The 264,517-nt window shown below is 39.6% G+C and overlaps 2 protein-coding genes across 14 annotated transcripts; one reads left to right on the top strand and one right to left on the bottom strand.

Annotated features, from left to right (window-relative positions):
• Positions 1-23,997: 23,997 nt before the first annotated feature.
• On the bottom strand, positions 23,998-174,266 carry fitm2 (fat storage inducing transmembrane protein 2). 10 transcript variants are annotated; one of them, XM_059980567.1, is made up of 5 exons: positions 173,885-174,185; positions 173,313-173,337; positions 93,057-93,166; positions 37,687-38,006; positions 23,998-27,104 (listed from the first exon to the last, which is right to left on the bottom strand). In XM_059980567.1, exons 4-5 carry the CDS (start codon positions 37,857-37,859, stop codon positions 26,504-26,506), a joined length of 774 nt encoding a protein of 257 aa, XP_059836550.1. In that variant the 5' UTR covers positions 37,860-38,006; positions 93,057-93,166; positions 173,313-173,337; positions 173,885-174,185; the 3' UTR covers positions 23,998-26,503. The 10 variants fall into 10 exon arrangements, 3 of the variants coding, with proteins under 3 accessions (XP_059836550.1, XP_059836551.1, XP_059836553.1); XM_059980568.1 differs by lacking the exon at positions 173,313-173,337; XR_009514085.1 differs by lacking the exons at positions 23,998-27,104; positions 37,687-38,006; positions 93,057-93,166; positions 173,313-173,337 and adding exons at positions 117,125-117,202; positions 128,520-128,680; positions 133,501-133,786 and having other exon boundaries at positions 173,885-174,159.
• hnf4a (hepatocyte nuclear factor 4, alpha) lies at positions 109,184-250,757 on the top strand. Of its 4 annotated transcripts, none has more exons than XM_059980566.1 (10): positions 109,184-109,202; positions 218,779-218,953; positions 225,502-225,596; positions 233,591-233,697; positions 237,388-237,543; positions 241,394-241,481; positions 241,599-241,751; positions 244,422-244,658; positions 245,061-245,183; positions 245,745-250,757. In XM_059980566.1, exons 2-10 carry the CDS (start codon positions 218,805-218,807, stop codon positions 245,870-245,872), a joined length of 1,236 nt encoding a protein of 411 aa, XP_059836549.1. In that variant the 5' UTR covers positions 109,184-109,202; positions 218,779-218,804; the 3' UTR covers positions 245,873-250,757. The 4 variants fall into 4 exon arrangements, with proteins under 4 accessions (XP_059836549.1, XP_059836548.1, XP_059836547.1 ...); XM_059980565.1 differs by lacking the exon at positions 109,184-109,202 and adding an exon at positions 172,293-172,650; XM_059980564.1 differs by lacking the exon at positions 109,184-109,202 and adding an exon at positions 187,108-187,170.
• Positions 250,758-264,517: the final 13,760 nt, after the last annotated feature.

The following is a 264,517-nucleotide window of genomic DNA, read 5'->3' as shown; positions in this document are numbered from 1 at the left end:
ATCAATAGGCCAAAGTCAGCATAGTTTCCTTCTGGGGAAATCTTGCCTGACAAATCCATTGGAATTCTTTGAGGAAGTGACAGGCAGGATAGACGAAGGAGAGTCAGTGAATGCTGCTCACTATGATTTTCAGAAGACCTTTGACAGGGTGTCAGATTAGGCTGCTAAATGTAATAAGAATCCATGGTATTACAGGAAAGATACTAACTAAAATGGACAGAAGATTGACTGATTGGCAGAAGGGAAAACTGGGAATAAAGGGTGCTTTTTCTGATTGGCTGCAGGTGACTAGTGATATTCTGCAGGGGTTGATGTTAGGACTGCTTCTTTTCACACCTTACATCAATGATTTGGATGATGGAATTGTTGACTTTGTGGCCATGTTTACAGATGATACAAAGATAGCTGGAGGAGCAGGAAATGTGAGGAAGCAGGTAGTTTTGAGGAAGTAGAAAGGCTGCAGAAGGACTTAAGACATTTAGGGAGAAAGGGCAAAGAAGTGGCAGAGGAAATATAGTGTAGGGAAGTGTACTGTATGTCATGCACTTTGGTAGAACAAATAAAGGCACAGACAATTTTCTAAGTCAAGAGAAAATTCAAAACTCAGAGGCACAATAGGACTTGGAAATCCTTATGCAAAGTTCCCTAAAAGTTAACTTAAAAGTTGAATCAGTGGTAAAGAGAGCAAATGAAATGTTACCATTCATTTGCAGAGGACTAGAATACAAGAGCAAGGGTGTACTACCGAAGCTTTATAAGGCATTGGTCAAACCGCTCTTCAAGTATTGTGGCAACACACACAAAATGCTGTTGGAATGCAGCAGGCCCGGCAGCACCTATAGGAAGAAGCACTGTCGACGTTTTGGGCTGAAATCCTTCGTCAGGCCCGAAACATCGACAGTGCTTCTTCCTATAGGTGCTGCCGGGCCTGCTGCTTTCCAACAGCATTTTGTGTGTGTTGCTTGAATTTCCAGCATCTGCAGATTTCCTTGTGTTTGCCCCTCAAGTATTGTGAGCAGTTTCGGACCCCTAATCTAAGAAAAGATAAACTGGGATTGTAGAGAGTCCAGAGGAGGTTCACACGAATGATTGCGGAATGAAAGAGTATCAGGAGAGTTTGATGACTCTGGGCCTATACTCACTAGAGTTTACAAGAATGAGGGGGGAGTCTTATTGAAGCCTGCTGAATATTGAAAGGCCTAAGACCAGATGTGGTCAGGATATTTCCATAAAACATAGGAGTAGAGCAAGGTCAGTTGTCCTAACCATTCTGCACCACCATTTCTTCTTGGCTGATAAAATTTTACTCTCAGTCCCAATCTTCTGCCTCCCCACACCCCCTCCCCCAATATCCTTTCAGTCAGAATCTATCAACCCCTGCCTTAAACACACAAAGACTCAGCCTACCCAGCTGCCTCTGGCAAAGAATTCCACAGATTCACCACACTCTGGCTGAAGAAATTCCTTCTTATCTCCATTTTAAGGGGATGCCCCTCCATTCTGAGGCTGTGTCCTCCGGTCTTAGGCTCTCCCAACGTAGGAAACATCTGTTCCACATCCACTCTCTCACTGCCTTTCACCACTTGATATGTTTCAATAAGGTCACCCCAATTTGTACTCAGGTGAATGCAGGCCCAGAGCTATCAACCACTCTTCATATGACAAGCACTTCAATCCTGGAATCTTTTTCATGAACCTCCTTTGAACCCTCTCCAGTTTCAGCACATCCTTTCTAAGATAAGAGGCCCAAAATTGCACACAATACTGCAAGTGAGGCCTCATCAGTGCTTTAAGTCTCAACATTACATTACATCCTTGCTTTTATATTCTAGTCCTCTTGAAATGAATGCTAACATCACATTTGCCTTCCTAATCATAGACTCAACCTGCAAGTTAACTTCTAGGGAATCTTGCACAAGGACTCCCAATTCCCTTTGTGCTGCAGTCTTTTGCATTTTCACTCCATTTGGAATATAGTCAACCCTTTCATTTCTTCTATCATAGTGCATGACCATATATTTCCCAACACTGTATTCCATCTGGGCTTTCTTTGCCCATTCTTCTAATCTGTTTAATCCTTCTGTAGCCTCTCTAATTCCTCAAAAGTACCTGACCTCTATCTACCTTCACGTTGTCTGCAAACTTTGCAACAAAGCCATCAATTCCATCATCTAAATCATTAACACTGAACGTTAAAAGAATTGGTCCCAACACAAACCCCTGTGGAACACCACTAGTCACTAGCAGCCAAACAGGAAAAGGCTTCCTTTATTTCCACTCTTTGTCTCCTGCCAAGTAGCTACTGCTTTATCCTTGCTAGAATCTTTCCTATAATACCAAGGGCTTGTAATTTGTTAAGCAGCCTCACGTGTGGCACCTTCTCAAAGGCCTTCTGAAAACCCAAGTGAACAACATCAATCAATTCTAATTTGTCTATTCTGTTTGTTATTTCTTCAAAGAATTCCAACAGATTTTCAGGCAAGATTTTCCCTCAAGAAATCCATGCCTGTTTTATCATGTACCTCCAAGTACCCTGAAACCACATCCTTAACAAGACTCCAACATCTTCCCAACCAATGAAGTCAATAACTGGCCTATATTCTCCTTTCTCGTGCCTCTCTCCCCTCTTGAAGAGTGGAGTGACATCTGTAATTTTTCAGTGTTCTGGAACCATTCCAGAAACTGATGATTCTTAAAAGGTCATTACTAATGCCTCCACAATCTCTTCACCTAACTCTTTCAGAACCCTGGAGTGTACACCATCTGGTCCACGTGAATTATCTACCTTCAGACCTTTCAGTTTCCCAAAGAGCCACATCTCTAGTAATGATAGATTCACACACCGACACCTAGAACTTACACCATACTGTTAGTGTCTTCCACAGTGAAATCTGATGCAAAATACTTACTCAGTTCATCCGGCATTTCTTTGTCCCCAACATTACCTCTCCAGCATAGTTTTCTATTGGTCTGATATCCTCTCTTGCCTTTCTTTTATACTTTATGTAACTGAAGAAAACTTTTGGTATCCTCTTTAATATTGTCTAACTTATTTTTATATGCCATCTTTACTTTTAGTGACTTTTTAAATTACCTGCTAATGGTTTTAAAAGGCTTCCCAATCCTCTAACTTCCCACAAAATTTTGCTCTATTATTTGCCCTGTCTTTGGCTTTTATGCTGGCTTAGACTTCTCTTGATAGCCATGGTTAGTTCATCTTGCATTTAGAATACTTCTTCCTCTTTAGGATGTATATATTCTTTGGCTTCAAGAAATTCCAACCATTGCTGCTCTGCCATCACCCTTGCCAGTGTTCTTTTCCAGTCAATTCGGGCCAACTCCTCTCTCATACCTCTGTAGTCCCATTGACTCCACTGTAATACTGATAGATACAATTTTTGCTTCTCCTTCTCAAATTTCAGGGTGAATTTGATTATATTATGATCATTGTTACGTATCCCGTAACTGGATAACTTACCAGCAAAGATAGAGAGGTCCGTTGAAGTCTGATGTCACTATTTTCAAACGTTTTTATTTATGAAGGGGCACAAAAGTAAGGTTAATACAAACATTCAGATAATGCATGTCACCAATACTCAATCTAAAGCGCGGGTATAGTAATAATCATCATTAAGAAGTAATCTCGGCTGTTGTCTAGGGGATAATATTTTTGTCCATTGGAAATATAAAAAGTCATTCAGAAGTCTGCAGACTTTAGCCTTTCAGGGAATCGTTGGGTTTCACGTGTTTTAGAGGGATCGGTGAAAACGAAAAGAAAACTTGCCCGTGTCTTTATGAAGCCACTCTGTAAAATCAGGGGAGCGTTGTTTTCCCCGTTGTTAGTTCGAAGTCCTTCTCGGTATTATCAGCCACCCGCTCCCTAGGCCAAAGGAGTTAGGAGCACACGTGGCATTGAGTGGCTTCTAGCTCTCACGGGAGCGTTGAGCGAGCGAGTTCCTCTGGTGCGTCGCTAGCGTACTGCCTCCTGCAGTCCGCTTTTATCTTTACTTGCAGAGTTGTAGATGTCCATCAAAGTAGGGTGATGCAATCTCCACCCCCACATTGCCCGAGGGTGTCCATGTCCATGGTAGCTGTCACGTAGCAGGGACATGCACGTCACACAGGTGCCTCTAAGAACAATGGCCAGAACCGTTGCATTGTCTCTCACTTCCGAGACCCGAATTAATAGCGATCTTGCGATTCTCCGGAAGGAGGGGGTTGCTCCCGTTCCTTCGGTCCCTCAGAGCTGTGGTACCTTCATAACACCTCCCCTCTAAAAACAGCGTTTTTTACCAGCGGTTAAAAACGGAGTTGTACAGTGTCTTACAGGATTTTTAATCTAACACAATACCCAAGCTTTTTCTCTTCACAGAATACTACCGTTATACATTCAAGTCAGTATCTAAATAGTTAACGATTACAGTGCCCCTTTCTTTAATATCTTAACATTGCATACTGTACTAAAGTCTTGTAGCATCAGACTTCAATTCAATAACCATCTATTTAGTATTTTTTTTCGCAACAAAACTAAGGAGGTGTGACCTTAGCTTAGGTGCATTTACAAAAGTTTACGTGAATACTAATCGTTTCAGTCGTTTAACTTAACCGGCAGGTCTCAAAAGGACTGTCTTTATTATTCACAGGCTTTGGCGCAAACCCGTTCAACCTGCCTGGCTGTCTAACAATGGCATCTCCATTAACTGTCGCCTCTTTTTTGGCGAGCCCCCCCCCCCATGGGGAACTTGAGTAATTTTTCGTGGTGAACTCCCGCCAGCCTCGTTCATCGGGGTTATTTTTGCAACACCTTGCCCCAAACTTAGACCCTTTTCACCCAATTCTTCGATTTTACCCAGGTGGCTGGCCCTTTTATCAGTCCCCTTCAGGCTATTGGTGTTTGATTCGAACTCTTCGCTCAAGTAGCATGTCGAAGGCGGCCTCTTCACACCCCATCCTGGCATAACAATAGAGTGGGGGGCCCTGCTATCCCCCGGCTCACTCTGTGAGCGATCTGCCAGGTTTAAGATTTCTTCCTTCGATTTAGAAACTACAGACTTTCCGTTTCCTTCAATAACAATCCTCAACCCCCCATTCTTAAATTCTGCGTTAACTTTGAACCCACCTTCGAGTACAAACACCGGGGAACTCACACTTCCCCCGGTTACCAAGGTTAACCCATTCCCCACTGAACCAAGTCTGTCTGACCCACAAGGACGGTCGCCCCGTTCCACTGAATCAGATACCTCAGGCTTCTTCTGAGCTCCGTTACCAGGTTCAGCACCTCGTGCACCCCCATCTCGGACACACTCAAACGGGACATTGGACTCTTCCAGGCTTTCAACACCCGTACCTTTTTCAAATTCTAACTTCCCCCGATCCTCCCAGTTACTCTCTGGGCAGCTCCCACCCGGGGAAGGCGCAACCCTGCGAGCTGAAACAACCTCCTCGGCCTTTTCAGCAGACTCTTTCGAGGCAAGGATACCCTTTCCATCTAGGACTGCCCTCACCTCATTATCGGGAACACCTTTAGAACTCTCAAGTTCTTCAAACAATTCTGCCAAACCAGACAGATCATCCATGTCCAACTCTGGACCTTTTAACAGCTTTATCGGTTTCTCATCTTTATTTCCTACCTTTAGGACCTTTCTCTTCACTAAGGGCAGATCTATCTCCTTTCCCTTACCCCCTTTCACTTTACTACTCTTCATCTTACCACCCTCTAAACCCTCGTGGCACAGGGTCGGCAAAGACGTCTTGGCCAAATCAAAACTGGCCAGATTTAAACTGCTCTCGTTCTCAGTTGTCTCTCTCGACATGCTGCGAGTGACCGCGCCTGCGAAATAGTCCTTGGGCGCTAGGGGCGGAGCCACCACACTCGCCGGTCGCCAGGTCGGCAGCATGGCTGACCAAACCTTACCCCCTGCTAAGTCATTTCCCAGCAGGATGTCCACGTCAGCTCTCGGGAATTCTGAGGGCACCCCTATTTCAACTGATCCATACACCAGCTGACAATCCAGAATGATCTTATATAAGGGCACCATTTCTATCCTTTTATTTATTCCTTCCACCTTTACCATGCCCATTTTCTGACCAAATTCTAGTACCTTACAGCTAACCAGAGACAGTTCAGCTCCCGTATCCCTCCAGATTCGTACGGGAACTGGTGTGTCTCCCTCCGTCACAGACACGGTTCCGTGTGACAGACAACTCTCAGAGCCTTCTCGTACTCTGTCTACCCTCGGCTCTCTGGTCGATTTGCTGATTACCACGGCACACCCGATAGGGACTGCGCCTTTCCCTCTTCCTATCTCCTTTCTCGGAGCAAAGCATCGAGATGCAATGTGCCCCTCCTTTCCACAATTAAAACAGGTCAAACCCAGAACCCTCTGGCCGTCTTGCCTTTCCCCCGCAACCTTACCGCTAGCTCCCGGTGGGACCTCTGCCTCACTCGTCGGACTTTCTCGATCGTTCCCACGGTCTCTCTGGGGACCTTTATTTGAGGAAGTCTTTGTCTTGTGGGTTAGGACATATTCGTTCGCAAACCTAGCAAATTCTGAAAAGGACTTATCCGGCTTCTCATTCAAATACATCCGGATCTCCTCCGGAACACAACTTTTAAATTCCTCAATCAAAAATAAATCCCTGAGACGCCCATAATCCTCGTCCACCCTTTCCGCGGTGCACCAACGGTCCAAGAGCACCCCCTTCTCATGGGCTAGCTCGGTATACGTTTGATTCCACCCTTTCCTTAAATTTCTAAACTTTTGTCAATAGGCCTCAGGTACCAATTCGTAAGTCCGGAGAATGGCCTTCTTTACCATATAACCATATAACAATCACAGCACGGAAACAGGCCATCTCGGCCCTCCTAGTCCGTGCCGAACTCTTAATCTCACCTAGTCCCACCTACCCACACTCAGCCCATAACCCTCCACTCCTTTCCTGTCCATATACCTATCCAATTTTACCTTAAATGACACAACTGAACTGGCCTCTACTACTTCTACAGGAAGCTCATTCCACACAGCTATCACTTTCTGAGTAAAGAAATACCCCCTCGTGTTTCCCTTAAACTTCTGCCCCCTAACTCTCAAATCATGTCCTCTCGTTTGAATCTCTCCTACCCTCAATGGAAACAGCCTATTCACATCAACTCTATCTATCCCTCTCAAAATTTTAAATACCTCGATCAAATCCCCCCTCAACCTTCTACGCTCCAATGAATAGAGACCTAACTTGTTCAACCTTTCCCTGTAACTTAAGTGCTGAAACCCAGGTAACATCCTAGTAAATCGTCTCTGCACTCTCTCTAATTTATTGATATCTTTCCTATAATTCGGTGACCAGAACTGCACACAATATTCTAAATTTGGCCTTACCAATGCCTTGTACAATTTTAACATTGCATCCCAACTTCTGTACTCAATGCTCTGATTTATAAAGGCCAGCGTCCCAAAAGCCTTCTTCACCACCCTATCTACATGAGACTCCACCTTCAGGGAACTATGCACTGTTATTCCTAGATCTCTCTGTTCCAATGCATTCCTCAATGCCCTACCATTTACCCTGTATGTTCTATTTGGATTATTCCTGCCAAAATGTAGAACCTCACACTTCTCAGCATTAAACTCCATCTGCCAACGTTCAGCCCATTCTTCTAACCGGCATAATTCTCCCTGCAAGCTTTGAAAACCCACCTCATTATCCACAACACCACCTACCTTAGTATCATCGGCATACTTACTAATCCAATTTACCACCCCATCATCCAGATCATTTATGTATATTACAAACAACATTGGGCCCAAAACAGATCCCTGAGGCACCCCGCTAGTCACCGGCCTCCATCCCGATAAACAATTATCCACCACTACTCTCTAGCATCTCCCATCCAGCCACTGTTGAATCCATTTTATTACTCCAGCATTAATACCTAATGACTGAACCTTCTTAACTAACCTTCCATGTGGAACTTTGTCAAAGGCTTTGCTGAAGTCCATATAGACTACATCCACTGCCTTACCCTCATCAACATTCCTCGTAACTTCTTCAAAAAATTCAATAAGGTTTGTCAAAGATGACCTTCCACACACAAATCCATGCTGGCTACTCCTAATCAGATCCTGTCTATCCAGATAATTATTAATACTATCTCTAAGAATACTTTCCATTAATTTACCCACCACTGATGTCAAACTGACAGGTCTATAATTGCTAGGCTTACTTCTAGAAGCCTTTTTAAACAATGGAACCACATGAGCAATACGCCAATCCTCCGGCACAATCCCCGTTCCTAATGACATCTTAAAGATCTCCGTCAGAGCTCCTGCTATCTCTACACAAACTTCCCTCAAGGTCCTGGGGAATATCCTATCAGGACCCAGAGATTTATCCACTTTTAAATTTCTTAAAAGCGCCAGTACTTCCACCTCTTTAATTGTCATAGGTTCCATAACTTCCTTACTTGTTTCCCACACCTTACACAATTCAATATCCTTCTCCTTAGTGAATACCGAAGAGAAGAAATCGTTCAAAATCTCTCCCATCTCCTTCGGCTTCACACTTAGCTGACCACTCTGATTCTCTAAGGGGCCAATTTTATCCCTCACTATCCTCTTGCTTTTAATATAACTGTAGAAACCTTTCAGATTTACTTTCACCTTATTTGCCAAACCAACCTCGTATCTTCTTTTAGCTTTTCTAATCTCTTTCTTAAGATTCCTTTTACATTCTTTATATTCCTCGAGCAATTCCTTTACTCCATGCTGCCTATTTCTATTGTAGACATCCTTCTTTTTCCGAACCAAATTTCTAATATCCCTTGAAAACCATGGTGCTTTCAAACCTTTAACCTTTCCTTTCAACCTAACAGGAACATAAAGATTCTGTACCCTCATAATTTCACCCTTAAATGACCTCCATTTCTCTATTACATCCTTCCCATAAAACAACTTGACCCAATCCACTCTCTCTAAATCCCTTCGCATCTCCTCAAAGTTAGCCTTTCTCCAATCAAAAATCTCAACTCTAGGTCCTGTCCTGTCCTTCTCCATAATTATATTGAAGCTAATGCTATTGTGATCACTGGACCCGAAGTGCTCCCCAACACATACATCTGTCAGCTGACCTATCGCATTCCCTAACAGGAGATCCAACACTGCCTCATCTCTAGTCGGTACTTCTATGTATTGTTGCAAAAAACTATCCTGCACACATTTCACAAACTCTAAACCATCCAGCCCTTTTACAGAATGAGCTTCCCAGTCTACGTGTGGAAAATTAAAATCTCCCACAATCACCACCTTGTGTTTATTACAAATATCTGCTATCTCCTTACACATTTGCTCTTCCAACTCACACTCCCCATTAGGTGGCCTATAATACACTCCTATCAGTGTTACTACACCTTTCCCATTCCTCAATTCCACCCAAATAGCCTCCCTAGAGGAGATCTCTAATCTATCCTTCCAAAGCACCACCATAAGATTTTCTCGGACAAGCAATGCAACACTTCCTCCTCTGGCCCCTCCTACTCTATCACACCTGAAGCAACTAAATCCAGGAATATTTAGTTGCCAATCACACCCTTCCTGCAACCATGTTTCACTAATAGCTACAACATCATAATTCCAGGTATCAATCCACGCTTTAAGCTCATCCACCTTTCTTACAATGCTCCTAGCATTAAAATAGATACATTTAAGATACTCTCCAGCTCCTCCTCTCTTTTCATCCCTAACAATGCATTCAAATTTATTATCCTTTTCTTTCTTCTCCCCTACATCTTCCGGCTGAGCGCATCCCTTCTCCATCACCTGCCTTTCCTCCCTCACACACTGTCTATTTACTTGCTCTACTGGTGGACTAACCTCCTCTCCCATAGTTTCCTCAAATTCATTCCCACCCCCCCCCCCCCCCATCTCACTAGTTTAAAGTCTGCCCTGTAGCCCTAGCAAACCTCCCCGCTAGGATATTCGTCCCCCCCCCGGATTCAAGAGTAACCCGTCCTTCTTGAACAGGTCACCCCTGCCCCAGAAGAGGTCCCAATGATCCAGAAACTTGGATCCCTGCCCCCTGCTCCAATCCCACAGCCACGCATTCATCCTCCACCTAATTCTATTCCTACTCTCACTGTTGCGTGGCACAGGCAGTAATCCCGAGATTACTACCTTTGCGGTCCTTCTTCTTAACTGCCTTCCTAACTCCCTATACTCTTGTTTCAGGACCTCTTCCCCTTTCCTACCTATGTCATTGGTACCTACATGTACCACAACCTCTGGCTCCTCACCCTCCCACTTCAGGATATCTTGGACGCGATCAGAAACGTCCCGAACCCTGGCACCAGGGAGGCAAATTACCATCCGGGACTCCCGATCACCTCCACAGCACTGCTTGTCTGAACCCCTGACTATCGAGTCCCCTATTACTATGGTCCTTTTTCGTTCTATCCCTACCCTTCTGAGCTACAGGGCCGTCCTCTGTGCTGGAGGCCCGGCCACTGTCACTTCCACCAGGTAGGCTGTCCCCTCCAACAGTACTCAAACATGAGTACTTATTGTCAAGGGCTACAACCACTGGGGTACTCTCTAGTACCTGCCTCTTCCCCTTCCTGACCGTGACCCACCTATCTGACTTCCGTGGCCCCGGAGTGACCACCTGCCTGTAACTCCTCTCTATCACCTCCTCACTCTCCCTGACCAGGCAAAGGTCATCGAGCTGCAGTTCCAGTTCCCTAACTCGGTCCCTCAGGAGCTGCAGTTACCTCACCATAATTCTCTGCTCCTCCCTCCTCCAGGGACAACTCCGCATATGCTCGTTGGGCCTTCCCCTTTAACACACTTTGTAACAATGCCACCCACTGCTCTTTTGGCCACTTCTGATTTACTGCCATCTTTTTAAAAAGCAAGAAATAACTATCAACATCTGTCTCCTCGAACGGGGGCACTAATCTCAACTCCCTACTAACATTAAACCACTCCGCTTGGTCTAACCCTTGATCTCTTCGCTCGTTCCTCATCTTCTCAATTTCCCGGTCATGTTGCCTCTGTTTCTCTTTCTCGGCCCGTTCCCTCTCTTTCCCATCTGCTTCTAGCTTCTTTAGGTGAATTTCATGCTGTCTTTGCCTTTCTCTCTCTCTCTCTCAACCCTTTCTTTCTCTCCCTCAGCCGCTTCCAGCTCTTTTAACTTAATTTCAGGTTCCAACCTTAATTTCTCCACCTCTAACTGAACCGTCTCACTTGATGGTACTTTTTCAGGGATATCTTCCAGTACCTCATCTTCAAACACATTCTTCCCAACGTAATACTGAGTTATGGCCCTTCGTACCTCCCGCTTTTTCATGGACGACCTCACTTCTGCGAGGTTCAACCCTTCGCTAAATTTAACAAGTCTGATTTGGTGGCCACCTCTAGCACCCCCACCGTCGGGTTTTTCATAAACTCACCCACGTCCATCTTTGTTGGTTTTCCATCTGGCTACCCGCGTAACCAGATTCAAGTTTTGGATTTACAAGCCCGATTCACTGGCCTCCCAATTTGGTGTCAAATCTCGAGACGAGAACCCCAAGTTGTTACGTATCCCGTAACTGGATAACTTACCAGCAAAGATAGAGAGGTCCGTTGAAGTCTGATGTCACTATTTTCAAATGTTTTATTTATGAAGGGGCACAAAAGTAAGGTTAATACAAACATTCAGATAATGCACATCGTCAATACTCAATCTAAAGCGCGGGTATAGTAATAATCATCATTAAGAAGAAATCTCGGCTGTTGTCTAGGGGATAATATTTTTGTCCATTGGAAATATAAAAAGTCACTCAGAAGCCTGCAGACTTTAGCCTTTCGGGGAATCGCTGGGTTTCACGTGTTTTAGAGGGATCAGTGAAAACGAAAAGAAAACTTGCCTGGGTCTTTATGAAGCCACTCCGTTAAATCAGGGGAGCGTTGGTTTCCCCGTTGTTAGTTCAAAGTCCTTCTCGGTATTATCAGCCACCCGCTCCCTAGGCCAAAGGAGTTAGGAGCGCACGTGGCATTGAGTGGCTTCCAGCTCTCACGGGAGCGTTGAGCGAGCGAGTTCTTCTGGTGCGTCGCTAGCGTACTGCCTCCTGCAGTCCGCTTTTATCTTTACTTGCAGAGTTGTAGATGTCCATCAAAGTAGGGTGATGCAATCCCCACCCCCACATTGCCCGAGGGTGTCCATGTCCATGGTAGCTGTCACGTAGCAGGGACATGCACGTCACACAGGTGCCTCTAAGAACAATGGCCAGAACCGTTGCATTGTCTCTCACTTCCGAGACCCGAATTAATAGCGATCTTGCGATTCTCCGGAAGGAGGGGGCTGCTCCCGCTCCTTCGGCCCCTCAGAGCTGTGGCACCTTAATAACATCACTTACCCCAAAGGATTCTTCTACTTTAAGCTCTCTAATGACTTCTGATTATTTGTACAAAACCCTATCCAGAATAGCTGATCCCCTAGTGGGCTCAACCATGAGCTGCTCTGAAAAGCCATCTTGTAGATTTTCTAGAAAATCCCCCTCTTGGAATCGAGCAGCAACCTGATTTTCCCAATCTATCTGCATATTGAAATCTCTCATAAATATTGTAACATTGTCCTTTTGACATGCATTTTCAATCTCCTGTTGTAATTTGTAGGCTACATCCTCACTACTGTTCGGTGGTCTGTGTTCAACTCCCATCAGGGTCTTTTTACCTTTGCAGTTCCTTAGCAATTATCCACAATGAGTCAACACCTTCCAACCCTATGTCACTTCTTTCTAATGATTTGATTTCATATTTTTACCAGCAGAACAATGCTGCCCACCCCCCCCCCACCTGTCCTTTCACTACAATGTGTATCCTTGGGCAATAAGCTCCACGGCTATAAGATTCTTTCCACCATAATTCAGCAATGCCTATGACATCATATATGCCAATCTGTAACTATGCTACAAATTCATCTACTTTCTTCTGTATATTGTGCACATTGAAATATAACAGCTCCAGTCCTGTATTCACTCTTTTCGATTCATCTTTTACCTTGCAACTCATCCTGATGACTGAAATTTTGCCTAATTAACAACCTCTCCTCACTACATATTGCCTCTGTTTGTAAACCAACTACTTCATTCTCATCAGTATCACTCAGGCTCTCATCCCCTGCCAAATTAGTTTAAACCCTCCAGAACAAATCTAGCCAACCTGCCCATGGGGATATTGGATCCCCTTGGGTTCAGGTGTAACCTGTCCATTTTGTACAGGTTGTACCTTCCCCAGAAGAGATCCTAATGATCCATGTGTCTGAACCAACTGCCCCCTGCATCAGTTCTGCAGCCACGCATTCATCTGCCAAATCGTCCTTTTCTTACCCTCACTGGCACATGGCACAAGCAGAAATTCAGAAATTACCTTCCTGGAGGTCCTGTTTCTCAACTTTCTACCTAGCTCCCTAAAATGTCTCTTCAGAACCTCCCCACATTGTCTACTGACGTCATTGGAGCCAATAAATACCAAGGCTTCTGGCTGCTCATCCTCACCCTCACCCTTGTATTTCACTTCCTTCTTCTGCCAGTCACCCAGTTATTTGTCTCCTACAAACTAGGTGTGATTACCTCCCTGTAGCTCCTGGTTATCAACTCCTTATTCTCCCATATGAGTCAAAGGTCTTTGAACTGCATCTCCAGTTCCTTAAAACCTTCTCACAGGAGATATAGATCAGTGAACTTAGTGCAGATGTGTTTATCTGGGAGACTGGAGGTCTCCCGAACTTCCTACATCCCACACACGGTAGAAAACACTGCCCCTGGAGCCATTCTCACAACATCACTATGCCCTAATGGATAAGGATGAACAGGTAAGAACAGAAAGAGAGAAGCATACCAAATACTTAAGCTCTCCCATGCTTGATCTTGGCTAAGCCTGATGAGCCAAGGCCATTGGCATGCTCAAAAGAATGGCTGCTCCACTTGCACCTGTGCTATTTTTATTGGCTCTTTCTAATGAATCCTCGTTGATTGGGCACTCCTCAACTCCGAGAAACTGCCGCAAAGCTCTGCCTTTAAAATCTCATTCGCTGTCCTGGTTGAAAGCTAGCTCTTTTTATGCATCCCTGACGTCAGTTGTCCAACTCCTATAGTGGTTTATTCTAGGACCGGGGCACAGCCTCAGGATAGATGAGATAGCCCTTTAGAACAGGGTTGAGGAGGAATTCCTTTAGCCATTGGGTAGCGGATCTGTGGAATTCATTGCCACAGATGGTTGTGGAGGTCAAGTCATTGAGTATATTTAAGGCGGAGGTTGTTAAATTCTTGATTAGTCACAGTGTCAAAGGCTATGGAGAGAAGGCAAGAGAATGGGGTTGAGAGGGATAATAAATCAGCCATGATGGAATGTTGGAGCAGACTCAATGTGACAAACGGCCTCATTGTGTTGCTATGTCTTATGGTCTCTTCCAATACTACTGTTATTATTGTTTGTATTACTCACTTAGAAGTTTAATTTGCCTATGACCTACAAAATTATTTCACTTAATTGACAGTGACTTGTCATATAAAACTATTTCAACTTTATCATGCAGATTAATTTGCTAAAGCAAACGAGTTAAGGAGTAAAATGCCACATGAAATCCACAGTCTAAAATCTTGAGGTTGTGCCTTGTGGCTCCTTTAAAGTTAATCACAATTTGCTTCTAATTTACTTTGAGCTAAATAATAATATTAATTGTATCCAAAGGCAAAGCTACATAGGTGGTCAGATACTGCCATTTAGATACCACCACAAAAAGCAATGTGTGTATTTTACAGTGAATGAAGCTGAACTAATTTCTTCTACATAAACATCAATGATTTCATTCCATGACAAATACTTAATGGCATTTTGTTGGTTAGTTGCTCAGGAAGATGCATGCATAATTTAAAAATTAAACCAGAACATATGCCAATGCAATGAAACAATATCAAGCCAAGATAGTTTTGCAAGGTCACCTTCTGGGGTGGGGAGGGAATGGCAAGGCAGGGGTTAAATCATCCACAAAAACAAGCACACTGAAATATCAAATTGTTCAAGGTTAATTATGGTCATTGACATTTTAAAAAACTATTTTTGTTGCAATTCCTTTTGTTTACAGTCACATTACATTAGCCAGTAGTCTTAAATAACCAACTGTGCTCTTCAAAGCCTAATGGTGAAAAACCATTCCACAATACTCTTGGGAAGAAAGTTTTAAAGAACCAGTACCACGTGGGTGAAGAAATCTCATCTTTGGCATGAATGACTGTTCCCTTATTTTGAGACTGTGACTGACCCTTAATTCAAGACACCCCTACCAGAGGAATTATCATTTCTGTATTTATTACGTCAAGCCCATAAGGATTTTGTACTGCATACTGGTATTTCAATGAGATCACCTCTCTTTCTAAACTGAAGAATGTATAAAGCTACTTTGTTTAATCTATTTTATTAAGACACGTTTCCTATTCCAGGAATCAATGTGGTAAACTTTGTTGGACCCCCTCTATCGCAAGTAACCAGACTGTGAACAATACTTCCAGTGCAACATCATCAGATTTCATCATAATTGAAGTCTTTACTCTTTTACTCAAACACTTTTTCAATTAAGACCAACTATGTTCTTAATTACTTGTTGTACGTGCACAATGATTCCCAGATTACTCAGAATCCAACGTCTTCCAGTCTCCCACCTTTTAAAAAAAACTCCATTGTTTTCTACCAAAGTGGATGACCTAATTTTTCCACAAAGTATGCTGTTTGCCCCATTATCACCTATTTAATGAGCCTATTTATGTCCCCACTGCCAAAAAAATTTATTCTGCATCCTCCTGACACACCACACTAACACCCAGTTTCATATCATTGACAGATTTGGATTACGTTACAGTAGATCTCCCTTATCCAAATCATTGATAGAGATTATGAACAGCTGTGGTCCAGCAATACATCCCATTCAAAACAGGCTTCCACCACAAATATGACCAACTGATTCCTCCCATTTCCTGTCAGTCAATTAGGCCCCAAACCATGGCAGTATATTCCCTCCAATGGGAGACTTCTAGAAGTTCTAATACTTCATATCCATTAGTTCACCATTGTCTGTTCTACTAGTCATAACCTTAATAAATTATCACAGATGAATCAGATATGATTTTCCTTTCATAAATCCTATTGATTTTCTAGGTGACTTACTACAACTTACTTAACAATTGGGCAAATTCTAAAAAACAAGTGTGAAGCGTTTAATTTTGGTAGGCCAAATTTGAAGACAGAATATAAATTAATGGTAAGACTCTTGGCAGTATGCAGGATCAGAGAGATCTTGGGGTCCGTGTCCATAGGACACTTAAGGCTGCGGCGCAGGTTGACAAAAGGCATATGGTGTGTTAGCCTTCATCAAACATGGGACTGAGTTCAAGAGCTGTGAATTAACGTTACAGCTATACAAGACCTTAGTTAGAACCCACTTGAAGTACTGTATTCAGTTCTGGTTATCTCACTACAGGAAGGATGTGGATGCAGTCGAGTGAGTGCAGAGGAGGTTTACAGGGATGTTGTCTGCATTGGAGACCATGCGTTATGAGAATAGATTGAGTGAACTTAGTCTTTTCTCCTTGGAGCAATGGAGGATGAGAAGTGACCTGATAGAGATGATGAGAGGCATTGATCATGTGAATAGCCAGAGGCTTTTCCCCAGGGCTGAAATGGTTAACATGAGGCAGCAGAGTTTTAAGGTGTTTGGAAGTAGGTACAAGGAGAGATAAGCTTTTCCCACAAAGTAGTGGGTGCATAAAATGCCCTGCCAGCGACAGTGGTCGAGGCAGATACAATAGGGTCTTTTAAGAGACTCTTAGATAGGTACATGGAGCTCAGAAAAAGAGGGCTATGCAGTAGGGTAATTATAAGCAGTTTCCAGAGTAGGTTACATGGTCAGCACAACATTGTGGGCTGAAGGGCCTGTAATGTGCTGTAGATTTCTATGTTTCTATGTTTTTACTCTTAAGCAACAGCTTAGAAACTTCACTGAGTGACTCCCCAGTTGAGTCAAGGACAAAAAAAAACTGCACAAATAAAATATCTGTAGATTTCAGAACAGGAGAAAAAGTAACAGCGTTGTGAGCAATTCCCCAATTGGACATCCCTGCCACCATAATAGGAAGAAAGCATTAAATAAAATAATGGAGCATTGAAATGGTGAAAATACTTGGAAGAAAAAGAATAGCCAAAATGTCTATGAGACCATAAGATACAGGAGCTGAAGTAGGCCATTTGGCCCATCGAGTCTGCTCTGCTATTCAATCATGGGCTGATCCAATTCTTTCAGTCATCCCCACTCCCCTGCCTTCTCCCCATACACTTTGATGCCCTGGATAATCAAGAACCTATCTCTCTCTGCGTTAAATGCACTTGGCCTCCACAGCTGTTGGTGGCAACAAATTCCACAGATTTACCTCTCTCCAACTAATGTAATTTCTCCACACCTCTGTTCTGAACAGACATCCTTCAATCCTGAAGTCGTGCCCTCTTGTCCTAGACTCCCCTACCGTAGGAAATAACTTTGCTATATCTAATCTGTTCAGGCCTTTTAACATTCAGAAATGTAATGTCATGTGTCATTACAAAAAAAAACAAAACTTCTAATATGTATAAAGAAGTTTTAAAAAAAATATTAAACATTTCATTAAAAAGCAATCAAGCAGGCAGGTGATTTCCAAGTTGCTTCCTGCATCATGTAGATGAATGAAGTAGAAGGTCTACATATAGCTGTAGGTATGAAGAGTTCTTATTTCTTTTAAGGGTAACTTCTAAAGCAAGTAACTAATATGTATATTAAAGAAATCTCCTCCTACTGACTGAAACCACATTAAATGTCCCCAGTAGAGTTAGAACATGTCTGACATAAGGGTGCATGGGTTGAATAACATAATAGCTAAATATAGAATCTGCAAAGTCTATGTTTGAGGCTTGACAACAAATGAAATGAGACACAAGAGATAAAGTTATGTAGGATAGTACATAAAATGTTTAAATGAAAACCTGTAGGTGAAAAGATAACACAGTAAAGATCCTAGGCCTACAGTTGGAGAATATAGCCATTAATATGAAGCTATAGTTGTAATAGTTTAATGGCATGAACTCTTAATTTTCCCATTTTCTGGTAACCCGTACTCCTTGTGTTACCATCCCCCCGCCTCTGGTCCACCTCCAGTCCTCCCATTTCTGTTCTTTTTTCCATTCCCTATTAGATTCCTTCTGTACCTAATAAAGTGGCCACTGAGTATTAGACTGTCATCCTCTGCTGCTGTAGTCCATCCACTTCAAGGTTCAACATGTTATGCATTCAGAGATGCACTGCTGCACACCACTGTTATTCCACATGGCTGTTTGAGTAACTGTCACTTTCGTGTCAGCTTGGGCCAGTCTGGCCATTCCCATCTGACCTCTCTCAATCACAAGGTATTTTCTTTTTGTTTTTTTGCACCTTTCTCTGTAAACTCTAGAGACGGTTGTGTGTGAAAATTCTAGATCAGCAGTTTCTGAGATACTCAACCACCCCGTATGGCACCAACAATCCACGATCAGTTACTTGGATCACATTTCCTCCCCATTGTGAAGTTTGGTCTGAACAATATCTGAACCTCTTGATAATGCCTACATGCTTTTATACAATTGAGTTCCTGCCACATGATTGGTTGGTTATATATTTGCATTAACAAGGTGTACAGATATATCTGAAACAAGTGGCCACTGTGAGTGTTTTGATCCTCCTCCCCTCCTGGTTCCATCCATAACGACTCACATATTTCACACTGGATCCCCTCCCTCATCTGCTCCTTAATTGTTATCATCTTCCATACCTATGCAATTTAGCTCTGGTGGTCATTATGTCCCTGCCTATCATGCTCCAGCCATAGTGACCCTCCTTCCCCCTCCCCGACTAGCTTCATCTGCCTTTTAACTCCCTTGTCTGTTTCCACCTTATCAACCAACTGCCTGTCTCCCATCTCCACTTTCCCCCATCTGCCCACCTCCTCCACAGTGCATCAATCACTTATGGGACCCTGTCCCACTCCTCCCTCTTTCCAATTTCATACTGGCTATATTTCCTCTCTATGCTCAGTCATCATGCAAGGTCTTGAATTGAACTGGTAAGAATTCCTCTCCCCGACACCCCTCCCAGATGCTGCATGTTCATCCAAAAGATTTTTTTACTCCAGATTACAGATTTAAGTGGGCAAGGGAAGTTTAATACAGTGAACAAATTACTTTTGAGAAATAATGTAAATTGTTTGTACAAAATATAGTCCCAAGGCAAATACTCATTGTTTCTGCTTGTTCCTGCCCCACTGAACTTATATCTCCATACCTCGACTGTTTTATATCCCCGGTTCAGTCTCTTCTTACCTACATCTGTGACACTTCACACACTCTTCATCGTTTCAATGTTTTCAAGTTCCCTGACCCCAATCATCTTGTTTTCACTATGAATGTCCAGTTACTATAAACCTCCATCCCCCACCAGGAAGGCCTCAAAGTTCTCCATCTCTTTCTGGACATCAGACCCAACCAGTTCCCCTCCACCACGACTCTCCTCTGTCTGGCGGAACTTGTCCTCACACTTAATAATTTCTCCTTTGGGTCCTCCCACTTTCTTCAAACAAAAGGGGTAGCCTTGGGCAATCACATAGGTCACAGCCATGCCTGCCATTTTGTCAGCTATGTGCAACAGTCTATGTTCCAAGCCTACCCTGGTATCAGTCCCCAACTTTTTCTACGTTACATTGACGAATGAATTGGAGCTCATCACCTTCGCCTCCAACTTCAACCCTTACTCCAAGTTTACCTGGTCCATTTCCAACTCCCCCCTCCCCATTCTCTATCTCTCCGCCTCTTTCTCTGGGGACAGCTATCTACTGATGTTTATTATAAACCTACTGACTCTCTCAGCTACCAGGACTATACCTCTTCCTACCTTGTTACTCGCAAAACTGCCATCCCCTTCTGTTAATTGCTCCATCTCCACCACATCTGTTCTCAGGACAAGGCTTTTCATTCCAGAAAAAAGGTGATGTCCTCCTCCTTCAAAGGAAGGGGCTTCCATTCCTCCACCATCAATGCCGCGCTCAACCTCAACACTTCCCTTTCATGTGCATCTGCTCTCACCCTATTCTCCCACCACCCCACAAGGGATAGGGTTCCTCTTGTCCTCACCTACCACCCCACCAGCCTTAGTGTCGAGCACATATTTTTCTGTATCTTCTCCCATCTCCAGTGGGATTCCACCAAGCACATCTTTCCCTCCCCTCACTTTCTGCTTTCCGCAGGGATTGCTCCTTACACAACTCCCTTATCCATTCGTCCCTCCCAAGTGATTTCCCTCATGGCACTTCCAAGCAAAACAAGTGCTACACTTGACCCTATACCTCCTCCCTCTCTACCATTCAGGACCCCAGTCCTTCCAGGTGAGGCTACACTTCTGTTTGGGTCATCTACTGTATCCTGTGCTCCTAGTGTAGCATCTTGTATATCGGCGAGACCCAATGTAGATTGGGAGACCACTTCACCGAGCACCTACATTCCATCTGCCAGAAGAAGCAGTTTCTCCCAGTGGCCACCCATTGTAATTCCACTTCCCATTCCCACATGTCTGTACATGGCCTCCTCTACTGTCGCGATGAGGCCAGACTCCGGTTGGAGGAGCAACTTTACATTCCGTCTGGGGAGCCTCCAACCTGATGGCATGGACATCAATTTCTCAAATGTCTGGTAATGCCCCCCTCTCTTTCACCATTCCCCTTTCCCTCTCTCACCTTATCTCATTACCTGCCCAGTAACTCCCTTTGGTTCTCCTCCTGCTTTTCTTTCTTCCATGGCCTTCCGTATTCTCCTAACAGATTTCCCCCCTTCTCCAGCCCTGTCTCTCTTTCACCAATCAACTTCCCAGCTCTTTACTTCTCCCCTCTCGGTTTCACCTATCACCTTGTGTTTCTTCCTCCCCTCCCCCAACCTTCTTACCCTGAATCCTCATCTTTTATCCTCCCCAGCCCTGATGGAGGGTCTCTGCCGAAAACGTTGACTGTGCTCTTTTCCATTGATGCTGCCTAGCCTGCTGAGACCCTCCAGCATTTTGTGTGTGCAGCTTAGAATCTGTGATGTGGATTTAAAAAGGCAAATCAACAGAACTAGGTTAAAATATGGAAACGCGATAAAATAGTAAGTTTGATCAATTTCACTAAAAGGCAGAATATGTTCCAGAGGCTAGTGGCTACTGCTATTCCTCTACAAAAGCCCACCAATTTAGAAATGCAGAGCTTTTTTTAAAGCAATAAAAAAAATCCTAAATAAACGATTAAAAAAACGAACAACGTGGAGTGAGCAAGCAGGATATAGACACAAACTAGCAAATAAATCACATTGTGCTGTTGACCTGAATTACGGATAAACTCTCAGGTCTCTTAAATTTGAAATAAAATTGAATGTTTTATGAAAAGTAAAAGCTAGATCAATTTCAATCTGCATTTAATTGCTAAAAGGTAAGATCTGCTGCATAGATTTATAGCTGTGTTAGAAAAACTGAAGTATGAGAGTAACCAAAATCAAAACCAGAAATGCCAGAATTCATGAACCATTATGGGCATTGGAACTACCTCAATATATGGACGAATATACCAGTGCTTGAAACAGAACAGTGCTTTTTAGAAGAGGCCAATTTAAATGGTATCAGAAAGGATCTGACAAGTGTGGATTGGGACAGGCTGCTTTCTGACAAATGTGTGCTTCGTAAGGGGCAGGCCTTCCAAAGTGAAAATTTTAGAGTACAAAGCTTCTATGTGCCTATCCGCATAAAAGGTGAAGACAACAGATATAGGGAGCCTTGGTTTTTTAAGAGATATCAAGGCCCTAGTTTTTTTAAAAAAAGAGGTACTTAGCAGGTATAGGTAGGTAGGAAGGAACAAATGAGGAGCTTATGGAGTTTAAAAATGCAAGTGAACACTTAAGAAAGAAATCAGGAAGGCAAAAAGGTATGAAGCTGCCTTAGTAGACAACCTGAAGAAGAATCCCAAGAGATACTACAGATATGTTAAAAACAAAAGGATTGTAAGGGACAAAATTGGTCCTCTGGAAGATCAGAATGGTAACCTATGTGTGGAGTCAAAAGAGATGGGAGAAGAACTTTAATGGATTTTTTGCCCCTGTATTTTCTCAGAAGGTAGACACACAGTACATAGAAGTAAGGCAAAACAGCATCAATTTCATGAACTCTAAACAGATTACGAAGGAGGTGTTCGCTGTCTTGAGGCAAATTAGGGTGGATAAATCCCCAAGGCTTGACAAGGTGGTCTCTCCAATCCTGTGGGAGGCAGGTGCTGAAATTGCCAGGGCCCTAGCAAAGATATTTAAATCATCCTCAGCAAAAGGTGAGGGTCCAGAAGATTGGAGAATAGCTAGTGTTGTTCCACTGTTTAAAAAGGGCTGTAAAAATAAACCAGGGAATTTCAGTCCAATGAGCCTGACATCAGTAATGGTAAAGCTATTGGAAGGTATGCTAAGGGACAGGATATATGAGTATTCGGACAGACATGGACTGATTAAGGATAGTCAGTGAGCCTTTGTGCATGGTAGGTCATGTTTAACCAATCTTATGGAATTTTTCCAAGGAAGTTACCAAGAGAGTGAATGAAGACAAGGAAGTGGATGTTGTCCAAATGGACTTCATTCAGTAAGGTCCCACATTGGAGGTTGGCAAGAAGTTTCAGTCACTCAGCATTCAAGATGAGCAGTAAATTGGATTAGACATTGGCTTTGTGGGAGAAGCCAGAGAGTGGTAGTAGAAGGATGCCTCTGACTGGAGGCCTGTGACTACTGGAGAGTTGCAGGGAACAGTACTGGGTCTGTTGTTGTTTGTCATCCATATCAATGATCTGGATGATAATATGATTAACTTGGATGACACCAAGATGGGGGTGTAGTGGTCAGTCAAGAAGACCATCATGGCTTGCAGTGGGATCTGGACCAGCTGGAAAAATGAGCGTAAAAATGGTATATGGAATTTAACACAGACATAGTTTCCTATGACTCTATCCTAAATTTGACTCCTGAGCCAGCATGGATAACTTAACTCACCTCAACGCTAACTGATTCCACACTGTATGGTCATTTTCAAAGACTCCACAACTTGTTCTCAGTACTGTTTAGTTACTTTATTATTGTTTGCATGATACATCCTCCTTTGTATATTGCTTATTAGTCTTTGTTTATGCATAGTTTTTCAACTTCTGTTGATTCCTTTATTTTCCTGTGAATGGCGGTAAGAAAATGAATCTCAAGGTAGCATATGACGACATTTACATACTTTAATAATACTTACTTTGAACCTTGAACAGCTGCAAGTTGATGACATGTGCAGTGTCTTGAAATTGCATTTTGTGAAGTCCACAGTTTTAAGACATTGCCCATTTTGAAATGTACCTCCGCACCATTAATTCTGAAATAAAAACAGAACTTATGAAAGTCAGTAACTGTGTTTTCTATCTCCATCAATGCTGCTTGATCTGGTGAGTATCTCAGATTTGCAACATCTGTAGAATTTTGCTTTTGGACTATTAATTCTATTTTTTTCCATTTATCACACCTATAAAAGCTTATGCAGCATAGTTTTCTTTTTAATAGGAGCCTCATTTGAAAACTGGTTACATGATTTAAAACTTAATTTCAGCTGCCCAACAATGTCTTTAGATAAAATTGTTAGCATAGAAAAATATCAAAAGGCATTTTTACAGCAATGAAGTCAAAATATTAACAGAGAGAAAAGAAGAGATATTAGAATGAATGACTAAAATCTTGGCCAAATATGTAGTTTAAAAGTGTGATGGGTGGAAGTAGTCAGGTATATACACAAGACAAGACTTTGGAATTCTTGTGTATAGTTGAAAGAGATTCCAAATGGCATTTGAACTCTTCTCAATAGAACTGAAAAAGGCAACACAGAACTCAATATAATTTAAAAATTTAATTATATTTAGAAATTGTAAGCTGAACGTACAAAGCTATTACAATTACATGTTGCTTATCATGTGTTTTCTATTGCACACTGATGGGTCAAAGACTTTCTCTGGATATAATAAGTAGTCTAAACAGGACATGACATAAATGTTACATTTCAGCCAGTTTCACTTAAAAAAAATTAAGATTTTAAATATTGTTCACATAGTAAAAAGCTATGTTAAATTGTCATACAATTATACTCACTTCATTTCACTTTATATGCTTGAGTTTAATATATGGCTGAAACAGCACCATCTTTCCAACTTTTGACAACAGGATCAGTGTACATCTCAATAAAAGAACTTACATTTCATTCAAAGCAATGACAGAAAAACAAATTAAATAAACACTAGTACAAAACCAAGCTATTTGTATAACTAATAGAAAAACAGTTAAAAGTGAGAAAATGGTAATATTGCATTTTCATCTTAAAACATAATTCCAATACAACCGAAAACATACAATCTTTTATATAAACTATTATATGCACCGTATATTGTATAGATGTACCTTCCTGAATTTGCTTTCAGCATATCATTAAAAAAGGACCTACACCTACACCTTCCTTTGAAAGCACAGCAACTTTGCAAGAAACTTCAGCAATTTCCCTAGTTGACTGTCATGAAGTTCAGGACTCACAGGTACTGATACACAAATGCAGGTGACTACCATCATCCAATTGCATTCTAACAACAACTCCTCGTGTAGTTCAGTCATCAGGCACCAACTCTTGAGCAGTTTCCCAGCAGTGACGGTGAAATGTACGATCACTGAACTCAAGCCCGGAGCAACCTATCAGCCAATGATCAGATACCAACTGTGTGGAAGGGACAGATTTTGCTTTGAGTTGCGTGTTTAACAAACTTGAGTGTTTAAATCCATATTTCCAAACTCTTTAAAAAATAGTATAGTGCTTAATTTTTAAATAGTGTTTGAATATTTCCGTAACAGATTTAACTGACAGTTCATCCTGAAGTTGTGAGATTACTTACTGGAAGGCATTGTAGTTTCCACAGCTGCACTAATCAGATCAAATACAACTTCAAAAAGGAAATTCTTGGTGGAGAATTTTCTCAAGGATAGGTTTAGCACCCAGCTCACTGCTCCAAGGAAATTCTAGGCCAGTATTTTTACATAGATTTACCATTTATAAATATTAACCTTAAGTATAACGATAACTTTTGAGCACCATCAGACATTGGAATGCAAATTTGCTATGGGAGTTGTCCAAAAATAAATGACAACTTCTTCAGAAGGTACAATTTCCATAACAGTATTGCACCAAGTGGTTTACAACAATGTTGAAATGGTGTTGTAAAAGTTAATCCTGATAGCTGACAATTCCAGGAATTCAAGTTCAATCCTCACCTCCAATACTCCCTGTAGAGAGTTTGCATCTTCTCGCTGTGACTACATTGGTTTCCTTCCACATGTGCTGGCAGTTAATTAATTGTTAACAAACTCTTAGTACGTGAGAGAAATAACAAATTATAGGCATACGAGACTAATAAAATTCCTCCTCTGGGGCCTGGCAATGTTGATGCACGAAATGGCCCCCTCCTGCACCATTTAGTGTTAGGAGTAAGATGTTAAACATTATTTTAGCTTCAGTAAAGCAGCATCCTTAATTCAATTTTTGGAACTTAACCTTTAAATTTCAAGAGGCCATGCAGTAACCAAATAAAGAATGCACTTGCAATTTTTCTATCACATAATTTGGTGTAGATTGTTAAATTTTATACAGAATTCTGCATTTAATACATATAAAGTACTGAAAAAAATACACATTTTAATGACTTAATACACATGTCCCTGAATTTTTTAAAATCAACTTATTGGACCATTTTTTAAAATAAATATTTAAGGTTAATATTTACTTAAGATGAATATTTATAAAAATGATAGATGATTTTAAATCAAGAAAAGCAATTTTATTGAAAGCTTAGCAGAATGAACTCCGTGCAAATCAGAAAGATATAATTTTGTGCATGTTACCCTAACAATCTAACCAAGAGGCGCAGTACAAACCAGCATCTCGTGCAAGAGGAAGCAGAATTCCTCTAATCATACAACTGGATTAACATATGCAGATATATTGAGAACTGCAGATAAAACATCAAAATATTTTCCTTTAGAATATCTGGCCCAGCAATCAAACTCATGCTGATAGATTTTAGTTTTTAACGTCAGACTCTATTTTCAAACACTTATGAAATTCAATCTGCCCCACATCCAATTTTTAAACTCATATTTGGTTTATTAATTATTAGTTTTCTTACGTGGAAGGCAATTTTAGTTACACTTTTTCTACTGGCATTCCATATTTATCCCGATGTCTGCTCTCATACTGGTCATTAACAACTTAAAGTACATGTATGGAGAATACTGACTGTTTGAATATATTTTATTATTAGCATATTAAACCAATTATAATCCTAATACAAATTTAATTCTAATTACTCATTTTTGGTCCCAATTTCTGGAGGCCTTCCAGGAGAAAACCATTTCTTATACCAAAACCTGTATGTTAAAAGCCAGGCAGAAAGTCCAAAAGTGGTTCCAATAATCTTTTGAGGTAGATCATGAAAATATATTGCCGTACAGAAGAACATCCAAATCCACAACAGACACAATGCATTTAAAGCAATAAAGAGTGACTTAATGATGGTGGAAATAGCCTTTCCGGGCTTCTGTTCCACTTTGTGAAGTTCATTCATGATTGCTGTTTCTTCTATCATCATCAATACACAGTATGACAACAAGAAGGAGTGCCCAGAGATGTCAAAGCCAATCCATAAATGCCCTTGTTTGCTGCAAGCACGCCTATTTTCAAACTCCTGTAGAACAGTCATATTTTGGGATTCAAAGCATTTTCCTGTGAAATTTTCAACAACGTGAAAGGTCCTTGTGCTGAGAAACCAAACAACAGTGCCTACCACACATGAAGTTATGCGCCGTAATGCAAACAGAACATCTCTTTGGACAAAGTAGTTTGAGATGAAAATAAAAGGAAGAAGCAGGCACACGGTCCAACCCCATGACAGTTTGACAAAGTACCTACAAAAACAAACAGAAAGCAGTATTAATGTTGATATTCTTTAAGAACAATAATTTGGTTTCAACTGGAGGCATGTGTAGCAAGGCTATAAAGGACTGCCTAGACACTTTGACCCATTTTTATGCTGTATATCCTATGTAAAATTAACGGCTTAGGTTCCTAACATTTGCAAATACAACTGAAAATGTTATTGATTTTAAGAACTTAATTTTTAAGAAAACCATTATAATTTAAGCTTTCTACAAAATAACATCAATTTCCCCTAACCTTTGCTGCATCACTGAGTCATGGCTGAAAGAAGGCCAAAGTTGGGAGCTTAACATCAAATTATATACTTTGTATCCAAAAGACAGGCAGGAAAGCACAGGTGGTGGTGGTGTGGCTCTGTTGATAAGAGATGGAATTACATCTTTGAGAAAAAGGTGATATTGGGTCAGAGGACATTGAAACTTTCTGAGTGAAGTTAAGAAACTGCAAGGGTGAAAAAACCATTATGGGAATTATATACAGGCCTCCAAATAGAAGTTAAGATGTGGTGTTGAGATTGCATAGGGAGCTGGAAAAGGCATGCAATAAGAGTAATGTCACAATTGTAATGGGGGACTTCAATGTGCAACGGGATTGGGAAAATCGGGTTGGTGTCAGATCGCAAGAGAGAGAATTTGTTGAATGCCTACAAGATGGCTTTTTAAGAGCAGCTTGTGCTTGAGCATACTAGGGGAAAGGCCATCTTACAAGGTGCTGTGTAATAACCCAGATCTTATTAGGGAGCTTAACGTAAAGGAACCCTTAGGAGGCATTGATCATAATATGATTGAATTCATACTGCAACTTGAGAGGGAGAAGCATAAGTCACATGACTTAATGCAAAGGAATAAAGGGAATTATAGTGGCACGAGAGGGAGGAGCTTGCCCTGGTGGATTGGAGGAGAATACTGATGGGGATGATGGCAGAGCAGAGATAGCTAAAGCTTCTGAGGTGCTGGATAGATATGTCCCACAGTAGTTGTTCTCAAATGGCGGGGTAGGCCACTGAGGCTGACAAGGGACTGCATAAGAGCCAAAGAAAGGCATATAAGGTAGCAAAAGTGAATGAGAAGTTGGATGATTGGGAAGCTTTTAAAATCCAACAAAAGGCAACTGAGCAAACAAGAGGAAATCTGCAGACGCTGGAAATTCAAACAACACACACAAAATGCCGGTGGAACACAGCAGGCCAGGCGGCATCTAAAAGAGAAGCACTGTCGACATTTCAGGCCGAAACCCTTCGTCAGGACTAACTGAAAGGAAAGATACTAAGAGATTTGAAAGTAGTGGGGGAAGGGGGAAATGCAAAATGATAGAAAACCAGAGGGGGTGGGATGAAGCTAAGAGCTGGAAAGGTGATTGGCAAAAGTGATACAGAGCTGGAGAAAGGAAAGGATCATGGGACGGGAGGCCTAGGGAGAAAGAAGGGGGGGGGGGAAGCACCAGAGGGAGATGGAGAACAGGCAGAGTGATGGGCAGAGAGAGAGAAAAAAACCAACAACTAAATATTGTCAGGGATGAAGTAAGAAGGGGAGGAGGGGTATTAACGGAAGTTAGAGAAGTCAATGTTCATGCCATCAGGTTGGAGGCTACCCAGACGGTATATAAGGTGTTGTTCCTCCAAACTGAGTTTGGATTCGTCTTGACAGTAGAGGAGGCCATGGATTGGAATTAAAATGTGTGGCCACTGGGAAAAGGCAACTGAAAAAGCTATAAGAAAGGAAATGATGAAATATGAGGGCAAACTAGGCAATGATATAAAGCAGGATGCCATTAGTTTTTTTCACTTATATAAAGAGTAAATGGGAGGTGAGATTTGAAATTGGACCACTGGAAAATGATGCTGGTGAGGTAGTAATAGGGGACAAAGAAATGGCAGATGAACTTAATGGGCACCTATGGAAGACATTGGCAGTGTGCCAGAGGTCTGGGAGTGTCAGAGAGCAGGTGCAAGTGCCATTGCTATTACAAAGGAAAAACTGCTAGGCAAACTCAAAGGCCATTCAGTGGATAAGTAACCTGGACCAGATGGACTACATCCCAGTCCTAAAAGAGGTTGCTGAAGAGATAACGGATGCATTGGTCATGATCTTTCAAGAATCACTTGATTCTGGCATGGTCCTGGAGGACTGGAGGATTGCAAATATCTCGTTAAGAAAGGAGGAAGGCATAAGAAAGGAAGTTATTGGCCAGTTAGCCTAACCTCAGTGGTTGGAAAAGTGTTGGGAGTCTATTACTAAGGGTTAAGTTTCAGGGTACTTGGAGACTAATGAGTCAAAAATCAGCATGATTTCGATAAAGGGAAATCTTGCCTGACAAATCTGTTAGGGTTCTTTGAGGAAGTAACAAGTAGGATTGACAAAGGAGAGGCAGTGAATGTCATTTACTTGGATTTTCAGAAGGCTTTTGATAAGGTGCCACACAAGAGGCTGCTTAACAAGATGAAATCCTGTGGCATTACAAGAAAGATACTGGCATGGATGGAGGAACGGCTGATAGGCAGGAGACAGTGAGTGGGGATAACAGGGACCTTTTTTTGGTTGGCTACCAGTGACTAGTGCTGTTCCTTGGGGGTCAATATTGGAACTACTATTTTTCACATTGTTTGTCAATGGTTTGGATAATGGAATTGACGGCTTTGTGGCATAGTTTGCGGATGATATGAAGACTGAGGAAGCAATGCAATTGCAGCAGGACTTATAGACTAATTGGAAGAATGGGCAAAAATGTAGCAGACAGTGTTGGGAAATGTATGATAATTCATTTTGGTAAAAGGAACAATACTGCGGACCATTATCTAAATGAGGAGAAGGTGCAAGGCTCCTGAAAGGTTAATTTACAGGTTGAGTCTGTGGTAAAGGCAGCAAATGCAATGCTGGCATTTATTTCAAGGTGAGTAGAATACAAAAGCAAGGAGATAATGCTGAAGCTTTAAAAGACACTAGTCAGGCTGCCCTTGGAGTATTGTCAACAGTTTTGGGCATCATATCTCAGAAAGGATGTGTTGACATTGGACAGAGTCCAGAGGAGGTTCACGAGGATGATTTCTGGAAAGAAGGGGTTAACATACGAGGAGCTGTCCTGACGAAGGGTCTTGGCCCGAAACGTTGACTGTTCATTTCCATGGATGCTGCCCGACCTGCTGAGTTCCTCCAGCTTGTTGTCCGTGTTGATTTGACCACAGCATCTGCAGTGTACTTTGTGTTAACATATGAGGAGCTTTTGGCAGCTTTGGGCCTGTACTCTGGAATTTAGAAGCGTTCATTGAAACCTACCAAATGTTGAAAGAACTAGGCATGGTGGCTGTGGAGAGAATATTTCCTATGGTGGGGGTATCCAGAACTAGAGGGCGACCTTTTAGAACGAAGCTAAGGAGGAATTTTTTTAGCCAGCAAGTAGTGAATCCGTGGAACACTCTGCCTTAGTCTGCGGTGAAGGCAACTTAGGTTGATAGTTGATAGTTGATAGTTTACTGATCGGTCAGGGCATCAAAGGATATGGCAAGAAGGCAGACGTATGGGGTTGAGTGGGATCTGGGATCATGTTATTTATTATTTAGTTAGTCTTTGCACTTGCAGTTTGATCCTGTTTACAATTACTGTTCTACAGATTTTGCTGAGTATGCCCACAGAAAGAAGAAACTTAGGGTTGTACATGCTGGCATGAATAACTTTGATAATGAACCAGATTCTGATTTTGTACACAGTGTTTTTCAATAATTGTGAATTAATATCTGAAGTGACACACAGTTTCCCTTAATCCTTATATGAAAACCTGCAAGGAATAGATGCACCTCAACCCAAGAGCTATGACATTTGTGAAAAAGCAATTTAGGAAAAAAAGTCTTGAAATGGCAAAAGAGAGAACTCCACAAATTAAAGTGGTCAAAGACCCCAGTAGCAATGATGGGGTGACTGGGAGTTCAGGGGCTGAGAGTGTCACGGGATGAAGGGGCTAATGTGGTACGGAAACAAGAAATTTGTTACAAAGGGGCAAGGAGAGCATGAAGTTTCAGAAATGGAGGGGCAATGCCTGTAAATTATTGATCAAAAGAATGATGGTCTGATGACGGCGACTCCTTTTCTTGCATCTTTGGAAACAGCTCTATTTCCATCTTTAATATCTCTATTTTTCTCTTTCAGGGTTCTTTGAAGGCCCTGAGCTGGAGTTGCACGCGGATTTCCGTTCTTTGCAGGAATGGGACCCGCTCTCGGGGTTTCACACTTGGGCATTATCCGACATGCCAAGGACGTGGCCTAAGAGCTTAGCTCGCCTTTGGAGGCTTGAGTTCTTATGGCTTTGGAGACTGGCGGATCAAAGATCGGTTTGTCATGGGAGTCGGAGGATCCATGGCTGTGAGCCCAGAGACCTGAGACCTTTGGGCACAGAGCTTGAAAAAAGCGACGCAACAGACTTTTAACATCATAAACTAGTGAGTTGTTTGTTATGTCTCCCCTCTCGCTGTGAAACGGAGACACCTCTTTCTCCCTTTTTGGGGAGGGAGGGAGAGAGAGCCTGTGGTATGTTGAATACTGGGTGAACGAGTAGTCTTTGGGCTACTGCAAATCTGTGTCTTTGCTGTTGCTTCGCTTGAGTCCTTGGTGGTGGGAGCCGATGTTTTTTTTTGCTGCTGGGGGGGATGGTGGGGATCATTACGCGTGGGAGGGAGGGGAGCTGGGGGGATCTTTGGAGTTCTAATATTTAACTGTCATTCATTCTTTGGGGCACTCCTCTGTTTTCGTCGATGGTCACAAAGAAAAAGCATTACAGGATGTGTATTGTATACATTAAATGTACCTTCGAAACCTTTGAATGAAAACTCGATATTTGAGATGTTAGAAGACCCAAGCCCTTTTTTTTAAACAATAAATATATTTCTGAGCTGAGAAGAGCTCATAAAGGACAGAGGCACAGAGCAATTTCCATCATATCTAACAGGAGCTGAACAGAGAAACTATAGGATCTGGGCTGGCCGTCAACAACTGGAATAACTGCTATTAGTTTCCATCAAGAGCTATGCTCACTGCTCAGACAGGATGCAGTCTGAGCCCCACAGCTTAGTACAAAGCAGCTGCACCATTCACTCCACCCAATCCATCACCAGCCCTGTGAGCAGCCTCACTGACAGATTCTATACTGCGCTATGCAAGGGTAAGATGGCATTTATAGTTTCTTGACTGCAGGAGTGCCACAGAATGGATGAATTATCAATGAGGTATGCAGCACAGAAGCAGGAGATTGTGCTTGCCTTCTGAGTGGATGTTTTTGTTCATACAAATACAACTGTGTAACTATACACATTCATTAATACTAAGTAGTGATCCCTTAAATAAAAAACATTTATTTGAGCTTGTTTAAGCCCAGCAGTTATAGTGGAAAAGTCTTTCTAGGCTCCAACAGAAAACAAAAAGTTGTGTCCGAGAAATTAAATTCATATGCCCCCCTGCACTTTGTATTGAATGAATATTCTCTTACAAGTTTTCAAAGCACCTTCCAGCCTGCTCCACCTTTCATCAGGATCATAACCAATTTTCTAAGTAACTTTCCCACCCATTTTCCTCAATTCTCTTAATATTCAGACACTAATCCATGAAGGAGCCTCCTGAGTGACTATGGATCTGAATGAATACACCATAGTTGTCACAGACTTCATTACAACAATTGTAGATGAATGTGTCCCCACAAAACCATTTAGATCTTCTGCAGTTAGAAGCCCTGGATGAACCATGATATCTGCAATCTGCTGAGAGCCAGATCAGATGCATTCAGGTCTGGTGACCAAGAAAGTTACAAGAGGACCAGGCACAATCTCAAGAAAGCTACCTCACGGACAGAGCAGCAATTCCGGACTAAACTTGAATCAACGAAGGACGCTCCACATTTGTGGCAGAGCTGAAATACTATCACCTTTCATAAAGTTAGAACAAGAGAGATTGATGACAGCAAGGCTACCAGATGACTTCAATGCCTTTTATGCTCATTTTGACCATCAAAACATGAAGGTACTATCATGGACTCCCACAGCCCTCATTGATTCTGTGACTTCAGTCTGAGGCTGACGTGCAAGCAGCCTTTAGGAGGGTGAACCCATGAAAAGCATCCAACACAGATGGACCGGTGTAACTGAAGGCTGCTTAAAGCCAGTGCCTAAGAACATGGTCACCTGCCTCAATGACTATCATCCAGTAGCACTTACAACCACTGTGATGAAGTGCTTTGAGAAGCTGATGATGAAACTTTTTAACTCCTGCTTGAGAAGCGACCTAGATCTGCTCCAGTTTGCCTTCCTGAGCAACACGTCCACAGCAGATTCCATCTCACTGGCTCTCCACACAACGCCGAAGCATACGGACAACAAAGATGCAAGCATCTAAATGCTCTTTATTGACCACAGCTCAGCATTCGGTACCATCATTCCCCCAAATCTAATCAATTAGCTCAAAGAGCTCGGTCTCAGTACCTCCTTGTGCAACCGGGATCTTGATTTCCTCATTTGCAGACCCCAGTCAATTCAGATTGGTAACATCATCTCCTCTACAATCTCCATCATCAGAGATGCACAGCAAGGCTGTGTGCTTAGCACCTCGCTCCTCTTGCTTTACACTTATGACTGTGCAGCTAAGCACAGCTCCAATACCATATTCAAGTTTATTGGAGCAAACAACCACTATTGTTGGCCGAATCAAGGGTGGTGATGAATCAGCATGATCAGGGAGACTGAAAATCTGGCTGAGTGATGCCATAATAACAACCTCTTACTCAAAGTCAGCAAGACCAAGGAGCTGATTATTGAATTGAATTGAATTGACTTTATTTCTTACATTCTTCACATACACAAGGAGTAAAAATCTTTACGCTACATCTCCATCTAAAGGTGCCATCTGCTATTATAGCAATTTATAATACAGGTTTCCCCCACAATCCGAAGGTACAGCGTTCCAATGAAACCGTTTGTAAACCGAAATGTCGTAAAGTGAAGAAGCAATTACTATTAATTTATATGGGGAAAATTTTTGAGCCTTCCCAGACCCAAAAAAAAACCTACCAAATAACACATAAAACCTAAAATAACACTAACATATAGTAAAAGCAGGAATGATATGATAAATATACACCCTGTATAAAGTAGAAATATTGTAGGTATGGTCTAGTTTCACTTATCAAGAGGCCCTATTGTGAATTTTTCAGCACACAGCTGGTGTGTACAGACCACGAAGTCCTCGGTGATGTGGATGCCGAAGAACTTAAATCTGTTTACCCTGTCAACCCCCAAGACATCGAAGGAAATAGGGGTTAGCCCTTCTCCATTTCTCCTGTAATTCCTCTGTAATTTAGATGAAAGCATTGAGAATAACATCAGCAAGTTTGCTGATGATACTAAGCTGGGTGGCAGTGTGATATGTGATGAGGATGTTAGGAGAATTCAGGGTGACTTGGATAGGCTGGGTGAGTGGGCAGATACTTGGCAGATGACATTTAATGTGAATAAGTTTGAGGTTACCCACTTTGGGAGTAAGAACAGGAAGGCAGATTATTATCTGAACGGTGTAGAGTTAGGTAAGGGAGAAATACAAAGAGATCTAGGAGTCCTTCTTCATCAGTCACTGAAGGTGAATGAGCAAGTGCAGCAGGCAGTGAAGAAGGCTAATAGAATGTTGGCCTTTATTACAAAGGGAGTCGAGTACAAGAGCAAGGAAATCCTTTTGCATTTGTACAGGGCCCTGGTGAGACCACACCTGGAGTATTGTGTACAGTTTTGGTCTCCAGGGTTAAGGAAGGACATCCCGGCTGTAGAGGAAGTGCAGCGTAGATTCACCAGGTTAATTCCTGGGATGTCCGGACTGTCTTACGCAGAGAGGTTAGAGAGACTGGGCTTGTATACGCTGGAATTAAAGAGATTGAGAGGGGATCTGATTGCAACATAAAAGATTATTAAGGGATTGGACAAGATAGAGGCAGGAAATATGTTCCAGATGCTGGGAGAGTCCAGTACCAGAGGGCGTGGTTTAAGAATAGGGGTAGGTCATTTAGGACAAACTTCTTCTCCCAGAGAGTTGTGGGGGTGGAATGCACTGCCTCAGAAGGCAGTGGAGGACAATTCTCTGGATGCTTTCAAGAAGGAGCTAGATAGGTATCTTATGGATAGGGGAATCAAGGGATATGGGGACAAGGAAGAAGATGATCAGCCATAATCTCAGAATGGCGGTGCAGGCTCGAAGGGCCGAATGGTCTACTTCTGCACCTATTGTCTATAGTAATCCACAACCAGCTCCTTTGTTTTTGCGACCTTGTGGGAGAGATTGTTTTCTTGATACCATTGTATCAGAGAGATGACTTCTCCCCTGTAGGCCACCACTTTATTGCTTGAGATAAGACCGAACATTTTAGAATCATCAGCAAATTTAATTAGCAGACGGGAGCTCTGGGTGGCGATACAGTCACGGGTATACAGGGAGCAAAGGAGGGGACTCAGTACACAGCCCTGAGGGGCTCCTGTATTGACAGTCAGAGGGTTGGAGATGAGGGAGCCCACTCTTACAACCTGCTGACTATCTGACAGGATGTCCAGGGTCCAGCTGCCAACCCTGCTTGACAGGGTCAAGGCCGAGGTCTCTGAGCTTCTTGTTGAGCCTGGATGGAACTATGGTGTTGAATGCTGAACTGTAGCGAGCTGCAGGTGAATTCCTTGACCAGCTTCTCAAAGCATTTGCTTATTATTGAGGCAAGTGCAACAGAACGCCAGTCACTCAGGCACTTCTGGAGAAGGAAACCAGAGGTCCATGAGCCAGTCCTCATCGGAGAATTAGAGGTGGAGGGTCAGCCTTTAAATTCCCCAGTGTTGTTATTTCAAGAATCTGTTCTGGACCCAGCACATATGCGTGTAATTAAGAAGAAAAGGAGTTTACGGAGATTCAGCATGACATCTAAAACTTTCATAAAGATCTACAGATATGTGGTGGAGAATACACTGACTGACTGACTATATTACTACCTGGTATGAAAACAACAACACCCTTGAACAGAAAATCCTACAAAAAGCCCAGTCCATCACCGGCAAAGCCCTCCCCACTACTGAGCACATCTACGTGAAACGCTGTTGCAGAAAAGCAGCATCCATCATTAGGGACCCCACCAACCAGGCCATGCTCTCTTCTCACTGCTGCCATCCGGAATTTGTCACGGAGCCTCAGGACCCACAACACCAGGTTCAGGAACAGTTATTACCCCTCAATCACCAGCTCTTGAACCAAAGGGGATAACTTCATTTGTCCTATCACTGAAATGTTCCCATAACCAATGGACTCACTTTTAAAGACTTTTCAGTTCATCTTCTTCATATATATTGATTATTTAATTATTATTATTATTTCTCTTCCCCCCCCCCCTTTCTTGTTGTATTTATGGTTTGTTGGCTATTGCACAATGGTTGAATACCCAGGTTGGTGTAGGCTTTCAATGACTGTGTTATAGTTATTGTTCTATGGATTTATTCAATATGCCCACAAGAAAATGAATCTCAGGGTTGTATATGGTGACATATGTACTTTGACAACAAATTTACTTTACTTTTACTTTATGACCCTCTTGGCAATTGCAAAATTTCAGCACCATCCCAGGGAAGACATTGCCATCCATTTCAGTCAAAATGTCCTACCCTTTACGTACACTGAGATCATGACCACCAATCATGGTCAATTTAGTGAATGCCAAGAGAATATTTCCATGGCTAGGTTATCAGCCAGATAAAAATATCTTCCCTGCATTCACCAAACTCAAATAATGTATAAATTTCAAGGAAACCTTTCCCCATTCAACTAAACTCTGGAAATACAATCCTAGTCAACTCAAAGTCTCCTCATTCAAGAGACCTAGAACCAGCCAAGTAAGACTTCACTACATGTGATCTATGATAAGTATATCTTTTCTTTTAGGTAAAGACCAAACTGTACACAATGCTTCAGGTACAGCCTCACAATGGCCGTAAGTAATTGCTGTAATCAGGATTTTATTACAATGAACTTTCAGAAGAAATAATGAAGGAAATCACAATCCTTCACACAATTATTTCAGAACAAAGTAAACATAATGCTTGTGCAAGCAATCAAGCCTTCCTTAGCAGTCTTTTCATTCCAAGAGGGATGATGCATGTGCTCTTTCCAAGCTTACAGAGAATGACCTTTCAGCAGGTGCCAACCAGTCATTGAAACGGCCCGTGTGCTCCAGCCAATATTCATTAGACGGTTTTCAAATCACAGTGGGTAGATACCGCACCCTTTTCCAACAACTAAATTTGGAGCAGGCGGAAACGTTTAGAGCAACATTAAAATGAAACGGAACACAATCTAAAAGCAGATTGAGTTATTCGAATCTAGGACCTGATTCAAGCTTGTTCAGCCTGTCTTTAACATTAGCAATGCGGTCTGCTCCACCTCCATATATGGAATGCACTCCTAGCACTTTTTAGGTGAGGCGGGGTACGCTGGATGCCCAGGATTCCCCCCCAACCCCGGGATGCCGAGTCCCCCCATACTCCCCGGCTCCTTCAATACTCACACGTTGAGCGCGTTGCGTCGATTGGAAAAGTAAGACTCAGGCAAGACCAGCGTGTCTTTGAGAATCGAGCCCCCCAAAGTGATGGCAGCGAGCTGAAAAGCCGGATACCGGCACAGCCATGACTGGTGAAAACGGAGCAGGAATCGGACACAACCATCCAGCGACATCTTCATCAACTCCCACCCCTTCCGGCCACACCTTCCAACTCCATTGGCCTATTCTCCGGAGGCGAAGCCACAGGATCCGCCCTCTTAAAGGGAAATGCGTTTACGGTAACACTGCTAGACAGTGCTGGGTTTACTCGGCAAGTCAGGCTGTATCTGTGGAGGGGAATAAAATACCACTCAATGCACTTTAGTAAACTATTTAAGAACTTTTTAAAAGCTATTTATTAATGCTTTTTGGGAGGGTGATTTTAGATGCATATCATATTTATACTGAGTTAAATACTGTATGTAATTAGTTTTGCTACAATAGGGACACTGGAAAAATGTTGAATTTCCCTTTGGGGATGAATAAAGTATCTATCTATCTATCTATATTTCGGGCTGAGACCCTTACTTAGGGTCACCAACACTCCTCGGCCCATTTTCAGAAATGATGAAAGTCCACCTGTCATCTATAATGATCTGTACCATTCGCATCAACTCTCAATTTTGTGACATCTACAGCCTTGTGTTTGGCATCCAAATCACTTGTACAAATAATGAATAACAAGGGCAACAACATCGACTCTATATGAAGAAATAACCTTCAACCATCATCCTCTGCTTCCCATCTCTGAGTCAATTTTGAATACAACTAAATCTTCCTGCACCCCACAGTACCTAAATTTCCATGCGGGACCTTTACAAAGGCCTTGGTAAAAACACATATAGGTGACGCTCACTATCATACCTGCATCTACATGTTTGATTAACTCTTCAAAAGCACTAAAAGTTCCATGAAACACAACTTTCCACACTCAAAGCCATACTGACTCCCAATCAGGTATTGTTTGTCCAAATGTGGCTAGTTCCTACCCCTCACAATTTGCTTCAGTAACTTCCCCATCACTGCTGTCAGGTTGACCAATCGGTGGGTATTGCATATGCTTTCTGAAGCAGTGATCTGATATACTGTAGTTATATTGTAGAAATGTGCCACCATGAGAATCCCTCATGATACTGCTGTGAGCAATATTACTCGGGCCTTATGACAACAAAATGTTTATTTTATTCTAAAGAGTAACTCAAATTATAACAATGAGTGCTGAAAATAGATTTCCTATTTTGGATAATTTTTTCCTGTCACTGGTAATTCAGTGAAACACTCGAAAGGAATTGGTAGAGATGGATGCAGGAACCTAGAGGTTAATTTCTCCTGAGGTGAATTAACTAATGGTGACACAAAATTCAACATATTCTGCTTGTCTGGAAATAACATTTTACAAGATATTGTTTAATGGTTTTGCTGGAGTAACAAAGCTGAGAAGTGTACAAGGATCCCATGCTTTAACTGTAACAATAGTACAGCTGTATTCAACTGTAAGGACTGAAGAGAGAATCTGATAGGGAGGACAGTAAACCCTGGAAGAAGTGAAAGGAGGAGGGGCAGATGAGGAGAAGTGAAAGGGTAACCAGAATAGGGAATGGGAAAAGAGAGAAGGAGGATGGGAGGGAGAAATACTGGAAATTTGTAAAATTCAATGTTCATTCTATCTAGTTGGAGGCTAGCCAGACAGAATATGAGGTGTTGCTCCTCCAACCTGAGTGTGGCTTCATCATGATGGTAGAGAATACATGGACCAACATGTCTGAATGGGAATGGGAAGTTGGAATTGGTAGCCACCAAAAGATCCTATCTTTTGTGGTGGACAGAACGAAGGTGCCCCTCCTCCTTCCCTTTCTTTTATAGTCTACAGTCTGGCCCTATTAGATTCCCTCTTCGTCAGCCCTTTACCTCTTCCACATAACACCTCCCAGCTTCTTACTTCATTTCCCTTCACCTAGTTTCACCTATCACCTGTCAGTTTTACTCCTTCCCCTCTTCTTATTCTGGCTTCTTCCCCTTCCTTTCCAATGCCAATGAAAGATCGTGGCCCAAAATGTCAACAGTTTATTCCCTTCCATAGCCTGACATGCTGAGTTCCTCCAGCATTTGTGTGTATTGAATAAAATTATTAATCATATAATGTTTGCAACACGGAAGAAAGTCAGTCAGCTCATTGTGTCTGCACTGGCTGTCTACCATAGCACCCCTCTTGTTTCACCCACTTACCCCTTCTCCATAGCCTTGCAAATTTTCCCCCACTATATTTATTCATTTCCACTATGGATCTCACCTCTGCCATATCTACATTTTCCAATGTAAAATGTTTTCCTTTGTACTTTATTAATTCTCTTCTCTTTCACTTTTTACCTGTGATCTTCAGTTGCCTACCACAGCTTCCCATCATTCACTCAGTCCAGACCTCTCATCATTTTATATATTTCTCCCATATACTTTCCCTCCAAAGCAAGCAGTTTTACCAAATCCAATTGTAATTTCTCGTCCCAGAAACTATTCTCATAGTTCTTTGAATACTCTCCAATGCCTCCACATCCACCCTACAATATGATGATCAGAGATGAACATAATACATCAGTAGGGGCTGGACTACAGTTTTATAGAGCTTCAAAAAAACATTTACTTTTATAATCCATGTTTGTATTGATAAAACTCAGAATTGTGTATTCTCAGACTACCCTGCTGCTTTCAATGATATGCATCCAAACTCTCTGGCTCCTTTGTTCATCCTTCCCTTTGGAACAGTATTCTTTATTCAATATTTCCCCAACTTATTATTTTATCAAAATACATTGTCTCACATTTCTGGACATTAAACCTCATTTGCCATCCATCTGCCCGTTTTACCAATCTGTTTACATCCTTCTTTAGCTGAATTTTGTTCTTATTGCACTTTACAATTCTGCAAAGTTTCCTGTCATCTAAAATTAAGACATTGTGGTTTTCACCTCTGAATCTAGATTATTAATATAGTTTTTTAAGATGATTCTGTGGGAAACAGTACTGCTCATCTTCCTCCAGAAAACATTCACTGCAACAATCTGATGTCTATTGTTTAGCCAATTCCTTGCACATGCTATCCCTTTATGCCCTGTGCTTCAACTTTGCTGATAAACATGTCATGTGGGTCTTAAAAAAAGCTTTTTGGAAATCCATGTACTGCACATTGCAGTATCCTGATCAATTTACATCAAAAAGATCTATTAAATCTGATTTACCTTCAACAAATCCATGTTTGCTTGCCTTAATTAATCTATTTTTTCCCAGATGTCTATTAATCTTGACTTGGTTCAATGTTTCTGTGAGGTTTCCCATCATTGATGTTTACTCTCACTCCCTTTTTTGAACATGGAAGAAATGTTCGCAACTTTCCACTTCTCCAATATCACCATTGTGTCCAAAAGCATTAAATATTTCTGGACTGTAGCCTTGCACTTTTCGTCCCTACTTCCCTCAAAACCCTGGGATGCATCCCAACTGATTCTGGTGACTTATCTACTTCCAATTATGTTTTCTAACACCTTTTCTAATAGTTTTGTACAATTAATTTTCAATCTGTTTTGTCCACTATTACTTTGGAGGTACTCCCTTCCCATCTTCATTGCAAATTCCCATTTTCATGCTTAGTAGGTCTCATTTCTCCAAGCATTTTTTTAATGAAATCTATGCATTTAGAACTCTTCTGGATTTCCATTTCTGATGGCAGCAGGTCTTTTCTCATTTATTCTCACTATCTCTTTTTCCAGTTTTCATCTCTCTCCTGATTATTTTGTCATCAATTTGATTCTCACTAGTGTTTAAAATCTTAAACTCATTAGAAACTGTTCTTTTCATGAAATGATAGTATAGAAACATACCCAATTCTTCCATGTTTTCCATGATGTCAATCTATGCTAATCCTATTTTCTTACATTAGGCCCATATTTCTCCACACTTTTCCAACCCAAGTACCTATCCAAATGCCTTTTAAGCATTTTAATTGTACCTCTGCCTTCCATTTCATCCAGCAGCACATGCAAAATATTCATTGAATCCTGTGTTAAAAAAACCTACCCTTCAGATTTCCTTTAAATTTCACCTATCTTACCTTAAACCTGTATCCATTAGTTTTTGACTCCCTTGTGCTGTGGAAAAAAGTTTGACTACCTATACTCTCTATGACTCTACTCATTTTATAAACCTCTATAACGTTCCTCTGCCTCCTTTGTTCCGGTGAGAATCAACTAGCTGAACTAATCTCTTGTTAAAACACAGCACTCCATTTCATGCAACATCTTGGTGAGTTGCTTCTGCACTCTCCCTATTATTACCACATCCTTCCTCCCTTTAGCCAACAGAAGTGTAACCATTCTTAAGTGCAGTCTGACTAATGTTTTGTCAAACTCTTACACTTGATGCATTAACCTCTGAGGCCAGCATACTAACTGCCCTTTTCACTGCACACTCATTTTGCCACTTTCAGGGGACAATGAGGTTATGCACTTTAGGAGGTCGACTTCCAGAAGGATATATTTAGTAAATGTCAGGGATCCAGAAATGTTGATGTAATGTAAGGGATTTATGTGGCCTAATCTGACCTCCTAAAGTCTATGACCTCATAATTGTGCTTTTTCTTCCTCTACTAGTAAATTGGTTAAGTGATTTATTTTTGTCACATATACAGAGGCACAGTAAAAAAAAACTTGTTTTTCATGCTGTCCATAATCTAAAAAAATGTGTTATGCAACATAGAGGAGTACTTAATCACCATCTGAGTGACAATGATAGGTACTAATCAGGAGGACAATTCCTTGGCTAGTTTTTGATTGCTTTCTGGACCATTTTTGGCCTTTTATCCTCCTTGGAGAATTATTGTGCAAAATATCTGCATATTCCCATTCTGAACTAATATTCACTGGAAAGATCTAAAACTCAAAGGTAAAAAATTTAACAAAAATAATGGAGAGTACCTAAAATTCATTCACACAGCTTCAAAAAAATCATAGTTCAAAATCAGGACAACCCAAAATAGGGCAATTTTGTGCTTATTTCTAGGAAACGTATCTTGTAAATCTCCCTACCACTTTTCTTACAGCACAACACCCTCTCCCCCACCAGCCCAAAATGACAATTGTGATGTTACACACAGAATTTGTGAGATATTCAGCCTCATTGACCTGAAATGCCTCTGATATAACCCCTCTTGTGCCATAATTGCTGCACCCACAGAAGTCTCACTGTCACTCACAGTTTTCTAGCCTCAGAACCTGAGGCTGATCTTAGGCACACCCTACGGTTTGTTGCTTACTGCTCTATTGTGGAGGTGACCGAAACTCCATCCTCCAGAAATAAGATTCTGCTTTGCACTGATGTAATGTGAGAATCTAAGACTCCAGACTTCAGTGCTCACTCCAAGAATTTTTGCCCTTACTGATAATTTTATTTTAGGATCTGATCTTTCTCCATGCATTCCATGTTTAGTGATAACTAACTGACTGACAGAATTTACATGCTAAATCTACTTCTGTTAATTTCTTAAGTTTCTGTCGAAAGTATCGTGCACTTGGCTGTTTCTTTGACAACCAGGCTTATCTTCCCAAGCTCACACTTGGTAACTGTTTAGACAAAATGAGATGCTAACTTCAAATTCAAAAGGCAGAAACACCAGTTGCAAAGACAGGAAGTTGATGAGCAAATCTATGAGATAAAAATTTGCAAGGTCATAATACAATCATGAGTTGGCTAACGTTTTTTTGTGAAACTTCAAACATGTTCTGCATGGTGTGGCATTATGCATAGGTATGTTCCATTGAGGCAGGAAAAAGATGGTAGGATAAAAGAACCATGCCGTACAAAAGATGTAGAAAATCTAGCTAAGAAAAACAGAAAAGCTTACGAAAGGTTCAAGAAACTAGTACAGTTAGAGCTCTAGAAAATTACAAGGGTGCCAGGAAGGAGCTCAAGAAATCAAGAGAGCTAGAATGGGCCATAAGAGGGTCTTGGTGAGCAGGATTAAGGAAAACCCCAAATATGTGAAGAGCAAGAGGATGAGCCGTGTGAGAATAGGATCAGTCAAGTGCAATAGTGGAAAAATGCCTGGAGCCGGAGGAGGTAGAGGTGGTACTCAAGGACCTTGGCAATTGTGGGAATGACTTACAGCAGACTGAAATGTTTGAATGTATAGATACTAAGAAAGAGGACGTACTGGAGCTATTGAAAGGTATTAAGATAGGTAAGTCGCCGGACTGGAGGAGATATACCTCTGGCTACTGTGGGAAGTGAGGAAGTAGACTGCTGTGCCTCTGGCAATGATCTTTGCATCATCAATAGGAATGGGAGAAGTACCAGAGGATTGAAAGTTTGCATAAGTTGTTCCCTTGTTCAAGCAAGGGAATAGAGATAACCCAGGAAATTAAAGACCAGTGAGTCCGACTTCAGTGGTGGGCAAGTTGTTGGAGAAAATCCTGAGAGTCAGGATTTATGAGCATTTGGAGAGACATAATCTGATTAAGGATAGACAACATGGCTTTGTCAATGGCAGGTTGTGCCTTATGAGCCTGATTGAATTCCTTGATGATGTAACAAAATACATTGATGGAGGTAGAGCAGATGATGTAGTGCTTATGGATTTCAGAAATGCATTTGAAAAAGTTCCCCATGCAAGGTTCATTCAGAAAGTAAGGAGGCATGGAATCCAAAGGGATCTTGCTTTGTGGATCCAGAACTGGCTTTCTCACAGAAGGCAAAGGGTGATTGCAGATGGTTCATATTCTGCATGGAGGTCGGTGACTAGTGGTATTCTGCAGGGATCTGGTCTGGGACTCCTCCTCTTTGCGATTTTTATAAATAACCTGGATGATGAAATAGAAGGGTGGGTTAATAAGCTTGCTGATGACACAAAAGTTGGGGGTGTTATGGATAGTCTGGAAGATTGTCAAAGGTTACAGCAGGACATTGATAGGATGCAGAACTGGGTTGAGAAGTTGCAGATGGAGTTCAATCCAGATAACTGTGAAGTGGTTCATTTCAGTAGGTTAAGATTGAAGACAGAATATAATATTAATGGTAAGACTCTTGGCAGTGTGGTGTTACGTCCGTAGCCCCCTCCTTTGTGAGAATCACAAGATCACTGTTGGGTTGGGTCAAGGGGCCCAGGAAATGAGAGAAGAGACATGCAGAATGTCTCGTTTCCCCGGCGATGTAAAGCTACGGGACATGGCCATTGTCTCCGGAAGGCGAAGTTGTGGATTAAAAACTATGCTACGTGAACGGCCTCAGGCAAAGTGGGCTGGTTGAGGGAGAGAGTGCACACCCCCAACCTGATTGTCATCTACGATCCTGCAAGTCGGGATAAAAGAGGGTCTGTAGGAACAGCCCCTCAGACGCACCAGAAGAAACGTTAAGCAACCACGTAACAGCAGGAAGTCATCTGAAGGAGGCCACGTGTGTTCACTTCCGTTGCTGGAACTGGTGGCTGGAACCATGGAAAATGGCTTTTAGCTAACAACGGGGAAACCCACTCCCCTGACTCAACGGATTGGCCTCATAAAAGACCTGGGCAAGTTTTAAACCGCTGCTCTCTTAAACCCAAAACGCTGCTGCGTGAATGAACTAACAGTGACTGTTATATTTCCATCGGACAATACACTATCCCCTAGACAATGATAGAGCTATTTCTTATTGATTATTATTATACCCACGCTTTAGATTTAGTATTGACAACGTATATTATCTGTATGTTTGCATTAATCTTATTTTTTGTGCCCCTTTATCAATAAATACTGTTGAAAATAGTACCATCAGACTTCAACGGACCTCTCTATCTTTGCCGGTAAGTGACCCAGTTACGGGGTTTTGTAACAGTGGAAATCAGCAAGATCTTGTCCATAGGACACTCAAAGCTGCTGTGCAGGTTGTGAGCATTGTTAAGAAGAAATATGTTGTGATGGCCTCCACCAAACTTGAGATGAAGTTCAAGAGCCATGAGGTAATGTTAAAGCTCTATGAGGCCTTAGTTAGACTCCATTTGAAATACTGTGTTCAGTTCTGGTCACCTCACTACAGGAAGGATGTGGATACTACAGAGAGAGTGCAGAGAGGATTCACAAGGACATTGCCCAGATTGGGGAACATGCCTTATGAGATGGGTTGAGTGAACTTAGCCTTTTTTTTCCTTGGAGCGACAGAGGATGAGAGGTGACCTGATAGAGGTGCATAAGATGATGAGAGGCATTGATCGTGTGGATAGCCAGAAGCTTTTTCCCATGAAATGGTTTACATGAGAGGGCATAGCTTAAGGTGTTTGGAAGTAGGTACAAGGGGGTGTCAGAGGTAAGGTTTTCACACAGAGGGTGGTGGGTGCATGGAATGCACTGCCAGTGTCAGTGGTAGAGGCGGATACAATGGGGTCTTTTAAGAGACTCTTAGATAGATAAATGGAGCTTAGAAAAATAGAGGACTGTGCTGTAGGGAAATTCTAGGCAGTTTCTCGAGTAGGTTACAGGGTCAGCACAACATTGTAGGCTGAAAGGGCTGTAATGTGCAGCAGATTTCTATGCTCCATGTTCTAAGTCCTATATTCATTTGTAAAGTGTTAATACTTTTGTAACTTTTATTAACTTAATTGACAATATAATTAAAATTTATTACCACTATTATCTATTACCACTAAAATCTATTACCACTCAGCATTTTCTTTATTCTTAAATATTTTACATTGATAGACATAGACATGTCACTGAAATGAACTAAATGGTCTATATTGGGTAGGATGACAACATCTAAAATTTTATTCCACTGAATTCATAATTTATTTTCACTGAACATTTCTGCTAGGAAGAACAAGATGACTGATAAAGTTTATCAAAATGTATTATCCAGAAGAAAATGGAACATTAGTAAGTTTGTGTAGGAATTGTGATGGGGAGCAAAGAAGATGAGGTCTCCATGCAGGATTTCAGGAGCTGGTGTTGTAAATAAACTGTTTCCCATCTGAAATTCTTCTAGCGGGATGTGCTGGTGGGTCTTGTAGCAATGAGATAAAACAGGTCATATAGGTGGCTTGAAAAATAGTACTGGAGGGACAGCTTCAAATTCCTGGGGCATTGGGACCAGGTATGGGTGAGCAGGAAATAAGTAAGATGAACAACCCATATGCCAACATAACTGAAGGTAATACTGTTGCAAAGAAGTTAACTGGAGGAAAGTTTAAATTATTTTGGGAGTAGGCGATGCATTAAAATGAAATATTAGAGAGCAGACACTAGGTGCAATAAATAGTGAAGGGGGACATGCTGTATGAAAATATAGAATAATTCACAATGGTACACGCAGTGGCCACTTTCTTAGGTACCCCTATACACCTGCATGATAACGTAAATATCTAATTATGAAGCAGTGACCAAATGCATAAAAGCAGGCAGACATAGTCAAGATATTTAGTTCTTGTTCAAACCAAACATCAGAACATAGAAACATAGAAAACCCACAGCACAATACAGGCCCTTCGGCCCACAAAGCTGTGCCAAACATGTCCTTACCTTAAAGATTACCTAGGGTTACACATAGCCCTCTATTTTTCTGAGCTCCATGTACCTGTCCAGGAGTCTCTTAAAAGACTCTATCGTATCCACCTCCACCACCATTGCCAGCAGCCCATTCCACGCACTCACCACTCTCTGCGGAAAAAATCTTACCCTGACATCTCCTCTGTACCTGCTTCCAAGCACCTTAAAACTATGCCCTCTCATGCTAGCCAATCCAGCCCTGGGAAAAAGCCTCTGACTATGCACGTGGTCAATGTCTCTCATCATCTTATACACTTCTATCAGGTCATCTCTCATCTTCCATCACTCCAAGGAGAAAAAGCCAAGTTCACTCAACCTATTCTCATGAATTGGGAAGAAATGTGACTTCGACTGTGGAATGATTGTTGGTGCCAGGTGGGGTCATTTGAGTATCTCAGAATCTACTAATCTCCCTGGAATTTTCATGAACTACAATCCCTTGTGAATAGAATGGTGCAAAAAAACCAAAAAAAAAAAAAATCCAGTGAGCGAGAATTCTGTGGGCGAAAATGCGAGTGCTCAGAGGGGAATGGCCAAACTAGTTCAAGCTGACAGGAAGGCAATGGTAACTCAAATATCCATGTGTTACAATAGTGGTGGGCAGAAGAGCATCTCTGGGTGCACAAAATGTCCAACCTTGAAGTAGATGGGCTACATCAGCAGAAGACAACAAACATACACGCAGTGGCCACTATGTTAGGGTCAGGAGTGTATATATAATCAGTGAATTTTCCAGTAATTATGGGACAGTTGCTTCTGTATTTTTCTAGAAGATTTTTAGTCTTTCTGCAGCACACCACTTGAATCGGGCTATTTTATTTCACCTGAATTTGCTTTATCTCTCGTCTGAGTAAGAGACGACCACAACTTCTTCTTCTTTATCCTTTCCCTGTTTATTCTTCTTTCTTGTAACACTTAATAAAGTGGCCATAACCACCAAGCTATATGCCTCTTTTTCACTTCCACAGAACTTCTGTATCAATATCATTAAATCCATCAGCACAGTGCTGAGGGAAATCTGATTGCCAGGGCCAGTTATCTGTATTGCTGCCACCTGTGTGTCATGGTTCTCCACCTATCATCTGCCTCTCTGTTTATTGCTCAGTGTATTTCAGTCCTGTGTTTTCATCTGTTTGTTGCCAGATTGTGCCAGTGAATTTTCCTAAACCTTTTCATTATTTGTATCTGTACTCTATCTGAACAGCGACTCTGCCTGATAACGAATTACTAAAGTGCAATCTAATGGAAAGTGGGGAAAATAATCTGGAGTAACAATATAGAAAATAAGCTACTCTTTAAACATTGCTAAAATACATGACAATATTTTTGAAACTTTAAAATAAAAGCAAAACTTTTTAAAGACTTTTAAAGTAACACTTATGAAAAAAACCTGAACTAGTCTTTTGGTTACACTTTCAGTAAATATCAATTCAAGAAGCATCTCAGAATTAGTTTGACATAATATTGCAAATCTAAATGCACCTCTGACTTTATTTTCATATTTCCTTATGTTTGTGTTAAAGAAGCTGCACACATTTACGGGAGTAATCATCGTTAAGCAAAATCGTAAGCAAAGTTTTTAGATTCGAAAGAAGTTTTGGTGTCACATCTGATGCCAATAAAATCAGATAAGTTGCTCACATTTGACAATTTTATTTATTCTTCTATGATTTGCATATTTTGGAATTTGTGAATAGAACTGAGATAAGCACAGAGCAACTTTTCATTACTTACACCAATTGCAAAACATATACTCATTCTGTAACAACTATTCATGCTAAAATAGCTTTTTATTGGTGTTTGTTATTAAACAGTAATGAAAAATAATCAATATATTTTTGTGCATTGTTTGTTTGCTCAAGATATGAATGCTATTCAGCTCAAAAGTCTATGCCAGTTCTTGGTCTTATTTCCCTATACATTTCCCTTCTCCTTATTTATTTTCCTCTCTACCTCCTGAACCTAATTTTTCCCCATTTCAAAGAGGCAGATAAAAACAAGATGTTTTTGATAGTCTAAAAACATTCTGAGGAGAGAGAACTCAGACACACATTTAATGTTTGAGGGCTGACTCTCTGAGTACACAAATATCCCAGTTATTGATAGATAGGACAACTATGTCCGTAAGCATGTTTGTTGTACTTAGTAAACAAGAGAAAAGAGATGATTGCAGACTTCTGGAAGGCACAGGTCAACCACTCTCCACTGTATATCAATGGCTCTGCTGTGGAAAGAGTATAATATTCTTTGGGTGCGCATAATGGATGACCTAACCTGGACCTACAACACCTCCTCATTAGGGAATAAAGCACAACAGCATTTACACTTTGAGATAGACTGAGGCACGCGTGGCTCCCCACCCCCTTTCTAACAACTTTTTAAAGGAGCACCATCTAGAGTGTCCTGTCTGGATGCATTATTGAGTAGTACAGGAACTGCTTGGTGAGATGCATGCCAATTAATTTAGTTCATTGTCATAAGTTTGGCTGATTCATCTTGAACATCTTTCTGCTATAAACTTGTGCTCTGTAGACAAGTTTCCTTAAAAAAGCTGTCCTTTTAATTTTAAACTGATTATTGTTTTTATGAAGACTGATTCTCATTTGATTTAATACCCATTATATCCACATCATACAAAACTCGAATAATCACTAACAACCCTTAGACTTGGAGGGGTGAAGTTTTCGCTGACCAGCTGCATGTAGAACATGTACAAGTAAATGCCGACCATTGCAAATTCATATTTAGAATAGAGAGGCTGCAACAATAAGCTTCTTTGGTGTTAGGAAGAATTGGAAAATAAGCCATGTTCTTTGAATAGATTATGACAAGCAAGGTAACTTAGTTCAGAAGATTATGAAAAAAGTACCAGTAGGTTGAGTGAGAAAGCATCAGACCTTCATCTTCACCAATTTTTGAAGATTAGTTGTCCTTATTGTTCTGTTAAGTTTATTTATCAGATCTGTTCAAGTCCTTACCTAATTCATTAGCTGTTGTTTTGTTAATATGTAAACCTATAGATATGTTTCAGCGCTGAACTGTTTAATCATTAGATATACAGTATGCATAAAATATGTATTTCTTATTTCCTAGTTACCATTCTATTATAGACCTTGTGAAATCCTGGTGTGATGAGTGATGACACTACTCCTATATCTACCCTTGGGAAGGCACACCAAGATCCCCCAATAAATGCCATGGAACTGTTTGTTCCATCACACACGGGTACCAGACAACCACTTTGTTTAAATAAAGGACGTTAAAACCCATGTGTTGTACTAAGTTTTGTAAAATATTGGATGAATGCCTGGAGGATAAAATGACAATTTAAATCTTTCTGAAGTCTTAGCATGTGGGGTATGTATGTATATTAGTGGCTAATGTTTGTAGAATATTTGTACAGAGTAAACTCTGCAGAATGTTTACTGATGGCAGCTGGATTCTTACTTAGTCTCGGGCAATGTTAACAAAGGAAGATATTAATGACTAAGTGCCTCTTGGTCACTTTGAAAGCTAGGTTGATGGATTCTTTCTTAGGCTACGCCCACACTAGACTGGTTAATTTTGAAAACACCAGTTTCACGTAAAAACGACAGACATCCACACCAAGCATTTTTGAAAATACCTCCATCCACATTAAAATGGGTATTTGGGCGAATCTCCTCCTACTGGGCATGTGCAGGACACATCTACAGAAAACAACCGACATGTTTGGTGTCGAATCTCACTGTGAAAGTGCATGTTTGTGCAGTTACAGACTAGAAAAACTTAAAAGGAAATTGCCAAACGACAGACACCTGTTGACAAACCCTGCCTCCAATATAACCCCCCACCTTAAATTCCTCCATATACCTGTCTAGTAGTCTCTTAAATTTCACTAGTGTATCTGCCTCCACCACTGACTCAGGCTGTGCATTCCACGCACCAACCACTCTCTGAGTAAAAACCCTTCCTCTGAAATCCCCCTTGAACTTCCTTCCCCTTACCTGAAAGCCATGTCCTCTTGTACTGAGCAGTGGTGCCCTGGGGAAGAGGCACTGGCTGTCCCCTCTGTCTATTCCTCTTAATATCTTGTACACCTCTATCATGTCCCCTCTCATCCTCCTTCTCTCCAAAGAGTAAAGCCCTAGCTCCCTTAATCTCTGATCATAATCCATACTCTCTAAACCAGGCAGCATCCTGGTAAATCTCCTCTGTACTCCTCTCCTCTGAAGTCAATTGAATTGACTTTATTATGTAGACTTTTCATATACATGAGGAGTAAAAATCTTGATGTTACATCTCCATCGAAATGTGCAATGTATAATTTATAGTAATTTATAATAAATAATAAGTACAACCAGACAGTCATTATAACATAGAAATATAATTGTGTCAGCATGAATTAATCAGTCTGATGGCCTGGGTGATAGAAGCTGTCCCGGAGTCTGTTGATCCTGGCTTTTACGCTGTGGTACTGTTTCCTAGATGTTAGCAGCTGGAACAGTTTGTGGTTGGGGTGACTCGGGTCCCCAGTGATCCTTCAGGCCCTTTTTACACATCAGTCTTTGTAAATGTCCTGAATAGTGGGAAGTTCACATCTACAGATGTGCTGGGCTGTCCGCACCACTCTCTGCAGAGTCCTGTGATTGAAGGAAGTACAGTTCCTATAACAGGAAGTGATGCAGCCAGTCAGGATGTTCTCCATCATGCCCCAAGAAAGTTCTTAGGATTTGGGGGCCCATACCAAACTTCTTCAACTGTCTGAGGTGAAAGAGGCGCTGTTGTGCCTTTCTCACCACACAGCCAGTATGTACAGACCACAAAAGATTCTCAGTGTTGTTTATGTTGAGGAAGTTAAAGTTGTTCTCCCTCTCAATCCCAGATCCATTGATGTCCATAGGGTTAGCCTGTTTCCATTCCTCCTGTAGTCCACAAACAGCTCCTTTGTTTTTGCGACAATTGAGGGAGAAGTTGTTTTTTGACACCACTGTGTCACCTTTGAAGTAATGTCAAATTGGTTGAGTAGTTAGTGGTAGAGTGAAGGTGAGGTTAACATGTGCATTTAGTTTCCTTTTCTCTATCAAACTGGAAACCAATCAGTTTAATTCAGTAAGTATGAATAAGAGTAACAAAGTATTACTTATTGATACAAATGATGAAATTACTTAAAAAAACATAGTAACATAGAAACATAGAAAACCTACTGCCCAACACAGGCCCTTCGGCCCACAAAGTTGAGCCGAACATGTCCCTATCTTAGGAATTACTACGCCTACCCATAGCCCTCCATTTTTCTAAGCTCCATGTACCTATCCAAACGTTTCTTAAAAGACCTTATCGTATCCGCCTCCACCACTGTTGCCGGCAGCCCATTCCACACACTCACCACTCTCTGCATAAAAAACTTATACCTGACATCTCCTCTGTACCTACTCCTAAGCACCTTAAACCTGTGTCCTCTTGTGGCAACCATTTCAGCCCTGGGAAAAACATATTCCTTTATGAATCAGACCATTATTTAGATATCACAAATGATTTCCAAATCTCTAGACTGGCAACATCAATTGTATGGCACTTTAAAAGACACACACACTAAATCAGAATATCTTCCATGTTCCATTAAGTCAGAGTAATACCATTCATTGACTATAGCTCAGCATTTAATACCATCATTCCCACAATCCTGATTGAGAAGTTTCAGAACCTGGGCCTCTGTACCTCCCTCTGCAAATGGATCATTGACTTCCTAACTAGAAGACCACAATCTGCGCAGATTGGTGATATCATCTCTTCTTCGCTAACGATCAACTCTGGCGCATCTCAGGGGTGTGTGCTTAGCCCACTGCTCTATTCTCTACATACACATGACTGTGTGGCTAGGCATAGCTCAAATAACATCTATAAATTTCCTGATGATACAACCATTGTTGGTAGAATCTCAGGTGGTGACGATTGGGCGTACATGAGTGAGATATGCCAACTAGTGGAGTGGTGCCACAGCAACAACCTGGCACTCAACGTCAGTAGGATGAAAGAGCTGATTGTGGACTTCAGGAAGGGTAAAAGGAAGGAGCACATACCAATCCTCATAGAGGGATCAGAAGTGGAGAGAGTGAGCAGCTTCAAGTTCCTCGGTGTCAAGATCTCTGAGAACCTAACTGGTCCCAACATATCAATGCAGTTATAAAGAAGCCTAGACAGCAGCTGTACTTCATTAGGAGTTTGAAGAGATTTGGCATGTCAACAAATACACTCAAAAACTTCTATAGTTGTACCGTGGAGAGCATTCTGACAGGCTGCATCACTGTCTGGTATGGATGGGCTAATGCACAGGACTGAAAGAAGCTGCAGGAAGTTGTAAATCTAATCAGCTCCATCTTGGGCACTAGCTTACAAAGTACCCAGGACATCTTCAGGGAGCAGTGTCTCAGAAAGGTAGCATCCAATATTAAGGACTGCCAGCACCCAGGGCATGCCTTTTTCTCACTGTTACCATCAGGTAGGAGGTACAGAAGCCTGAAGGCACACACTCAGTGATTCAAGAACAGCTTCTTCCCCTCTGCCATCCGATTCCTAAATGAACATTGCATCTTTGGACACTATCTCACTTTTTTTAATATACAATATTTATGTCTTTGCACGGGTTCTAAAATCTATTCAATATTCATAATTGATTACTTGTGTATTTATTTTTTATTTTATTTATTATTTTTTTCTCTCTGCTAGATTATGAACTATGATTATGAACATTGAACTGCTGCTGCTAAGTTAACAAATTTCATGTCACATGCCGGTGATAATAAACCTGATTCTGAAAAGCAAAACAAAACTCATGAGGATCAATCTTTAACTGGAAGAAAACTTACTATAGTTTTTTTTATTTCAATGCATTAAAAGACACAATACTGATGCAATACAGCAAAACTATACTTTATAAGTACTATTAAATCATATATATTTTTCCAAAGATAATATTAGAAAATGCAGAACATAAAAAAGCAAATCAAGATTGCCCTCTATTGGGCTTTGCTTAATACTGCTGATAGCAGGACATCACAGATAACATGAACACTCTGTTCACTAGCACTAGTGTGTTGTAGACACTGAAATATATAAAATAAAGATACAAAATGCTGGAAATCCTGAGCAAGGCATACATGGATAGAAAGGGAGGTTTCTAGAACCTGTTGGGGTCTGTTTTTGAAATTTAGTTCCGAGTCAATGCTGCTACTATATGGAATGTTTAGTGCTGCCAGCATTGGATAAGTTTCACGACAAATGTAAGATGTCACTAAATCTCATCTAAGTATTCTTCTGTTTTGCTTTCTATTCTTTTATTTGTTTGTTAATTACATCTATAATATTCCCTACATTATTAGAAGACCGACAATGTGAACACATCTTACCAAAATAATTTTACCAACTATTGTATAAAGTAAGTCAGAATTGAAATTGTGATCTGCACAATATTACAAAAAAAAAACAATTGATCACTTCAAAATAGTGAAACTGAAAGAAGGTTCAAATTCCAATTATTTGTCATGATTCTGAGTTTGAGAATTTGCTCAAATACAAAACTTGTCAACTTGATAATATGCTTTAGAAATGCACAAAGATAGTTACAGTTAAATTTATTTTATTTAAAATTTCACTTTGACAGGAATATTTTGTTTCCAAACTATAAACTATTTCTAATAACCGGCATGGAATTAACAATATTCTTTTGGCATCTTTTAATTCAGTAAGCTGCACTTTTCATTTCTTTGTATAGATTTTGAAACTTATTCTGAATATTTTGAAACTGGTTGAAATTTCAGATCTAAATACATCACAATATAATAAGTAAATTGGTGTTTGAATTAGAGAATGTTGTCATGTTATGTATATGATGTAATGAGAATATTTTTTCTGTTAGAGGATAGATATTGGTTTTATGTCCACTATCTGTGGTTTTGTGTCGACCCACTTCCTAGCGCACTCGAACTGGCTCACAAATAGCCAGCGCGCCGGCACAAAGGCCAGTCCCAAAAGGGCACCAGGTCTGTTTCACCAGCAAAGGGAAAAGCCTATGGGGGATTGTGAGTACGTGCCCCCTAAAGCATCCGTGCCCAGGGAGGGCGGGATCAGGGAGGCTTTAAAGCAAGGCTGTGAAGTTCGAATAAAATCTTTCTTTAACTGCAGTTTACCGACTCCGTGTCGTTATTTTAGCGCTGTGTGTAGCACACCGCTACAATTGGTGACCCCAACGGTCCAAACGATTTTTGGACCAGAGATGACCGACGCCGCATCTGTTCATGCAGTTTCGTTGAAACTGCCAAGCTTCTGGACGCTGCGACCTCACCTCTGGTTCCAGTAAGCGGAAGCCCAATTCCACATTCTGCAGATAACCTCGGATGCCACACATTACTACTAAGTGGTGAGCTCTCTCGACCAGGACACAGCGGCCCAGGTTGAGGAGTTCGTACAGTCTCCCCCAGCGGACAGCAAGTACACGGAATTCAAAGCCCTGCTCATAAGGACTTTCGGACTCTCACGGTGCGAGCGGGTTGTCCGTTTACTGCACCTGGATGGTTTGGGGGACAGACCTCCATCAGCTTAATGAATGAGATGTTGTCTCTGGCTGGAGGACACAAGCCCTCCCTCATGTTTGAGCAGGCATTCCTGGAGCAGCTGCCCGAGGACATATGCCTGCTGCTGTCCGACGCAGATTTCAGCGACCCCCGGAAGGTGGCAGCCCGGGCGGACTTGCTGTGGAAAGCCAAGAAGGAGAGTGGGGCATCCGTCGCACAGATCACCAGGCCACGCTCCCAGCAGCAGACTAGACCAGACCCGGCCCAGCCACAGAGCCCGCTAACCCCAGAGGCAGGTGTGAGGAGACCAACGAACAATGGTGCTTCTACCACCAGCGGTGGGGCGCAGAAGCCCGCTGCTGTAGCCCGCCCTGCAAGTTCCTGGGAAACGCCAGGGCCAGCCGCCGCTGATGGCTATGGCGGCTGGCCATTGGGATAGCCTCCTGTATGTGTGGGACAAGAGGTCGGGACGCCGTTCTTTGGTCGACACCGGAGCAGAGATCAGCGTCTTACCTCCGATGAGTTACGACACCCGCAACAGGGCACCGGGTCCCCCCCTGAGGGCCGTGAACGGCAGCACGGTGAGTACCTACGGCACCCGTATGGTGCAGCTACAGTTTGGCTCCAGCAGGTTCACGTGGAACTTCACAATGGCCGCGGTAGCCCAACCGCTTCTGGGTGCAGATTTTTTGCGGGCACACAGCCTACTGGTCGACCTGCCCAGGAAGAGACTGGTCCACGCCGAGACCTTTCAGACGTTCTCCCTGGGAGAAGCCCAGTTGCCGGCCCCTCACCTCGACTCCATCACGCTGTCTGACAACGACTTCACCAGAGTCCTGGCACATTTCCCATCAGTTCTGGCACCGCAGTTCACGGCAGCCATGCCCCGACACAGCGTACGGCATCACATTCCAACCCAGGGACTACCCCTCCACACCAGTGTTCGGCGACTTCCCCCAGACAAGCTCCGACTGGCGAAGGAGGAGTTCAAGAGGATGGAGGAATTGGGGATCATCCGGCGGTCCGACAGGCCATGGGCCTCCCCTCTGCACTCTCCCCTCTCCCCCCAAAGCAACAGGGGGCTGGAGACCGTGTGGCGACTACCGCAGGCTGAATGAGGCTACCACACCGGACCGCTACCCTGTGCCACACATTCAGGACTTTGCAGCAAACCTGCACGGCGCACGGATCTTCTTCAAGGTAGACCTCGTCCGGGGATACCATCAACAGTGCTTTCGACCGGGTACTGTTGGCGCTATACCTGGCAATCTGGCATTTCAGGTACTTCTTAGAAGGTAGGCACTTCACCGCGTTCACGGACCACAAGCCGTTTACCTTTACATTCACGAAGGTGTCCGATCCCTGGTCGTCCCGCCAGCAGCGCCATCTATCCTACATCTCTGAATACACGACGTATGTCACCGGCACGGCTCGGTGACCTGGCCCCCATACCCACTTTCCAGCATGGGCAGAACCCAACCTGCGTACCCAAAGACCTGCAGAACTGTAAGTTTGTGTTTGTACGAAGGGGCGGGCATCGGCCACTGCTGCAACGGCCCTACGAGGGGCCGTTTACGGTGCTCCGGAACAAGGGGTCCACGTTCGTGCTGGACGTTGGGGGGAGAGAGGAGGTTTTTCACGTTGGACCAACTCAAACTGGCCCATGTGGACTTGGCGCAACCTGTCGAGTTTCCGGCACCGCGATGCAGAGGCCAACCTCCCGAACAGGGTCCGACCCAGACTGTGGACATTGGAGGGTGTATCGTTGGTTCTGGGGGTGGGGGGGTTATGTGGCGACCCACTTCCTAGCGCACTCGAACCGGCTCACAAATAGCCAGCGTACCGGCAAAAAGGCCAGTCCCAAAAGGGCGCCAGGTCTGCTTCACCAACAAAGGGAAAAGCCTGCGGGGGATTGTGAGTACGTGCCCTTACAGCATCCACACCCGGGGAGGGCGGGATCAGGGAGGCTTTAAAGCAAGGCTGTGAAGTTCAAATAAAATCTTTCTTTAACTGCAGTTTACTGACTCCATGTCGTTATTTTAGCGCTATGTGTAGCACACCACTACAGTTTGATGCATAATTGAGATATTTGTTTTATGATATAAAATAGAGCTGTTCATTTAAATTCATAATAGAAACTTCCTGAACAATATTTTAGTAAAGTATTCAGCTAATTCTCTCTTACATAAATTACATCATGCTTCTTGCACTTAAATATTTCCATTTATTAATGATAAGCTTAAGCTTGCTGATTGATCTTTTAGTTGTCACTTTGTAGACTGAATGAGGAATTGCATTAGTGATGCTATCAACAACATGAGTGTTCTTTCTCCAACATCAGATCCCTGCAGGAGTAATTCAATGACTAAACACCTGCTGTAGAATATTTACACTTTTTATGGTTTCTTCATGAATGGAATGTAAATCAATTTTACATTGAGGGTACGATTAAAGATAGCTGATTATCAATTGCTTTTACATTTAAAAGACACAGGTGAGTCTGCAGATGCTGACAATCTTGAGCAACACACACAAAATACAGGAGGAACTGAGAAAGTCAGGTAGTGCTTATTGAGAGGAATGAACATTCAACGTTTCAGACTAAGACCCTTCATCAAGATTGAAAAGAGAGTGGGCAGAACCCAGAATAAAAAGGTGGAGAGATGCTAAGGAGCACAAACTGGTTTATCATATGGTGAACTAACATAGCAGTTATGATCAGTTTAAGCATTGTTAATTCTACCTAGTCTGTGGAATCTTTTATAATCTGACCTGCCAGGACATGCCTAGCAGGTAAGACCATATTCTCAGAAGGAAAAGGACTGTAGAAAACTGTGGCCTGTTTCGACACAACAGAAAGAAAGGGAAAGTTATCTAAAGTTGGAGAATTTGATATTGAGTTCTACAAGTCGCAACACACCCTGACAGAAGCTGAGGTGTTGTTGCTTAAGCTTGACTTGAGTTGTGCTATAAGAATGCAGGAGGTGACAGACAGAGAGGTAAGAGATAGAATGCAATGGTGATGAAAGATCCTGAAAAATGAAACATGATGGGAAATGTTAACTACTTCTCTTTCTGCAGATGCTGCCTGACTTGTTTTTTTTGGTGGCATTTTCTGTTTTATTACAAATATCTAGCACCTGCATTTCCTTCCATTTTCACTATCTGCTAAAAGTTTGTTGTGGACAGGGAAATGTCCTGTCAGGCAGGATTTACGCAGTGGTCTTCAGAAGTCCATACTATGAGAATCATTCCAAGATGTTTCTATTTATTGCTACAGTCAACAGCAGTCAGTAGTCCTCTCTACTGATTGCAAAATCTAGGCTACTGAGTCTTTACTGGCCTGAGAGTCAACCTCAGTAGATCAGATGCTTGGGTCAAGAAGACAGTAAGAGAAATAATGCAAATTCCTCAGAAGGCTGGCGTCATTCAATGTTTGTAGTGAGATGCTGAAGATGTTCTATTGGTCAGTTGTGGAGAGCACCCTCTTCTTTGTGGTGGCGTGCTGGGGAGGCAGCATTAAGAAGAGGGACGCCTCACGTCTTAATAAGCTGGTAAGGAAGGCGGGCTCTGTCGTGGGCACAGAACTGGAGAGTATGACATCGGTGACATCGCTGAGTAGGCTACAGTCAATCATGGAAAACCCTGAACATCCTCTGCACAGCACCATCCAGAGACAGAGAAGCAGCTTCAGCGGCAGGTCCCAACGCCATTCGGCTCTACAATTCAACCACCAGGGGCAAGACTGTTAAAGTGCCGGGGTTAGGACTAAGCTTAAGTTACCACTCAATGCACTTTAGTTAACTATTTAAGAACTTTTTAAAAGCTATTTATTAATGCTTTTTGGGAGGGTGATTTTAGATGCATATCATATTTATACTGAGTTAAATACTGTACGTAATTAGTTTTGCTACAATAAGTGTATGGGACACTGGAAAAATGTTGAATTTCCCCTTGGGGATGAATAAAGTATCTATCTATCTATCTATCTATCTATCTATCTATCTATCTAAATATATTGGAACTTCAAATGGGCCAGCCAAATCTCTTTCAATTGCAACCAATTCAATATGTTTGGTGTCTCTAGGTCATTATTTGAAATTGCCTAGCAAGTTTAAGGCACAATTAAGTCTTAGGAGTGACATTCACAACCCAAGTATGTATGTAAATATTACATTAAAATAAATGAAATAGTTCCCAAAGTGACAAGACTTAAGAAAAGCAATGTGTCAATCCTGTGAAAACTGGAGTCTTGTTCAACTGCGCCAAGCCGGAAACTATCCAGTGAATGAACACCATAATGATGTATTCTTTTCAGTTGGCGGTTTCAATAAAAATTTGTTCAATTTCCAATCCCATGGATCATGGGAAACAATAATGGGAGTAAATTTCAGTTCCAACCCCCCTCCCCCACCACCAGCAATTGTTTAAAATCCAAAAATCTAACAGTAATTGCAAAGTTGTTGGTGACCTTTCCAAAATATCAAGATTATTTCACTGAGTTTCCAAGCATCCAAACCCTTTATCCATCACTTGAGATATTTGACGAAGAACCAACAATGGCGAACATCTATAGAGATGGTAACTGTACAGCATTTACACTTCCAGTAGAGATCAGATGACTAACCTTTTTTGCATTTCATAGGTGAGCTAATAAACATAGCATTAGTGTTAGAAGTTAGCAATTGAAGAAGACTATTTAGCAACACACACAAAAGGCTGGAGGGACTCAGCAGCCAAGCAGCATCTATGGAAAAGAGTGCTGTCGACGTTTCAGGCCGGAACCCTTCGGCAGGACCAAAATGTCAATTGTACTCTTTTCCATAGATGCTGTCTGGCCTGCTGAGTTCTCCCAGCATTTTGTGTGACTTGCTCAGATTTCCAGCACCTGCTGATTGTCTCTTGTTTATGATAAGACTATATAGCTGTTACATTGTTTTACCTCCTGGGGAAAAATATCTCAAAGCACTTTGATCTCTTTGCACTGTGAGTATTAAAACAATTCCTCTCCATTTCCTGTTGAACTGAATCTGTTCCTTACTTAAAAAAAATCACCCAACTCTGCAGTGACTGTGCTAGGTGGCAATCTAGTCTGCGTAAATCCTGAAGTTCCCACATGAGCTTAAGCTTGGCCAGTGATTGGGATATACCTGCTTTCTATGTAAGTACCTCAGACTGTATCATTCAGCAATAAAAGTTACCCATAATTTGAGAATTAAATTTATGATGTAGAATATTGAAGAACATTTCCCTTCTTTGGTTAGATATACAAATATAGAAGAAATTACACAATTTACAAGTTTTATAATTTGGTTGTCAAGAATGATATCATTTGTGAACTTCCAAGTAACAGCTGGGTCATGAACACTTACGCGTTCTGTATGCCACTTTGGAAAATTAACTATCTGCTCAGTTCCTGGAAAATTATCACAGTGGGTCAGATAATTCAGCTACTAATTTTTTTGGGATTTTTTAAATGGATACAATTTTCAGTCTAAGAGTTTTTCTACTCACGTCTTATATACCTGATCCTGATTCAGGGTTTCAACTCCCTTCCACCCTCCCCCCAGCCCCAGAGATGCTGTTCTAGCCGTTGAATTTCTCCAGCAGATTGTTTATTCCTTTATAGAGTGGTCAAGAGATTCTGTCAGGTTGCATTGCTCTTTTGCCATAATTCACATGCAATCAGCTGAACCACCGCAAATGATTATGAAGTTTTAATGATAGAGTTTTGTCCAGGGTCAAATAGTCACATAGTGTCCATGAGTTAAAAAAAATACACCCACAACATCAGCCATACTAGCAGTCCGAATTAACCATCATGACAAGTTCACACTCATTACAACCACTTGCAACTTTTATACGATGTTTTAAAATTACTCTATTTTTATGCAGGGTGACATTTAAAGCATGTTTTGAAAGCTTTTAAATATGAGCTCCCTTTTAATTTTCTAATAAATTCACCACAGTGCATTAACTGCCTATTAACTTGTTCTGTATTGCATTTTAATGTCACCCTCACTTATTTACTTTCAAGTTCCTCAAAGGCAGTGAAACAAACTGTAATTAAAATGCATACACATTAAAGATAAAAACTCTCTTTTAGCAATATTAATAAAATGGTACCATGTTTATTCCAGAGTTACATTTAATGCGGTTATTAAAATGACATTATCAAATGTGTAATTGTGTTCTAATTGCCATCCTTCAGGGAAGAATTTGCATGCAGACACATCTGAACAGAATCTAATGGAAGAAAGCCCACTCAATCATGTCTCAATTTTAAGCACAATTGGCATTTGCATCATCAAAATTCATGACCTTTTATCTCAGTTTTTTACCAGAACTCTATCTACTATGTTTAGAATGACTAATCAGTTCTTAGCTATTCATTATGATCATGTATTCTAAATGTTGTGACACTATAAGGGTTTAATAAATGTTGAGTTATGATAGAAATACATCTGCAGTTTTAATGAAATACATTTGAAAGAGCAGAATAAGAGTGTTTTTTTAATTCTGATATAACATGACGACTCATTTTTATGGTTTTTTTCCAACAATATCTTGCTTTCTATTTTAAACTGTGGATTGGCAACAATAAATTAAACCTTTGCGTGACAACATAATCCAGGAGTTGCAATAAACACTGTTTGCCAATGCTATCGCTCACACCCTCATAAATCAGACCACGGTGAGGTAATGTGCTTATTGATTTGCTTTCTCAGACATTGGACTTCATTGACAAGACAGACATTTGAAACTGTTCAAACACTTTCAAGTCTATCATATTATTTGTGATTCTTTATAGTTGAAATAATGTCGCTCAGTTGTTATCAATTCATCCCTGAGTCAGACGTTATGGATTAAGGGTCCCTGCACCGTCATGGGGAGAAAGAAAGCTTTGCCTCTTTTCCATGCAGAACAAAGGTAATGATACAATGTCAAACGTTCATTTTTCAACAAGGTGTACCAGCTCTCCAGTGTACACAGAACATCCCTTAGCACTATTTCATAGAAGACCAAATGATTTCTCTTTAGCATCCAGGGAATAGTCGGTACTTTTTGCATGACAACGTACTTCCAGAGTATCATTCTCGGTTTTCTAGGTGTACAAATAACATGTGCACAGGGTCAGTTAGGAATGTAACGACACACCAGAAGATGTATAGCAAAAGGACTTCACGTTCACATGGAGATCCTGAGAATGGAGCAGATCTTCAGTAAGTCAGGGTGCTGAAGTCTGATTCAGTATTTGTTATAGCAGTGGTCCCTAACCATGGGCCACAGACCGGTACTGGGCCGCAAAGCACGAGCTACCAGGCCGCGAGGGAACAATATGATTTGGCGATATAGAAAGATTTGAGTCAGCTGCACCCTTCCTCATTCCCTGTCATGCATTGTTGAACTTGAAATAACCTACCAAATCATACCAAATAACACGCAAAACTTAAAATAACACTAACATATAGTAAAAGCAGGAATGATATGATAAATTCACAGCCTATATAAAGTAGAAATAATGTATGCACAGTGTGGTTTCACTTAACAGAATTGGAAAGATTAAGCCAAAACTGATTTGTAGAGAAAAAAAAAAATCGGCACGTACATGCATGCGCGCATAGGTGCCCGCGCAAGGCTTCATAGTCATGGTAGTCTTTCTTAGGGTAAACATAAGGGTCCTGTATTTGACTGCTACTTTTGTCCCTTATTTAGAAGTGAGAAAGTTGTCAACCCTACTTGAACACCCTGTCGGCCAGTCCGCAAGAATATTGTCAATATTAAACCAGTCCGCAGTGCAAAAAAGGTTGGGGACCCCTGTGTTATAGGACTGAGACTCATTAGCTCACTGTCTGCATGGCCAAGGGATTGTTTATTCACCAGCTTCTTTACATCTCAGGGTCATTGATTGCTATGCTCCAGTTCCATTCTCCCAAGAGTATCAGGCATCCCTAACTCCAGTTCTGGTTGTCTCCCTAATCCCTGCTCTCATCATCCTCACAGTCCCATTCCTAAGAGTTGCCTGACCATCTCTACTTCCTTCATTTTTCTTTTCAGTTTCTGCATTCCTAGAGAATTTTGGAGAAAAGTCTTTTTGTGTATATTGTGAATGTTAGCTAGTTCCTCTCCACACCTGGCGGCACGAGGGCTGCAACCTTGCCATTTCCTTAGCATTTGCCTGGGTTTTATTCTCAACCCTCAACCCAGCACAGATGGAACGTGTGCAAAGACCCAGTCGGATTCGAACCTGGGACCACTCACTTCGAAGTACAGTGCAGATGCCACTGAACCACCAACCAACTATAGTGAATGTTAGGGCTATTCTAATATGCATGGTGTACATGGAATCTGGAAGCCTTACCGTAAGCAGGACATGCTCTCTCAGCAGTCACGTATATCTTGACATGCGCTGCAAAATGCCTTGGTTGTTAGCTTGCCTGCTTGTGGGGCTATTTATTTATTAGCTTTCTGAGGCAGTCACGTCACTGGGAAGGCCAAAATGTATTACCCATCCTTCTGGAACATTGCTGCATGCAAATTAGATGTTATATTCCCTGTACGTCAAGACTGCTTGTACTTCAAGATAGCACTTCATTACCTACAAAGACTTTGAGCTCATCCTGATTATCCTCGTGAGCTCAGCCTCATTATCATGAGCTCATGCAAGGTAACTCGATGGTCACCATTCCTGATATGATTATTTATACATTGTCATAAATTGGCATACAATGGGCATCGTATGTAGAGATCAGTTTAAAGGCAACCTTAAAGGCCGTGGAGACACAAAGACTGCAGACACCGGAGCAACCAAAAATCTACTGGAGGAACTCAGCAGGTCAAGCTGCACCAATGGGACAAGAAAGACCCTGCATTGGAACTAAGAGTGGAGAGGGATGAGAGATGGTATAAGGAGGAGAGGTGAATGGTCAAAAAAATTCCAGTAGGTGGTGGATCGAGGAGAGGTGAAGGACGATGGCAGACAAAGTCTGGTGGGGAGGGTTGAAGTTGGGAGATGAGGCGGGCGATGGTAAGTGCAAGCACACAAGGCAAAAAAAAACAGATGGTGCCAGGTTGGTGGGGGTGGTGAAGGGGAAGGCTCGGACTTCTAAAATTTAAATAATTCCCAAATTATAAGGATCAAAAAAGTTTTCCCTTATGACTGCCTTGTGTTCTCTTCTCTGTCAGTGAAAAAGTTTTCAGAGGAGGATGTCACAGGCTTGTCCAGTTCCAAATAAAGTACTCATATTCAGACAGCTCAGTAGTGCAGTTAGTACATTAGCTCCAATGACCTTATTGTATAGGGCCCTGTACTTAAGGGGGAGGTTGATAGGTTTTTGATCAGTCAGGGCGTGAAATGTTACAGGGAGAAGACAAGAAAATGGGGTTGAGAGGGAAAATGGATCAGCCATGATGAAAAGGTGGAGCAGACTCAATGGGCTGAATGGTATTAATTCTGCTCCTATCTCTTTTAGTCTATGGACCTGAGTTCAATCCTGAATACTGGTGTTGTTTGTGTGGAGTTTACTTGTACTTCCTGTTTCTCCAAAAGTGCTCCAAAAAACTTTCTGTTTCCTCTGGTGCTCCAAAATCTCAAAGATTTGAGTCGGTAGGTTGATTGTCTCTAATGCATACCTGAGTGCTGAGCTCTAGGGTTGGGGTAGTTGATGGTCCTGTTAGGAGAATAAATGAGATTGATGAAGTTCAGGTTAAATGGGTGCTTGATGGTCGGCACAGCCTTGGTGAGTCAAAGGATTGCTTTCTGTGCTTCAAGACTCCATGACTCTTTTTGTCACAAACACTTTGTATCAGAAACAAATGGATAACATAGACAACAGCAAGTCCAAGCCTGGTCTCTTACACTGACACACAAGAGACCTTGAGAAGTATGTTGTCAAAGTAATGCCATGAGTGATAACAAGCAACCAAAAATTACAGGCAAGTGGTCCCCATGTGCTGAGACCCTTATTTCAGCCATGCTGACATTGCAAAGAACTGGGAGAAAAGAAATTAATCACACCAAGTCGTATGCTGCAGACTAAATAAATAGAAATACTTGAAAGAATATAGGATTGTAAGTAGATGATAAATAATGAATAATTTTAACAGATTTACTGTTCACTTGCTAGTCTTTTTCTTCATTTGGCAAGATTTACTTTCAACTTTTTTTTTACATTTCTGGTACTTTTTCTCAGTAAGTCATACCTCAAACCTTCCTATTACACTCAGAATCAAAACTCCATGTGAACTCCACACATCCCAGTGCTGGGTAATTTCTCCTATTGTTCATTACTTAGCCTAGGTCTTGAAGATATACAGCATACATATAATCAATCAGCGGTATTCTAATCTCGAAGATGTTCAAGAAGTGTTGAAGTAAGACTAGCCTCAATACGAACGCATTTCGCTTTGCACAGTTATAAAGTAAACACAGCATGAATCTGAGCCAGAGGGCAACCTGACACTGGAATAAAATTTAAAAATCAATGTGGAAATCGTCTTGCTTTGGCTCATAGATATGACCCATTCTTTCCTCTTTGCTGATGTACAGATGCAGTTCCCATTGGTCACACTGCCCCTTTTCCATAAGCCCTTTTGCAGTTCATCACACAACAATGGAAGATAAGGTTTATGATGCATGGGAAACTGCATTTTTCAGACACTGGTAGTATATGAAAATAATAACTTCAAGAAGAGCCTAAATGAAACCATTTTGTCCTGGTTGCTTGATGCCACCACTGCCTCCTAAACATCAGCACCGCCTTTAGCCATCTGCACCAGAGAATGTTGAAAGACTAAGACTTCAACCCTGATGGCAATCTCACTTTTTGCCATCACCATTGATTCCTACCCTCCAAAGATTGCCAGAGATGTTAGCATGGAAATACAGAAAACAAGAGCAGGAGTAGGCTACATGGGCTTTGCTCTTTGCTCTATCTTAGCATATTGTTAATCCTTTATCCAATTACCATGTACCCATTCTACTCCCTTATTAATTGAAGCTTCTAGTAGGCATCTTAAAGCACAGGAAAAATGCTATCAAAATTGCCCATGTCCATTGTCAGGAAAGCAAACCAATGCCAAAGTCCTTTGTCAATCCAAAATCCCCATCTAAACTCCATCACAGCAGGTGGTTTCCAGGAAGACAGGAAACTGCTTCAATGATGTTCTCATCAAGAAACCTTTATCAAAAAAAATCCTGTACCTTGAGGCTTGGTGTTGCAAAGTTACGAGACAAATCACATACACTTAATTACGCAAAGGATACCCTTTATTCCAGATTGATTTCTCTTTTTATGAACATTTATTGTTATTTATAATATGTCAAATCATTTTAATTAACTCTGTAAAAATGCACCACTTTAGACTTCCTAAATTCTTTCCCCCTCCTTACTTGATAAGTTTGGAACAGACCACTGTTAGACACAATACTAGATAAGACCTGGATCTCCAACTATTTGAGTTGTGGTTATGTGCATAAGATGCATATCAATTGCCATTCATGCAATGAAAATGTAAACAAGTTGGAGATTTACCTGTGTTTGCTCTGGGATCATTTTAAATTAAGGAATTGAAGAAATATATCATTAGTCAGGAATAGACCTATAGTTCTCTTACTGCTATGAACCTATTGTACAACAGTTAAAGAATATCGAGTAACACTCAGATAATATAACAAAGCTCCATCTTATTCAATAAGATCCATTAGTCAGCATGCTGTCCAGCAAGTTAAGTGTTAAGGTAACTTTATTAATTCATGAATTTCAACTTAATTTTTTCTGCCACTTCCAAAGATACTAATCCTTAATGAAGTCTGGATTTTTCTGCTTTTCTTTGCAATTCATCAATTATTCATATACACTTTTCTAAGTGACGTCCTCTATGTAATAAATTATTTTTGTAGTCTTTTGCTGCTGTAACCCATCCATTTCGATGTTCAACATGATGTGCATTCCGAGATTCTCCTCTGTACACAACAGCTCTAACACGTGATCATTTGAGTTACTGTCACTTTCCTGTCAGCTTGAACCAGTCTGGCCATTCTCCTCCTCTGACAGCTCACATTAAACAAGTGATTTTGCCCACTGAACTGCCACTTAACTGGTTGTTTGTTTCTCACATGATTCTCTGCTAAGTCTAAAGACTGGTGTGTGTTCAATCCCAGGAGATTCGAAGCTTCTGAGATACCCAAACCACCCCATTTGGCACCAACAGTCATTCCACAGCCAAAGTCAGATCACATTTTTTTCTCATTCTGTTTGGTCTGAACAACTGACTACATCTGCATGCTTTAATGCATTTAGTTGCTGCTACATGATTGGGGGATTTAATATTTGTATTGACAAGCAGATAAACAGGTGGACCTATTAAAGTGGCCACTGAGCATAGGCTGAAATAAGAGGAAAATAATTCTCCTGTACTTGAATATTAGGTTCTTATAATTAATTACAAATGTAATTCAAATGAAATTCTGAAGGGTCCAACTTCAAAGTTCAAAGTTCAAAGCACATTTATAAACAAAGTACATATTTGTCGCCATATACAACTCAGAGATTCATTTTCTTGTGCGTATTCACAGTAAGTATAAGAAACACAATAGAACCAATGAAAGACCACATCCTACAGGACAGGCAAACAAACAATGAGCAAAAGACAACAAACTGTACAAATGCAAAGAGAAAAAAATAATATAAATTAATCTTTTCTCAGCTCATTCTGGTAAAACCTATGGTACGGGCATAGCCAAACACATCCATTTCTCAACTGCTAGGAACACTCAGACTATTCTAGTGGAGTTTACTATTGTGGCTTTTTGAAGATTGTTGAATATTGTTGTCTAGGCCTGAGTGTTTCATGCTGTTGTGCAGTGACTTTGGGATGATACCAGTTGTAGATATTATTGAGATAATGTATAGCCTGTTCATGTTCCATAGTCTTTCAATTTCCTCTTCATATTTCTGTGGTTTTACACTGATTTATTTCTGTAAATTATGTGTGTTTGGAATGGTTATATCTATTAAATAAGTTGTTCTTGCTTGTTTATGCTGTAATATTATATCCAGATGGTTATTATGGATTGGTTTGTTGTTGTTGGTGTTGTTATTATTATTATTCTTATTCTCTACACCTATGATGGTTCTGTCTAGCTTTAAACCCACACTCTAATTTACTGAATTGGATGAAAATAGGGTATCAAACCAGAAACAACCAAACAAATTGTACCTTGACACACCTTCTGTACATGGACAATTTGAAGTTATATGACCCTTCATCAGTAAAGCTGAAGCAATTAATTCAAATAGTGGAACTATTTTCTAAAGATATAAATATGAATTTGGACAAGATAAGTGCAGAACATTAAATATAAAGAAAGATCCAATAGCGCTGGTAATATACAAAATAGAGCAGTTGGATACAATACAACCAATGGATAATGATGAATATATAAATATTTGGGATATCAACAAGCAAAGAATATAAATCATAGTGTGATGAAGGAAAAAAACCTTCTGACAGAATTTACTTCAAAGTTTAAGAAAATCTGTCAAACAAAGCTCAATAGTAAAAATGGAACAAAGGCAATAAACACTTGTGCTATACCCACATAAATTTATTCTTTTGGCATAATATCTTAGTCCAGAACCAATCTGGAAAATTTTACCAGGAAAAATAAGAAATGACAACACTATGTTTAGAAAACATTAAGTATACTCAAACATAGGTTAGCGATACCTAGGACAGAAGGAGGAAGAGGAATAACATTAAAAAAATTATACAACAGTCAGATAAAACTTCAGGCGATATATATTCATCAATGAAAACAGGATTCAGCACTCCATATGAGCATATCCAATTCTGATAAGAAGTACACACCACAAAGCATAACCCAGAAAAGTGAGGAAGTTATCACACAGAAAAAAAAAGTTAACCAGTGGAAGAGCATGACTATTCAAGGAAGGCACCCCCACGATCTGAACAGACCAGATGTCAACAAGGAAGTGTTGAACACCTGGCTCAGAGTTGGAGACCTCTTCCCAGAAATAGAGAGGTTCCTTGTGGCAATACAGGACCAGGTGGTTAGAACAAAAAGTATCAACAATTCATGCTAAGAGCCCAACAAATTCAAAACAATAAATGCAGAAAATGCCATGAGAAACCAGAAACAATCCAACACATTACAGGATCCTGCAGCAATTTAATTCGATCTAATTATTTGCACAAGCACAATCAAGTGGTAAGCATCATTCACGAAAATTTTACTTTAAAATACAAATTCATAAAATACACCACACCTTACTATAAATATAATAATCATCCAGATATAATACTATAGGATAAACAAGGAAGAATAGCATACTTAATAGATATAGCCATTCCAAACACATGTAAAATACAGAAATCACTAAATGAAAATCATCAGAAATATGCTGAATTAAAAGAGAAAATTGAAAGTCTACAGAACGTGAACAGGTTATACATTATCCCAATAGTAACTGCTGCAAATGTATCATTGCACTGTCACTACAAAATGGCACTAAACAATTAGGCCTACATGACAATCACTATAAAGCACAACACTAAACACAGATAATAATCCAAAAGTTCCTCGCAGTTGATAAATCAATGTGTTTCGCTATGCCCATACCTCAAGTTTTACCAGCTTGAACTGAGAAATAAAAAGCTTTAATAAGTTAATTAACTGGTAAATATGTAATACATTAGTGAATTAATTGATGGATAGATAAATAGACAGACAGAGAGACACAAAGCAAATAATTAAATAAACAAAAAACAAACAAATAAGCAGTACATATTGAGAACATGAAATGAAAAGTGAGTACATAGGTTGTGGGAACATTTCAGTGATGTGGCAAGTGAAGTGGAGTGAAGTTATCCCCTCTAATTCAGGAGCCCGATGTTTGAGGTAGTTAATGGGTAATAACTGTGCCCGAACATGATAGTGTGGGTCCTGATGCTCTTGTACCTTCTTCCTGATGACAGCAACGAGAAGAAAGCATGGCTTGGATGGTGGGTTCCTTGAAGTTGGGTGCTGCTTTCCTGTGACAGTGCTTTGTGTAGGTAGGCTCGATGGTGGAGAGGGCTTTATCCATGATAGTCTGGGCCCTATCCACTACTTTTTGTAGGTGTCTCCCTTCAAGGGCATTGGTGTTTCCAAACCAGGCAGTGATGCAATCGGTCAATAAGCTCTCCACTGCACATCTACAGAAGTTTGTCAAAGCTTTAGATGACATGCTGAATCCATGAATCCATTTGAGAACCCATGTGCACTACCTAATTCTTTCTTTTATTGGACTATTTATTCATTTTTGTAATTTATAGTAATTTGATGTCTTTTCACTGAACTGCTTCCACAAAAGAAGAAATTACATGTCATATTACACAGTGACAATAAACCTGATTCTGATTCTGATTGATAGCATCCCTTTGATAGGAGCAGAGAATACTTTGTGCATTACACTGGCAGCAGTAGCTATAGCATAATTATGATTAGGAGATCCTGTTTAAAAATGTGCTTTGAATGCAACTATAACTTCTTCTGCTATAACACAACTTTTGACAAAAAGCCATTTATTATGACTATAACTGCAGTGTTATAGCAGATCTAGCTGTAGTGTAAATCATTGTGTAATTAATTTGTACGTTACGAAGTTAGGTCACATTAGGCTTAATAATTAATTAACTAAATATATTTAAGTTCACCTTTTTTTTACACATTCCACAGTATGATCTTGAAATTTCTTTTAAAAAATGGATAATGAAGGGCATAGAACAACCTTAGCATATTCACCCAGAATACCCCTGTCATTCTCCTGTTCCTCCAAGCAGCGGGTTGCTACATTTTGGCTTTTCCCTCAATCACAATAGCTGTAAGCATAATCCAAGAGCTTGTCTCATTTGTCTCAGCGGAGTCCGTGGAAGCAGAGTCCTGGGCTTTGGCTAAGTGGGCTTCGGCGTAAGGGGACTTCGGTAAGCTTGTGTGATTGCTCGCTGAGGGGAAGAAGGTAAGGTTGCTAGGTGCTTTTTAGACTTATTCTATTAATCCAGTTCAGGTATGGGGAGACAGTCAGAGCAGTGGTGTGCTCCGTATGCAGTATGTGGGAGGTCAGGGTCAACACAGTTGTCCCTGATGACCACACCTGCAAAAGGTGCGTCCAGCTGCAGCTCCTATCAGACCGAGTTAGGGAGTTGGAGCAGGAGCTGGATGAACTACGGATCATTCGGGAGGTGGAGGCAGAGATAGATAGGAGTTATCAGGAGGTAGTCACACCAAAAAACCAAGAAGTAGGCAGATGGGTGACGGTCCAGAGAGGCAGGGGGAGCAGGCAGAGAGAGCAGAGCACCCCTGCGGCCATTCCCATTAACAATAAGTATACCGTACTGGATACTGTTGATGGGGATGACCTACCAGGAATGAGTTGTAGTGGTCCTGCCTCTGGCACAGAGGTTGAACCCTCAACTAGAAAGGGGAGGAGGGAAGAGAAGAGAGCGATAGTTTTAGGGGACTCTATAGTTAGGGGGGCAGATAGGAGATTTTGTGGGGCAGATCGGGAGTCTCGGATGGTATGTTGCCTCCCTGGTGCCAGGGTCCGGGACATCTCAGATCGAGTGCAGGGTATTCTTGAGAGTGAGGGCATGAACCCAGATGTAGTGGTCCATGTAGGGACCAATGATGTAGGTAAGGTGAGTGAGGGGGTCCTGCTTAGACAGTTCAGGGAGTTAGGAGTGAAGGTAGGACCTCCAGGGTGACAATCTCGGGATTGCTACCTGTGCCACGTGCGAGTGAGGCAAAGAATAGAATGATTATGCACATTAATACGAGGCTGAGAGCATGGTGCAGGAAAGAAGGGTTCAAGTTTTTGGATAATTGGTCTTTGTTCCAGGGACATTGGGATCTGTTTCGAAGGGATGGTCTACATCTGAACCGGAGGGGTACTAACATTCTTGCAGGAGTATTTGCCAGTGCTGCTCGGGGGGGTTTAAACTAGATGTGCAGGGGGCAGGGATCCAGATCCAGAGGGTTGGTCAGAAGGTGCATGGGGTTAAATGTGTACAAGGTTTGGGTGATCTTGAGAAGGTCATCAAAATTCAGGGTGCAATTTGCCCGATGGAAGTTCAAGGAGCTGGGTTAGGTACAATAGACAGTGTTTTAAGCAAAGAGAGGAGGAATGGGCTAAGAATTCTATACTTGAATGCACGTAGTGTCAGAAATAAGACAGATGAGCTTGAAGCTCAGATGAAAATGGGGAACTACGATATTGTTGGGATAACGGAGACATGGCTGCAAGGGGATCAGGCCTGGGAATTGAGTGTACCAGGGTATACATGCTATCGTAGAGACAGAAATATGGGAAGAGGGGGTGGGGTGGCCCTGTTGGTGAGGAATGAGATTCAGTCCTTAGCAAGAGGGTGACTTGGGAACAGGGGAAGTAGAGTCTGTGTGGATTGAGCTGAGGAACAGTAAGGGTAAAAAGACCCTAATGGGTGTTGTGTACAGGCCCCCAAACAGTAGCGTGGATATTGGGTACAGGTTGATTAGGGAGTTAACATTGGCATGTGCTAAAGGTAATGCAGTCGTTATGGGAGATTTCAACATGCAGGTGGACTGGGAGAATCAGGTAGGTGCTGGACCCCAGGATAGGGAGTTTGTGGAGTGTCTAAGGGATGTATTTTTGGAACAGCTTGTGCTTGAGCCAACCAGGAACGAGGCTATTTTGGACTTGGTGATGTGTAATGAACAGGAATTGATAAGTGATCTTGAAGTAAAGGAGCCATTAGGAAGTAGTGATCATAACATGATAAGTTTTTATCCACAATTTGAGAGGGATAGGGGCAGATCAGAGGTGTCAGTGTTGCAATTAAATAAAGGAGACTACGGAGCCATGAGGGATGAGCTGGCCAAAGTTAAATGGGCGGATGCCCTGGCAGGAAAGACAGTGGATCAGCAGTGGCAGATATTCTTGGGCATAATACAAAAGATGCAAATGCAGTTCATTCCAATGAGAAGGAAGGATTCAAAGAGGGGGAAGGGGCCACAGTGGTTGACAAAGGAAGTCAGAGATTGTATAGCATTAAAGAAAAAGAAGTATGACAGGGCTAAGATGAGTGGGAATACAGATGATTGGGAAAGTTTTAAGGAACAGCAGATCTTAACTAAAAAAGCAATACGGAGAGAAAGAATCAGGTATGAGCTCAGTCTAGCCAGGAATATAAAAGGGGATAGCAAAAGCTTTTTTAGCTATGTGAAGAGAAAGAAGATAGTTAAGAACAATGTTGGCCCCTTGAAGAATGAATTGGGAGAAATTGTTATGGGAAACAGGGAAATGGCAACAGAATTTAATGCGTACTTTAGATCTGTCTTCACCAGGGAGGACACAAGCAATCTCCCAGATGTATGGATGGGCCAGGGTCATAAGATATCAGAGGAATTGAGACAGATTGACATTAGGAAAGAAACTGTGATGAGTAGACTGGTAGGACTGAAGGCTAATAAATCCCCGGGTCCAGATGGTCTGCATCCGAGGGTTCTAAAAGAGGTGGCTCAGGAAATTGCGGATGCATTGGTAATCATTTTCCAATGTTCCTTAGATTCAGGATCAGTTCCTGAAGATTGGAGAGTGGCTAATGTTGTCCCACTTTTCAAGAAGGGAGGGAAGGAGAAAACAGAGAACTATCGCCCTGTTAGCCTAACGTCAGTCGTGGGGAAGATGCTTGAGTCCATTATTAAGGACGAAATAGTGGCACATCTAGATGGCAGAAATAGGATTAGGTGAGCCAGCATGGATTTACCAAGGGCAAATCATGCTTGACTAATCTGTTGGAGTTTTTTGAGGGTGTAACAAGGATGTTAGACGAGGGTAAGCCAGTAGATGTTGTGTACCTAGATTTTCAGAAGGCATTCGATAAGGTGCCACATAGGAGATTGGTGAGTAAAATCAGAGCTCATGGCATTGGGGGCAGGGTTTCAACATGGATAGAAAACTGGTTGGCAGATAGAAAGCAAAGGGTAGCAGTGAATGGGTGTTTCTCAGACTGGCTGGAGGTGACTAGTGGGGTACCACAGGGCTCTGAATTGGGACCACAGCTCTTTACGATTTATGTCAATGATTTAGATGAGGGCATTGAAAACTATATCAGCAAGTTTGCTGACGATACTAAACTGGGTGGCAGTGTGACATGCGAAGAGGATGTTAGGAGGATACAGGGAGACTTGGATAGGCTGAGTGAGTGGGCAGATACTTGGCAGATGTCAATCAATGTGAATAAATGTGAAGTTATCCACTTTGGAAGCTGGAACAAGAGGGCAGAGTATTGTCTGAACGGTGTAGAGTTAGGTAAGGGAGAAATGCAAAGAGACCTAGGAGTCCTAGTTTACCAGTCAATGAAGGTGAATGAGCAAGTGCAACAAGCAGTGAAGAGGGCAAATGGAATGTTGGCCTTTGTTACAAGGGGAATTGAATACAAGAGCAAGGATGTTCTTTTGCATTTGTACAGGGCCCTGGTGAGACCACACCTGGAATATTGTGTACAGTTTTGGTCTCCAGGTTTAAGGAAGGACATTCTTGCAATTGAGGAAGTGCAGCGTAGATTCACTAGGTTGATTCCTGGGATGGCAGGGCTGTCTTACGCAGAGAGATTGGAGAGATTGGGCTTGTACACACTGGAATTGAGGAGATTGAGAGGGGATCTGATTGAAACGTTTAAGATAATTAAAGGATTTGATAGGATTGAGGCAGGAAATATGTTCCAGATGTTGGGAGAGTCCAGTACCAGAGGGCATGGATTGAGAATAAGAGGTCAGTTATTTAAAACAGAGTTGAGGAAGAGCTTCTTCTCCCAGAGAGTTGTGGAGGTGTGGAATGCACTGCCTCAGAAGACGGTGGAGGCCAATTCTCTGGATGCTTTCAAGAAGGAGCTGGATAGATATCTGATGGATAGGGGAATCAAGGGATATGGGGACAAGGCAGGGACTGGGTATTGATAGTGAATGATCAGCCATGATCTCAGAATGGCGGTGCAGACTGGAGGGGCCGAATGGTCTACTTCTGCACCTATTGTCTATTGTCTATTGTCTATTTTTCATGAAAAGTATTACCTGGGGACTACCTGAAATATGGTTTCCACACTACTTCCTTTGATCCCAGTCTCGCTTTTTTATAATAAGAAAAGATAGCAGGTTTCAGAATGCAAACCGCTGGTATAAATGCAGAACAAACATAGTTCCAGTATTGGGCCTAGATTGCTCCATGTAACACTTGGTGCCAACCTCAAACCAAAGCCAATTGTTTCTAATTTTTATATATATGCTAATTTTGTTCAGAAGTCTTTTTGGTTTTGAAATTAATTTATAATACTTTGTGTCCAATTGTTCCTTTCAACCTTCATGTAAACAATGAACAACCAGCTTGTATTGTCACTAAATTGAGTAAATCAGTCAGGTTCTTTCCTGTTTAAGGTCATCGTGACTGATACTAATTTGTTTATTGCACGAATACTCCTCAACGCACTGATAATTATATTGGAAGGAATTAAAATGGAATCAATGGAGCCTTCTTGGATTAATTTTGCACCCCATATTGGAATGCAGATTACAGTTCTGAACTGATTGGTAATGATTATAACTTTTTTAATACAATGAAGACTCCATTCATATATTTTGTTTTAAATTTAAAATATGATATGTGAAAGAAAATGAACAAAATCCTACAAAATATATATAGAAAATCACAAACACAAAGGAAACTGCAGATGCTGGAAATCCAGAGCAAAACACACATAATGCCGAAGGAACTCAGCAGGTCAGGTAGCACCTATGGAGAGGAATAAAGAGTTGACTTATTTGGCCAACACTCTTCATCAGGACTGGAAAGGAATGAAGAGGAAGCAAGAAGAAGAAGGTGGGGGGAGGGGAAGGAGTCCAAGCTAGCAGGTGTGGAGTAAGTTGGGTGGGTGGGTAGTTATCAAGCAAGAAGCTGGGAGGTGATAGATGGAAAAGGAAAAGGGCTGAAGAAGCAGGAATCTGAAAGGAGAGACCAGTGAACCATGGGAGAAAGGGATGTAGGAGAGGTACGAGAGGGAAGTGAGGAGGGGCAAGAGGGGAGCCAAGATGGGGAAGGCAAAGAAATTATCAGAAGATAGAGAAATCAATGTTCATGTCACCAGGTCGGATGCTATCCAGTGGGAATACCAGATGTTGCTCTTACAACTTGAGAGTGGGCTCATTGTGACCACAGGGAAAAACATGGAATGGGAAATAGAATTAAAATGGGTGACCAAGGGAAATCTGACTTTCGTGGGATTTTTTGTACTTTGTTTATCACTGTAATAGATCAATCTGACTATTTTCTACAAGATTTTTTGTTCTCTGAAGCAGCTTAAATATTTAATTATATTTATATAATTGATAATATAGTTAATTAAATAAATAGGCCAATATCATACACCTTTCATCAAATCTGGTCTCCTCTTTGCCATATACAACTGAAAAAGTATGTCATTTATAAGTTTGTATTCAATTCTCCTAACAATAAAAAATAACATTCTGTTAGTTTTCATAAAAATTTATGCTTGTAAATGGATTTTGCAAATTGTATGTTAAGACATCCAGATCTCTCTGTAAAACAAAGCTCTGCAGTCACCCCTCATTTAGATACTGTCTTTGGGTTATCCTATTTTTTTTCTTTTTGCTCATGATGTTTGTTACAGTTCTTAAAAAGTGGAGCTCGCCTGAGCTTATTTGCTCAACTATCTCTGTTGCTTGTCTTTCTCCTACCAAGTTCTGAATTATTTATTCTCCCTCTTTAAATTTCTCATGCTGTGCGTCATTCTCTAGTGTTCTAATACTTTTCCAATGTTCTCTGTGATTTGTTGCCTCAGATCACTTATTGCCTGACTTTCCTTCAATCATGTAACCAAGATCAAAAGTTCTTTTCTCTGGCCTAACACTGATTCCAAGATGTAATGAAAAGAATGGGAGCGCGATCCAAGCGCATATGAGAAAATCCATTAGGGTTTAGTCAAGTCATTACAGAACTAAAACAGGCAAGTAGGATTAGTGTGGGTATTTCCAGTGGTTTCCATGGAGACAATGGGCCAAAGGGTTCATTTCTGTGCTGTACAAACCTATGACTCTATTTGAGCAATTCAGTTACCACATTTTCACTTTCCTTATGGTTTGTAGATACTTGTACGACAATATACAGTATTGTATGTGCAACGGATGCGATCTCATCTGGAAAAATATGTGAGTGGAATTTGGAAGAATTATGTGAGTCAGGAGAAAGAGAGCTGAAAGGTCGTACGTCCCATCTCGGCACCTCCCTTGATGTACAGCTAGAGGTGGTGAATATCCCAGAGGAGAAACACTTCTGCAGCAATAGGGAGGAAGGAGTGGTCTTCTGGCTGGATGTTCACCATGAATATCAACAGCAGCAACAAAGCACCACTATCTGGAATTCAAATTAGGAACCATTTTAAAAACTAAATCAGACCAGAAAGATGAAAAGGGCTGCAAACTCATTTGGATTTGTCAACTCTATTTTATCAGATCACTCCTGATACACACATTTGTGCTAAGCAGTCTCATTCTTTTCTTTCTAAATCTTATGCAATCTTAGTTACCGTAATTTAAAGCATTCCATTCATTGTCTTTAAAATTGCTCTGGTGTCTATTCCTTCCCACACTACAAGATATAGTGGCAAATTAAATAATAAAAAGAATGATATGCAAAGCAGGGTCAGTGATATGGCACATAATGATGCTGCAAATCCTGCTCAGGGTTATGTTTCCTTCACAATACGGGTTGGGTAATCTCCTTTTGGAACTCCTCCATTCTGTCTGAAAACATGACAGTACTTTCAATTGTCACTTTAGTCTTTAGTTCTATTCCCAATTCGAGTTTTCTGTCTGTAACATTTACTTTATTTTTCCATTAATGCTCATGCAACAGTCACTCAACTTTTCACTAGGCGTATTACAGCCTTCCACACCAACAATAAGTTAATGCAATGATTCTAATGTCCAATCACATCTCACTTGGATCTTTCCTTTCCTTCTTTTCTTGCCCCATTACTAAACATGTTTGTGTCATTGTTCCTCTGGTCTTTTAAACATTTCTGTCTTCCTTCCTATCAGGGACCTTTGCTCTTTCTCCCTCCTCTAATCCCTCCTTTCCATGAATTCTATAAATCACTTCATCTCTAACTTTTGCTAGTTCTGTTGAAGGCTCATCAGTCTGAAGTGGTAATTCTGACTCCTTTGTTCAAGTGCTACCTGACTTGCTGAGTATTTCCAACACTTTCTGATGTGTGCTGCTATATCATATCAATACTGAATTCATTGCTAGACTGATTGTAGATTTCAGGAAATGGAACCAAGTGGTCCATGAGCCAGTAATCATTGGAGGGTCAGAGGTGGAGAGGGTCAATAACTTTAAATTCTTGGGTGTCACCATATCAGAGGACTTGTCCTGGACCCATCATTGTAAATATAATTGCAAAGAAAGCACAACAGTGCCTCTAATTTCTCAGGTGTCTGCAAAGATTGAGCATGACATTAAAAACCTTGGCAAACTGTGGTGGAAAGTGTATATACTGGCCTCATTACAGTCTAATCTGGGAAAACCAATGTCTTTGAGCAGAAAATCCTTCAAAAGGTAGTGGATTCAGCCCAGTACATCATGGGTAAAACTATCCCAATCATTGAGCACATCTATATGAATCATTGCTGCAGGAAAGCAGCATCCATTATCAAAGATCCTCACCACCCATGTCATGCTCTTTTCTCACTATTGCCATCAGGTAGAAGATACAGATGCCTCAGGACTCACACCACCAGGTTCAAGAACAGTTACAACCCCTCAACCATCAGGCTCTTGAACAAAAGGGGATAACTGCACTCATTTGAAGACTCTTTGATCTTGATAGTTCAAGCTTGTTATTTATTTATATCTGCATTTGCAGAGTTTGTTGTCCATTGATCCTTTTTACAGTTACTGTTCTATAGATTTACTAAGTATGTCCACAGAAAAAGCAACTCAGAGTTATGTGTGATGCCATCTAGGTACTCTGATTATAAATTTGACTTTGACTGGTTTTAACCCTTTGCTTACCAACCCACTGTAAACCACTATGCTCTCCAGTGAGGATAGGGAAGGCTTGGGCAGGTTTAGTGACACACCGATTTTACCTATTTCACTCCTGAATCCAAACATTCTCCATGTTAGCCAATGTACAGGGTCTCAACCTGAAATATCAACCATCCCTTTATCTTCACAGAAGCCGCCTAATTCTCTGTGAAGCCCCAGCATTTCCTGTTTTTGTTCGATATTCTAATATCTCCTGTGACTCCATTTTTTTAAAAAAAATCTCTTCTGTGCAAACATCAAAGCTGGAAAGTTCAGATGGGGATCTGCTGTCATCACCCCAATTTTTTCATCAGTTGAAGGAAAATCAGGAGATCATTTTTTGATTTTTTTTAACATTTTCACATGGATCTGTAAGAGACAAGGGTGATTCTCTGCACAGCACAAAGGAAGTTTAGCTGCTGCCATCAATGAAAGATGGGAGTTGGCTATGATCTCTCAGTAATTTGTAGGTTGATGACTGTTTCCTCTTCTTTCCAAAAGATGACTGAACTAGCCAATGTGGATTGCTAATGAGGTTCACACTGTAGTCCAGATGACTAAGTCAAGACAGCCCTTGCAGCAGGGCATTAGTGATTTCTCCATTTCTCCACTTTGAGCCCAATATTCTAATTTCTGCTTTTTGATTCTACTTTAAGCGTGTTGGACATTTCGTAGTATGGCAGTCAGGAAATGTTGATGATCTGCGGAGCAGGTCTGAAGATAAATACAGATCTTGCTTTATTCAAATATCTGTGTCCTGACACAATAATTCTCCTGAGCTATTTTGATCCAATTTCCCCCTCAGAATATTTGATAGGAAGCATGATGAATTTTATCATCCATGTGCAACCAAAGTGATTCAAAACCACCCGGTGATGGTTGTTAGTCATGTTTTACTCCAGGTAAAATCAATTTTCAAATGTACAACATTAAGAAAACAGTATTATGCAATCAAGCATTTATGAATGACCTTTGGTGCTCTTGTCAGGCATGTCAGAAAGAAAATTCTCCCTTACTGGGAGTGAAAATTGACCAAGTGAAATATTTAATTATAGTTGTTTTGATGCTCAGTTATGGCTTGTTAAAATGGAGCTACCAATTGCCTCTGACTCAAACTCAAAGCCTACTCCAAACCATATGATAAGCTAGAGTTCTGCACAGAATTGAGAATATAATGGGCTGTTGGAATGAAATTTTAAATTAAAATTCAATTTATCTGATGGGTGAATTATAATTATATAAGATATAATGTGACAGTGCACAAGAGTTATACAAAATGCCTTGCCAACAGTATATCCTTCCACTAATTTCATCAGAAGCAGATGAAATAGTGGCTAATCTTGTCCCCATTTCTCAGATCTTGCTGTTCACAGAGTGAATACTATGTTGGACATAAAAGAGTAACTTAACTTCAAAATCAATCATGCAACACAGTAATGTGTTTAGCAAGACAAGGAGGTTTTAGAAGTAGATGTTTGAAACAAAATAGTACAAATATACTAGTGTAAACTGTTATTAGTTGCAACTAACATTTGCTTGAGGTGGAACCAAACACGAGTTCACAGTTAGAAAAGGATTACTTATTTTTTGAATTAATTCAGGTTTTTTTTCACTTCTGTATAAAAACTATTGATAAACTATTTAACCATACTAAACTTACAATTTCCCAGTTCAAGCAAAGGCTTCCAATTATTTTCTTACAGTGCAGGGTTCGATCAAGGTTTCATATCTATTGTTCACACCATCAGAAAGTGATCAGTCCATGTTACATTTGCTAATTATTAATAATTATATATGTGAATCATTGGACAGATGGCAGCTGCAGTAACGATCTAAAGTGAATCCAAAAGCTGCCTCAGGAGCCACAATTACTCTTGATCATGAAGTACACCAATAACTGAATTGGTTACTAAATTTTTGCACTAATTCAGTGATTGATTGAGATTGTTTTTTTGTGCCACTCAATAGACATTTTCACCACAGTCTGCATTTGTACGGCAAAAACATGTCCCGAGAAAGGTCTCAAAGATGGGTGCCAGGATGAAATTTAAAAACCACAGCAATAAAAGCTACGATATGAGCTTTGTTTTAGTTTGTCTAGCCTCACGATTACCATAGTAACTGCTCCCATATAGACTGTCTTCCAAAACAGCTTGGTTACTGTTTAACATCCCCACCCACATTAGGGTTGATTAGAAGAATCAATATGATAACATAATACACATACAATCACTCGTAACACCAAAAACACGTGGTGGGAAAAAAAACCTTTGTTAACTTTCTTTTCAGTTCTCAAAACTTTGTGAGAGACACTAATTTAAAACTCAGCTCTAGTGAAGAAAAGAATGGTCAATGTACGAACACAATTAAATACAAACATGGAGCCGCCATATGGTAAGTTTAATGCTAGCTTTTATTTCTGACTACTTTTATATGAGGAGCGTACGTGAAATCTTCAGCAATATCAGTTTCTTTTTAACTGAAACATTCATATTTATTTATCCTCGAGCATGGAGGATTCTCTGATGTTGATTCTCTAAAGGAAGCTATTACATGAGTCTTATAGTTAAAGCCATTTAATCAGCTGGTCCTTTTGTCCTGTTGTAAATTTAATGTGGCAAAGCCTTCCATGGCAACAGGAGCCTTTGTGTTCATTTCAGTCACAGTTTATTATATGTGCATTACTGTGACTTTACAAAGTAAAACACACTCCTCTCGGACCTATTTCTGTCAGGTAAGATTAACATATCCTCCTGTAGTTTCTACGGCAAATAATTTGGATTAGTCTGCAGAAAATATATTTGCATGAACTAGAGTTCTAATGAATGATTATTACTAGGATATATTAGAGCAGCCTGACTTTAGGGATAACAATAGCACATTAATATTTTGGTGTAAGTAATTTAATATGGCAAATACTATAATAAGTTATTAGCATTTTATTGGAAATTTGTAAAGCATATGCAAGCTCTGGAAATCTTCAGAAAGAATGTGAAAGTTGATTACAAAATGGTACAAAATGTAAATTAAAACAGTTTCTGAAATTTTACAAAGCTGACAATGGATGCCAATGAGTGATATTACCCAAACCACACAGAATGGTTCCAATCAGAAGCACTCTAATACTACCAACCACAAAGAAGTTTGAACAATGATGTGCATTAAATAACAAACAAATCTATGGAGGAGCTCATTCCCATCTGACAGGTGAATGTATGTAGGCTATCATCAAAAGCACCTGTTACTTACTACAGAGGCATCACAAGAAGCCAGCCTGGTGGAAGATTAACCTTTCAAGTAACCATGCAGCATCTTAAACATCTAAAAAGATGGATTATAATTGTTAATCAAATGTGCTTTAGCTTAGCAGCTTGAGTGAGAAACCTCAATGTGTTTGTTCCTTTATCAAACCAAGTGAGAAAGAAGACTGAGGCCAGAAAAGGACAAAATAGGCACATTTTATTTTTCTCCCCATTCCTTCTGGGGGTTGATGAGGGGGATATAGCATGTTTAACTTAGTCTGTACTCATATCCTATGTCAAATTGTGAGACCTTCCCCTAGGCAGCAGTGGAAAGCACCTTCACTATCCTCTAGTTCATTATGGCTGGTTTTCCATGCCAGCAAGTTCTTCAGACTTGCTATCAATACCTCATTTAAATTGAATAGGAGTTGGACATTAGCAGTCAAATGAGAACAAGGAGTTAATTTGTAGACTATAACTGAGTTTCTGAATCATGTTATTAATTAGCCAACTAAATGTGAAAGGCTTGCTTTTGTAATGTACATATAGAGTTCATTTGATGATAATTCCAATATTCTGTGCTGTAGCAGCCATCAGTGTAAAGGTTGATCAGCAGATTGATATAAAATTGATGTTAACAATATTATATTCAATTATTGCATTTGACGACATTAGTTGTACAAGCTATTTGGGAAGATTAGAATGTAAGAAATAAACGAACAGAACATACATGCCGTGAGCCTTCTCTGGCATTCAATATCATGACTAATTTTAAACCTTCCACAATCTGCCTGATTGTCTAGCTACCCACATGTCTACCCAGTCCACTAGGGTACTGAATTCAAAAGACTTACCACCAAAGAGGTGTAATTTCTCTGAAGGTTTGTCCTAAATGACCAATCTCTTTATACTGCCTATCTTTGACATCTGGAATTATTTTATTTCAGAGCATTGTTGTGGAAGAAATCTGATGAATTTTGAGATTTTTGAAGTTTTTTTTCTAGTTGCAATAGTCACAGTCATTGCTGTATGTGGACTGAGGTTGCTGAATGTCTGAGCTGAACAGGACACATTAATTGAGCAGCTTTTCACAGAATGGCAAAAGTTGAAAGGAAGTATTTAATTGGATCTGTAATTGTAAGCATGGAGTATGCATTGATGAAAGTTGCAAGCATTCTTGAAAAGGAAATGGAATGGGAATGCTTTCATTAAAAAAATCTTTTGATTTAGCTTTTTTTTCACTTCTACCTCATCTGTCAGTATCCCCTTACTGCTTCTGCAGATACAGAAGTCAAATGTTCCAAATCTTTTGGAAACTTAATATAGCTTCTGTTTGACTATTAATGAAGAAATCCTTCCATATGATTCTTTCAACCTCTTACCATACAGTTATTGATGTAATTTACCTTTTTTTTAAGATTTACTTATTTATCTGAGCAATGCTGGAGAATGTTACATTCCCTGTACAAACATCATGCTAACAGTTCAGGCATGATACTATTAATAACTTTAGTTTAGTTTTAAATTAATACAAATATCACTGCAGTAATTGGAATTGTAACCTAATACTGTGTACTGGGGTTGGTGGGGTAAATCTTCACCATAGCTCCTGGGGAGAAAATTTGTGTAGTTATCTAAGAAAATATTTTCTAACTTTCCCAAAGAAATAATAAATCAAAATCTTTATGTCATGGAATAATGTCAATTTAATGTCAAGTACTCTGTTGAAAATCTGCAAAAGTGAATCCCATTTTACCATTACGTTTTCACCAATAACTGAATACAGATGGAGCTTCAACAATGAAAACTACTGTTATCCGATAATATATCAGTAACATTTCTGGTTTCATATGTACTTACTTCCTGCAGTGAAGTTCAGTTGTTGCTATTCTGCACTTCAGAAGACCAAAAATGTATAGTAGATGTTCAACATGTATGAACTCTGATAATGAATTTACTTTGAACTTTGAACTTTGAACAGTTCTTGAATATGGCAAGCTAATTGAGAGAATGAGTAGTAAATCACATGGCATTCTGAACAAATAAATAGAAGAATGGAGAACCAAACTAGGATTTGTTTTTTATCGTAATAAAAGTACCATTTAGGATACATTTCTGGTCATATCACATTAGGAAGACTATGAAAGTCTGAGTGATTGTGCAGGAAAGCTTTACATCAATGATAAATGAAAGGAAGTAGCAGAGATGGTCAATAGATCAAGCAGTACCAGTGGAAAGAGAATTGTCCCTAACACTTGAAAGTTGAACACTTAAAAATTAATGCTAATTCCAAAAAAAATTACAAATACAAGAATATGTTATTTGTGTCAATATCTATTGTAAATATCCTGGTCTTTTTTTTATTGAAGTGCTGTCTTTATTTTTCTCATTTCCATTATTTTTTGTAATTCTAATCTGCACCTTATTAAGATACAAGTTCCATTAGACTTTGGCCAATATAGTTCTCAAGAAATTGGCAAATGCAAGACACCAACCGACGACAAATTCTCAGATGTTTCCTCTCTTAGATGTTCCTCAGTTTCTAAGGCTGGAAGTTCAACCCAGGTCCCACCAGTCATAGATATTTCTACATTGATGAATATGCGAGATTAGTGACTAGCTATATAAGAAAATTCATTGAGGACACTACTGTGATTAAATACTACACTGCCAGGAGAAACCAGAAAGTATTGCTGACCACAAAGGTGCATGCACTGCTTAGGGATTAGAGCACTGCCTTCAGATCGAGGGATAGGACAACTCCCATGTCAGCAAGGGCTGTGCTCTCACACACCATTAGAAAGACAAAGCAAGAGTATGCACAGAAAATTCACAGGCACCTCTGTGACATCAGGGTCTTGCAGCACATATGGCAAGGTATACAAACTGTAACAGATCACAAGTCCACCCTGCAGTTCAATGACAGCGACACCTCCCTTCCTGATGGGCTGAATGTTTTGACACAATGAATGATGTGACATTGCAAAAAGCCCCCTCTTCCCTGAGGAACAGGCACCCTGTCTGGCCGGAGCTGAGCAGAAGAGGATACTAGTCAGGGTAAACTCACTCAAAGCTGTGGGGCTGGACAACGTACCTGTTCAGGTGTTGAAGGGTTGTGTGGCCCAGCTAACAGAGATCTTAATAACCATCTTTAATATCTCTTTGCAACAATGCACTGTCATTCTGGTGTCTAAGAGAGCAATGGTAACTGGTTAAACTACTACGGTCCAGTGGCTCAGATTTCAACCAGCTTGAAGTGCTTTGACCGGCTGGTAATGGATTGTACAAAGAAAAACCCTACCTTCCAGCTACATTGGACCCTTTCCAGTTTGCTTTTCACTCAAACCAGTGCACTGATAGTGCCATAGCCTTGGCCCTCCACTTTGACCTGTCCCATCTAGAAAATGATGCTTAACGTGCCAGGTTGTTAGTCATTGATTTTGGCTTGCTATTGAACACAATCATCCCCCAGAGGCTGCTGGGTAACCGTCCTCATTGGGAACCAACACTTCTCTCTGTAACTGGATCTTAGACGATTTGGTGGAAGACCCCAAGCTGTCAGAGTTGGCAGCAGCATCTCAAGCCCCATCATGCTGGTACTGGTGTCCCCACAGCTGTGGGCTCAGCCCACTGCTGACCCACAGCCACGCTGCCAGATCCAGCTTAAACCGTATCATCAAGTTTGCTGATGATACATCAGTGGTTGGCTTCATCAGCACCAATGATGAGTTGGCATACAGAGAGGAGGCAGAGAAAATCCTTTTTCATTTTCATTGGGTTCTATTTTAGGGACTTCTCTTCCCTTTGCTCTTTCTAAATTGCATAAACAAATTGACAATCCGATAATCAAACACACTTTACATATATGGTTTCAATTTTGAAAATTTTTTCGGTTGAATCAATTTGTTTTAACTATTCCTATTGTATCCAATTTCTTTTTTCATCTTTCTATTATGGACCAAGCTTATTCAGCTTGGAAGACTAAAGGAATATTATGATTTTCTGATCTATTTTTGGATAATTGTTTTATGTCTTTTGAACAATTATTTAATAAATATAATTTGCCCAGATCTCATTTTTTTTAGATATTTACAGATTAGGAATTTCTTAAACACTGTACTTCCTATCTTTCCAAATCTTCATTTTTTGGGTATTTTGGAGAAATTGTTAGAACTAAATCCTTTTCAGAAAGGTGTAATTTCAAATGTTTACAATATAATTATGAAAATATGCTCAGAGGCCTTTTATAAGATTAAAAATGATTGGGAAAGAGAACTTAACTTTACTATCCCTATTGAGAATTGGGATAAAATTCTTCAATTAGTTAATTTATCCTCTATATGTGCTAAACATTCGTTGATACAGTTTAAAGTTGTGCACAGGTCTCATATGTCCAAGGATAAATTGGCTCATTTTTATTCCCATATAAATCCTATATGTGACAGATGTCATTCTGAGATATCTTCTTTAACTCATATATTTTGGTCATGTCCGCTTTTGAAAAAATATTGTAAAGACATTTTCGATATTATTTCCACAGTATTGAACATTGATTTACAACCTCATCCTATTACTGCAATCTTTGGTTTACCAATGATGGAGTCAATCCATTTATCTTCTTCTGCTTGTCGGATGATTGCATTTCTTACGTTAATGGCTAGAAGATCTATTTTGTTGAATTGAAAAGAAATTAATCCCCCTACCAAATTTCATTGGTTTTCTCAAACTATGTTATGTCTAAATTTGGAGAAAATTAGAAGTGTCATATATGACCCTTCTATTAAATTTGAAAAGATTTGGAGGCCATTTATGCAATATTTTCACATGATGTAATTTGACCCTGTTCCAATCCTATTTGTTTTTCCCATTTTGATTACCGGTATATATATGTTGAGAGGATCGGAGTTTGGGGGGGACAGTGATGATTTTGTAATTTTTTATATAGATACTATAAACAGGCCATTCTTTTTTCTTCTTTCCTTTTTTTTCTTAATAGTTAGTGGTTAGTTTGTTAGTTTAGTTTTTTTTAGGGTATTAATATTTTGTTTCTTTTTCTCTTTTCTGTTTTTTTTCAACATGAATTACTTAGTTTTTTTGTTTCATTTATATGACATTTGTATCATTCATGATTTGGGAAGACTTAACTATAATGTACTTATTGTTTGTGTATCCTTTTATGTTCATTTTAATCTTGTAAATTTGTACTCCCATTATCTATGTACTAATCTTATCATGTTGAGATTAATAAAAAGATTGAAAAAGAGAGGAGGCAGAGAGGCTTGTCAAATGGTGTGGGAACAACAGCCTGAGTCTCAATGTGGACAAGACAAAAGGGATGACTGTGGACTTCAAGAAGGCTCAGGTCAACCGCTCTCCATAGCACATCAGTGACACTACATAGAAAGTGAAGAGCACAAAGTTCCTTGGTGTGCATATGATGGGCGATCTAATCTTGACCCACAACACCTCTTCAATAGTCAAAAAGGCACAGCAGAGCCTACACTTCCTGAGGAAACTGAGGCATGCAAGACTCCCTGCCCCCACTCTAACAGGAGCACCATCGAGAGTGTCTTGTCTGGCTGTATCTTTGGGTGGTCTGGAATCTGCAAGGCATCAGCATAAGACCCTACAGAGGACAGTAAAAGCTAACAAGAGGATCTCTGAGACCTCCCTCTTCCTTATTTGTGACATTTACCAAGAGTATTGTACACAATGGGCCTAAAGTATTTTAAAGGATCCCTACCACTGATCCCACAATCTCTTTTACCCATACTGTCAGGAACTCGGTTACAATTTCATCCCTCAGGTTATGACACTAGTGAATACCTTGCCACCACCAAGGTCTCTTCACTAGTTCAACAACCTATTTACTGTTTACCTAAACTGTGCACTACATGTGTTTTGAATCACATTTTGTTAGCTTATTTCTGGCAATATGTTGTTTCATGTGCTGCGGGTGAGAGATGTTTTGTGAGTCCAGAGGAACGTTGTTTCATTTGGTTGTATATGTACAAGATTAGAGTGAGATGACAATGGACTTGAATTTAAATTTGAATTTGAACTTGATATGTCATTGCAGGTCCAGTTTACAGAATCTTTATTTTGACTGCAAACTGATAATATTTAGAAATAAATCATCAAGAGCAAAAATATAATTTGTAATTAATAAATCTCCAATGAATGTTATATAATGGTTAAAGCCTTCAAACTTGCATATTAGTTTTATATTTATACCTTTAAAGGTCTCAGCCCAAACTATCAACTGTTTATTCCCCTCCATAGATGCTACCTGACCTGTTGAGTTCCTCCAGCATTTTGTGTGTGTTGCTCAAGATCTCCAGCATCTGCAGAACCTCATGTGTACATTGAGTTTTATTGCCATTTTTATGGCAGAGAAGAGAAATTAAACCACAGCTGCTACCCATACATATATTTTCAGCTCATGATATAAATTCATTGAGCAATTTTATTGGATGCACATCATGAGTTTAACAATTAAGTGAAAACAATGGTAGAAGTTTATAGTTTACTTGGAAAGTTGGGAGTAACATCTTTTCACAACTGTATTGTAAAAAATACGGTTGGAAAGATGATGTTTAGATCAACTGGCAGTTAATAAAGAGCCAATTAACAACTGGCTCAAAAATGCAATTGTGGAGTCAATTCATTAGATTTAATAAGATTGTTTGATTCACATTTGGATAACTTAATAACAAATAAACTTTAACAACCTTTGTAAGTTTACTAGTCAGCATTAATGAATAATTAGCAGTTTAAGTATACCTCTTGTCAATTATACAGAATAATAAAAATGTAGAGTATAAAAGAGAGTAGTTGAAAGAGAACAACAGAAGAATACAATATTACAAGCGCAGTAATAATGCCTTGAATGATTCACTATTTAGGTACTTGTTTCTGATGGTGATTTCCTCCACAAGGAGCTGATAGGTAGAGGGTAAATTTTGACCGGACGTGATAGTGTAAAAGCAATGAGAATCAACCTGCAGTTCCTTTACAGTTCTCCCTAATTTTTTTTTCCCATTGGAGTCAGAATCTAGTCTGGCAGCCTTAATCTTAAACTTGTCATTCCGTGAATATGCAAATCAAGTGATTCCATGGAATACCTGCAGATTGATACTGTCCATAAATTATGAGGGTAGAACAAGGAGGAAACAATTCTATGTCATAAGAAAAAATGGTTGGAAGGGAACTTTTCCATATCAGGAATCTTAAATCAGAGCCAGACCTAACTTTTGCCCTTCAAGCCTGAAATAATATTAGCCTAACAACAATAGAAACAATAATCAAAGAAGAAGATAGAACATCGAGTAGTACAACACGCAAACAGATCGATAGGATGTAAAACTGGGCTGAGAGGTGGCAGATGGAATTCAACCCAGATAAGTGTGAAGTGGTTCATTTTGGTAGATCAAATATGATGGCAGAATAAATAGTATTAGTGGTAAGAGTCTTGGCAGTGTGAAGGATCAGAGGGCTCTTGGGGTCCAAGTCCATAGGACACTCAAAGCAGCTGCGCAGGTTGACTCTGCAGTTAGGAAGGCGTATGGTGTATTGGCTTTCATCAATCGTGGAATTGAATTTAGGAGCCGAGAGGTAATGTTGTAACTATATAGGAACCTGCTCAGAACCCACTTGGAGTACTGTGCTCGGTTCTGGTTGTCTCACTACAGGAAGGATATGGAAGCCATAGAAATGGTGCAGAGGAGATTTACAAGGATGTTGCCTGGATTGGGAAGCATGCGTTATGAGAATAGGTTGAGTGAACTCGGCCTTTTCTCCTCGGAGCATCGGAGGATGAGAAGTGACCTGATAGAGGTGTACAAGATGATGAGAGACATTGATCGTGTAGATAGTCAGAGGCTTTTCCCCAGGGTTAAAATGGCTGCCACAAAAGGGCACAGGTTTAAGGTGCTTGGGAGTAGGTACAGAAGAGATGTCAGTGGTAAGTTTTTTACTCAGAGAGTGGTGAGTGTGTGGTATGGGCTGCAGGCCACGGTGGTGGAGGCAGATACAACAGGGTCTTTTAAGAGACTTTTGGATAGGTACATGGAGCTTAGAAAAATAGAGGGCTATGGATAACCCTACTAATTTATGGTAAGGATATGTTTGGCACAACTTTGTGGGCCGAAAGCCCTATATTGTCCTGTAGGTTTTCTATGTTTCTATATCTCAGTGTTTCTAGATCCTTCAGTCAATGATGTCTTTGCCAAGCATAGTGCCAAATTAAAATAATTTCATTCACTTGCACCTGACTCATATCCCTCCATTCCTTGTATGCCCATGTACCTGTTCAAATTCCTCTTAAACATATCTGTTTCTCCCTCCCAGTAGCACATTGCAGGCATACACCATTCTCTATGTAAAGTAAACTTCCTCCCACACTGAAAAAACATAGAAAAGCACGGGACTAGACCCTTCATTCACAATGTTAAACTGAAGCAATTAAATTAGTAATGAAATGACTAATAAAACTAATATCTTCTTCAAACATGTTCATATACCTTTCTATTTGTCTTTTAATAGCTCCTGATGTTTCAGTCTCTACCCCCATCCCAGGGAGCACATTCCAGACACCCACAATGCTCTATGAAGGAAGATTTCCCCTCACCTCTCCTTTGAAATTGCCACATCTCACCTTAAATGTATGCCCTCTGCTATTAGACATCACTGGGAAAAAATACTGTCAGTCTATTTTATCTAATTTAATTTATGCCTCTCATAATCTTATAAACTCTTATCGGATCTCCCCTCTGTCTCTGCAGCTCCAGAGAAAACAACCCAGGTTTGTCCAGCACATGCCCTCTAATCCAGGTTCGTCTGCTCCCTTCTATAATGGGGTGGCCAGAATTGTATGCAATACTCCAGCTCTGGCTTAACCAATTTTATAAAACTGCTACATAGTGTCCTGGCTTTTGAACTTAATGCATTGGCTAATTAAGCAAGCATACCATATGCCTTCTTAGTCACCTGATCAACTTTGGTAGCCACTCTCAGGGAGTTATAAACCTTCATCTTCACACCTTAAACCTATGGCCCCAAGTATATGAATATGTCACCCTGGTGAAAATCTGCCCTGTCTATGCCAAAGAAGGAAGAAATAAGTTAAACAGGGATTGGAAGTGAATGGAGTGGGATAGTGGAAACTATGAGGATAATGAGTTTGTGCATAATTGAAAGGGATGTAGTCCATTACCTTCATTACATTAAGGTTGCGTCCACTACCTTCCTGTGGATATCTTTATGGATATGGTCCACATTTTAAGTCTTTCTCATGCCAGGACCCAGACTGGAATGGGGGGGGGGTTGCAATTAAGATAACAATAACCCTTCATCATTCCTGTCATAACCTGAAATAAATCTACTCTTCCCAGCAGGTGAAAGGACAGGAAGAAGGTGGGGTGTTTCTTGCCATCAAAATATGCCCCTCAAAATTCCTTCCCAAGCTCATGGTCATTGTCGTGAGTTTTTCTAACCACCTGCTGATTCATTTTACTACTGTTCCCTGCATATCTATCTGCCCACCTCTCTCGATAATCTCAATAATACACACATACACACGAAGGGGCTAGCATCATTACTTTCTTAAGAGGTTAAGGTCATTCAGCTGTTCAGCTCATCGTCAAACATTCTAACAGGCTTCTACAACTGTAGTATTGAATGTATCCTGACTGGTTTCATCATGGTCTGTTGCAGCCATTTGAATGCACAAGAACATAAGAAGCTGCTTAGAGTAGTGGAATCTGCCCAATACATCACAGGCACATCCCTCCCCACCGTTGGCAGTATCTACAGGCGACATTGATCATTAAAGATCCTCACCATTTAGGCCATGCCATATTTTTGCAGCTACCATCGGGCAGGAGAGACTGCAGCCCAAGTCCCACTCCACCAGCTTCGAGAACAGCTACTTTCCTTTGATCACTCAGTTCCTGAAACAATGAGCAAAACCATAATCACTGCAGTTTAGCAGCTGTATGACAGTTTGACCATTTCATTAAGAAAATAGACTAAAATTGCAAAAAAATTAATTTTTTTTGTTCTGTGTGTTTTCTTGTAAAAATTTAAATAATTTATGCTTACTTCATTTTTTCTTAGAAGCACTGCTTACCTGATGCTCTGTGCTTGTGAAGCTGCTGCTAATAAGTTTTTCATTGTACCTGTGCATACATGTACTTCTGCACATGACAATAAACTCAGCATGACAAGAAGCACAACAACACTTCTTTCACCTCAGATAGCTGATGAAGTTTGTCATGACTCCCCAGATCCTAAAAACTTTCTCCACTTGCACAATTGAGAGCATCCTGACTGGCTGTATCACTGCCTGATATGGGAATTGTGCTTTTCTCAATCGCAGGACTCTGCAGAGAGTGGTGCGGACAGCCCAGTGTATCTGTAGATGTGAACTTCTCACTATTCAAGACATTTACAGCAACAGGTGCATAAAAAGGGCCCGAATGATAATTAGGGACCCAAGTCACCCCAACCACAAACTGTTCCAGCTGTTACCATCTCGGAAACAGTACTGCAGCATAAAAGCCAGGACCAACAGGCTCCGGGACAGCTTCTTCCAACAGGCAATCAGACTGATGAATTCACGCTGACACAATTGTAGTTCTGTGTTATATTGACTATCCTGTTATTATAAAATGCACATTGCACACTTGGTGACGTAAGGTAAAGATTTTTACTCCTCATGTATGTGAATGATGTAAGAAATAAAGTCAATTCAATTCAATTCAACTTTGAGGAAGGGCTTCTGAGCCCCAATCATTATTGGATATCTTCCCTTCGGACTAATAGTAGGTCATCAACCAGAAGAGCTAATGTTGATTCTCCCTCTTCAGGGATGTTGATGCAGCTGTTGTGTGCTCCAGCATTCTCTGCTCTTGCCTCATGTTCCACATCTGAAACCTTTTAAAACAAATTATTTTTATCTTGAAGCTGTGGTGGGGGTCCAAGACCAGGACACCGCCAAGCTGAGTAAAGATAAGGGATCAGGTATTTGCAGAAAATAATGTTTAAAACATCTGAAATATATTGTTGAAATGAAAGGAGTTCCACGTTTTAGAGGTGGCAGGAAGGATTTAGTTAGAGAGGGATAGCATTTATTGAGTCGTGATTAACCTGAGACTGTGAGGAGGGTAAAATTGGTATTCCACAGAAGTTCAAAGGAGCATTAAGTAGCAAAAGGGTAGTTACAACAAGTAATTTGGATGCCAGTTTGGTAAAGGTAAAAGCAACATTGTTTACTGCAATTAGCTATTAGACTGTTTACATTATAATCCATAAAAAGCACATAATGGCATATGGTATCATTTTTTTCTGATCTGTAAAAACCTACTAGCATTCATGTCACAAGTGCATAAACAATAACAAGCAAGTCAATGGAAACCATGTTCAAATGTTTCATGTGGGATGTGCTTCTTAAGTAGAGAATCCCCTTCCTTTGTCACTAAGTAAATCCTTGGGCTGACTCTTCATGGGTTTCCAAGCAATATCCTTGAAGTCTGAAGATGTGGTCAGGTTCTAACCATTCAATTCGAACCATGTGCACTTAATGGTAGCCTAGTGTCAACAGAAGCCACACACAAAATCAAACAAAAGTACATCAAAATGGTTTAACATGGAGCCATAAACATGCTTGTGTTGCTGAAATGGTGGCATTACTTCACTTCATTATATCATTTAAACCCATTTAAAATCTCGAAGCAAAAGCAGTTACATCACATAGATGAAGTTTTTTTTTATTCTGGAATCAAAATGGTCTTAATACTTGTCTTTCTGTCATAGCTGAATTAGTAACATCTTATATAAGTTCTTTACAGTAGAGAAAATGGTTTTGACTGTGAAGTTTATAGTGTCAGTGATATAATAACTGATTTCTGGAAGAGCAAAACATTACACTTAGCTTATTTTATTTATTGGTTAAATTTGGTTAGCACAAAATATCTTAATACTATTGACATCTCTGCTTGAATATATTATTGTGAGTTTTACTATTGGATTTCTCGTTTCCAAATGATATCATATTTATTTAATCATTTGTCTACGCTTAATCACCCAGACACTCAATTTTCAATGCACAACTCTCGCTCAGTAATTTGAAAGTGCGGAAAAGGTTGTTTCTTTTCTGAATGACGCTAGCTGACTTGTGCTGCTTTTTACCACTTAGAATTTTTATAACCACTTAGCTGAACTATTTAAATGAATTAATACAAGTATATAACGTTAATTTATGTCCTAATATTTATGCTCCTGATTTCTCATCGCCATAACCTAGAGGTTAATATTCAATCCCCAAACCAAGCCAGTTCTAGAAGATCTTTGAATGAAGTAACACAGTATTGAAGACCCTAGGTTCATATCCAGCTTTGACTGAGGTCAGGGCTGTGGGAGTAGAAGTTCACCTTGCTTGCCAGCTGCATAAAATTAATTTGCACCAATCTCCATCTAGTTGATGGCATAGAAGCAAAACAATCCAGCTCCTTTACGGGATTGTTGTGCTGGCATATTTGATGCTGAAATAGATGAACAATGTTAAATCGAGTTCCATTCTTCAGCATTGATATCAAATAAATCCCAATTGATAATAAAAAAGTGAATGTAGATTCACATAGAAACTCAGGGGCTCCAATAAAAATTATTGAACAATCATATGTAATCTGTAACTTAGTTACGAAAGGCAATTTCCCCTAATAGTGTCTTTTTAAAACCAGTATAGTTTTTAATTTGTGAGTTTAATACATTTTGAAAAAGGATTCCCTTTATCTCAACTTCTTCTGGCTTCTTCCCCCTTCCTATTCAGTCCTGAAGAAGAGTCTCACTCCAAAATGACCACTGTTTATTCCCATCCAGAACTGTTTCCAGACCTGTTGACTTCCTCCAGTATTTTGTAGGTGTTATTGAAGATTTCCAGCATTTGCAGAATCTCATTTTCCTTTTTAACTAATTCTTTTACAATGAAGTTGATGATGTGGCTTTATTTTAAAGATGGATCACATTCTATTTGTCTATTTTATTCAATAATGTAACTGTTTCAGCTAAGTGCAAAAAGTCAGTGTTGCTAGCCCAGTGGAGGATAACTCTGAGTAAAGGTTCAAGTGAAATTGGGTAATATTATCATTTACCCAGTAATTTAGTTTCAGTGGTGTGAAAATTGCTTTGCTCCATATTCCATGGCAGATGTTTGTACAGAACCTCTTTGAATTTAATAACTTGACTAAGTACAAAAGCATCTCATACACACACACACACACACACACACACACACACACACACACACACACACACACACACACACACACACACACACACACACACACACACACACACGCACACACACACAGAGTGACTAGATGCTGTGGCGGGGACTGAAGAGATGGCATATCATAAGTAGCTTTGCTTCACTTAAATCCAATCTAGAGAAATGCATCCCAGATGCAGCTGGCAATAGAAGTCTTTGTTAGAAGTCAATTTGATCTGGGAAATAATGGCACTACATGGAAAAAGATTTTCTCATGACAAGATAAACATTAACCTCTCTTCTGCAGGAACAGAGTGACATAAAAAACTGAGTCAGTGGTGGGACTCCATGCATGTTCACCGGCTTTGGTGCAGCCATTGGCTCTGATCATGGATCTTGAGGTCAGATCTTCCTCTTCAGATCCTACTATCAATCCCATGGGGAAACCTCATTCTCTGCAAAGCTCTCTACTACTTTATGATAGAAAAGAATGGAATATGATCAGCAACAGTAATCACCCACAGTAAACATTAAATAACAAATCAGAGAATCATAATATCACCTGGTCCATCACATTCCTGACTTTAATCACTATATAAAGAATGTTTCCTCATGTCATTTCTGGTTCTTTTGTCAATCACCTTCATCCCATGTCTCCTCCCAATATGAACAGTTTCTCCTTATCTGTTCTATCTATACCATTTAAGGTTTTAAACACCTCTGTAGGGTCTTCTTAGAAACCTCCCCTGTATCCAACAGTGTCCTTGCTTCTCCATTCTCCATATATAATTAAATTCTCTCATCTATGTAATCACTTTATTCAATCTCTTTTACCCTGCCTAATGGTACCTTTCTCAAAGTTCATGCCTCCAACTTTTCTGTCATCAGAAAATTATGAAATGGTGCCCCATACACCCAGGTCCAAACTACTGATATTTATTAGGAAATACAATGGTCTGAGAACTGATCCCTGAGAATCTGAGTGTATATTTTCATCCAGTCTAAATAACAACTTTGCATTAATAAGTCCCTTTTTCAATTTTCCAGCCATGTTGCTCCAATGCATTTTATTCCATGGGTTCCTGATGATAAATTTATTAAGTGGCACTTTATCAAATGACTTTTGATGTCTTTTATTACATCAACTGTATTTCCCTCATTGACTTCTATACCATAAACATATTAACTGTTTGGTTAAAGCAAATCCATGCTTTCTCTAATTAATCTACACTTGTTCAAGCAATTGCTAATTCTATCGCTAATTTTTGTTTCCCAAACTTTCCCTAATACCAAGGTTAAATTTTTTTTGGTCTCCAATTACTCTGACTGGTCATTGAATATTGACTTTATACCATTTTATGGGGAAAGATGTAAGATCTGTAACTTGTCAGTCTTTATGCACTATTTCTGAAACTGTAGATATTTGGAAGTGTTAGGCCTGGAGATGATGCTAACCAGAAGGTTCTTTGGAAGTCAAGGATAAGGTGAAAATCTTTTGATTGCAGCTATTTCATTATCATGGTACAGGTTAGACAGGGTCTGCCTGTAGCAGCAAGTTAGGCAAGTGAAGAAGTAAATTAAGCACCCGTTCTTTCGGTTTATACTTCAAGCTTTTCTGAGCTGGGTTAGCAAAGAAACCTGCATACAGGTACTGACAAATCACACTTCAGCTTTGCAGACAAATTAACTATGGAAGTATAAAAGCAAATGTACAAGTTACTAAAAGTTTGCAGACAAACAAGTGACTACAAACAGGCCTTGATAGTGTACCTGGTAGGGCTCTGAAAACCTGGCAGATGTGTTTATGGACATTTTCAGTCTCTCACTGCTACAGTCAGAGGTTCCCACTAGCTTCAAAAGTGCGGTAATCATATTAGTGCCCAGGAACTGCATGGTGAGCTGCAGCAATGACCATCTCCCAGTGGCGCTCACATTTACTGTGATAAAGTGATTGGAAGGCTGGCCAGGGCGAGAATCACCCCCTACATAAACAAGGACCAGGACCTGCTGCAATTTTCCGGTCAGCATCATAGGTCTATAGTGGATGCAATCTCACTAGCTCTCCACGCGACCTTGGCTCACCTGGGCAATAGTAATACTTACGTCAAGCTTCTGTGTATTGAATACAGTTCAGCGTTCGACACAATCATGCCCTCAGTTCTAATCAAAAAGCTCTGAAACCTAGGCCTCTGTACCTCCTTCTGCAACTGGATCATCGATTTCCTCTTCCGAGGACCACAGTCTGTGTCGGTTGGAAATACCATCTCCTCCTTAATGACAACCAACACTGGCACACCTCAAGGATGCGTGTTTAGTCCACTGCTCTACTCTACACCCATGACTGTGTGGTTAGTATCAGAACAAACACTATTTATAAATTTGTTGATGACACAAGTGTTGTTGTCAGAATTTCAGATGGTGACAAAGAGGGATACAGTAGTGAGATAGATCAGCTGTCTGAGTGATGTCACAACAACAATCTTGCTCTCAACAACAGTAGGACCAAGGAAGTGATTGTGGACTTCAGGGAGGGTAAGCTGAGGGAACACACATTGAAGGTCCTGCTGAATGGTCTCGGCCTGAGACATTGATTGTACTCTTTTCCGTAGATGCTGCCTGGCCTGTTGAGTTCCTCCAGCATTTTCTGTGTACTGATTGGATTTCCGGCATCTTCAGATTTTCTCTTCTTTGTGATTGGAAGGATCACTGCTCAGGGCTGGAAAGAGCTGCAGAAAGTTGTAAACTCAGCCAAATCTATCATGGACACTAGCCTTCCCAGCACCCAGGACACCTTCAAAAGGTGATGCCTCAAAAAAGCAGCAACATTAAGGACTCCCATTACCCAGGATGTGCCCTCTTCTTATTGCTCCATCGAGGGAGGAGGTACAAGAACCTTAGGACATGCACTCAGTGTTTCAGGAACAGCTTCTTCACCTCCGCCATCAGATGTCAGAATGGACAATGAACCCGTGAACACTATCTTAGTATCTTTTTTCCTCTTTTTCTGCACTGCTTATTTATTTTTATATATTTTTTTATTGTAAATTATAGTTTTTATTACTTTGTATTACAATGTACTGCTGCTGCAAGACAACAAATTTCACGACATACGTGAATGATATTAAACCTTATTCTGATTCTGATCCTGATTATCCAAACATAATAGTGGCCATAAGCAAAGCTAAAACTACTGTAAAACAACAATCTGGACCCTAATCCAATAGTGACTATGGGCAGGGCCTCAGCAATATCCTCTCTTACCTCCAATAACAACCTCGGATACATTCCATCGGGACAGGTAATTTATACAGCCTTTCTAGTATCTTCTCTTTGTCATTTGTTAGCCCATACAAAATCTCAACTATATCTCTCTTTTCTGATACTCAAACTCAGCATCTTTCTACTTGATAATGTATCCCTACAGTACTTCACTCTTATGATCTTTTCCCTGCTTATACACCAAGGAGATATGTTTGGAATCCACATACTTACAGCCAGCTTTTTCTCAAACTTTCCCTTTGCTTAGTTTATTTCCTTCTGTGCATCCATTGCTACAAATATCATCAGATCCAGCCAAGAAGGGGTTGGTTGCATAAAAATTGTCACATTCCTCTCACATTCTTGAAAATATAAGGTTTGTCCTGCTCAAAAATTACGATTGTGCTTGAATATGAGGAAGGTTTCAGTGAGGACATCCTTACTGAATCAAGAATGTCTCACATTCAGTTTCTCAATGAGGTTCTGACGGGAGAAATAAGTACTGAAAACCAGGATGTTTATGGATTCCTGCCTGAAGTCATTTGCCACTCTCCTTCCCACTCAGATTTCTTCTCTCTCCCCTCCTCCATCCTTTCCTTCTTTCTCTTCCCCCATCTTCCTTCCTTCTTTCTCCTCCTCCTCCCTCCTACTTTCAGCATCGTCTCCTGCTTCCTGCTTCCTGCTTCTTCACTTAGTTTAATACGATTCCGAGGGAATGTTTACCAGCATCTGGGAACAACTAATCTGTACGCTGTTCTTGAACTCAGGATAAAACTCTTCAATATCTTTCACCCCTTTCCTTGTAGACTAACTTAGAAAGCACCTAACAACTCTATAACTCCACAGTAATGACCTGCAGGTCAACCAAACAACTACAATAAAAGTACTTGGCATGTCCTTTCAATGGCATTAATTGGGTGCATCATATCTGCTGCTCTTCAGCCATTTAGGTTAAAAATAGACAGTCATTGGACATTAGCAAAATTACGGTTCAACATCAACACAGTTGCATAATATCATCAGCTGCCAGCACTAATAACTTGCACACCATTCTTTTTTTAAAAAATTTTTTAAATTGAATTTTCAAATAGGTTACAGAAAGAAAAAAAAATTGTGAACCCTTCCCCCCTCCCCTTAACCCCTCCCCTCTAACATATCCCTATAGAAAAAAAAGAGAAGAAAAAAAAGAAAGAAAGAAAGAAAGAAAGAATGCCTGGATATCGGAAGATCCCCACATGATCCATGTTCATAATAGCTTTAATACGTATATTTAATTCTTTCCCCAGATAACCAATAATTTTATCTTTGGAGCACCTATATATTTATTCCTATCTTTTGTAAATAAAGGTGCCAAATTTTCAGAAATATTTCATATTTATCTCTTAAATTATAAGTAATTTTTTCAAGTGGAATGCAGCTGAAAATTTCATTCTTCCAACAATCTATACTTAAGTATGAATCCGATTTCCAAGTAACTGCAATAGCCTTTTTGGCTACTGCCAATGCAATTTTTATGAACTCTTTCTGATAGTTATTCAATTTTAAATGAGAATCTAAATGAATACAGGAAAAGAAAGAATCTCCTATATTAAAACATTTGATTGATTTATGGAATAAGATAAATGTTGATGATGAGATAAAGAAATCTTTATTAGCAAAGAGACCTTCAATTCAAAATAAACTTATCTCTTTTACAATGGATAATCAACTTTTATATAACTGGTTTCACAAAGGGATTAGATATATAGGAGACTGTTTTGAAGGAGGTATATTAATGTCATTTGACCAATTAAAGAATAAATATAAAATATCAAATAACACTCTTTTCTGTTATTTCCAATTAAGGGCTTATTTTATTTAAGAGATAAACTGGGTCAAACAATGCTATTGCCGAAACCTAATGAAATAGGAACTTTAATTTATAAAGGAAAAATTAAAAAAATATTTCTGGTATGTATAATTTGATTCAAAAACAGGCAATTAAACAAGGAATTCATAAGTCAAGACAAAAATGGGAAACTGATTTGAATATTAAAATTGATGAAACAAGTTGGTCAAGATTACGTCTTGACAGTATGACAAATACAATAAATGCTCGACTAAGATTAGTACAATATAACTTTATACATCAAATATATATTACACCACAAAAAATAAATAGATTAAGCTCAAATTTATCTGATCAATGTTTTCGATGTAATCAAGAAATTGATACTTTTTTACACTCTACTTGGTCTTGTTTTAAAATTCAACCTTTTTGGACAAATTTAAGAGCTTTACTGGAACAATTATTGGAATACAACTTCCACATAATCCAACATTATTTTTACTAGGCGATATTGAAGGGATAAAATAGAAATCCAAATTGAATAAATATCAGGAAGAGTTGCACACCATTCTTGATCCAAAATGAGACCAAAACACTAAAAAGATGTGCATACATCCGACTTCTTTTTAAGGGTATAGACCAATTTAAATTCAGTTGTAAATTAATAATGGACATTATTATGAAATGAAATTTTGCTGGAAATAATTATCACTCAAACTTATCATTTCTTTAGCAATTTTCTTTCCTTTAAATATTTCTGTGTTCATTAGCTTCTTCAGTCAAAGCCATATTGCTAATTGCATCTTTATCTCTTGTAGATCTGGTCTTAGCATAGTCTAAAACATTTATTCTAAGTGGAAAAATGTTCAAGAATCACGTAGACCTGATGCTAATTGATGCGGATGGTTGCAGTACTGGGTTGGAACGGGCACAGTCCGTTTCAGGAAATAAGTTTGTGAACAAATTAATGAGCTGAATGCGTATTCTAGTTCGAAAGGAAAGTTTAGTTTAATAATTATTTCCTAAGGCAAAGTTACCAATTATTTTGATTTATTGCAAATTGTTGTGAATTTTTGCCTAGAGTGTAGTTCAAGCAGTTTGATTTAATTTGGAAGTGAATTTCAGTCTTTTGGCTAGGCATGATCAGGTTGTTTTCATTGAATAAAAAATATGCTTATTTTGGCTGCAGAAGGGGAAGGAGAAGGGTGTATTAATATAGCTACATTCAGAATTTTTTTCAACTTTTCAAAATAAATTTAATTGACCAATATGACCAGGCAGATAGCTAAAATGTGGATTTAAGAAACAAGATTTGTTTCAGGTTGACTGACTTAATTCTAAACCATAATTCAGGTGCATAACCTTTATTTATTTTTAAAGGAGTGGTTAATCTGCACCAAACTCATGATGTGTGTTCTTATATACCTTTGCACCTACACAATACAGAGTACATAAAGACTGAACAATGAACAAATACCAAGGACTATCCTTGCAATGAGTAACAGCTTTACGCTTGTTGATAATGATAATGAATCTCTGGTGGTAGAGCAGGGGTTACAGCAAAGGAACATTTTCCTTTATGTCACTGATGTATATCACTGGACATTTTCATGAAGTCCAATAGGAGAATGCAGACTTCTGCCAGTTTTCCTGTACTCGGGCTGGGAAATACGTTCACTGAGCTTGCGCCAGCTGAAGCTGGCACAATGCCAACAAGCCCATTGATTTCAATGGAGAGAAACGGCTTCAGGCATAAGGTTAATAAAGGTAATTTCTTTTTTATTGATATAATTGAGTTGATTTTAATGTTTACGGTTATTTTAATTGTAAAGTGGTCCTTTTATGTTGTTAAAGAAATAAATGAATAGTTTCAAATCTGTAGCTGTATTTTAAATTTTAATAGCTTTTGGGTAATTTTGAATGTTTGTGGAATACTCAGTTTAAATACCAGCTTTGGCAGCACCCAGCAAACTGTTCTGCAAAAGAGCGAGTGCTTAAGGAATGAGCTCAGCTGGTTTGCCAGTCAACAGAAGATCGAGTCCATTGATAACAACGTGCATGTATCAAAGTTGCCAGATTATTTACAAGGTGTTTAAGTAACACATTTGATTTCGTTATTTCTAGAAGTTAATGTTGGTTGATAGATGAATAGTTACACAACTTAGAATCAGAAAATAACTGATAACTGTTTTGCAATAGGTGGAATTAGAAAATAACTAAAGCCATTTCATAGCACTTTGAAACTTGTCATTAGCTGCAATGGGGTTGCTTGTATTCTCTGCATCTCTGGCTCTCTCTGATTTTCAGAACTGGTGATTTATTAATAATATTCATTCTCATTCATGTGAAAATTATTATTATGTATGACACCCAGGAGAGAAAATCTTGGATTTCTATCTGAGATATTATATCCTTTTATAAGCATCCCAATAGTATCTTGCCACTGCTTACTATTCTAATGTCATAGTATCATAGTCATACAGCTCAGATGTGTCCGTATTGATGATCAACACACATTGGCACTAATCCTATTTTAATTCTCCCCACTTTCCCAACAACACCCTTTATCTTAACTACCCACCTACATTCTAGCAGCGTAATACAGTGGCCAATTAATCTACCAACCTGAATAATTTTGCACTGTGGAAGGAAACCCCAGCACTGTGGGAAACCTTCTCAGTCACAGGAAGAACATGCAAACTCTGTACAGTAAACACAGGAGGTCAGGACTGAATGGGGATTGCTGAAACAATAAGCCAGCAACACTACCAGCTGCATCACTGCTGTCCTATCGAATAACAGTATCCTGTATGGATATGCTAGATACAAACAAAACGTTAAGGTTTTTCTGTGCTGGTGTACATATCATTTTAAGACAGGGTAGCAATAGTTATGTTGCTACTATTGCTATGAATAGTAGCAATATTCTTGCACTGAAAATTAACTTTTATAGATCTAATAGTTGCAGTCCTTCAGATTTTAGTCATTGATAAAGATATTTTAAAATAATCTTTTTCTTTCCTTTATCTTTTCTAGCCTTATTTCTTTCCCTCTCATGGTTTTGCCTTGTGTACATGATTGATCTATTTGAGACTTTATTTTTCAATTATTCTATCAATTCAGTCTGTTTGGTTAAAGAAATGTACAGTGGCTAGTACCATTCAAACTGGGCACAAATGGTCTGCAGGCGATAGAATGTCATTTGATTGACATGAAATTGCAGAACAAAACACTGAAAAAATCAGTGGGCAAGTGGAACATCAACATCAACGGTGCTGTTCTTTTGCCACTCATAAGATTTAGAAGGTATAAGGAACCTTGGTTTTCAAGAGATATTCAGGCCCTGGTTAAGGAAAAGCAGGGAGGTGGGTAGCTGGTATAGGCAGGCAAGAATGAATGAGGAGATTATCAATGTTCCCTCCAAAGTGTGTGTGCATGTATTTAAGCATCTTTTACTACTAGTGCACAACGGAATTTAAACAGCGTATAAGAGGTTGTCACCCTCTACCTCACATTAAGTATGTTTCAAGATCGTACACAATCACATTTCCTTTTCTGGTTTCTGATGTGGATGGTTTTGACAATGTGGAGTTTGTGATGATTTGTCTGCAGGTTTTAGAACTGGCTTATTTATACTGTTTTTTTATTGAAGAAATTATATAATGTGCATATGTCATTGTCACTGGACAAAAAATGGAACAGCACAAGATTCCTGTGAACACTGGTCATTAAAAATTAGAGGGAACATTGGTGCTTATGGAGTATAAGAAATACAAGATGACACTTAAGAAAGAAATCAGGAGGGCTAAAAGAAAGTATGACATTGCCCAGACAGACAAGGTGAAGGAGAATCCTAAGGGATTCTACAGATTTGTTAAGACCAAAATAATTGCAAGGGATAAAATTGGTCCTCTGGAAGATCAGAATGGTAATCTGCATGTGGAGCCTAAAACAGATGGGAGAGTTCTTAAGTTTATTTTTTGTACCTGTATTTACTCAGGAAATGGACATGGAGTCTATTGAAGTGAGGCAAAGTGGCATCAACTTCATGGACCTTATACACATTATAGAGAAGGAGGAGTTTGCTGTTCTGAGGCAAAATAGGGTGGATAAATCCGTAGGGCCTGAGAAGGTGTTCCCTCAGATCCTGTGGGAGGCATGTGCAGAAATTGTTGGGACCCTAGCAAAAAAATTTAAATCATCCTTAATGATAGTGAGGTATTGGAGGATTAGAAGATGGCCGTTGTTGTTTAAGAAAGTCTCTAAACATAATCCAGGAATTTATAGGCCAGTGTGCGTGACATCTGTGGTGGGGAAGTTATTGAAAGGTATTCTAAGGGACCGGACATGGACTGATTGAAGATAGTCGGCATGGCTTCATGTGTGATAAGTTGTGTCTAATCAACCTTATAGAGTTTTTTGAGGAAGTTACTAGGAAAGTTGATGAAGGCAAGGCAGTGGGTGTTGTCTACATAGACTTTAGCAAGGCCTTTGACAAGGTCCCACATGGGAAACTAGTCTAGAAAATTCAGTCGGTTGGCATTCAAGTGAGGTAGTAAATTGGATTAGAACTTGGCTTTGTGGCAGAAGCCAGAGAGCGGTAGAAAATGGTTAGCTCTCCAACTGGAGGCCTGTGACTATTGATGAGCTGCAGGAATTAATGTTGGGTCCATTGTTGTTTGTCATCCGTATCAATGATCTGGATGACAAATCCAGAGCAGCAAATTTGCAGATGACACTAAGATTGGGGGTGCAGTGGACCGCGAGGAAGGCTATCAGTGGGATCTGGACCAGCTGGAAAAATGGGCTGAAAAATGGCAGATGGAGTTTAATGCAGAAAAGTGTGAGTTGCTGCACTTCAGTAGGACCAACCAGGGTAGGTCTTACACAGTGAGGACACTGAGGAGTGTGGGAGAACAAAGTAATCTGGGAATACAGGTCCATAATTCATTGAAAGTGGCATCACAGGTAGATAGAGACATAAAGAAAGCTCTTGGCACATTGGCCTCCATTAATCAAAGTACTGAGTGCAGGAGACAGGCTGTTATGTTGAAGTTGTATAAGATGTTAGTGAGACCTAATTTGGAGTATTGTGTGCAGTTTTGTCACCTACCTACAGGGAAGATGTTAATAAGGTTAAAAGAGTGCGGAGAAAATTTACAAGGATGTTGCCGGGTCTGGAGGACCTGATTTACAAGGAAAGATTGAATAGGTTAGGATATTGTTCCTTGAAACAATGAAGCTTGAGAGGAAATTTGATAGAGGTATACAAAATTGAGATGGGTGTAAATAGGATAAATGCATGCAGGCTTTTTCCATTGAAATTGGGTGGGACTAAAACCAGAGGTCATGGGTTAAGGGTGAAATGTGAAAGTTTAAGTAGAACATGAGAGGAAACTTCCTCGCTCAGAGTTTTGTAAGCATCTGTAATGATCTGCCAGCACAACTGATGTATGTAAGCACAATTTCAGCATTTAAGAGAAGCTTGGATAGGTGCATGGATGGTTGAAATATGGAAGGCTGGTCCTGGTTCAGCTCGACGGGAGTGAGCACTTTAAATGGGTTGGCATGAACTAGATGGGCTGAAAGGGCCTGTTCCTATGCTGTAATTTTTGTATGACTCTATGACCTTACGAATTTGGACAATGAGCTGGGTTGGGCCTGTCAGCAATTCACTAACAGGTTGGAATGGTGTGCTGATAGAAGACAGAACATACAAAATTGCTTCAACTGTGGCCCTTTTAACTGCTTCACCTTTTAAAAGAGCATTCTTTGATGTCAAAATCCTTAGATTTCAATCAGATTTCTACCTATTACTCTAAAATCCAGTGAATGCACATTAATCCTGCTGTTCAAAAAATAAGTCTGTGAACATAAGAACAGAAGCAATAGGAACAGGAGTAGACCATCTTTCCCATCGAGCCTGCTCTACCATTCAATAAGGTCATGGCTGATCTGGCCATAGCCTCATCTCCCCAGCTTCCTGCCTTCTCCCATAACCCTTAATTACCCTACTATGCAAAAAACCTTCACATTAGTATATTCTTCATTAGACAAGCATAGAACATAGAACAGTACCATACAAGAACAGGTCTTTTGGGTCATTGTGCCTGTATTGACAATGTTACTAATCTGAACTAGTCCCATCTGCCTGCACATGGTTCATATCCCTCTATATGCCATATTTACTTCAAAATATTACCAAGAGTACACATACTGATGCAGAGGTTTTACCTGAGATGTTGCCAATTCCTTTATCACCACAGATTCAGCTCAACAGATCAACTTGATATTCCTTCGACAGATTGTATGTTTAATATTACAATTGGTTTCCCCATCTATATATTATGAATAGCTTCATGACAAGCACTGATCTCTGTGGTATCCTACAAGCCACTATTTGCAATCCTTAAAAAAGGCTTCATTTGTTCCAAATTTGTTTTGATTTATCAACTAGTTTTTAATCCATGCTAATACATTACCCATAATACCACCTGTTTACACTTTGCACATGTTAGACTTTTTTTGGAAAACACAGCACCACTTTTCTTTCACCTGTTCCACTGGTTATGCTCTGAAAGAACTCCTGTAGGCTTCTCAAACATAATTTCACTAGCAGAAGTCTGTGTTCCTGTAGTTGTTGATATTTCCTAAATGTCCCATTATCTCACCTTGCTCATTAGGCCATAGCCAGTACTAATGCTAGGTCTCTAGTTACCCATTATTCTCTTCCATTTTCCTTTTTTCTACAGTTGCAACCCTCTGAGCAGAAAAAATGTTTCTCTAATCTTCAAACTTCAGGAAAATGATAACCAATACATCAATTACTTCCAAGGCTCAGAGTACCGTAGTATTCAGTAACAGTGATTGTCAGGCCATGAGGATTTATTGCCTTTTAGTCCCATTAGTCCCTTCAGCACTATCTTCTGACAATACTAGTTTTCTTTATTCATGCACCTTCATTAGATCTTTTTGGCTCCTTAACCTTTCTAGAAACTTTCTTATGTTCTCTTCTGTGAAAGGGGAATCACAATAATTATTTAATTGTGCTGACATTTCCAAATTCTCCACTATAAATGCTTCCGTTTCTTGTTGTTGGGAATCTACACTTCACAAGTACTGCTTTTCTTTTTACATATCCGTAGCAAATTCTGGAGTCCACTTTTATGTTCCCCACAAATTTACTCTTATAATCTTGTTCTTTAAAACCTTTTCTTTGTCCTTTATTGTTGAAAACGAAACTTCTTTCAATGCTCAGGTTTGCTACCTTATCTAGCAAACTTACATGCATCCTCTTTGAATCCAACATAAACTTAATTAGTTAGCCATGATTGCATTAATTTCCCTTTTGCAATTTCATGCCAGGAAGGGATGTATAATTCTTGTCATTCCTGCATTTGTTTCATATGATCATTCATAAGTTTAGCTGGTTACTGATAGGTTGAGACCTGGAACAAATATTTTATAGGTTAGGAGGATGAGTTAATGACTGATAGTTTAGGAGAGTGAACTAACTTGTGAACATTTGATAAGATGAGTTACTGGATAATAGGGTACAGAGGTAGCTAGTAGATTGAAGTTATGCTGTCTTGTGCGGATTGAAAAATGACCTGATGATGGAAATTTTGAAAAGGTGAGCTATTCAGTCGCAAATAAATTTTTTCCAGTGAGATTTAAAATGGAAGCTCCATCTAGTGTCCATAAGGAATTTGTTACTTTTTAAATGTTTATACATAGTATCTTCTGGTTATGACAAACAGGTCAGTTGCTTAAAACATGGGCCCAAAATTTCTGTCAGCAGTAACTAAGCTACCTCAACATATTCTGGCATCAGCTTCCACAATGTGTTTGGTGAGGTTCTATGCTACACAGTGTCTCCTCATTGTTAACAGTACCATGCTGGACAGGCTGAAAATATTTCCAGTGACAGAACTGTGTTGGCCACTTGCTTAACTACTCCCATGCTTAGGTGACTGACAAATATTTCTTGGAGTGTTCATGAATGCCCATGTGTGTCTTTGTCAGTTACTTTCTTTCTACCTCATGAGCAAGAGTTTGACACACAGCTGCTGGGCTTCATGTCATGTCCCCATTGAGAAGAGTTGGGCAATTATCAGCCTGCGACCCTCAGGGTGATTGTGGCTTTATATTTCTGCTTGCTTACTTGGAAATCAAGAAGTTCCTAACAAGAAGGGAATTTCCATCGACTCCATGTTGTTAACGGTTGTTTTTTTCCCAAGTGTTGCCTGAGTTTTTCCAGAATGTTATTATTTGCCACATTGTGCTATTTTGCTTTTTGTTCATGTTGTTAAAATCACCTTTTTTCTTCTATTTCAATGTATTAATCAAAGAAAACACTCTGAAAAATTAGTCTTTTTTGATATAGTTCATAGCAAAATTTCCTATAGTACATGACATCTATAAATTTCTTTATTGTTGATTGTTGTATGCACATAGTAATATTGAAACTTACTTCATATTTTTCCCTTAGAATCTTTTTACCATAGCTTTTTCTATCCAGGTCCCATTCTGTTTAATATAGTCACAGACTGGGCAGTTGTATTGAGCTCAGAACACCAAAGCCATGCTCCTGTGGTAATATGTAGCCCTGCCCTCTGGTTAGATGCGACCTGCTTGGTCAGAGTGGCCACTCCTGGTCCAATCAAAGGTGCATTTGTTCATCCTGTACAACGTTGATTATAATTGCTAATTACTGCTAAGAACATCAAGTACTGCAGGACTATCCCATCAGCGATGGAGCTGGACTTTTTATGTACCGTTGTTATATTGTTTCGTGGACTTGTTGGCCTGTGATAATGCACAGTGTGAGTGATTGTCTTGGACACTTTTATTGGGATTGCAAGACCATGTTGAACATTGGGGATCTGGTATATTGAAAGTTCAGTTCATTGTTTCATTGGCGAGATGGTCAGCAGGGGATCTGCTTTGCCTCAGTTGTGGTGAGAATGAGGTCGAAGTCGTGGGTTCGCCTGTTCGAGCAACCAGGGGAGAGGAGAGGCTGAGGCAGAGTGGAGGAGCCCCTGTAGGATGCCAGAATCCATTTTGGGTTGGAGCCTGGTCCCTACTGTTGGTGCTGCTCAGTGTTGCTCTCCAGTGTTTCCTCGGAATCGCTCTTCAGTCTTCACTCCATGTTGCTCTCCAGTGTTTGCTCGGAATCGCTCTTCAGTCTTCACTCCATGTTGCTCTCCAGTGTTTGCTCAGAGACGCTCTTCAGTGTTCACTCCATGTTGCTCTCCAGTGTTTGCTCAGAGATGCTCTTCAGTCTTCACTCCGTGTTGCTCTCCAGTGTTTGCTCAGTGATGCTCTTCAGCCTTCACTCCGTGTTGCTCTCCAGTGTTTGCTCAGTGATGCTCTTCAGTCTTCACTCCGTGTTGCTCTCCAGTGTTTGCTCAGTGATGCTCTTCAGTCTTCACTCCGTGTTGCTCTCCAGTGTTTGCTCAGTGACGCTCTTCAGTGTTCACTCCGTGTTGCTCTCCAGTGTTTGCTCAGAGACGCTCTTCGGTGTTTGCTCAGCAGAACAAACTTGACCAAGACTGCTGTCATGTCACTCAGGGACTTGTATTATTTTTTTGTGATTGGATCTTTTTCTAAAATCGTAACTATTGTGCTCTATGCTGTTGGTAATATGTGTTGATTCTTTGCTCTGGAGGAACATGCTTCATTTGGCTATTTTCACATATGCTTGAACTTGAGGTTAAACATCACAGCTTTATTTTTATGTTCAGAGATAATAGATAAGCAACATTTTATTAGAAATGATTGAATCATACATGTACTCTAAACACTTTTCATCCAGATGTTTAATAAAGACATAGATGCCTTACATGTCTATCATCCTTTTTAATCTAATCCTTAAGATATCAAAACTCTGACAGCCAATTTTGAAGTGATATTGATGTTATAGTATAGGAAAATATTGCAGCAGATTTGCACAGAACAAAATATTTGTGAGTTAAAAACACATAATCAGTCTTTGACATTATAGACTAAGATAAATATTATGAAAACACTGAAACAATTCCCTACAGCTGAATTAAGTCATTTGTTTCACATTCATCTGTAGGATTACCAGTCTTTCATGTTAACAATGAATGTTTTAGTCTGAAGCTCAGTGCAAGCATGTGTGTGTGTGTGTGTGTGTCCTTCTCTCCTAATGAAAAATAAATCATAATCAAGATTCAGAATCATACTAGTTTATTGTCATACACAACAGGTGCAATGAAATCCCGTCCGCTTACAAAGCCCGCAGTATACATGGTAATACCAGGTGCAGCAACACATACAGCACACAGCGCAAAAACAGCAGAATGGTACAAAGGATTGTAATAGCTCAAAAAGAAATGCTACAGTGACAAAAGCTGAAGTAGTAGTATTAGGGATTTGAGATTCCTGCTGCGGCTTGTCAGGAGTTCATTCATTCTCCCCGTGACCATGTGCATATCCTCTGGGTGCTCTGGTTTCCTCCCACAGTCCAAAGACATACTGGTTGGTTGTCTAATTAGTCATTGTAAATGGTCCGGTGATTAGGCTAGGATTAAACCAGGGGGTTGCTGGACAGTGCAGCTTAAAGGGCCAGAAGGATGATTCTGCTCTGTATTTGGATAAATAAATAAATTAAATGTGGCAGCGTCACTGGGAAAGGGATGCAAGAGAGTGTAATTCAAATTATAACAACATGATCTCTGTTTCATTCATGTGAGACAGCAAAGTATGCTCACCGCACTGAAGCAAATCTTTCCAAAGGGTCTGAGGATTGTTCCAGAACCCAAATAATTTAACGTCTACAAACCCAAGTATCGGAACAGTATATGATACAGATGAAACTGAAGGCTCGAAAACATCTTAGTCTCAATATTATATTCACCACTTCTTTTTGTTGAATTAACAATTACCTGGAACTAAATCATTTTGGTTATTTCATGTTTGTGGTTGAAAGCTGCAGTGCTGAATGGAATGAATTCTAAAGTAAAGCAAACCAAAAATGCCTGGAGGAGATGTGGAGTGAATGCTGCCATTATAATACATCTGAAATAAATTACTGATAAGAATGTATCAAACACGTCACGTGAAGTTGTTTTAAATTGCATGAACCCAAATAAGGATGTAGATATAAGAACACAAGGTTCATTGTCCATGTTTGAATTTGTGTAATTGCTACATCCTGTTCCATGGTCTTCCCAATATTATCCAACTTTACTGCAGCTTGGTAATGCCTGCTGTTCTGGATCATCAGACAGAAGTTAGTTGATGGTTAATATGTAGAAAAAGAAATGTGTTGTTGCGGGATTTACCATCATATCCAAATATTAAAATCTAATGTATTGAATATATGTAGACTTAATGCCATTTGCATCATCAAATAAAAAACACAAATGATTGTAAGCTATAAAATGCATAATATATTGCATTTTATCTATGAAACTCTAAATTTCTTGGCTTATTAATCAAATCACAAACTTGCTTAAAAGTCAAAGCTTAAAGTCAATCCATGACACACCTCCACCACTTTGTAACATCGACATTGACACCAAACTTTCAGTTCTCCATCTTACACTAGGTATAAGCCTTTCCTTTCACATACGTTCTTTAGCACTTCATACATTCAGATAAACTTTGACAACTCGCAGGATAAATTAATTCCACACCAACATTTACAGATTAATTTAGCTTTCTGACACATTTGTTTTCCTCAAAGCCTCACAGTTGTGACAGCTGCATTGCATTTACTGATGTCTTGTATGTGTCCCACTAGCTTTCATTCTTTGTATTATTCCCCAGTTCCACTCTTTCTGGTAGCAACTCTTTTTTTAAAAAGCGAGGAGGATCCTCACAGAAATGAAAGTACTAAATGCTAGAAGGTAAGGATCTGTGGAGAGTCCCAGCAAGTTAACTATTTTGAGTGCAGTCATTTTAAGTTTAAGACCTCAAAAACAGTGATATATAGAAGAAGAAAATCTGTACCATAAAAATTAGGCAGGAAGATAATATAATGTAAGCTCTCATATGGATTATCTTAGATATTTAACAGCAGCCTTAAAGTATTAGGGAATGAGAAAGTATCTTTCGAGATAGAAAGTTTGGGAAAGTCTAGACAAGGAGAGAGAAGGAAATCAGGTACAGGAGACATAATTAGAATTTTGTATAAATTGTTTTGTTTAAAGGAGGAGTAATCTGAAGCCAGGCAGAAGAGCTAAAGAAATGTTGTACAGCCCAGCCCAAAGTGGTATAGAAATACAGTCAGAAGTGTTAAGAAATACAATTAAAGTTATTTCAAGATCAGTTTCATACTGCAATCAAACTACAGGTGACACAGATTATGGAAGATGATCAGGAAGGTGTGCAGCTGATGAGGAAGGTGATAGATCTGTGACAAGATGGAATCCCAGAGCTTATTTCATGATAGATAGCAACATTTAAGTTTGATGCAACAACTGTTATGGAGATGTGTTTGCAGGATGATTAGGATCGAGTGCTCAGTATCCTAGGCTGTACCACAATCCATCAGAACAGCACAAAAGGGAAGAAGGCTGAGTAATGCTATTAAAGGAAGGTATAAAAACAGTATTCTGTTAAGACATCGGGGCAGTGGATAGTAACACAAACAAGAGGAAATCTGCAGATGCTGGAAATCAAAAGCAACACACCAGGGTCTCAGCCTGACACGTCAACTGCCTATTCTTTTCCATAGGTACTGCATGGCCTGCTGAGTTCCTCCAGCATTCTTTGTGAGTTACTTGGGTTTCCAGCATCTGCAGATTTTTTTGTCTTTGACAATATTGCAGAACAATTTGAGGGTGAACACCACAGGACCAGAAACACTTCTATCACATAAGAGCAAGTATAACAATATGAATTGTGTCTGAGGTGGACTGAAAAAGTAATCAGTAGATAAACTGTGGCAGATATTCCAACAGCTGGTCCCTGAGGCTCAGCAAGGGTGTACCCCAATTAGAACAAGGGATTTCATGATACTGGACAACAAACAATGTCAAAGGTAATGTTAAATTGAAAAGTTTAGGATCAAACTGTGAAATACCTAAAGCGTCCTAAGGAAGGAGAAAACAAATTTTGAGAGAAGACCTGGATATAGCAACAAAACAACCAGTAAGAGTTTCTATGGATTTATAAATAGGAAGAAGTTGTCTACAGGTTCTCTGGATTATTCCTTCATTCTCCTATCCTGTCCTTTATAGACGCTGGGAAGCCTTTGAAACGTTAGGCAGTAAGTTGCCAGCTTCTAATCCAGTTTGTAGTGACTGTGCTTATGTAACTTGTCTAGATAGATTTTAGGTCAAGGGCACCACCAATACTATCCTCAAAGATGTTGTAGGCATGTACAATGTGACATTGCGTTCTTTCATTTCCAATATAAAAAAATCATGCCGATTCACTCTAGAACACCTGTGCTTCTTCGATGTACATTTATCCTGTGAAAATGCAAGCAAGCACTTTCCCATTTTCTCATATTGTCAGTAAATGAGAATCAAAGAAGCAGAGTCTGGAAGTCTGAAAAAAAGGGAAAATGTTGGCAGCGATCAGTAATTCTCCTTGCAACCACAAGAAAGACGTAGCACCTATCCTTCACCACTTTCCTTCCGACCATCTGGAGACCAATGCAATCCTTTCATATGCACTTTCATCAGTTGTGAGACGATTGAAAACTAAAAGCCTTCAATTTAAGAAGAGTTCAGATTAATAAAATAAGGCTTTCAGAGAGCATCCCTTTAACCAGAGGATGATAAGAAATTCAAACTACCTTCTTCAGGGAGTATGTGAGCTGAATACTATAGAAAAGTTAAAAGGAAAATTGAGAGGCACATAAGGAGATAGAACTGGAGGATAATGAAGACTGAAATATAGCCAGAAGGAGAGAAGGAGATTTTACTAATGTAGTAAAATCCACAGGATATAAACGATAAATGTAACATGTTTCTATGCTTCACAACAGATGTAAATATATAGAATATTCAATATGGTGCTTATTCTTCTGGTCTTACTTAAACAAAGTGATTCATCCGAGATTTCTTGATTTTTGCTGGTGCTTGCATTCCACTGCATTGGCACCTTTCTGGGCATTTAATTACTCTACAGACCTCAATTTATAGGTATGTTTTTTGTCATATATCTGATAATTGATAGCCTCCAAACACATGAATTAGAGCTTGTAGAAAATGGGAAGCATTTAAATTCGATGATCATTAATCAGATTCTCAGTGCATTGTACCATTTACTGAACCATTTCAACCATAGACACCATGCCTGTACCAGACAGAGTGTTTGAACATAGGTGTTGTACTTGCAATTTTCAAAACTTTAATCTGATGTCCTGGGATGCTAGTCATGAATTACATAATATTTTATTATTTGCTTTGTCAAACAGTAGTTTGTTCACACAGATAAACTCCCACTTCTTGTACCACCATTGAATAGAACATGAAATAATCTGGTATAATAGGCCTCAGGCAAACAATTAATCATTTTATAAGGTAACCAACTATTCTGCCTATTTCCTATAAATATGAAACTTCAATAATGCAATTCATAACAGTTACATTAGATCTTTTGGAATTTATTTAATTTTCCTAAGTTTATACTGTATATCAATAAAATTATGTACAGGTATAGAAGCATGATAAAGATGTGCAATTAGTTCCAAAACAGCAATTCCATCATTGTTCATGAGCAAGACTAACTTCTTAACCAAAGTAGTGATTTTAATCCTAGGACTGACTTGCAAATTTTTTTCTGCTCTCTAGTTTTCTCTATGCATTCATTTTTCCCTAATCTTCTGTGGTGAACGACATATACCTCTCTGGACACGCCCCCTGCTGACTGCTCCTGTGGCTCCTCCCACAGACCCCTGTATAAAGGCGATTGAGGCCTGAGCCTGGCCTCTCAGTCTCCAGGATGTAGTATGGTGGTCAACCACTGCTTGCTCCTTCTTCCAGTCAATAAAAGCCGATATCTCGCCTTTACGTCTCAGAGTGAGTTATTGATGGTGCATCATCTTCATAATGCTGGAGAGATCAGGAGGTTTTAAAAAAAAGTGAGGAGTGGAGCCACTTTTCATGAGCCTATACACCTGGAGACCATGCTCTCAGAACAAAGTTGTAGCATGTGAAATCCTTGATGACATTTTCAAAGGAGTCAGTTAGCCAATTAGGAGATCAAACGTGTCTGCATATGCACTCTCCCTGAATTTACCATTAGCTCTGCCCCCTACTGATGATCCTTGGGCACCCTGGTGCAGAAATACCGTGAGTTTATATTGGCTATCACCTCCCATAAGATTCCTTCCTTGGCAGCCCTTCTCCTTTTCTACTCACTTGGATTCACTTATCACCACCTAGCTATTCTGCTTCCCCTCCCCCCTCCTTTTTATTCTGGCATCTTCCCCCAGCCCCTCTCCAGCACTGAAGAAGGTTCTCAGCCTGAAGTGTTGACTGCTTATCCAGTTCCATAGATGCTGCCTGAGCTGCAGAGTTCCTCCAGCTTTGTGTGTGCAGTGCTCTGGATTTCCAGCATTTGTCGAACCTCTTGTGTTTATCTCCTTTGGTATTTCTCTGTGATATGAGGCTGCATTATTTTCTCTTCCATCCTGTTCTGTTCAGCCTGCATCAGAAAGGACATATTAAATTTTGAGGAGAATCCCATGGGTGAGAATGAAGTATAAGAATCAAAGTACTCTTCTGCCAAAATTGCATTCAGATAGTTTTAATTTTGGTATATAGGATCACCTGATCCACTTAGCCGCTCTTTAATGCATACCTTTGACATGCCTTTGTTCCCCATTGTCCCAGCTGAACTCCCAATGTTATCATATCTGACAAACACATGCTAAGGATCATATCATCACTTTTTATGTATACTAATAGGAAACTTTCAGCGGTTAAACTGAGAAACGTTAGCTGGAAAAGTCCTTTATGTACGTTCTAAAGCTGATTTTGTATTGCTTTTTAGTGGGAGGACAATCCCGATGTGATTTTTATGAAATTCACCAAGGACAGCAGTAAAAACAGGTCTTCCCAGGGAACTTATTTCCCAGGAAATAAGTGAATATTTCCGATCAAGTGGTTGAGAGAAAGCCCATGGTCAAGAATTTTCACCCTACTAAACACAAAAGTACCAACTTGCCTGTCCTTTGAAAAGATGATGCCCAGCTATGTGCTTTTAGAATTTGATGTTTTTGTTTCTAATATGTACCTTTTTAAATAGAGTGTAGGTTGCTGTTCTATTCACTTTGTGAAACTGTGGTATTTGAAAAGTACGATGCCAACTAAAACATCTAGCATTTTCAGAGCTTTAGAACAATACGGAAATATGGAGGCAGCCATATGAATATGAATTTTAATTTTTTTCTACATCTTCAGTAGTGGAGTGATTTTTTTTTACTTACTCCTAAACAAGTGTGAGGTAGCGGAGGACTGGACCTCCATTGTAAATCCAGTCAGCCATTGTTCAAGAAAGGCTCTAAGAATATGCTGAGAAATTATAGGCCTGTGAACCTGATGTAAATTGTAGATTAATTATTGGAAGGTATTCGAAGGTACAGGATATATAAGTATTTGGATAGTCAGGGACTGATTAGGGACAGTCAACATGGTATTGTGCATGGTAGGTCATGTCTAGAGTGTTTTGAAAGGTTATGAGAAGGGTTGATGAACAAAAGGTGATGGATGTTATCTACATGATTTTCAGCAAGATCTTTGATGAAGTCCTGCTTGGGAAGCTGGTCCAAAAAGCTAGCATTCAGGATGAATCGAGGAGAAGGGAAACTCTTACCTCAGATATCCACTGTGATGCAGCTATACCCACTCACAGGAAAGGCTTTGGGTGTAATCCTCAAGGGAAAATCAGGAGGTGGACTCCCTAAGGCAGTCCATGTTGAGTTCAATGCTGACTGGCAACTCCTGTGATGCCACTGGTGCCAAACAACATCATTCTTTTCTGTTCATTTGGATTCATCAGCTATATGGACAGGGGGGCCCTGCTGCATGGGCAACAGCTTGGTCTCCATATCAGACTACCCTGGCTTGCACACTGAGTTGTGTTAACAGCGAGGATGCAACACCCTTGGCTGACCTTGACTGACGGAGGGCCTACTCTAAGATCTTGCTGAGGCTAACTGTGGAGTGTTGATTGAAATTCTGGTCAGCTACCTGCATGAAGAATATCAATAAACTTGAAAGAGAGCAGAAAACATTTACAAAGATGGTGCTGGACATTTGGATCTGGTTATGGGGAAAGGTTGAATAGGTTAAGACTTTATTCCCTGGAGCATAGAAGAATGAGGGGAGATCTTATAGAGGTAGACAAAATGATGAGGGGTATAGATGGGGTAAATAAATGCAGGTTTTTCTTCCCCTGAGGTTTGGCAAGACTAGAGCTAGAGTTCATAACTATAAGGTGAAAGTGAAATATTTAAGGGGAACTTCTTCGCTCAGGGGGTGGTGTGAATGTGGAATGAACTGCCAACGGGAGTGACGGATAGAGGTTCAACTGTAACAGTTAAGATAAATTTGGATAGGTGTATGGATGAGAGGGGTTTGGAGGGCTCTGGTCTTTGTGCAGGTAGATGGGGCAAGGCAGAAAAACAAGTCTGAATGGGCTGAAGGGCCTATTTCTGTGCCTTAGTGCTCTATGACTTATTGACTCTGAAACCGGAATTTAATCACTTGTGCATAGGTTTTAAACTTGAAATCTGTCGTGTGTAATATTTGAGTCAGTACGTCAGTAATATTTGAGTAATATTGTAAATACATTGTTTGATTAAGCATTCCTTGCTTATTTAAATAATTAATTACAGGTTATATGTAAAAGTACAGGAATGCCATACGTCATCACACCACTATGTCATAAGTACACACCTCATTAAAAGTATAAGGAAACTAAACATATGCATCCTGGATTCTTCTGTTTTTCTTTCAATTAGTTTGATGTTTTGGAGTTACAACATATTACAAAATCCTCTCCCCTTCTGCAAAACCATGTATACTTAAACTTGCACACAACATTAAGTCTCTCCCATGGATGAGATCTACATGTTCCCTGCCACCTACCTTCTCCACACCCCACTTCACCATCATGACCCAAAGACCCAAGAACATCCAGAGTCGCACTCAATCAGAGACCTCCTGCCTATCGCCAAATAAGGTAGATTGGCAAAGAATGGGAGATTTGATTCCTGCAGGAGATTGAAAAATCACTTGTTTTCTGTAAATCAAAGCTTAGAACAGGAGGAATATTTGTAATTCTTGGGGAAGGAGCTCTTGGCTTTCATTTGCAGATGTGAACCACTTTGTGAATTGCCACCAGGCATTCATTTTGGAATGCACGTACCTCGAACATACCTGATCCACACCAAATTCTTGCCTTTTATGTCAGTGCCACACTAACTTCCACTAATGATAATGGAATTTTGCACCTCAAGTTTCTATTGATCTTTGAGCCTGTAATATGATCCTATCATAACATAAAGGATTTCACTTTGCTATCACCTCTAAATCAAATAAGTGAAAACATATTTCATGCTGTTTTTAATCCTTTATGCCAGTTAGACACAACATAAACTAAATGAGGATTGCCTTTACAGTTCTTCAGCTCTACCATCTACAGTCCATCTATGGCCAGTGAAGGTAAATGTTTGTCCCCTACTAACAGAGACTGTCAAATTTATAATGATGCATAAGGAGATAGTAGAGAAACTCAATAAATAATTAGAGTCTGTCTTTACAGATGACACAAGAAATGTGTCAGAAATATAAGGAAACTAAATGTTTAGCTAGCACACAAAATCAGGATATTAGTATTTGTGGAATAAAGTACTATGTTAATTCGAGAGTCCATAAGTTGTTAAATCCTACAATCAATGATCAATACCCCTGAGTTTTGACAGAGGTGCTAATGGAGTTAAAGGATATATTGGTTATCATTTCTCAAAATTCTATATAGTCAGGAATAATACCTGCAGCAAATGTGGTAACAAGTGTATCTCTCTATTTAAGAAAGAGCACCAACCTGTTAGCCTGACATCTGTAGGCAGTGAAATGCTCTAATTTATAATGAATTCTGTAATAGCAGAATACTCTTCAATGAATAATAGGATTGTGCAGTATCAGCAGAGATATACAAAAATGAAAACGTTCTAGCTCATTTAGGATTTGACTAGAAAACCATATAATATGGAACCAATGGATGTAGTATGTTTGGATTTTCAGAAAATCTCCCAAAGTAGAAGATTGGTCACTTGGGTTAAAACATATGAAATGGAGTGATAGAGTAACAGAAATTGAAAACTGATTAGCAGATCAAAAGAAAGGAGTGGAAACAAATGGATCTTTCTCCATTTCATAGGTTGTGAATTCTATTGCTCAGTGTTTGGCCTCAGTTGTTCAGAATCTATTTCAGTGTCTTGCCTGAGGGGATGAAAAGTCACATTTGCAAATTTAGTGAGATAAGCCTTCAAAGAGGCAATTGCAAAGAAGTATACGGACAAGGACATTGTAGGTGGAATATAACGTAAAAAATGTGATGCCACCCACTTTGGTGCATTTAACAGAAAATAATAGTATTTTTAAATGGTAGGAGATTTGAAAATCAAAGAAACTTATGTGTCTTTATACACAGTTTATTGAAAGCAGGTACAGAGAGAAGTTAGAAGGGCAAAACAAATGTTAATTTTATTACATGAGCTTCTGAGTATAGAAGTAAAGGTGTCTCGTTTCAATTAGATATCCTTTAATGAGATCTGACATAGAGAATTATATACAGTTTTCATCTCCTTACATAAATAGGTACCTGCCATGCTGAGAGTGCGATGAATATTCATCATACTGGTCCTTGGATTATATGATTGCTTTATGAGGGGAGTGGAATAGAGTAGACCTGTATTTTCTCGAGACTAGGATAATGACCATAAGACCATGACTGTAACACCATAAAACAGGAGATGAATTAGGAAATTCAGCCCACCCAGTCTGTTCCACCATTCCATTATAACTGATTTATTATCCCTCTCAACTCCATTCTCCTGTATTCTCCCCATAACCTTTGACACTCTTACTAATCGGGAACTTATTAACCACTTTAAATATACCTAATGACTTGGCCTCCGCAGCCATTTGTGGCAATGAATTCCACAGGTTTGCTAAGCTCTGGCTCAAGAAACTCCCTCTCATCTCTAATACATGCATAGAAGTGGATAAGTGGATGACCTGATATATTTTACCTACAAAGTCCTCGCCCATACACTTACCTTGTCTATACCCTCATGAAGCCTCCATCCTACTCACAATTCCAAATTTGTATCTTTGCCAAATTTGCACTGAAACATCCTTCTTTTCTGAGATTATTCCCTCTGGTCCTAGACTCCCCCATTATCTGAAACATTCTCTCCATGTCCAATCTATCTATACCTTTTAAAACAGGATAGGTTTCAATGAGATCCCTACACCCCTCCCCACCCCATGCTTCTAAACTCCAGTGAGTACAGTCCAAGAGCATCAAATGCTCCTCATGTGTTAACCCTTTCATTCCTAGGATCATTTTCATGACCCTCCTCTGGACCCGCTCCAATCCACGCACATACTTTTTGAGATAAGGGGCCCAAATTTGCTCTCAAAATACTCCAAATGTTGTCTGACCAATGCCTTAAAAAGTTTCAGAATTACATTTCTGCTTTTATATTCTAGTCCTCTCAAAATTAATGCCAACACTTTGTTAGTCTTCCTTACCACTGAATCAACCTGCAAATTAACCTTTAGGGAATATTGTCCACAAACTTAGTCTCAAAGCTATCAATTCCATCATCCAAATCATTGACATATAATGTCAAAAGATACAGTCCTAACACCGACCTTTGTGGAACACCACTGGTCACCAGCAGCCAACCAGAAAGGCCCCTGCAATTCCCACTTATCATTTCCTGCCAGTCAGCCAATCTTCTATCCATGCTGGCATCTTTCCTGAAACACCATGGGCTCTTATCTTGTTTTGCAGCCTCAAGTGTGACACCTTATAAGAGGCCATCTGAAAATCCAAGTAAACAATGCCCACCAACTCTTCTTTGTCTATCCTGGCTGTTATTTCCTCAAAGAATTCCAACAGATTAGTCAGGCAAGATTTCCCCTAAAGGAAAGCATGCTGACTTCAACCTGTTTTATCATGAGCCTCCAAGTACGCCAAACTTCATCCTTAATAATGGACTCCACCATCTTCTCAACCACTGAAGTTGAGCTATCTGTCCAGCAATTTTCTGTCTTTTGCCTCCCTCCCTTCTTAAAGTGTGGTGTGGCATTTGCAATTTTCCAGTCCGCTGGAACCATTCCAGAATTCAGTGATTCTTGGAAGATCATTACTAATCAATCTCTTCAGCCACCTCTTTCAGAACCCTGGGCTGTAACTATGTGGTTTAGGTGATTTGTCTACCTTCAGACCTTCCAGTTTCCCTTGTCTTTAGTAAAAGCAACCACGCTCACTTCTGCCCCCTGACACTCTCAAATTTATGGCATACTGCTGATGGCTTCCACAGTCAAGACTAACTCAAAATACTTACTGAGTACGTCCGTCATCTCTTTGTCCCCCATTACTACTTCTCCAGTTCTATTTTCCAACAGTCCGATATCCACTCTTGCCTCTTTTCTAATCTTTATATTTGAGAAAATCTTTTGGTATTCTCTTTTATAATATTGGTTGGCTTTCCTTCATATTTCATTTTTTCTCTCTTTATTGTTGTTATAGTTGCCTACTGTTGTTTTTTTAAAAGCTTCCCAATCCTCTGGTTTCCCACTAACTTTTACTATATTGTATGCCCTCTCTTTTGCTTTTATACTGCCTCTGACAGCGATCTGACTATAACCATATAACCATATAACAATGACAGCATGGAAACCGGTCATCTCGGCCCTTCTAGTCCGTGCCGAATGCTTGCTTTCACCTAGTCCCACTGACCCGCACTCAGCCCATAACCCTCCATTCCTTTCCTGTCCATATACCTATCCAATTTTGCTTTAAATGACAATAGCGAACCTGCCTCTACCACTTCTACTGGAAGCTCATTCCACACAGCTACCACTCTCTGAGTAAAGAAATTCCCCCTCATGTTACCCTTAAACTTTTGCCCCTTAAGTCTCAACTCATGTCCTCTTGTTTGAATCTCCCCTACTCTCAATGGAAAAAGCCTATCCACGTCAACTCTACCTATCCATATCATAATTTTAAATACCTCTATCAAGTCCCCCCGCAACCTTCTACGCTCCAAAGAATAAAGACCTAATTTGTTCAATCTTTCCCTGTACTTAGGTGCTGAAACCCAGGTAACATTCTAGTAAATCTTCTCTGTACTCTCTCTATTTTCTTGACATCTTTCCTATAATTCGGTGACCAGAACTGTACACAATACTCCAAATTTGGCCTTACCAATGCCTTGTACAATTTTAACATTACATCCCAACTCCTATACCCAATGCTCTGATTTATAAAGGCCAACATACCAAAAGCTTTCTTCACCACCCTATCCACATGAGATTCCACCTTCAGGGAACTATGCACCATTATTCCTAAATCACTCTGTTCGACTGCATTCTTCAATGCCCTACCACTTACCATGTATGTCCTATTTGGATTATTCCTACCAAAATGTAGCACCTCACACTTATCAGCATTAAACTCCATCTGCCATCTTTCAGCCCACTCTTCTAACTGGCCTAAATCACTCTGCAAGCTTTGAAAACCTACTTCATTATCCACAACGCCACCTACCTTAGTATCATCTGCATACTTACTAATCCAATTTACCACCCCATCATCTAAATCCTTAATGTATATGTCAAACAACATTGGACCCAGCACAGATCCCTGAGGCACACCAGTAGTCACCGGCCTCCAACCTGACAAACAGTTATCCATCACTACTCTCTGGCATCTCCCATGCAGCCACTGTTGAATTCATTTTACTACTTCAATATTAATACCTAACGATTGAACCTTCCTAACTAACCTTCCATGCAGAACCTTGTCAAAGGCCTTACTGAAGTCCATATAGACAACATCCACTGCTTTACCCTCGTCAACTTTCCTCGTAACCTCTTCAAAAAATTCAATAAGATTTGTCAAACATGACCTTCCATGCACAAATCCATGTTGACTGCTCCTAATCAGACCCTGTCTATCCAGATAATTATATATACCATCTCTAACAATACTTTCCATTAATTTACCCACCACCGATGTCAAACTGACAGTCCTATAATTGCTAGGTTTAGTCTTAGAACCCTTTTTAAACAATGGAACCACATGAGCAATACGCCAAACCTCCGGCACCATCCCCGTTTCTAATGACATTTAAAATATTTCTGTCAGAGCCCCTGCTATTTCTACACTAACCTCCCTCAAGGTCCTAGGGAAATCTTGTCAAGACCCGGAGATTTATCCACTTTTATATTCCTTTAAAGCGCCAGTACTTCCTCCTCTTTAATCATCATAGTTTCCATAACTTCTCTACTTGTTTCCCTTACCTTACACAGTTCAATATCCTTCTCCTTAGTGAATACAGAAGAAAAGAAATTGTTCAAAATCTCCCCATCTCTTTCGGCTCCGCACATAGCTGTCCACTCTGATTCTCTAAGGGACCAATTTTATCCCTCACTATCCTTTTGCTATTAATATAACTGTAGAAACCCTTCGGATTTATTTTCACCTTACTTGCCAAAGCAACCTCACATCTTCTTTTAGCTTTTCTAATTTCTTTCATAAGGTTCTTCTTACATTTTTTATATTCCTTGAGCACCTCATTTACTCCATGCTGCCTATATTTATTGTAGATATCTCTCTTTTTCATAACCAAGTTTCCTATATCCCTTGAAAACCATGGCTCTCTCAAACTTTTAACCTTTTCTTTCAACCTAACAGGAACATAAAGATTCTGTACCCATCAAAATTTCACTTTTAAATGACTGCCATTTCTCTATTACATCCTTCCCATAAAACAAATTGTCCCAATTCACTCCTTCTAAATCCTTTCGCATCACATCAAAGTTAGCCTTTCTCCAGTCAAAAATCTCAACCCAGGGTCCAGTCCTATACTTCTCCATAATTATATTGAAACTAATGGTATTGTGATCACTGGACCCGAAGTGCTCCCCAACACATACATCTGTCAGCTGACCTATCGCATTCCCTAACAGGAGATCGAACACTGCCCCTTCTCTAGTCAGTACCTCTAAGTATTGCTGCAAAAAACTATCCTGCACACATTTTACAAACTCCAAACCATCCATCCCTTTTACAGTATGGGCTCCCCAGTCTATGTGAGAAAATTAAAATCTCTCATAATCACAACCCTGTGCTTACTACAAATATCTGCTATCTCCTTGAAAATTTGCTCCTCCAATTCTCGCTCCCCATTAAGTGGTCCATAATACACCCCTATAAGTGTTACTACACCTTTCCTATTCCTCAATTCCACCCAAATAGTCTCCCTAGACGAGCCCTCTAATCTATTCTGCCAGAGCACCACTGTAATATTTTCTCTGACAAGCAATGCAACACCTCCTCCTCTTGTCCCTCCAATTCTATCACACCTGAAGCAACGAAATCCAGTAATATTTAGTTGCCAATCACACCCCTTCTGCCACTATGTTTCATTAATAGCTACAACATCATATTTCCAGGTATCAATCCATGCTCTAAACTCATCCACCTTTCTTACAATGCTCCTAGCATTAAATTAAATGCATTTAAGAAATTCTCCACCTCTTCCTCTTTGTTTATCTCTAACAGTACAAAGAACTTTACTGTCTTCTTTTGCTTCCTTCTCCCATACATTTGTTCCTACACGTTGGTTCACCTCCCCACTCATCTAGTTTAAACCCACTGGAGCCTCTCTAGCAAACCTACCTGCAAGAATATTTGTCCCCCTCCAGTCCAGATGTAAACTATCCCACCGGAACAGGTCCCAACTTCCCAGGAAAATTGCCCAATTATCTATAAATCTGAAGCCCTCACTCCTGCACCATGTCTTCAGCCACGTGTTGATCTGCACTATCTTACTATTTCTAAGCCCACCTGTACGTGGCACTGGTAGCAATCCTGAGATTGCTATCCTGGAGGTCCTGTCCTTTAACGTGACACTGGTAGCAATCCTGAGATTGCTATCCTGGAGGTCCTGTCCTTTAACGTGGCACTGAGCTCCCTAAACTCTCCTTTCAGGACCTCCTCACTCTTCCTACCCATGTCATTGGTCCTTACATGGACCACAACATCCCTCTGCTCACCCTCCCTCTTGAGAGTACTGAGAACCCGATCCAAGATATCGGGGACCCTGGCACCAGGGAGGCAACAGACCATCTGGGATTCTCAATCTCTTCCACAGAACCTCCTATCTGTCCCCCTAACTATCGAATCCCCTATCACTACTGCTCCCCTCTTTTCCCTCCTTCCTTTCTGAGCTGAGGGTCCAGTCTCAGTGCCAGAGATCCAACCACTGCAACACTTCCCTGGTAGGTCGTCCACATTAACAGTATCCAAAACAGTATACTTATACTATACCATAAAGCGCAAAATTCTTATGGGGCTCAGTAGACTGGGTGTAGGGAATACATTTCCCCCAGCTGAAGTATCTAGAATTAGGGGGATAAAATCTTAGAGAAGGGGGAAGGCCACTACAAAATGAGGTGAGAAGAAAATTCTTCACTTTTAAGGTGAGCCTTTGGAACTCTCCACCCCAAAGTCATATGGGGTCTTGGCTGTTGAGATCATACAAAATCGTGATAGATACAGCAGGTTTCTGGATATTAAGAAGGTGAAACAGTAAGCTAGTACAGAAATATAGATCTATCAAAGATCAGCCGTAATCTTGAGGAATGAAAAGTAGAGATCACCAGATGGCTAATTCTTTTTCCTTATATTTTATGTTAATGGAAATCAAATAGAAATAATTAAAACTAACTGAACTTAATCTTATTTACCTTAACCCAACTCATCCTATTCCAAAACTAGGAAGTCACGGCTTCCTCACCATCTAAATAGATTGGATGGGAATGCTGAATTACTAAAGTAATACCGGAAATTCTTAGCACAACTGTGCTTTATCATCAGACTCAAGGTGAAGAGAAGCCTTCTGCAGTTTCTGCAGGCCCCTAGTTGACACTAATACAGTGTAGAGACAAGTCTTACAAACTTGAGAGTAACTGAACACTGGTGGTTCCCTCCAGAATCTCTGGCCATGGTTACCTGATGTGGCCAAGTGTCAGGACAGACAAGGTAGAGATTTGCCCTGCACCCAGCCATGTGTCATTACAGCTAGGAATGATTAACCTCTCCCTTGGATGCCAGAATTGGATAGATCTTCTATTCTTAGTTATTTCCATCTTATTTCTTTAGTCAGCATCTTTAGGTAAACTAGATTAACTTGATTTATTTGTGAACAAGTTTTCTCTGTGTAAGGGTTACAGATGGTGTGAATGCTTAAATCAGAGTGGAAATTTATCTCTTGACTGTTACTAGTTTCTTGAATGGGTCATGATTGATTCCAAGAAGTCCCAAGGGAATAAAAAGGAAACAGACATGGCACTTCTCAAGGGTCTTTCAGCACCTCAAGGTATTCCATCTAATGAAGTCATTTTGAAATGTGGTCACGGTGATACCAAGGAGACATAGAGCCATTTTGAACACAGCAACTCCAACAAGCAGCAGTTTGATGACTGCACTGGTGATGTTGATACAAGGATAAAATTGGCAAAGACATCAGCTCTGTTTCCTCTGGTCTTCTATGAAGTATCACCAGGGGTTGTTTTTCCATTCCATCTTCCTTGACCTTTACAAACATTCAACAGCACTCTAAAAACTAAAACCTCAAAAATATTAAAGCAGTTAAGCTACAATGAAGCAGCTACAACTAATGAAATGTATTTACAGAATAAAACTAAATTACCTTGCACTTGCTGCTCTGCCCGGGTGTTTAACAGCACGGTTATTCATCCTGGGAATGCTGATCAGGCAAGTAGAAGTTTGAGATTTCTGCTTTTGATCAGAAGTACCAAAATTCCATCCAGTTACATGGATAAGAGCTTACACTCCCAAGCCTCTCGCAGCCTTTAACAAAAACATCTGAGTGAGACATTCAGCTGTGAAGCACTCCACACTGTCCTTGGCTATGCTAGTTTGATCTGAGGTCCCTAAAATTGGATTTGGAAGCATGAAAGTAAGCGTATTTTGAACATTGCAAACATATACAGTAGAATAAATGGAAGAGCAATCAGAGGCATCTAAAAAAGAGCTAAAATGTTCATAAGCTCCAAAATGAAAAGGGCTCTCATTTCCAAAGATTTACAGTAGTTTAATTTTCTCAATTCAATCTACCTTTCTTACATTTTCATATAATCTTCTAAATAATTATCTTAGTTCTCACATTCCATCCACTCCAGGAATACAGTTAACTGTTTAACTTTTAGGTGTTAAGTATTAGAGAAGAATGCCAGCATCAGCACTTTAAAAAGGCTAAAGTGGCAAATTATAAACTAGGACAGAAAATACAAAATCGCTTTTGCCTCAAGCAGAACCTTTAACTGTGCTGATGAAATCTAAAATTGTTCAAGAGTAAATTATCTGCCCCTGGCACTTGGCCAGTGCAAAGCAAATTTACTGAAAATAAAACTTTGCAGATGCTGGAAATCTAGAATTAAAACAGAAAATGCTGGAAATAGTTGCAGGATATTCTGTACTGCATGGGCTGATTTGCAATTTTTTCTACTCCAGTGAAATGCAATAGGTATTCACAATGCAAGTTTCTCTGTGTTGGACAACTGAATGCTGATGGGCTGACAGATTTGCAGAGCATTGCAATTAGTCCACAAGAGTGGCTCTGACTTTGCTGCCAGCCACTTTCACCCCACACTTACCTATTTGATTAGTGGCCTCCTCACTGTTACAAGGCACAAAGCAAGCTTAAGAAGTAATACCTTGTATTCCATCTGGTCACATTCCAGTCTTTTAGTCTCTGCTCACTAAGTGAATTCTCCAATTTTAGGTATTTCTCTCTTTCTTTCTGCTTATATAAGAACTTGCCTTTTATGTCTGTCATAATTTTGGCTCAGTTTTTCCTAATCTATTCATAAAGTCTGACCTTCTGGGCATGTCCTACAACCTTGTCACGATCAACACATTACACAAACTGTATGCCGGTAACCATCCCCATAAATCCACATGGACTCATCCGATCACAGGTATTTCCTTTGATATATCTATTCATCTCTTTCTCCATCTTCTCTCCTGAAAACTAACTCATCCTTCTCATTTTTCCAGTTCCGATGAAGGGTTCCAGACCTGAAATATGAAATCAGGCTTTCCCCTGACCTACTGAATTTTTCCAACACATTGCAACATCTTCAAGCCAATTAGCTTTCATTTAAAGTGTGTCAGTTGTCCTCAGAGGAAGTTTTGCTAATGCTGTAGACTAACTTGACAGAGGGATGGCAGAAAACCTGAACCAGAGATGGTAAAAAAGCAAGGTGAAAAGTTTCAATTTATTAAATGGTTGGAAAATTGACAGAAGTGCTATTGGTATAGACCCAAATGCAAGGAATTTAAGAGAAGAAGATGGGCAACCTGAAGGCAGATATATATGAGCAAACATAACATTTTAACTTGTACTAAACAAGGCTGCTTTATATCCCTGGTCAAGATTGGGAGGAGGTCTGGTTTGAAGAGGAGATGGCAACATAGGTTAAAGATACAATTATCTTTAATAGAATGGATAACAATAATACAGGGATCATCAGGAGAGGCTGAAGGTGTTGAATTAAAGAGCAAGAAAGTTATCATACTGTTGGAGTGTACTTTAGACCTCCATGAGAAGTGGAAGAGAAATTTGTAATAGCTTTGTAAAAGCTGTAATAATGAAAGATTTCAATTTTCCCATTGTTAACTTGGATACAGGCAGTGTTGCAAAAATCAAAAGGCTCAGAATTCCTAAACTGCATTCAGAAGAACTTTTACTGTAAGGTGTGAAACTGAGCCAAGTGTTGGAATGTCATCAAGAGGGTATGGTTGTGATCCTACTTCTGCTAGAGCTGCAATAATGATCAAATATAACATAAATATATGTATTTGGATAAGTCGGGATATGTTACTTCCGGAATGGATCACATTTACTCAGCTATTTGAAGATAATGCATTTTTCAAGGCATTTGGATACAGTCAAGACACAGATTTATAGAATTCACAGTAAGCATATGCCCAACAGGAAAAGATTTGTCACTGCCAAATCTAGAGCCCCCAAAAGACAAGGTACACAGAGAGTGAGAGAAGAAAGTACTGTGTCAGGTAGTGAGAGTTAAATATTGCTGATAGCCTCAGAATGTGTGGAAATAATTGGTGAGAAATTAAAAAGAAATGATGAAAGAGAAAGCAAGGAATAAAATTCAGCTGGCAAATAACATAAAATAAAATTTTATAAATACATAAAGGCATAAAAGAATAATTGAAACAATACCGTGGACCCAAGGACAAATCAATGTAGGGTGGAAGAATAAATATTTTGTGCTTGCCTTCATAAAGAGGGGTGCAGATGATATGTTTAAGATGAAGAAGTGGGAAATATTGGATGGGGTAAACAGAGTGAAAGACGATGTTTAACGCTTAAAAGTGGGAAAACAAATGAAATATTTTCCAGTCTGTTAATGGAAGGGAACCCTGGAGTAAATTGCAAAGGTCCTTTCCTTAACCCTGGGACAGCTGTGCTGCCAGTGAAAGGATGACAAATGTAGTCACAATATTCAAGCAACACACACAAAATGCTGCTGCAACGCAGCAGGCCAGGCGGCATCTATAGGAACAATATTCAAAATGGGAGTTAGGGACAAAACAAGTCATTGCAGATCAATTAGTTTACACTCATTTGTGGACACATCAGTGGAATCACTTGTGAAAGACTGCGTAAAACTTAACAAGGCACCAGTTAAGTAAGGACAGCAAGCTGGATTTATTAATGGAAAGCTATGACTGACTAACCATCATATTTTTTTCAGAAGACCTGTCATTTGATTTAAACAATGCTTTTCATGGCAGCTGATCACCAATGAAAAGCCTTTGAGGTTCAAGGGTGAATGACAAACTAGATTGTCTGTGACACAATGTAGCTATCTATCTTTCGTTTCTATTTTCTCACATTGTACAGATATTTTCATATAAAGGATGTCTTATCAACTTCCCATTCATGTAGGAAACTAAAAAGAAGCAGTCCTAGTGTTAAGGGAACAGAGTTTACAGTGTGTGCTTGGCTGTGCTGGACTTCCTGGAAGTCATGAGTGAAAGCAATAGAAGAACAAAACGTCAGCAAGGGATAGAAGAAATGACAGGGAAAAGTACCACTGAGAAGGGATACATTCCAGCTTTGTACATGCCTGCTTCTGTGAAACATGGTGTTCATTGTAGAAAGATACGTATAAAAATTTGGAAAATGACTATTTTCATGAATATTTTATTGCTTTGAAGGTATAACCAGATTTTGAATATTTGTACTTCCAATATCTATTGTGGAGTTGTGGCCTGTAAGATAAATCTGAGTGTATTTTATAGTGTGGTACCTTAGATCTTGGATGATAATCAATGCCTCTATCAAGAGTAGCAAGTGCAGCACTAACAACAGTGGCACCAATGCCTGCAGGAACAGGAAGAGCACAACTGGTCCTTACCTGCCTACCCTGCCTCTGTGGGAAGCAGATCCGCAAGGAGGTACAGATTACAGAAGGCTGTACTGGGACTGTGGAGGATAAGTACCCATAATGCATTTGGATTCTTGAGTCTGAGGGGTCACAATGTGTCATATGAAGTGGTGGCAGCTATCTGTAGCCCATCAGAGTAAGACCTGTTTCCATGATTTATCAGTGAGTGTCAAACTCAGGTTCTAGATTCTCCTGGTGATGCTTGCGGGTAATGGAAGTCAGCAGCTGTCAAATGTTGACAGAAGAGCTTGTTTGTCACAGCCAGCACTTCCCCTGCACTAACACCATTCCTACTGAATGTGCACTCAGATTTGTATTCTTGGCTGGCTTCTCACAAGTAGAGAATCATCAATGGCAGTTACAGAGTCCTCAGATAACAGGAGTATTAATTAACTATTTTGGCCTCTGTACAATGAATGTGTACCAAATATGCAACCATGATCTGTCTCATATAGGTGCATGCATGATTTCTTGATACTACCAGGATACATTAATTCCTTTGCAGTTCACCTATCTCTCAAAACAGAATTACCAGCTGAAAACTTGCTTAAAGGGTGTGTTAGTCCTCCAGTAAGGGGCAAGAACAACAAATGATCTCATTGAATATGTTCAGCACCAATAATTATCTGATTTTCATGGTGCTGTTAATAAAGGGAAACATCCAGACTACTTCACAAAAGTATAACCAGACAAAACTTCTCTGCATCTAGCTCAAACATCTTTGTGCTTGTAAACTCAATTTCCAATAATATTTTTGTAGTGTATTTAATACTTCAGTAATATTTGAGTAAATATATTGTTTGATTAAGTGCTCTTTGTTCACATAATCCGTTATCACCTATATGTAATGAGTAGGTAAATGGCATACATCATTGCACCAGCACTATGTGAACGCCTCACATCCTCTGCAGCAGAGTCAACTGAAAACAAATTAAGAAAGGTTCTGAATGATGCCACAACAGTGTTCAGGATGCCTTTGGAAGTCGTGCAATTCAGGGGTAATGTACTGTTAAAACAAAATGCTGTGGCGACCCACATTCTGCGCAGGTGAACCCGCTCACAAATAGCCAGTGCGCTGGGGGAGACTTTGGTAATGCACCTCTGATGTCATTTCCGCCCGGAGAGGGTGGGCGCTAGGGATTAAATGCCAGCACCGCGAAGTTTGAATAAACTAGTCTCAAAACGACTTACCGACTGCGTGTCGTTATTTCAGCGCTGTGTGTAGCACATCGCTACACTGGTGACCCCGACGGTCCAAACGGGATTTGGACCAACGATGACCGACTCCTCATCTGTTCACGCAGTTTTGCTAAATCTGCCGACTTTCTGGACGCTGCAACCACGCGTGTTGTTTAGCCAAGCAGAAGCCCAGTTCCAGATTCGGCAGCTATCCTCTGATTCCACGCGTTACTACCATGTGGTGAGCGCCCTTGACCAGGAGACGGCCGCCCAGGTTGCGGATTTCATACAGTCACCCCTGGAAGAAGGCAAATATGAAGCATTCAAAGCACTGCTCATTGGGACCTTTGGCCTCTCACGGCGTGAGTGGGGTGCCCGCCTGCTTCACCTGAACAGTTTGGGAGACAGACTGCCATCAGCATTGATGAACGAGGTGCTGGCCCTGGCCGACGGACACAAGCCTTGCCTCATGTTCGAGCAAGTGTTCCTAGAGCGACTGCCCGAGGACATACTGCTGCTGGCCGACACAGATTTCAAAGACCCCCGGAAGGTGGCGGCCCGGGCAGACATGCTGTGGAAAGCCAAGAGGGAGAGCGTGGCGTCCGTTGGTCAGATTACCAGGCCACGCACCCAACAGCTGACCAGACCAGGCCTGGCAGGGGGGTGCACACAACACAGAGGCCGCAGTGAGGAGGACAGTGAACTGTGGTGTTTCTACCACCAGCGGTGGGGCACAAAAGGCCAGGGCCAGCTGCGGCTAATAACTATTGCGGCTGGCCACCAGGACAGCTTCTTTTACGTCTGGAATAAACAGTTGGGACGCCACTTCTTGGTCGACACCGGAGCGGAAATCACCATCTTGCCCCCGACGGGGTACGACACCCGCAACAGGAAGCCAGGACCCACCCTGAGGGCCGCAAACGACAACACAATACGGACCTACGGCACCCGCACAGTGCAGCTGCAGTTCAGTGTCAGCCGGTTCACGTGGGACTTCACACTGGTGGCTTTGGCCCAACCACTCCTGGGGGCGGACTTCTTGCGAGTTCACAGCCTGCTGGTCGACTTGCAAGGGAAAAGACTGGTACATGCCGAGACTTTCCAGATGTTCTCCCTGGGTGAAGCCAAGTTGCTGGCCCCACACCAGGACTCCATCACGCTGTCCGTCAATGAATTCACCAGAATCCTGGTGGACTTCCCATCGATTCTGGCACCACAGTTCATGGCAGTCATGCCCAGACACAGGGTACAGCACCACATCCCGACCCAGGGACCACCCCTCCATGCCCGCGCACGAAGGCTGCCCCCGGAAAAGCTCCGCCTGGCGAAGGAGGAGTTCAAGAAGATGGAGGAATTGGGGATCGTACGGAGGTCCGACAGCCCATGGGTCTCCCCTCTGCACATGGTGCCCAAAGCAGCCAGGGGTTGGAGACCATGCGGCGACTACCGTAGACTGAACGAGGCTACCACTCCAGACTGCTACCCCATCCCGTACATACAGGAATTTTCAGCAAACCTGCACGGGTCAAGAATCTTTTCCAAAGTAGATCTTGTCCAGGGATACCATCAAATCCCAGTGCACCCTGAAGACATCCCCAAAACAGCACTCATCACCCCATTCGGCCTGTTTGAGTTCCTTTGAATGCCGTTTGGCCTGAAGAATGCTGCACAGACATTCCAGCGGCTAATGGATGCAGTGGGACGGGACCTGCACTTTGCGTTCATCTATTTGGACGACATCCTTATAGCCAGCAGTAGTCACCAGGAGCATCTGTCCCACCTCCGCCAGCTCTGCTCCCACATGACTGATTTCGGCCTCATGATCAACCCAGCCAAATGCCAGTTAGGTCTCGATACCATCGACTTCCTGGGCCATAGGATTACCAAAGACGGGGCAACACCTCTGCCTGCCAAGTTAGACGCGATCCGCCACTTTGCCCAGCCCAACATGGTCAAAGGCCTGCAGGAGATCATTGGTATGGTGAACTTCTACCACCGTTTCCTCCCCTCAGCAGCCTGTATCATGTGCCCTTTATAAACCCTGATGTCAGGTAAAGGCAAGGACATTACTTGGGACGAGGAGGCTGCGGCCACTTTCGTTAAAGCCAAGGAAGCCTTGGCAGATGCCGCGATGCTGGTGCACCCCAGAACGGACATTCCGACCGCACTCACGGTGGACGCATCCGACACAGCAATCAGTGGAGTGCTGGAGCAGCTCATCAAGGGGCGCTGGCAACCCCTGGCGTTCTTCAGCAAGCACCTACGACCACCCAAACTCAAGTACAGTGCTTTCGACCGGGAGCTGTTGGCACTGTATCTGGCAATATGACATTTCAGGTACTTCTTGGAAGGCAGGCCATTCACCGCGTTCATGGACCGCAAACCATTGACCTTCGGGTTCACGAAGGTGCCCGATCCCTGTTCGGCTTGCCAGCAGCGACATCGGTCCTACATCTCCGAGTACACGACAGACATCCAGCATGTCTCGTGGCGGAAGCACTCTCCAGACCAGCTGTCCAGGCCCTGTCCCTGGGGGTGGACTATGCAGCACTGGCGGAAGCGCAACAGGCAGACGATGAGATGCCCAGCTACAGGACTGCAGTCTCAGGTTTGCAGCTGCAAGCCTTTCTCGAAGGCCCAGGTGAGAGGACCCTCTTGTGCGATATGGCTACTGGCCAACCTCGCCCCATCGTCCCGGCAGCCTGGAGGTGACGAGTTTTCGACTCCATACACGGTTTGGCGCACCCATCTATCATGACAACCGTCCGGCTGGTCTGCAGCAAGGTCGCGTGGCACGGACTTCGCAAGCAGGTCAGTGAATGGGCCAGAACGTGGGCGCAGTGCCAAACAGACAAGATGCAGCGGCACATTAAAGCCCCACCGCAGCAGTTCGAACCCACCCACCGGAGGTTCGACCACATTCATGTGGATATCGTGGGCCCCCTACCAGTGTCCCGAGGAGCACGGTACCTCCTAACTATGGTAGACCGGTTCACGAGGTGGCCAGAGGCGGTCCTGCTCACCGACACATCTGCCGATTCCTGCGCCCGAGCTCTGATTGCAACCTGGGTAGCACGCTTCAGGGTACCGGCCCACATTACCTCCGACAGAGGCGCCCAGTTCACCTCCAGCCTGTGGTCGGCTGTGGCCAGCCTGTTGGGAACGCAGCTACACCTCACAACTGCCTACCACCCACAGTCGAACGGACTGATGGAACGCTTCCACTGTCACTTGAAGTCGGCTCTCATGGCCCACCGAGAGGACCTAACTGGGTGGACGAGCTTCCCTGGGTCTTGCTTGGAATTTGCACAACACCCAAAGAGGATCTGCACGCCTCGTCGGCTGAGTTGGTGTACGGCACACCCCTGGCTGTCCCGGGAGAGTTCATACCAGCCCCAAGGGGGCAAGAGGAAGAACCTGCAGCAGTCCTGGACAGACTACACGAAAGGCTCGGCAACCTGGCCCCCGTACCGACTTCACAGCACGGACGGACCCCGACCCATGTACCCAAAGACCTGCAGAACTGTAAGTTTGTGTTTGTACAAAGGGGCGGACACGGGGCTACAGCGGCCATACAAGGGGCCGTTTAAGGTGATCAGCAACAACGGGTCCACGTACATTCTGGACATTGGGGGGAAAGAGGAGGTTTTCACAGTGGACTGACACAAACCAGCCCATGTGGACATGACGCAGCCGGTCGAGGTTCAGGCACAGCGGCGCAGAGGCAGACCTCCCAAACGGAGGCTGATCCAGACTGTGGACAATCACCGGTTTTGGGGGGGGGGGGGGGAGGTTATGTGGCGACCCACTTTCTGCGCAGGTGAACCGGCTCACAAATAGCCAGCGTGCGGGGAGAGACTTTGGTAATGCATCTCTGACGTCATTTCTGCCCAGAGAGGGTGGGCGCTAGGGATTAAATGCCAGCGCCGCGAAGTTTGAATAAACTAGATTTGAAACGACTTACCGACTGCATGTTGTTATTTCAGCGCTGTGTGTAGCACATCACTACAATGCTACACTCAAGTTTTACAAAGACCATTCAGTTCCTTATGTCATCCCTGATAAAGCAGTTATTGAACTAGATTGCATGGAGGCTGAAGAAATTCTTTCCAAGGTTGCGTGGAGCCCATGACAATACCAGTAGTTCCAGTAGCCAAGAAGAATGGGTCTCTCAGGACCTGCGGTGACTTTAAAGTCACCATCAGCCCAGGATAATGGATATCTTTGCAAACCTTTCTGGTGAGAAATACTTCAGCAAAGTGGGTTAGCTGAGGCCTACCTTCAGATTGAAAGAGCCCAAAGTGTTTCTCACTATAAGCCCTCACAAAGGGCTTTATTGCTATAATAGGCTTATTTTTGGAGTAGCATCTGCACCAGTACTCTGGCAGAAAGCTACGGGCAAGTTGCTGCAAGGTTGTTCAGGTACTCAGTCTTACCTGGATAACATCATTGTCACTGGTGGGGATGACAAACAACACCTCCAAAATGTCAAGACGGTTAAAAAGATTAGAAGATTATGGGCTCAGAGTGTAATGCAAAGACTGTGAATTCTTTAAACCAAGCCTCACTTACTGTGGTCACACCATAGACACACAAGATTACACAAGCGTGCTGTGAAAATTCAAGCAATTGTGGATGTTCCAAAGCTAAGGGAGGTGCCACACTTGTGTCCTTCTAAGGATTTGTCAAGTATTGTGGCTGGTTCCTGCCAAACCTGGCTACTGTGCTCCACCCCTTTAACTCATTTCTACAGATCAGGAAGAAATGGCAAAGGACAAAGCAGAGGTGGTTTTCCAAAAGACAAAGAAAAAAAGTGACATCAGACACTACTCACTCATTATAATCCACATTGTCCACTGAAGCTTGCCTTAATGCCTTGCCTTATGGAATAGGTGTCGACATTCACATGCTATGAATGATGGAAGTGAATGCCCCATAACCTTTGCATCAAGTTCCCTCACTGCTGCAGAGAAAAATTCTGCATAGATTGAAAGAGAGGCCTTGAGTCTGGGTTGGGATATAAAACATTTCAACCAGTACCTGTATAGGAGAGAGTTTACCCTCAGTACTGGTGTTCAACTACTGGTGTCCATTTTCAATCCACAGAAGGGTGTTGCACTAACAGCAGTAGCACAAATGCAGAGATGGGCTCTGTTTCTTGAAGAACCTAATTACAAGATTGAATTCAAGAAGCCAACTCATCAGGATAACACTTATGGGTTGTCCCATTTATCCTTGGAGAAGGAAATACCTGAAAGAGACAGAAAACAGACACTGACACTCCACTTGATCTGTACTCTCCAATGCAAATCGAAATTCTCCCGATTACGGCAGAGATTGTACAAAGGGAAACCAGAAAAGACTTCACAGTGTCTCAGGTCTACATGGCAACCCAAAATGGATGGAATGTGCAACAGAAACTCCTGTTTCCCCAATTTTACCGGCACCGGGATGAACTTGTCCTTGACGGAGTTTACCTTATACGAGGATCGAGTGGAGATCTAAAGTGTTGGATGAGCTACATGCCAGTCATCTGGGTGTGATCAAAACGTAAATGTTGGCTCGAAGCTTTGTCTGGTGGCCTGGGATAGATCAGCGTATCGAGCAGCTTGCCATACACCGTTCGGGAAGTCAATATGTACAGAGGATTCCAAGAACAGCGCTTCACCATCCGGGTGAATGGCCTGCATTGCCCTGGCAGAGAATCCATATGGATTTTGCTGGATCATTCAACGGCACAATTTTTTGGGTAGAAGTGGCCAGCAGTGTTGCCAGTACCCTCCACTCCAGCTTCGCACAGTGTTGATGTGTTGAGAAGCCTCTTCTCAAGGACGGTGTTCTAGAACACCTAAGCAGTGACAATCTACCACAGTTGCAGAACGCTTTCAGCCATTCCTGAAAACGAATGGATTAAGACATATTACATGTGCACCATATCACCCACCTACGAATGGCTTGGTGGAAAGCTTTGTCCAGAATCTAAAGAATGCACTGAGAGCAACATCAGCAGGACACACTGAATCCGAAGCTTGCCAGTTGCTCCCTGCATATCACAGTGCAGCTCACCAACAGCACACTGCTGCTGGGTCATCACTTGCACTTGAGCTACAGCTGCTCAAACCCAACCTCAGGATAAACAGCTGAGACAGACTGAGGGCTCCTCAAACAAGGAAGTTCAACGTTTAGCTCCTGGACCAGCAGTCTTAGAGAAGCACTACAGAAATGCAGAGGTGATCACATGAGGGTACTTAGAAAGATTAAGAACAGTGCTAGGCCACACTCCTACACAGAGACTATTGCATCCAATGTCATCTGCAGATGACACTTCAATCAATTGAGGAGAACAGGGTCAGTTGTTGGAGAAGAAAGGTGTCCAGTGCTGTCAGCACTACTTCCTGCAGTCTCAAAGTGAATTCCTACAGTCACCATGGGGAGGCTTCAGAACCTGAGATTGTTTCACAGCCACAAGTCTCACCAGCCAGGAAAGACATTATCCCATAAGAGTAAGAAAACCACCACAGCAATTAAATCTTTAGGCCCAAATGGGACATTTTAAAATTCACTATTTACTATGAAATGAATGTCTATATTGTCATTGTGCACACATACACGTCATCTATTCATTATATATAAGTGTGCGTATTTACTTTTTCAGTAATATTTGAGTTATCTTGTAAATATATTGTTTGATTAAGCATTCTTTGTTTGTTTACGTGTTATACATAAGAAGTATGTGAATGGCATATGTCATTACACCACCTTGGAATATGTGAGTACCTCACTAGGAAGAAGGAAAACAAACTATAAGTACACAGGTATCCCTGGCCCCAGTGTTTTTCTTTCAATTAGTTTCCGGAGTTATAAAACAACAATTTTCATTCCTCCTAGCACTTTTCCCAATGTGAAACTTCCCAAATTATGTCAGCACTTGTCAATAATAAGATATTGAGCCACACTGGTCTAAAAAAATTGACGTACCTTTCTCCCCTTTTTCCAGAAACCACTTTCATAAAAGATCCAGCATTTAAATTGCATTCTTTGTCCTCAAGCTGAGATCTCTGACTCAGATACAATCTCACCTGTGTATCTCAAGTGTTCACGTTCAAACTGTCAGCTTCCCACCATAAGGACTTTTCTTTTATTGAACTGTAAGAGTTTGTAGCTTATGTTCGCATTCTATGATGATTTCCCTAGCAACCTCCTGTCAGGAGACTTAACTGTAGCCCTCAAGCCTACATATTGCCCCTTCTAATAAAGAATGTGCCTTCAGTTAAATATAGTTAATCTTCTAGAAGGTGTAATTTCTCAATGTGAAAATCCCAATCTTAGTCATTCAATATTTTTGAAGACAATATCTTTTCTTTCTCCCTCTAGTTGATTTTAGGCTTTTATCATTGAATAAACTTAAAAACTGATCTATTAACAACATAAATATTGAAAGAAGGCTCTAAAGTAAACTATTGCATTAATTATAATGAGCTTCCAATATCACTCAGAATAGGTATGTATAAGAATCGTTGTAGACATACCCCTGTGAGTTTAATTAACACTAGAGTTCTATGAAGCACCTTTGAGCTGGAAACAGGGGAATAGATTATTTCAATGATTTGTCCAAAACTACTGCAGTAAAATTAGTGAACAGAAATAATGCATTCAAATAACATGAAGTCCAGATGGAATTAGCAAGTAGTAATTTTCTTATACAATTCACTACTGAATAATTAGTTGCAGAATCTATTTTTCATATCATGTGAAGGCAATCATTAAAGCTCTTTTTACATTTTTTCTGCATTATTATTTATGGTAATTTTAAAACTACATAAAAATTCAAATAATTCTTGCTCTGAGGGACAAAATTAAGTCTCTGGATAAACTTTCTGAAGCTACTGTTGACCACAACAACAACACAAGCCCTGCATTATGGGCCAAAGGCTATTCATTTCTGTCCTCAATCCAACCTCAGTGTGACAGGCATTAAAGGATTATTCCTTCAGCCCACACACTTGGGATCTATCACACGCCTTACAACAAGATGTTAACAATGAGCTCCAGAAGCCTGCTGACAGCAATGAAGTAAAAACAACTTGGCACACTTTCACCAACGAGTTACAGCAGAATATCAAACATCATGAGGATCGATGTTGAAGATGGCATTTGAGTCAAAAGCTCAACAGGTATTAAGTGTTATTCATTTACAACAAATTAAGTTTCATGTAATCTAAGTGTGCGCTGTGCTGCATACAGAAGAATTAGCTTGTAAACGTGTGATTTGATAACTTAAGCAAAAGACCTCTTTCAGTTACTGTTGTACACAATAAAGTCAGTCATGAAGGCTCACGTCTGCAAAATGCTTTGTGTTCAACCTAATGTTACAAGTACTTGAAAAGGATCAGAATCAAAATCAGGTTTGTTATTACTGACATATGTTGTGAATCTTGTTTTGCGGCAGCAGTACAGCACAAGATATCAAAGATGACTAGAAGTTACAATAAAAAGATAAATACGTGAACAGTGCAAAAGGGGAATAGTGAGGTGATGGTCACCTCACGGACCATTCAGAAATCTGATGGCAGAGGGGAAGAAGCAGCTCCTAAAACTTTGCATATGCATCTTTAGGCTCCTGTACCTCCTCCCTGATGGCAGTCAAAACAAGAGAGCATGTCATTCACAGCGAGGGTCCTTAATGACAGATTCCATCTTCCTGAAACAACCCCTTTTGGAGATGTCCTCAATGGATTCTTATATTTCAGGAATTGATGTTTTATTTACATCTTTCTCATATTTTGACACAGAAGTCCATACAGACCATCAAGTCAATACAGGGCTCTGAACAATTCCTTTCCCCACTTATGTCACTGTATCGTACTTTTTCACAACCCCATCAACTTTGCTTTGATTCTCCCACCAACCTCCTGTACTAGGGGTACATTGCCGGTCTTGTATCTACCAGCAGGTCATTGGGATATGAGTGGAAACTGACAGGATCACAGAGGTAGTGTACCAATCTACAGAAGCACCAATAGGAGTCAGGATCTAATCGAGGTTGCTGGAACTGTGAGTCCACAACACCACGTGCTGTGCCACTGCTCCACCCTACAATTCAGCAGGTACCTACAAGAGTGCTATTCAGGGGCATTGGCTGATAGTGGCAGTTAAATACGCCAAGCTTAAACCTGTTAAAATGCAGAGCATCCAGTTATTCCTTCTGGGTGTGTAAGACTGATCTTGCACCCGATGATTTCAAATAATTTAAGGTGGGTATTTGCTAATTAATAATTTTGCCTCACCTGATTAAAAGATAGAAAATGATGAGGTCAACACGGTTTTATCTTTTTTTCCTGCAAGTAAACTCTTTGCTGCATTGTTTAGAACTATTTAATGGTTTTACTTGGAGTTCCAAACAGAGAGCAGAACACTTTAGGATTGCTTGTAGCTAACATGGCATAGTGTATCATTGCTTCTTATTGGATTCCTCCTCACCTGAAAAGGTGCTTTCTTAAAAGTTTATTCTACAATGTGGCTTTTCCGATCATTGTAATCAAAAAAGAGAAAGGAATTACCAAAACTAGTGGGGTTGGATGTCTGATGAAGCCATACATTTCTATCTACTCAAAACACACAAAATGCTGGAGGAACTCAGCAGGCCAGGCAGCATCTATGGAAAAGAATAGAGTCGTCATTTTGGGCCAAGACCCTTCGTCAGGACTGAAGAAAAAATGTTGCCCTTGAGAAAGTAGTTCATATTCTTGAACCATTACAATCCTTTCTCTGAGAGTACTTCCAGAATCTATAAGGCTATGAGACATAGGAGCATAGTTTGACCAATCAAGTCTGCTCCACCATTCCATCATGGCTGATTTACAGATATTATTCCTCTCAACCCATTTGTCCTGCTTTCTCCCCGTGGCCTTTGACACCCTGACTAATCAAGAACTTTAAATATACCCAATGACTCAGCCTCCACAGCTACCTATGAGAATTAATTCTACAGATTCACCACAATCTAGCTAAAGAAATTCCTTCCCATCTCTGTTCTAAAGACACATGGAGTTCCAGACGGTAGATTCAAGTCAAGCTTGCACGTGCTCTGGAAGAGGAACTTGGTGTTCTTGTTCATTTGCAACTCTTGTTCTAGATGGTAAATTTTGTGGGAGCTCCAATAAAGAAAATTTGAGTGTAATTATAGTGCCTTTTGAAACAGGTACAATTCTAGAAACATAGTTTGGCACTGAAAAAACATGAATATTTGCAGGTGGTGATTACAGTAAAAAGAAGTTTCTAATTGAGTATGTACTGATAAGCTGATCCCTTTGTAAGTAGTGGAGCTTTGTTATTCAATGCTCTATATCTTTAATTTTGCCTCATCTATTAACTTTGATTAAAAAAATACATTCCATTATGTATCTTTCTATGCAATGAATTGTAGAACATTTACCAAGACAAAAGTCATTTCAGATCGACTCTTAGAGAGCTGAAGTGTGAAAAAAATCTTTGTAAAAATTTTGGCAGAATTCTAATAACCTGAGATGCACAAATATTCTCTGCCTATCTGTGTTCAGTCCTCTAGCAGGGGAATAACTGTCAGCAACAGCCCTGTTAATAATTGACCCACTTTATCAAAAGCTGTGATTGATTTGCAAAATAGCATGGTTTAAACATTTAGCCATACAGCCATCTAACTTTCTGTGTACTCCAATTGCAGTTTGCATTCACGATGTGTGTTCAAATGGTTTACATTGAAGTATGGGACAGCTAAAAAAGTTTTCCTTGAAGTATTTTCCACATATTAATCTTAAAATTTCTCTAAGCTCTGTTTTGGTACTGGGTTATATGACTCAGCACTTACACACAAGGGAATTAAAACCTTTTGTTAAGTTAAATATAAAATGTGTCACATGATTTATTGATCATCCTCCAGTGTTCTTTTTAGTCACTTGTACTAGCTTAAATCTACTAAATGTGTAATCATTTACCAGAAAGGACTATTGTGTTTCATGCTTGTTATGATGAACTCCATTGCTTCACTCGTCTCACTGAGCCAATTTTATCTCTTAACCCTTTCATAGCCTGACGGATTTGGTAAATGTTCAAACTTGGATGAGCATTTGACAAAGCCTCAGCAGAACAGTCATTTATCTTGTAAGAAAATTTTCACAGACTCATGCAGAGAAAGAAAGAATTCTTTTTGTTAATGACATCACAAAGCTGATGATAAGTCAATATTATAATGCAAATTCTACAATCCTGATATGAATTGCATTGTTTTAACCATATGCTACAGAATCGGGTCATTTCACCCACCTCAGCCAGTGCTGACTATGATGCCTACACATCCCTTTTGCCTGCCATAGGATCATAGCCCACTTCCCTTTTCCTGTTAAGAATCAATCCGTGCCTTTTAAATGCTGTAATTTTATCTCCCTCAAATACCTCCTTCGACATCTCATTTCAGATAAGTACCTCCATTTTGTGTGAAAAATTTTGCCCCTCAGAGCTGCTTTAAATTTTTTCCTTCTTACTTACACCTACCCCCTCTTATTCCACATTCCCTTCCATTGGGAAAAGATTTAGATTTTCCATCCTGACTATGTACCTCATAATTCTTTAAACACCTACAGCAGGGGCCAACTATTTTCATGCCATGGACCTCAGCCATTAACTAAGGGGTCAATAGACCCCAAGTTGGGGATCCCTGTTCACAAGATCATAACGCAACCTCCTACGTTCTATTGAGAATAAACCCAGATTATGCATTTTCCTCTTAAAATTATACCCCTCCATCAGCAACATCCAGGTGAATAGTTTCTCCCTTCTCTATTCTATTACATCCTTTATGTAGTATGTCAATCAGTACTTTACACAATTCTCCAAAATGTAGTAGAACCTATGTATGTTTTCTACATTGCATCATTGCATTTCAATTGTTGTACTTAATGCTTCAACCTATAAAGAAAAGCATGCCAGATGCTTTCTTCATTCCCTGTCTGTGTCACCACTTTCAGTAGGCTCTGGACTTCCATCCCAATGTCCATCTGTACTTCAAACTTCCCAACACTACTGCATTTATTCTATATGACCTATCATTGCATTACCTGACCTGATTGAATTAAATTCCATCTTTCTTCACTCCACCCAGCTTTCCAGCTTACCTAGGTCTCCTTACTCAACCATCTTCCCTCTCTACTACTCCATCAACTTTGTATTGTCTTCAAACTTACTATTTAGACAACTTATATTCTCCTTGAAGCTATATATCCAGCCCAAAGCATGCCAATATTTCTAACGCTTTTCAGTCCAGGTGTCACAGCTCCAACTACTCCTATCACCATCAGTATTACTCTGGTTTTAAACTTCTACATCCTTCCTATCTGCTCTTTCAAACTCTGGTGTTGCTCCAGCTTCTCATAGTCTTTCTTCCTGATGTTATGGTCATCCATGATTGGTGTGTCTATTACTATTGCTATTATTATTATTATTATTGTCTATTACTATTGCTTTCTTCTCTTCCTTATCTAGTATTAGTATGTCTAATTGGTTGGCTAGTACCTGCTTTTTGGTCTGTATTTGGTAATCCCATAGGTTCTTAGTTCTGCCATTCTCCAGTATCTCCTCAGACATAAACCTCCAGGTGAGAGTGACAAGATCAAGAAGAATCATTCTGGCTCAGACGTTGCCTGTAGGTCCATGCCAGTGGCTGGGGAACTAGGACTATTTGGCGAGAAATTGGCTACTTGAACAAACCATAAATGGACGAGAATAGACAACATGGTAGCATGGTATAAATATATATAAGTGTGTGTGTGTGTGTGTGTGTGTGTGTGTGTGTATAAAAGAGATAGATGCACACACACACACCAACACACATATATACAATGCCTATTAAAAGTATTCAGCCCCCCTTAGAAGTCTTCATGTTTATTGTTTTACCACATTGAATCACAGTGGATTTAATTTGGCTTTTTTGACACTGATCACCAGAAAAAAATCTTTCATGTCAAAGTGAAAACAAATTTCTACAAATTGGTCTAAATTTATTACAATTATTAAACACAAAATAATTGATTGCGTAATCACTATAACTCTAAAAACATACAAATATATTGTTGTTCCTCTTGTGACACATCAGACAGCAACCTTGCCATTTCTTTAGCATTTGTCTGTTTTTATGAGGCCGAGTTGCTAGCTCGACGATCAACCCAGCATGAATGGAAAGCATGCCAGGAGATGGCCAGATTCGTACCTGGAACCACTCGATTCGAAGTCTGGTGCAGATGCCACTACACCACTGACCAGCTTAATACATATACGGACATATAGATATACACAGTGGATTCTGGTTAATTGAGACACATCGGGACTAGTATGTCATTTTGGCTCAATTAAACAGCTGCCCCAATTAGCTGAAGTGTCATGGAAATAGTTAGAAATAGTTTAAAAGATATCAAAAAGCCAAACTACTGCTTAAATGAGGAATAAATAATAGATTTAAATTAAATACAGAACAGTACAAATACTACTACAGTACTATAAAACTGTGTATTACTTCTCAACAGTTACTGATGGAGGAATTCATCCACTGTAGCCTGCTGCTGCATATTTTTGATTGACTGTAAATAAACACCTCATGCAGATAATGGACTGCCCAGATTAATCAATGGGCCAAATAACCGGAATTATATATATTTTGACCATGGAATGATTGTTGGTGTCAGATTGTTAGAGTGGTTTGTGCATCTCAGAAACTAATTTCCTGGGATTTGCATGCATAGCACTCTCTGGAGTTTACAGAGAGTGGTGCAAAATACAAAGAAAAGCATCAACTGCGTGGCAATTCTGAGGGCAGAAGTGCCTTGATAATGAGAGAGGTCAGAGGAGAATGGCTGGAAGAACACGTTGAACCTGGAAGTGGATGGGCTACAGCAGTAGAAGAGCACAAACATACTGTCAGTGGCCACATTATTAAATAAGGATGTACCTAATAAACTGGCCAATGAGTGTATAGTGTGTGTGTATGTGTGTGTGTGTGTTCCATGCATCCTTTTATCACTTTCTGAAGAGGGTTGACCAGATGACCTTTGACGACGTAACAAACAATTTCACAGTTTCAGAGTAGTTTGTTTGATACACTTCAAACACTGCAATAGATCTCTGAATTGTTTTGTTCAGATTTGCACATAGTTTCAGTTAATCCAATCATCCTAATTTAGTGATAAATGAACTTAAAAGGTATCTTCCTTAAGCTGTAGTCATTACAATTTTTTGGTGGGGAGTTAACAGTAAATTGGTTACAGTATCTTGTTACACCATATTCAGTTTTATATTTTTGTACATCCATATATTTTGTACATTAATTCTCCAAAATATATATAACATTTAAAGCATCATTGATATTATAAGAGTGCAAGGCTTTCAGTTGTTCATGGGGTCTTGATTATAAATGGTGAGCTACTGAAGTCTCTGATTGTCCTTAAGTCTAACTCAAAGCACTTCTTGTTGTAATAGTGGTGTTACTCTCTGATGGCCAAGAAAAATGCCATTATGTTGAATTTCGCAGATTTCGTTACATGATATGCAGTTTCATTATATTATACAACAAGACTTAGCTTTATTTAAATTATCTGCACAATTACTTAATGAATCTTGAATGTCCATTGAAACCTTTTTGCACCGTTAATTCATCCATTGTTATAAATTCTTTGCGCCTTTAGATTCAGCATGTCAAGATTTTTCTTTTTAACCTTTTTGGGCCCCTTAACATTATTTATCTTACACTATTTTATAACCCTATGTCTTAATGACATTTTCTACTTGCCTGGACCTTATTTGTATTCCTGTACTTTCCTGATGCCATTGATCATCCAGAGCCCAATCATTTTCCTGTTCAGCCTCTCGTTAGTAATCATGATTTCCCTCCACTGAGATCCTCCCCATACTTCCCCTCCCACCCTCACGCTGTCTTTTCTCCTTAAACTCCACATTTAGCATAAAACTCTATTAATCACCTAAATTATTCAATTAACTGAAACTCTGGTCCCAGCATGCTTTACATGCAGTCAGCCTGAACGGGTAGAACTTCCATTTTCCTCTGTACAAATTCGTATTAGGAGACAAAACTTAGTTTAATTATTTTATTTTCGATTAATGTGCCTTAATTAATCATGCATGTTTTCTGATTTACTAGTAATTTTCCTGTGGTTCTGTGATAAAAGGTTGGAAGTTATACATTTGCCACTGCAAGTGCTTCCACACAGTGTAGGTAGCAAACATCTAGTGCACAGATCCCCACTGACTGACAGGCGGAGCTGCATCTGCCACTTATATCACACCCCGGACTCGTGCTGCAATGCAGGGAGCTCAGCTTTTCTTCTCAGTGACTCTGAACCAAGTCAGACCTAGGGTAGAAGCCAAACTAATTTCAACGAAGATGAAAAGACATCTTTTAGGAGGCAGAGGGGAAAGTTCTGTTCTAAATTTTTTAAAAGCTCTATGTGTTTTTAATTAGCTTTATTTTCATTAATCATTTTACTTTAATTACTTTTACATTGTTGATTTAGTGATGCACCATGGTAACCAGGCCTTCTGACCCAACAAGCTCATGCCACCCAATTACATCCATATGTCTAATTAACCTACTAACCCATATACCTTTGGAATGTGGAAGGAAATCAGACCACCAGGAAGACACACATGCAGTCCCAGGCAGAACGTACAGACTCCTTATAGACAGCAGCAGAACTGAACCTTGATCACTGATGCTGTATTTGCAATATGCTAACTGCTATACCACCAAACTTATTTTATTTTCAGTCCTTTTTTAAATATCTTTGAATATCACAGATATTTAAAGATTATTAAAATCATATACAGCCTTCATAGATAGAAAAAACCTTGCCCCTGGTTTTGCTAGAGATACAAGCCTCCCAGCACAACTTGGGCTCAGCACTCCCCACTTCAGCATCAGAGACCATGATGCTGCCTGGAACACGTCACTGGATTTGCAAGTGTGGAGGTGTCTGTGAAGGTAGTAGGCAGCAGCTGCAGGTAGCGAATCCAGTGTAGCCCGATGCAGCCTATTGTGATTTGCACAACCAGGGACAACTTCCCAAAAACGAGTATAAAAACATCCAGTGGCTTAAAGTTTTATTCTCTTTGCAGCCACATTCCACAGTCGCAGTGTGTGCTATCTACAAGAGGTATTACAGTAAGTGACATGGGCTTTGTTTATGGCACCTTCCACCATAATTAATGTGTATATCAGAACACTATCAAGTCATATACTAGTCCAACTCAGAGATTTTGCTGCTACTACATCAGAAGACCGTAAGACTCTAAGAAGTAGGAGCAGAATTAGGCCATTCGGGCCATTGGGTCTGGTCCTCCATTCCATCATGGCTGATGTTATCCCTTTCAATCCCATTCTGCCTGTAACCTTTGTGTTCCTTGCTAAACAAGAACCTACCAATCTCCATTTTATGTATACCCAATGACTTAGCCTTCAGAAACATCTGTAGCAATGAATTCCATACTTTCACCACCCTCCAAAGAAATTCTTCCTCATCTCTGTTCTAAAGAGACATCCTTCTATTCTGAGGCTATGCCCTCTGGCCCTAGACTCCCTCACTACAGAAAACACGGTCTCCACATCCACTCTCTCTAGGCCTTTCAATATTCAATTGGGTTCATTGAGATTTCCCTAATTCTTTTAAACTCTGGTGAGTAAAGGCCTAGAGCCATCTCACGTTGTTCATACATTAACCCTTTCATTCCTGCGATCATTCTCTTGACCCTCTCCAATACCAGCACATCCTTTCTTATATAAAGAATCTAAAACTCCTCACAATTCTCTGCAATCTAGCCTTACAAAGCCTCACATTATATCCTGCTTTTTGTATTCTAGTCTTCAAAATGAATGCCAACATTGCATGTGCCTTCCATACCACCCACTTGACCTGCAATTTAACCTTTAGGGAATCCAGAAGTGAGGATTCCCAAGACCCTCTGCACCTCTGATTGCTGAGTTTTCTCTCCACTTAGAAAATAATCTATGCCTTTATTCCTTCTACCAAAGTGCATGACCATACACTTTCCTACACTAGATTCCATCTGCCACTTCTTTGCTCATTCTGCTAATCTTCTAATCCTTTCTAACAGACTCAGCACTACCTGCCCTGCCACCTATCTTTGCAACATTCAAAAAGCCAGCAAAACAGAAAGTTTAGATATTAGCAGCAATAAAAAAGTGTGAATCTTAGAAAAAAATGTGATCAACTGGCATTACAAATCAAGCGAAACAAAGAATTTCGATGTTATTATTGACACTGAGCTAAATTTTAAATCACATTTTAATCATATTACTAAGACTGCATAATTTCAATCAATATTGCAAGAGTCTGATTTCTTATGACATCTGAAGAGTCAGAAAAATTGACACACGCTTTTGCTGTTAGCTGATTAGACAACTGCAATGCATTCCTTTCTGAACTGCCTAGGAAAGCTTGTTCAAAATGCAGCAACAATATTTTAACCAAAAAAAAGAAAATCTAAGTGATCACAATTCTATCTCCTTTACCATAGCATTGGAGAGGGATAGGAACAGAGAAGTTAGGGAAACTTAATTGGAGTAAGGGGAAATATGAGGCTATCAAGCAGGAACTTGGAAGCATAGATTGGAAACAGATGTTCTCAGGGAAACGTATGGAAGAAATGTGGCAAATGTTCAGGGGATATTTGCATGGAGTTCTGCGTAGGTATGTTCTGATGAGACAGGGAAAGCATGGTAGGGTACAGGAACCGTGGTGTACAAAAGCTGTTGTAAATCTGGTCAAGAAGAAGAGCTTATAAAAGTTTCCAAAAACTAGGTAATGATAGAGATCTAGAAGAAGGAGCTTAAGAATGAAATTAGGAGAGCCAGAAGGGGCCATGAGAAGGCCTTGATGGACAGGATTAAGGAAAGCCCAAGGCATTCTACAAGTATGTGAAGAGCAAAAGGATAAGATGTGAGGGAATAGAACCAAACAAGTGTGACACTAGAAATGCTTGTATGGAACCAGAGGAGATGGCAGAAATACTTAAAGAATAACTTGCTTCAGTATTCACTATAGAAAAGGATCTTGGCAATTGTAGGGATGACTTGAAGCGGACTGAAAAGCCTGAGCATGTAGATGTGCTCGACCTCTTGGAAAGCATCAAGTTGGATAAATCACCAGGACCGGACAGGATGTACCCCGGGTTATTGTGGGAAGCAAGGGAGGAAATTGCTGAGCCTCTGGTGATGATCTTTGCATCATCAATGAAGACGGGAGAGGTTCCAGAGGATTGGAGGGTTGTGGATGTTGTTCCCTTATTCGAGAAAGGGAGTAGGGATAGCCCAGGAAATTATAGACCAGTAAGTCTTATTGGTAAGTTGGTGGAGAAGATCCGAAGAGGCAGGATTTGTGAGCATTTAGAGATTAGGAATAGTCAGCATGGCTTTCTCAAAGATAGGTCGTGTCTTACGAGCCTGATTGAATTTTTTAAGGATGTGACTAAACACATTGATGAAGGTAGAGGCATAGGTATAGTTTATATGGATTTTAGCAAGGTATTTGTTAAGGTACCACATGCAAGGCTTATTGAGAAAGTAAGGAGGAATGGGATCCAAGGGGACATTGCTTTGTGGATCCAGAACTGGCTTGCCCACAGAAGGCAAAGAGTGGTTTTAGACAGGTCTTATTATGCATGGAGGTAGGTTACCAGTGGTGTGCCTCAGCGATCTGTTCTGGGACCCCTACTCTTTGTGATTTTTATAAATGACCTGGATGAGGAAGTGGAGGGATGGGTTAGTAAATTTGCTGAAGAAACATAGGTTGGTGGTGTTGTGGATAGTGTGGAGGGCTGTCAGAGGTTACAGTGGGACATTTATTGGATGCAAAACTGGGCTGAAAAGTGGCAGATGGAGTTCAACCCAGATAAGTGTGAGGTGGTTCATTTTGGGAGGTCAAGTATGATGGCAGAATATAGCATTAATGGCAAGATTCTTGGCAGTGTGGAGGATCAGAGGGATCTTGAGTTCCGAGTCCATAGGACACTCAAAGCTGCTACGCAGGTTGACTCTGTGGTAAAGAAGGCATATGATGCATTGGCCTTCATCAATCATTTAAGAGCCGAGAGGTAACGTTGCAGCTATATAGGACCCTGGTCAGACCCCACTTGGAGTACTGTGCTCAGTTCTGGTCACCTCACTACAGGAAGGATATGGAAACCATAGAAATGGTGCAGAGGAGATTCACAAGGATGTTGCCTGGATTGGGAAACATGCCTTATGAGAATAGGTTGAGTAAACTTGACCTTTTCTCCATGGAGAGATAGAGGATGAGAGGTGATAGAGGCGTACCACATAATGACTAGCATTAATCATGTTGATAGTCAGAGGTTTTTTTCCAGGGCTGAAGTGGGTAGCATGAGAGGGCATAGTTTTAAGGTCTTGGGAGTAGGTACAGAGGAGATGTCAAGGGTAAGTTTTTTATGCAGAGTGGTGAGTGCATGGGATGGGCTGCAGTCAGCGGTGGTTGAGGCGGAAAGGAAAGGGTCGTCTAAGAGACTCCTGGATGCCTAGGAAAATAGAGGGCTGTGGGTAAGCCAAAGAGTTCTAAGGTAAGGACATATTCGGCATAGCTTTGTGGACTGAAGGGCCTGTATTGTGCAGTAGGTTTTCTATGTTTCTATGTTTCATATTTCACCAGTTTTCATCATTACACTGGCTACCTGTGTTCTTCAGGATCAATTTTAAAAAACTCTTAATTGTATATAAGGCTCTTAATAATCTAGGCTCCTCTGTAATTTTAGAGTGTCTATCCCCTTACAGCCTTAATCATAATCTTAGATCTGCGAATACTGGTTTGCTTAGTTTTCCTAGAGCCAAGCATATAAGAACTTGGCCTTTTCTCCTTGGAGTGATGGAGGATGAGGGGTGACCTGATAGAGGTGTATAAGATGATGAGAGGCATTGATCACTTGAATAGCTTTTTCCCAGGGCCAAAATGGCTAATGTGAGAGGGCACAGTTTTAAGGTGCTTGGAAGTAGGTACAAGGGGCATGTCAGAGGTAAGTTTTTCACACAGAGTGGTGGGTGCATGGAATGCTCTGTCACAAAGGTGGTAGAAGCAGATACAATAGGGTCTTTTAAGAGACTCTTAGATAGGTATGTGGAGCTTAGGAAGATAAAGGACTATACAGTAGGGAAATTCCAGGCAGCTTCTAGAGTAGGTTACGTGGTCGCCACATCATTGTGGCCAAAGGGCCTGTAATGTGCTGTAGATTTTCTATGTTCTATGTTCTAACTGGGAACGTGACCTTTTGCTCTTATACACAAAAAATCTGAAATACTGTACCAATAGAGATACAACAGGCTAGTGCTGTGGAACGTTTCAAAGTACATCTACAAACCTAAGTTTTTTCAGTTGGCTTACTTATAGAACCATAGAACATTACAGCACAGAGACAGGCCTTTTGGCCCTTCTTGGCTGTGCCGAACCATTTTTCTGCCTAGTCCCACTGACCTGCACCTGGATCATATCCCTCCATACACCTCTCATCCATGTACCTGTCCAAGCTTTTCTTAAATGTTAAAAGTGAGCCCGCATTAACCACTTCATCTGGCAGCTCATTCCGCACTTCCACCACTCTCTGTGTGAAGAAGCTCCTCCTAATGTTCCCTTTAAACTTTTCCCCCTTCACCCTTAACCCATGTCCTCTGGTTTTTTTTCCTCCCCTAGCCCCAGCGGAAAAAGCCTGCTTGCATTCACTCTATCTATACCCGTCATAATTTTATATACCTCTAACAAAATTCCCCTCATTCTTCTACGCTCCAGGGAATAAAGTCCTAACCTATTCAACCTTTCTCTGTAACTCAGTTTCTCAAGTCCTGGCAACATCCTTGTAAACCTTCTCTGCACTCTATCAACCTTATTAATATCCTTCCTGTAATTTGGTGACCAAAACTGCACACAATACTCCATATGTGGCCTCACCAATGCCTTATACAACCTCACCATTACATTCCAACTCTTATACTCAATACTTTGATTTATAAAGGCCAATGTACCAAAAGCTCTCTTATGACCCTATCTACCTGTGACACCACTTTTAGGGAATTTTGTACCTGTATTCCCAGATCCCTCTGTTCTACTGCACTTCTCAGTGCCCTACCATTTACCTTGTATGTTCTAACTTGGTTTGTCCTTTCAAAGTGCAATACCTCACACTTGTCTGTATTAAACTCCATCTGCCATTTTTCAGCCCATTTTTCCAGCTGGACCAAATCCCTCTGCAAGCTTTGAAAACCTTCCTCACTGTCCACTACACCTCCAATCTTTGTATCATCAGCAAATTTGCTGATCCAATTTACCACATTATCATCCAGATCATTGATGTAGATGACAAATAACAATGGACCCAACACTGATCCCATCTAATCTAATTTACTACCTCACCATGTATACCTAGCCATTGAATCTTCCTAACTAACCTCCCATGCGGGACCTTGTCAAAGACCTTACTGAAGTCCATGTAGACAACATCCACTACCTTCCCTTTATCCACTTCCCTTGCAACCTCCTCAAAAAACTCTAATAGATTTGTTAAACACGACGTACCATGCACAAAGTTTTGTTGACTCTCCCTAATAAGTCCCTGTCTATCTAAATACTTGTAGATCCTATCTCTTAGTACTCCTTCCAATAATTTACCTACTACCGACGTCAAACTTACCAGCCTATAATTTCCCAGCTTACTTTTTGAGTCTTTTTTAAACAATGGAACTACATGAGCTATCCTCCAATCCTCCGGTACCTGATCCTTAGATAACGACATTTAAAATATATCTGCCAGGGCCCCTGCAATTTCAACACTAGTCTCCTTCAAGGTCCAAGGGAATGCCCTGTCAGGTCCTGGGGATTTATCTGCTCTGATTTGCCTCAAGATAGCAAGCACCTCCTCCTCTTCAATCTGTATAGGTTCCATGACCTCTACTTGTTTGCCTTATTTCCATTGATTCCATGCCAGTTTCCTTAGTAAATACAGATGCAAAAAAAACTATTTAAGATCTCCCTCATTTCTTCTGGTTCCATACATCGCCGACCACTCTGATCTTCGAAAGGACCAATTTTATCCCTTACTATCCTTTTGCTCTTAATATACCTGTAGAAGCTCTTTGGATTATCCTTCACCTTGACTGCCAAAGCTACTTCATGTCTTCTTTTAGCCCTCCTGATTTCTTTCTTAAGTATTTTTTGCACTTTTTATACTCCTCAAGTACCTTATTTGTTCCCTGTTTCCTATACATGTCATACATCTCTCTCTTCTTTATCAGAGTTCCAATATCCCTCGAGAACCAAGGTTCCTTATTCTCATTCACTTTTCCTTTAACCCTGACAGGAACATACAAACTCTGTTCTCTCAAAATTTCTCCTTTGAAGGCCTTCCACTTACCAACGACATCCTTGCCAGAGAACAAACTGTCCCAATCCACACTTTTTAAGATCCTTTCTCATTTCTTCAAATTTGGCCGTTTTCCAGTTTAGAACTTCAAACAGAGGACCAGATCTATCTTTATCCATGATCAAGTTGAAACTAATGGTGTTGTGATCACTGGAACCGAAGTGTTCCCCTACACACACTTCCATCACCTGTCCTAACTCGTTTCCAAATAGGAGATCTAATATTGCATCCTCTCTAGTCAGTACCTCCATATATTGATTTAGAAAACTTTCCAGTACACATTTTACAAACTCTGACCTGTCTAGACCTTTAACAGTATGAGAGTTCCAATCAATATGTGGAAAATTAAAATCTCCTACTATCACAACTTTATGTTTCCTGAAGTTGCCTGCTATCTCTCTGCAGATTTGCTCCTCCAATTCTCACTGACTATTTGGTGGTCTATAATACAACCCCATTAATGTGGTCATACCTTTCCTGTTTCTCAGCTCCACCCATATGGCCTTGTTAGACAAGCCCCCTAATCTGTCCTGCCAGAGCACCGCTGTAACATTTTCCCTGACTAGTAATGCCACCACCACCCCTCCCACCCTTCATCCCTCTGCATCTATCATGTCTGAAACATCGGAACCCTGGAACATTAAGCTGCCCGTCCTGCCCCTCCTGTAGCTAAGTTTCACTAATGGCTACAATATCATAATTCCACGTGTCAACCCACACCCTCAGCTCGTCAGTCTTCCGCACAATACTTCTCGCATTGAAATAGACACACCTCAGTAGATTTTTACCACCACACACAACCCTTCTGTTTGTGACTTTGCATGAACTTTTAAAATCCTTTATAGATTACTTAGTGCCTGTTGATGTTGATTATATTTTTATACTTTGTTATATTTGATTACATTTTGTTCTATATAATTTTTGTTTTCATTTATGGTTTTTAATGTTGCCTCGTATTTTTAATCCAATTTCACAACATCTACTGACGCTCCTTTTCTGTCCTGCTTAAAGAATTCTTTATTTCCTTAAAGAAGGCAATGTTAACATTCATTTTAAGAGCTCTAGAATACAAGAGCAAGGATGTGATGCTGAGGCTTTATAAGGCACTTGTGAGTCCTCACCTTCAGTATTGTAAACAGTTTTGGGCCCCTCATCTTAGAAAAGATGTGCTGGCATTGGAGATGGTCCAGAGGAGATTCACAAAGATGATTCCAGGAATGAAAAGGTTATCATACGAGGAACATTTGATGTCTCTGGGTCTGTATTCGCTAGAATTTAGAAGGATGAGGGGGGATCTCATTGAAACCTTTCAAATGTTAAAAGGCCTGGACAGAGTAGACGTGGAAAGGATGTTTTCCATGGTGGGAGAGTCTAGGACAAAAGGGTACAGCCTCAGGATAGAGGGGCGTCCATTCAAAGCTGAAATGCGGAGAGATTTCTTTAGCCAGAGGGTGGTGAATTTTTGGAATTTGTTGCTACAGGCAGCTGTGGAGGCCAGGTTGTTTGTGTGTATTTAAGGCAGAGATTGATAGGTTCTTCATTGGAGAGGACTGGGAAATGGGGTTGTGGAGGAGAAAAAATAGAATTAGCCATGATTGATTGGCAGAGCAAACTCAATCGGCCAAATGGCTGAATTCTGCTCCTATGTCTTATGGTCTTATGCTCTAAACATTTCCAACAAATTTGTCAGGCAAGATTTCCCTTTAAGGAAACCTCGCTGACTTTGGCCTATTTTGTCATGTGCCTCCAAGTACAGCAAAAACCTTGTCCTTAATAATGGACTCCAACATCTTAAGGCACCACTGAAGTCAGCTAACTAGCCCTTAATTTTTTGTCTTTTGCCTCCCTCCCTTCTTAAAGAGTGATGTGACATTTGCAATTTTCCAGTCCTCCAGAAAAAATGTAAAATCTAGTGATTCTTGGAAGATCACTACTAGTGCCTTCACTATCTCTTCAGCTACCTATTTCAGAACCCTGAAGTGTAGTCCAGCTATTCCAGGTGACTTACTATATGTACCTTTCAGCTTCTGAAGCACCTTCTCCTAAGTAATAGAAACATAGAAAACCTACAGCACAGTACAGGCCATTCAGCCCACAAAGCTATGCCGAACATGTCCCTATCTTAGAAATTACTAGGCTTACCCATAGCCCTCTATTTTTCTAAGCTCCATGTACCTATCCAAAAGGCTCTTAAAAGACCCCACCGTGCCAGCAGCCCATTTCAAGCACTCACCACTCTCTGCATAAAAAACTTACCCCTGACATCTCCTCTGTACCTACTTCCAAGCACCTTAAAACTATGCCATCTCATGCTAAGCATTTCAGCCCTGGGGAAAAGCCTCTGACTATCCACACGATCAATGCCTCTCATTATCTTGTACACCTCTATCAGGTCACCTCTCATCCTCCGTTGCTCCAATCAGAAAAGGCCAAGTTCACTCAAACTATTCTCATAAGTCATGCTTTCCAATCCAGGCAACATCCTTGTAAATCTCCTCTGCACCCTTTCTATGGTTTCCACGTCCTTCCTGTGGTGAGGCGACCAGAATTGAGCACAGTACTCCAACTGGGGTCTGACCAGGGTCCTATATAGCTGCAACATTACCTCTCAGCTCCTAAATTCAATTCCACGATTAATGAAGGCTGCATACCTTCTTAACCACATTGTCAACCCGCGCAACTGATTTGAGTGTCCTATGGATTCAGACCCAAGATCCCTTTGATTCTCCACACAGCCAAGAGTCTTACCATTAGTACTATATTCTGCCATCATATTTGACCTACCAAAATGAACCACCTCACATTTATCTGGGTTGAACTCCATCTGCCACTTCTCAGCTCAGTTTTGTCTCCTATCAATGTCCTGCTGTAACTTTTGACAGCCCTCCTCACTATCCACAACACCTCCAACCTTTGTGTCATCAGCAAAGTTACTCACCCATCCCTCCAATTCCTCATCCAGGTCACTTATAAAAATCAGGAAGGTAAGGGTCCCAGAACAGATCCCTGAGGCACTCTACTGGTCACCAACCTACATACAGAATATGACCCGTCTACAACTTCGCCTTCTGTGGACAAGCCAGCTCTGGATCCACAAAGCAATGTCCCCTTGGATCCCATTCCTCCTTACTTTCTCAATAAGCCTTGTGTGGGGTACCTTACCAAATGCCTTGCTGAAATCCATATACACTACATCTACTGCTCTTCCTTCATCAATGTGTTTAGTCGCATCCTCAAAAAATTCAATCAGGCTGGTAAAGCACGACCTGCCCTTGACAAAGCCATGCTGACTATTCCTAATCATATTATACCTCTCCAAATGTACATAAATCCTGCCTCTCAGGATATTCTCCATCAACTTACCAACCACTGAAGTAAGACTCACTGGTCTCTAATTTCCTGGGCTATCTCTACTCCCTTTCTTGAATAATAGCAACTACACTCACTTCTTCACCCTGGCACTCTTCAAAGTTCTGCCATTCTACTAGAGTTTCCCAAAATGAAGTCTGCTGCAAAGTACTTCTGAGTTTGTCCACTGTTTCTTTATTGCCCATTACCACCTCTGTAGTATTAAATTCCAGCACTGCTAGATCCATTCTTGCTTCTCTTTTACTCTTTACATATCTCAAAAAAAAACTTTTGGCATCCTCTTTTATATAACTGGCTAGTTCTTCATCTGAATGAAAATGCTAAAACTTGCATCCCAACTGTATTGTAATGGTGGACATCACAATAACTACTAAATTTTAAGAAGCCAGAATACTCTTCCTCTGCTGTGGACAGCAGCTACTGATGTGGAATAAATGTTTGCCAAGGCAGTAGTGCTCACTTCCTGAGAACAATAGGAAAATAATGTATTGGGTAAAATATTTTGATCATATTTGCTATTGATCAACACAAAAACTAAGGCAATAAAATTAAATCATCAGACTCAAAGCCACATTTTAGAACACAATCTGTGCAACTAAAATTAACATGAAACAAGACCCATTATTACTATGACAAGGTTAACAGTATAACAAAAATCTAGTGTTCAGGAAGGAGTGGGTCAACAGATATTAACAACAGCAAAATGCAGCAGACTTTTATGGAAGCTCAGTAAGTTGTGCAAAAGAGAGGCAGTCGTATCACTTTGATCAGGCAAACACATATTAGGCAATGACTAATCAATCTTATTTTGGGAATATATTGTGAAATAGTTGAACCATGTCCAGTGGTTTATAATTAGCCAAAGTTCCACAAAAAGTCATTACATTGCCAATACAACTGGATTGGACTGGAAAGGGCAGATTCACATGAAGAAGGCTCAGTGTATTTGTACTACATTAAATTTCAAATCAATATAATTCTTGAAAGTTAATGCAGTAATTGCTTTGGCTACTGAGCGCTAATTTAATGCAATTGGGTGTCTTTATTCATTAATTAATTTGTTTTCTTTATGAGCTGCAACACAGAATAGGCTCTTCTGGCCCTTTGAGCCAAGCCACTCAGCAGCCCCTGATTAACCCTAACCTAACCACAGGATGATTTACAGTGACCAATTAACCTACCAACTGACAAGTCTTTGGACTCTGGAAGCAGACTGGAGCAGCTGGAGAACATACAGACTCCTTACAGACAAAGGCAGGAATTGAACCCAGGTCGCTAGTACTGTGAAGTGTTGTGCTAACCACTACGCTATCGTGCTGCCCCAGTAAATGGTAAAAGTGCTATTCTCTAATGTCAAAACAAGAAAAGTATACACTTATGTAAGAGAGTGTGCTGCTAGATTATTTATTGCATTATGGATTTAGCTTTATAATTGTTTTCCAAATATTTAAATCACCTGTAGTTCTAACTAATCTCAAAAACGTAAGAATCCAATAACTGGCACACCCATATTCACATCTGATTCTAATATGGCCAGAAAAAGAGTGGAAGGAGAAAAATTAGTAAAATTAGTATATTTATTCCAGAATTATTTAAATTTTAATTCAAAAACATTTAAAAAGCAGATAATGAAAAACAAAAAAAACATAGGTTAACTTACATCTAAAGATTATATAGATATGAACTGTTCCATTTCACAACTAATGAAACTGATTGATTCTTATAAATGGAGCATATAAAAGCTGCTTGCATCCATCAATCCATTCCATTGCAGTAAACCCCTAGAGGCAAGCAAGGGTGAATTCAAGAAATGTATTAAGATTAGTCTAGTGTGATTAAAATAACTTACTACTGTAAGATTTCTCTGCTTTCATGCTGGAATCAACAAAAAATCCAATTAATTATTAAAAATGGGGGCATTGAGCACTGATTAAATTTGCAGTGTACCTGTTATCAGGAACTTGCAGAATGATTAATGCTGGATTAACAACAAAAAAAAAACCTGAACTGAGAATATAGTAACAATACAGGAAATGTTCCTTTGATTATTTTGGCATGAACTCTTTTGGGGCGGCACAGTAGCACAGTGGTTAGCACAACGCTGCTGCCTGTGAGAAGCATGTCCACTCTCTCTGTGTCCACGGGAGTTTCCTCCAGGTGCCTTGGTTTCCTCCCAGAGTCCAAAGACCAACCAGTTGGGAGGTTAATTGGTTATTGTCAATTGTCCTGTGATTAGGCTAGGATTAAATCAGGGGATTGCTGGGTGGCGTGGCTTGAGGGCCAGGAGGTCCTACTCCATGCTGTATCTCAAAAAATAAACAAAAACCCAAAATCAGATTCCTGAAAGACTACATTGAATTATGCTACATTGATTTGCTCACTTTTCGGTACTTTAGTGCAAGGCAGATTACATAGGGGTGACATATTTGGCCTTCATCAATTTATTTATTACAGATATGTGTATTTGATTCTTATTTAAACATGATGTCTATTACAACATAGCTATAGCATGATTATAACAGGGAAGGTGGAGGTTGTATTGATTCTAAGTTAGAGCACTACAGCTAGGCCCACTCTTCCACCCTCTGTCAATTGACCACAAAATCTTTTCCTTTCAAATACTTATCCAACTCCTATTGGAAAGTGATAATTGCTTCGGCCTCCACTCCTATTCCTGCTAGTCCATTTCAGTCTCTAATCATTGTGTAAAGAAAGATTTTTCCATGTTATTTAGATTATTTTACTATTTACTTTTTCCACAGAGCCATAGAATCCCGCCCTCCAGTTCTTGACTTCTTAGCTGATAACAGCATCAATGGAAAGAGACATAGTTAATGTTTCAAGTCCTGAATTCTTCAGCAGTTTTAGGAAGGAGGGAAATAAATTCATTTCTGTAGCTGAGAAGGGCAGTAGCATGTTCTGCTTTATTTTTCAGATTTGCAGGTTTTTTATATCTTCCTCCGCATTTTCTTCCCCCACAGCCTAGGATACATCCCTGCTGGACCAGTGATTTATCAAATTTTAGAACAGCTAGACTTTCTGGTATTTCCTTTTATTGTTAGGACCGAGAGTCTCAGCCAGAAACATCGACTCTACTTTTTTCCATAGATGCTGCTTGCCTCGTTGAGTTGCTCCAGCATTTTTTGTGTCTTACTTTAAAATAAATTGAATGCATACTTGAAAAGCCATGAATCATAGAAAATTTACAACACAGTAGGAGGCCATTCAGCCCATCAGGTTCATGTTGATTAGGATAGACCAATTCAGTCTAATTCCACCTTCTAGTGCAAGAAAAATAAGAAATGAAAATATTGAGATATTGATGAAGCTAGTGTTGTTTCTCCTAACTGGAAAGTCTAGCCTTTAATTCAAGATTGTTTAATGTCATTCCAGTACACAAGTGTAAATAAGAATGAAATAATTGTTACTCTGGATCCCAAGCAGTACTATAAAAGCACAATAATGAAGGAATAATTAAAAAACACAATACATATAAATAACTAAAATAGCTTATGTACATATATTGATAGTATGGATGATTGTAGACAGAGCAGTGTCAGTACATATGGTGATTGAGGAAATGATAAAGTAATGGAGGTATGGAGGGATGGGTTAGTGGGTGGAGGTGTTGATCAGCCTTACTTCCTGGAGAAAGTAACTGTTTTTGAGTCTGGTGGTTATAGAGTCAAGATAAAGTGTTACTTAACATAAAATAAAGAGGCATTTATTTGCCATAGCTTTGTGAACCTTTGGATTTCTTCCCCTGTGACTGCTCTAGCTGCTCTTTAAATCAGAGTATCCACGACAGAAGTTCTCGGGTATTTAGTATTCCAAAGGGAATGAGGTTAGGGCAAGGGGGTAATGTAGATGTAGGCTCTCACCGAGTTTGAAGGGATTAAGGGAACATATGGTCTTCTATTATCAAGTTTATTGTGATCATGACCATTTCATGTCAAGGTGTTTCAATTTTATTGTTTCAGCTAATATGACCAGACATTGTAAATCTTTGTCCATTCAATATGATGTGAAGACTACTACATGAAAGCTGCATTATGACAAGGAACGGATACCTGGCGTAAACTGATTTTACCTTTGCCATTTGAAACTTTTTATCTTGGCTCCAGAATTGATTTTGACATATTGGAAGTAATTTTGAAGATGGTCTATTCTATTGGAGGGAAATTGACTATGATCTACTGCTGCTGGCTGATCTATCATTGCATATACCTCAGCAAAATCTAAAGTTAAGCATAGGAACATCATACCATGGCAATTTGAACTAATTATAAAAACCTTGCATGCAGAACTATTTTGACTTTCACAATTCAGTTTGAGTAGGATTACGTAGGGAACTCCCATTAGAACTTCTCTAATTTTTGAACTTCTTTTCCTTATTGCTTGTCTTGAATGGAGGAGTTAAGTATTTAACTATTTCACCCCCTACTCTTGATTATTGCATAAATATCTGATATAAAGGAAACAAGAAGTTACTGGGAACATCTATATCATGCAGAGAATCACGAATGAATTTGTTGGCATTCCTAAGTAAAATCATATTTGTGATTACTTTTATCCTTGTCCTCTTGATTCTCATTTGTTGATGCACACAGGGAATCTGAAAATTTTTTGCCCATTGGAGTTTTTCTCATTTTTAGATGCTAAGACTATAAAGCATAAGAGCAGAACTGAGCCATTAGGCCCAGCAAGTCTTCTGTGCCTTTTGATCATTGTGATTTATCTCCCCTCTCAACCCCATTCTCCTGTCTTCCCCCTTCAAACTTTGACACTCTATACTATTCAAGAACCTATCAACCTCTGCCTTAAGTATACCCAATGACTTCTATTCTGACTTCTATGTAGACTCTCCCACAATTTGGAACATAGAACCATAGAACATTACAGCACAGAGACAGGCCCTTTGGCCCTTCTTGGCTGTGCTGAACCATTTTTCTGCCTAATCCCACTGACCTGCACCTGGACCATATCCCTCCATACCCCTCTCATCCATGTACCTGTCCAAGCTTTTCTTAAATGTTAAAAGTGAGCCCGCATTAACCACTTCATCTGGCAGCTCATTCCACACTCCCACCACTCTCTGTGTGAAGAAGCCCCCCACAATGTTCCCTTTAAACCTTCACCCTTAACCCATGACCTCTTTTTTTTTCTCCCCTGGCCTCAGTGGAAAAAGCCTGCTTGCATTCACTCTACAAATACCCATCATAATTTTATGTACCTCTATCAAATCACCCCTCATTCTCCTACGCTCCAGAGTATAAAGTCCTAACTTTTTCAACCTCTTCTCACGTACTCTCTATTTAGGTCTTTCAATGTTCAGTACATTTTAATAATATACTCCTCATTCTTCTAAACACCATCAAGTACAGGACCAAATTCTCTGTATACATTAACCCTTTCATTCCTGGGATCATTCTCACAAACCTCCTCTGGACCTTCTCCAATGTCAGCACAAACTTTCTTAGATAGGGACAAAACTGCTTTCAATACTCCAAATGCAGTCTAACCAATTAATATAATCTCAGAATTATGTCCTTGCTTTTATACTCTAGTTCTCTTGAAATGAATGCTAATATTGCACTTACCCTCCTCACCATCAACTCAATCTGCAAGTTAATCTTTAGGGAATCCTGCACTAAGACCCCCTAGTCCCTTTGAACCTCCATTTTTTGCTCCTTGTTCAGAAACTAGTCCATGCCTTTTTTCCTTCTACCAAAATGCTTGACCATTACATTGTACCTCAACTGCCCAATCTGTCCAAGTCCTTCTTTGGGCTCCCTGCTTCCTTAATACTATCTGCACCTCCGCCTATCTTTGTATCATCCTCAAACCTGGCCACAATTCTGTCATCGAGCTCATTAACATATAATGTGAGAAGTAGCAGACCCAGAGTGACCCCTGCAGAACACTACTAGTCGCTGGCAGCCAGCAAGAAAAGGCCTCATTTATTTCCACTCTTTGTCTTCTGCTTTTCAGCCAATCATCTGTCCATGCTAGTATCTTTTCCGTAATACCAGCTTATCTTGTTTTGCAGCCTCATGTGTGGCACCTTGTCAAAGACCTTCTAAAAATCCACTCACTCTCCTTTATCTGTCGTGTCTGTTATTTTCTCAAAGAATTCCAACATTCCAGATTTGTTTGGCAAGATTTCCCCTTATCGTGTGTTCCTAAGTGCTCTGAAACCACTGTTGATGCTGTCTAGATTAGTTCCGTGAAAGTACCTACATTGGTATTTTTATGCATGGAAAATCCCATACATCACATTCCTTACTTCCCAATGTGCATTTCCAAACATTAAGTCTCACAGTTAAAAGCAGGAAGTACTGGAAACACTCAGCAAGTCAAGCAGCATCTATGGAAAGAAAAACAATTCAAATTTGATGCTTGGGATCCTTCTCTGATTTTCAGTTATGCCTTGTAATTGGAAGTGTCATTTCATAAAGTTATGCCGTTTGATTTCACAATTGCTGACCCATAAACAGAAATTAGATGACCCTCCTACCTAAAAATTACCAGTCTACTACCTATCAGAATCCTGTAAATGTTATTCTAAACCCAAAGGATTCAGCAGAAGATCAGACACTAAATGGTATACATAACAGTATTTGAAGAATATAGTGGAATGTTTGAAAAATTTTACCTATTTAAAGTATCACCTATATATGCTTTACAATAAATACCTATTAAATCAGAGGCATGATATGATCTACATGAGTGGGAAATATTTAAAAATACAAAGAAAAGGATTAAAGTCAAAAAACACATTTTAACTGATCAGCATGGGCAACCGTGTGATTTCCTGAAATATTCTGTAAATTTTAATGCTTGTGTCTCATTCTATTTTCTCAAAGATGAATCCATTCACAAGATATATGCTACCTGAAATATAATTAACTGGCAGTAAAATAAATTGAAATGCAGACTATTCTTTGATTTTGCATTGCTTTTGCATTCCTGTGTTTTAGCAACTTAACACCTAGAATCGGTCAGTTATTTGTTCGATATGAATAGATAAACCTACTCAGTTAACAAGATTGAACCATAATAATAAGCTTAAAGATTAGGTATAAACTATATCTTTTAAATATAAAATTATGCACCTCAAAGATCAGGGAATAGTGTTTAAGTTAATCAAAACTTTTCACTGAAATCCCAAACTTGTATGGTTTAGGCTTATTTGGGCTAGTTAATGGTGCCTTCAAGTTTGGATTAATTTATGGGCTCAAGCCCTGTTCCAGCACTTCATTATATGAACTAAGTCATCACTTAAGAGTGTTAGTTCATTGTGCAGGGCCTATCGGCGGCAGCAACTGAGCTCGACGAAGGAGTGCTTCTCACAAGTCAGAGTCGCTGATTTAAAACGAGAGCTTCGTGGGTGTTAGTCCATTGTGTGGAGCCTATCAGCGGCGGCAACTGAGCTCGACAAAATAAATGAAAGTACAGAAGGGATAGGCAGAGCAGGCATTATCAGAAGTAGACCAGTGGCGAGAGTAGAAGTGACAGGCTTTTGCTCATTCAGGCTTTGGCGAAGTAAGTTGGTAAGTGGACATGGTTTTTGGTTTTTCTTTGCATTTTTTTGAGAAATAGTGAGCATGTTGGTAGGGTTAGTGTTTTGCTCTGGGTGTCGGATGTGGGAGTCCTGGGAATCTTCCAGTCTTCCAGATGGCCACATCTGCACCAAGTGCACAGAGATGCAGCTCCTGAGAGACTGTTTTAGGGATCTGGAGCTACGTCTCGATAACCTACAGCTTACTGGGGAGAATGAACAGAGACAGCGAGGAGTTACAGGGGGCTAGTCACCCCGAGGCTGCAGGAGGGGGTGATGGTCAGGGAAGTGAGGGAAAGAGCTCAGATAATAGAGAGCACCCCTGTGGCCATTCCCCCTCAGTAATCATTACCTTGTTTTGGATGCGGTTGAGGGGGTTGACCTGACAGAGGACGACCACAGCGATTGGGTCTCTGGTTCTGAATCTGGTTCCATGGTGCAGAAGAGAAAGAGGAAGATGAGGAATGCAGTAGTCATAGGGGATTCCATAGTGAGGGGAACAGACAGGAGGTTCTGTCAGCCTGATAGAGATACCCACATGGTATGTTGCCTCCCAGGTGCCAGGGTGTGGGATGTCTTGGATTGTGTGCAGAGTATTCTGAAGGGAGAGGGTGAATAGCCAGAAGTCTTGGTACATGTTGGTACCAATGACATAGGTAGAAAAAGGGAGGAGGTCCTGAAGAGAGAATTCAGAGAGTTAGGTAGGAAGCTGAAAGGCAGGACCTCTAGGCTAATAACCTCAGGATTGCTGCCTGTGCCATGTGCTAGCGAGTGCAAGAATAGCATGATCAGGCGCATGAACGTGTGGCTGAGAGACTGGTGTAGGGGGCAGGGATTCAGATTCCTGGATCATTGGGGCCTCTTTGGGGGAGGTATGACCTGTACAAAAAGGATGGGTTACATCTGAACCCAAAGGGGTCCAATATCCTAGCAGGAACATTTAATAGAGCTGTTAAGGAGCATTTAAACTAATTTGGCAGTGGGTTGGGAAATCGGAGTAATATGGCTGAGGAAGGGGAAAATAGAAATAAATCATAGATATCGTGCAGCAGAGGTTATAGAAAAAACAGGCAGGAGATGAGGCTTAATCAAAGCCAGCAGCATAAATTACAGGGCAATAGAGGTGTGGTGCAGTTAAAACAGAAAGCAACAAATACTGGACTGAGAGGGTTGTACTTGAATGCATGCAGCATAAGGAATAAAATAGACGATCTTGAAATTCATCTACAGATTGGCAAATATGACTTTGTGGCCATCTCTGAAACTTGGCTAAAGGAGGGCTGACATTGGGAGCTGAATGTCTAAGGATATATGGTATATTGGAAAGATAGGTTAGTAGGCAGAGGCAGTGGTGTGGCTCTGTGTATAAGAAATAGTATTAAATCATTGGACAGAGATGACATAGGATTGGAAGGTGTTAAGTTAAGAAATGGCAAGGGTAAAAGGACCCTAATGGTAGTTGTATACAGGCCTCCAAACAGCAGCCGGGATGTGGATTACAAATTACAACAGGAGATAGAAAAGGCATGTCAGAAAGGCAATGTCATGATAATCATTGGGGATTTTAACATGAAAGTGGATTGGGAAAATTAGGTCAGTACTGGACCTCAGAGGAGATAATCCGTAGGTGATAAGAGAGCTTCAGGTTAAGGAACCCTTAGGAGACAGTGATCACAATATGATTAAGTTCACATTGAAATTTTAGAGGGAAAAAATTAAATCCAATGTGTCGGTATTTCAATGGAATAAAGGAAATTACAATGGCATGAGAGGGAAACTGGCCAAAGTTGACTGGAAAGGGACACTAGCAGGAAGGACAGCAGAGCAGCAATGGCTGGAGTTTCTGAGAAAAATGAGGGAAGCGCAAGACAGATATATTCCAAATAAGAAGAAATTTTCAAAGGGAAGAAGGACACTACCATGGCTGACAAGTGAAGTCAGAGCCAAGGTAAAAGCAAAAGAGAGGGCATACAAGGAAGCCAAAGCTAGCGGGAATCTAGAGATTTGGGAAGCTTTTAAAAACTTATAGAAGGAAACTAAGAAGGTCATTCAGAAGGAAAAGATGAATTATGAGAGGAAGCTAGTGACTAATATCAAAGAAGATACTAAAAGCTTTTTTAAGTATATAAAGGGTAAAAGAGAGTAGAGGGTAGATATAGGACCAATAGAAAATGATGCTGGAAATATTGTAATGAGAGATGCAGAAATGGCAGGGGAACTGGATGTGTATTTTGCTTCAGTCTTCACAGTGGAAGACATCTGCAGTATACTGGACATTCAACAGTGTCAGGGAAATGAAGTTTGTGCAGTGAATATTATGACTGAGAAGGTGCTCAGGAAGCTTAATGGTCTGAGGGTGGGTAAATCTCCTGGACCTGATGGAATGCACCTTCAGGTTCTGAAGGAAATAGGCAGAGAGATAGCAGAGGCATTAATGATGATCCTTCAAGAATCCATAGATTCTGGCATGATACCAGATGACTGGAAAACTGCAAATGTTACTGCGCTGTTTAAGGAGGGTGGGAGGCAGCAGAAAGAAAACTATGGACCTGTTAGCCTGACATCAGTGGTTGGGAAATTTGTTGATGTTACAAAGATAGGTTGAGGAGCCGATAGTGTTAAGGAAACAGAGAGCCTGCAGAGAGACTTAAATAGTTTAGGGGAATGGGCAAAGAAGTGGCAAATGAAATACAATGTTGGAAAGTGTATCGTCATTCACTTTGGTGGAAGAAATAAATGGTCAGACTGTACTTAGGTGGAGAGAGAATTCAAAATGCAGAGATGCAAAGGGACTTGGGAGTCCTTGTGCAAGATACCCTAAAGGTTACCCTCCAGGTTGAGTTGGTGGTGAAGAAGGCAAATGCAATGCTGGCATTCATTTCTAGAGGTATAGAATATAAGAGCAGGGATGTGATGTTGAGGCTCTATAAGGCACCCATGAGACCACACTTGGAGTATTGTGTGTAGTTTTGGGGTCCTTATTTTAAAAAGGATATACCGAAATTGGAGAGGGTTCAGAGAAGATGCACGAGAATGATTCCAGGAATGAGAAGATTACCATTTGAGGAATGTCTGGCAGTTCTTGAGCTGTTTTCCCTGGAGTTCAGGAGAATGAGGTCGGGATCTCATAGAAACATTCCGTATGTTAAAAGGCCTGAACAGATTAGATATGACAAATTTATTTCCCATGGTAGAGGATTCTAGGACAAGAGGGCACAATTTCAGGATTGAAGGACATCCTTTTAGAACTGAGATGCGGAGAAATTACTTTAGTCAGAAGGTGGTAAATCTGTGGAATTTGTTGCCACGAGCAGCTGTGGAGGCCAAGTCATTGGGTGTATTTAAGGCAGAGATGGATAGGCTCTTGATTGCCAGGGCATCAAAGGGTATGGGGTGAAAGCAGGGGAGTGGGGATAACTGGAAGAATTGGATCAGCACATGATTGAATGACAGATTGAATTGTCATGTTTTGCCCATTTATGCAGCACTGACACTGACATTGTTAGTCAATGCAATATGTCCTATTCTCATCTGATCCTTTTCTTTCATGACATACAGGTAGAATGAGGACATTCAGCCTATAAAGTCAATGTTGACTCTCAGAGCACCTCCATCAAGTCTCTTCCCCTAATTAATTCCCTCCTGCTCTCTCTCACCCATTCCCATCCACTCCACCCTGATTCGCCTAATACTCCCCAACACCATGGGTATTTCACTTTGGGTTAAGACAGTTTTCAACTTCACAGCACTGTTTACTTTCCTGGAGTTATGCAAATTAGCTTTTAGGCTCAAGACATCCAAAAAATATTTTGGATCACATCTAAATTTTAAGATTAAATTTTTAGTTTGTGGTCAACCTCAGCAATCTATTACTTTCCAAGTAATGTCAACAGAATATTGAAAACAGTATAAAAGTTGAAAATGCCATCAGAATGATTTTGATGACTTTGAAAGGGTGGTATTTCAAAAATGAAGTACAAACTGTAGTATGGAATGCAATATATTTCTTAAATGATAACTGTACAGGAATTTATACTGCTTTATATGATTGAACCATACTCATTGAATAAAGTACAAATGTCAACAACCCAGTAGGTACTGTAGTGTAGTTCTAGATTTGAAGATTTCAATCTGTATTTTTTAATTTAGATAAACAGGGATCAGAAACTTCCCTTCAGACTCTCACAGCTACCTGGACTATTCCTCTTCCCACCCTGTCTCTTGCAAAAATGCTATCCCCTTCTCATAATTCCTCTGTCTCCGCCGCAACTGCTCTCAGGATGAGGCTTTTCATTCCAGGACGAAGGAGATGTCTTCCTTTTTTAAACAAAGGGGCTTCCCTCCTTCCACCATCAACTCTGCTCTCAAACGCATCACACATTTCCCACACATCTGCCCTCACCCCATCCACCCACTGCCCACTCAGGATAGGGTTCCCCTTGCCCTCACCTACCACCCCACCAGCCTCCGGATCCAACGTATAATTCTCCGTAACTTCCACCACCTCCAATGGGATCCCACTACCAAGCATATCTTTCCCTCCCTCCCTTTCTGCGTTCCACAGGGATCACTCCCTACGTGACTCCCTTGTCCACTCATCCCCCCCATCCCTTCCCACCAATCTCCCTCCTGGCACTTATCCTTGTAAACGGAACAAGTGCTACAGCTGCCCTTACACTTCCTCCCTCACCACCATTCAGGGCCCCAGACAGTCCTTCCAGGTGAGGCCACACTTCACCTGTGAGTCGGCTGGTGTGGTATACTGCATCCGGTGCTCCCGATGTGGCCTTTTATATATTGGTGAGACCTGACGCAGACTGGGAGACCGTTTCACTGAACACCTGCCAGAGAAAGCAGGATCTCCCGGTGGCCACACATTTTAATTCCACGTCCCATTCCCATTCTGATATGTCTATCCATGGCCTCCTCTACTGTCAAGATGAATCCAAACTCAGTTTGGAGGAACAACACCTTATATACTGTCTGGGTAGCCTCCAACCTGATGGCATGAACATTGACTTCTCTAACTTCCATTAATGCCTCTCCTCCCCTTCTTACCCCATTCCTGATATATTTAGTTTTTTTCCTTTCTTTTCCCCCTCCCTTTTTTCTCTCTGCCTATCACTCTGCCTGTTCTCCATCTTCCTCTGGTGCTCCCCTCCCCCATTCTTTCTCTCTAGGCCTCCCATCCCATGATCCTTTCCCTTCTCTAGCTCTGTATCCCTTTTCCCAATCACCTTTCTGGCTCTCAGCTTCATCCCACCCCCTCCGGTCTTCTCCTATCATTTCACATTTTCCCCTCCCCCTCCTACTTTCAAAACTCTTCCATCTTTCCTTTCAGTTAGTCCTGACGAAAGGTCTCAGCCTGAAATGTCGACAGCGCTTCTCCTTATAGATGCTGCTTGACCTGCTGCATTCCACCAGCATTTTTTGTGTGTTATCAGAAACTTTCTCTGATTTTGCTCTAAATTGAAGACAATTATAAACCCAGTCTTCCACTACATTTAGGTTGTACTCCAGAAGTTTTCAAGCTTCAGCCATAGAAACCTACCCATTCCATTGGGCATTGGTGCACTGTGGAATTCAAATAGTATCTGCTTCCAAGAGATACAAGCAACTTCGATTCAAAATGTTAATACTAATACAGCTGCAGTCAGGCAGTTGGATAAACAATACAGCATAGAAGATTAAGCATTGCTTTCCCAATGGAGAGGTACTCTTAAAAGGGACTAACATAGAAATGCGACCACAATGATGTAAGTCTGAATCTTTGATAAATATGTTGTAAGTCAGAACTTTCAATGCCACAATGAAGAAAGTTTGAAACTTCAATTATCTATGGTATATTGGAGGTTACAGATTTATCCCTTAAACCAATACCAATACCAATGCCAACTGCACGATAGTAATTCAATATTCTCATTTCCTGAAGTACTATTGTCTTGAAAACTTCATCTGCACTGGACAATGGAATTAATGTTACAATATTTGCATTTAAGTTGTTTTGCATATATTGAAAACACTAAATAACTCAATCCGTGCAAACAAATCAATGCTTTTTGTTCTCATTTGCCTCATTGGTGTTCTGTAATTCCATCCTTGACCCTTCACTTAGATTTCTCAAGAGAATTATTTCACCATTAGTACTTGGGAAAATATGTTGTTAATATTTTTTTTATCCTGAGAATGATTGCTACTAGCAGAGTTCTGGGAAATAGGTTTATGAGCTTTATGATTGCTGTTGTAAAAGTTAATCAGTGAAAGGATAATTTTGGTAAAATCTTTTTTGAGTGGCACACAATATTTCTCTTGTTAGTTCTATTAATTTGACTTGCATAATTATTGCAAGAAAAATAATTGAAGCATTTCATATAAGACCCCTACCGAGATTTTACCAAGATGCTTGCCAAGGTTTTACCTTTTCTTGAGTTTGAGGCAGCTTACTGAAAAGCAAAACACATTTTCACAGAAAATAGTACTGTCTCAATTTACGTTTCCCTTCTACTTTGCATTACAATGCAAGTTCCTAAATAAATAACTAAAATCATTCTAGCAGCAGAACAGTAAAGATTATTACACTGCAGAGCCAAAATTATTGTGAAAACAGTAATTCCTTTCGCTTAATGAGTGGTTGAAGTAAATGGAGTTGACGCACTCTGTCAGATTGCTGGATAATTGAATTCTTCTTTTATTTTAAGTTCATTGGTGTTAAGAAAAGTTATAAGGATATTGTTGCTGAATGTCCAGGGGTTACAGAGTTCTGCATCTACTCCTATCTACATTTACGCTGTTCATATTCAACCCAGAATCAGTGCAAGATGAACACTCCTTCCTGTTATCAGTTAACCACGTGAAGTGTTTGTTCCACAAAATAAACCACACATCACATTCATACACAGCGGGCTGTTTGTGTTTTCAACAAAACCAATAAGGCTGCCAAGAGAAAGAGCACATTCTTTAAAGAGTTGAAAACAATTTTTTAAAATGTACCTGTTATATGAAGAGCCGGGAACTGTTTCCCAGTCCTATATATTTATTTCCACCAATACTTCGATCAGGTGCATTAGATCCGAGTCTTCAAAAGGTGGTTTAGCAAGTAGCAGTTTCTCTGCTCATCAAAGTTCACCTATAGTACAGGCTGAGAATAAGCATTACAGTGAGTCTTGGAAGTATAAATAGGCTGTTGTTTCATTTGGAGTTTGGTCAGTGGTCGGAGATCCATATACTGAAGTAGACAGGACTTTGTCCACAAACTGGAGTTTGTAATTTCAAAGAGAAAACAGTTACATCAGTCAGTGACAGTGATTGTTGACCTAATTGCTCATGTACTGTTGTTGTCTGACTGTTAAAAATCTAAAAAAAGCAAACATTAATAGTAACAAGAATCTCAAATATGAAGTTATAATTTTATATGGCTCCACAAAATACTGCAGAATACCACAATCTAGAATCTATGAACAAGAGCAGGAGTGGACCACTCCACAACTCAGGTCTTCAATAGATTCCTGACAGAACTGAATGGAATCTCAATTACACACAATAACCTTCCACCCTCTTTCTTAGCAAGAATACCTCCATTTCTGTCCTAAAAATGCTAGAACAACTTGTTTTCATTTCTCTTTCCAGAAGAGAGATCCAAAACTCACAGCCCTCTAAAGCAAAGGTTCCCAACCTGGGATTCACAGACCCCTTGGTTAATGGTAGGGCTCCACGGTATAAAAAAGGTTAGGAATTCCTGCTCTAAAAGAAAGCCTGTGCATCGCACCTCACTGCTAAGTGGGTGACTGCTTAGTTTTAAACTGCCCTCTTGTTTTTGTTTCTCTCACAAGGGTAAATATCTTCTTCCCATCCATTCTCTCAAGAACCATCATGGTCTTGTATTTCCAATCGTGTTACTTCTTATTCTTCTAAATTTCAGCAGATACAAACTTTCTTAATCACTTGCTGTACTTGCATATTAAGCTTTTGCAAGTGATGCGTTAGCACGCGCAGAACCCTCTGTGCCTTGCAACTCTGTAGTCTTTTGCCATTTAGAGAGAATGTTTATTTATATTTTCCAAGACAACATGCTTATTTATGTTTTCCTGGAGAAAATGACAACTTCACATTTTCCATTGTAGGCTATTTATATTTCTTTGTAGACTTCTTATATTCACTCATAACTGACTTTTTGATATTCTGTGGTCTCCTCTGATCTGCCAGTTTTATTTACTCAGTTGTGCATTTTTTCTTTAATTGTGATACTCCTTTAAAGTTTTCAGTTAACCATAGATGGCATAATCTTCCTTTGGATTTTTTTTGCTTCTCATTGGAATCCATCGATTCAAAGTATTCTGAAAAAGCCCCTCAGAACATCTGCCACCGCATTTTGATTGACTAATCCTTCAACATAATTTGCCATATTGCATTAGCTATGTCTGCTTTCATAGCCTTACTATTTTTTGTTTAAGTTTACTGTACTAGTTTGCTTCCATTCTCTAAAGTAAAGACAACATATTTGTTTAATTCATCAGTCTTAACTTTTATCATTTATTTAACAGCAAGTTCAGTGCAGGCTAATTCCTAGTGAGCTCCAGAATGTGATAAAAATCTATTCTGAAAACATTTTATGAATTTTCTGTTCAAGTTATCTATGCTAACATAATATCCTCCATTCTTAATGAAGATTAAAATCCCCCATGATAATTGCTGTACCTGTCTAAAAAGTATACGTTGTTTGTTCATTTATGTTCTGTCATAACATACGGCTGCTGTCTGTGGATGTGCATATCAGTCCTAGAAATACCTTTGTTGTTTCTCATTCCTACCTGAACTAATTCTGTATCCTTGTTTCCTAAACATTGTTCACCAGTCTCACTGACCTGAAAAGTAGTTTTTCCTAGAACTGTTACCAGTTTCAAAATGCTGATTTATATTTAAGTATCCTAAATATATTTGTTAAACAAATCAATGGCAGTTCTGGTGAAGAGCCTCGGCTCAAAAAATTGAGTGTTTATTCATTTCCAAAGATGCTGCCTGACCTGCTGAATTCCTCCAGCTTTTTTTGTGTGTTTTGGTCTGCTTTTCCAGCATTTGTAGAACTCCTTGTGTTAATGGCAGATAATTATGTGGAAAATAGGACTTGTACTTTATCTATCACCTCCGAATGTTCTAAATGCTCAATAACAATGATTATTTCTAAAGAGCAGTCACTGATGTTATGAGGGCAAACACAGCAACAAATTTGCAGATATCAAAATACCAAAGCATTACGCAGCCTGTATGTGAGTAAATAACTAGAAAACATGTTTATGTTTAATTGCCAAGGCAGGAATAACCAGCAGGATTATTATTTTTTTTAAGTACTTAGGAATTTTAAAAATCCTTTAGGTACATGGCAACAGATTCGCAGAGATCAAGGCTATACTTTCCTTCAAATAACTCCATGAGAAGATATACGTACATCTAACTAGTAGATGGGGGCTCAATGTAACTTCAGCAGATAGCAGCTCGGAGTCTACACTCTGCTGACTGATTCAGAACTTTTGGTGTTAAAATTTTACAACTGATGCAAAACAATCCTGTTGAGACTTTTTGGGGAGCAGCAGGAATAGGCAAAACCTATTGTCATTTCTGGTGAAAATCAGTGACCCAGTGCAGATTAGACTGCGTTGCACATCTCTATTTTTGAAGACCGGGGATTTTCCTTGTCTCCCCTTGAAATATCAACCTCAAGATCATTGGTGCTAAAGCCTACAATGTTAGTTCAAATGAAGAATATAAGATGCATTCTCAAAAGATTTAACACTACGATGTATATATTTGTATCAGTGAAACTCTTTACATAGTGGGATGGACAGGAGTTAGGATTAAGGTGTAATAAAAATATGAAAGTTTCTCTCCCATGGGCAGGGTGAAACTGGCATTCCTATTGTATAAGAAGCAGGCACCCTAGAAGCACTGGGTAGCACTGGTGATAGCAACCATGAGTAGTAAAATCACAGGATCATTCACTGACCACACAATCTTTGACCAGTTCCCCAGACATATATTCCGGCAAGAATACCTGAATGAGTGTCCAGGTAGTTATGTAGATACTGCGTTGCTTTTCAAACAAACACCGCATTATAAAAGTTTTATGAAAGAATTATAAAGCACGGTAAAAGTTTAAGTTAAAGCCTCAATAAGAAGCTTGCCTGAGCTTTCAGAAGGGACTTGATCCAGCTATCATAACTACTTCTGTAAGTTCTCCAGAAGCAGCACAACACCCTTAATGATTCTACTGATTACCTTTAAATTTGCTTCACACAAGTCACTGTTCTTGGGATAATCAGATTCCTCCAGAATTACGAAGCAGATAAAAGACCCTTACCTCTAAGAGGAAAACAGATTTATCTAGAGTTAGATAGAGTAAACTACACAGCTGGTATGACTAACATTGCTCTGTGTAGATCTGGAAAGAACAATGCCTGAAAACTGGATTTTTTTTTTTGTTAGTGGAGGTCCGTGACTAAGACAGTATCATAAGGGTTGGTGCTGGGGCCTTTCCCAGATGTGACTCTCTCTAAGAGATATTAAGTCTGCAGATGACATGGTGTTGATAATACAAAGCATGCCATTTAGACTATGAGATAACATAAATAATTTGGTTAATTGCAAATGGAATTTAATCCCGAGAAATATGAGGCGATGCATTTTGGGAAGACTAATAAGACAAGGAAATGCCCAAAAATGGCAAGGCCTAAGGGAGCACTGAGGAACAAATGGATCTTAGTCCATAAGTCCAATGATCCCTGATGATGGCAGCACATAGGCAAGGTAGTTAATAAAGCATATGAGATATTTGGCTTAATATGCCAGGGCACAGAATAAAAAAGCATAAGGGTTATGGTGCAATTTTGTGAAACAGGCCAGATTACAAACAGGACTGGTTGACATCAATATGGGAAGAATATATTCGAACTGGAGGAACTTCCCAAGGATGTTTCCAGGGAAGAGGTTTTTCCATTTACCAGAGTTCAAACCCGGTGCTGTCTGTGTAGTACACACAAAATGCTGAAGGAACTTAGCAGACCAGGCAGCATATGTGGAAAAGAGTAAACCATCAATATTTTGGGCCACGGCTCTTAGTTCCTGGATGCTTGATGCTGCCTGGCCTGCTGGGTTCCTCCAGCATTTTGTGTGCATTGCTTGAAATTCCAGCACCTGCAGATTTTCTGATATTTTGTGCTGTCTGTGTGGTGTTTGCCTGCTCTGAAGACAATGTGGAGTTCTTCCAGATACTCCAATTTCCTCCCAAAAACATGTGAGTCAGTAGGTTAATTATTTACTGTAAATATCTTCCAGAGCACAGACAAGGTAAGATAAAACTGCATTTATCCAGAAAGAATTTATTGTTGCAAGTTGCTCAGTCAGAAATATATACTTTAAAATACAAAATGTAAGCATTGAGGTAAGAAAAAATTCAAAATATGCATTAAAATAATAGTGTAAAATACAGATGTGCAATGAAACCACATATTATATACTTACAGAGGATAAAGGACCTCCTGTGGTGGTCAGTGATGTAGTCAGCGGAATCAGTTTGATCCTAAAGGTGTTCCTCTGTTTGTCCAGTACGTCATGGAGGGGGTGAGAGGGATTGTCCATGTAACACTCTGCTTTCGTCAGCTAGGGAAGACGATCTGCGGCCCTGCCAAACGTGGGAGACTGAAGTGCAAAAACCCCCCAAATCCTCCTGTTTGTGTGGAAGCTGCGTGATTTGTTACCCTGTTACAGATCAGTACCAGAAAATAACAACACTCCACATACAGCTAAAAGATTCAGCTTTATATTTCTTAATTTGACTCAAGGGTTAGTAAAGGAAAAACAAAGAAAAGAAAAGGGCCCATTTTAATGAAACAGTGTAATGTGCACAGGTTGGAGCTCGCAGTTTCCCCATCACCGATCCTTCTTCGATCTCCCTGGGCTTCGTCAAATCCCAGCCCCACTTCAGGTCAACTCCTACAACCACTTCTCCCCAGCATCTTCTCTCTTGCCCCCCAACAAAGCCCTAAGACCAACCTTAGTGTCCCTCACTGGAGAAACTTCCCCTAAATTTCGCCATCCCAAATGGATGGGATACAATTCTCCTGCCTCTTATCTTCAAAAGTAACCCAAAAAAGCAGCATACACAGAACAGAGCAGCATACCAGAGAAAAAAAATGAAGCATCTGAACCAGGGCATTACATCTATGATGCTCTGTCGCTTCTGCAGCATCCTCCTCTCAGACACAAGCACCGGGGAATCCAGTTCCACCCCCCCCCCTCCCCGAGCACAACCAGCCTTCCTGACGAGCTTATTCATCTTCTTGGTGTCAGCTGTTCTCACCCAGCTGCCCCAGCTGACTACAGCGTAGAGTCGAATGCTGGCTGCCTCTGAGTCGCAGGATATCTGCAGCATTGTACAGCTGATGTTGAATGACCAGAGCCTCCTCTGGAAGTACAGTCGGCTCTGTCCCTTCTTGTACAGAGCCTCTGCATTTTTAGTCCAGTCCAGTTTAATGTCCAGGTGAGTTCCCAGGTAATTGTAGCCCTAGACAACTTCCACATTTGTTCCCTTGAAGGAGATGCATTGTACAATGTGGAGTTATTGATAGGAATGTGGGAAGTATTAACAAAAGAGGATTCATGTGTGTTTTATTGTTAATAGGTGTTTGATATTCCATAAAACCATAGGAGCAGAATTAGGCCATGCAGCCCATTGAGTCTGCTCCACCATTCCATCATGGCTGATCCTGGATCCCACTCAACCCCTTACACCTGCCTTCTTCTGCCTTAAATATACCCATGGACTTGGCCTCCACTGCAGTCTGTGGCAGAGCATTCTTCAGATTCAGTAGCTCAGCTTCCTCAGCTACCTGGCCTATAATTTTCTTTCTTTTGCCTTCCTCTCTTCTTAAAGAGCGGAGTGACTTTTGCAATCTTCCATTTCCCTGAGACCATGCCAGAATCAAATGATTCTTGACAGATCATGACCAATGGATCCATTATCTCTTCAGCAACCTCTCTCAGGACTCTGGAATGTAGTCTGTCTGGTCCAGGTGACTTAACACCTTCAGACCTTTGAGTTTGCCTAGCATTTTTTCCTTTGTAATAGCAATGGCACTCACTCCTGCTCCCTGAATCTCACGGACCTCTGACACACTGCTAGTGTCTTCCACAGTGAAGACAGATGCATATTGCCCATTAAATTCATCTGCCATTTCTTTGTCCCCCATTACTACCTCACTGACATCATTTTCCAGTGATCCAAAATCAACTCTCACCTCCCTTTTACTCTTTATATAACTGAATAACCTTTGGTCTCCTGCTTTATATTATTGGCTAGTTTGTCCTCATATTTCACCTTTTTCCCTTCTTACAGCTTTTTTAGTTGCCTTTTGTTGGATTTTCTGAATTATCCAACTTCCCACTCACTTTTGTTACCACATATGCCCTTTCCTTGAATTTTATGCAGTTCTTAACTTCCCTTGTCAGCCACAGTGGCCTACCCCTACCATTTGAGAAGCTCTTCCTCTCTGGGACACATCTGTCCTGCATCTTGTGAACTATTTCTAGAAGCTTCAGCCACCTCTGCTCTACTGTCATGCCCACCAGCAGCCTCCTCCCATCCACTTGGGCAAGTTCCTCTCTCATGCCTCTGTAATTCCACATTGACTATGTAGTCAACGTGGATTCATTGGCCTGAAGGGCCTGTTCCCCTGTTTTATGACTCTATGTACATTTTGGAGGGCAGACTAGAATAGTAAATTAATATAAAAAGTAAATTACTAATTGGGATCTAGAAAGATCTGGGTATAAAAGTGAATATTTCATTGAATGAGCAAGAGAAGTTGAGAAAGCAATTGCAAAAGCCTACCAGAACTCATGTTGTAAAGGCACAGAGTACAAAATCAATTAAGATAAGTTGCTTCTTAAACACGGCACTAACATTTGTCTATAGTCTTTACAGACATTTTCAGTCAGTCTTTTAAATTATACACTGTTCCAGCATGTTTCAAGAAATCCATTTTATTCCAGTCCTCAAAATCTCAAAAATCACTGGATTCATTGTATAGGCCAGTTGCACTCACTCAAGCCATAATGAAGACTTTGGAAAGGCTGGTCATGTCGTTTCTCAAAATCATAACTCAAAATTTTCTAGATCTGCTGAAGTTCACCTACAGACCCAGCAGATCAGTAGACGATGCAGCTAACATCAGTCTGCATTCATACTGCAGCTCTTCAACTCCCCCAGTACATCTGTCAGGATTCTCATTATTCACCACAGTTCTGCCTTCAATACCATCAACAATCAGCAACTCTAGAGTTATCACCCGTTCAGGTTCCTGGGTTCATTATTTCACATGAACTCATGATGAGGGAGAACCATATTTCCTTCATTAACAAAAAGAATCAGCAGAGGATGTACTTCTTGTGGCACTTGATAGAATTCCATCTTCCCCGGAACACTTCCCTGGTGCAATTCGACACTGCTGTCATCAAGAACATCCTCATGTTAGCCATTGCTGTCTGGTTTGGCACAACATCCTCTCACAATATACGTATGACCACTACAGTGAACTGTCAGAACAGCAGAAAACACCATTGGTATGTGTCCAGGACAAAGAAGCAAGCAAGAAAAATTGTTACAGGTGCTATCCACCCAGCAAACTGCCTTTTTCCAAAAGCTCCCTTCCAGAAAGCACAGTCGGGCTATTAAAACAAAAACTTAACACCATCTTAAAAGTTCCTTTTGTCAGACAGTTAATCTGATCAAAGTGCAGGTCGATGGGAGTAGGCAGTTTAAATGATTCGGCATGGACTAAATGAACCAAAGGGCCTGTTTGTGTGCTGTATTTTTCCATGAATCTATGACTGTGACTTCTTGCAGACCAGTACTCCCACAAATCAGGTGCACTTCATGTCAGTTGTGTTTGAGCTGCTCCAACCACAAGCGGCCCAGAAACGCTGGATAGCTACTTTTAACAATATACAATGGACATTTTTTCTCTCTGTTCATTAATCCCACAATAGCATGTACTGATCACTGGAACGACCTTACCAGTGTTGGTTTTTAAAGTCAACCTTGCCCCTTCTGGGTGAGGTGCTGCAATTTCTCCTGGTAAGCCGTCTCTGATGCCAGTGATACTGCAACATTCGTGTCCACCTGCATCCTCACGGTCACCCCATCCAACTGCACGGTCACACACTAGCAGTCTTTGTGTCCCGAAACAGATAAAACATGCAAAGCTTCAACCACAAAGTGAATCGCTCAATCTGTCCTCAGTATGCTCCATCGTGCTCATGGCTTTCCTCCTGTTTTTGCAAAAGCCATTTTTCTGACTTTGACAGTGTCTTTTTACTTTTACAGACATGTTCAATATGTCCCTTTTTGCCACAGCTTTGGCGATCTAAATCTTTATACCAGCATTCTTTTGCTGAATGCCCAGTTTTGCCTCAACAATAACACTGATTGTCAATAGGTATCTTATTCTTAAAGTTAGTTTTTATTCTTAAAGAAACTTTATGAACTTGGCAAGATGTGCTCAATAGCTGTGCTTCTTTAGCTGCCATCTCCATAGATGAACTAATCTCAGTTGCCTTCTGTAATGTTTGCCAGTCTTCTGTAAGCAAGTGTTTCTGAATTGTCTCACTATGCAGTCCATACACAAGGCTATCATGTAACATGTCATTCAACAGCTGCCCAAAATCACAGTGTTCAGACAAATGGTTCAGTCCTGCCACAAATTGTGAAATAGATTCACCTTCCTCTTGATTCATTTTATGAAATCTAAACATCTCAGCAATAATCGAAGGTTTAGGTGAATAGAGGTCCTTTAAGGCTTTAACTATGTCCTCATAAAGGCTTAGCTTATCCCCAGGCTTTGCAGGTTGTACAAGATTGAGTAATAAATTAAATGTTATTGCAGCCATGCATTCATCACAGTCAGAAAAGTTGGTACATAAATATAATCTGCAATTTTATTTGCCAGTGCAAAATATTCAAATCTTACAGAATATGAATTCCATTGTCATACAGTCCCATACTTCCAAACATTATCAAATAACCATTTTCAAATACAATCATATTCCAGAAAAGTTAACTAGTCTTATCTGTCAGTCTCTCTCTCTCTCTCTCTGCCTAAATTGTTTTATTTAACTGTCTTTTTCTTATTCCCTCCCCTCGGATTCTTCACTCGCCATGTTCCTGCGGCTGTTTTCTCATGGCACCTTCTTTTCACTCACCCACATTACACGGCAGTACATCGCCAGTGTGTCACATGGACTTTTCTTGACAAAGAGAGTAAAACAATGAATATCACGTGAGAACTTGACACATCATCGCCAGTTATGTTTGCGGCAATGGGAAGCTGTGTGGCAGTGAATTATACACACAAGAGACAGGGGGTGACTAACAAGTGTGCAGCTGTTTATTTTGCTTGTAGGTTATCCACCCAGAATGCCCTCTCACATTCCCGCACGTAACACACAGGGAAGCTTAACAGCAACACGTGAGGGTCAAAATATACATGAAAAGATAACAATAATGTTCATCTAATTCCATTTCACAATTTTTACAATTTGTATTCTTCTATTCAATAAGTGTTTAAATGCAACTTATCAAATGTTTTCTAATGTTGCAGATGCTTTTTTAAATTGCAGAATTAATATGGCTGTTACGGTTTCAATGCAAACAATATATGAACCCTCCCACAACTTTGAAGCTGAATTCCAAGCTAGCTGGTAATTGAACATTACGAATTATGACTTCCCTGGCTAGTATTTTTTTATATATTTGCACAGGGTGTAATAAAGTTTAAGTTACTAATTGTATTTTATGAAATTAGGGATAACTAGGTTGAAGTGAAGTCATCCTCAGGGAACTCCAAGTTTTCCTAATCATTAGCACTTGCTTTTCCATTTACTCAAATCATGGAATTGTTTCAGCACCGAAGCAATACATGTCAGCTCTTGTCCCATTCCCTTATCTTTCCCATAGCTCTGTAGTTAATTTTCATTCAAATATTAAAGCTGTTCTCTCTTGATTTTCCTCTTCTGTTCTGTTTCCACTATGCTTACAGTCACTGAAAACCATCCACCCTTCTACATAAAAATATTTTCTCACATCTCCCCCCCACCCCCCGTATCTTTTGCCCAACCTTGTAAATCTTTGCCTCTTGTCATTAAAACACTTGGAAACAATTTCCCTTTCTTTATCCCATCTTAATGGATGCAATCTTGAGAACTTTATCGGATTTATGTTTAATTTATTTGCTCAAAACAATCCCATCTTTTCATCCAATTAAAGTATCTCCATTGTTATACTATAACTTCTTAAGGACCTATAGATCCTTTCTAAGAAGGGATGACCAGATTTAAAAATATATTGCATTTGTAGCTTAATAATATTTGATGCAGATTCAATATAATTTCCCTGGTGTTTTACTCTGCTTCTGTAAATGACTTCCGCAATTATATACATCTTACCAAGCACCTTCTCAAAATGCTGTGTCTAGTTCAAGAATGTGTACATTTATATCCACCCTTCCTTCTATTCCTACACAAATTTTAGAACTGTTTCAATTATTTAGTTGTCCTTCCAACCTGTATCACTTCACACTTCTGTGTATTAAATTTCATCTGCCACTTGCCTGCCCATTCTGCCGTACTAAAATATTTTTGTGCAGTCCATTACCATCCTCCTTGCTGATAACCGCACCTGCAAGCACTGCATTATCTACAAACTGATGAATAGATATCAAAATACTAATGGACCCAGCACTGGGATCATGAAAGCAACAGCCCTGCAGTGTGGAAAACAACAAAACTCCATTTTCTGCAAGCCAATTTCATACACATACCTCCACTACCTTAATTCCTCAGGCCTTAAACATGCTTAGGATAAACTTTGTGAGAATTTAATCAAATTCCATCTTAAAGTACATATAAGCATGATCAAATTACATTTTCCTTATCAACTTTCTCTATGATTATCAATATTAAGGAACAGTACCATAAGTAGACTGTGAAAGCAAATACTATAGTTATTCTGAAGATGTATTTCCAGAATCACTGCAAAACAAATGGGGCTGAAAGCTTCCTCTTCTGCAGGATTTTGTTAGATGGATACCATATCTCAAAGCACAACCCACTTCCTGGTAGGCACTCTCTGCCATTTTTGAACAACATAAGATTCTCCCAAGGCCTGCTGGAAGATGTTTGGTGACTCTGTGCAAGGCCACAGGGTTTGGGCCTTGTGGCTGCTGTGACAGGATAAAGCCAGGTAACTGGAAATCAGACAATACTCCTATAAAGAGACTGTGGGTGGCCTCGATCCGGTTGAGACCAAACAATCAGCAGCTAGATGTTGGAGCAAGCCAATGTAAGGACAGGAGGGGAAAGTGCACTGAAATCAAGAGAAAAAGGGATGGGGAAAATAGGGCAAATGAAGGACAAAGGAGCATGAAATAGATGTGGAGATGTGGAGGGATGTGAGCTCAGAGCTTGGGAGAACGAAGGAGGAAGAAATGAAGAAGGGAGTGAAATCAGCATGGGAGGGATAGGAGACGGTGAGGAAAATGGTATGAGCAAGAGTGTGTGTGTGTGTGTGTGTGTGTGTGTGTGTGTGTGTGTGTGTGTGTGTGTGTGTGTGTGTGTGTGTGTATTTGGTTGGCTAAAAGGTCACAAATTCGCCGAGTTTCATCCTTCTCTGCGTTATACCAGGAGTCACTTCTGCAAGATAGGTCAGTGCTCATCTCCTACAAGTTGTTTCTTTACTCTGGTCCTGCATGGCCTCTCACTCTGCTCACCCAACTATTACTGGCATATGGGACTTCTCCATCTCCCAACCTCAAGGATCTGGAAGTTATAGTCAATGAAAAGTGCAAGCATAATCTTTCTCTTTTTATCCTTCTGTTTGGCATTTTACATCTGAACCCTTAGGAAATCACCGTTGTTTATAATGGCTGGAGACTCAATGTTACATAGGATGCAGAGCTGAGTTCAGAAGTGGCAGATTGAGTTCCATCCAGAAAAGTGTGAAGTGATTCACTTTGGAAGGTCGACTTTGAAGGCAGAATGCAGGGATAATGGTAGGATTCTTAGCAGTGTCGTGGTACTGAGGGATTTTGCGGCCATGTCCATAAATCCCTCAAAGTTGTCACTCAAGTTGATCGGGTTGTTAAGAAGGTGTATGGTGTGTTGGCCCTCATTAGTTGGGGGATTAGGTTCAAGAGCCATAAGTTGCAGCTGTATTAAATGCTGGTTACACCACACATGGAATATTGTGTCAGGATGCTGTCTGGATTGGGGAATTTGTCTAATGAGGACAAGGGGTGACTTGATTGAGGTGTACAAAATAATACGGGACATAGATCAAGTGAACAGCCAAAGACGTTATCCTGACAGAAATGGCTAATACAAGGGGGCATAATTTTAAGGTGAATGAACAAAAGTATAGAGAAGTGAGCTTTTTTCACTTACAGAGTCCGGTGGGTACATGGAATGCACTACCAGTGGTGGCAGTAGAAGCAGAAATATTAATGGCATTTAAGAGAGTTGTAGACAGGCACACAGATGATAGAAAAATGGAGGGCTATGTAGGAGAGAATGTTAGATTGATCTCAGAGCAGGTTAAAAGCTTAGCCAAACGTTCATGGGCTGAAGGGCCTGTACTGTGCTGTACTGTTTGATGGAGGTAATTATCAGCAAAAATCTCACATGGACAATGCATTCTGAACCTGTATGCCACCCTGCACTGCATCCCCCATCATTGTAGTAAATCAGAGCACGGGTAAGCTCCACAGCTCTGGAATAGAGCCCTAGTTCATGAAATGAAGAGTTTTTGGAAAGGAGGATGAACATTCTCTGAGGTTATTTAACCAGATAAATTGGCACCCTTAATTTGGGATGAACACCAAAGTACTTCCTCAGCATTTAATAATAAGCGAAACTACTTTAAATGTTCCAATGGAGTATTTTCTTAAGACAAAATTTTGTGTGACTTTATTACTGATCTTAAAACATAATTTTAATTGTACATTAGTGTAAATGAATTTAAATAACAAGTACCAATATAAATGTCTAAGCAGGTAAAGGACATATCAGCTTGTACAAAGTTGATCATTGCCAGTGAGGATGCTATCATGTTAAAACTGTCACTTATTAAGTCATAAAATAAAATGCATGCTATTTCAAACAGAAATGCTTATCTTGCTTGCTGGGAACACTGTACAAACGCAGACCAAAATGTCCACAAACTCTTTCGAATCAAGGTATGTTGATATGATGTTGTTTATTTGCTGAATAACTGAGATGAGCACATAGATAAATCATTAACACAATGCAAAATGTGTAATAAAAGTCTCTACATGGAATTCAGGGGTTTGAGAGAAATTGTGAGAAGTGAAAACATTAAGAAGTAGAAAATCACTTTATTTCTAATATCTCCCTGTTTTTATCTGCTGATTAACATAAATTTGACTTCCAGCCAGTCTCTACTGCAGCTTATCACACTGAGCACTTCAAAAGGAAAAAAATCTATAGATCACAGACATTCATATGGCTGGCAGATTCTGCAGTTTTATTAGACAAACATGTAGGGTGGGATGAAGCTTCAAAAGTGTTTTGAATCTGCACCTTTTTTTATGTCTTATTTTTTGAGCAGTGAGTTACAAACGTTTGCACAGCATAATTTTTTTTCCCAAAATCATCACAATATAAATTCTGCTTTATGCCTATGTTCACCCTCCTCTAATCTATGGTTTCATTTATGTCTACAAAGTCTCCTCATTCTGTAATCTCCTTCCACTGATAAATCACTTCAGCCACTTAGACCCATGCGGCAACAACTACTTGCATTTTCAAAGCATTTAAAATATTAAAAGGCTCCAAGCCATTTCTCAGGAACATGATATAAGGATCATACAACACACATTATGAAAACACATTTCCACATCGCATAAGGTGAAAAAAAAACTCGGGGGGACATTATGATCAATTCACTATTTGAAAAGTGACCAAATAGTCAATAAAAAGACAAGATGGATTTAAAGCAATAAATATTCAGCTGCATTATTAAAATATGTGGTAAATGTAGAGTAAGGAGTAAGAGGTTTAGTGAGGTTGTAATGAAAGGTTTTTTTCAGCCAGAGGGCAGTTGGAGTATTGCTCTGGGAGAGTACTGGTGGCATAAACTCTCATTTAAGGAGTATCTAGACCAGGGGTTTCCAACCTGGGTGTTTACTTGCTTAGTGGTATTGGTCCATGGCGTGAAAAGGATGTGAACTCCTGATCTGGGCGGACTTTTGAATCAACAAAACAGTGATGCCTATGGGCAAAGTGCTTGGTAATGGGGATTAGTCTACAGAAATACTTAACAATTAGCACTGTGTGTTTCAAAGAGCTCGTTTCTGTGCTGGAACAGAGGCATAGCAAGCAGAAACAATCCCCCAGAGGACCAGTGACCTGACCCCAAGTGCCGCTTGTACGGAGCTGCATGATCACACGAGATCCTTCTGGATGCTCTGGCTTCTATCCCAACACCACAAAAAATGTGCAGGGGGGCTGGTAGGCAAATTGGCCCCTGTAAATTCCCTCTAGTGTGTAGGCGAATCCCACTCGAATCCGGGGAGAACTGATGGTATGTGGGGAGAGTAAAATGCTTCAAGGTAGGATGAATGTAAAAATGGATGATTTGTGATTGGCGTGGAATTGTTGGACTGAAGGGTGTTTTTCCATATTGCATGACACTATGACTAGCAAGTAGGAGGTAGATTTCACGGAGCATTTTAAAGGTATGATGAGGTACAGAAAGGTGTGCAATGATTTCACAGCTGGAATCCAGGAATCTGAGGCACTGCTGCCAGCTGTAGAAATGATAGATAGAGAAGGCCAGCACTGGTGGACTGCAGTTACCTTATGGATTTATAAGGCTGGATTACAGTGTTTGTAGGGCTGGGAAGGGGCGAAGTCAATGGAAGGATTAAAAAAACAAAGCTGTGAGTTTTATAAATGCGATATTATAGGAAAACGCAATGTGAGCCGGCATGAAGGGTGATGCATTGGAATTCTTGTCCTGAATCCTCTGACTTCACCTTTCTCAAATGCTTTAAAAGCTTCCTCAAAACTGTCTCTGTAACCAAGATGTTGCTCACTTCTCAGACTTTATAGAGTCACAGGGTTGTACAGTCCAGTTGTACCAGCATGTACCACAGTATCTAGCTGTTCGCCCTCTCCTTTCAAAATTTTCTGTCCAACTAGAGGCATCCTTGTCATTCAGACAAGGGAGGCAATTTACCATTCTGGAGTATTACTCTTAACCACAGAAGCACTCATCTGTTCTCCCCAGCGATTCACCATCAGCATTGTTCATCTACACATTTCTCTCCCCTGCTGTACGCCAATGTCAACTATTGTGCCACAAAGCTGTTGCATCTTCTACTGAAAGGCCTTCCCTCCAAAACTATAGATGTTTGATAAACCAATAACCAATGGGACGTTTCTACCTCTACTTACTGCCCTTTGGCTTCTAGTGGTCACCCATCTCCTTTCTTCCTGTACTCTTGCTAACTTGCTAAACCTATTCTCCACACTCAGGCTGCTTCTGCTGTTTGTGGTCTGACAGGAGCTGCAACTCAGCACACTTCCTGCAGATGTCATGATTGGAAGTGTCCCTGATCTCCCACATTCTACAGGAGGAACATGCCACTTGCCTACCTAACATTTTCTTTATCCCTGTCCCTTTCACTTAGAAAGAGAAGAGATTTTATCAGATCATGACTTACCAACCTGACTGAATCCCAGCATTCACCAAAGCCTACGTTTGAGCTCAACAGGAGCAATTTGACCTCATAGCCTCCAAAAAAAGTGACCACTTACAAAATGCCTCTGCCTTACATATTTGCCTCTCTCTGCATATATCTTGATCACCAAAAATCCCAAAGTTGCTGCTAGTTCCTTAGCTATCTCTAAGCCTTAATTCACTCTCACAACTTTGGTTCTGCAGCAGTTTATCCACTTTTTCCCTACACCTCACTGCTAAGGATAGTTTTATATTATTACAGTTTGTACGTGAATGCACGTTGGTATTGTTGATTCAAGAGTATGACAACCTACTTGCAAACCTCCCTGGATAAAATATCAGCTTTTCCCTCCTTTAATTTAATTTGTTTTTTTGAAATATATTCTTCTGTGGCTTGGTGTAAATTATGGACCTGGATTTTCACATAGATGGTTCGCTTGTCAGAACAGCAGTGGGACAGGAATTCCACCTGACAGAAGTCCCCAGTGCCGACTTGGAAGCACATGCAGCACTACGGGACAGAGGTGCATGAGTCATGCCAGCAGAATCTCAGCTGCACCTGGATGGCCTGCAAAGAAACTGCAGGTTTTAAATTTGTCTGGCTCTTAATGTAAAGAACACAGGATGGTGAAGATGAGGATTCAGTAGAAAAATAAATAGAAGAAAAAGCAGAAGCTATAAAAGCATGGTGCTGATGTTATTTTATTATTATTGTAACCTGAATTTGTATTGGAATGGAAATGTATGTTTATTTACTTTGGCCCTCAGTGTTCTTTCTGTCCTTATTAATGAACAGAGTTTGCTGAAGGTTCATAGAGTTAAATTACATTAGATATAGAAACATAGAAAATAGGTGCAGGAGTAGGCCATTCGGCCCTTCGAGCCTGCACCACCATTCAGTATGATCATGGCTGATCATCCAACTCAGAACCCTAAATATCAACCCTAAATCTAAACCCATATCCCAGTAAATACATATATTGATCAGGTACAAGTGACTCAAATCAATGTCATCAGTTTCTCTGATTACATTGACTTGAATTGGATTGCTTCATCTTTGCTAAATTTTATGGGAGAAAATGGTTGTGGCTTCATAGTTGGGAAAAGAAATCTACCAAAGAAGGTCTAAGAAATCTACCAGATCTATCAAATCACCCCAATACTGTCTTTTGTTCAGCCTGTTTACATTCAGTCATTATTCTCTCCGTGGTTGAAATTGGTATTAAGTAAGAGTGGAAAATGGGCAAGGGCAAATTGCTAGCCAATTTTTCATCCATACTGACTTGCTCTGTCATCACATTGGTAGAGATGGGGTTTGGAAGTGGATGAGAGTTGAATGTTTTGTGATCTAAAGCAACACTTACAGCCATCGACCCTGTTACCCACTACCTATGGGATAGATCCTCATAGGATGTTGTGTCCAAGCTTTGTCAACCCACAGCACCTACCCTTCCTTGCTATCTGTCAGGAATTATGTCATAAAAGCTAGGACAGAAGATATAGTTCACTATTATACTTAAAATTTTCTGAGTTAGTTTCTACAAAGGAATATGTGCCAATGTTTTGAAGCCTCTAAGCCCATAACTGTCAACACGTAGTGTTTTTGGCGTTATAATTTGCTAACAAACAACCATGATTGGAGACCTAAGGGATGGCATTCTCTCTTCTATTTACTGTGATCTAGGTAACTCTGTTGTAAACAAGGAATTGAACAAGCTTTTGCCTTAAAACCTCATCTCTTACTGTTACTTCCCTTGTCATTTTAAATCAACAACAAATGTAAAGAAGGAAAATGCTGTCACCCGCGAAACAGAAAGATATGCTGGAAATCAGAAGCAAAGTACAAAAAAAAAAAAAAAGATTTCATGGAAGTCAGCAGGTCAGGCAGCATCAATAGACAGAAATACATCTATAGACTGAAACATTTCAGGGTGAAACACTTCATTGGGATTAAAAGAAAGAGGACAAAAGCCAGAATCAAGGGATGGGATGAGGAAGAGGAGTACAAGGTGAAGCACTACTCTTCACCACTCTTCAACGATGGGAGATCCAGGTGAGAGGTGGGGTGGTATGGAGGAAGAGAGGGGAGAGTGGGATGTAGGAACGATGTGAGAAGCTGGGAGGTGATAGGTGGAAGTAACAAAGGGTCTAAGAAGATAGAATCTGATAGGAGAAGACACTAGACCAGAAAATTAATTAGAAAGAACAGGGGAATCAGTGGGAGGAAGATATAGGTGATGCGCAGGTCATGAGGGTGGGGAACGGGGATGAAGCAATTAGGGAAAACAAAGGGGAGATGAAAAAGGAAAACAGAAGAAGTTATCAGAAATTAGACAGATCAGTGTTGGAGACTGCCAAGACAGAAGGTGAGGTGTTGCTTCTCTAATCTCTGTCTGGCCTCAGTGCGTTCAGAGGGGTATGGTTAGAACAGGTGAGATAAGTGGAGAAGTCAAGACTGATTATGTCTGTTTAGCAGAAAGAAATGAGGAAAAAACAGAGTGGACAGATGGCCTAGTGGCCTGTTTTGAGGAGGGGGTTGAAGGCAGGAGAAGGGGTCCTCCATGGGTGCAGTGGGGTAAGGAATTCTTGCCAAAGAAGTAGGCCTGGAAATGCAGCTGATGGAAGAAGAGTCTGGTGTCATGGTGGCCATGGAAGTCATTGAGGTGTGGTCAGGATGATAGGGAAGCAAAGGTCAAGCCCATGCTGAGGGCAGAATGTTCTGTCTCAGAGAAAAGAAGGTTGGAGCAATTGGTGAAGACATGGAAGGTGTTTGAGCTGGGGTCAAAGGAGTGTTGAGGGTTGGAGGGGGGTCATGGAAAATTTAGGAAGATGGGGGAAGATAGAGGAATGAAGGGAAAATAAAGGCAATGGGGAAGTTTGGGAGAACAGGAATGGATGGGAATGGTGATAGAAGATACAGATTGGAGGATCGCTGCATTGGACAATTTCACTCCATCCACCATAACAGCCAGGATATCCTGGTGGCCATCCATTTTCTCATTCCCACAATGACATGTCTGTCTATGGCTTCCTTTACTTACTGTTGAGTACAGACACAGTGTAGAGGAATAACACCTGATATTCTATTTTAGTAGTCTCCAACTTGATGGCATCAACATTGATTATTCCAACTTCTGCAGACCATCCCCTCTGTGCCCCTCAATCTTGTTTTCCATAATTCCTCTTGTCCCATTACCCTTGCTCTTTCCTCTTTCCCACCCTCATGACCTGCCCATCACCCACACCTTCCTCCTTCTAGTTCCTCACTTCCTTCCCTTTATTCCATGGTCCATGCACCAAATTCCATGTTCTTCAGCCCTTTGCCTCTTCCATCTTTCAGCTCCAGGCATCTCAAACCATTCCCATTTCCCCTCCCTCCACCTCTCCCCTCTCCTGGGATGACCTATCAGCTACCAGTTCATGCTCCTCCCCTTCCCCTACACTTTGTTTTCTGGCTTCTACCCTCTTTCTTAACAGTCCTGGTGAAGGGTCCTGAACTACCAATTGTTTATTTCCCTCCATAGTTGCAGCCTGACCTGATGAGTTCCTCAGGCATTTGCTTTTGAATTGCATTCACACGATGCCTTTTATGGTGTCAGGACTCTTTAGAACCAACTAAGTAAACTGTGAACAAGACACACCAGATGCTGGAGGAACTCAGCAGGTCAGGTAGTATCCAATGGAAAGAATAAACAGTCAACACTTTGAGCCGAGACCCTTCATCAGGACAGGAGTCCTTCCAACATCCGCAGATTTTCTCGCCCAAGTAAACTGAGGTGTGGCAGAAATCAGCAGCAGAGCCTGGGCAGGTCCTGAGGACAGGAATTCAGAATGACCGTGAACTTAATGGCCAGGAGCAAAGCTTCTGAAGCACACGTGTGAGGGTTTATTTGTAGTTATAAGAGATAATTGATCACATTAAGCACAAAAGAATGCCTTGGCCCTTTTAAATAACATGGTCTAGAGAAATGACATTAGCAAAATCTTATTGTTCAGTGAGTATTTCTCAGACCAATGAGAACTGCAAGTAAAATTTGATCTACAGTTATACAACACTATCAAGGCTTTCAAAATCCCAATTTCTTCAATCAAAGTCTCTCCTGACCTCTTATTTGTCAAGGATTACAAACAATTTGTGCTTCTCTCCTAATTTAATCCCTGAAGTTGTAATCGGCCAGTGGATGTTCTTCCTATGAATCTGTGTGGCACTGATTTCAATGCCAGTTCATGTTCTTCACATGAGTGGTGCAGAATTTAAATGTTATTACAAATATGATCTAATGCACACTTCGTCGAGTTGCAGCACAATTGCTACAATTAAACTCTAGCCTTCTTGTTTTAAAGAAAAACATTCCCCTTTTTCTTGCATACTTCTGCAGTTTTTCACTAATTTGATCACATAGGCTGCCTACACCTCTGAGACATTCATGTTTCCAATCATTTAATCTATAGTCACTGCAAATGGTAATGAAATCAATCTTCTTGGATTTTGCCCATAATTGATACAATTTTCGCTTCAGCTCTTGAGTGATAAACTGAAGGAGCAAATTAATTGAAATGAAATCTTAGAACCATAGAACCATAGAACATTACAGCACAGAAACAGGCCTTTTGGCCCTTCTTGGCTGTGCCGAACCATTTTTCTGCCTAGTCCCACTGACCTGCACCTGGGCCATATCCCTCCATACCCCTCTCATCCATATACCTGTCCAAGTTTTTCTTAAATGTCAAAAGTGTGCTGGCATTCACCACTTCATCTGGCAGCTCATTTCACACTCCCACCACTCTCCGCGTGAAGAAGCCCCCCCAATGTTCCCTTTAAACTTTTGCCCCTTCACTCTTAACCCATGACCTCTGGTTTTTTTCTCCCCTGGCCTCAGTGGAAAAAGCCTGCTTGCATTCACTCTATCTATACCCATCATAATTTTATACACCTCTATCAAATCACCCCTCATTCTTCTACACTCCAGGGAATAAAGTCCTAATCTATTGAACCTTTCACTGTAACTCATTTTCTCAAGTCCCAGCAACATCCTTGTAAACCTTCTCTGCACTCTTTCAACCTTATTAATATCCTTCCTGTAATTTGGTGACCAAAACTGCACACAATACTCTAAAGTCGGTCTCAACAATGTCTTATACAACCTCACCATTACACTCCAACTCTTATACCCAATACTTTGATTTATAAAGGCCAAAGTACCAAAAGTTCTCTTTACAACCCTATCTACTTGTGACACCACTTTTAGGGAATTATGTATCTGTACTCCCAAATCCCTCAGTTCTACTGCACACCTCAGTGTCCTACCATTTACCTTGTATGTTCTACCTTGGTTTGACCTTCCGAAGTGCAATACCTCACACTTGTCCACATTAAACTCCGTCTGCCATTTTTCAGCCCATTCCTCCAACTGGTCCAAATCCCTCTGCAAGCTTTGAAAACCTTCCTCACTGTCCACTACACCTCCAATCTTTGTATCATCAGCAAATTTGCTGATCCAATTTGCCACATTATCATCCAGATCATTAATATAGATGACAAATAACAATGGACCCAGCACTGATCCCTGTGGCACACCACTAGTCACAGTCCTCCACTCGGAGTAGCAATCCTCCACTACCACTCTCTGGCTTCTTCCATTGAGGAAATGTCTAATCCAATTTACTACCTCTCCATGTATACCTAGCGACTGAATCTTCCTAACTAACCTCCCATGTGGGACCTTGTCAAAGGCCTTGTCAAAATCAGTTTGACCAGGCAATGGTAATTGTTTCTATCTGATATTAGTGATGAATATTTGTAGTCGATTTAGTATTTTTAATTTAAAATAGTGTGGAAATTAAGAAAAAAACAAAAGCATACTCTCTTTTTATCAGTTTTTTAAAATTTTGTTTATTTTATTTAATAAAGAAAAATAACACATTTGCTCTTTGCATTGGGCGTGCCATTAAACTATACAGTTGGTAAATGCAGAAGTATTTGGAGAAGTAAGTAATGGAAGCTACACTAGTGTTTTGTTGTGATGAACTCCTGACTTTAAAGTTTAGCAATGGAGAAATATCAGCTTCTAGTATGATATTGCACTTCTCCAATTATCAGGATCCAGTTTGTTCCAGGCACCTTTAAAAGCTTATCCAATCTGACTCTCAATAAAATGGAAGTAACATTGCAGTAATATAGATGGTGAAAATTCTGTTTATCATTGCAAGAAAAAAGTCAAGTTGGTAGAATCTAAATTTGGCAAACTGTAAGCAGGAAAAGGAAACAAAGTGCACAAATGAATGTACTGGGGTGCTAATGTTCAGAGTTAAGAAAACAGCGGTAGAATGGGGATCCAAACTGAGTCATTAATGATTACAGTGGAAAAGGGAGATGTGCAGTTAAAGGCATTGTCCCATAACATGGCTTACACTGATTTACCGATTGCAAAACTTCGATTAGCCACTTTTCCTTGCATAAAAACTCAAATTTAATTGCATATGTCACTGAAAGCTACTTCAGGGTAATGACTAGCTGCAGTTTGCGAGTAGTATTTAAATTAATTAAAAATGCCAGTGGTGTGAGCTTTATTTTATTTGTGCTATTTTAATACTGATTGCAACACAAGTTCATTGCTGATATTAGACTGCAAGTATTTTAATACATGCTGTTTAACATGATTAATAAATGGAAAACTTGAGCTTTCTGTAGTTGGTCGTTCAAAGTAAGGTTACTCTTGAACCTTACAGTCTATATAAACTTTACATGATATCACACATGGAAACTCACTCTATCTTCCTTTCATCTTCTTTCCTGCTATGTTGTTTAGCAATGGCAGATGACAGAATAAAGTGATAGAAGAAAGAAAGCAGAATATAATTTCTGCTTGGTCCAATCATCTTTCACTAACAATTATTAATGAAACAGTAGCTGAGATCAGCAAACTGCATGTCATTAAATAATAAGCTGCTTCAGAAATCAGTGCCTTTAAAAAAACATATTGATAGAAGGAGAGATTAAATATTAACATGAAAATCCCTCCACCCCTCGTCAGCATATATCACTAGTAGTTTGTGCTTCATTTAAGTAAAATACTTGTTAAACATCATAGCTGATAGAGACTCAGTCAATGCAAGCCTGGCAGACTGGTCATCAACCTTCAGAGAAGTTCGCTGAAAGAAGGACTGTGGAGTTTTGGTAACATGCGCTTGTCGAAAGCTCTGATAGAAATGGATTTGCCAGATTACACAGCAGCCTTAGATCCTGCTTACACAACTCTGGAGTTTGAGAATATGCAAGTGTTGGCAATGGGTAATGGTGAGTTCCTAATTTTTTCGTTGCTGTCAGTTTTGTGGATTTAATACTGTAAGGTTTAGAATTTGCCAAAGTGTAGCCTTTTCAAAGGTATGAAAGTTCTGGTGTGCTTCATGCAAGTAGTATTTTACACTCTCATGGCCAACTGCAATATAGAACTTTAGAAAACATTTTTAATACTTTCTTAAGTGTTACAGAATGTTTAGAAGTTAATTTGTTTTCTTCAATGTTTATATTTAAGCAAGTTAAGAAAATAAATTCCAATGTTTGTACTTTTAAGAAAACACAAATGCTTTAAAAATCCCATAAAGAACTTGCTTACTAATTTTTATAATGAATATCCAAAAGATTTTGTTAGGCAGACACCTATATCATCAGATTCTTTGTGTCCTTTAACCTTATTTACTGTCCTACTGTCTAGCTCATTGTTTCAAATGTTTACCTGAAATTTGTTTTGCTCACCCAGCCCCATATTAAAATAACATCATGAGGTTGTTTCCAAAGAGCCATCCTAAATATCAGTATCTGTATGATCAGTTTTACATTGAAATTACCTTTTATATATTACCGATCAATTTGCAATGTATAAATGGCAGCACTTGAATACCTGATGGGTATGCTTTCTGTCTGAACCAGCAAAGATAACTTAATCATGAAAAATGTGTTAAGTCTGGTTTCAAAATCCACTATAGCTACAACTTCCAGTTTTAAAACAATGGTATTTAGAGAGTAAAGTAAATCCTGAGAAATCCATGTGATAAGGCCCTGCTAATTGGTTATCATGTCATTTAAAAACTGCAAATGAAATATATTTCAAATGTTAAATAGAATCATTTAAGTTTAGATTATGCTAAATGAAGCTTTTACATAAATTCTGCTCATAGGATCAGTTCAGCTGGAAACTAACAAGTACTTACTGTACCTGTGTAATAAATTACTGTGTTTATAGCACAATTCAGTTACCACATGCTGCCCAGGCACTGTGTTACCTTTAATGATAAAAAAAATCAAATCTTCACCACATGTCAATTTCAATTTCAGGACATTTCCATGAATGTACAGTCTCACATATTGCCTCCCTAAATTATTCAGTTTAAATTATAAAACTCCAATTCTTCTTAAAGCTTTCAAATAGGTCAGTAAAAAACAACAAAATTATCATTGACCAGCAACAATCGCAACCTCAATCTGACATGGAAGCACATCAGAATGAAAACTAGTTCAGCGGCCTAAATCAAGGGCGGAAGCAATGACTTGAAGCTAGATTTGACAGTAAGGTTCTAAAAAACATTATTTTTATTGTTTAATTACTTCTATTTAATTAGTATAAGATTACATTTGGATCTTTCTTTGTAATTTGGATGTTTAGATATAGCCAAGTATGCCTTTAAGTTTTCACTGTCCACTAACATCTTTAGATAGCACAAATCTTTAAATGAGATATCTCAGTCTAGTTAAAAAGCTTGTCAATAAGATAAATTATTTAATACTGATAACAATAGCCGCCAGTGCACAATGGAATGGGTTAGAGGTACTGTATATAAATCTTTTTAAAGAAAATCTGCTTTACAAGTTTCCATAACATTTCAGAACTCTTGCTTACCAAATAGTGGGTAGGATTGAATCCTAGATTGGTCACTACTCATCTAAATGAATCAGTGGCCATTTAGTTCCTGTGTAGGCATGTCTCAAACTCATTCTATTCAATACATTTTTTTCCCCTGATTCCAATCTCTTGCTTACAGGCCTTTTCTGTTAAGATGACATTCTATGGCATAAGCATGCTTTCAGTTGGTCAGTCTGAAGAACCTGAAATATGGCAAGAATTGGTTATCTTTTGTACAACTTGAGATTACAGCAAGAAGTTCAACCATTTTTTATTCACTTGTGCTCCTTTGTGTCATCACACCTAAATATTCAGACTGAAGCTAAAGTATTAATGTCAGAACATACATTCAGTAATGCATTTCCGAATAGGAGTCTAGGGTATCCCTGACACTGCCACCTATGTAAGAACAACATCTTACCGAAAAGTATAACCGTTTTATGACACTTTGAAGTTTCTTGATTATTGTTTCGCACAAGGAATTTGGAAAGAACAGCTTAGTTTTTTGTGTTGGATTTTAAAGGAGAATGGAGTCATTCAGATTCAAAAAACCCCGGTTGTAGCATGAACAATGGAGAAATGAATCGACTGAAATAGATACTTTTTAAAAATATTTCTTTCCCTGACCCTGAGATCATCAATCACCCATTCTTTGATAAAACTATTCTTCAGCTTGGTCTGGGGTGCAGTCTTCTGATTAGAACTCATCTCCAATCTGACCAGAGAGACCTGATTGAAAGTGGTTGGCTGCACTACCAGAAAGGCAGCTACCAGCTGCTGAGGCTCTATCCCCCAGGATCGCCGGCTATCAAAGCTGCTGTTGAAATTGCATCTGTAGACACCTTTCACTTTCAGAAGCATTCATATAGACTTGGGAAATATGAATTAAATACTTTGAAATTAAATTGCTTTTACAAAATTAAAGCACCAAAGAAAAACATATGTGCACTAAAAACAATTTTAAAACTTTAAACTCATGGACATAAATCAAATTAAGAAGTCCACCAGCCTTTCTGTCTGCAGCCATTACTTCCCATTAAATTCAACAGGGTTTCAGTATTTGTGCTAGATCTCATCTGGTGGAGGCCCAGATCTCCAAAGCTATGAGCGTGAAAATCTGTGTAAAGCACGACTGCCTCATTGAATTCCATAAAGAGGTAAAAAATACAGCCACATGAAGCTTAGTGGTCCCGGAATGTTTTTGCAAAATTCAGCTCTGCAGATTACTGTTCTAGTTTCACTTCATTTTCCGTTCAGTTCTGAAACACTGCAGTTAAACCTAAATAATGGTTCTGGCAAATAATTTTTAAGTATTTTATAATTCATCCAGAGGGAACATACATGTCATGCTAAAGCTTTGGAATAAAAATCTTCCTTTGATTCAATGTTACAAATAAAGACCCAAATGTTGCAGATGTGGCAAAATCATGAGACAAAAAATGATCACCTCATTGATTGTAAAGAAGAAAAGTATCAAATTACCAAAAGTATCACAGCATAAAAGCCAGGACCAACAGGCTCCTGACAACTTCGTCCACCAGACCATTAGACTGCTTAATTCATGCTGACACTACTGTATTCCTATGTTATATTGACTAATCTGTTGTAGACAATATTTATTATAAATTACTATAATTGCACATTGCACATTTGAACAGAGACGTAACAGTATTTGAAGGACATAAGTAATAAAGTCAATTCCATTCAATTTGATCAGCAACAAAAAAAAACAGTAAATTACACACAACACATGAGAAAAATCTATTTTCTGGAGTAGAAACATAAATTTTATAAAAGTTAATTTGAAATTATTACCCCAGAAGAAGCTGAGAGATATATTATGATTCATAAAACTAGGTGGAGCAAGGTGAAAGTAGTTTTTGGCTCTGTAGAGTCATTGGTTTTTGAAGCTTTCTATCCAAAAAGGTGATACAGTTAGAAATCTTCAGTGGACTTAAAACATATAGATGTTATGTGATAAAATCAAAAATGGAAAAGATCAGATCATTCGAAAATCCAACTGTCATGTGTCAAGTTATATACTACAAACTTCTGCAATTCAATGGAATGATCACCAATTTCTGTCATTACATTGTAAATCTGACAGCTCTTTCTGAAGTTTCTGACAGTGTGTGGATCCTGTGGTAAATGTGCAAATCCAGAATGGTGCTGTCTGTGCTTCTTGGCTGTTCTATAATGTGTTCTCATGGATAAGATAATCAGAGCAAAGCAAGAAAAGAAATATGTATGTATTGGGATTGAGTCTGACCACAATAATGTGGGGCAATTTAATCTCCATGTGGAAATTCTGCTTTAACATTTTCCCATGCTGACAGAAATTGCTTTACTCAGAAGAATTTTGGGGATTGTTTGTATTGAAATTGGAAATGTTCTGGTGGACACTAACCTCAAAATTAAACCAAGATATTGATGCAATGTAAGAATTCTATCCAAACCTGAATAATGCTGCATTTATCATAGAGATCTTTCCTCCTGATAAGGCAAGCCAATTTGGAGATTGCCTTTTCCTAACCCAATAGTGTTTACCCAAACTATGAAAGAGGAAGTACAAAAGTTTTGAGTTAAGGAATTACATTCTTGAAAAAAATCTACTTTATTAACCATCTTTATAAAAATATCAGAATAGGTGCCTTAGAGTATTTAAGCCTACATCTCTCTCACACAATTTCTTAGGTATATTGGCTTTGACAACTTTGGAAAGAAGAAAATGTTAATTTTAAATTGTTGTGATAAGATCACAATATCTAAAAATCCTCATCAGACAATGGTTAACTGTGTATCTGAATCTTTGTATGTTATCTATGGTAATAAATTAACCTTCTGTATGTTTATTTACTTTTCCAAATGATCTTGTTATTTTTGTGGTATCTGGGCCTATTGTCAATGTTGAGAGCATCCTACAACAACATAAGAGTGAATTCCAATCAGACAACATATTTTAAAGATCTCAATCAGGACTTATTGAGTGATAACATTGTCATGCTATATATTTTATGAACAATCTCTGCAACCATTTAAATCCTGAGAAGCATTACAGTCTTTCTCAACATCAGTTGTGCTTTATTTCATCTGTTCATGGATATTGGAGTTTGAGAATCAGAGAATTAAATTTAGATTTGAAAGAATAAGATTTTGTTGCTCAAATTTAGTTTAAGATTTCAAGTTGGATATGTGTCACTATTGTTCAAAATCGAGAAATGTCAGGTCCTGGAAATGTGAAATAAAGCATAAATTTGAGACATTTTGCAGATGCTGAAAACCCTGAGCAAATTTCTTGAGGATTTATGAGCATTTGGAAAGCATAATCTGATTAGGGATAGTCAGTATGGTTTTGTGAGGGGCAGGTCATGCTTCACAAGCCTGACTAAATTCTTCGCTGTGATGTTCTATGTTCAAACACACACAAAATGCTGGAGGAACTCAATAAGTGTGGCAGCATCTACAGAGGACAATAAAAAGTTGATGCTTCAGGCCAAGACCCTACATCAGAACATTTAGACACTGCCTGAATTGATGGTCCCTCCAGTATTCTGTGTGAGATAAAAGATATATGGCAGTAGATCAGATCTTTACCAATTTTTAGCACATCAGAACAAGAAGTTGGTCTAGTTGCCTTTTTCAAGAATGCGAACTCTTTTCAATGCAGCAATACAGAAATGATTTTCATGTGCTTTTTAAACACATCAGATTTTCTCTCTTATCCTCTCTCTCTGTGCCCCAACACACACAAACGTACCTGCAAGAAACACAATGAAACTCTATCCACATTCCCTCAACTTATCATTGGCATCCAGTCCCTTTCACAGCTCACACTAAAATCAAGCCCTCAAACATTCAAGAATATTTTGGAATGCGTGGAGAGAAGCCTCAATGGTCTGACGTTCTTGCGTACTCTGTCATGCCTCAGCCCAATAAGATTGGTATTTCCATGTAATTATAGCTGGTGAGAAGTGTTACTCAGATAAAAATGGATGCAACACAGTTTATGATTGAAATTTAATGTGACTTATGCAATAGCTTCCATGTTAGTCTTGAAATGAGTGAGTACTACCACCAGCTGAAGTTGATTCCAGTGTCTCGAAACTTTACTGCTTAAGCTGCATTTACAGTAACTTACAACGGCAACTTCTGAGGGAGAGGCTCCTACCTGAGTCTCTAGGATGTGAGAAAACTTGTTTGCTGAGATCAAACATCCATTCGATGTTGTTCTTCGAAAGTATGTTCCCCAATATGGGTAATATCACCTCCCTGGGACTAGTGAGCATTTCTAAGGGGGCGATAAAGATAAAAGTTGCATTGAGGGGAGGGTACTTGGTAGCAAGAGGCGCAGCTGAGGAATTACAGGATTAATTTAAGAAATGAATTACTTATAAGCATTTCATCCTCAGTGCCTCATAATTGATTACAACAATCACATAATCCCCTCATCTCTTGCTAACCCAGACTGTGCTCAGAATGTGTTATAGCTGCTGTAAAGCAATGTGACACTTGTGTAGTTGGTAGATCATGAAAAATCTAGACTGAGGAAACTGTGTTATTTCCAGGCCCAGCCTGCACACTATTGCTGTTCACTACTGTAGTACAGTGTTAGCTGATACAATTCCCATATTCTAATCACACAATGACACAATTCCTGTGAATCAGACATTTAATGGGTAAAGTTCAAAATTTTCCCTTTGGAATGATCTTGATCATATTTGAAGGCTCCCTGAACATTTGAAGAGAATACACTCTGATGAAACAAACAAGACTTTGTGAAAATTTGAAGAAACAGAAATCATTTCAAAGCATGTTTCACAACAAAACTGTGATAGTCTGCACACTTTGTACAACATTTGATTACTCATTGTTAAATCCAGAGGGGGATTACAAATGGGGAAGAACTGATTCTACAAGCAGTTGGAGAATATAAGTCACCAGACAAAATAATTAAAACAATTATGTTTAGTGACAACTGTGTTCAACAATGAATAATTGAAATATCTGAGAATTTGGAAGACACTTTGTGTAGCACACTTACGGCAACAGAACTTGCTCTGCTGTTGGATGATTCAACTTTGCCAAGCAGCGAATCTTTGCTTCTTGGTTACATTCACTTCATAAAAGATGATTTGCAAGAGAACTAGAAACAGATATGAAGGGAGAGTCAATATATCTGGCTATTGAGTAATTTTCAAAGTAAAGAACATTCCGGTCACCAACATTTTTGCTTAAGCAACAGGTGGGGCACCATCAATGAGAGGACACCGGTGTGGGGTTATTACTTTCTTGAAAAAAGCTGTACCACACATATTTACCACTTACTATGTAACTAACAGACACTATCTTGTTACAAAGTACCTAAGTGATCAGCTGCCCAAATCATTAAATGCTGTTATCGGAGGGGTAAATAAATTCAAGTCTCATGCTCTCAATTCTCGAATATTTCAAGAGCTTTGTATTGAGATTGATTACAGCTTGAATGTTCGCTGTTGCACACAGAAGTCACAAGGCTCCCAAAAGGAAACTGCCTAAGATGCCTTTATGTGCTTTTTGAAACTGTGATAAAATTCTTTGAAGACACAAATGCTTTATTCAGTAATCAACTCAAGAATATTAGGCATAATGTTGCTTATTTATCAGGGATATATCCAAAGTTCAATTAAATCAATCTTCAGTTGCAAGGAAATTATATGAAACTTATCAAAGTCAAAGGAATTGTCTCCACAGTTCTGTTCAAGTTAACACTATTTAAGTGCAACATTAGCCACCACGACCTTTTCCAATTTCTGAGCCTCTCTGAGTTGGAAATGAAAGAAAGAATACCAGATGATGATCTTAAGGTGTACAGTGCACACCTGGGTGAGCTGCATAAGGACATGTCAGAGAGATTTCAGGATCTTCTCTCAATCCAAATTCCAGATTGGGTAATGCATCCATTCCTGAACACTTGCAACGAGGAATGAACAGGAAGGATGGAGGAAGAACTGATCTCAAAATGATTTTGAGATGAATCTGAGATTGAAAAAAATCATATCAAGACTTTTCATTGCAGAAAGAAATCTCAGAATCTTATCCTGCACAGTGGAAAAAGGTCAAGATTTCTTTTTATTGCTTTTCTACCATCATACTTAGTGGAGAGCGGTTTCAGAACAGTCATCCAACTTCTTTCAAAGCAACAAAACAGATTGCAAATTACTGAAGATGGGGATCTGTGATTTCTTCTGAGTGACATTCACCTGATGTTGAGAAACTCATATCACTTCACCAAGCCCACCATCTCACTGAAAAGTGAAAAAGCAATGAAGTAGCACGTAGTTGGACTACTAATATATGCCCTATAATTCCTGATGGAAATTATTTTTACTGTAATTAAATAAATCAATCATTTTATTTGTAATTTTCAATAGATTTGAATATTCTTTGCAATTATTTGTCTGCTTTGAATTTGCAGCTTCTATTTTCTTTCACTTTGCATCTTAAAACAAAATTCTTTATAGTTTATATGTAACGGCCAGAAAGAGAGAGGGGATGGGAATGTGACCTGGCAGCCAAGAGGATTGTATCCCAAAATTTTTGAAAGCCACTATTCTAAAGGAACCACTTTTCAAAATATGGGATTGAAAGAGACAAAATAAATGAGGAAGGATCAGTCAAGAAATGATTGCTTGCTTGCGTCCCTACATTGATCACATTCATTTTTGTGAACATCCTGATATGTGGGGTTTCATCTGCTGAGTATTCAACAGTTCTATTTCATTGTGATGCATTGAATTGATTTGTTAATCCCATAAATTAAAATGATCCTTATCTCAATCAATAGAGATCACTAAATGAGGGTTGACTTCACTGGTTTGATTCATTGGCTATTCAGTTTCAATAGTTCCAATTAATATCGGAGAATAGATGCAATATACATCCGGAAATTAGTGTTCTTCACAGACATCCACGAAAACAGAACAGTCCCCCAAAAAATGAGTGACAGTAAAAAACATTAGAACCCCAAAGCTCCCATTCCCCCTCCCATGCACAAGCAACAGCAACACAACAACAGTACTCCTCCCCTACTTATTTCAGCAAAAAGATCTACTCACCAAATATGCAATAGCAAAGCCCCCCAAGAAAGACCATGATCGGCAATACAACAAACACTTAGTCATTCACTTGACAAATTCATCATACCACAGGCTCTCTCTCCCTAACATAGGGGTAGAGAGGTGTCACTCAGCAACACCTTTGTGCCTTCCTCTATCTATTTTATGGAAGTTTGCAGAAAATCATGCTGGCACGCACACCAGGCAGTAAGTAAGCAAGTTGTTCAAAATATTGTGCATTATTCCACATAGTGCAGGATACACAATAAAAAAAGTCACCAATAGTACTAAACAATAGTCCAAATCACTCATGTAGACCGTTACACAATCAGTGGGTGTATTTTACTTGATGAACAGAGTTCATTAAAGAAGATGACACTCATCAGAATAAATAAAGAAGTTATGGCAAGCATTTCAGCAACAGGGTCATGGACTCATTTGTTGATGTGCTGTGATGACTGTTAATGTATTGAAGGATACGTGTGATCAATGTGCATCAACCGGTCTCTTCTTTCTGCTTATTACAATCTTGCTAGTAACAATTGGCAATGGAATGAATCACTTGGTTATCCTTGAGGAATATAATCTTGCTTCTTTGTATTAGTGAATATCCTTATCATCCATACCAACAAAGCTTCCCTCCTCTGCTCAGCTGGGGTTAAAGCTGCAGACATTGAGCAAGAACAAACCTCAGTGACATTTGTCTTCCTAGTCATCTTGCTCCTGCCACTCTCCAGTCCCTGCCTTGTGTACTTCAGGGTCTTGATCACCTTGCTACTGTTTCTCTGACATTAGCTGATGCTTTGAGTTGGCAAGTTCATTCTACATGCAGCCACTTGGAAGGATCGTCTGGCAAGGTAACTGACAGTCATCAGGACCTTGACATTAATGGAGAACGTGATCTAAATATGTGAGTGTGGCTAGCATTCACCCACAAGACTTTCTATGAGCAGATCCTTTGCCGATGTCTTTGTCTCCAGCCTTCCTTGTGGGGCCAAGGATTGTCATAGCAACATCTTTAATAATGCCATAAGTGCTCAACTGACATACCAATGTTATGAACATTTCAGCAGCTAAATGCTGAAAGAAACATTCCTTGACAGTTGTGCAATATTCTGTGAACTTCAGAACCTTTCTGACAGCCCGTAGGACTAAAATGGGGCGTAAGAGCAGGTAATGAGCCAGATGGAAAACATTCAATAAGACCATAAGACCAGAAGATATAGGAGCAGAATCAGGCCATTTGGCCCATCGAGTCTGCACTACCATTTGATCATGGCTGATTTATTATCCCATTCTCTTGCCTTCTCTTTGACCCCCTTACTAATCAAGAACCTATCAACCTCTGACTTAAGTGAACCCAAAGACTTGACTACCATAGTGGTCTGTAGCAATTAATTCTGCAGATTCACCACACTCTGGCAAAGAAATTCATTCTCATCTCTGTTCCAAAGGGAAGTCCTTGTACTCTGAGGTTGATCCCTCTGGTCCTAGACTTCCCCACTAAAGGAAACATCCTCTCCACGTCACCCTATCTAGGGCTTTCAGTATTGCATAGGTTTCCAGCTCATTCATCAATGCTATCTGTCAGAATCCGGTAGGCACAAAATTGTTTCCATGTTTGCTACATTACAACAGCTCCTCGGAATTATTACACAGGCTTTATAGGCAGTTACAAAAAAATTATATGTAAATGGAGATCCTTTTCTTCCATACAGTATAAGGTGAAATTTTGATATTATGTACTTACTTGAAAATTGTATGATTTAATTATCTGTATAAAATATTATATATAAAAATCATTTTATATGGAGATTGAAATATTTCAGAATGTAATCAGAGAAACTAAATTAAGCACAAAGTTAAAAACATCTCCATCTGAAACAATTAGCAAATACTTTCAGAATTTTGTTTATTCATCCAAAATGTGAGATCTGTGTTCAATAAAGATGAGCTCCAAAATTTGATTTATCAGAAATTCAGCATGTTTGATAATGACTTTGAAGGAATTTCAAGCTTTAATTACCTGATTTGAAGTTGCATTATTCAAAACAAATCTTCGAGGAACACACACAAAAATGCTGGTTCATTTCCCCCTCCCCCACTACTTTCAAATCTCTTACTATCTTTCCTTTTGGTTAGTCTGGACGAAGGGTCTTGGTCCGAAACGTCGACAGAGCTTCTCCCTGTAGATGCTGCCTGGCCTGCTGTGTTCCACCAGCATTTTGTGTGTGTTGTTTGAATTTCCAGCATCTGCAGATTTCCTCATGTTAAATCTTCGAGGAATTATTTTCTAAACTGCAAAATTGACCACATTGAAGGTGAGCAACTTATCATGAGAAACTAGGTAATCTGAAATAAAAATGGAAGTTTGATTCAAGATTCAAGATTCAAAAACTTTATTGTTATTCTAACCGTACATCAGCTCTGCAGGGCAGAATGAGAGTGTTTCCCAGGAGCAGTGCAATCATAACATAACAAATGCAACACTAAATAATAAACATAACAATAAATAGTAAAACGCAACAGCCAAATGTCAGTTAAAAACAAGTTATAAGTGTCCAGTGCAAGTTACTTTATTGACTGTAGCTGCTATGATTATAACTTCCCAAAACTGTTTTGTGGAATTATACTCGTTTAATTCAATGTTAATTGGACATTCCAGCTTTTCACCTTGGAAAAGCTTCCAATTGTTTTAGCAATATTAAAGAGCATTTGTAAAAATTTGATCTTGTTACATGTTTCATGTCTAGTAATGAATGCCCTCTTTCTAAATTGCTGGAAATCATTAAATATAATTGAAATCTGACAACATTGTAAATTCGTAGTTAGCTACTTGGTTGGTAGAATTTCTGTTTTCTTTTAATAAGTAATGTATAGTTCTTTGCGTAATGTTCAGTATTTATACTTGTGTTCAATTATTTGCATTGAAATGGGGCTTCGTGTCATTGCCCTGTACATTATTTGAGTCTGTTGGATCACTATGAAATACAAACAGCACAGCTGTATTCTTTCCTAATAAACTAACAAAAATTAAATACTGCAACAGGAAGTGCCCAAGACTTCAAAGTGTGTTATGAAATCTATGGAGATTAGTTAAATCCAGACTAATTTTTAAAAACAGCACAACAGTTATTAGAACCTCATATACACATTTAAATTTAAGCTCTTGCAAATTTTGTGGTAAATGTCACCAACTCACTGATAAATATAAGAAAACATACTAAAAAACTGGTGGACAAATAGGAAAAGTGTTTATTGTTTTGTTAAGATTACATATAAATGAGTATCTTCTATTTCATTTGCACTTCATTTAAATACAGCAGTCATATCATCCAATAGAATTCCCAGTTCATTTTGTTGTGCTTTTTAACTCAGATTAAGATGTAGTAGTGTAATGGTTAACTTTATTTCACATTATGTTGTTAGTAATCAGACCTCTAATGATCCGAAGATATGTTTAAAACATGACATGTCAAGTGAAGTATTTAAATTCACTTAATTTAATCAAAAAGCTGTGACATTAACTACTGGATATTTTTAAAATATTCATCTGATTCATTAATCTCACTCAGGGAAGGAATTCTGCCATCATCACTTAGACTGATGACTCTGAAATAGTTTAGTGAGCGGGGATTTAAGGGTGAAGCAAAAAATTCTAGCCTTCCCAGTTGTACCCACAAACAGAACCAAAGACTGGCTAAATATAAAAAGCATAATTTTAGCAGAACACAGCAGATTTACCTACTTTACTTTACACATCATTTAACATCTTCATTAATGCTTTTACTTCAAGGCTTTGCTTCTTAAAAGGAACAAAATAGGATCTATGTGTTTTTGGGCCTTTGCTATTATTAACTGAAGACTTATTTTTCTGCCTGAGTACCTACTATGTGTCTTAATTTTCTCGGCAGCATCAGTTGTATATAGACATTCCAAACATCTAGTAATTTTAAAGATGTACAATTCAAAACTTAATTTTGCACTGTTGATCAAACTGTTTATTCCCCCAAAATTATAGACATAAGTTTGTCAGAAACTGGAGACTTTTAGGTTAGAAAGCCTTCTATGGTCCTCACAGATGGCAGATCAGAAGCTGGGTCCTGAGTCTTCTTGATTGTATCTTTTGCATGTGTTTCTGACGGTACGTAACAAGGACTAAGTTCTAACAAAGTTTTTGTGTCTGTTCTTTCTACTTCTATTTATTTGCCCAGTTTGCAGGAGGATTTTCTGAGTTGGCATGTCAGAAGAAGCAAATGGCCTTCTACATTAAAAGGCAATATCTAACTTTAAAGCTGCCTTTAACTGGAAGTATCTGCTGATGATATTAGCCATAAAGGTTGCTACCCAAACTGCATTATGATCCCATGCCCAGTTTTTGTGAGCTATCAAGTATGAACCCTTTCCTCATCTTTACTGGTATTCCGACTTACTTCTTGGAGTTTCCAGATTCACATCTTGAAAATCTATTCAAATACTACAATGCACCAGTGAAAGAAGTATAATGATAGCAGATATGCTGTATATGCAAACAATGCAGAAAGTAGTTTCCAGCTATAAGAGCTGTTCCATTGAAAACAATTGCAAAAGTTTCTTCCTGATAATGGTAGCTGCTTCCTACAGGGGCAACAATCTTTCTTAGTTGTAATTTTTCATGGAACTTTGATTCTGGCTATTATTCTTTCCAATCACCATGTAGAGCTCCATTGGGTATTTTAATCTGGATATTATATACTCTGTCCACTTTATTAGGTATTTCCTGTACCTAATGAAGTGGTCACTGAATGTATGTTTGTTGTTTTCTGCTGCTGTAGCCCATCCACTTCAAGGCTCAATGTGTTGTGCATTCAGAGATGTTCTTCCACACACCATGGATGTAACACGTGGTTATTTGAGTTACTGTCACCTTCCCATCAGCTTGAACAAGTCTGTCCATTCTGCTCTGACCTCTCTCATTAACAATTTCATGCCCAGAACTACCACATACTGGATGTTTTCTTGCTTTTCACACCATTATCTGTAAACGTTAGAGACTGCTATGCATGAAAATATCAGGAGATATGCAGCTTCTGAGATACTCAAACCATCCCATCTGGCACCAACAATTATTCCACTGTCAAAGTCAGGTTAGATATAATTCCTTCCCCATTCCAATGCTTGGTCTGAACATCAACTGAATCTCTACACCGTGTTCGCATGCTTTTATGCATTGAGTTGCTGTCATAACTGCTGTTTGGATAATTGCCTTGTTGAGCAGGTGTACAGGTGCACCTAATAAAGTTGTCACTGAATGTATTTTGAAAAGTTGCACACAGAAATATATTCTATATACGGCATTGTGTTAGCTAAAGCAGAAGGATATCTTGAAAAGGATATCTTAAATGTATTATTCACTTAAAACAAACAATTTCTGACAAATGTAAAACAAAATCAACAAACCTAACAGCATTTTCAATTAGAAATCCATAAAAGTGATAATCAAATAACATTTTCAATTAGAAATCCATAAAAGTGATAATCAAATAGCATTGTCAATATTAGAATCCATTTTGATGCTAGTTCTGATCATTAAAAAAGAGGCATTCAAATCATAGAGTCAATGTAATGAGGCCAAGTCAAGAGAACTGAGCAGAAAGCTTATTGATTTTTTTTCAGCTGGGTGGAGGGCTGGTGGGGCATCTAAAAGTAAAACTATTACTATAGTTTCATTTCAAACAAGATCTTATGTTTCTTTTAAGAACAAACTCACCTTTCAGGATTTGCTATGTGAATGCTGGCTTTTTCCACTGAGGCTAGGTCATGAATTCTTGGAGAAGTGCAAACAAATAATTTCCTTGAGGAAAACCGATGAGAGCCACTCTGAATTTATGGATGAGGATTTTTGAATACCCTACTGATCCCATTGACCTGTGAGTGAGTAGACAAAACTATTAGGAACAACTCAGAAGAACTGGCTGACTGGTAAACATTTTCTCAATATTCTTCTGGGTGTTATGCGCTAGCTAGCTCTGTTATAGGGGTCAAATGGGACATACTGGAGTCTGTAGTAGAACAAAAGATCCTCTGAAAAATCCTGTGGCAGTTCTGGACAATATTTTTCATGCTCTGCATGCCACCTTGACTGAACAGAGGAGCATGTTCAATATTAGACTAAGACAAATGCACTGCTCCAAAGCACACTCTGTGAGATCATTCCTACCCTCGGTCATTAGGGTCTATAACGAGTCAACCTTTGGCTGGGAAAGTGATGACCACTTCCTGTTAGATTGTTATTAACCTCTGTTTACCAGAGCACTGTTTAAGCTCTGTTTAGTTCTGTTTGCCACACCTTGCTATCACAGACACCACGTGTAATACTGCGCAATACTTATCACTTCTTATCTGGCGTGAATGTGCGCCATTACTGTATAATATTACGCACTAATATTCTTGCACTACCATCTTATCTCTGTGAACTTGGAAATCTTGCAACTCTTGTCATCTTTGACTTGCAAATCTTGTACATCTTTTTAAGATAACTTTTTTTATTCTTTCTTACTTCTCTTCTAATTCTTGTATATCTGTGCACTTGTAGTGCTACTGTGACTGTAATTTCCTTTGGGATCAATAAGGTTTCTGTCTATCAATCTATCTGAAAAGCAATGCTGATTCCATTTTCTCCAATCCAGCCCAGATTAATAGGATAATGAAATTCTCCTCTGCTATTTCTGAGAATTCTATGTAAAACTAATCTAGTAAGTTCATAGTTCTAAAGCACCACTAAAAATTTCTCCTTCCAAACCAGCATTTTCAATTAGAATCCTTGGTTTCCCATCTCCATTGAACCTAACTACAGTATTTTAATGTTCTTCTAGTCAGCTTCCTACTATTCTATGACTATAAAGCTTAATATTAATTATGCTGCCCCATATCCTATCTATCACACACTAATTTTCTTTTGTGTACCTCTTATCTGTGCTGACATACTGAACGTTCACTCGGTGTTCCAATGCCTCCATTGGAAAATTTCATATTTAAATCCTTTCATGGTTTTGATCCATTTAATTTTGTTCATCTCCTCTCCCTTACAAGTGATCCCCTCAGAAGTCTGTATTTCACTGATGCTGCTCTTTTGTATATTTCTCTGACTCTTCCTTCTTTTCCTTAAAATTGATATAATCCTTGGAGATGCTTCCTCTGCACTATCTCAGGATCAAGAATGCCATTAGTTCCACTCTGGTTTTGTGGAATCTGAGGTGTGATCAATGAGGTCAACGTGAAACTGCAGTCTTGTCCGCAGATGGGGCAGATGGGAACTGATAACGAAGGCAGGCAGGCGTTCATGAAGTAGTGTGAGTATTCTGCCAATGTTCCTAATGCATGGTTTCCAGTTCTGAACACCATATCAATGCTCCTTCTCTAGTTGAGTGAGTGTTTGCCAGAGGTTTCCACATTGGAACCCGTTCCTTCAAGCCCTTTGCTTCGAAATTTCGTTCCGTCTTCCTGTCTTAAGATCAGCTATAATCTCACTGAAATACACAAGGAGCCATATGACCCAGTCCTGTCTGTATTTCTTATATTAATATGGTTCCTTCTTTGCTAAATCAAGCTTCAGGTTACCCAGTCTAATCACGCAATCACAGATGAGCATGGTACAGAAATCTGCAATGTCTATCTTTTAAGTCCAAGCAGCGTTAAATTTTATTTTTTATTCCTCTTTTCTTTGCTCCTTACATATTCTATCATAAGCCTACATCATTTTCAGCATCTCTGTTATATCTCCCCATATCAGCCACAACCGTATTCAAAGAGCTCCTGTCTTTGATTTGGAAAGTGTGAGGTCATGTCCTGAAACTTGAGCTCCCAGAGGTTAAAACAAGTGCCCCTCTGTTCTCTAAAAAAATATATAAGACCCCATTATGCTAGATATTAATCTCTCAATAATCATAATAAAATCAAATTATTTGGTCATTAGTATATTCCTGTTTGCTGTGTGAAAACTGGCTTCTGTGCTCCCCATTTTTCCATTTATTAGTGTCAACCTCTCTTGAATAAATACAAAATTAGCTGTAAGCCACTTTGAAATGTTTCGAGGCTGTGAAATGTATCTGGCAAAAGCATGTCATTTTTCTATTTTTGTCCCTCCCTAGTCTATATTGAACAACTCATGGATTTTGTTTGTCTCTTCATGTTGCACAGCCTATCCAACCCCAGAGCTATGCTAACAATTCTTCCCCATGCAAATGTCTTATACGCATACAGCAAGATTTTGCTTTTGTAGAGTTTGTCATTGGCTATGAAGTCAAAGTTCCAAATACTTTTTAATAACCTTTACAGCTTGTCTTGCAAGATTGAAGGTTTGCATATAAACATCCCCAGATCAGTTTCGTCCTACTTCCTTCTTAGAAAATGAATTGCATAATTTATGTTGCCCTCCTCAGTCTTCCTATCAAATTGTACTAAAACGCTGATTTTCAATTGGTGAATGTCCTCCCATTTCACCAGTCTGGCCTCCTGGTCTGTAACCATTTCCTCACTGTTTACTGTACTATAGAATCTTCATCGGAAAATTTGAAATTATACCCAGAGTACTTAAATGCAGGTCATTCTAACCACAGTTTTAACATCAACCCTGAATGTACCACAAAACTGTACACTTCTCTTCAGTTGCAGAAGGAACCTTGAAGCTTCTTTCACATTCTCTAAGCTTTTTTCCAGTCAATTTAGTATCCAAGTTACCATTGCACCTTTAATCCTACAGACTACAGTTGCATTAAAGTATCTATCACATAATACCACATCAAATGTTTCTCTTAGCACCTAAATGCTCAACATTAACCATGCTTCCTTAATCAAACCTCCATTCAATTCAAATCAGGTTAATCAAGCTTGATGTGATTTCAACAAATCTATACTACTGAATATGTTAATATACTAATCTGTTTAATCTGTATAAATCAATGAGAATCTTATGTTAGGTGCTGTATTTACACTACCTGGGCTAACTATAGGGAATGAGTGAGGAACTTGAATACTGAGCATCTTTTTATGGGTTATAATTGCTTTTTTAACTTGTGGCTCAGAAGAAAGTTTCTAATGTCTTCTTGAAAGAGTACATCGGCTTTGAGTTCAGTCCCCTTCTGTGGAGGCTCAACATTTTAATTAATCAGTTTTAGGGAAGATGGCTCAAATTTTGAAGTAAAATGCTGCAGGCTCTACATGTCTAAAGGGCAATGGAGTGCTGTAATACCCTGCAAAACATCTTGCCTTCTGTCATCCACAATCAATCTTGGTGGCAAAGTCTGCTTTCAGGACAGGAAGCTGGCTTGTCTGAATCTCTACAGCAAACCTGAGTTTCCACCTGTTGGATGGCTATTGCTTAGGGTACAAGGGAATCTGAAACAATTATCAATGATCACTACATCATGTTACTGGAGTTTAGAACCAACCCATCTTTGAAGGATGGGCTACAAGTTCTGTCTAAGCTCCTTTGCCCCATTGTTGATGGAACTGTCCATAGTCTTACGGTGAATTTGGGATTTCTGATAAATTTGAATTGTACCAAGCTTGACAGTTTGTATACCCATTAGTTTCTTTGGCTAAAATTCTCATCTGCCACAGCAGCAGAAGGTATATATGATGCATAGTTGATTGGTATCTTGGCTGTCATTCTCCTTGATGTAGTTGCAAGGTATTCATGTCTACTACCTCACCACATTGAGAATATCATCTTTAAGTTATCTCTTAATTTACCACATTGTACTGATGGTATGAGTATCAAACCATGTCTATAAGAGAAAATACAGGGAGAGCATATCTTCATGTGCTCTCTGCCTTCTTGCTATCCTTCCATTGCCAATCCTTGACACTCAGTATAGAAGATACTGCCATCTCTAGTTTAATTCCATCCTACCTTTAGCCAGATGTACAGTAATAGTTGATCCAGTGAAGGCTCTTCTATTAGGTGAGAATTTACTAGTGCATGTATCTCACAGATAGTTCATGCTGCATCTGTTTAGCATCACTCTCTTCTGCATGCCACTGATCATGGCATTGACCCTCAAAGCCATCTGCTCCCAATAATTAAACAATGCTGTGCAATTACTCACAATATTGTATGGAACATTGCTGAAGGAATAGAGAAGTCAATGAAGTGAGCTGGCAGCACAAACGTCATATATAGCCTGAACTGTAATCAACTGAACCAGTCTGATAACACATGGCGGTTTCTATGACCATCTTCAGATGTTATTCATTAAACCATTCTTCCTTTCTTTCTCTTGTTTTTTTTTCCCAGTTAGTTTTTTTTTTGTTTATATGGCTATTTTAGTTTCATTATTTTTCAAAATGCCAAGTATCTTTCATAACTAATAAGTGTTACTTACCTGTAGAGGATTGAACAGGAAGTAACTTTACTATAATCTTTAAGTATCTATATTCTATTTATGGTTAACAATCATCCCTTCAGACTGATTGTGCCTTAGATATCTCACAATGTGCATATCTGTGTTAAAATGGAGGGGTGTTGTCTGGTCAATATATCATCAATTTAATATTATTGTGGAAGGCAGTATAGAACATATTCTTTCACATATAGAAGTGGTTATGGACCCTGTACTAGTGCATTAGATGCATATAAATCTTTTGCACTTCCATTAGATATCTACTCATAACGTCTTTGTATATAGAATATACAAGGCTCTCCTGTGTTATATTTTGCCAGGCAAGTCTGTCTCCTCGTTCAACTTTTACAATGTAATTTAATGTAATAGTGCGGATTTCCATTTTCCATAATAGTTCTTACATTGTACCTCCATCATAATATCTCTCAGATGTTAGATTTGTAGTGTAAAAAAGCTAAATTTCCCCAGACTTCCCACACTAGATAAGGAACGGTGCTAAGCTCTTCAGCATGCTATTTATGGCGTTTGAATGTCCACTTTGTGGCTTGACAGTGCAGACTGAACATGATACTCAAATGATGCTTTGACCAGTGCACAGTACTGTACACAATAACCATTATTTTCACTGGCATTTGCACTGTTCACTTACGGAATGTGGCCCATGTTCATAGATATTCCTTCCATCAGTTTTGCTGATTACCACTTTGGCTTGGTTTGGCATGTCACACTTGGAGTTGACTGAAGCTCCCAGATTTCATTTTCCATTGGACTTAACAACTTCAGCATCATCCATTGTGCCCCACAATGATTTGTTATTCTATACAAACTGAGCTAGTCTGCACATTACTGCACTGCATTTTATCTTCACATGGTGATCCCTTGTCTGCTTTCTTCAAATTTATCACCATTGGTTTGTGATTTCAGCAAATTCATTCTGTTTATACTAAGTTTCTAGATTTCAGACATTAGTATACAATAGAAATATGTGTTGGCAGATTCCCTGATGCTTTGCTCAATGCTTCCTTACATTCCAACAGAATTAGTTATTTCTCAGATTTTAGACGGCTTATACCCCTTTTTTTCAGGTTTCAATGGCTCCAAAGAAGGATTTTGTAAAATGGTTAATGGAATCCTTTTTGGGGGTTTTCCATGGTTGACAATTAATGCCATTAATTCCTTATAGTTGAGATTCTGGTGATTTTTGAATTATTTTCTAGATGATCCTCAAACTTATTCCTAATAACTGATTACATTATTTTACACAGGCTGGAAGCAAAAGGTATAAAAATGCTACTGTTGATTTTATTTCCCTACATGAACTTGAATGCTTAAATTGTCCTTTTGATACACTGATTCCTTCACAAGAGCCATCATCTCCTCAACTTCCTCCCTAGATTCGATCAGCACTGTTCCATCATCTGCCACTAATGGTTTACCTGTTGAATCTGTCCTGGATTTCAGTTCATTTATGTTCAACTTGTTAGCTTTGTTCTAATTAACTCTTTTTGAGAAAAGTATAGTGTCCATTCATAAGTGGCCCGCTCTGGTGAGATGTGACCCTACATTTATTGTAGCTTAATCCATTTTTAGAGCAGAAAAATATACTGTACATCTACTTGCAAGTAGCTTTGTGTTTCAAAATTGTTTTATAAAATAAATTGGTCATTACTTTGGAACTCTGGGTTTCACGTAAGGAGGCAGGGATTAAATTTCACATGGCCAAGCTACAAAATTGGTTCAGGCCTGCAAAATCAATGAAATTTATCAATCATAGGACAGGCATTTGATCTTAGATCACCTGAAAACTGCTGTGTTGCATTTAGTACCCTTAATACGTTTATTGTCATAGAGATGTATAGTATTGCAATAGGCCTTCCAACCCATCATGACTAAGCTAAGATTTTTGCCCATCTGTAATAATCTTATTTGAACACACTGGATCCATGAGCTCTAAGCCTGTTCATGTCTGTTTAACAGTCTCTGAAATGTACTGTCTGTATCCAATTCTACTATGTCCTATGGTTCCAAGTTATAGGTATCAAAAACTTACTGTGTTAACAAAAACTTCCCCTTCAAATCCCTTTTGAAAATCCTCCGTGTCTCTAGAAGCATATGCCTTTGTGTTTTTGATAGACCTGCCATGGGAAAAAAAATTCTGACCATCTACCTTATCTTTTGAATTTTTACATCCATCCTTTATTTCATCTTCCTGAAGTTTCATTTCAGAGCAACAAGCCCAGCTTATCCAATCTCTCCTCATAACTAAATCCATCAAAACAAGCAACATTGTGGTGAACTTCCTTTGCACTCTTTCCAGTGCAATCACATTCTCTAATAGTTTTGTGATCATAACTGCAATACTCCAAGTTCAATCAAATTTGCAATGTAACGATCCAAAGTTTATATTGCATCCTCGAAATCTGAAGGTAAGCATGCCCATGTCTTCTTCTCCACTCTATCTCATTCTGCTGCTGCCTTCAACGAACTTTAAACATGAACCCCTATATCTCTATATTCATCAGTATTCCTTATCACTCTGCCACTTGCTGGACATGTCTTAACCTTACTTGATTTACACATATTGGCCAGAACATAGTGGCATAGATGATGGCCATCAAAATGCCCAAGTCAAGGTTACCTTCATGTTTCATATTTCAGTACAACCGGACTCACCTTTAACAGCATCTGTTTCTATTGTTCTTAGAGACATCTCCAAGTGAAACCGCCAACATGAATGTGTCTAACAGCCTTGGCGTTGGTGCTCTTTGTGCAATCTGTGGTGATCGAGCAACAGGAAAACATTATGGGGCTTCCAGCTGTGATGGCTGCAAGGGGTTCTTCAGACGAAGTGTGCGAAAGAACCACATGTATTCTTGCAGGTAAAGTGTGTCTAACCTGTTCAATAGGTTGCAAAATTCATTCTCCTTAAACTCCACAAAAGCTATGCAACTACATGTGCAGTTAGGCAATTTCCCATTTTGGCTTTACTCCAAGCACATGGCAAAGTTCATTACTGAGCAACAGAAAATACTTCACCATTATGAAAAGGAAGGATTCCTAACTATTGCCAATTACATATTTCCATTCCCTGATGTTACTTATGTATCCTGAAGAGCTTTTGTGTGTGTGTATGTGTGTGTGTGTGCCATACTCTGCCAGAGCCTCGGTGACCACTTTTTTTTTCAAGTGGTTGTCTTGGAGGAAAGATTCTGTGAGTGGTCCCCCATGTCCTTCTCACAGCGCAGTGTTTTTTTTTAATGAGGCTGAGTTGCGAGCTCAACACTCCACCTGACATGGATGGAAAGCGTGTCTGGGAGTGGCCCAACTGGATTCAAACTCAGGAACCTTCACTCTGGAGTCCAGCGCTGATGTCACAGCACCTCCAGCCAGCCCCCTGAAGAGTATACTGCATGTAAATATAATGTGACACCAATTTTGAAGTTAGTATCGAAACATTTGGGCTGTTGCTGTAATGTTTGAAAAAAAATACTAGAATTTCTGTATTGTTTTTCCAATCTCAGGCTTTCCAAGGTGATTTACATATATTTTGAAAAGTTGTTACTTTTGAAATGTAGGAAATGTGGCAGCTAATCTGTGCACAACAATCACCAGGAAAACATCATTACCATAATGAGGAACATTATATTAATGAAAGATAAATGATGATGAGTTCATGAGGGAAAGCCCTCCTGCTCCATTTTAAAACACTGACATGAAATCTTTCACAAGCATTTGAGAGAATAGGTTGTGGCTTGAGTTAATATCTCATCTCAATTTCAGGATTTATAATAGTGTAGTTTTCCTTCAGTCTCATTAAAGTATAATAAGATAATCATGTGCAGTATTATATATAGTTTCTAATCACTGTGTGCGAGAAGGACAAAAATGTAGGTCACTATTTGTGATAGACAGCTTATAGTCAATTTAATCAATTTATAAAGGTTATTACCCTTCAACCATAAAGCCATAAGACATAGGAGCAGAATTAGGCCATTCGGCCCATCCATTCTGCTCTGCCATTCAATCATGGTTGATCCTATTTTCCCTTCCTCTGCCCCACTCCCTGGCCTTCTCCCTGTAAAATTTGATGCCATTTTCAATCAAGAACCTTTCAAGCTCTGCCTTAAATAGCTCTCTAATCACCTCCAGTTCATTACATAACTGTCAGGAACGGGGCCGGATGGACCCAAATGCAGGACACAGACACTGAAGTACTATGGGGAGGACAGGATGGGGATGCCATGGCATGTAAGGGTAGAGCTGGGGTTCAGGTAGATAGAGTGTCAGGCAGGCGGAGCGGAGCGGGCTCCCGGAGTTCGAGTTCAGGCAGACAGGTCCCCAGGGTTCAGGCAGGCAGGCAAATCTAAGTGACGAGATAGGCTGGCAGAGAGCCCTCCCTGGGCATATGTCCTGGGTAGGGTCGCCTCCCAGGCGGAAACACTGGAGGCCTGGGCACGACGTGAACCCCTAGGCGGGTGCGGGGCACAATCCCAGGGTTCGGGCAGAAGAGGAGGACGGGGCAGAACCCCCGTCGGGCAGCGGCAGATCGGCCAGACCTGCTCGACGGAGGCAAGGGATAGGAACGGGCAGAACCACTGCTGGGCAGCGGCAGGTCGGCCAGATCTGCCCAACAGAGGCAAGGGGTAGGAACGGGGATAGGTCCAGGGTGACCAACACAACAGCCATGATAACAGGAAAAACAGGAAAGGCCGGCAGACAGCGCGACCACGCAAACAAAACAAACGAGCGGAGAAGTGGGACCAGCTCATGGGAAGAAAGGTCGGGGAGAGGACCAACCTGGCAGTACTGGTACGGGGCAGAGAAGCATGATGAGGAGTAGATCTGAGCCCGGACAGGATAACAGAATGCAGAGAAGAGTTCGGAGCCTGTGGAGAACAGGAAACAGAACAAAACAACCACCTGCCTGGTCCCAGTCCCAAGGCCCCTTATAAACACCTGCAGCTCAATGATTCACAGGTGTGCCTCCTTGAACCAGGAGGGTCCTAACTAGATCACGGGTGATGGGAGGGACAACTGCAGGACCCGGAGTCCGGAGCCCTCGGACCGGATCGATACCCGGAACGCAGATTCCAGACTGGACAATAACACCCTGACAATAACACCCAATCCAGTGTAGCTGATCCCCTAGTAGACTCAAAGACAAACTGTTCTAAAAAGCCATCTTGTAGACATTCAACAAACTCACTCTCTTGAGATCCATTACCAACCTGATTTTCCCAATCTACCTGCATGTTAAAATATTCGATCTCTATCATAACATTGCCCTTTGACACGCCTTTTCTACTTCCTATTATAATTTGTGGTCCACATCCCAGCTACTGTTGGGAGGCCTGTATATAACTGTCATCAGGGTCCCTTTACCTTTGCAGTTTCTTAACTCAACCCACAAGGATTCAACATCTCCCGATCTTATATCACATCTTTCTACTGATTTAATGCCAATTTTTCCCAGCAGAACCACGCCAACCCCTCTGCCTATCTTCCTATCCTGTAACACTAGATATTCAGTTCGCAACTGCAACCATCCTTCAGCCTTCCGACTCTAAACCAGTGTGGATAACTTCACTCACCTCAACACCAAACTTATTCCACAAGCTATGGACTTACTTTAAGGATTCTACAACTCATGTTCTCAGTATTATTTATTCACCTTTTTTTTGGATTTGCAGTCTGTCTTCTTTTACAGATTGGTTGTTTGTCAGTCGTTGTCTGTACTTTTTCATTGATTTCATTGTATTTCTTTGTTCTACTGTGAATGCCTGCATGAAAATGAACCTCAGAGTGACATATACATAGTTCGATAATAAATTTATTTTGAATTTTGAACTTTCTACTGAGAATGATAACTATCTAGCAGAAGTTAGACTGATTTGAAGTGATGGGAATATTTGCCCCACAATTAATGTATGGTACTGGTAGATGGTAAAGTATTATTGTTTTCAGTGCATTGTCCAAAAATCACTTCTTTACCTTCCCTACTCTGACCCCTTAGCACTCATTCTAACTGCAAATAAACTGTTGAGCCATGTTTTCTGCAGCGTCATTCCGGACTTTATTGTGGATCAAATAGAGAGTTTGTCTTTGTCCGACTCCTGTGATTGTCAGATTGCTTTACATTGAAGCAAATGTTCATAGTGAAGTGCATGCATCAATACAATCCAGATGTAGCACATCTGGCATGGAAATGAAAGAAGCAATCTCAATAGACAACCTATACAAGAGACAAAACATAATTTTACAAACGACAAAATTCTTTGTGTGGAAAAATAACACAATGTTCTTGCTGAGCTGCCAGTTAGGAAGTTACATCAGAGTGAAATTCTCCTAAAACTTTTAACACTCAATTGGAGAAAACCCACTTAGGATACTTTACGTTTAAATATGTATGTCTTATCCCAAATGTCTCATTCCAAGGAGAATAGACCTAAATCATTTAACCTCTCTTGATAGGACAACGCTCTCATCCTAGAAATTAATCTTGTGACTCTCCTTTGGACTGCCTCGTGTACAAGAACACCTAGATCCATCTGAACTTCACTCATCTGCAGATTCTCTCCATTAGGGGAATAATCCACATTTGATTCCTCGTCTCGAAGTGCATGAACTCATACTCCTCCACACTGACTCCATTTCCCAGGCTTTTTGCCGGTCTTAGAATATCTGTATGTCATTGCAGAATCACAATGTCGTAGTCACAATCATCACACTCAGACTCTGCATCTTGTTCCCTTCTCCAGGTTGTTAGTGTATAAAGGAAACAAAAACAGAAACCTGGCACTCTTCTTCCAGCTTGAAAACAACTCATTCATTCCAACTTTCTGCTTTCTATGAGGCAGTAAATTATTAATCCATGCCAATGCACTTCCTTCGATATCTTGTGCTCTTATTGTACGCACCAGGTTCTTATATGGCACGTTGAAAATCTAAACACACATCTACATGTTCCCCTCTATCCCCTCTCCCTGTCAAATTCTTCAAAGAATTTAAGCAAATTTGTGCAACATGATATACTTTTCATAAAACCATGTTGGCATGGTTTGATAACATTCAGATGTCCTGAGAGTTCAGTTATTTTGACTTATATTACTTGCTGAAGCCAAAGTATGCAAAGGTGAATCAGGAGTCAAGGCATTTAAATCAAGGGATAAATAATTTACTCTCAACAATGCCCACCTGAAGAAATTTCCATTCAGAGAAATGTAAATAGCCTTGGTTAAGATGAACATTGCAAGAAATCTAATAACCCATCTGCTCATAAAATGTCTTTACCAAATGAGAAATAAACATAAGAAAGCTCCACTGTAAGAGGATGTCTCTGATCTAGGTGGAGCCACTGTACTACTTGGTACCAGCCAAGGATGGACACTTCTGTTAAATTTCCATTGATAACATCTTTATGATATGTCTATGAAATATAACTATGTATAATTTGAATAACTGAACAATCTCTACCAAGGCAACCAGAGATTTTTATAAAGACTCTCCTCTGTTTCTAAAGAAGTATGCCTACGGTTTTTTTTCCCCCTTCATTCCAATTCTGTTAATGATTAGCATGAAGTTTCACTCCATTACAATTATGTTACAACTTAGGAAAACAAGGATAAAATTCCATTCATGAAGCAATGTTGGTATAGACCACAAATATAAAATTACATACAGAATCTGCAATAAAATATTCTGAATTGATTATTTTCTTAAAAAATAAGGATATGAAATTTGTGAGGAACATATAAGCTAAATAGTGTGCCCGAAGAACTATTGTAGATTTGCAGTAAAGCAATAATGTAAAGAATTATTATTGTTAAACTTTCAAAACAGTAGCATCTCACCTGATACAATATTCTCAGGGGTGTTTCATTGCTGAGGGTGCAAGATAATTTTTGAGGCCTAAACAGCTCATCCTTTTTAGATAATAAGCTACAATCTTTGCTAAGTAACTATTAGAAGAATTCAGTACTGTATTTAAAGATGAGCAACATGCTATGTTAGTTAAACACTGTTTACATATAGAATACATAGTTTCAAGGTATATTTGTGTGTTCACTTTCCATTTCCCACAACTGCTCTGCAGTCTTTATTGTCTGTCAATAAAGTATTTGCTAATTTTCAGAAAAATTGTGTAGTTAAGTGTCATTGGTCTCATTGTAAAAATGTTGAGAAAAGATCATGACAATGAAATTTCAATAATCAGACTAGCAGTTGGCACATAGTTGGGATGTCATGCCTGACAGAAATAGGTAGAATACATGGTTATACAGACTGAACATAAAAGGATAAATGACCCATTGTTTGTGAATGGAATTATTGCTTGTGAATGGAATACTAACAGTATTTACTCATTCATGTTTCCTTTTCCTGTGTCCAGTTTCCAAAGAATAATCATATTTCAAAGTAACTTCCCCTCAAAAAATTATCTAACACACTCACAATCATAGCATGTAATGGCAGAAAAAAACATTTATTCTTATACTCAACCTGAAAATGCACCCTGCAATTTATTATAATTAAGCTCTATGACATAGGATATGTTAAACTGAAATATTTTAACTGGATGCCATTTTAATTGCAATTCAAATTGAAAAAAATTGAAATATTCACTTGTAAAGAGCAACTAATTCTTTGAAGTGACCAGGTTATTCAGAATCAGAATCAGAATCAGGTTTATTGTAACCGGCATGTGATGTGAAATTTATTAACTTAGCAGCTAAATTTTCAATGAAATACATAATCTAGCAGAGAGAGAGAAAAAAATAAATATATATATAATAATAAATAAACAAGTAAATCAATTATGTATATTGTATAGATTTTTTATGTGCAAAAACAGAAATATTGTATATTTTAAAAAGTGAGGTAGTGTCCAAAGCTTCAATGTCCATTCAGGAATCAGATGACAGAGGGGAAGAAGCTGCTCCTGAATCGCTGAGTGTGTGCCTTCAGGCCTCTGTATCTTCTACCTGATGGTAACAGTGAGAAAAGGGCATGACCTGGGTGCTGGAGGTCCTTAATAATGGACACTGCCTTTCTTATACATCGCTCCCTACAAATGCCCAGGTACTTTGTCGGTTAGTGCCCAAGATGGAAGTGCTGGTGATTCCACTGTTGTGCCAATGACAAGAATATTTAAACTACACTTAATATTAGAGCTTTGATTTAATTTTATTAAGACAATACCTAAGAATAGATGTAATTCCATGCATCCTCTCTGTTTCATTCTTGTTGATTAGAGAGGGTTTGCCTGTAAAAATATTGGTGATAAATTATTCCATCGTTAGATTTGCACATTTAAAGCAATCTGATTTGGTGCTATGTATAAAGCTCAATGTGTCCACGTTCTTTTGAATATGTTATAGGTGACTGATAGTTGTTAATAATGTGAATTTTTTTTGTGTGTGTTCCCTTCAAGGTTTAATAGACAATGCATTGTAGACAAGGACAAACGAAACCAATGTAGATACTGCAGATTAAAAAAGTGCTTTCGTGCAGGGATGAAAAAGGAAGGTAAGAAACCTAAGTACATAAACAAAGCAGAGCCTGTTGATAATGAGACATTTACATTTCATAGGAATTCCACAAGCATCAGAAGAAGATAGCTGAAGAGCTTTGTATTCAGGCAATGTTCTTAATCTAATTCAATGAAGAAGTTGATTTAAAAGAAAGATTAGAACCCATAGTACTTATAACCAATGAAATTTAGGATCCAGAAGAAATACAATCAGTAAGTAACGTCCTTACAACAAACAAGACTATTTCACAGCAAGAAGAGATGATTAAATGGCAAGTTGTCTGGTGAGATAGCATCGACACTGATGGATCACTGTTAACTTTCTATCTGCAGCATCATGAGATTGATGCACATGAGTAAATTTAAATGCATTGTTCTAATAAAATATGATTCATTACTTCAGGAATATTTTGTTTGCTGATGTTTAACAAAGGGCCCAACTCAGTGTTTATGAATGGAAATTGGATTAAGTGGTAGCAATAGTATAGAGCTAGAGATTGAGACCAATCTGTTTGCCCTACCAAAGTAATTGAAAATTTTAAAAAAAGAACAGGCATTGGAAATCTGATCTCTACTAAAGTGCCAACATGGCAAGATGGACCAAATTATCTCCTTCTGTGCTACACAACACTACCTACCTAAGGAAATAGTTATGCAGAGCATTGAAGTAGACTTTCATGTTTTATCTGCAGTTTCTTGCAAACACGGGCAAAGCAATTGCCATACCAAGCTACGATGCATCTTGATAGGACGCTTTATTTGATACATCAATTAAAATTGATGAGGGTCAAAGGGGATATGCCATTTTTTTTTTAGTCTCTTGAGGAAGCAGAGGTGCTGGCGAGCTTTCTGGGCCATGATGCCCAGGAGAAACTAATGTTGATATAAGCAGATTATGTGCACCTTCCTGAAGTCAAAGACCAGGTCTTTTGCTTTGTTACCAGTAGGTTCTTTATCTCCGACTCATTGTTATTTGAAATATGTTCACTGTGATGGTACCATCTACAAACTTGTAGGTGGAGTTAGAGCAAGATCTGACCACTCATTCATGAGTGCAAAGGCAGTAGAACAGGAGGCTGAGGACACAGCCTTGTGGGGCAACAGCATTGAGAATACTCATGGTGAGAACAATCCTTACTGATTGTGGTCAGTTGGTCTGGAAGTCAAGGATTCAGCTGTAAAGATTTTGAGTCCCAGGTCTAGGTGTTTGAAGGTGGGTTTGCTTTGAAATATAGCATTAAAGGGTGGAAAACTCATCTCCATACTCTGTTGGCACCCAGCTCCATGTCTGCACATTCTCTATCAGTCTAAGCACATCATTTGGATATCCTCAAATAAAGATAAAAATGAAGGAAAAATCTTCACCTTATCAGTCTTTTACATCTTATTACTCTCAAGATAAATACAAGTGTATTCTTTTGTCTGAACTACTCAGCCCAAACAATGTCCCTTAGATAAGGCTTATCTAAGTTTGGATATTGGAGATATTAAAAAATCAGAACTTACTGTAAAGTGGCAGTCTCACCTATTCTGTTATCCTGGTCTCTATCTATGCCATTCCTTGGACTTCTAGCCTCCTTGTCCTGGAATTTACCTTTGGCGCACTCATTCACGACTCCAAGTTTACCTCTTTCTGCAGCATACACCATGAACTAAGGCCAGTTATATCCCAGATGAGAACAGTGAAGAGCAACAAGTGCTGTGTATTGAAAGAAAATGGCAGGAGCTAAGCTAAAGCACTGCACAAATGTGATGTAATTGCACTCATTCAAATGGTTGAAGCAAAAATTACAACGTATTTATGTAGTTTAACTTGCTTCACCTCAAAACAAATAAGTTCACTTTTTCCAAATTAAACCATTAAAAATATATTTCTACAACTTTATCTGCCTTGCCTTAAAACTCAAGCCTAACTTTTTTATGTGTTAAATGAAATTCCAACTTAATTTTCCCCAACCTTTCCCCAAGGGCTGAAACAGTATTCCACAAATTACTGACTTACTGATCAATCATTTAAAGTAATCATTCACTCCTCATTTTTGCCCAACCACAAACCATAGTTCCTTCAAATAGCCATACGTTCATACTTAGACATCTCTGCTACCTCACTAAGTCCAAATCACTATCCTTCCTGAGCATCAAATCCCATCACTATGATCTCCTTGAGAGATCACATTTCCAAGCCATAGGATATATTTCTTCAAAATCCAGGGCTATCTCTTTGTCACTATACTCCAGCTTCCAGGAATCCACAGCCTGAATTTCCAGGATACCCTTTTCTCTCATTATAAGCAAAATCCTTCCCTCTCATTGTCATCAGCTCAAGCATTCAGTTTCCATTTCCCCTTTGTGGATGTCTATGTTTGCTTTCCTCCAGAAGGCTTATATTTGTGAGTGCTGAACTGTAACTTGGTGTGGTTATTACCCAGTCTAGAAGTAAAAGTTAACAAAGAAGATGGAAGAACACAGAGACAGAGAAAAGAAAATTGACTGATGCCAATTAACCAATTAACAAGTATCCACTAGGTGCCAAAACAAGGGCTTGTTGGCCTCATTTGTCAGGGAAAATGAAGCAGGGATTCAATCTAGGAATCCAACTTCATATACCTGAGTTTACCAGAAAAATGCACAAAATGCACTTTAATGATTTAGCTCTCTTGCTATCAGCAAAAACTGATGTAAAACATTTTATGTATGTTACTAAGGGCCATAGTGTCAATTTATATAAATTGTATGTGCTCAGTTTGCTCTTAACCTTCAATGAGATCCATTATACGGTGGACAAATTAAAATACAGACATCAGAAACCCAAATATAACCTCTATAGTTGATTCAACAGCTGTTTACAATGAATATTCCATGTATATTATTGCAGGATAGAAGTCACATGATGTAATCCTTAAAGTATTGACAACCTTGAAGTAACAATTACTATTCACAACCAATACTGATATTCTACACTGCTTCCACTTCAAATAATTTACAAATTTTACAAAGTTGTAGTAGTTACATATATTCACACTCTGTGATTTTTTGCAACAGTACTGGTGTGAGCTCTTTTGAGTTTACCCAATGTCACTGAGTATCACCTCTCCCTAGACTCATTAATATCTCAACATGACTCTAATTAGAAATGTTACCCATTCATTCTTCTTAAGCATTTTCTCTTTAGGAACATTTCAGTTCCATAATCTTCTTGACTTTTCCACTTTTCTAATTCCCAATTCTTATCTTCTCATCTTCAACATACCAAGAGATAATATTATAAAGCCTATCATACAGGCTAAATCTGTTGTAGCAGCTTTTAAAAATTAATCTGCTCATTTGCAGGATATAGGTGTTCCTGGAAATATTAGCTTTTATTGTGAATTCCCAATTACCTCTGAACTGTAAGGAGGCAATCAGACCAGTGGGTCTGGATTGCAGAATGCAGAAACAGAGAAACAAAAAAGGGTTCTTTGAGATTGTTCCAACATTAAATATGCTTATTGTTAATCTTCATTTCAGTATAAGGTTAAGAAACTTATCTCTCTCCTTGAATATATTTAATGATGCAGCTTCCAGTAGCTACTGTGCAGAAAATGCATCGGTTCATAACCCACTGAGTGAATTGATTTAGGACCATAATAAGGCTTTCCTGGCCTTCTCATTATGTCACCCAAATTTAAGATTCTCCATAATCCCATTGCTGGGTTTGCATCTCTTCGACCACTTCAGTGAATGGGACATCAGACTCATATATGATAAGGTCATCTGTGAAAAGTATTTGTCTCTGTTTATACTAACAGACTCAGATTCTTACATCTTCCTTATGACATATGTTAAGCTAAGTGGCCTGCATTTTGCTTTTTTGTGACTTTCTCCCATTTTGACAATTCTTAACGGGTTAACACCCTTAAAGTAACAATTACTGTTCATAATTAATTTTAGATATATAACAATTTTGGAGGTTCATTTTCCCTGAGAGTTGTGTCAGGCCCACCTTGCTCAGGCTTATTTGGCCCATAGCAGTCTGAATAAGTGAAACCAAGAGGGAATATTGGAGCATGGCATTAAAAAAAATGCTTCTTTTAACAAATTATATGGCCTAAACTCAGATTTCTAGTTACTTCCTCTGATCTCTTAGCTTTGCTGTTTGAACTTTACCTCAATCCCTCAATGCCCCCAACTGTACCCAATCTGCTTCTTGGCTGACCCTCACCAACAGACATCCCATTACAAAATTCATCTTTCATTAAAGGAGACTATGCCACAGAAACTGGAATTTACAAATAGCATAAGAATATAACGATTGATGCAATAGCAGAATACTTGTAAAATAACAATAAACAAAGTCAGCATGATTTTATGAAAGGGAAATTATAGTTAACAGATTTCCCAGATATTCTTGAAAATTGTAACTAAATAGGAAGAATCAGTTAATGTGGTGTATCTCATCTATGATAATATCCTATGTAAGAGGTTAATGTGCAAAGTTAAAATTCAGGGGTCATATACTGACATGGACTGGGAATTGGTCAGCAGAGAGTTGTCTAACAGACAGCTGGAATAAATGGGTCTTTTTTTCAGGGTAGCAAGCAATGCATAACTGGTACTGATGGCAGCAGTGCATGAACTCCAGTTCATTCACGATTTGGATAAGGTAACTAAGCATATCATTTTCAAGATTCCAGAGAACCCAAAGCTGGGGAGAATAGTCAAATGCAAGGATGATGCAGAAGGGACTCTATTGTGAATTAGACAAGATGGGTGAGAGGGCAAATCCATGGTAGAAGCTGTATAACATGGATAAACGTGAGGATAGACATTTATGTTTCTAAAAACAGAAAGGCAGATTTTATTGGAATGTTGCAAAATTAGGTAAGGAAGAGGTAAATCATAACTTGTACAGGAGTCGCTTATGATACATGCATGGATGCAGCAAGCAGTTAGGAAGGCAGATAATTTGTTGGTCTACATTGAAAGAGGATTGTACAAGACCAAACTGGAGTTGCGTGTGCAGTTTTGGAGTCCTGACATGCAAAAGATTGCTCTTGCCATGTAAACAGAATAATAAAGGTTTATTACACTCTGATGGCAAGGCTGATATATGAGGAAGACATTCCACTGACTGAGGAGTTCAGAATGAATGATTGCAGCTTCAGAATATGGGCCAATTCATTTTGAGCCAATATTTAGGGAACAGGGTTGAAAAAAGAATCAAACATGACTGAATGGGCAAGTGACTCGATGGGCAAAAATGGTCCAATTCTGCTCTTTTATCTTATGCTCTTAAATCAGTTCACTCAGAGGGTGATGAACACAGTAGCTAGTGGAAGCTGCATCATTAAATATATTCAAGGAGAGAGATACATTTCTTAACAGTATACTGAAATGAATAATTAATAATAAACATACTGAATGTTGGAGCAGTCTGAAAGAACCAAATAGCCTATCTGTGTTCTGTGTTTCTGTTGCTGTTCTGCTTCTGCATTCTAATCTGTAAATTTTAGGCCAAGGACCAATATTGATTAGGCCTCAGGGATATTGCATATGTTCCAACACCATGTCTCTTCCTGTAGCTTATTTAACCTGCTGTTGGTCCAGATCAGCATTTATCCAATTTCCACCTTTCTGAGATAAAATTGCATGAGATAAAATATCATAGTCTAATTGAAACAGGAAAAATGTAAGTTTAGTTCCCCACTTCAAATCTTTTTCCAGATCTGTTAATATTCAATAGATTTCACTTGAGGCCCATGACCAGTTAGTGCTGAACAAACATTCAGAAAGCTGCACTCTGTGACTGAGCATGATGTCTCCACTGATAAACCAATGTGTAACCTTGAGAACTTCTCTCAGGACAGTTGACTGCACGCTGCCACTTTTCTCTCATAAAAGTTATTCATTGTATCTAACTGATTGAATTTTATGTAGATGTACACATTTCCAGGTTTTCCAGATTTATAATAGTATGAATAAATGATTGCACCACTTTATTTTGAAAAATGTATTCTGGCTATTGACATTCTATCAATAATCTGCGCAAAGGATCTGCATCATAGAAGATATTTTGAATGAATTGTAATTGTACATTAACCGGGTCTTTCTTTAAAGTTTATATTCTACTTTAATTTGGATATGCCATTTATGGTTAACTGGTCTTTAGCTGGAAGAAGATTTCATTAGCGAAGTACTCTATGCTAGTACATACAGGTGCTCACACTGCAGAGTTGGTGTACCTACAACAACCATTGAAAAACCCTAGAATCTGTGCCCACTTTCAGTCTTTGATGAATTTTTGCATTTGTTTCATTAAGAGGAATGCATTGAATTTTGTGGCTCCAGTTTGGAGCCGTGCAAAAGTTTTTGTTTAAAGAAGTTTGCTTCATTTAGAAAAAGGTTTGACTGTTAGGTTAACTAATATAAAATATCAGTTAAGCAATGCAGTGGTCCAGAATCACGGGCACAGCTTAAAATTCATTAAGTGTCAGTATTCATATTATCACTCACTCCTCCATTTCCAAAGTGGATAAATTTGGATCAGATGGGTAAAATATTGGCTACATGATTGCTGAACTCAGTATACGCACTTTCAATTTTAGTGGAGACAAGACAGACTGGGGTTTTTGGATGCAGTGGCAACCAAAATGCTCTTAGTAGATGGGTTGGCAATTTAAATACTATAGCATTTTGTGTGTCTTGTACTTATTCACTAATTTAAATTTAACTGCTTCTGACTAACTTTTCCGAACATTATAAATTTAAGAATTCCTGAACGAAGCTGGGTAAATGCGCTTCCATTTCAAAACTTTATTGTCATCTCGGAAGGCAAATCTGTTTCTTAAACCTACATTAAAGAATCATTGCAGAAAAATTATTATATATGTTTCAATGCAATGCACTACCATCAATATTTTTAATTTTGGTAAAACCTTTGTTTTATATTTATTACAAAGTACAGTTCAATCTACTTACACACATACACTAATGATTTCAAATGCAAGTTTGGTTTTTAGTTAAAAACACTTTAAGATTTTCACTTTCTCCACTTTTGCACTTTCCCACTTTCTCCGCTCTCCATTTTCTGCAGGGATCACCCCCTCTGTGATGGCCTTATCCATTTGTCCTTCCCACTAATCTCTGTCCCGGTACTTATCCTGCCAAATGGCAATACTGCTGCACCTGCCCATTCACCACCTCCCTCACCTCCATTCAGGGACTCAAATAGTCCTTTCAGATAAGACAAAACTTCAATTGCAAATTTGACGGGGCCGTCTACTGTATCTGGTGCTCCTGATGTGGTATCCTCTCCTTTGGTGGGACCTGACTTAGACTGGGGGACCGCTTTTTTGAACACCTCAGCTCCATCCCTAAAGAGTGGAATTTCCCACTGGCCAAAATTCCTATCCCATTCCCATTCTAATATACCAGTCCATGGCCTTCTCTTCTGCCACAATGAGGCCACACTTAGGATGGAGGAGGAACACCTCATATTCCTTCTAAGTAGCCTCCAACCTGATGACATGAACATCGATTTCTCCAACTTCCAGTAACTTTTTCCCCTCCCCTTCCCTCTTTTTCAATTCCCCACCCTGGCGTTTTACTTCTTCTCTGCGCTTGCCTATCACCTCCCTTTGATGTCTCTCCTCCTTCCCATTTTCCCATGATCCACTCTCCTCTGTTATTGCATTCATTTTTCTCCAGCCCTTTTCCCCTCTCCCCCACCCACCTGGCATCACCTATTACCTTTTAGATTTTCCTCTTTCCCCTCCTCCCACCTTCTTATACTGCTATCTTCCTCCTTCCTTTCCCAATCTGATGAAGGGACTCAGCCAGAAATGTCAGCTTCCATTCCATAGAGGCTGCCTGACCTGCTGAGTTTCTCCAGCACTTTGTTTGTTTTGCTGTGCCTTCCAGCATCTGAAATATCTTTAGCATTTAAGATTTTCTCTGTTTAATGGAACACCTATAAAACACAATCATCTAGAAACACTGAATTTAATTCCAGCTGTGCAGAATGAAAGGGACAGAATAAGTACAAGGAGGTCAAGCTACGAGGACAGCAGTTTGCCTTCAATTAATGCTCTCATACAAGCAGAAGTTCTTTCTCGACAGGTACAGTAACTTTATCTCATTCTACCATGTTTTAACAAATTATTGTGATGGAGGATACAGTATATCTGGTCAGAGCTTTTACTTACTTAGTTAACATTTAAGGCCTAGTTTATCATTGTTGTTCCTTTGCTTCAATAATTTTGATAATAAGAATTGTTTTAACTTAATTAAATGGAAGCTTTTAATAGTATAAAGTTTAAATGCACTGAAGGAGTGATATAATGCAATCTAATCAAATCTAGTTTTAATTGGATTTTAAAAGAATTGTCAAATAATTAAATGAATTAATCTGCTGTGCTATCTTGTTTACTTTGTATATCTGTTGTCCTTTTATTTTCCCCATTCTTTACATTAATATTTATGTTCATATGTATCGCATTTAGAAAATAGCAAGTCAACATGAAATCACTTGATCAGTAGCTAATACAATTTTTCAAGTTTTTCTATAACTCACTTGTCCATAAATTTGTTAATACAACCCTTTCTCACCATTATGGTGGAAATTAATTTTCTGAGCAACTGGGAGAACTTATATTAAATTGTAGCAAGCATTGATGGGCACACTTGGTGGTTGGACTTCGTTAACCTGGCACAAAATTGTGGCTCTTCCTACATCCCAGAGCATTATGTTGTTACTTTAATACCTCCACCATATGCCACAAGCATACTTTCTTTTGGATAGCAGCCACTTCTTGACCTTGATCCTTCCGCCAAGCCATACCAAGACCCCAGATTTTATCTTTTCGTCTGAACACACCCATTCCTCCAGACCCTGTCATTTAAATGGCTCACTCACAAGCCCAGGACCCCGATTATAGCTTTGACCTATGCACTGCCCACCCCGACCTCACTTAAGTCCCAGAAAGCACTATTTGCTCGACCATAATGTGAACGGCATTAAAGTTGAGCTGGTGGACTAGTGCACTGAAATATGATGGAAGCAATCATTAGCACTTTATAACAATGCCCGCCTTGTTACTCAGAACTCCTTCAAGAAATGTTTTTTTACATTTATTTTCATGTTACATCTCTTTCCTTAAGTTTTCATTTAATTTTTATTGCTCTTTTTCCTCTGTATGTTTTTCTATTTTAAAATTTCCACGTCTGAAATTAATCTCCAGATTGTAAGTTGCAATTGTTTTCCTATGATTACTCTTTTGATTAAGGCCATAGTAAATAAAATAAACAATGCTTTAGAAACTTGTGTTATGGCATTACAGCAAGTAACTACTATGGATTCAGCTGAATTATCATTTCATTCATATGTGTTTTAGTCAGCACAAAGATAGCTGAAAGCAAGTTTCCCAATTCTTCATCAAAAATATCTTCATGTTCCTGAGCCAAAAAATGTTTCGTTTCAGCCTGAATGGTGGCTTCTGCAGAAGGATTCATTCACCAATTAACACACAACAAGCTTGATTATATTTTAAGTTTATTATAACCTCTATGCCAAAAGCTGGTCTAAATCATCCACCTTTTTATCTAGGTAAGGGTTAGTTCTTGAACTACAGTTCTGATAGATACTTATCTACCTTGTGATTGGAACTACTGACCAAATAAACAACATTTTTAAAAATTAAATAAAAATGTATTTTAACTAGCTGTTAACTAGCTGGCAAGGGGCCACAAGTAAAAAGCATAATTTCATCATTTCCATTAAAAGAGTAACAGTGAATATAAATTGATGATTTTAGTAGATGCATCGTAATAGATTACCTTCTACTGCTTTAGATTACCCAAGTCAGTCATGCAGATAATTAATACTTTAAATGATTTCCTGACACCACAGATATGTGATTCATTTTAAGACCTTTTGCATGTGATGCATTTACACTAACTCCAAGTAACAGATCACTTAGTCACCAGGTTATCTTCTGACGGTGGAGTTCTGCCTGAGTAGTTTATATGCTTCAAATAGATAACTTATAGAACACATGCAATTGAAAACTTAAGAGCTATTAAAAGGCTTGACCTTACCGTGTCAAATGTTGTTATCTCTAGTTGTGCAACATAGTTTTAATTTGTTGGCTTTAATGCACTAATCTGTTTTATCTTACGTGTGCAACGTTTCGAATGTGAAAGCTTCTCTGAAGCAAGTGCTTTAATCAGAGATCTTTCAGCATACAAATTACCAGAAGAAAATGAGGTGCCTAATATCTTTGATGACTTACCACTATAATTCATAGTAGCCCTTCACGTTAGAAGTAAATATTCATAAAGCAGGCCAACATATTTCCCTCATGAGTGAAGCTGCAGATGCTGGAAATAAATAAAAACACAAAATGCTGGCAGAACTCAGCAGGCCAGACAGCATCTAAGGGAGGAGGTAGTGACAACATTTTGGGCCGAAACCCTTCATCAGGAGTCATATTTCCCTGCCCTATTAAGGAATACATTGCTTATTTTCTAACACTCAGACTCGAGCAATGGAAATTTCTCTTGAATGCGAACAACAGATCCTTTGCTGGCTTGATGTGAACAAAACATTTACAAACCCATCAAGAATGCAGTTTCTTTTGACAGTCAAAATTTGCAGTGATAGGTTGATAATAGAATTTCTGATATTTTGCAGTGAAAACTGGTGATTAGTGAATTTTAAGATGATATTATTGCTATCAGACAACACACACAAAATGCTGCAGGCCAGGCAGCATCTATGAGTAGACGCACTGTCGACATTTCGGGCCGAGACCCTTCCTTATTATTCCTTATTATTTCCAGTTCCTGATGAAGGGTCTCGGCCGGAAACGTCGACAGTGTTTCTCCTATAGATACTGCCTGGCCTGCTGTGTTCCACCAGCATTTTGTGTGTTTTATTTGAATTTCCAGCATCTGCAGATTTCCTCATTATTGTTATCAGCTTGTTTTTGATTATCAAGATTTCTGTTTTGACCTGGAGTGATCAAATATGCATTGACATTTCTTGAGCAATTCATTATAGGTTCACTTTCAATATCTTACTGGTGTTGTGAGTGCCCATGTTTCAGTAGATATATACTTGTGTTATCATTTTTCAAACTCCTAAATTTCTATGGTTGGAGAGCTAACAGTATTCCTCATGGTCCTTACTTTGTTATTGAAGGCCTCAGTCAGAAGCCTTAGAGGATTACTGAATCAGAACCCTTCAAGAAGCCCTCATAATCTGAACATAAGAACATAAGAAATAGGAGCAGGAGTAGGCCATCTGTCCCATCGAACCTGCTCCACCATTCAATAAGGCCATGGCTGATATGGCCATGGACTCATCTCCACCTACCTACCTTTTCCCCATAACCTTTAATACCCCTACTATGCAAAAATCTATCCAACCTTGTCTTAAATATATTTACTGAGGTAACCTCCACTGCTTCATTGGGCAGAGAATTCCGCAGATTCACCACTCTCTGGGAAAGCAGTTCCTCTCATCTTCATCCTATATCTACTCTTCCGAATCTTGAGTATATGTCCCCTAGTCCTGGTACTGTGTTCTTCTCTAATAATAAACAATTAATTTATTTTGCAACCATATTCAAACCTCAAGTAAGAGACCAACAGGTATTGCTTGAGATTATTAAAGAGGTTGACAAAATTATCATATGAAATAACACAATTAATTACATGGTACAAAGTTCCTCTGTTTATTTGAAGAGAAATTAATAAACTGAGTTGCAGAGTATTAAATAACATTTGCTTCATCTGTTGCTGTTACAGATCTCTTCTCCTGTTTCAGTTATAAACAGTGACATTAGATCTAAAAAGATTGCTGTGATAAGTGACGTTTGTGAGTCCATGAAACAGCAACTTTTGGTCCTAGTGGAGTGGGCCAAATACATCCCAGCTTTCTGTGAGCTAGCACTGGACGACCAGGTTTGGAACATTTGTTTTAATACAAATTGATAATAATTCTTTAAAAAGTGGAGAGGATATCTGCAGTACTGTGCATACCTAATATTCATCACCCAAAGAGTAGGAAGAGGTGGGGTAACATTATGTAAAGCGGTAACTAGGTGAGATGAGTGCAGTACAAGAGCAAGAATGTGCTTTTCTGTGACCAGTGCAGTGGTGAACTGATAGGGGATGCATTCTGGAGTGAAGGTGCGTCTCAGATTTAATAGTTTGCTTGGTTTGCTTCAATACATATTTAGAAGAAAAGTGAAAATGTTATGTAATCATAATCCCTAATAAAATACATAATTGCAGAATAGGAGGGAAAATATGAGGCATTTATCTCACATCAGTCTGTTTCTCAGTCATCATTCTTCTATATGAATCCATCTATCAGAGTAACACTTTGCTGGGGTCCCGCACCAGTTGGCTGTGAGACCTGAGGGCCACAAACCTACCATGTACAATATTTTGAGGCCAATGCAACTGGGAGATCTGAGGGTCCATGGAGAGCATCAGAATAGAGTGGAGTCAGGTTGCAAGGAGATGCAGAAGTAGGATTGAAATACTATAACAGAGAACAAGCAATCATGCAAGATTCTTAATGGCTGGACAACCCAGCAGTGGCTCTAAATAATGCAGAACCCTGCTTACCATATGCTTTCACTGTTAATGTTTATAAGTCATGTATCCATAATTTGAAAAAAAATGTGCAAGTAGCATGTCTAGCGTCCTTTATGTTTCCTTCATGAAGGACTGAAGTAGAATTTACGGGAGCACGTTTTACATGCACAAAACGTGTGATTATGTTTAGCTGGTAGATTTGACGTAAAAATCTGTTGTGCAGTGCTTAAAACTATATTACAGTTTTCAGCCCCAGAATTTTTGGGGGCATCTTAGAGATGTGAAGATGATGCATTGTATAAAACAAGAAAACGTGGGGAAGGTTTTCATAAAAATTCTGCAGTTACAAGAAGGGGAACATGTTTTGAAATCTGTGAGAATTTAGGGTGTGAGAAGCTGACATCCCAAATGAGCAGATGAAAACTATCAAATTATCGAACCCTGGAATCCAGTGGTGAAAATCCATGGTATTCACTGGTTGTGTGCATGATGGGAAGTTTATTAACATCCTCTCCCTACAGACGAAATGCAGCGCACCACACCATTTGTTCCAAGGTGTACCCAAAGAGATATGAGTGCCTCTAAGACAATGCAGAGTAGAGAAATCCCTGCAATATGTAAAGTAGAAAAGTGACAGCTAAGGAAGTCCTAACTAGGAGAAAGTCAAAATTACAGTGACCACAATACACCCAACTTACTTCCAAAGAAAACTTCTCCTGAAAACGCATTGCTGGAAAATCCATTGCCTGTCGCAATTAGAATGTCGCCTTGAACATCAGCAGATGTTCTCACATTTGAAAACAATGAATGTAAACCATCTCGAAGAATATGATAACGTTGCAATGTGCTTCTGATGTTTATTAATTGTGGGATATGGTCAATTAGAGCTGACATAGTCATATGGATAATAAACTCAAACTCCTTCCTTTCTTTTCTTCCCTCTCCAATGATGCTGACTTCCAAATTCATTCACATTTTTGTAAGGAAATACCAATAGTACGCTCAATATTTTCTCACACTTGGCAGGAGTAGTACTGATAAAGGCCTAGGAAACGATGGTTCCCTAGGAGCTTTCTCAACCAGGAAATATGTGTGCCTTGTGGAAGAGGCTGAACATAGATGAAATAACCAAAAAGGAGATTTAGGAAAACTAAAATGTAGCTTCAGGTAATACTAAACCTGTCAATTGCACTGTTAACATTAAAATCTAACAACGGAAGCAAAATGAGTTTCATTGACATTCTTCTTTGGAATAAACAGTTAAGCATTTGGTTGTTGTACACAACACCTTCACCATTTTAATGTTACATTTTAAACATTTGTGAGAAACATTAACACTGGACAAACATAGTATTAAGTCACTAATTGTTACACACATCATTTGTTGAATACCTCAGCATTTTTTTATTTTGAAGGACCAGCTAATGTTTGTTTCATGAAATTTATGTTACTAGTTCCAAAGGAGCACAAATAATTTAATCTAGTTTTAATTTCAGTAATAAGTTCCTTTGCTTTATCAGTCCTACCCACATATCAAGCTAAGTCATTTCATGATAGTTACTATTGCATGCTTTTATACAGTGTTATTAGTGTTCATGTGTCCAAGAAACAAAAATACAGTCAGAGGTTTTGCGGTCTCCCTTGTTACTTTGTTTACATGAATAGAACACCACAGCTTACAGACAGGCAGAAAAGTTTATTAATCCTTTCTAACATTTTTGGTCAAATATACTCTCAGTGGCTGTACCTAATAAAGTGGCCACTATCCGGGTGTTCCATAGTCTTCTGCTGCTGTAGCCCATCCACTTCAACGTGTTGTGTATTCAGAATTGCTCTTCTGCAGGCCACTGTTGTAACACGTGCTTATTTGAATTATTATCGCCATCCTGTCAGCTTGAACCAGACTGCCGTTACCCTTTGATCTCTCTCATTAACAAGGCTTTTTCACCCAGAGAACTGCCACTCACTGGATGTTTCTGTGTTTTGCACACCATTCTCTGTAAACTCTAGAGACTGTTGTGTGTGAAAATCCCAGGTGATGAGTACACAAACAACCCCATTTGGCAACAACAATCTTTCCTGTACCTAATAAAGTGGCCAGTGAGTGCATAATGCCTATAATAAATGGCATTTTCTCTGGTCTTACCCATCAAACACTGTGCTGGACAAGAAATGCATTTCTAGCTCAGTTCAAAATGAATTACTGACTGAACAAATAAAATACAACCCCATACAAAAACTTCAGATAGATCATACTTATGTGCATGAGGATGTACAGCATATATTATGCCCAGTTTCAAAATGGGGTTTCATCACTATATCATTAAGCATCACCACATCACTATAAAAGGAACACATTAAAACAGATGATGAGAGGACCTTGCCGGATGAAAGAGCATGCTGTGAGAACACCATGATTTTGTCAATGCATAAGTATGTTCCTCTGCAGTCATGGGGCAATCACTAAAACCATAGTTCAATCTGAGTCAGTATTTTTGATAGAAGGAACATTGCTAAGGAGCATAAATTGGAACAGTTAAGCTGCAATTGATATGATTTGTTTCCCAAGAGCCAACATAGTGGTGTTTTAGCATGGATTATTTTAAGTGCAGTTCCTTTTCTGACTCGTGCACTTTTAATAGAAAGTTGAAATGTGGGTTTGATTTTGGTGCAATGGAAGAAAATGGCTAAAAAAAAAAGCTGTGAAACCATTCCAAGCTACCAAACTATTTACCCATTTGGAATAGATCTTGTTTGCAGCATACTTTTCCATCTTAGAAATATCAGATTTCCATCAGCTTGAGCTTGGTCTGACATTTCATTGGATCACAACATAATCTCCATTTAACCCCATGTAATTCCCATTACATCTGTGTCCTTGATAAACCAAAGAAACAAAAGATTATCTATAACAGCCTTAAAATTCTCCATGAGCTTTTTCAGAAACAGTTTTGATTTCCTGAACTATTTGTGAGAAAACATTTTCTGATTTCAATATTAAATTTGCTAGCTCTCATTTTATTTGCCTAGTTATTAGGTGGACTGAAAAACTATTCAAGAATTGAAAATGAAATTAATTCTTGATTGTATGTGTATTAAAGGGGATCAATGAAATGTTAAGTTGCAAGATTCTCTGATTTATTTAATAATCAGAAAGTTGTGAGTTGAGAAAATGTGATCAATATTACTCTTGGATTGCTTTGAGTAGGTTGCCTTGCTACGAGCCCATGCTGGGGAACATTTACTGCTTGGAGCTGCCAAACGTTCCATGATGTACAAAGATGTTCTGCTCTTAGGTAAAATAATTACTTCTAATATACTTTTTTGAATGAGACATTTGTGAAATAAAAAGTCAGTTCAGAACATTGTAGGAATATCCCTGAAATCTGTGCTGCTTCCTTTCATCTTTAAAGGAAATGACCACATCATTCCACGCAATTGTCCGGAGCTGGAAATAAGCCGTGTTGCAACGAGAATTCTAGATGAACTAGTTCAGACGTTTCAGGAGATCCAAATAGATGACAATGAATATGCTTGCTTAAAAGCCATTGTCTTCTTTGATCCAGGTATGTCATCAGAGAGACATGCAACAGAACTGAGTGGGTCAACATTAAGATCTGCTTTGAAGATTATCAATAACACAGCAATTTGTATATTGTTGAGATTTACATTGTTATTCATTTAATGCCAGAAACTGAGAAGATGACAGTTGAATATTCTGCAAGACAGCCATGTAGTCTTGAAAGCATTCCTCCCTTGGTGTTTTTACTATTTGCATTATGTTCTTCAATGATTGCTTCCTTGTAGGTTGTTTGTCAGTATGATAGGAGGCTATCTCTACATAATGACGTTTAATGTCATAATGTCATAAAATAATAATTCATAGCTGATTATTGAAAAGTATGTCTGTAAATGTGCTTTATCTGGTATATCAAATATAAGATAAGAAAGGTATTTCTATGAACCTGTTAATTCCCCTTAACTAAATCAATAAAATAAAAACAAATTTTTTTTTAATAAAGCTCAGCTGTGTATGAGTGTTACCAGAAATATAGGTAAAATTACACCCTAAGTTTCTAATCAGATATTTATGAATCTGGACATGATATATCCAAGAAAAGTGCAAATCGATACCACCAGAGGACTTTCTTCATACATTTCTGTTTACTAGATTTTCATAGCCTAAATTTGTCCCTCAGAATTCCATAGCTTCTAGAGGTCTCCGACTATAGGATCACCAACATTCAGAATATCTGTTTCCAGTCTGCCACTTCCTGCTTGCACCACACTAACCTTGTAATTGGGAGGGGGGGGGGGGGGAAAGGAAAGGTCAAAGACCACCTACAGACTATGACCACCAGGCTAGAAATTGGTAAATTGAGATTTCAACTGAGCTTTTGTTTTTTTTCTTCCTTGGGATATAGTAGGGTGCTCTACAAGATCACCTACCAACAAATACAGTATGTCCATAATCTGTCATAGTTGTAAAATTAACTGTTTGGCACTCTTTCTAGTATGGATTGCTGACATCGGTGTTGAAGGAGAGATGTAAGAATATTCTGGACAATAACTGCAGTAACCCAGCGCTAAACTGAGGGGCAAGATGTGTACTGCATCTGACCCCTCAGCTCAATGTGACTGAGCTCTTTCCATGATTTCAAGACAGAACCCAGCAGCAGAAATAAGGTCAGATGTACTGGGCAGTTTGTAGGCAAAGAAATAACAGCTAAATATATGCAACATAAGCACAGAAACATGAATGCCAAGCTATGGGCATTAAATAACTGTACTCATCATTGTAAGAGCAGAAAGTTTGCATCATTATTAAGTTTTCACTGATTGGTGAAGCTAGTACTTCCAAGGAACTAAATTAGTCAGTCATCTGCTACATAATGTAACATTAATGGCCAGTGCTTAAGCCCCTATACTATTTGTAAGTAGTCCAAACAGTCCTGATGCAGGATTTCGACCAAAATGTAATTAATTCCTATCCTCCCACAGATGTTGCTGGACCTGCTGAGTTCTTCCTGTGGATTGTTTGTTAGTCCAAACAAAAGATACATGTAGAACAACAATAAAACTCTAAAACTAGCATGCCATCTTTCAGTCAGAACTTCCACCATTCCCCATTGAATGGGTAGGTAGAGGAATGTTACTCTCGTTTATTAGATGAACATGGGTCAACAAGTTTTCCAAATTCGATTTATTCCTTACTACTTGTGGTTTTCTCAGGAGCTTAGCCAACCTTTCTGGTGAATAAATGAGCCATATATAATGTAAAATTTACAGGTTCCTTTCATTGTCTTTCTGTGTTAGATGATCTCAGATGGAGGAAGCAAGGTGTCATTAATTCTTCTGAGTTTGATTCAATACCTGATCATTATCCAAGTGACCTGCACTAGCTAAGGCTCGACAATGCCAAGACCAATTCAGGCTTGAATTTATGTTAATCTGCATTTATATAACTTTCAAGTACACACTGCCTTGGTTCATATTGATTAATGAACACTTGTTTAAGGCACAAGGAATAAGTGTTACCTATTCATGTAAGTTCTTGAGAAGCAACAGGAAGACTTAGAAGAAGGGAAATCAGAGCTTTGCTGTCCTCATTCTATTGACAAAAAGTCAGTGTACAACTGGAATCAAACAAAGATTTAGGCTTGAACTTTCCTAAGAACTACTCTTCCACTAACACAGTGACTTCATAAAGATGCAATGCACACCCTGTTAAATCATGTAAGCTAACTAAGGTACATTTAATGGAGCCAAAACAGTTCCAAGGAAACTCAGCCAATTCTTAATTTTTTGAAGGGTATAGACATAAAATGGGATTTATTCCTTTGATTGTGGTACTTGTTTCTGGCCCAAGTGCAACAATTTGCTATAGATTCGAAATCTTGATGGGGAAAGCTTTGATAAGGGAATTTAAATTTTGCTGCAGACATCTTTTTAATGTTTGTGGCAATGCTTCAGATATCAATGTCCATTATGTCAACTCATATTGATGTGACCAATCTAGCATTGCTTTTGCAGTCCTGGCCATTTGCACTCTGAAAAATGCAGGAACAATATCCTGTAATGTCATACTGTAATAGTCCAATTACCTTAAATAAAATGTTTAATATGGTTCACATTTTTCTAAGTCAGATTATCTCTCCTTTTTAACAATAGATTACAGGCAAGGAAATGAGTGGTATAATGCAGCTTTGAAATGATGAATTAATTCCTATCCGCAGATGCCAAGGGCCTTAGCAACCCTGCCAAAATCAAGCGCATGCGGTTCCAGGTACAAGTCAGTTTGGAGGACTATATTAATGACAGACAGTATGACTCTCGCGGTCGATTTGGAGAGCTGCTGCTATTGCTTCCTACTCTACAGAGTATCACCTGGCAAATGATAGAGCAAATTCAGTTTGTCAAACTCTTTGGGATGGCTAAGATTGACAACCTGCTTCAAGAGATGCTTCTGGGAGGTGAGAAGCCATTTTAAGCAAAATGTATAATTAGGTTTGTCCCTAAAAAAACTCAAGTTAAATCAAAGAATAATAAAACTCATGTTAAAGCAAAGGATAATATTTAAATTAATATCCTTTTTAAAAGAATATCTTATTCGAAGTTAACTTGGTGCTTCTTTTGCTAAAACTGATGTCTAAGTTTGGCATTTCATACCAACAAAGAAACCATGGGTTATTTTCCACTCAGTTCTAGAGATAATTCACCATTATATTGACTGCCCCTGAATTAACTCTCTGTATGTACTAATTTACCTGTGCTTTTAATTGTCCTGTTAAACTTATGTAAGTAATCTAAATATTTTTTGCAAGTTTGCCTTGTTGGCCTTTTTTCCAGATTCTCATACATTTTTTGTTCTTCAGGTACTGCAAATGAAACACCACATACACACCACTCACTGCATCCTCACCTGGTCCAGGAACACCTGGCAACGAATGTAATTGTGGCCAGTGCAATGCCTGCTCCAGTACACAACGGACAGATCTGTGAGTATTAACCAAAACCTGAAATTACTCTGCTAATACTTGGCTTTTGTTTCATAATTCAAACTACCATGCCCTGTTTTAATATGACAAAATTCCAAATAGGAAGGGTAAATAGTTAGCTTGTACCAATGAAACTATTAATATTTTTAAGCAAGCACAACCACAGTGAGGACTTAGATTTGTATTTCCTCTCATTAATGAGAGAACAACTATTCTCTGCCTTACATTTCTAGCAACTGTGAACTCAAACTTTATTTACCTATACCCTAATCTGTGATTTGGTCAAGGGTTTGGTCCACAGCAAGAGGGAGCACTCTATCCATGAGACCATGTAAAAAGTAGACAGGGGGCTGATTTTCAGCCCTTATATCACATTTACATGAGAAGAGCAGGATGAGTATTCCATTAATCCACAACCCACAATGTCTTTAGTTGGATTAATACTACTGCAACATTCTATTTATGTGTGACATAAATGCATTTAAGTACTTGCTTACGTTGCCAGATTTTCCTTTGAAAATATAAGATTTTTTCTTGTTTTTTTATATATGTATGTCACAGCTACACCTGAAACTCCTCTACCATCTCCTCCTGGAGGGTCAGCATCAGAGCCATACAAACTAGTAGCAGGCTCGGTACCATCAGTATCAAAGCCACCAACATCCATTCCAAAACAGGAGGTAATTTAACATCTCATCTGCACCAATGGGAAGCATTTCACGGCAAACTTACTAAATAACTAACTATACCGAGCTTTTACACCAAGAGGACTGCATAATGAGAAGGTTATTTTAATGAGAATTATATTCTGTTTTTACTGAGTGATGCAAATGAATCCAAAGGGTAAAGTTAAGATAAATGTTTAATTTACTGTCACTAAAAAATTGTACCTTTGTGTTTTCAAGAGTCAGCTGTGGAAACATTAGTTCGATTCATTTAATTATCTAGTTCTTTTTCTGTGAAATGACAATTATTTCTTGCATCTTAAGGGTTGATTTTAGAGTCAAAGAGTCATACAGCAAAGGAACAGGCCCTTCTGCCTAACTGGTCGATGTCAATCAAGATTCCAATCTAAGCTCATCCAATTTACCCTCATTTGATACCTATTCCTGCATACTTCCCTACCCACGTACATTTTAACTATGGTTTTAACTGTTGATTCTAACTGTATTTTACCTATATCTGCTGAGGTTAGAGCATAGAAGAGGACTTATGACTGACTAAACTAGCAAAGAGTTCAGACCAAGTTCCAAATGCTCCTGCTATCTCATAGCTTAACTGGAACAGTTCAGGATAGCTATTAATTGAAGGCAGATGCAGGATTCGTATCCAAAGATCACAATATGACATTTTGTCAGTGGCCATTACTGATTTAATTGAAAATTTAGAGTCCAAATGCAGAAACTAACGGGGTAGTAAAGCAACCTGGATGGGATATGCTTCTAAACTGAAACCCTTCTCCTACACGTTCAATTCCTTTCCAATCCACTTTGTAGTCTATACCTTCATTCAATACCTATCTTATCAGGAATCTTACCAGACCCCTGTCTTACTGGTCTCACTGGCCAGCTCAATCATTACTTCCACTGGTCTTGGATATAGCACAGCTCTGAAATACTTCATAAAGTGCAGAGTTACTAAAACGCTTAACTTGCAGTCAAGCCACACCTGCATAACATCCCCTCTACTCTATACATGGCTCTGGCTAAAATCAACCCTTGACTTTTACCATTGAATCTTATTGTATGAACTCAAGTTATAGTAATGAAAATACAAATAAACTACAGATGCTGGGAATCTGAAATAAAACCAGAAAATGTTGGATATATTCAGATGGACAGGCAGCATCTGTGGAGAAAGAAAGTGAGTTAACATTCCAAATTGATGGCTTGACGGCAAAAAAAGGACACAAATCAGAACCAAATATATCTAACATTGCAGAAAAGCAAGAGGAGTGGAGAGAACACTAGAAACATTAGGGTGGAGAGCAAGGGGTGCTGAATGACAAGGGTGGTGGTAATGCAGGGTGAGAGAGCAGTGAATCACCAATGATCAATCTGGAGGAGTTGTAAAAGAACAGAAAGTGGAGGGTACAAAACAATTCTAAAACTCTATGACATAGTTCATTGCAATTGCTGGAAATATGAAATTAAAATATGTTTCTATTTAAATCTCCTCCATACATTAATAGACTATGATTAACAATTTGTAAGTAGTCTGTTTTCTAAGGTTTCTAGTTCTGATGAAAGTCATCAATTTGTAATGTTCTCTATCTCAGATGTTAACTAACCTGCCCAGTATTTCCAGCTATTTCTGTTTTTATTATTTCAAAAATAGTTTCATGTCTTGACACACTCAAGGAATCGGATGTGATCAAGCAGTAGAACTAGATACAAACTGGATTTTGACATAAACTCAGGGTGAATTTGTAAGGTTTGGGGTCAAAATGTTGCTTTTCATCTTCAATGGAGCCTCAACTCACTTATCTCTCTGAATGTTTATCATCTAATATTTATGGTTTTATAATATTTTGGGTTTTTCTATAACTTCATATCTTTTGTCCCTTCCTTCTTTTATTTAGTGTATATACCTACGCCATATTTTTACATTTCCCTTGAAACCATTTCAGTAAGTCAAATTTATGTAGATGTACATATTAGAAAATAGATTTCGTGAAGATTATTTAAAGGTCTCAAAATATTTGAAGAAGAATCACTTAGGCTACAGTGGTGATAATCCTATCAAAATGTTTAAAGAAAACTACAGTTTTATTTAAACAATAAAAGGTAAAGTAAGAATGCATGCAATATGTGTATCTTGCATGCTGTATGAGAGTCTCGCATCCATTTTATACCTGTTATACTTAATTGAACTAACAATTTCCCTTGCCTTCAAAAACTTGCTTCTTCCACATAATAATCACAAAAGCATTTAGAACAGAAAGATAAAGAGATCATCCTCTAATATTATGAAGTGACCATTCTTCTAAAGTACTTTTAGAGTAAGGTGTAATTCAGAACGCCCTGCCTTTGTGAAAAGTCCTTTATAATTCAAAGTTTTTTTTTCTTTTCCCTTAATTATGTTGTTTTGGAAGAAATGTTTCTAAAGGCACTTCCTTCAAGGCTATTGTTTCAGTACAGAATCGTGGAAATCCTAGATAAATATGATTGACTTAGGGAATCAATAATTGTTCCAAAGACTGCTTCCATGCTCAGGCAAGTTATCTGCAGTTACACAAGTTTGCTGCAGTGCCAACTAAAAATAAGATTTTATGCAACACTGATATTAATGCACACATACTGTATATTTGCAAGCAATAACAAATGTAAGATTTTTAAAAGTCCATGTATATTTTTGGAAAAATATGAGAAGCCTTGTCATTGTGTAACATATACTCAACCAAGTTTATCACTTGAATTCATGCAAGCTCAGTTTTATAGCTCAGCACTACTTTGAGTGACAAACTGGCACAGCTTGGAATGTCTATCTCCACCAACATGAATTCAAATGCTATTAAATTCAAGGTGCACTACCTCAGATATATTTCACTTAAGAGACACACCCTCCGATAAATCTAATTAAGTAGGTCTTCTGTTTTCTCTGTCCTACAATTTTTAAATGAGAATTGTTTCTATCTACTAATAATGAGCCAATGATAATGTGTTCATAGTTTACTTTCAGTTTGTTGGGATACATCATTTAAAGCAAATTCTACCTGCAATAGAGGTATAAAATGTGAAAATTTACAGAAGTTCTTTGCTTAAACAGATGCATAAATTATTAATAAATCCAAGTATTGTTATTTGCTGCAAAGGCTATTTAGATATGATAAATTCAGGCAGATTGTGCTGTGAATTCCTTCATCTATAAGCAGAACTTAAGTGTTCTAGTATATTTATTTAAAAAAACAAATTTTATATCAAAAAATTATTTTATTCTTATATAAAGAAGTCCCCAAAATCACATGAAATAAATTGTCCTTGTTTATTCTGGAATAATTTTTGGTCCCTCTTAAAATACAGAGGACTTATCTGAATAAGAAGATGTTCACTGGTTTGTAAAGGACATGCTAAGGTACACAGTTCATAATGTAATAAGTAAGAGAACACTTAAAACATTCTCCTTGATCCACCATGTTGCAACATGTTGATCTCTGCAAAACTTAAATATCAGTTTCTCAAAGTTTCTCAGACAATTTTGCTACACTGCATAGTAACCATTAGTGATCCAGAGTCAATTCAACCTTAGCTGGACAATCTGATAGCTGACCAGACTTTGTCAGGAGATAGCATTAACACATTGAGCAAACTCTGTAAAAAAAAAAGGCTGATTGACTGCAGGACTGAATGAATGTACTGAAGCTAGGATCTAGGGCAACTTCCACAATCAAAATTCATTACATGTGTACATGGGCACTAAAGATCAAAAAATAATGTCAGGCCTCTGAATTATTATTCTAAATCAACATCAAAGCAACCGCGTAGATACTAGGTGCCTTCTGTCTTGACAATCAATAGGTATGCTCTGCTCTGACAGTACCGATATTCCAAAGCAGCACGATGAGCTGATATTCCAACTGACCTACTGTGCCATGATGTGCCACTCTAAAATACCTTAAGAAACTTATAACTCAGTGCACTTTGATATTCTGAGGAGCAGTGGACTCCCACTGAAGGTTGCAATCTAATGAAGAATGAGGAAGATCCCATAATGAGGCTGGCATTTAAAACAAAACAATCCAATCATAATTCTTTACATATATACTGCCAATTCAAGTTAATTCAGGAATTCTCAGTTTTCAAAAGCTTTCTGAAGGGTAACATCTTCCCCATATTTTAGCAAAAATAACGTTTGAGTATGTGAACCTATTCTCATGATGCAACAGCTTTGTCTTTCAATGTGTTTTTGCATTTCAGTTAGATAGAAATTTTCTTATTTTCAATGTCTCTGATGCAAAAATGATGCATTTACTACAAATCACAATTCTGTTATCAAGGGTTGATATCCCAACAGGTTTAGTGACATTTATTTTGGCCTTTACTTGTTTGTAATACATGTTCCTGTGGTAAACCATTAACAGACTGGTCACTACAAATTTTGCACTTCCTATTTTTGAATTACTTCAGTACTTTCAGCAACTGGGTGTTCTTCACTTGGTCATAACTGCCAAGGGCTCAAAAATATTTAAAAGAAAATAATTCTTGATATAACTGTGGTCAAGTAGCATTTATTTGTATATAATAAATAAAACTAATGTTGCTAATTACTTTATTCTAATATGGGTGTAATTTTTCTTGTAACTATGACATTATTATCATAAATAATGTTAATGATTAATGACAATTAAGACATTAATGATAGTTCTTTAACATATCTGTACTCTATAATTTTTTGACTTTGCCATTTTCACTTTGCAAGGTATTCCCTTATTGGTATTTCTTTGCAAAAGAAAATGTTGCTGCAAGTCTCTGATAAATACTGCCTCATTACTCAATAGTGTAATTATTAATGTATTGTTGCCATTCTTTTAATCCTTGTAAAAACAGAAATAATAAATGAGATATTTTCTATGTTTTTAATTGTTTCTTGACTATTGTATCATTTTGTCTCAAGGACAATGCTTAGCAGTTGTACTAAATATAGAAAATGCTGATTATGCACAGCAGGTCAATCACCCTGCAGAATACAAAAGATCAATTAACATATCAGACTTAGACCATAAAATCATTAGACATAGGAGCAGAATTGAGCCACCTGGCCCATTGAGTCTGCTCTGCCATTCAATAATGGCTGATCCTTTTCTCTATCTCCTCCTTAACCCCAGTTCTTGACCTTATCCCCATATCTTTTGATGCCACGTCCAATCAAGAACCTATCAATCTCTCCTTTAAATACACCCAACGATCTGGCCTCCAAGCTGCATGTGGCAACGTCCCACAAATTCACCACCTTCTGGCGAAAGAAATTTCTCCACATCTCTGTTTGAAAGGGTGCCCTTCTATCCTGAGGCTGTGCCCGCTTGTCCTAGAGGTTTAGAGTCCTCCCTTCTGAACGTTATTTGATTTTATTTTTAAATTATTTTATTATGTTGTGCAATGTCGAGATTTGTGTAATTGTGAAAAATAGAATTATTAAAATGAACACTTCCTGTAAGATTCTGTAATATTTCTACAATAGAAAAGATTGGAGCCACCAATACCATTAGAAATATTGACAGTGAGTGCAAGTTCCGAACTGAAAGTTATCATTAGCAATTACAACGTTCTTCAAAGCACTTTTCTACAACCAAGAAGGTTAGACCATAAGACTATAAGACATAGGAGCAGAATTAGGCCATTCAACCCATTGAGTCTGCTCCGCTATTCCAATATGGCTGATCCTGAATCCCACTCAACCCTTATCTTTTGATGTCTTGATCAATCAGGAAGCAATCAACTTTCACCTTAAATATATGCGTGGACTTGGCTTCCTCCACAGTCTGTGGCACAGCATTCCACAGATTTACTCATCTCCGGCTAAAAAAAAATTCCTCCTTACCTCTATTCTAAAGGGTTTCCCCTTTATTTTGTGGCTGGGCCCAGTAGTTCTGGATACCCCCACCACAGGAAACATCCTCTCTACATCCATCCTATCTAGTCCTCTCAACATTCAGTAGGTTTCAATGAGATCACCCCTCCCCCACTAAATCCCCCGTATTCTTCTAGATTCCAGTGAGAACAGGCCCAAAGCTGCCAAAAACTCCTCAAATGCTAACCTCTTCATTCCCAGGATCATCCTCGTGAGCTTCCTCTGGAATCTTTCCAATGACAACACATCCTTTCTGAGATATGGGGCTCAAAACTGTTGACAATTCTCCAATTGTGACCTGACTAGTGTTTCATAAAGGCTCAGCATTATCTCCTTGCTTTTATATTCTATTCCCCTTGAAAGAAATGCCAATATTGTAATTGCCTTCTTTACCTTAAACTCAGCCTGTAAATTAACCTTCTGGGAATCTTTCACGAGGACTTCTAAGGCCCTTTGCACCTCTGATGTTTGAATATTATTGATCAGTAAACTATAATAAATAAAATTAGTATCAATGTGGTTCAATAATTTTCATTGGGAAGGAATCTACTATTCCTTTCAGTCTGTCACATATCTGTCAAAGACACAATATATCCCTCACTCCACCACTTCCATCAACCACATGATCAAAGTGGGGAACCTTAAAGCATAAATACAGAAAATATCCAAAACATTTGACTAGAAAGCAGCATCTGTGAAAAAAAAGAGTTAACTTTTCAGGTCAAAGCTCATCATCAAAGTCTTCAAGGAGGAAATGTTATTTCCAATGACCATGGTCTCCCAATGACGTAGTCAAAGATCAAGTTGCAGAGGGAGGTACAGAGGGCTAGATTTTGAAGTTTATTGATCAGCACTGTGGCGATGATGGTGTTGAACATTGAGCTGTAATCAATAATCAGCAGTCTGCATAGTTGTTTTCCAAGAGATCCAAGGCCAAGTGGAAAGCCAATGAGACTGCATCTACTGTAGACCTATTGTTGTGGTAAGCAAATTGCAGTGGGTCCAGGTCCTTTCTTAGGCAAGAGTTAATTCTAGCCATGATCAACCTCTCGAAGCAGTTTATCACCATAGATGTGAATGTAACTGGGCGATAGTCATTGAGGCAGCTTATACTGCCTCAGAATAATGCACCAAAATGAGCCATGAAAATATTTTAGGTCCATTTTTTTAACCTGAATTTGCTTGGCAGTTCACAACCTGGAAACTGGTGCCTGTTTAAATGTGTCAAACAATTGATGTGCATTACTAGAGCAATTAAAGGAAGTGTCAGAGCCTGAGTCCAGTCACATGCAATCAGCTCTTTCCACCACACCCCCAACCCATCCCATTTCTACTCTTCCATCCTTCCCCATCCAACTCTTTCTCCCCATCCCCAAAATTAGCAAGCAGCTGGTCCAAATGATTTTCTCTGAGTCTGGCTTTCTGAGACGGTGAGAGCTCTTGGGGAAAGACATTTGTGCAAGTTGATGTATGTGAGCTATTACATGTACTGCTTTGGATTTCTGCTGGGGAACTGAGGTGCCAATCTCTTAAAATTGCATGAGGTACTTTGAAGTGCCTTTTTATTTGGGTTTCAAATTCTATACTCTAATCCTTTGTTTAACTGCATGGAATAACTCAATAATAACATTCAATAAAAATATATCTTTCCCAAAGCAAAACTACATAATAGCTTGCAAATAATGAAATAGCATTGTCCAACAGGTTACACTAAAATCATTAGCCTAATATTTGACTTAAAATTTAGCAGAATTCTATTTTTCTAATTGCCTGAAAGCTGTATGGCAGGCAACATGTTGTACCGACTTCACAAAGAAACTTGGGTGCAGATTCTTGTTCATGTGGGTACTAATCTGGCAGACTTGGTCGCCATTCTTTATTGAAACTGTATACAGGTAGTTTGCAGCTTACAGCAGGATACCATTCCTGAGAACTGTTTGTAATCTGAACAGTTTACTCGTTGGAAATGTGGCCATGAAACGAGTTCCATGTGGCAGAAGATGCTTGCAGAGCTGGACTATCCCATAGGAATATAGTCTTGAGAAGGATTTTACATACCATTTTGCCATTCTTAAGATCAAAGATGATATAACACATGATATACCACAAACCTAACGTGGGCTAATAATAATATTATTTTAAAAGATTTTACTGCAAATGCTTGAAAAGGATACTGCTGCTGACCCAGACAATATGTCTCTAGGTAAGATCCTCAAAATGGAAAACAACATGTTCTTGAGTTTGATGTTGCCATGACGAACCTCTCAAAGCACTTCATCACATTAGGTGTGAGTGCAACTGGGTGATTGTCGTTGAGGCAGCTCACCCCGCTCTTCATGAGCACTGGTATGATTGTCACTCTTAAGAAGCAGGTGGGAACCTTTGACTGCAGCAGTGAGAGATTGAAGATGACCTTGAACACTCTCACGCAGTTGGCTGGCACACGTTTGCAGTGCCCTACCAGGTACACCATCAGGGCCTGGCGCCTTGAGAGGATTCACTCTCTTGAAAAGGGTTTCTGAGGTTGGCTGATAGAGAGATCAGAGGGTCACCAGAAGCTGCAGGGATTCACGTGGGTATAGCTTTATTCTTCCTTTCAAAGTATGAATAAAAGGCCTTGAGCTCATCTGGGAGAGCTTAAAAGCTGGAAGGAGCCTGTATTGAAAATCCCAATTAAATTTGTTTAAAATGAGATCTAAAAATATTGAAAATCTACTCTGCCAGATCATTGATCAGGTGTTGAGGACAAATTTATAACTCATACATTTGGAAATTCCTCCACTGGAAAAGCTAAATCCATATGGGAAAGTTTTTACTTACCATATTATTGGATTTGTTGCATCCTGATGCTTTTGTGATTGAGAGTTTCTTTGGAAGTCAATAATTATGAGCATAAAACTCATTACTAGCAATTTTATTAATTGTTACATGAACACAGAACCAACAGAAAGATAATAGAAATGTTAGTCATGGTCATCACATTCAAACTAGAGATAACAAAACATTCCAGTGATAAAAATTAGCCTATAAAATAGCCAGAATTAAGTGGAATGACACCTGCTACTGAAAACTAAGAAGTTTCTAGAAAAATGCAAAAGCAACTGTATGATAATTACTGGAAAATTTACTGAACAATTACCCGTACACTCAGTTGCCTTGCACTAACAGCCAACTGCGTGGAAGGGTTCAAGGACAGCTTCAATCTGTCACTGCTGCAGTCAGAGACAGATCTGCTTCAAAAGGGTAACAATCATACCGGTGCCCAGGAAGAGCAAGTCAGCTGCCTCAATGACAATCAACCATTTGCACTCACATATTAGGTAATCTCCTGTACATAACAAAATGGCCACCGAGTGTATTTCTGTATGTTTGTATTCTTCTGCATATGTAGCCCATCCACTTCAGGGTTCGATGTGCCATGTGTTCAGAGATGCTCTTCTACACATCACTGTTACAAAGCATGGTTATTTGAATAGTGGTTGCCTTCCAGTCAGCTTGAAACAGTCTGGCCACTCTCCTCTGATTTCTCCCATTAACCAGGTGGTTTTGCCTACAGAGCCGTCACTCACTGATGCTTTTATTTTTGTTTTTCGTGCCATTCTCTGTAAACTCTTGAGACTATTGTGCATGAAAATCCCAGATCAGTGGTTTTTGAGATATTCATACTACCCCATCTGGTGCAAACAAGCATTCCACAGTCAAAGTCACTTACTGTCTGGTCTGAACAACAACTGAACCTATTGACCATGTCTGCATGCTTTTATGAAATGAGTTGCTGCCACATGATTGGATGATTATACATTTGCATTAGCAAGGAGGTTTATCTAATAAAGTGGCCACTGAGTGTATATGGGTGATTATATCAAATTAAAAACAAGCATAGGAAAGTTAAACTACAAAAAAAGTAACAGTTTTTACACCCTAATGCAACACAATTATGGTGACTATGGGTGAATTTTCTCAGACTATTTATTGATGAGGTCAATAAATTGAATGTTGGTAGATTTTCAGCATAATCTCAAAAGCAGAGTAATAGAAATCCCAGTAACGTCAAGGTGTATCTTAGTGAAGACGAGAATTCTTTTCACCTAATAATCGCTCACAAATAAGATGTGTTTTGCCTACTCTTCCATGCATCTGCACTCTCAAAAGTGCAAATCACAGTATGAGGCGTTCCAGTCTGGAAGGGGCTGAATGTGAAAGCATTTATTACCACATCACATTGGCTTCTTGCAGGCCTTAGCTGGCTCTGGGGGATACACTTGAGTTGCAGCAGAATATTCTTGTTGAGGGACAGGCATTGCACACTGCTCCTGGCTGAATGTCTGCTCATAAAACTGCTCTCTGAACACCCCTAGCAGAGCAACACATACAAAATGCTGGAAGAACTCAGCAGGCCAGGCAGTATCTATGAAAAAAATACAGTCGACGATTCGGGCCGAAAACCTTCAGCAGGCCTGGAGAAAATAATCCGATACAGCTTCCTGCACAAGGCTATTGGCAATCCTCCTCTTCTTCCCTATTAGCTCCTCTTCTCCTTATTCTCCTGGTTATCCTATTCCAAGGGGATACTACTGCATTGATGACAAGAAGAAACTAGGTATGATGAACAAATAACATATGTGTGTTAGGATGAATACTCATGTTTATATATGGCACTTTCAAATAAAGAGCAGACACATAGATAAAATAGAGGCATGTAGGAGTTAACCACAGTCAAAGCCTTAACTTAAATAAGAGATAATGGTGAAGAGAAATTTTCTAAAATGGTTATAATGAATCAGATACTGTGAGCATTTGAATTTGTGTCTATAATTTGAGGCCGGGTCAATAAAACTAATTCTTTCAGCATGTTTCACCTTGCTCTTTATAATATCTTACTACTTATTGGCATATGACCAGAGCATGCTTTGAAATACTGTATCCTACTCTGATAACTTATGCAGTTGTCTTATCTTTAGAACTTACAGAAAAAAGGCAATGACCCAGCTGACATACTTACACTGTGTACCTGCAGTAATAAATGCCACATAAGCAGGCTTGATGGAGTCTCTGTTTATGACATGATTAGCCAGTTAAGTTACTTTTTTTCTCAACATTGCCTGTAAATGTGGCTATCTAGAACACCTAAGAGGTACTAGTTCATCTTACAGTTTATATCCATTTACTTAAAATCAAGTTTGGCAGATCCTAACAATTGTAAGAATCCATTTCAACTTAAGTTTATACAGTAAAAGCCCAACGTTGCTTAACCTGTATGGCTCTGTATTCCAAGCAAGAGTAAACGCCACTACACTGCAGACATATCCATCAGCCACTAGTTAAAAAGAATGATTAACTGGGAAAGAAACATTTATTTTGTTCATGTTTATTTTTGAGCACTGGCTTATTTCTGGATAATTCTACTTTGTTCTCTTGTATGGATTTGATAGAATGAACTAGACTGGTACAGATGGCCCAATAGTATGTTAAAATTATAGTTAATTAGCAATGGATTTGGAGGCTAATACTTGCAGTTCGTCATGGAATTTGTTGGCCCTATTCATCAGCGCTAGCCTGACTATATTCCAAAGTTGTAACCTTTGTAGAATACAGTCCCAGACAACAGACTTGGGAGAGATTTACAACATTCATGGGAAATATTCCCAAAATCTCTGTCCCAGGAAAAGTGCCTCCACTCATTGGAGTCAAGGGCAATAACAATAATGTGCAGAGCTAAGTAAAAGATACTTCTATTTAATTCACTGCTTACTGTATATTTGCAGCTAAAGGTTTTTAGTTGACGTTGAATACTTTTCTGATTACTTCAACTATTTTAATCCTTATTTTAACAGGATGTGTTTTGGCTGGCTGCAAAATTTTAATTGTTCTGCAGGCAAGGGTTGTTCTGCAACAAACTGTCTTAAAGATGAGGTCTCGGAGTACATGGAGGCACGTTATCAATTAGGCCGTAGTCAGCAGGGTTTCTTCAAGGGAAAATATTACCTGACAAATCTGTTAGAATTATTCGAAGAAATAGCAAGCAAGATAGACAATGGAGAATCGGTGGATGTTGTGTACTTGGACTTTCAGAAGGCCTTTGACAAGGTGGCACATATGACGCTGATTAACAATTAATTCCTTGGTATTACAGGAAATATTCTAGCATGGATAAAGCGGTGGCTGATGTCAGGAGTGGGAAGAAAGGGAACCTTTCTGGTTGGCTGCCAATGACTACTAGTGTTCCACAAGGGTCTGTGTTGGGACTGATCCTTTTCATGTTTTATGTCAATGATTTGGATGATGGAATTGATGGCTTTGTTGCAACATTTGCAGACAATATGAAGATAGGTGGAGGGGCAGTTAATTTTGAGGAAGTAGAGAGGCTACAAATGGACAGACAGATTAGGAGAATGCGCAAAGAAGTGGCAGATGGAATACAGTGTCAGGAAGTGTATGGTTATGCTCTTTGGTAGAAGAAATAAAAGGGTTGACTATTTTTAAAGGAGAGAAAATACAAAAAAAATACTGAGGTGTAAAGGGACTTGGAAATCCTTGTTCAGGATTCCCTAAGGGTTAATTTACAGGTTGAGTCGGTAGTGAAGAAGGCAAATGCAAAGTTAGCATTCATTTCATGAGGACTAGAATACAAAAGCAAGGATGTAAAGTTGATACTTCATAAAGCACCGGTGAATGCTCCCAAGTATTGGAAGCAGTTTGGGGCCCCTTATCTAGAAAGGACATTCTGAAACTGGAGAGGGTTCAACGCAGCTTCAAGGTTGAATGGCTTGTTATCTGAAGAGCGTTTGATGGCTCTGGGCCTGTATTCACTAGAATTCACAAGTACAGTGGTGACCTCATTGAAACCTATTGAGTGGTGAAAGGCCTTGAAAGCGTGGATGTGGACAGAAAGTTTCTTGTGGTGGGAGAGTCGAAGACCAGAGGACACAGCATTAGAACAGATGGGTGTCCTTTTAGAATGGAGATGAGGAGGAATTTCTTTTGACAGAGAGTGCTGAATCTGAGGAATTGTTTGCCACAGGCAGCTGTGGAGGCCAAGTCTTAATGAATATTTATGGCAGACATTGATTGATTATTGATTGGTCAGGACATGAAGGGGTACGAAGAGATTGGGGCAGAGAGGAAAATTAAATCAGTCATGATGAAACGGCAGAGCAGACTCGGTAGGCCAAATAGCCTAATTCTGCTTCTATGTTTTATGTTTTTATGCAACTGTGATGGCATTTCTGTACACAAGGCTCCACATCAAGCAAAGCCTTACTGATGAAGATCAGGATGGCCTTGGTCAGGAAGATTGTTCCACACTGAATGTAGCTGGCTTACTGCTGGTGGAAAATTCTGGGCCATTATATAAAAACATAACAAGAATATCACTGAGTATAGAGTAAAGAACCAAAGGTAGAAGTAAGGGCTGTTGAGAGAGGTTGAGTATCCAGGAATTAAATTTAAATGTAGAATCACCAAGGTAATAATATTTGGATTACTACCTGAGCCACAAGCAATTGGCACAGTGTTAATTGGAGCAATCAGTTGGACCTGTTACTCAAAAATTAGTGTGAGTCAAGTGAATTTCAACTCACTGTTTTCCAGTGTCAGTAATGGGAAGAGAACTATGCTGTTGGAATGGAAAACACAGGAATTATATTGAGAGCAGGGTTCAGCAAACTGACTAGCAATCAAATTAGATAGGCCTTTCAATAAGAGAAAGTAGATCTGAGTACAGAGAAGTTGAGACTGCAAACGAGCAAAGCCGGAAAGTGATTCGGGTTACGTAACCAAACTACATCAAGGAGAGGCAAAGACACAAACAGAAGAGGAGACTAACATAGAGAATCCAGGAAAGAAAACAATTGAAATGTGCCATAAAGAGCCACAGTACAGAGATGTCTAAAATACTAAAAATACATTACTACAAACAAATACACAAAGTGTTCGTTATACGATAGATAAGTTAACAACGTAAATAAGTTTAAATAGATAAAATAAAATCGCATTTCGAGTATATAATCGAGTTTCGAAGGCTGGGAACTTAATGTTGAAAGATAATTGACTTAAGAAGAACACCTAAAAAAAAAATGAAAATTGCATAATACTGAGAAAAGATGTTTCCTCAGAAATATCAAATTCTAAAAGGTCAATTTATCCTGAAATTAACAGACATAAATGTAGAAACATAGAAAACCTACAGCACAATACAAGCCCTTTGACCCACAAAGCTGTGCTGAACATGTCCTTATCTTAAAAACTTACCTAGGGTTACCCATAGCTCTGTATTTTTCTAAGCTCCATGTACCTGTCCAGGACTCTCTTAAAAGATCCTATCATTTCCACTTCCACCACCGCCGCTGGCAGCCCATTCCACGCATTCACCGCTCTCTGCATAAAAAAAACTTACCCCTGAATCCCCTCTGTACCTACTTCCAAGCACCTTAAAACTATGCACTTTCATGCTAGCCATTTCAGCTCTGGGAAAAAGTCTCTGACTATCCACGTGATCAATGCCTCTCATCATTTGTACACTTCTATCAAGTCACCTCTCATCCTCCATCGCTCCGAGGAGAAAAGGTCGAGTTCACTCAACCATTTCTCATAAGGCATGCTCCCTAATCCAGGCAACATCCTTGTAAATCTTTCCTGCAGCCTTTCTATGGTTTCCACATCCTTCCTGTAGTGAGGCGACCAGAATTGAGCACAAGTGGGGTCTGACCAGGGTCCTATATAGCTGTAACATTACCTCTCGGCTCCTAAACTAAATCCCACAATTGATGAAGGCCAATGCACCATATGCCTTCTTAACCACAGAGTCAACCTGCGTAGCAGTTTTGAGTGTCCTATGGACTCAGACCCCAAGATCCTTCTGATCCTTCACACTGCCAAGAATCTTACCATTAATGCCATGTTCTGCCATCATATTTGACCTACCAAAATGAACCACCTCACACTTATCTGGTTGAACTCCATCTGCCACTTCTCAGACCAGTTTTGCATCCTATCAATATCCCTCTGCAATCTCTGACAGCCCTCCTCTCTATCCACAACACTCACAACTTTTGTGTCATCAGCAAATTTACTAACCCATCTCTCCACTTCCTCATCCAGGTCATTTATAAAAATCATGAAGAGTTGGGGTCCCAGAATAGATCCCTGAGGCACACCACTGGTGACCGACCTCCATGCAGAATATGACCTGTCTACAACCACTCTTTGTCTTCTGTGAGCAAGCCAGTTCTGGATCCACAAAGCAATGTTCCCTTGGATTCCATGCCTCCTTACTTTCTCAATAAGCCTTGCATGGGGTATCTTATCAAATCCCTTGCTGAAATCCATATACACTACATCTACTGCTGTACCATTATCAATGTGTTTAGTCACATCTACAAAAAATTAAATCAGGGTCATAAGGCACAACCTACCTTTGAGCAAGCCATGCTGACTATTCCTAATTATATTATACTGCTCCAAATGTTCATAAATCCTGTCTCTCAGGATCTTCTCCATCAACTTACCAACCACTGAAGTAAGACTCACTGGTCTATAATTTCCTGGGCTATCTCTACTCCCTTGCTTGAATAAGGGAACAACATCCACAACCCTCCAATCTTCTGAAACCTCTCCTGTCCTCATTGATGATGCAAAGATCATCGTCAGAGGCTTAGCAATCTCCCCCCTCATTTCCCACAGTAGCCTGGGGTACATCCCGTCTGGTCCCTGTGACTTATCCGACTTGATGCTTTCCAAAAGCTCCAGCACATCTTCTTTCTTAATATCTACATGCTCAAGCTTTTCAGTCCTCTGTAAGTCATCCCTACAATCGCTAAGATCCTTTTCCATAGTGAATACTGAAGCAAAGCATTCATTAAGTACCTCTGCTATCTCCTTCAGTTCCAAGAACACTTTTCTACTGTCACACTTCATTGGTTCTATTCTCTCACGTCTTATCCTTTTGTTCTTCACGTACTTGTAAAATGCCTTGGGGTTTTCCTTAATCCTGTCTGCCAAGGCCTTTTCATGGCCCCTTCTGGCTCTCTTAATTTCATTCTTAAACTCTTTCCTGCTAGCCTTATAATCTTCTAGATCTCTATCATTACCTAGTTTTTTGAACCTTTTGTAAGCTTTTCCTTTCTTCTTGACTAAATTTACAACAGCCATTGTACGCCACAGTTCTTGTACCCTACCATCCTTTCCCTGTCTCATTGGAGCGTACCTATGCAGAACCCCACGCAAATATCCACTGAACGTTTACCACATTTTTTCTGTATGTTTCCCTGAGAACATCTGTTTCCAATTTATGCTTCCAAGTTCGTGCCTTATATTTCCCCTTACTCCAATTAAATGATTCCTTAACTTGTCTGTTCCTATCCTTCTCCAATGCTATGGTAAAGGAGATAGAATTGTGATCACTATCTCCATAATGCTTTCCCTCTGAGAGACCTGAGACCTGACTAGGTTCATTTCCCAATCCCAGATCAAGTACAGCCTCTCCTCTTGTAGGCTTATCTACATATTGTGTCAGGAAACTTTCCTGAACACACCTGACAAACTCCATTCCATCTAAACCCCTCACTCTAGGGAGATTCCAATCAATATTTAGGAAATTAAAATCTCCCATCACAACAACCCTGTTATTATTACACCTTTCTAGAATCTGTCTCCCTATTTGCTCCTTGATGTCCCTGTTGGGTGGTCTATAAAAAAACACCCAGTACAGTTTTTGACCCTTTCCTATTCCTATTCCTAACTTCCACCCAGACCCCGTAGACAACCCCGCCATAACTTCCTCCTCTTCTGCAGCTGGGTCACTACCTCTGATCAAGAGTACCATGCCCCCACCTCTTTTGCCTTCCTCCCTGTCCTTTCTGAAACATCTAAAGCCTGGCTCTTGAAGTAGCCATTCCTGCCCTGAGCCATCCAAGTCTCTGTAATGACCACAACATCATAGCTCCAAGAACTGATCATAATACTCCTTGCATTAAAATAGACACATTTCAAAACTTCAGTCTGAGCACATCCCTTCTCTATCACCTGCCTATTCTCCCTCTCATGCTTTCTCCAAGCTTTCTCTATTTGTGAGCTAACCGCCTCTTCCTCCGTCACTTCAGTTTGGTTCTCACCCCCCAGCAATTCTAATTTAAACTCTCCCCAATAGCCTTTGCAAACCTCTCCGCCAGAATAAAGAAGGAAAAATGCATTGCTGTTTAGGGTAAGTGTCTAATAGTCTCCAAACAATAATAAGGAGTGGCATCAAATGAGAAATTAGCACTGCTTCCAACAAGGGCTGTAAAGTATCTAATGGTGATTTACATTCACACGTAAACTAGCCAAACCAAATTATTATGGAGGATGTGGTCCTGTGGTGTGCTAACAATGCATCTTGTATGAACAGCATAATGAGGAACCAGCAAGGGAAAATAAATTCCTATATTGGGTATTGTGCAAGAAAGTTTGTTAATAATCTTATTTTTCAGAATCCTTTAGAAAAGAACGACCATAATATGAGAGAATTCTTCATTAAAAAGGAAAATGAAGTAGATCAGTCCAAAACTAGAGTTCTAAATCTAAACAAAAGAAATTATACAGCTTTGAGGACAGAGTTAGCTATGATAAATGGGGACGGGGCAAATCAGTAAAAGGAATAACAGTGGATTTCATAGATGGGTAATATCTAAGAAATTAACACAAGGACTGTAATGGCCATGCACTCCTTTCAAGTACAAAAGCACAGAAGTTCCTTGGCTGTAGCTAACAGGAAATTAAGGGTTATATTAGATACATAATACAGTTGCCAGATGAAAAAAAAACTGCTCTGAGAGTGAAGAGCTGTTCAGAGTTCAGTAAATCAAGAGGGCCAAGAGACTGATGAAGAGTGGAAAAATAAAATGCAAGATTAAACTTAGGAACAAAAATGCAAGCTGCACGTAAAAATCTCGAAAAATAACAAGATAAACATGGGTCCCTTATGGTCAGAAAAGGGAAAATTAATAATAAAGAATGAACTGAGAAATTAAACAAATCCTGTTTTCACAGCTGCTGACACAAATAATTTTCAGGCAAGGTAAAAGAACCATCAATCTAATGAAAAGGGGGAATTAAGAGTATCCCAAACTACTAAAATGGGTAGCCATGGAAACGGTGCATGCACCAGTTATCATTGCCCAAATGACCCTGCAGATTGAACGATGGCAAATGTAACCCTATTATTTAAAAGAGGGGAGAAAATGAAATAACACACTAGTTAGTTTGGCATCAGTAAGAGGGAAAACATCAGAATCCATTATAAATGATAACACTTGGAAAATATCAAAAGGATTAGATAAGTCCCATATGAATTTACAAAGCAGAAATTACGTTAACAAACTACTGGAGTTTTTGAGGATGGAATGATAGAAGAGATAAGCAAGAACAAGTAGATGTACATCTGGATTTTCAGAAGCCCATTGATAAAGTGCCATATATTAAATTAAATTAAACCACTTGGGACTATAGATAGTATATTGGTATGGATTCAAAATTGTCTGACAGACAGGAAACAGAATGTAGGATGAAAGGATTGTTTTGTGGAGACCACCATTGGTCAGGGTTGACAATAGATGTTACATCCTAGCAATCTTGATACTCGGGCCAGGGCAGTACAATGTGGAGAGCAAGTTATTGCCCATATAACCATCTCCCCTCTCCAACCCTCCATGGATCTGATGAAACCAGTTTGGTACCGGCAGCATCACAGGAGTTGCCAGTCAGCATTGAACTCAATGTAGCACTGCCTTAGG

The sequence above is a fragment of the Hypanus sabinus genome, chromosome 9 (genome assembly GCF_030144855.1).
Source record: "Hypanus sabinus isolate sHypSab1 chromosome 9, sHypSab1.hap1, whole genome shotgun sequence".
Classification (NCBI taxonomy): Eukaryota; Metazoa; Chordata; class Chondrichthyes; order Myliobatiformes; family Dasyatidae; genus Hypanus; species Hypanus sabinus.
This window is presented reverse-complemented; position numbering and strand designations above follow the sequence as displayed.

Excerpts from the sequence above, each read along its gene's own strand:
- hnf4a (XM_059980563.1), top strand. The coding sequence starts at position 196,881 with ATGCGCTTGTCGAAAGCTCTGATAGAAATGGATTTGCCAGATTACACA. Across the intron at positions 241,752-244,421 it reads CATTGTCTTCTTTGATCCAG|ATGCCAAGGGCCTTAGCAAC; the intron begins GTATGTCATCAG and ends TCCTATCCGCAG. Across the intron at positions 244,659-245,060 it reads TCAAGAGATGCTTCTGGGAG|GTACTGCAAATGAAACACCA; the intron begins GTGAGAAGCCAT and ends TTTGTTCTTCAG.
- fitm2 (XM_059980567.1), bottom strand. The coding sequence starts at position 37,859 with ATGAAGATGTCGCTGGATGGTTGTGTCCGATTCCTGCTCCGTTTTCAC. Across the intron at positions 27,105-37,686 it reads CGACGCAACGCGCTCAACGT|GTACTTTGTCAAACTGTCAT; the intron begins GTGAGTATTGAA and ends TTGTTTTTGTAG.